Raw genomic sequence first — 288,358 nt, 5'->3', positions numbered from 1 at the left:
AAATAAAATCGATGTGACAAATCAGAACTATATAGAAGAAAAGATAAGTGGTTTGACCAGCACCGCCGTGGAAAATAGAAATGTAGGCTACCACGTTACTAACATTAGGTACAGCTAGTGGCAGTGCATTGTGCAGTGGCAAGAAAGCTAACTATGGCCACATGACTTGAAGCATTTATCCTGTCGTGTTCGCCACTGAATTAAATGAATTAAATACCTGGTATTGTCATCAGACCCCTCAATAGTTTGAACACAAGACCCGGTATTTACAACAAGTAGCTAGCTAGCTAGGCTAATGTTAAAAAAAGTTGTCGCTCAACAGCAAGCAAGAAACCCTGTAGCTAACATTACTGTTTGAACAGTTACAGTTATATTCAATTTCTACTAAAGTGCGTAGCTAGGTAAAGGCACAGCAAGCAGCAAGCTACTGATCAGTAAAAAAAAATAATAATCACATTAGGATAAAATAATCATGATCATTTTAAGGCCAACAGGAATTAAATACACCACTGTAGAAGCTTCACTAATCGCCAAAATGCAGCGTGGTTATAATTCATGGTTCTTAAATAATGAAACTATACATGAATAAACTACAAAACAAGAAATGTTGCAAAACCGAAACAGTCCTATCTGGTGCAACAAACACAAAGTACTAAGGCCAGGGCATGACAGTACCCCCCACCCAAAGGTGCGGACTCCCGGCCGCACACCTAAACCCATAGGGGAGAGTCTGGGTGGGCCTGGGTGGGCGTCTGTCCATGGTGGCGACTCTGGCGCGGGACGTGGACCCAACTCCAACATAGTCTTAGTCCGCTTACTTAGCGTCATTTTAGTGGCGACCCTCACCGCCGACCTTGGCCTAGTAACCCTAACAAAGGGCCCACCTGGACTGAGGGGTGCCTCATTACTGAGGTGCCTCATTACTGAGGTGCCTCATTACTGAGGTAGCTCAGGACAGAGAGGCAGATCCTGGCTGACTGGCGGCTCCTGACAGACGGGAGACTCTGGCGGCTCCTGACAGACGGGAGACTCTGGCGGCTCCTGACAGACGGGAGACTCTGGCGGCTCCTGACAGACGGGAGACTCTGGCGGCTCCTGACAGACGGGAGACTCTGGCGGCTCCTGACAGACGGGAGACTCTGGCGGCTCCTGACAGACGGGAGACTCTGGCGGCTCCTGACAGACGGGAGACTCTGGCGGCTCCTGACAGACGGGAGACTCTGGCGGCTCCTGACAGACGGGAGACTCTGGCGGCTCCTGACAGACGGGAGACTCTGGCGGCTCCTGACAGACGGGAGACTCTGGCGGCTCCTGACAGACGGGAGACTCTGGCGGCTCCTGACAGACGGGAGACTCTGGCGGCTCCTGACAGACGGGAGACTCTGGCGGCTCCTGACAGACGGGAGACTCTGGCGGCTCCTGACAGACGGGAGACTCTGGCGGCTCCTGACAGACGGCTCCTGGAGACTCTGGCGGCTCCTGACAGACGGGAGACTCTGGCGGCTCCTGACAGACGGGAGACTCTGGCGGCTCCTGACAGACAGGGAGACTCTGGCGGCTCCTGACAGACGGGAGACTCTGGCGGCTCCTGACAGACGGGAGACTCTGGCGGCTCCTGACAGACGGGAGACTCTGGCGGCTCCTGACAGACGGGAGACTCTGGCGGCTCCTGACAGACGGGAGACTCTGGCGGCTCCTGACAGACGGGAGACTCTGGCGGCTCCTGACAGACGGGAGACTCTGGCGGCTCCTGACAGACGGGAGACTCTGGCGGCTCCTGACAGACGGGAGACTCTGGCGGCTCCTGACAGACTGACAGGAGACTCTGGCGGCTCCTGACAGACGGGAGACTCTGGCGGCTCCTGACAGACGGGAGACTCTGGCGGCTCCTGACAGACGGGAGACTCTGGCGGCTCCTGACAGACGGGAGACTCTGGCGGCTCCTGACAGACGGGAGACTCTGGCGGCTCCTGACAGACGGGAGACTCTGGCGGCTCCTGACAGACGGGAGACTCTGGCGGCTCCTGACAGACGGGAGACTCTGGCGGCTCCTGACAGACGGAGAGACTCTGACAGGCGGGAGACTCTGGCGGCTCCTGACAGACGGGAGACTCTGGACAGGCTCCTGACAGACGGGAGACTCTGGCGGCTCCTGACAGACGGGAGACTCTGGCGGCTCCTGACAGACGGGAGACTCTGGCGGCTCCTGACAGACGGGAGACTCTGGCGGCTCCTGACAGACGGGAGACTCTGGCGGCTCCTGACAGACGGGAGACTCTGGCGGCTCCTGACAGACGGGAGACTCTGGCGGCTCCTGACAGACGGGAGACTCTGGCGGCTCCTGACAGACGGGAGACTCTGGCGGCTCCTGACAGACGGGAGACTCTGGCGGCTCCTGACAGAGACTCTGGCGGCTCCTGACAGACGGGAGACTCTGGCGGCTCCTGACAGACGGGAGACTCTGGCGGCTCCTGACAGACGGGAGACTCTGGCGGCTCCTGACAGACGGGAGACTCTGGCGGCTCCTGACAGACGGGAGACTCTGGCGGCTCCTGACAGACGGGAGACTCTGACAGCGGGAGACTCTGGCGGCCTGACAGACGGGAGACTCTGGCGGCTCCTGACAGACGGGAGACTCTGGCGGCTCCTGACAGACGGGAGACTCTGGCGGCTCCTGACAGACGGGAGACTCTGGCGGCTCCTGACAGACGGGAGACTCTGGCGGCTCCTGACAGACGGGAGACTCTGGCGGCTCCTGACAGACGGGAGACTCTGGCGGCTCCTGACAGACGGGAGACTCTGGCGGCTCCTGACAGACGGGAGACTCTGGCGGCTCCTGACAGACGGGAGACTCTGGCGGCTCCTGACAGACGGGAGACTCTGGCGGCTCCTGACAGACGGGAGACTCTGGCGGCTCCTGACAGACGGGAGACTCTGGCGGCTCCTGACAGACGGGAGACTCTGGCGGCTCCTGACAGACGGGAGACTCTGGCGGCTCCTGACAGACGGGAGACTCTGGCGGCTCCTGACAGACGGGAGACTCTGGCGGCTCCTGACAGACGGGAGACTCTGGCGGCTCCTGACAGACGGGAGACTCTGGCGGCTCCTGACAGACGGGAGACTCTGGCGGCTCCTGACAGACGGGAGACTCTGGCGGCTCCTGACAGACGGGAGACTCTGGCGGCTCCTGACAGACGGGAGACTCTGGCGGCTCCTGACAGACGGGAGACTCTGGCGGCTCCTGACAGACGGGAGACTCTGGCGGCTCCTGACAGACGGGAGACTCTGGCGGCTCCTGACAGACGGGAGACTCTGGCGACGCTGGAGAATAGAAAGGCTCTGGAAGCGCGGTCCCTAGGATTTCTAAGCAAACAGCTGGAGGCAGGGCTTTCTCCTATAGAGCTCCATTTTTATGGAACGGTCTGCCTACCCATGTCAGAGACACAATCTCGGTCTCAACCTTTAAGTCTTTACTGAAGACTCATCTCTTCAGTGGGTCATATGATTGAGTGTAGTCTGGCCCAGGAGTGGGAAGGTGAACGGAAAGGCTCTGGAGCAACGAACCGCCCTTGCTGTCTCTGCCTGGCCAGTTCCCCTCTTTCCACTGGGATTCTCTGCCTCTAACCCTATTACAGGGGCTGAGTCACTGGCTTACTGGGGCTCTCTTATGCCGTCCCTGGAAGGGGTGCATCACCTGAGTGGGTTGCTTCACTGATGTGGTCATCCTGTCTGGGTTGGCGCCTCCCCCTTTGGGTTGTGCCATGGCGGAGATCTTTGTGGGCTATACTCGGCCTTGTCTCAGGATGGTAAGTTGGTGGTTGAAGATATCCCTCTAGTGGTGTGGGGGCTCTGCTTTGGCAAAGTGGGTGGGGTTATATCCTTCCTGTTTGGCCCTGTCCAGGGGTGTCCTCGGATATGGCCACAGTGTCTCCTGACCCCTCCTGTCTCAGCCTCCAGTATTTATGCTGCAGTAGTTTATGTGTCGGGGGGCTAGGGTCAGTTTGTTATATCTGGAGTACTTCTCCTGTCCTATTCGGTGTCCTGTGTGAATCTAAGTGTGCGCTCTCTCTCGGAAGGACCTGAGCCCTAGGACCATGCCCCAGGACTACCTGACATGATGACTCCTTGTTGTCCCCAGTCCACCTGACCGTGCTGCTGCTCCAGTTTCAACTGTTCTGCCTTATTATTATTGGACCATGCTGGTCATTTTTGAACATTTGAACATCTTGGCCATGTTCTGTTATAATCTCCACCCGGCACAGCCAGAAGAGGACTGGCCACCCCACATAGCCTGGTTCCTCTCTACGTTTCTTCCTAGGTGTTGGCCTTTCTAGGGAGTTTTTCCTAGCCACCGTGCTTCTACACCTGCATTGCTTGCTGTTTGGGGTTTTAGTCTGGGTTTCTGTACAGCACTTTGAGATATCAGCTGATGTACGAAGGGCTATATAAATAAATTTGATTTGATTTGACAGGTGAAGCGCACTGTAGGCCTGGTGCGTGGTGCTGGCACTGGTGGTACTGGGCCGAGGACACGCACAGGAAGCCTGGTGCGGGGAGCTGCCACCGGAGGGCTGGTGTGTGGAGGTGGCACTGGATGGACCGGACCGTGAAAGCCTACTGGAGATCTTGAGAGCAGGGCTGGCACCAACCGCCCTGGCTGGATCTTCACCCTAGCCCGGCAGATGTGGGGAGCGGAGATGTAGCGTACCGGGCTAAGCACGCGTACTGGGGACACCGTGCATTCCACCGCATAACACGGTGCCTGACCAGTACCACGCCCGCCATGGTTAGCACTGCTAGGAGCACTGTAGCGCTGAGCTGGCACAGGACGTGCAAGGCTAGGGAGGTGCACAGGAAGCCTGGTGCGTGAGGCTGGCACAATCTTCCCCAGACGACTAGCACACACCTCAGGACGAGTATGGAGAGCTGACCCAGGTGCCACCAAATCCCCGACAAATCCCCGTCGGGCGAATGCCGTGCCTCATGCACCAACACAGCAACTTCCTCATAACTCTCTCCTCCAATTTCCCCATTAACTCCTTCACTGGTTCTGGTTTCCTCCTTGGCTCCTTACGATAAACAGGGGGAGTTGGCTCAGGTCTGACTCCTGACTCTGCCACACTCCCAAGACGGGCGGCGATATTTAATAATAATAATAATAATAATATTCTCCTGGCTATGACCAGGGTCCTTTACAGTCCAATTCGTCCTCCCATGTCCATTCCTCTTTGCGCTGCTCCTGCTGCCGCTGCCTGTCACCACGCCGTTTGGTCCTGTTGTGGTGGGTGATTCTGTTACGGGATTCCTCCTGGGAAGGAGAGGCGGACCAAAATGCAGCGTGGCTATAATTCATGGTTCTTTAATAATGAAACTATACATGAATAAACTACAAAACAAGAAATGTGGCAAAACCGAAACAGCCCTATCTGGTGCAACAAACACAAAGTACTAAGGCCAGGGCGTGACAAGATCTAGCAAATCAAAACTTGCAGCCCTCCCTTCCAATGCATTGTGGCTGTGAAATTCTATTTTCTATTCTATTTTTGCATATTGAGAATGCGCTCTTCATTGATTTCGGTAGCGTATCCCCATATCTAATTGATCAGCTTTTGTCATGCTGAAATGAGTATGACATCCAGGCATTTTAAGTATACTAGATTTTTCGAAATGTCACATTCTATAAAACTTAATTTTGTTCACATACTCAAACGGCCTACTATTTAAGATGCAAGTATGGGTATTCGGACATGGCCACACACGTTCCTTCACACACAAACATATTTATTCATACTAACGCAAGCACACAAACATATGCATGCACCACCATCTATACAGCCTTTACGCACACATGCTCTCACACATCCACACACACCCCACATCCATATAGGCTTCACGCACACATTCTCGTGCACCCACACACAGACTGACCATGTCATCATCTTCACACTCGTCTGGTGTGCCGTTCTCCTCCCCATCACTGTTATGGGTTTCGTCTACCAGCTCCGTGTCCGAGCATGACCCATCCTGAGTCACCTCGCTATTGCTCTCCTCTGCCTTCCGTAGCTCTACACACACACACAAACCAAGCAGGTATGGCAGTTATAGCGACAATATTATGTTACTGTGAGGTACAGTAGTTAGGCCTCATGTAGGCTGTGAGGCTACACTTGGCTAACAAAACCCTCCAAAAACATGATAAGGTCTCTCTAAAGGAAATATGGAGCGATATTGACAGTAATAGCAGATATGAAACAGATGTTCAAGGTGCAAAAGTGACTTGTGATAAATCTGTAAAAATAAGTGACTACTGTTACGAAACTACCCAGCCAGCCTATATACATGCTCTTGTTATGTCTATGTAAGGACTCAACTCTCAAAATGTTCTACCATACCTCCCCTCAACAAGAAAACAAATGCAGCTGTAGTCACCGGTATCTTTCCTAACTGTTATACTTTTTTTTAATAAAAAAAAAGTATCTTCTACATTATAGACACTAAAGCTGTAGCTATGAAGCTCAGCTAAAGAAACGTAGGGTTACTTGCATAAACCCGGTTCTATGAGAATATGATTGAGATGTCTCACTACGGGATTTGTTTAGCAGATCACTGACAGCTCGAAGAACCAATCACACAACGTCTGTTGTTGACAGACCGGTTGAGGAGCGAATGAGTTGAGCCCCTCTCCTCCTTATAAGGCGCCACTCAAGCGTGCCTCTTCCTTGCTCTTGCGAGCCGGGAATTGCGGTGAGACATCACTCATATTCTGATAAAACCAGGGTTAAGCAAGTAACCCTACATTTTATTTAAAATACTTGTTTCAATGTCTCACTAGGGTATATGGCCATTACCTAGGAGAATCCCAGGGCAAACTGTAGGCACGAATGACAGGGCGTGCAGTCCACTTACTCGCTTTGCAGGCATAAGGGCAGACGGTACAGCATTGTGTTGTGTTTGAGACAAAGTCAAGACAGAGACCAAAAGAATGCAAGTCCAATTCAAGAACATGAGTGTAATTTGGTTAAATCACCACCACAATAAAGTTCAAAATATCCAGTATTTCTGTGTTCATATTTCAGAACATATGGATTCTTCAGACACTCGAATAGTGAAAAAATGCATGCTAAGGGAAAATAGAGGCACTCAACAAATTATTACTAACCCAAAACACAACGCCTTCAAAGAAGGGCTAAGTAGTTATAAAAATAGTGATTATAATAATGCTAATTATATTATTATTTTCAATGATCTGATTTAATCTCTTCAGTTTGTTGGAAAGGAAGGGGTTAACACTGAAGAGAAAAAAGATCCAATCAGGATTTGGCTAGGAGATAAATCTAGCTAGCCACTGGCTAGGCCATCAGAAGCTAGATAAAGGCATCTGCCATTCAACTGTATTAGGGCAAAATGTTGGAGTGACAGTTGAATCAACCAATTACATTGACTTATTGAGTGTAAACGTTTTTATAAAAATTTATGGAAACTTCTGCCTTCCTGAAGACAAACAGGTCAATGCGCAATAGCGAGCAGTAGTTTTCCCACTGTCCAGCTAGCATGCTTTTGTTGTCGGGTAGTTAGCAGTGGCTGCAGATGGTTTTATCAAAGAGGTTGTTGCTAATTTGCCAAATTCTCCCTTTCAAGAATAACTTTCAACAGGAAGTTATGTTTCAAATTATCATCATCATCTGGTGAGTGGAACTGTGTTTTTGTTACAGTAGCGCGCTTGCTGTTGTTAGCCATCTCTTTTAAAATAACTTGTGTGTGAAACATTGCTGTGAGTTTCACTTGAAATGCAACATGACATCTTATTACAATCTGTTCATAAACAGTGCATTCGGAAAGTATTCAGACCACTTCCCTTTTTCCACAATTTGTTTCGTTACAGCCTTATTCTAAATGGATTAAATTTAATGTTTTCCTCGTCAAATCGACAATTTGCCATAATGACAAAGCAAAAACGTTAAAAAAATTATTCTGACAAACGACCACTTAGATAAGGTCTTTCACATTTTCATAAATTCTTAGAATGTTTGGTAATTACGTATACCAAGGTATTTGCATTTGAACAATTAATAGACACTGCAGTAAATAAAACTGAATAAAAACATCTGTATTGTCCAGGACAGACTGGTGCACTATTGTGAATCAGAGCTAAAGTACACCTTTATACAAATAAGCCATTTGCCACACGGGCCTGCCATCATTCACTATGAACTGGACTGTGTGTTTACAGGCAGTTGCAACATCACAACTTCAGATCATTGGAATGCCAAAAGCCACGTAAAACACCACAGGAGTCCTCTTACATTTGGGAACTTTACAATCCAATTGATCAAACAACCATGAAAAAGGTAGGCTCTCTCTCCCTCAGTTATGCACATCAACAACAACAAGATCAACAACTAATGCTAACCAGAGCAAGATGAGCTAAAATTAAGGAACATTAGATAAATCCTGTCAAACTTTCAGCTAGTAGGCCGTCAAAATTGCACTGATAAACGATGGGGAATTGTAATCTCCTCTTCATTCTGCAGCTCGCCTGCCAATGCATGCTTGTCCCAACCAAGCACTCCAGCTAAATAGCTAAAATTGGCTAGCTTAATAGCTAGCTACTTCCAGACACAAATGACAGAACGAACACCTCACTCTGACCATTTTACTCACCGTAAGTTGCAGAGCTGGTTAGGCTGTTTACAGTACATGTTATGTAGGGCGTTCTTGACTAACTATCACTTTAACATTTACTGACACCAGTCATATTCAGCAGGTGTTGCATGTTCGTTAATTCATCAGTTCTGTACTCTGGCACTCTCTTAGACGAGAGTGCTCTGAAATCGGAGTAGATAGGCAGAGTGAATTTGCACACTCTTGGAGCTCAGATGCAAAAATGTAATACCAACTTTGACAGCCAAGCTGTCTTCATCAGGGTATAATCACAAACACTGCGGGATGACTCGTTTATATAGTGTTAAAAGACACAGGTGTCTGTAATCATGGCCAGGAGTGGCCTAATATCATTGGTTAATAATCAAATATTAAAATGTCATACAAAGAACAGCATACAAACAAATGGATAGCATACGATCATAGATTAATTTGACTATACAAGTTCACACAATTACAATGGCAAAGTCACAATAATCACAAGAAAGGGCTTCAGATCAAAGTCTACGTTGAGACCAAAGATCCAGGCAGACTCTCGTTTTAACAATAAATTGTCAAGGTCACCCCTTCTCCTAGGGAGGGTGACATGTTCGATGCCAATATAACGCAGAGACGAAATCGAGTGGCCTGCCTCCAAGAAGTGGGCCGCAACTGGATAAGTAAAGTTTATACACCTAATGCTGCTTCGATGCTCTGAGATACGTACTTTTAATTCGCGCTTTGTTTTACCTACATCATTTTTACCACAAGGACAAGTTATAAGATAAACAACTGCCTTAGTGGAGCACGTAATAACACCTTTTATTGGGATCGATTTCCCTGTTTGTGGGTGTTTGAAGGATCTACATTTATAAGTGCTCTCCTTCTCCGTGGCCGGGGTGAGTAAAACATTTAAAAGTGTTAACCCTCGCAGGGGTGCCGGCCCAGACGGCCTCCCTAGCCGCGTCCTTAGCCTCTAGCGACGAGCATTCCCTTAGCCAGGAGCGTAATCATAGCCTCAAACGCATTACCATAACGCAATGTTTCCTATTCATGAACATCGCAAATGAAATGAAATAAATATATTCAAACACTAGCTTACCCTTTTGTTAACAACAGCATTTGTGTAAGTTTAGCATGACGAGACTCTCAGATAATGCTATGCTAGGCTGTGCTGGCAGCAGGCAACATTTTCACAAAAATAAGAAAAGCAACCAAATTAAATCATTTACCTTTGAAGAACTTAAGATGCTTTCACTCAGGAGACTCCTAGTTAGATAGCAAATATTCCTTTTTTCCAAAAATAATATTTTTGTAGGCGAAAAACGTCACGTTTGTTCATCCTGCTTTGCTGAGAAATCGACAGAAAAATACTTAAACTATAATGCATTAGCATAACGCAACTTTTTCTATTCATGAAAATCACAAATGAAATGAAATAAATATATTGAAACACAAGCTTAGTGTATTGATAGCCTAGCATAGCATTAAGCCTAGCATTCAGCAGGCAACATTTTCACAAAAACAAGAAAAGCATTCAAATAAAATAATTTACCTTTGAAGAACTTCGGATGATTTCAATGACGAGACTCTCAGATAGCAAATGTTCATTTTTTCCAAAAAGATTATTTGTGTTGGCGAAATAGCTCCGTTTTGTTCATCACGTTTGGCTAAGAAAAAGACCGGAAAAATGCAGTCACTACAACGCCAAACTTTTTTCTAAATTAGCTCCATAATATCGACAGAAACATGGCAAACTTTGTTTAGAATCAATCCTCAAGGTGTTTTTCACATATCTATTTGATAATATATCAGTCGTGACAGTTGGTTTCTCATCAGAAGCAAACGGAAAAAGACTGCAGCTGGAGATTACGCAATAATTGCAACGGAGGACACCAAGCGACCACCTGGTAGATGTAGTCTCTTATGGTCAATCTTCCAATGATATGCCTACAAATACGTCACAATGCTGTCGACACTTTGGGGAAGCATCAGAAAGCCTAAGCTCATTCGTGGCCCATTCACAGCCATATAAGGAGTCATTGGCATGAGGCGGTTTTAAAAAAAATGCGGCACTTCCTGATTGGATTTTTATCTGGGTTTTTTCTGTAACATCAGTTCTGTGGCACTCACAGACAATATCTTTGCAGTTTTGGAAACGTCAGTGTTTTCTTTCCAAAGCTGTCAATTATATGCATAGTCAAGCATCTTTTTGCTTACCGCCCCAATAGGTCCACAGGTGATTTAAATTGTTAATTTTTGTATTTATTTTTTACCTTTATTTAACTAAGTCAGTTAACTTCTTGACGCTACCCATCCCTGTCGCGGGATCATTTTAGTCAGTAACCGCTGAATAGCATGGCGCAACGGTCAAATAATATAACTAAAAAATATACATATTCATGAAATTGCAAGTGCAATATTACAAAACACAGCTTAGCCTTTTGTTAATCCACCTGTCGTCTCAGGTTTTGAAATGATGCTTTACAGCGAAAGCAATCCAAGCGTTTGTGTAAGTTTATCGATAGCTAGCATAGCATTATGTACACTTAGCATCAGGAAGCTTGGTCACGAAAATCAGGAAAGCAATCAAATGAACCGTTTACCTTTGATGATCTTCGGATGTTTTCATTGACAAGACTACCAGTTACACAACAAATGTTCATTTTGTTCCATAAAGATGATTTTTATACCCAAAATAACTCCATTTGTTTGTCGCGTTATGTTCAGAAATCCACAGGAAAGAGCGGTCACGACAATGCAGATGGAAATTCCAAATAGTCTTCATAATGTCCACTTAAACATGTCAAACGTTTTTTATAATCATTCCTCGGGTAGTTTTTAAAATATATATTCGATAATATATCAACCGAGTGTGTAGGTTTTTCAATAACAGCGGGAGGTACAATGGCGGCTTTACTCTGTAGCGCAAAAACTCACTCTGAGAGCCCCCACCTATCCACTTACGCAATGTGATCTTTCACGCTCATTTTTCAAAATAAAAGCCTGAAACTATTTCTAAAGACAGTTGACACCTAAGGGAAGCCAGAGAGAAAGGAATCTGGTTGATATCCCTTTAAATGGAGGATAAGCATGCATAGGAACAGAAGGGTTTCAAAATAAGAGGCACTTCCTGATTGGATTTTCCTCAGGGTTTCGCCTGCAATATCAGTTCTGTTATACTCACAGACAATATGTTGACAGTTTTGGAAACTTTAGAGTGTTTTCTATCCTAATCTGTCAATTATATGCATATTCTAGCGAGGAATACCAACGTAAGAATGCTGTTCATTTGCTACTGCTCAGCATTTAACACCATAGTGCCCTCCAAACTCATAATTTAAAAAATATATATATATTTCACCTTTATTTAAGCTCGTTGAGAACAAGTTATCATTTACAACTGCGACCCGGCCAAGATAAAGCAAAGCGACACAAAACAACAACAGAGTTACACATGGAATAAGCAAGGGTACAGTCAATAACACAACAGAAAAAAAGAAAGTCTATATACAGTGTGTGCAAATGGCGTGAGGAGGTAAGGCAATAAATAGGCCATAGTAGCAAAGTAGTTACAGTTCAGCAAATTAACACTGGAGTGATAGATGAACATATGATGATGTGCAAGTAGAAATACTGGTGTGCAAAAGAGCAGAAAAGTAAATAAAAACAATATGGGGATGAGGTAGGTAGATTGGGTGGGCTATTTACAGATGGGCTATGTACAGCTGCATTGATCGGTTAGCTGCTCAGATAGCTGATGTTTAAAGTTAATGAGGGCAATATAAGTCTCATAATTAAGCTTGAGACCCTGGGTCTCAACCCCGCCCTCTGTATCTGGGTCCTGGACTTCCTGATGAGCCGTCCCCAGGTGGTGAAGGTAGGAAACACCATCTCCACTCTGCTGATCTTTAACACTGGGGCCCCACTATGGTGCATTCTCAGCCCCCTCCTGTACTCCCTGTTCACCCATGATTGCGTGTCCATGCACGCCTCCACCTCAATGATCAAGTTTGCAGACGACAATAGTGGTAGGCTTGATTACCAACAATGACGGCCTCTCGGAGTCTGGTGTCAGGAAAATAACCTCTCACTCAATGTCAGCAAAACAAAAGAGATGATCATGGACTTCAAGAAACAGCAGAGGGAGCACCCCCCATCCACATCGACTGGACAGCAGTGGAGTAGGTGGAAAGTTTCATGTGAAAATTTCACCGACAAACTGAAATGGTCCACGCACACAGACAGTGCAGTGAAGAAAGCGCAACAGCGCTGAAGAAATTGGGCTTGTCACCAAAAAACCCTCACTAACTTTTACAGGTGCACAATTGAGAGCATCCTGTTGGGCTGTATCACTGCCTGGTAAGGAAACGGCACCGCTCACAGCCGTAGGGCTCTCTAAATCGTGGTGCAACGCATCACCGGGGGCAAACTACCTGCCCCCCAGGACACCTACAACACCCGATGTCACAGGAAGGAAAAAAAGATAATCAAGAACAATAACCACCCGAGCCACTGCCTGTTCACCCTGCTTCCATCCAGAAGGCGAGGTCAGTACAGGTGCATCAAAGCTGGGACAGAGAGATAGAAGCTGTTTCAATCTTAAGGCTATCCGATTGTTAAAACTTCCTATGGATTGGTGTCCCGTCTACAGGACAGTTGTTGCTCAAAATGCATAATGTGACTACAACGTAGTTTTAAACATATATATATATATATATATATATGGGCAGAAAGCTTAAATTATTGTTAATCTAACTGCATTGTCCAATTTACAGTAGCTATTACAGCGAAAAAAATACCAAGGTATTGTTTGAGGAGCGTGCTCTAATTGCTCTAATTTGTCATCCTAAGGGTCCCAGAGATAAAATGTAGTTTTGTTTTTCATATTCTAAAAAGGTCCATATAGTATGCACTATCGATTTTGTATTTCCACTCGTTAAACTTGGAAAGAAATACATCTGTGAAAATCGAATGCTAAACATTTTATCAGCCAGCCAAATTATGTTCATATTAATTCCGGACACTCTAAAAAGTAACCAGCCTTTGCTATATCATTCTGCATTCAGTATATCCACTGGTAAGCCAATTTTAGCCAGGAAGGCATGACATCATTGCGTAGTGATGACACGGTCGGTGTTCACTTGATTGACTGTATCTTTGTCCAGTGACCACCTATCATTTTGAAACCTAGCTAGCTAGATAGCCAATGAGCTGTGCTTTACGTGAGTAAGTGAAAAACCTTTGTGTGAAGAAAAATCTCTCAGCTAACCTCGCGCAAATGTGTGGTCTTTGGCCATTTTTGCAAGAGCATGTCGAGGCGCGTTATGCATATCTGTGAGATATGGATACTAATACTGGAAAAGCTAAATCAAAGTCCAGGTATACAGATTTTGGATGATATTCTAGCAGAAAGTGTCATGGACTCAGTTAGTGAATATAGTTTAGACAACAGCTAAAGGAGAGGACGCGACCTTAGACTGGTAAGTGAAATACCAGTATTTATATTTTTTTATATCGTAAATCCGAGCTAAGTTATTTCAATGGTTGCATAGTATTAATTTGAAATATTTTCTTTCATTGCTATAATATATATATATATAGAATCCCTAATGAAATATGTGTATGAATAGCAAACAAGGTACTCGAAAGCCACAACATGTCAAAGCGGCAGTGGTTAGAGTGTTGGACTAGTAACCGGAAGGTTGCAATTACAATCCCCAACTGACAAGGTACAAATATTTCGTTCTGCCCCTGGACAGGCAGTTAACCCACTGTTCCTAGGCCGTCATTGAAAATAAGAATTTGTTCTTAACTGACTTGCCTAGTTAAATATAGGTAAAAAATAAAATAAAAAGTCAACATACAATACACATTGGGCTCCCGACTGGCGCAATGGTTTAACATATTGCAGTACCTTGTTCGAATCTAGGCTGTATCACATCTGGCAGTAATTGGGCGGCACACAGTTGGTCCAGCGTTGGCCGGGGTAGGCGTCATTGTAAATAAGAATTTGTACTGATTTGCCTAGTTAAATAAAGGTTAATTAAAAAACTAAATTGGTACACACTTCACCACGGTGTTCATCCTACTCTAAATAATATGTTTATAGATGTGTTGTTTATTTGATGTTTTGCTAAACTAAAAGGTTCAATATAATAAGTAATAAACTTGAGTTCTTACAGACAGTTTCTTTTATCTTCAATAGTGGTAGACTGACTTCAAAGAGACCACATTCAAGTCCTCCATCCCCCCACTTAGTCTGACTGCTGCTCTCTCTGGCTCCACAACAAACCCCTGCCCGGCCATCTAGAGGTGTGAATACCCAGCCAGCCAACAAGTAGGACGGTAAAGTGCTTTACAGCAGAAAGAGACTTGGGACGAGCAGCACAATCTTGTGCAGAGGGTTTTCTAAATACTGTAATTGTGAAGTGTGTGTACATTTTTCTTTTTTAAACTTTGTGTGTGGTTTGTGGTGTGTTCACTTATTGCAGTGTTGGCTGCTAACATGGTCCTTATCTTAAATATTTCACTTCTGTCCATGGTCCTCTGTAGCTCAGTTGGTAGAGCATGGCGCTTGTAACGCCAGGGTAGTGGGTTCGATTCCCGGGACCACCCATACGTAGAATGTATGCACATGACTGTAAGTCGCTTTGGATAAAAGCGTCTGCTAAATGGCATATATTATTATATATTATTATTGTAAGTCGCTTTGGATAAAAGCGTCTGCTAAATGGCATATATTATTATTATTATATATTTGGAGACATTGGATCAGCATTTCTGTCACGTCTCCTGTTAATACATTTTACGTAGGGAAGCTAATGATCCATCATGTATGACATTCCTGGGAGTGTGTAAACTTGTATTTTTTATTAGCATAGCATTTTGTATGTTTTCTATAGTTATGTTCTTGGAAATGTATACATTTACCAATTCGGCCACTTGGGTACATTTGGGAAAGTCGTGAGGGACACCTGGGTGACTTCATACCAAATGTCATGTAGCTTGCTCCTTCTTGAAGTTATCAGTCTGAAACTTTGCACATACACTGTTGCCCTATTGTGGACACCATCGAAATTACATCCAGCTTCATGTGTCTTTTCTTTTTCATGTCAAAGATGATGCAACAAAAATAGAAAACTTGTAAACAGCCTATTTCTCAGGCCCAGAAGCTAGAATATGCATATAATTGGATAGAAAACTCTAAAGTTTCCAAAACTGTCAAAATATTGTCTGTGAGTATAACAGAACTGATATGGCAGGCGAAAATCTGAGGAAAATCCATCTAGGAAGTGCTGTTTTTCTGAAACTACTCTTTTCCACTGCAAGCCTATCCTCCATTTTAAAGGAATATCAATCAGATTGCTTTCCCTGTGGCTTCCACAAGGTGTGAACAGTCTTTAGACATAGTTTCAGGCTTTTATTCTGAAAAATGAGCGAGAATGATCATAGCGAGTCAGTGGATAGCCAGATGTCCTCAGATTTGTGCATGCGAGCGCACCGGGAGCGAGACCTTTTCTTTCTCTCTTCTATTGAAAAGGCTACCGTCTGGATAAAATATGATCAATTATTTATTGTAAAAACAACCTGAGGATTGATTTTAAATAAAACGTTTGACAGGTTATGAATTTTACGGATACTATTTGGAATTTTTGTCTGCCTGTCATGACCGCACGAGTCTGTGGATTACTGAACAAAACGCGCCAACCAAATGGAGGTTTTTGGATATAAAGAGAATCTTTATTGAACAAAACAAACATTTGTGTAACTGGAAGTCTCGTGAGTGCAAACATACAAAGATCATGAAAGGTAAGTGATTAATTTTATTGCTTTTCTGACTTTCGTGACCAATCTACTTTGCTGCTAGCTGTTCGTAATGTTTTGTCTACTGAGAGCTGTCCTTACATCGCATTGTTTGCTTTCACCGTAAAGCCTTTTTGAAATCTGACACGCCGACTGGATTAACAACAAATTAAGCTGTGTTTTGGTGTATTGCACTTGTGATTTCATGAAAATTAAATAATTTTTTGTAATTTAATTGGAATTTGCAAAAAAAAGAGCTTCTGGATATCAGGACAGCGATCGCTCACCTCGGATTAGACAAATATTCTTTCTACAACAAAGACGACGCACAAGACATTCTCCAAACACCCCACAGGACCGACATCCCCATTATTTGCAAGAGGAAGCTGCGCATGTACAGAGGACAAAGAGCCAGACGCGTGTTCGAGACCCGGAGAAGGCGACTGGGAAAGCTGCCGTTACCTTCAATACTATGATCATTCTGTAGCTCAGTTGGTAGAGCATAGCGCTTGTAACGCCAGGGTAGTGGGTTCGATCCCCGGGACCACCCATACGTAGAATGTATGCACACATGACTGTAAGTGGCTTTGGATAAAAGCGTCTGCCAAATGGCATATATTATTATATTATTATTATTATATTACTCACCAACGTGCAATCATTGGACAATAAATTAGACGAGATACGATCACGAATATCCTACCAATGGGACATCGAAAACTGTAATATCCTATGTTAAGGAATCGTGGCTGAATGATGACATAGATATTCAGCTTGCGGGATATACGCTGCACCAATAAAAAAAACTGTCATTTCCAGCTACAATAGTCATTTACAACATTAACAATGTCTGCACCGAATTTCTGATCAAATTGATGTTATGGGAATGGACAAAACAATTGATTTTCTTTCAAAACTTTTGAAAGGTAGTGTAAAATATATATACAGTGGGGAGAACAAGTATTTGATACAATGCCGATTTTGCAGGTTTTCCTACGTACAAAGCATGTAGAGGTCTGTCATTTTTATCATAGGTACACTTCAACTGCGAGAGACAGAATCTAAAACAAATCCAGAAAATCACATTGTATGATTTTTAAGTAATTAATTTGCAGTTGAAGTGTACCCATGATAAAAAAATGACAGACCTCTAGATGCTTTGTAAGTAGGAAAACCTGCAAAATCGGCAGTGTATCAAATACTTGTTCTCCCCACTGTACATACACAACACCACTTTGAGAATAATAAATGATATTTGTGTGTGTCAATGTATAAAATGTACAATTAAATGCTGCATCATAGAGCAGCTGGTGAGGTGGACAACGTTTATTTTTTTTTGAGTGACAGTGCAGTAAGTGGAGCTGGTGGTGGAACGAACAAGTTATCTGCTTCGATTCAGTCAGGATGCGATGCTGGAAAGGAGTGACGTCAGAGGTGTCTGAAAGGTGTTTCCGGGTATGTGGTCTAGGGTGGTGGGTGACTTGAAAGGTGCTTTGCTTCAGATGTCTGGTAGCTCAGTGGTGCTCAGGGTCAGCATCGGGATGTCCTCCTGTGGACTTAGGCTCTTCCCAGACAGCAATCTCAAGCGTTCCCCTGCCCTCTTCTAGCTCTTCTCCCTGCACCTGGCTATCATGTTCCCACTTGTGGGATGTGATTTTACAAATGGGTCAATGAATGAATGATATGATTGGGAAGAAACGGCAAGAACAGTGGTTGCTAGCTGCAGCCTCAGTCCTCTTTCTTTGCTTCTCTGCCTTTTGTCCTTTAGGTATCTGTATTTGGTTACTAAATGTTTAATCTCCTACAAAGTGACCAAAAAAAATGAATTACCTTAAGCACTTCTCTCTCCATTTTTCACACACACACACCATAGCTTGTGGCTAGCTAGACTTGGCAACATGGCAAGCTAACGTTAGCTAGCTAGACATGTGGCCTATCTTAATTTTATCGACTATTAACCAATTTGGCGTCTTAACGTGTGCTGCAGCAAATTACCATGCTGCATTTGTGAAATTCTGTTCATGGTATACATCAGAAGTTGTATTGAATATCGCAGGGTACACTGACAAAATGATTTGCTATGTTTTTGTTTTATCTTGACCCTGAAGATGCGGAGCATGGATTGAGACAATTGCGTAAAATTTACCATGCGGCAACGTGTTGACGCAAGCTGTGTGCACACAGCGTAAGCCTTAAACTTCTGTCTGCCCCACAGACCCGGGCCCTGTAAAGGGCAGCCCGTTGGTTTCTGCAGCTAATCATTCCAGCTTCACAGTGGGGCGGGGGCAACATGCTGGCTTTAGGGGACCTAAACCCCAGACAACGCAGCAAACTGCCGATACCCAGGTTAGGGCCCTGAACCAGGGCAGACCTGGAGGAAAAACATATTTTTCTGCAGCCGCAGCAATGTTCTGCCCTCTTGGGGTCGGGAAGGCTCAGCAGTGCAGCAGTATCTAACAGGTAATATATAACAATTCCACAACAAAATCTAAGACACACAATCTAGTAAAGGAATGGGAAAGGAATAAAAAAGTATAAAATATATGGATGAGCCGTGACAGAGCGGCTAAGATGCAATAGATAGTAAAGAATAGATAGTAAAGGATACGTTATATACATATGAGATGAGTAATGTGAGATGTGTAAACATTATTAAAGTGGCATTATTAAAGTGACTAGTGTTCCATTTATTAAAGTGACCAGTGATATCAAGTCTGTAGGTAGACAGCCACCTCTCTGTGCTAGTGGTGGCTATTTAAAAATCTCTTAAGGATCAGGCCCTTCTTTTCAATTTCCGCCTAAAATTACATACCCAAATCTAACTGCCTGTAGCTCAGGACCTGAAGCAAGGATATGCATATTATTGGTATCATTTGAACGGAAGCACAAAATGAATGTAGGAGAACATAACATAGATCTGGTAAAATATAGGTAGCATAGTGGTTAGAGGGGCGGCAGGTAGCCTAGTGGTTAGAGCGTTGGACTAGTAACCAAAAAGTTGAAAGATCAAAATCCCGAACTGACAAGGTAAAAATCTGTCGTTCTGCCCCTGAACAAGGCAGTTAACCAACTGTTCCTAGGCCGTCGTTGAAAATAAGAATTTGTTCTTAATATACAATCACTGGTAGGGCACTGGATCCAATATATACTTCAAAGTATTGCAGAGCCAACAACAAAGCAAGAGCTTCTTGTTCTATTGTCGTATAGTTTGTTTGACATTTATTAAATTTACGGGAAAAATAACAAACGGGATGATCCACGCCACTCTTGTCCTGCTGCAGTAGAACAGCACCAGCCCCTCTGGCACTAGCATCTACCTCAAGCTTGAACGGTTGTTCAAAATCCGGATAAGCAAGTACAGGGGTACTACATAAGAGTGCTTTCGCAGATTCAAAAGCTCTCTTACAATCAGGGGACCACACAAATGATCTAGCCGGACTGAGCAAATCGGTCAATGGAGCAACTACCGCAGATACATTTTTACAGAAGCTATGGTAGTAGCCAACCATCCCTAAAAAGCGGCGTAGCTCTCGTCTGGTGGTAGGTACAGGGAATGCAGTTATAGCCAAGACCTTGGCATCAACATGGCACACCTGTCCATGGCCAACCTCTTTATCGAGATAGGTAACAGTAGCCTTCCCAAACTCGCACTTTGCCAAGTTCAGGGTTAGAGAAGCAGCTGCCAACAGTTCACATACTACCCTTAGAGAGTCAACATGATCTGACCACTCAGACGAATAAATCACTAGGTCATCAAGGTATGCACTACAATTAGGAACGCCAGCTAATATAGAGTTAACCAGTTGTTGGAAAGTGGCTGGTGCATTTCGCATCCCAAAAGCCATGACTGAGTACTGTAGGAAGTTGTCTGGGGTCACAAAGGCAGAAATCTCAGAAACACATGAAGTTAATGGAACCTGCCAGTAACCTTTTAACCTCTTGCTCCTACCTGACACGCAGGCATCCCATCTAGACATCTGGAAATGCAAATGTGCTACGCTAAATGCTAATAGTACTAGTTAAAACTCAAACGTTCATTAAAATACACATGCAGGGTAGTGAATTAAAGCTACACTCGTTGTGAATCCAGGCAACAAGTCATATTTTTAAAATGCTTTTCGGCGAAAGCATGAGAAGCTATTATCTGATAGCATGTAACACCCCAAAAGACCCGCAGGGGACGTAAACAAAATAATTAGCATAGTCGGCGCTACACAAAACGCACAATAAAATATAAAACATTCATTACCTTTGACCATCTTCTTTGTTGGCACTCCTAGATGTCCCATAAACATCACTATTGGGTCTTTTTTTCGTTTAAATCGGTCCATATATAGCCTAGATATCAATCTATGAAGACTGTAATCAAGGAAAAAACCATCGTTTTATAACGCAACGTCATTTTTTTAAATTAAAAAAGTTGACGATAAACTTTCACAAAACACTTCGAAATACTTTTGTTATGCAACTTTAGGCATTAGTAAACGTTAATAAGTGATTAAATTGATCGCGAGGCGATGTATATTCTATAGCTGTCCGTCTGGAAATAATGTCCGGGTAAATCTCAACCAAAATATCCGGTCGGAGACCGGAAGAACTGCGCTGCCTTGCGTCTGTTTGACCAAGAAACAAATAGTAGGCAAATGACAAGACTCTAGACATCATGTGGAAGCTGTAGGTATTGCAACCTCAGCCCCATTAAATGTGGTTCACCTTTATCAATGGGTTCAAGTCGCGCATGGATATATTTTTCCATTTTCAGTGATCAGATTTTCCTGCACTTTTCGATGAAACGCACGTTCTGTTATAGTCACAGCCGTGATTTAACCAGTTTTATAAACGTCTGAGTGTTTTCTATCCACACATACTAATCATATGCATATACTATATTCCTGGCATGAGTAGCAGGGCGCTGAAATGTTGCGATTTTTAACAGAATGTTCGAAAAAGTAAGCCCCTAAGCTTAAGTGGTTTTAAGAGGTTCAACTTAGTTACATACTTAGCAGCACCAATAGTGTCGATACAGTCGTCCAGTCTGGGTAACGGGAACGAATCTGGCATTGTGACAGAATTTACCTTTCGATAATCCGTACATAACCTGGACGTACCATCAGGTTTAGGAACCAGAATGCAAGGAGAACTCCAAGGGCTGGAACTTGGCGTAGCCAGGTCATTCTCCGACAAATATTTCACCTCATCCCTCATTATCTTCCTCTTGGAAGCGTTGATACGATATGGGTGTTGCTTGATAGGTGTAGCATTTCCAACATTAATGTCATGTTCCAACACGTTTGTGCGAGTAGGAACATCATTAAAGAGATATGGAAAACTGTGTAGTAGCCTCACAATATCATCGGCCTGTCCGTCCGTTAAATGTGTAGCGGTATTTCTTAAGAGAGGGGTAAAGAAAGATTTTGTTCGGGCGCCAGGCAGGTATTAACCCTGCCGAAAGGAAAAGAGTAGAATAGAGAAAGTACCACTACCAGACCCACACACATCAGCAGAAGAGACTGCCTAGAGTGTAGCCTGTTTACCAGATAGCCAGTGGAGAGAAAAAAGAATACACACCATATAAAACCCACATCACAGCACAGGGGTAACCCAAACACGAATACCTCATACAATAATACTAATACTAATAATGCAGAGCAATTCAACAGCAACTTCATACAAGAACGAACCCAGTCATCAACATAGGATTTGCAATAATCTGTATTATTTTCTAGTGGGTGAGTGCAGAGGGTATGAATGTGGGGGGTGTTCATCGACACAACAAAGGCCTTAAAAATGTCCACAGTCTTCTCGGCCACATGTCATTAGTACATCCCACCTCAATACAGTTCACATAATATACAACTTGCAAGTAACCTACTAAAATGACCATCCAAATACTTCTGGCAGGGAAATAATAGTCCAGCTCTAATGAACTTCAATGGGCAGTGCATTTAACAGAGAGTCTGTTGCAGGGTAAAGCACTGGAATGAGAGCGAAGAGAAAGAGAGAGAAAAATATCAATCTTAGCTGTGGTCTTCAGGCCTGCCGGTGTCTGACTGTCCGATGGTTTGTTGGTTTGTTTGTTAAAACTTCGCAACAATGTTGCTAATAATCCATGCAATCCATAACGGGCGCGGTCCCAAACAAAAACAACCACGATCTAAAGCGATCACACCGATGATTGAGTTAAATACTTTATAAACTACAAACGCTGAAAACAAACAAAACTTCTGCAGCACACACAATCAAACTGTCGCTCCTCCCAAGAGCTCCTTCCCAAACAGCTGAACAAGCTCTTTATTTCCTCCTTCCTTACTGCTCATGCGCTCTTAAAGTGGCAGCGCACGGTGAAGGCTCAGAGCAGATTTTGCCACAAATGAACCAGACCGGATTGGATAGACAGCAGCATTTCTGAGTTGGGCAATCTAACACACTGCTGCTGAGTATTGCGCAACTCCAATCCATCAACATCATCAATATGACAGTCCACTATGATAGCAGTAGTAGCAGAGGAGACAGCAGTACCTTCCTCTGTTTTTAAACTCTCTAACTGTGTGATGTGTCGGGTGTGGTAAGCTTTCAACATGTTAATGTGACACACACGAGATTGGCGTTGTCTATCAGGAGTTTGAAGCATATAGTCAGTTTCACTTATTTTATTTTCAATTAAATAAGGACCAGAGAAACGAGCTGACAGTGAAGATCCTGCAACAGGTAATAACACCAGTACTTGGTCACCTGGCTGTAGTGGGCGAGAAACAGCCTATTTATCATAGTGTCTTTTCATGCTCCTCTGTGAGGAAGACAGAGCTTCCTTTGCGAGAGCACAAGCTTGGTGTAGGCGCTCACGAAAGCGACTTACGTAGTCCAACACATTCTCATCTCCTGTACACAACTCTGGGACAAGAACTGTTCTTTAAGGACTTTCATTGGTCCTCTCACTGTGTGACCAAACACTAGTTCACCCGGGCTGAAACCTAGGGACTCCTGCACAGTTTCACGAGCAGCAAACAAAACTAGAGGAACTCACTCATCCCAATCTTTCTCAGATTCCAAACAATATTTACGTAGCATAGACTTAAGGATTTTAACACCTGCTTGAAGAGCTTGGATAGGAAATTGGTACCTTGATCGCTTTGTACCACCTTAGGCTTTACTCACTACCGGGGCTGTAATCCTTCGCAGAGGCATGGCCTCGGGGTATCTTGTAGCCAATACACATAATCGTTAACAAAAACTGGTTACCCGATTTTGTCTTCGGTAACGGTCCGACACAATCAACCACCACATGCTCGAATGGTTCACCTATGACAGGTATGGGACAAAGAGGAGCGGGAGGAATAACCTGATTTGGTTTTCCTGTTATCTGACATGTGTGGCATGTCCGACAGAACTGAGCCACATCTTGTTTTAAACCCGGACAAAAGAAATGTGGAAGGATCCGATCATAAGTCTTTGTAATTCCTAAATGACCAAACCACTGGTGATCATGAGCAAGGGATAATACAGTTTGTCGAAAGGCTGTAGGAATTACTATTTGGTAAACAGCATTCCAATCTCCATCCGCGTCAACATGGGATTTCCATTTACGCATGAGGAGATTACCATCAATGAAGTAAGCCACGTTCTTCCTCTTCACATCTTCCAATGAGACAACACTAGAAAAACATTTAGCAATCTTGTTGTCAACCTTTTGGTTAGCAATCAGCTGCTCACGAGTGACTGGTAACTGTATTGCATCAGCAATAAGTTCAACGTTCTTTGATTCTTTCCTGGGCTGTTTGTCAGAGGTGATCAGCTTCTCAGAGGTATCACACAATCTATCCTCTTGATCAACCTCTTTGAACAGAACAGTGTTCGACAAATCTATCACGTCACCCTCTTGTCGTGCCTGAGCACGAGTGACAGCACAAGCGGGGAACACATGTGGATAACTCTGTGTCAGCTCATTCGAGAGAGAGTGGTCACTATTATCCAATACTTCCAATACGGGTACTACCTTTCCTCCGGCAATATTGTTACCCATTATAAAGGTCACACCTTTCACTGGCAACATAGGACGTACCCCCACTCGGAATATTCCACTGATTAACTCGGAGTGTACAAAACCCATTTCAATACCCTCCACTAACACACTGGAACCACAGTATGTATTGTCAGATAAGGGCAACACATCAGACAATGTAAACAAGTGCGCCGCACCAGTATCTCTAAGGATTTTAACCGGACGCTGAGACGCTTCGTCATTCGTTAGGGACACAAATCCCTCGAAAATGAATGGTTCATAACTGCGGTCGGGGACTGAGACTTTCAAACTACAGTTACCCCGAGGCACCTGTTTTGTTGCAGACCTCCCAACCGTACGAATTAGACCAACACCTGTTGGCGGCTTAGCACAAAGAGGCATCCCTTGTTTGCTTTTAAGCATGAAGCAATCATTAATCATATGTCCCACTTTATGACGATAGAAACAGGGACGCTCATTCTTCTGGCGTGCTTGATATACTACTGCTGGCCGACTAGGGCTAAAGGTAGGAAACTCAGTGGCTCTACTCTCAGTTTGAGCCGGAAACACACTCTTGTGCGTCAACACAAACTCGTCTGCCAACACAGACGCTTCTGCCAGGGAGGATACTTTCTGTTCATTTAGGTAAACAACAATGCGTTCGGGTAAGCAATTTTTTAACTCTTCCAACAAGATTAACTCCCGGAGAGAGTTGAAATCAGTTACCCTACTAGCAGCATGCCATTTATCAAACAGATTTCCCTTATCTCTAGCAAATTCCACATAAGTCTTACTAGAAGACTTTCTATGAGACCTAAATCTCTGTCGGTATGCCTCAGGCACAAGCTCATAGGCACGAAGAACAGTAGCTTTGACCACTTCATAATTCAAACTGTCCTCCAGAGGTAGCGCTGACAAAACCTCTTGGGCTTTTCCTGGTAATTTACACTGAAGTAATTAATAGGCACCATACCTCTTCAGGCCATTTCAATGCTAAGGCTATATGCTCAAATACACAAAAATAGGAGTCAACCTCCGACTCTCTGAACAAAGGTACTAAGGCAATCTGCCTACTAACGTGTTTGAGGACACAGCAGGTGAGGATGACTCACTAACAGTGACAGCAGGACCGGAGGCTAGCCTCACCGACTCTGCCTCCAGTTCCATCTGGCGCATTTTAAACGTCATCTGCCGCTGTTCATCTACCTCAATCTCCAAATGCCGTTGTTCTCGTTCTTTTTCTACCTCAATTTTACACATCTCCAAATCTAACTGCCGCTGTTCTCGTTCTTTTTCTGACTCAATTTTACACATCTCCAACTGGAGAGTCTCTCGCCTAATTTGGGCTCTCTCTGTGGAACTGTGCTAAACGGACATCCCTCCTGGCATCACCATTTGACAGTGGGGAGAGTGGATCAAAACGGGACAATGTGGCTGGTGTTTTAGCCTCGCCCTCATTATCAGACCACAATGGGCTTACAGGAGCAGCAACATCCGCTACAGGGGTAGTAGGCTCGGGCAGCGGTAAAACAAGCACCTGCTGTTCCAACAATACATTTAACACCAGCTTTTTAACCTCCGACTTAACTACATTCTGTGGAATCGATACTGAATAATGGTCAGCCAAGGTCATTAAATCAACTCTACGACATTTATCAAAAACCTCCCACGAAGGGTTATCCAAAAAGGATTTAATATCAAAAGTAGTCATTTTACACTACTTCACAAGTGCCAAAGAAAATAGCAAACACTAATGCTACCTCAGCTATAACAGTCAACACTGAACTATACCACTACAACAATCTACATGAGCGGCATGGGTGTCAGTTATGACAAATCCCGGACGAGCCCCCACTTATGTTACGAATTCCTTTTGGCCCGACAGTCTAGGGGGGATGGTAATGAGACCCGTAACATAACTCATGCAAATTATAATAGTGACAAAGTAAAAGTGAGAACGAAATAACTACGACAACTGAAATCTACCGTCAAACTCGAGGTGTATTTGTAAACACACGGTAATGGGGGGAGCAGGAAAGGGGCTGAGCTGTACCCAGGGAAAGAAACAATAAGTATTAAAAAAAACCTAAGCTAGACTAGCCTACTTTAACAACAGCTAACTAACTAACCAAAAATACAGTGGGCGGTCCGCCCAGTTCTAACTAGCGTATTTAACAAAGTCTACCTACGGGTAGTGTATGCCCATGGGCGACTTGTCTTGGTTTCCCCTTTTCCCACCAGCAATCAAACACAAACACCATAATCAAAACAATACTCACAGGTGATGACAAAGTGCTATGGAGGTGCTCAAACAAAAGAGAGGTTAATACACAACGAGAGAGTGAACCGCAGAGACCTACAGACATGGCATTTACAGAGAGATTGAGCTCTAGAGCAAACTACTGACATGGTTTTTAAACCAAGGGAAAGGAACTGTGATTGGGTAGGAAACAGGAGGAGGTGTGTCTTCTGATTGATGATTGGTGACTGATTGGGGAGTGATGATTTTCACGTCTGAGGGGAGAAGGAGAGAAAAGAAACACACACACAGGATACACACACAGGATACTTGTATCCGTAACACTCCCAGCCTTAAAAGAGTGAGTGCTCTGGAGCAGGTTTTCATCAAGGATCTCTCTGTACTTTGCTCCGTTCATCTTTCCCTCAAACCTAACTAGTCTCCCAGTCCCTGCCGCTGAAAAACATCCCCACAGCATGATGCTGCCACCACAATACTTCATCGTAGGGATGGTGCCAGGTTTCCTCCAGATGTGATGCTTGGCATTCAGGCCAAAGAGTTTTATATTGGTTTCATCAGACCAGATAATCTTGTTTCTCATGGTCTGAGAGTCTTTAGGTGCCTTTTGGTAAACTCCTAGCGGGCTGTCATGTGCCTTTTTACTGAGAAGTGGCTTTCGTCTGGCCACTCTATTATAAAGGCCTGATTGGTTGAGAGCTGCAGAGATGGTTGTCCTTCAGGAAGGTTCTTCCATCTCCACAGAGGAACTCTGGAGCTCTGTCAGAGTGACCATCGGGTTCTTGGTCACCTCCCTGACCAAGACCCTTCTCCCCCGCGTGACTCAGTTTGGCTGGGTGGCCAGCTCTAGGAAGAGTCTTGGTGGTTCCACACTACTTCCATTGAAGAATGATGGAGGCCACTGTGTTCTTGGGGAACTTGAATGGGGTCCCAAGTGGCGCAGCAGTCTAAGGCACTCCATCTCAGTGCAAGAGGCGTCACTACAGTCCCTGGTTCAGATTCAGGCTGTAACACATCCGGCCTTGATTGGGAGTTCCATAGGGCGGCACTCAATTGGCCCAGCGTTGTCCAGGTTTGGCCAGGGTAGGCCGTCATCGTAAATAATACTTTTTTTCTTAACTGACTTGCCTTGTTAAATAAAGGTTTAAAAAATTATAATATAGCATAATAATAACATAAAAAATGGAGCAGACATATTTTGGTACCCTTCCCCCTCGACACAATCCCATCTTGTAGCTCTACGGACAATTCCTTCAACCTCATGGCTTGGTTTTTGCTCTGACATGCACTGTCAACTGTGGGACCTTATATACAGGTGTGTTCCTTTCCAAATCATGTCCAATCAATTGAATTTACCACAAGTGGACTCAAATCAAGTTGTCGAAATGTCAGGGACGATCAATGGAAACAGGATGCACCTTAGCTCAATTTCGAGTCTCATAGCAAAGGATCTGAATGTACTTATGTAAATATGGTATGTTTATTTTTTGAATACATTTACAAAAATGTAAATGTAAAGTAGCAAAGTGTGGAAAAAATAAAGGGGCCTGAATAATAGTACAGCAGATGAGTCGCAGATTGAATTCCATTGAAATGAATGGACTTCCACCAGAACACATAAAGTTGAATAAAAGCTGTGTGCATGCTGTGTTAGCCTTCTGTTTTACGCAAGTTACACTTCGGCCGCATGGCGGCGACTTTTGGCTAGTGCTCGTTGGCTATTGATAATGCAACCCAGTAGAAAATGGGGGATTTCATAGCGAACCAAAGTTTGTATCCCCTTGTAATAGTAGACAGCACTTAGGCAGTAACTGTGAAAGCGTGTTAATTCTCTGCTATGAGAAATAACTGGTGATTTGCGCTCACATGAGGTAGTGTGGTGGCACCCTCTGGTGGCGTCAGAGAGCCATTTTTATCGAATTAACATGGCCCTTCTCCCCCTAGTTTCAAGGGAACAAAGAGTGATATATATACTGGACAGAAATATAAATGTAACATGTAAATTGTTGGTTTCATGAGCTGAAATAAAAGATGCCAGAATTCTATACACACAAAAAGCTTCTCAAATCTTCTGCACAAATTTGTTTACATCCCTGTTAGTGAGCATTTCTCCTTTGCCGAGATAATCCATAATCCAGGTGTGGTATATTAAGAAGCTGATTAAACAGCACGATCATTACACAGGTGCACCTTGTGCTAGGGACAATAAAAGGCCACTAAAATGTGCAGTTGTCACACAATACAATGCCACAGATGTCTCAAGTTTCGAGGTAGCGTGCAATTGGCATGCTGACTGCAGGAATATCCTTTAGAGCTGTTGCCTGAGAATTTAATGTTATTTTCTCTACCATAGTAGCACGTCCAACCAGCCTCAACCGTGAGCGGTTTGGATAGCTGAAGTGAGCACAGTGTATGAATGCTATAGCTGTGAGGCTAGTGTAGGCATTAGCTAGTTAGCAAGCACCTCGTTAGGCTAGGGTAAGTTTTAGCTAGCACAGTGCTAGGCAAAGGGTGCGTTGTTCGACTTCGGTTTAAAGTCTCCCAAGACCGTAATGCCGTGAGGCTAAACTGGTCAGTCAAATCAAACGTATGAATGCTATAGCTGTGAGGCTAGTGTAGGCATTAGCTAGTTAGCAAGCACCTCGTTAGGCTAGGGTAGGTTTTAGCTAGCACAGTGCTAGGCAAAGGGTGCGTTGTTCGACTTTCGGTTTAAAGTCTCCCACGACCGTAATGCCATGAGGCTAAACTGGTCAGTCAAATCAAACATATGAATGCTATAGCTGTGAGGCTAGTGTAGGCATTAGCTAGTTAGCAAGCACCTCGTTAGGCTAGGGTAGGTTTTAGCTAGCACAGTGCTAGGCAAAGGGTGCGCTGTTCGACTTCGGTTTAAAGTCGCCCACGACCGTAATGCAGTGAGGCTAAACTGGTCAGTCAAATCAAACGCATGAACGTAGGTTGAACTAAACGAGAGAATGGAACTTGCCATACTACTGTCTGGGCAGGTAGGCAACTCGTTTCTTAGTTATCTAGCCTTTCTTATGCAACTGTATGTGCACGTAGGAATGCTCGTGTGATTAGCAACACTATCGACAGGAGCAGAGGTCCTACATTTGGCAATGTTAACCTCATGGTTCCCCTGAGAACAGTTCAGTAGGAAGACAGCCATTTAGTTTTGTTGAGGAGACCTTCAGGAGAGTAGTGATCTCTTCCACAAGGAAGAGGTGAGAATGACCAGAGGAGGGGGTAGTGGTGCCTTATAAGGAGGCGAAGGGCTCACCTCATTCGCTCACTCAACTGGTCTGCCTCCAACCGATGATGCGATTTGGTTCTTCGAGCCGTCAGTGATATGCTGAGCAAATCCCGTAGTGAGACAATGATATGTGTATTTGAATTAGTACCCTGAGAAAGTAAAGCCATTCTAGAAAACCCAGAACCTTCTCACTTCACACATGCACCTTAACCTCTGGGGCTACTTTTGTAGGTTGTACATTAAACATTTCATGTGCTAAAGTCATGAAACCAGTGAGTCAAGTGAACAAAAATCTGTTTCTGGTATAATTTCTCCACTGTTTCGCAATGTGATTTAATGAGTCCCAAAAAAGCTTGACGTATTGCATCTGCTCTCAATGGAACACTTTAACTAGGTACTATTTGTCCAGACATATCATTGACAAGTCTATTTGAAAACCAAAAGTGTGGTACACACAGCAGATTAATAACTGACAAACATACATATGATTAGTTAGGACTTAGAGCTGCTCTGTGAAGTAAACCCCGAAACAACTGATCCAAGGTTAGTTGTGTTTCACATCGATACGGTTTGGCTTAAAAATTTAGGAAGGGAATACTGATCCTAAATCTCTGGTTAGAGGCCACGCCTGGTCAGAGACAGAGGAGCACTGAATTTATGACCTGTGTGTGTGTGTGTGTTTGAGAGAGAAAGAGAGGAGTACAGCTGGCCCAGCCTACAGGGCCATAAACCCAGTGCGAATGACAGTTCATATAACAGGTCTTCGTCCCAAATGGCACCCTATTTCCAATGGGCTCTGGTCAAAGGTAGTGCCTTATATGGTGCCATTTGGGATGCAGACCAGGACTTCGCTGACTCGCACCTTTACAGTGTTTGACCCTCACGGTTAACAGAATAAGATCTGTGGAGGGTTAATTTATTTAGAAAAAGGGCTTATAAAGGTGTCTCACATTATATGAAAAATAATGCGGGGCTGTTGGTGCAATAAAGTTGTCTGTGACCAGGAAACAGGAGAGAGAAAATAGATTTTCTTCTTTGGTCACACCAAGGAGATAATCAATGGCTGATTGTGTCATTCTGCCACCTACTGGACATTGGCCATTAGGGGAGAGTGGGAAACTATACAATCTGCATACCAGAGGCAGCCTTGTAATAATAACTCAAATTAATTAATATTACACTAATTAAGGTTATTGACTCAGTCTGATTTTCTTGGCTGCTTCTGTAAGAGTTTAAATTGGGCCTATCTTGGCCCTTTTTGTTTTTCTGGGGTTGATTAAGCTGTATTAAACTGTACTCAACTCACACTTCAAGTTCTATTTGGCTGCAAGGACCTGCCATTTTTCACAGTGTTGGGGGTTCAATTGAGTTCTCTACCCTACTGTCTCTATCTTCCTGTAAAGGTGTTTTCACGTAATTGTTTTACCTTTTGTTGACTCCACCCTGATAAAGAGTGCTCTCTGTAAAGTTGTAGTCTGTAGAGTTATATTTTTCTTGTGGCCTGATGGAGATGGAACTCACCCGCGGCAAAGTGTTTGTCTTCTGTGATCTGTTCCACTCGGCCGAGCAGCGCATCAATGTTGAACTTGATCTGAGTCAGCTCTGATTTGATTGCCTGTAGCTCGTTGGATTTTTCCGCTGAGCTCACCGTAACAGACAACACCAGAATAGAGATATAAAGAGAGAGAAGGGGGACAGCAAAGAAGAGTAATTTAAGTTTGAGATCCACCCAGACATTCATTGCAGCATGGAACCGAATCAAGAGAAGACTGCTGTATATGGTAACAACACTGCAAGGCGCGATTGCTCAAAACAATAACATGTACTCGTCCCAACAAATTATATCCATTCATCTTAGAATTTACTGGTTAAAAGCAAATATAAAATTGTAGATGAAAAGAGATTGCTATGGATTCGTTCAAGTTCAACCGAGCCATTTTAGTTCAGAGCTTTGCTTAAAGACATCTTATTGGGTTAATTGTTGATATAAAGCGCCTGCAGGAACTTACACTTCTGCTTGATGCTGCTAGGCAGGAGTGATGTGCGTGCCAACAGCTTGGCGGGCAAATAGTTGACCTGACGCACCAGGGGCATGGCCATGTGAGGCCACTTAACTGGCACTATGCGAGGCACTGGCGACACTCTGCCCCTTTACTCAAACAGCCTACAGAGGGAAAGAGAGAGGGTACACAGCCTTTGGTGGATGGATATTGATAATGTACATTTCTGTATTGAGTTATGACAGTACAGAGGTAATAGTCCTTAATTTTTAAAAATTAAGCTGTTTTGGGGGGGTTCTAAATTGACATTGAATTGTTTTTAGATGGTTATACTATAGATTTAAAATTCCTTTTAGGTATCCAAAAAATATTTGATAAAATATTGAATTTGTCCTTTAATACAGACTAGAGAAACACATTGAATAACACATTCATAAATGGCAAAGAGAGTCAAGAAATTAAAAACAAGGTTTTGAAGTGTTTGTCCTATATCTATGAGATATAAGAAAGTTTGGGAAATATAAATCTAGATTTTTTTTGTATTTAATCCCTTGCATGTATTTAATCCCTAGGCACAAAACTACCTTCATACTTCCATTCTTTTTTTAAAACCGGTGCCGGTTACCTTCAGATGGGCTCCGTGACACTTGTGATGGTCATAAAGCCAAACAGAGAACACCTTCGTGTTTTGAGAATCTTCCCTTTCCAGATTGGGGTCACATTAGTTTAGCTCAAATGGCTACAAACAGAAGTTGGCACATTGACGGTACCGACTTCAGACAAGTCCCCTGACACTTGTGAAGTTCGTGATGCAAAATGGAGACCACCTTGGTGTTCATTCTCCCCTTTCCATAATAGTTTTTTAGGTCAAACTGTTCGGACGCTACAGGCATTTTCACGAGAAATACTGATTTTCGGGATGTCTCATGGTATGACAAACACCGCTATAGCTCTGCCATCTTTCACTATAGATGCGGAAATGCAACAGCTCAAGTCATTTGACTTGAACGGGGATAAGGTGGATTGAGACGCATTCAATGCAAAAAAATATCTCTAGCTTGAACTGACGGATTTTGATGGGGATTTTTTTATTATGTTACCTAGATTTATGCACCAGTGCACCAATCGACTCGAGGGTGTTAAAAAGGTATTGACATGCCTGAAACATTGAAAGGGCCAACTGAGGTAAAGCACTACCTTCTTACACGTATCTACAGTACACCATATTGTATCTACAGTATCATGGACTGTGGGTGTTGAATACATCTTATGGAGTTTGAGATATTTATATTGCCTTTAAGGGGTATGTGTGTCCATTGTTCAGTAGAAAAATAAACCTACCTCTGAAAAGGATTTAGAGGAAACTATTCTGCTTTCTCTGGTGTGTTGTGAATGAAATAAAGTAAGAGGCTGAGGCTATTGCCTCGGCTTCAAAGCGATATCTGCCGTCCAGACAGAGAGCAAGTTCGTTGGTTGCGTCAGCGGCTCCATGAAGACTAGGGGTTTTGAAGATCACTTGAAAGCAGAAGGGCGATTAAATTATTGGGTGTATCTCTCTGTAATATATTGATCCCAGTCAAAGGCAGCCTCTGACAGCCGTAACTCAGATTTGGACATCACAGAGAGGGTATAAATAAACTCCTCTGGATGGCTGAAATGTGTTCCTCATCTGGATATTATGTTCAGACATCTGCGAACACAGGCATCCAGCGGAGAGCACCAGCGGGGCTTCTATAGCCACTGAAATGGGGACGGCCAAGAGAGGAGGCGGACACTGCCAAAGTTTGCTCGGCACAGGCCATGTTGTGAAACAAAAGCTTGACTTAACAGCTGGGTGAGCGTTACTTATGGGAACAAGTTTTGACATCTTTCAGTAATGATGAGTTGAGAATAAAAGGCAACAACATCTTCCACTGCTCAGAAAAAAAGTCCCATGAAAGTAAATATATAGTTTATAGTCTTTGATCAATGACATTAATGGTTTGCACCCTCACAAAATACATAAATTGTGTCTGTATGACTGCATTAGAATGCCATCACTGACTGATTTTTTTGGAGATTGCAAAACGATTAATGTCACTGATGAAAGAATATGATCTCTTTATTTACTGTACTGTGAATGTTTGCCATTGCAAAATCATTCTCTCTTGCTCATTGCTGGATGATGTGCAATGTAGAGTTACACCAAAAGTGTATTTACAGGCGTAATCCACTGACCTGTCATAGAATTCATCTCTGTAGTAGTCATTATCAAAGTCATAGCCACTGAAAGAAACCAAAAAATATCTAGACAACATTATAATGTTCTGGATTGACATTGAGCATCAATAGTCTCCTCAGTTCCCAAATTCCTCTCCCTCATGTGCACTGACCTCAGAAGAAAAGACAGGTCAAAGCAGTACAGCAAAATCCCACTATCAAGTTCTATCAGATCGTTGTAGAAGAAGGATAGGAAATGAGTAAAGGAATTATCAGCAACTATTGAGACTTGACATTGACCACTTATTCCTGCCCCCTCCTTTCCATGAAGCATTAATAGTCCAAATGTGTATTCATACGTACAGCAGTGTTCTAGAATATTGAACCGTTGGCTTTCATACTTTTCAAATTCTCAGCGCAGCTCAAGCAATTTCTTCAACTGTCAACACATTCAAATGAATAGAGCTGCATTGGTTGGGAATTGTGGGGAGGTATACAGAGCCACATAGCTATGTCACAACAGAATGCCGGACTATTGCGGCTCTGAGTCTGTGCACATGATTTACGCTTTACACCTTATAGAGTACACTCAGAAAAAAAGGTGCAATCTAGAACCCAAAAGGGTTCTTCAACTGTCCAAATTTGAGATCCCTTTGAAGAACACTTGTTGGTTCTGTTTTGGGTTTGTGTAGAACACTTTCCACAAAATGGTTCTACATGGAACCAAAAAGGGTTCTCCTATGTACCTGTAGAGACCAGCGGCAGACCTCTTCCGTCCTCTGGGTCTGTTGGGCTCCCCTGCCATTTTTATTTTTTATTTGACCTTTATTTAACCAGGCAAGTCAGTTAAGAACACATTCTTATTTTCAATGATGGCCTGGGAACAGTGGGTTAACTGCCTGTTCAGGGGCAGAACGACAGATTTGTACCTTGTCAGCTCGGGGGTTTGAACTTGCAACCTTCCGGTTACTAGTCCAACGCTCTAACCACTAGGCTACGCTGCCGCCCCATGTTGATGTCTGAGGTAGAACAAAGAATGTTACAGAGAAATTGAGAAAAATTGACTAAAAAGGGGAAAGTGTCACAAGTTTTATCTATATCAACCTTGCCCTCTGGGTCTGTTGGGCTTGGGCTCCCCCGCCATGTTGATGTCTGAGGTAGAACAAAGAATGTTACAGAGAAATTGAGAGAAATTGACTAAAAATGGGAAAGTGTCACAAGTTTCATCTATATCAACCTTGCCCTCTGGGTCTGTTGGGCTTGGGCTCCACCGCCATGTTGATGTCTGAGGAGGAGTGGAGAAAGGGGGTGTTACAGAGAAATAGAAAGAGATACTTAAAAAAAAATCAATCTCTCAATAATCTAACGCTCACTTCACTTAAAATATACAGTGCATTTGGAAAGTATTCAGACCTCTTGAATTTTGTGACATTACAGCCTTATTCTAAAACGTTATTAAATACCCCATCATGACAAAGCAGAAACAGGTTGACTAATTTTAGCACATTTATAAAAAAGACTGAAATATTACAATTACGTAAATATTCAGACAGGGCAAGGAAACCCATATTTAGAAACCCATTTTTAGTTAGTAAATATGGGTTTCCTTACCCTGTAAGCAGTTTATGGACAACATAAGACAAAGCAGTGGTTTTGTTTACCTGAACACGATCTCCAAATGCTTATTTTTTTAGCATTTGTGGGACAAATCCAATACAAGCCCTGATATTAGCTTTTGGAGACAGTTGTCAGATAAACAAACTCAAAGCATTGATTGCTGTCATACCTTGTTCATAGACTGCTTACAGAAACCAATATGTAATTTTGTAATTTGGGTGAACTTTAATATTACATCAAACATAGACATTATGAGAAGGATATGAGGTTTCCGTTACAGGTGTTGCTGCTGCAGTATTATGTCTGACATTCGGGGGTCAGGTAAAGGTGAATCAACATAAAGGGCCCAATGGAAACACTCCACATAACAAGAATATCTGGACCACACCCTTTGATCGCTGCATTGAACCTAGCCATAACACAAAAGGGAGCCCATGGGGGAGGGGAAGCTGATTCTAGATCTGTCCAGTACCAAGCCACAACAGGGCAAAATGAAAGCCTGACAACAACCCTAATGTTTGTGCAGACCTACCATCTCCACCAGAGGGAGGTGTGAAACCATGATACGCCTCTCTCTGCCCCTCTGCCTTCTGAAAGTATTCTCTTTTTCCACATTTTGTCATGTTACAGCCTGAATTTAAAATATGTTACATTTAGATGTGTCACTGGCTCACACATAATACCCCATAATGTCAAAGTGGAATTATGTTTGTAGACATACATAGAAACATTTTTACAAATGAATTAAAAATGAAAAGCTGAAATGTCTTTAAGTGAACAAGTATTCAACCCCTTTGTTATGGCAAGCCTAAATAAGTTCAGGAGTAAACATATGCTTAACAAGCCACAGGAGTTGCATGGCCTCTGTGTGCAATAGTGTTTTAACGTGATTTTTTTAATGACTACCTCAGCTGTTCTCAACATATACAATTATCTGTCAGTCAAGCAATGAAGTTCACACACAGATTCAACCACAAAGACCAGGGAGGTTTTCCAATGCCTCGCAAAGGGCACCTACTGGTAGATGGGTAAAATGGAACTATCCCTTTGAGCACAGTGAAGTTATTAATTACACTTTAGATGGTGTATCCGTACCCCCAGTCACTTCAAATATAGTGTGTTCGGAAAGTATTCTGACCTCTTGAATTTTGTGACATTACAGCCTTATTCTAAAAAAGGGATTAAATACCCCATCATGACAAAGCAAAAACAGGTTGAGAAATATTAGCACATTTATAAAAAGACTAAAATATTACATTTACATACATATTCAGACTCTTTACTCAGTACCTTGAAGAAGCACTTTGGCAGCGGTTACAGCCTCGAGTCTTCTTTAATATGACGCTACAAGCTTGGCACACCTGTATTTGGGGAATTTCTCCCATTCTCCTCCGCAGATGCTCTCGAGCTCTATAAGGTTGTGTAACCGATGTGAAATTGCTAGCTAGTTAGCGGGGTGCGCGCTAATAGTGTTTCAATCGGTGACGTCACTCGCTCTGAGACCTTGAACGCTGCTTTTGTGGAGCGATGGGTAACGATGCTTCGTGGGAGGTAGTTGTTGATGTGTGCAGAGGGTCCCTGGTTTGAGCTCAGGTTGTGGCGAGGAGAAGGACGGAAGCTACACTGTTACAGTTGGATGGGGAGCGTTGCTGCACAGCCATTTTTAGGTCTCTGCAGAGATGTTAGATCGGGTTCTAGTCTGGCCTCTGGCTGGGCCACACAAGGACATTCAGAGACCTGTCCCGAAGCCGCTCCTGCTTTGTCTTGGCTGTGTGCTTAGGGTCGTTGTCCTGTCGGAAGGTGAACCTTTATCACAATCTGAGGTCCAGAGCGCTCTGGAACAGGTTTTCATCAAGGATCTCTGTGTACTTCGCTCCGTTCATCTTTTCCTCAAGCCTGATTAGTCTCTCAGTCCCTGCTGCTGAAAAACATCCCCAGAGTATGATGCTGCCACCACCATGTTTCACCGTTGGGATGCTGCCAGGTTTCCTCAAGACATGTCGCTTGGCATTCAGGCCAAAGAGTTCAATCTTGGTTTCATCAGACCAGAGAATCTTGATTCACATGGTCTGACATTCTTTAGGTCCCTTTTGGCAAACTCCAAGCAGGTTGTTTTATGCCTTTTACTGAGGAGCGGCTTTTGTCTGGCCACTCCACCATAAAGGCCTGATTGGTGGAGTGCTGCAGAGATAGTTGTCCTTCTGGAAGGTTCTCCCATCTCTACAGAGGAACAGTGGAGCTCTGTCAGAGTGACCGTCGGGTTCTTGGTCACCTCCCTGAACAAGGCCCTTCTCCCCTGATTGCTCAGTTTGGCCGACCGGTCAGCTCTAGGAAGAGTCTTGGTGGTTCCAACCTTCTTCCATTTAAGAATGATGGAGGCCACTGTGTTCTTGGGGACCTTCAATCTTGCAGAAATGTTTTAGTGCCCTTCCCCAGATCTGTTTTGGTGCCCTTTCCCACAATTCCTCCAACCTCATGGCTTGGTTTTTGGTCTGACATGTGCTGTCAACTGTGGGACCTTATATAGAGAGGTGTGCCTTTCCAAATCATGTCCAATCAATTGAATTTATAACAGGACTCCAATCAACTTGTAGAAACATCTCAAGGATGATCAATGGAAACAGGATGCACCTGAGCTCAATTTTGAGTCTCATGGCAAAGGATCTGAATACTTATGTAAATAAGGTATCTGTTTTTATATATAAATACATTTTCAAACATTTCTAAAAACCTGTTTTTGCAGTATTGGGTATTGTGTGTAGATTGATGAGGAAAAAATATAATTGAATCAATTTTAAAATAAGGCTGTAACGTAACGAAATGTGGAAAAAGTCAAGGGGTCTGAATACTTTCCAAATGCACTGTACAGGCATCTCTCCTAACTCAGTTTGCCGGAGAGGAAGGAAACTGCTCAGGGATTTCACCACGAGACCAATGGGGACTTTAAAACAGTTTAATGGGATGGATCAACAACATTGTAGTACTCACAATTACTAACCAAATGACAGTGAAAAAAGGAAGCCTAGCACCACTCTTCCTATTTCAAATCCAACACATCACCTACTGTAGTACCACTGTTCATATTTTGAAGCATGTTTGTGGCTGCATCATGTTATGGATATGCTTGTCATCGGCAAGGACTACAGAGGTTATTTGGATTTTAAAAAACGGAATAGAGCTAAGCACAGGCAAAATCCTAGGGGAAAACCTGGTTCAGTCTGCTTTCCACCACTGGGAGACAAATTCACCTTTCAGCAGGACAATAACCTAAAACACAAACCCAAAAATACACTGGAGTTGCTTACCAAGATGACATTGAATGTTCCTGAGTGGACTAGTTACAGATTGAATTAAAATTGTCTTAAACATCTATGGCAAGATTTGGCTATCGAACAATGATCAACAACCAATTTGACAGAGCTTGAATCATATTTTTCATAATAATGTGTAAACAATGTTCAATCCCGCTATGCAAAGCTCTTAGAGAGACTTACCCAGAAGGACTCACAGCTGTAATCGTTGTTTAAAGGTCATTAACATGTATACAGTACATATGTTAATACTTATTCATGTAAATGAGCCATTTCTGAATTTCCTTTTCAATAAATATGCAAATATTTTTTTTTACGTGTTCACTTTGTCATTTTGGGGTATTGTGTGTAGATCGTGCGTGAGAAACGAAATATACTTAATACATTTTCAATTCAGGCTGTAACAACAAAATGTGGAATAAGTCAGAGATATGAATACCTTCTGAAGGCACTGTAGCTAATGCTAGCATCAGTGCTCTAAGTCTTAGCTGTCACTGTCTCTGGAGCTTATGGACACTGTCACCTCCAGTTTGAGCAGCAGGCCTCCTGTTTGTGTTCTCTGGGCACGCCCACTGTGGGGGCTTAGGGCTGAGGCAGTGAGGAGTACGCTAGGGCATCGCTCCACACTGAAAGCCTATTAACTTGAGCAAGATGTGAAAGAGCTGTGTGTATTTCCCCCCCTGTTTAAATAAAGGTGTGTGTTTATGTGTGAGCGTGTGTTTATGAGTAGGTGTGTGCCTACTCATATGTATGGAGTACAAATGTATGGAGTAAAAAGTATATATTTTTTTTTTAGGAATGTAGCGAAGTTAAAGTTTTCAAAAATATAAATAGTAAAGTACAGATACCCCCCCAAAAACAACTTAAGTAGTACTTTAAATTATTTTTACACCACTGGAGGCACATTATGCAAGACCAAAATAAAACAGGGCCAACCCGTTTAGTCATGGCTGCTGCATTCTACATTTACATTTACATTTAAGTCATTTAGCAGACGCTCTTATCCAGAGCGACTTACAAATTGGTGCATTCACCTTATGACATCCAGTGGAACAGTCACTTTACAATAGTGCATCTAAATCTTAAAGGGGGGGGGGGTGAGAGGGATTACTTATCCTATCCTAGGTATTCCTTAAAGAGGTGGGGTTTCAGGTGTCTCCGGAAGGTGGTGATTGACTCCGCTGTCCTGGCGTCGTGAGGGAGTTTGTTCCACCATTGGGGGGGCCAGAGCAGCGAACAGTTTTGACTGGGCTGAGCGGGAGCTGTACTTCCTCAGTGGTAGGGAGGCGAGCAGGCCAGAGGTGGATGAACGCAGTGCCCTTGTTTGGGTGTAGGGCCTGATCAGAGCCTGGAGGTACTGAGGTGCCGTTCCCCTCACAGCTCCGTAGGCAAGCACCATGGTCTTGTAGCGGATGCGAGCTTCAACTGGAAGCCAGTGGAGAGAACGGAGGAGCGGGGTGACGTGAGAGAACTTGGGAAGGTTGAACACCAGACGGGCTGTGGCGTTCTGGATGAGTTGAAGGGGTTTAATGGTTGGTAGAGCATGGCGCTTGTAACGCCAGGGTAGTGGGTTCGATCCCCGGGACCACCCATACGTAGAATGTATGCACACATGACTGTAAGTCGCTTTGGATAAAAGCGTCTGCTAAATGGCATATATTAATGGCACAGGCAGGGAGCCCAGCCAACAGCGAGTTGCAGTAATCCAGACGGGAGATGACAAGTGCCTGGATTAGGACCTGCGCCGCTTCCTGTGTGAGGCAGGGTCGTACTCTGCGGATGTTGTAGAGCATGAACCTACAGGAACGGGCCACCGCCTTGATGTTGGTTGAGAACGACAGGGTGTTGTCCAGGATCACGCCAAGGTTCTTAGCGCTTTGGGAGGAGGACACAATGGAGTTGTCAACCGTGATGGCGAGATCATGGAATGGGCAGTCCTTCCCCGGAAGGAAGAGCAGCTCCGTCTTGCCGAGGTTCAGCTTGAGGTGGTGATCCGTCATCCACACTGATATGTCTGCCAGACATGCAGAGTTGTGATTCGCAACCTGGTCATCAGAAGGGGGAAAGGAGAAGATTAATTGTGTGTCGTCTGCATAGCAATGATAGGAGAGACCATGTGAGGTTATGACAGAGCCAAGTGACTTGGTGTATAGCGAGAATAGGAGAGGGCCTAGAACAGAGCCCTGGGGGACACCAGTGGTGAGAGCGCGTGGTGAGGAGACAGATTCTCGCCACGCAACCTGGTAGGAGCGACCTGTCAGGTAGGACGCAATCCAAGCGTGGGCCGCGCCGGAGATGCCCAACTCGGAGAGGGTGGAGAGGAGGATCTGATGGTTCACAGTATCGAAGGCAGCCGATAGATCTAGAAGGATGAGAGCAGAGGAGAGAGAGTTAGCTTTAGCAGTGCGGAGCGCCTCCGTGATACAGAGGAGAGCAGTCTCAGTTGAATGACTAGTCTTGAAACCTGACTGATTTGGATCAAGAAGGTCATTCAGAGAGAGATAGCGGGAGAGCTGGCCAAGGACGGCACGTTCAAGAGTTTTGGAGAGAAAAGAAAGAAGGGATACTGGTCTGTAATTGTTGACATCGGAGGGATCGAGTGTAGGTTACATGGGGTACATACTGTATCTAAGGTCAAGAGTGGTTACTTGATTGATCTCCGCATGTGTGGTCCCCACCGTGAAGCATGGAGGAGCTGGTGTGATGGTGCTTTGCAGGTGACACTGTCGGCACACTTAACCAGCATGGCTACCACAGCATTCGGCAGCGATACACCATCCCATCTGGTTTGCGCTTAGTGGGACTATCATTTGTTTTTCAATAGGACAATGACCCAAAACACACCTCCATGCTGTGTAAGGGCTATTTGACCAAGGAGAGTGATTAAGTGCTGCATCAGATGACCTGCCTTCCACAATCACCCTACCCCAACACAATTGAGATGGTTTGGGATGTGTGGGATATGTGGGAAATCCTTCAAGACTGTTAGAAAAGCATTCCTCATGAAGCTGGTTGAGAGAATACCAAGAGTGTGCAAAGCTGTCAAAGGCAGTGGATACTTTGAAGATTTGTTTGACAAATCTAAATATTTTGGTTACATGATTCCATGTGTTATTTCATAGTTTTGATGTCTTCACTATTATTCTACAAAAAAATACAGGAAAACCCTTGAATGATTAGGTGTGTCCAAACCTTTGACTGGTACTGTATGTCAAAAGCTGAGTTCCACGGCATTTGTTGTGTATGTTAGATGGTGCCAATCTTTCCCATTCATGTGCAATTAAGACCTGCAGATTTCTAAATAACAGATGCCGTGAAATATGTTCTAATCGACTTCAGATCCCTTTTAAGGTCTGAAAACTTCTGACGAACTTTGATTTTAAGGTAAACTATTGTATTAATTATCCCTCGACAGTGTCTGTTGACATATGCTGATCTGTTATTATCATGACATTATCATCATCATTACACTGAAATGTAATGGTAACACTTGCTACAGCTGAGACAAAAACATGGCCCTAGTATTCACTATTGAGATGAACGACAGAAGAACCCAAATAGGACTCACCCAGAGTCTGTCCCGCCAACACTCATCCATTCTCCCCCATAACAGACCCACGGGCATGCCTGTCACTGGCATACTGGACAAAGGCGTAGCCCTTGTGCACAGAGCAGCCTAGCACGCGGCCATATTTCAAGAAAATACTCTCCACATCCGACCTCTTCACCACGGCTGTGTTGAGGTTACCGATGAACACGCATGAGTTGATGGACTTGGGGTCATTCTTGTTGGTGACATTGCTGGTGTGAACCTTCAGAGACATCTTGGTTATGAACCTCAAAATATAACCTCAAATTATCTGCGAGGAGGGGGGAAAAGCATGATAAACATACATTTTGTAATTTCCTTTTCTTGGGATGATTACCCACTAGGCACACCATGTAATTTCAACGCGGACAATTGAGTAATATTTGGGTGAGCAGTTGATCAATGAGATTACAACCTACAGGTAACTGCCAAAATAAAGGAAACACTTTATTAAATGTAAATGAGGGCTACAAAGTATATTGAAAACAGGTGAGATTACAGGTGTGATTCCTTAGTTAATTAAACAATTAACATCCCATCATGCTTAGGGTCATGTAGAAAAATACCCAGCTGCCTATTACTTTGGCTCCCATGGCTATTCCATAATTTGGGAAGAGATACCAGTTACTTTGAAAGTGGGGTCTCAAAGGACCATAGGGGGTTTAATATATAGTGAGTTCCTGAAAGTATTGGGTCGGTGACACGTGCATCTGTAACTTTCTAAGTCATCATTATTCAATTAGGATTATCGATAATCATGGTAGCATCCATATTAATGTAGAAGTGTTTAGAAACATATTCTATCCATATTTACAAATATTTACAATAAAAGTTACTATAAAATAACACAATACATTATTTACCATAAACTTTTATTGAGCACAAAATAATCTGAAACACAACCAACAAATGTATAGAGTGAGAAGCTTGATGTAGTCATTGCGTGATATGAATATCGGACCAAGTACTTAACTTTTTACTACTTTAATACACATATAAGTGAATTTGTCCCAACACCTTTGGTCCCCTAAAATTGGGGGCTATGTACAAAAAGTGTTGTAATTTCCAAACGGTTCTCCTGATATCGATGAAAATACCCTCCAATTAAAGCTGACAGTCTGCACTTTAAACTCATTGTCATTGTATAATTTCAAATCCAAAGTGCTGGAGTACAGAGTAAAAAACAAAACTTCACACGGATCCAATACTTTTGGAGCTCACTGTAAGTGTGTGTGTGTGTGTGTGTGTGTGTGTGTGTGTGTGTGTGTGTGTGTGTGTGTGTGTGTGTGTGTGTGTGTGTGTGTGTGTGTGTGTGTGTGTGTGTGTGTGTGTGTGTGTGTGTGTGTGTGTGTGTGTGTGTCACAGTCACCAGATCTCAACTAAATTGAACACTTATGGAAGATTCTTGAGCAGCGCCTGAGACAGCCTTTTTGACCACCTTAAAACAAAACACCAACCTATGGAATTTCTTGTGAAAGAATCCCTACAATAGAGTTCCAGCCACTTGTAGAATCAATGTTAAGGCATTCTGATGGTTGGTGGTGGCCCAACGCCCTATTAAAAGGTCCAATGTAGCCATTTTTATCTCAGTATCAACAATGAAGTACCTTACCCTGAATGTTTTCAATTGAAATGGAAAAAAAATACATTCTCAAACAATAATGTCGCTAGGACTATCTGGGAGTGGTCTGAGTGGGGAAGGAAAAACCGAAAACTAGCCCTTATTAGCAGAGAGGTTTGGATCTCTTTCTTATTGGTCTATTAATACTTCAAAGCCTAAGCCAATGGGGGGGGGTCATAGAGTCCTGTGAAACGAACAAAACCATCTTGTTCATGAGGATCTCCCCTTTCCACATTGGGGTTTGTAGTTTGTAGCCCAAACGGTTGTGATGCTACAAACAGAAGTTGGCACATCTACGGTACGGACTTCAGACAAGTCCCCTGACACTTGTGGTGGTGGTAGACCTAAACAGAGACCACCACCGTGTTCATGAGAGTCACATTTTTCCATATTCGTTTTTGTGAGAAGCCAGATTTTCAGGATGTCTCATGGTCTGACAAACACCGCTATAGCTATGCCACCTTTCACCGCAGATGCGGATGTGGTGGCTGATGTGGTGGACTGAGACGCATCCAATGCAAAACTGATATCTCTATTTTAAACTGACAGATTTTTATGGGGATTTGTTTTTACTTAGACTGACACACCGGTGGGTCATTCAACTCTAGGGGGTTAACTAATTTACCACCTGGTGACGTCACAAGGCAGGCCTAAAACTCCATCCCACCAAAACAGGCTGACATTTCAGGTGATCTTTTCAACCAGCTCTTCTTACACTAAAGGGAATTATAAAAGTTTTCACAATTTCAAGGTATTATTCCAACTTCATAGTGTGGAAATAACATATAGAAAACACAGGGAAATCATGTTTTTGACTGCACTGGACCTTTTAAGACACTCTGTTGGTGTTTCCTTTATTTGAGCAGTTACCTGTATATTCACTCAAAAAGACAGCCAATAATTTGTTGAAATCCCAATGTGTTATCACTGCACTTTCAACCCTATTAAAGCACAACAAAAGGTATTTTAGCCCAAAACCTGGTTGCCTCTGCCAGGAGGCTGAAACTTGCCGCAAGTGGACCTTCCAGCAAGACAATAACCCCAAGCACACACCAAAATCCACAAAGAAATGGTCAAGTGGCCACAAAATCATAATTTTGCAATGGCCATTTCAGTCTCCAGAATTGAAACCCATTATAAACCTGTGGTTTGAATTGAGTCCGTATGCACAGATGAAGGATATCAAAGATCTGGAAGAGTTATGTATGGAGGGATGGTCTAAGATCCCTCCCAAGTGTTCTCTGTCTGCGCCATTGACTTAGTCTGGCTTTAATTCCACTTTGTCTACAAGTTAGTAATTGATATGTTGGATTCACGTCTACACCTCAACCAAAACGTTAACAAACATAATTAAATCAAATAAATCTTTAAACACACTTTAAATAAAGTTTGATTTGATTTACTCCTACTCTTTATTAACTTAGATTTTATGCTGTGATGAAGACATTATTAACTTGTAGAATTGGAAATACATTTGAAATCAATCAAAGATTGAAATCATAGACCTATATGTATTGTAAATGTTTTGTTTAATCCTCTGTTAAATTGATAAAATAGCTAATGACGACTTTTCACAAATGCTTTATACAGTTAAAGTCGGAAGTTTATATACACTTAGGTTGGATTCATTAAAACCGTTTTTCAACCACTCCACAAATTTCTTGTTAACAAACAATAGTTTTGGCAAGTTGGTTAGGACATCTACTTTGGGCATGACACAAGACATTTTTCCAACAATTGTTTACAGACAGATTATTTAACTTATAATTCACTGTATCACAATTCCAGTGGGTCAGAAGTTTACATACTATGTTGACTGTGCCTTTAAACAGTGTGGAAAATTCCAGAAAATGATGTCATGGCTTTAGAAGCTTCTGATAGGCTAATTGACATAATTTGAGTCAATTGGAGGTGTACCTGTGGATGTATTTCAAGGCCTACCTTCAAACTCAGTGCCTCTTTGCTTGACATCATGGGAAAATCAAAAGAAATCAGCCAAGACCTCAGAAAAAAATGTATACCTCCACAAGTCTGGTTCATCCTTGGGAGCAATTTCCAAATGCCTGAAGGTACCACGTTCATTTGTACAACAATAGTATGCAAGTATAAACACCATGGGACATAATGAAACACCTGTTTGGACATATTGACCATCGTCATGTTTGGAAGAAAAAGGGGGAGGCTTGCAAGTCGAAGAACACCATCCCAACCGTGAAGCAAGGGTGTGGCAGCATCATGTTACGGGAGTGTTTTGCTGCAGGAGGGACTGGTGCACTTCACAAAATAGATGGCTACATGTGGAAGGAAAAGTAAGTGGATATAATAAAGCAACATCTCAAGACATCAGCCAGGAAGTTAAAGCTTGGTCACAAATGGGTCTTCCAAATAGACAATGACCCCAAGCATACTTTCAAAGTTGTGGCAAAGTGGCTTAAGGACAACAAAGTCAAGGTATTGAAGTGGCCATCACAAACCCCGACCTCAATCCTATAGAAAATTTGTGGGCAGAACTGAAGAAGCGTGTGCGTACAAGGAGGCATACACACCTGACTCCGTTACACCAACTTTCTAAGGAGGAATGGGCTAAAATTCACCCAACTTTTTGTGGGAAGCTTGTGGAAGGCTAGCCGAAACGTTTGACTTAAGTTAAACAATTAAAAAGCAATGCCAAATACTAATTGAGTGTATGTAAACTTCTGACCCACTGGGAATGTGATTAGAGAAACAAAAGCTGATATTAATCATTCTCTCTACTATTATTCTGACATTTCCCATTAAAATAAAGTTGTGATCCTAACTGGCCTAAGACCTAAGAATTTTTATTAGGATTAAATGTCAGGAATTGTGAAAAACTGAGTTTAAATGTATTTGGCTAAGGTGTATGTAAACATCCGACTTCAACTGTAGGCCTAAAGAGCATTCATTCTTCATTAGCATCATCATGGTTACATTTAATTTGCTCTGTTAAACCTACCTTTTGGAATTACTTTTTTTTAAAAGCAACAGTGAATCTATTTAATTTTAAGTGGAATTCTCTCAACAATCTTTCTCACGATAGCACATTGGTACTAGTCAGTGACATATATCAAAGCTGGGCTTAGTTAAAACCCTGGATGGAGACCAAAAGAGTACTTTCCAGTAAAAGGTACTGCCCTGCCTATTGTTTTTTCTAATAGTGGATGTAGCGTTGAAGATCTGAAGTTGTTTCAAAGGTACAAATTCAGCATATTTATACAAGGTTTGTCTATGTTGAAAATTAAAGACATAATTCTGTGGTTGAAATTTCAGTGTGTGTTGATGACTTTTTGCAAATCCAAAGTATTTTACATTGTCTACACTGAGCCCAAAACACTTTGTGGTTCCACTTCAGGAGCTGAGCAGTCAGTGAGACATGCGAGAGATACCGTTCAGCAGTTTTGGAGGGAGAAATTTCACAAGTCGACTGGAGCCGAGCCTCCATGGTTAAGCATTGAATGGCAGCTTTTCCACGGTCCGAAGATAGTGAGCTTCAACAATTGTGCAAGCAAAATGTTAACATGCCACTGCAGAGAGCCATTTCTCAAGGTGTTTACATGCTCCATTAAGGGGTAAACACATGGTGTATCTATGTTATAAGGGACATATTGCAGTTGTTTGTGAATACTAGAGTCTACAGTAGAGTACATTTCTCTAGGTTTAAGTTTGAGCCAATAAGGTTTGAAGAGGCCAAAATGTCTCTGACAGCTCATGACACAAGGACAAACTCAATGATGTTTTGTGTCATCCAAATGCAGCATTTGTTTTGTCTTTCTGCTCTGGGTTCATGGATTTCACTGTGTACTTATCCTTTCCATCTGATGTCCCTCTCGTCTTGCCGATTCCTGCACTACTTCGCTTTTTTATGGCTATATTAGTAATAATAATAATTATTATGTTTGCTCAGAATGTTCATTCAATACTTTCATATGATCAACAAACACTTCTGGATCATGAACCAGAAGCTACACACATCTTCAAGCCTCCCAGATCAGGAATACTACATGTTCCCCGCACAGCAAGCTTACCTGTTGCAGCTGACTGAGATGACCGAAGGCAACATAGGTGATGAATAAGAGGAAGGAAAGGGGGACTCCAAGCTGGGCTGAAAAGATGGGCTACACAGCCTTCTCTTTCTAGTATCCTGATGGCTTATATCCAATTGCTGGTAGAAAAAAAACTTGAACACAGAGCAACTCTTCAATCACAGAGGGGCATCAGGGAATGCTGTGTCTTTGTTTTTACAGAAACATGGCGTGCGAATAATACACTCAACTCTGCTATACAACCAGACGGCTTTTTCATTTTCCGCATGGATCGAACGGCGGAGTCTGGTAAGAGTAGGTGTGGGAGGGGTATTTTTTCCTGTCAACAGTTCCTGTCGTACCGAAGTTGAAAACGGCTCAAGCTCCTGTTCACCTGACCTGGAGCTTCTGATGCTAAAATGCCAACCCCACTATGCTGAGGGAATTCACCTGTGTTATTATCACAGCTGTGTACATACCACCACAAGCAAACACCATGGCCCAGCCAGAGTCCTGACTTGAACTCGAACGAACAATTGCGCTGGAGGAGATTGCCGCCGTTTTACGGTCTCCTAGCCAGTGGTGCTATTATGTGGGTTTTTTTTTTCGCGATATTTGTAAATTATTTTGGACATAATGTTTCCGCAACCGTATCTTACGGCAGAAAATAGCTTCTAGATATCAGGACAGCGATCACTCACCTCGGATAAGACAAGATTTTTTCAACAACAAAAACAACAGCAGCATCAAGCAGGACTCACGATTTTCTCCAAACACCCCACAGGGCAGACATCCTAATTATTCGCAAAAGAAAGTGATGCAGAGGAAGAAGAGCCGGATGCCTAGTCTGGACCTGCAGAAGGCAACAATATTACTCGCCAACGTGCAGTCATTGGACAATAAACTACACGAGGTACATTCATGAATATCCTACCAACGGGACATAAAAAACTGTAATATCCTATGTTTCATGGAATCGTGGCTGAATGACGACATGGATATTCAGCTAGCGGGATACACGCTGCACCGGCAGGATAGAACAGCACACTCCAGTAGGACCAGGGGGGGCGTTCTGTGCATATTTGTAAACAACAGCCGGTGCACGAAATCTAAGGAAGTCTCTAGATTTTGCTCGCCTGAGGTAGAGTATATTATGATAAATTGCAGGCCACACTACTTGCCTAGAGAGTTCTCAGCTATACTTTCCGTGGGTGTTTACTTACCACCACAGACAGATGCTGGCACTAAGACCGCACTCAGCCAGCTGTTTAAGGAAATAAGCAAACAGGAAACCACTCACCCAGAGACGGTGCTCCTAGTGGCTGGAGACTTTAATGCAGGGAAACTTAAAACAGTTCTACCAAATCTCTATCAACATGTTAAATGTGCAACCAGAGGGAATTTATTTTCTAGATCACCTGTTCTCCACACACAGAAAGGTATACAGAGCTCTCCCTCACCCTCCATTTGGTAAATCCGACCACAACTCTATAGTCCTGATTCCTGCTTACAAGCAAAAATGAAAGCAGAAAGCACCAGTGACTCAATCTATAAAAAAAATGGTCAGATGAAGCAGATGCTAAACTACAGGACTGTTTTGCTATCACAGACTGGAATATGTTACAGGAATTCTTCCGATGACAATGAGAAATACACTACATCAGTCACTGGCTTTATCAATAAGTGCATCGGGGACGTCGTCCCCACAGTGACTGTACATACCCCAACCAGAAGTCATGGATTACAGGCAACATTCGCACTGAGCTAAAGGGTAGAGCTGCCGCTTTCAAGGTGCGGGACTCTAACCCGGAAGCTTACAAGAAATCCCGCTATGACCTGCGACAAACTATCAAAAAGGCAAAGCGTCAATACAGGGCTAAGATTGAATCATACTACACCGGCTCCGACGCGGCAGGGCTTGCATACTATTACAGACTACAAAGGGAAGCACAGCTGCGAGCTGCCCAGTGACATGAGCCTACCAAGCGAGCTAAATCACTTCTATGCTCGCTTCGAGGCAAGCAACACTGAGGCATGCATGAGAGCATCAGCTGTTCAGGACGACTGTGTGATCACGCTCTCCGTAGCCGACGTAAGACCTTTAAACAGGTCAACATTCACAAGGCTGCGGGGCCATATGGATTACCAGAGCATGTGCTCCGGGCATGTGCTGACCAACTGGCAGGTGTTTTCACTGACATTTTCAACATGTCCCTGATTGAGTCTGTAATACCAACATGCTTCAAGCAGACCACCATAGTCCCTGTGCCCAAGAACACAAAGGGAACCTGCCTAAATGACTACAGACCCGTGGCACTCACGTCCGTAGCCATGAAGTGCTTTGAAAGGCTGGTAATGGCTCTCATCAACACCATTATCCCAGAAACCCTAGACCCACTCCAATTCGCATACCGCCCAAACAGATCCACAGATGATGCAATCTCTAATGCACTCCACACTGCCCTTTCCCACCTGGACAAAAGGAACACCTATGAGAGAATGCTATTCATTGACTACAGCTCAGCATTCAAAACCATAGTACCCTCAAAGCTCATCACTAAGCTAAGGACCCTGGGACTAAACACCTCCCTCTGCAACTGGATCCTCGACTTCCAGACGGGCCGCCCCCAGGTGGTGAGGGTAGGTAGCAACACATCTGCCACGCTGATCCTTAACGCTGGAGCTCCACAGGGGTGCGTGCTCAGTCTCCTCCGGTACTCCCTGTTCACCCAAGACTGCATGGCCAGGCACGAGTCCAACACCATCATTAAGTTTGCAGACGACACAACAGTGGTAGGCCTGATCACCGACAACGACGAGACCGCCTATAGCGAGAAGGTCAGAGACCTGTCCGGGTGGTGCCAGAATAACAACCTATTCCTTAATGTAACCAAGACTAAGGAGATGATTGTGGACTACATGAAAAGGAGAACCGAGCACGCCCCCATTCTCATCGACGGGGCTGTAGTGGAGCAGGTTGAGAGCTTCAAGTTCCTTGTTGTCCACATCACCAACAAACTAGAATGGTCCAAACACACCAAGACAGTTGTGAAGACACGAAAAAGCCTATTCCCCCTCAAGAAACTAAAAGGATTTTTCATGGGTCCTCATATCCTCAAAAGGTTCTACTGCTGCAACATCGAGAGCATCCTGACCGGTTGCATCACTGCCTGGTACGGCAATTGCTCGGCCTCCGACCGCAAAGCACTACAGAGGGTAGTGCGTATGGCCCAGTACATCACTGGGGCTAAGCTGCCTGCCAACCAGGACCTCACCGCCTGGTACGGCAACTGCTCCGCCCTCAACCGTAAGGCTCTCCAGAGGGTAGTGAGGACTGCACAACGCATCACCGGGGGCAAACTACCTGCCCTCCAGGACACCTACACCACCCGTTGTTACAGGAAGGCCATAAAGATCATCAAGGACATCAACCACCCGAACCACTGCCTGTTCACCCCGCTATCATCCAGAAGGCGAGGTCAGTACAGGTGCATCAAAGCTGGGACCGAGAGACTGAAAAACAGCTTCTATCTCAAGGCCATCAGACTGTTAAACAGCCACCACTAACACTGAGTGGCTGCTGCCAACACACTGTCATTGACACTGACCCAACTCCAGCCATTTTAATAATGGGAATTGATGGGAAATGATGTAAATATATCACTAGCCACTTTAAACAATGCTACCTTATATAATGTTACTTACCCTACATTATTCATCTCATATGCATATGTATATACTGTACTCTACATCATCGACTGCATCCTTATGTAACACATGTATCACTAGCCACTTTAACTATGCCACTTTGTTTACTTTGTCTACACACTCATCTCATATGTATATACTGTACTCGATACCATCTACTGTATGCTGCTCTGTACCATCACTCATTCATATATCCTTATGTACATGTTCCTTATCCCCTTACACTGTGTATAAGACAGTAGTTTTGGAATTGTTAGTTAGATTACTTGTTGGTTATCACTGCATTGTCGGAACTAGAAGCACAAGCATTTCGCTACACTCGCATTAACATCTGCTAACCATGTGTATGTGACAAATAAAATTTGATTTGATTTGATTTGACCTCTACACCAGGCGGTGTCAGAGGAAGGCCCTTAAAATTGTCAAAGACCTCAGCCACCCCAGTCATAGACTGTTCTCTCTACTACCGCATGGCAAGCGGTACCGGAGTGCCAAGTCTAGGACAAAAAGGCTTCTCAACAGTTTTTACCCTCAAGCCATAAGACTCCTGAACAGGTTATCAAATGGCTACCCGGACTATTTGCATTGTGTGTACCTCAATCAGCCGGATTAACTGGTGCCTGTATGTAGCCTCTCTACTGTTATAGCCTTGCTACGGTATATAGCGTCACTCCTGTCTTTTTACTGTTGTTTTATTACTTTACTTACCTATTGTTCACCTAATACATTTTTTTTGCACTGTTGGTTAGAGCCTGTAAGTAAGCATTTCACTGTAAGGTCTACACCTGTTGTATTCGGCGCACATGACAAATAAACTTCGATTTGATTTGATTTGAAAGAGAGAGGATATTCCCAAATGTGTTATGTTTAATTTTATCATTCATCAGGAAGCACTTGTGGCTAAACTCAAAGATTATGTCTTACAAAATGTGATGCAGCAAGTCGTGCACGTGGTGAAAATTATTATTGCGAGGGCACTGAATCACCAGCAATTCCGCAAGTTGCTGGAGGATACCAGACAGAATACAGCGACATATTTCACAATGAGGTGAGATGGAAGTCTCGTGGCAGAGTCTTGGAAAGCGCCAGAGCTGAATGATCCACAGTGGATATTAAAGCTGGCTTTTTAACTGACATCACCTGCCACCTGAACATTGGGAATCTTGCTGGAATAGAGAGTGAGATAGTGTAGCTAGAGGCAAATGACACACAGCAAGGTGAACTAAGATCAGGTGTTACCCACTTCTGGAGCCTTGTGTCAGACACAGAGTATCCACTTCTGAAGCAGTGTGTGCAAAAGGTGACATTGTTTGTCAGCACTTATTCATGTGAAGCAACATTTTCAACAATGAACATTGTGAATCAAAAACAGAGAAACAGACTGACCAATGCACACCTGTCACAATGATAGCAACAGCAGACTATACATTTTGAATGAATTCAGTCAAGGAGCAGAAGAGAAATTTCTGCTCATCCAACCACTGAGGTAACCCTTTCCATGGGTCTTATACATGTGATGTAGCCTATTTGATGTGTATATGTATATATGTGTGATGTGTTGTACATTGAATAAAATGCATGTGCTCTATTGCTCTCAATTGGCTCTCAATTGATAATTGATCATATTGGAATAAAAATAACCACAAATTAAAGATCTGTGTGGTCCTCCAAATGATTGTCTCAACCCAAAGTGGCCCTCAACCAACTCTAGAGAGTAACACTGCTAATAATTCTACACTGCTAATAATTCTAGAATACTGCTGTAAATTACTGAACATTTTCAAGATAAAGGTCATTTTCTCACACATTTCAAACAGACATAGCTCAAAAACAAGTTAACTTAATTTTAAAGAGCACAACCTCTTCTTTAATATGACAAGACATCCATGTCAATAGGAATAACGCTCATTTTGAAATCCATTGTGTAAAGGCACTCAATATCAAAAAATTACTCACTCTAAATGTACCAAGTATAATATACAGTGGGGCAAAAAAGTATTTAGTCAGCCACCAATTGTGCAAGTTCTCCCACTTAAAAAGATGAGAGAGGCCTGTAATTCTCATCATAGGTACACTTGAACTATGACAGACAGAATGAGAGAAAAAATCCAGAAAATCACATTGTAGGATTTTTAATGAATTTATTTGCAAATTATGGTGGAAAAACAGTCATGACCATAAGGTTTGAGAATGACACAAATATTAATTTTCACAAGTTTGTTGCTTCAGTGTCTTTAGATATTTTTGTCAGATGTTACTATGGAATACTGAAGTATATATATAATAACAAACAATTCATAAGTGTCAAAGGCATTTATTGACAATTACATGAAGTTGATGCAAAGAGTCATTATTTGCAGTGTTGACCCTTCTTTTTCAAGACCTCTGCAATCCACCCTGGCATGCTGTTAATTAACTTCTGGGCCACATCCTGACTGATGGCAGCCCATTCTTGCATCATCAATGCTTGGAGTTTATCAGAATTTGCGGGTTTTTGTTTGTCCACCCGCCTCTTGAGGATTGACCACAAGTTCTCAATGGGATTAAGGTTTGGGGAGTTTCCTGGCCATGGACCCAAAATATTGATGTTTTGTTCCCCCGAGCCACTTAGTTATCACTTTTGCCTTATAGCAAGGTGCTCCATCATGCTGGAAAAGGCATTGTTCGTCACCAAAGTGTTCCTGGATGGTTGGGAGAAGTTTCTCTCGGAGGATGTGTTGGTACCATTCTTTAGTTATGGCTGTGTTCTTAGGCAAAATTGTGAGTGAGCCCACTCCCTTGGCTGAGAAGCAACCCCACACATGAATGATCTCAGGATGCTTTACTGTTGGCACGACACAGGACTTATGATAGCGCTCATAACCTTGACTTCACCGGACAAGCTTTTTTTCCGGATGCCCCAAACAATCAGAAAGGGTATTCATCAGAGAAAATGACTTTACCCCAGTCCTCAGCAGTCCAATCCCTGTACCTATTGCAGAATATCAGTCTGTCCCTGATGTTTTTCCTGGAGAGAAGTGGCTTCTTTGCTGCCCTTCTCGACACCAGGCCATCCTCCAAAAATATTTGCCTCACTGTGCATGCAGATGCACTCACACCTGCTTGCAGCCATTCCTAAGCAAGCTCTGTATTGTTGGTGCCCTGATCCCGCAGCTGAATCAAATTTAGAAGACAGTCCTGGCGCTTGCTGGACTTTCTTGGGCGCCCTGAAGCCTTCTTCACAACAATTGAACCGCTCTCCTTGAAGTTCTTGATGATCTGATAAATGGTTGATTTAGGTGTAATCTTACTGGCAGCAATATCCTTGCGGGTGAAGCCCTTTTTGTACAAAGCAATGATGACGGCATGTGTTTCCTTTTAGGTAACCATGATTGACCGAGGAAGAACAATGATTCCATGCACCTTTTGAAACTTCCAGTCTGTTATTCAAACTCAATCAGCATGACAGAGTGATCTCCAGCCTTGTCCTCGTCAACACTCACACCTGTGTTAACGAGAATCACTGACATGATGTCAGCTGGTCCTTTTGTGGCAGGGCTGAAATGCAGTGGAAATGTTTTTGGGGAGATTCAGTTAATTTGAATGGCAAAGAGGGACTTTGCAATTAATTGCAATTCATCTGATCTCTCTTCATAACATTCTGGAGTATATGCAAATTGCCATTATACAAACTGAGGCAGCAGACTTTGTGAAAATTAGTATTTGTGTAATTCTCACAACTTTGGGCCACGACTGTACTGTGATCCCAGAAATGTTCCATACGCACAAAATGCTTATTCATCTCAAATTTGGTGCACACATTTGTTTACATCTCTGTTTGTGAGAAGTTATCCTGACAGGTGTGACATATCAAAAAGCAAGATCATTACACAGTAGCACCTTGTGCTGAGGACAATAAAAGGCCAATAAAATGTGCAGTTTTGTCACTGTAACGTATACGCTGGGAGTCGGAAAGCAAGTGCAGGCAGTGAATTTAATAATAAACGGAACATATAACAATTATAAGAAACCCGAGTAGCATATAAACATGAAACACATAGTCAATACTGCCTGGGGAATGGAACTAAGGAGGTGACATACAGTGGGGCAAAAAAGTATTTAGTCAGCCACCAATTGTGCAAGTTCTCCCACTTAAAAAGATGAGAGAGGCCTGTAATTTTCATCATAGGTACACTTAGGTACACTTCAACTATACCAGACATGTCACCCATTGAGCATGTTAGGGATGCTCTAGATCAGGCATTTTAAAACTGGGGTACAATGCCGTCGGGGGTACGCCAAATCAAAATTTGATTCACATTTACAAACAGTCCAGTTATATTTTCCAACAGGGCAATACATTTGGGTGAGGTTTTTTCTCCCATCGGAATAGCCTCATTTCACTCCCAAAACTAAAATTAAACCATCAAACTGTCCGTATGTAGCCAAACGTAGCTGCTGCTCATGTTGGTATCTCGACTGATGGCGCAAAAGCCATGACAGGGAGACATAGTGGTAATGTGCGTGCAAGCAGTTGCTCCTGACGCCACTTGGGTACACTGCAGCACCACTGAGAGGTTCTTGCTGCCAAGGGATTGCCTGACAGCTTGAAAGACGTTTTGGACACTACAGTGAAAATGGTTAACTTTGTTAAAGCAAGACACCTAAACTCTTGTGTATTTTCTGCACTATGCAATGGTATGGGCAGTGGCCATGTAACGCTTTTACAACATACAGAAGTGCGCTGGTGAACAAGGGGCAAAGTATTGCCATGTTTTTTTAAATTGAGAGACAAGCTTAAACTTTCTTATAACTGACCACAATTTTCACTTGTCTGACCGCTTGCATGATGACGAGTTTCTCACAAGACTGGTGATGTTTTTTCTCGCCTGAATGATCTGAAACTAGGATTACAGGGACTCTCTGCAACTATATTCAATGTGCGGGACAAAATTGAGGCTATGATTAAGAGGTTGGAGCTCTTCTCTGTCTGCATTAACAAGGACAACACACAGGGCTTGCCATCTTTGTACGATTTTTTGTGTGCAAATGAACTCAAGCTTACGGACAATGTGAAATGTGATATAGCGAAGCACCTGAGTGAGTTGGGTGCGCAGGTACTTTCCCTAAATGGGTAACACAAACAACTGGATTCGTTATCCCTTTCATGCCCTGCCTCCAGTCCACTTACCCATATCTGACCTAACACTGCAGAGTTATCTGCATCCTTTCAAGCATACCCTTCTCATTAACCTGTGGTGAGTTATTCACTATTTTTGATGAGCAAATAAGGTTATATATGTAAGATGGTTAAATAAAGAGCAAAATCATTGATTATTATTATTATTATATTATTTGTGCCCTGGTCCTATAAGTGCTCTTTGTCACTTCCCACGAGCCAGGTTGTGCCCAAAACGCACTAATTTCTATGTTTAATAAATGTATCGTATAGTGTGTGTGGCAGGCTTACAATGATGGCAAAAAACAATATTTGAGAGTTTGCTGACCCTAGTGGTAGAGGGGGTATGCAGATGAAAGTCTAATGTTTGAAGGGGTACGGGACTATAAAACATTTGGGAACCACTGTTCTAGATCGATGTGCATGATAGCGTGTTCCAGTTTCCCCCAATATCCAGCAACTTCGCACAGCCATTGAAGAGGAGTGGGACAACAATCCACAGGCCACAGGTCACAATCAACAGCCTGATCAACTCTATGTGAAGGAGATGTGTCGCACTGCATGAGGCAAATGGTGGTCACACCAGATACTGACTGGTTTTCTTATCCAAGCCCCTACTCTTTTTTTTAAAGGTATCTGTGACCAATATATCTGTATATCGTATATCTGTATTCCCAGTCATGTGAAATCCATAGATTAGGGCTTAATGAATTTATGTAAAAATCTTTGGAATTGTTGTATGTTGCGTTTATATTTTTGTTCAGTGTATATAATTACATTTACATTATAGTCTTTAACCTAATTATTTACCTAGCTACTAAAATCAAAGCTAGCAAAACCCAACTTACTTTTATAACCGACATTCTTGAGCCTATCACTTTGGCTAGCTACAAAGTATTCACCTGGTTGCTCCATAACTCTAGCTTTCAGGTGCAATGCTCGCTCACTCTTTCTTGTTTAGTTTCCTGCAATATTCCAGAGACATATACAGAATACCATACTTCTGAACTTTTTGGCATCCATGGTAGGAGTATAAATTAATTTAACCAATTATACACTTCAACAGTGTTTACCACTCCTTCTCCTGAGACATCAATGATTACACACTGTAACTATGCAATAGACAATAAACATGATTTAGGTAAAGGCTCATTTGTAATTTATATTAAAAAAACAGTACACTACACTTCCTATGAATATCTAACTCCCTTCATCCGCATTAATCTGAGGACACAGGATAGGTGTCATATTCCAATGAAACACTTCATTTCAACCAGTGGTGAATGTGAAACGCTTTATTGAAAGTTCATTATCCAGGTGTTATAAATACATAATACATGCATTATAAATATTATAATTGTGATATTATATTATAAATACAAGTTCAATCCGTACTTCAATGCACATATGGTGTGTATTATAAAAAATAGGAACAAAGAGGTGGGGAGAGAAGTGTAGAAGACAGAAAAGGAAAGAGGTAGAACAGAGGAGCAGGGAAGACAGCATATGATTAATGAATCACAGTGCTACCCTAATATTCTCTCAGTTCATCACAATTACAGTGTCTCTAGCGGTGTCTCCTAACCAGCCTTGGGCTCCCAGTCGGCCCAAAGGTTATCTGAAGAACGGGTGAGGTGGTGATGACGGGACTGGCTTCCTCTCTCACATCAAAACATACCTGCAGACGAGAGACAGATGGATAGAGAGAGATTATGAATAACCTTTGTTTTTTTTATTCTAACATAGTCAGTCATTATAATCATCAGGAGGTGAAATGTAAAACTGACATTGGATCATTAGCTCTGGACTACTACATCTCTATTGTTTTCACTATATATTTTACCTCTTGGGGATGTCATTCGAAAACATAATGTTAACTTTCACTGCTATGCGGATGACACACAGCTGTACATTTCAATGAAACATGGTGAAGCCCCAAAATTGCCCTCGCTAGAAGCCTGTGTTTCAGACATAAGGAAGTGGATGGCTGCAAACGTTTTACTTTTAAACTCGGACAAAACAGAGATGCTTGTTCTAGGTCCCAAGAAACAAACAGATCTTCTGTTGAATCTGACAATTAATCTTAATGGTTGTACAGTCGTCTCAAATAAAACTGTGAAAGACCTCGGCGTTACTCTGGAACATGATCTCTCTTTTGAAGAACATATCAAGACCATTTCAAGGACAGCTTTTTTCCATCTACATAACATTGCAAAAATCAGAAACTTTCTGTCCAAAAATGATGCAGAAAAATTATTCCATGCTTTTGTCACTTCTAGGTTAGACTACTGCAATGCTCTACTTTCCGGCTACCCGGATAAAGCACTAAATAAACTTCAGTTAGTGCTAAATACGGTTGCTAGAATCCTGACTAGAACCAAACATTTGATCACTGGCTTCCTGTCAAAGCAAGGGCTGATTTCAAGGTTTTACTGCTAATCTACAAAGCATTACATGGGCTTGCTCCTACCGATCTCTCTGATTTGGTCCTGCCGTACATACCTACACGTACGCTACGGTCACAAGACGCAGGCCTCCTAATTGTCCCTAGAATTTCTAAACTAACAGCTGGAGGCAGGGCTTTCTCCTATAGAGCTCCATTTTTTATGGTATGGTCTGCCTACCCATGTCAGAGACGCAAACTCGGTCTCAACCTTTAAGTCTTTACTGAAGACTCATCTCTTCAGTGGGTCATATGATTGAGTGTAGTCTGGCCCAGGAGTTGGAAGGTGAACGGAAAGGCTCTGAAGCAGCGAACCGCCCTTGCTGTCTCTGCCTGGCCGGTTCCCCTCTTTCCACTGGGATTCTCTGCCTCTAACCCTATTACAGGGGCTGAGTCACTGGCTTACTGGGGCTCTCTCATGCCGTCCCTGGAAGGGGTGCGTCACCTGAGTGGGTTGATTCACTGATGTGGTCATCCTGTCTGGGTTGGCGCCCCCCCCTTGGGTTGTGCAATGGCGGAGATCTTTGTGGGCTATACTCAGGCTTGTCTCAGGATGGTAAGTTGGTGGTTGAAGATATCCCTCTAGTGGTGTGGGGGCTGTGCTTTGGCAAAGTGGGTGAGGTTATATCCTTCCTGTTTGGCCCTGTCCGGGGGTGTCCTCGGATGGGGCCACAGTGTCTCCTGACCCCTCCTGTCTCAGCCTCCAGTATTTATGCTGCAGTAGTTTATGTGTCGGGGGGCTAGGGTCAGTTTGTTATATCTGGAGTACTTCTCCTGTCCTATTCGCTGTCCTGTGTGAATTTACGTGTGCTCTCTTTAATTCTCTCTCTCGGAGGACCATGCCTGAAGACTACCTGACATGATGACTCCTTGCTGTCCCCAGTCCACCTGGCCGTGCTGCTGCTCCAGTTTCAACTGTTCTGTCTTATTATTATTGGACCATGCTGGTCATTTATGAACATTTTAACATCTTGGCCATGTTCTGTTATAATCTCCACCCGGCACAGCCAGAAGAGGACTGGCCACCCCACATAGCCTTTCTTCCTAGGTTTTGGCCTTTCTAGGGCGTTTTTTCTAGCCACCGTGCTTCTACACCTGCATTGCTTGCTGTTTGGGGTTTTAGGCTGGGTTTCTGAACAGCACTTTGAGATATCAGCTGATGTACGAAGGGCTATATAAATACATTTGATTTGATATCTGTATTTCAATATAAAGCATCTTTAATAATACTTCCTGTATAATATAAACTGACCTTGGATCATTAGCTCTGGGACTACTGCATCTCTATCTGTATTGCAATGTAAAGCTTCTCTTTCATAATACTTCCAGTATGTCATTGATAACACATCATGATAACATTGGATAGATACATGTACAACATTTGGCAATAGCAGGATCATATCAAGGATAGCTTCACAAATTAATAGATAAATACCACTTGAAGCTTGATGATGATGACTTGATCATTTGAATCAGCTGTGTAGTGTTAAGGCAAAAACAAAAAAGTATACCCCTTTGAGTACCCAGGACCAGGGCTGAGAACCCCTGCTCTACAATCGGGAACTCTTAATCTGCAGACAGGCTTTCACAGCTCTCTGTATCTGAGGACAGAAAACCTATATTATATTATATTATTATTAAAACCTCACAAGAAATAGACTACATAAAAGTACCTGCTCAATCCAGACTAACCTACTCTCTCACTTTGAAAGCTGGGCCTGCTGTCCTTTCATCTTAATCCAAAAAATACAAATGTTTGCCATTATCAACAGTGGCACTGGGGCTAAAACAATAACCTACATAGTGTGCGAGGATGGCACCTAAAAAGGCTGAAGATTCATAACTAAATCGAAGAGCATAATTTTAATCATAGGTACACTTACACTTCAACTATGACAGACAAAATGAGAAAAGAAATCCAGAAAATCACATTGTAGGATTTTTTAAATGAATTTATTTGCAAATTATGGTGGAAAATAAGTATTTGGTCAATAACAAAAGTTTACCTCAATACTTTGTTATCTACCCTTTGTTGGCAATGACAGAGGTCAAACGTTTTCTGTAAGTCTTCACAAGGTTTTCACACACTGTTGCTGGTATTTTGGCCCATTCCTCCATGCACATCTCCTCTAGAGCAGTGATGTTTTGCGGATGTTGCTGGGCAACACGGACTTTCAACTCCCTCCAAAGATTTTCTATGGGGTTGAGATCTGGACACTGGCTAGGCCACTCCAGGACCTTGAAATGCTTCTTACGAAGCCACTCCTTCATTGCCCGGGCGGTGTGTTTGGGATCATTGTCATGCTGAAAGACCCAGCCACGTTTCATCTTCAATGCCCTTGCTGATGGAAGGAGGTTTTCACTCAAACTCTCACTATACATGGCCCCATTCATTCTTTCCTTTACACGGATCAGTTGTCCAGGTCCCTTTGCAGAAAAACAGCCCCAAAGCATGATGTTTCCAACCCCATGCTTCACAGTAGGTATGGTGTTATTTGGATGCAACTCAGCATTCTTTGTTACTTTGGTCCCAGCTCTCTGCAGGTCATTCACTAGGTCCCTGCATGTAGTTCTGGGATTTTTGCTCACCGTTCTTGTGATCATTTTGACCCCACGGGGTGAGATCTTGCGTGGGAGGGAGATTATCAGTGGTCTTGTATGTCTTCCATTTCCTAAAAATTGCTCCCACAGTTGATTTCTTCAAACCAAAGTTTCTAACAACCTGCTTATACATTGGTGCGGCTGGCTTCCGGGTTGGATGCGCGCTGTGTTAAGAAGCAGTGCGGCTTGGTTGGGTTGTGTATCGGAGGACGCATGACTTTCAACCTTCGTCTCTCCTGAGCCCGTACAGGAGTTGTAGCTATGAGACAAGATAGTAGCTACTAAATAATTGGATTCCACGAAATTGGGGAGAAAAAGAGGTAAAATTCACAAAAAAATAAAAATAATAATGAATCCTACAATGTGATTTTCTGGATTTTTTTTCTCATTTTGTCTGTCATAGTTGAAATGTACCTATGATAAAAATTACAGGCCTCTCTCATCTTTTTAAGTGGGAGAACTTGCACAATTGGTGGCTGACTAAATACTTTTTTGCCCCAGTTGACTATTTCTCTCCATCTCTTTATCTTTCCCCACCCCCTTTCCATTGTGTAACAAGCCGTCATATCGTGTCAGTCCACCAGAGACTTTTATCCCATGTAAGTGTGCATTGGTATTCTGTGTTATTATTTAGTTAGTTAATAAATAAATCAATGTGTAGTACTCAATATTCAAAAGGCTAAGGTTCTTGGGATCCAAGGATTATGCACCGTTCAGAACGAGACTGATGATGTAATAATTGACAGATGTAAGAGATATCTGTATATCTTTAGAGTTTAAGTCGGGAAATAGTAACTCGTTAAACATCTTTTCCCGTGGTGCCCCAAATTCCTAATGAGTTAATTGTTACATGATTCATTTAATCAAGTAACAATTAAACATTAGTTTGATAAATAACAGTCATCAGATTAATGATAGTCACGTCACGACAAGGGCTTAGTTGGAACAAAATACTCCAATTCCTGAAGGCACTCCAGTGTATCGAACTTGTTCTTCATCTGATGAGGAGTAGGAAGGATCAGACCAAAATGTAGCGTTGTAACTGTCCATGATAATTTATTATATCAGAACACTAAAAATACAAAATAACAAAGTGAGGGAAAGAAATAAAAATTGAAACAGTTCTGTATGGTGAAAACACAGACACAGAAAACAACTACCCACAAACACCAGGTGGGAACAGGCTACCTAAGTATGGTTCTCAATCAGAGACAACGATTGACAGCTGCCTCTGATTGTGTCATGTATTGTCATATTATGTCTTGTTCCTGTTCTTTCTCTTCACTCAGTCTCCCTCTGCTGGTCGTATTAGGTTACCTTCTCTTCCTTTCCTTCCCCCAGCTGTCCCTCATCTTCTCTAACTACCTCGTTCACCCTTTTCCCACCTGTTCCCTTTTTCCCTCTGATTAGGTCTCTATTTCTCTCTCTGTTCCTGCTTCTGTCTTTGTCAGATTCTCGTTTGAGTTTCTCATGCCAGAACCAAACTATCGTCTTGTTTGCTTCACCATTGTCCCGTCCTGTCGGAATCTACCTGTTCTTCTGATGCTACATGTGATCAGGTACCTCTGTCCACTACGACCCGCGCCTACCCAGAGAGACCAGCAGTCTGTCGCCTCTCACCCAACTATTATCCTCGGCTGCTAAGAAGGGGACTCTAAACCCAGCTATTCTCCTCTGCTGCAAGAAGGGGACTCTTCTGTAATATTCAGAGGGACTTTATTATTCTTTTGTCGCCCTCTCTGCGGGTTGTCTATTTTGCCATTTTTATACATCTGAAGAGGATCTATGTCTTCCCTGTGATTTGACATTAAAAGACTCTGTATCTGTTAAACCGCTTTTGGGTCCTCACTCACGTGCATAACAGAAGAATCTGACCAAGAATGGACCCAGCGACTTCGGATCCTCTCCACTCGGCCGTCGAGATCCAGGGAGCGATGCTAGGCAGACACGAGCAGGAATTGTCTGTTGCTCGACATGCCGTTGAGACCCTGGCCGCCCAAGTCTCCAACCTCACTAAACAGATTCACCATCTCCGCCTCGATCCACCGGCCACTTCCAGGGCTTCCGAATCTCCGGAGCCCAGAATCAATAACCCGCCGTGTTACTCTGGGGAGCCCACTGAATGCCGCTCGTTCCTCACCCAGTGTGATATTGTGTTTTCTCTCCAGCCCAACACGTAATCCAGGAGCACAGCTCGTATCGCCTACGTCATATCTCTCCTTACTGGACGGGCTCGTGAGTGGGGCACGGCAATCTGGGAGGCGAGGGCTGAGTGTACTAACCAGTATCAGGACTTTAAGGAGGAGATGATACAGGTTTTTGATCGTTCTGTTTTTGGGGAGGAAGCTTCCAGGGTCCTGTCTTCCCTATGTCAAGGTAATCGGTCCATAACAGATTACTCTATTGAGTTTCGCACTCTTGCCGCCTCCAGTGATTGGAACGAGCCGGCTTTGCTCGCTCGTTTTCTGGAGGGTCTCCGCGCAGAGGTAAAGGATGAGATTCTCTCCCGGGAGGTTCCTTCCAGCGTGGATTCCTTGATTGAACTCGCTATTCGCATAGAGCGATGGGTAGATCTTCGTCGCCGAGCTCGTGGAAAGGAGCTTGCGTTCTCCATTGCCCCCCTCTCCGCATCACTACCATCTTCCTCCGCCGGCTCGGGTGCTGAGCCTATGCAGCTGGGGGAGCTGCAGCTGGGGGGTATCCGCATCTCGGCTAAGGAGAGGGAACGGAGAATCACCAACCGCCTCTGTCTCTATTGCGGTTCCGCTGGTCATTTTGTCACTTCATGTCCAGTAAAAGCCAGAGCCCATCAGTAAGCGGAGGGCTACTGGTGAGCGCTACTACTCTGGTCACTCCTTCAAGATCCTGCACTACCTTGTCGGTCCATCTACGCTGGACCGGTTCGTCTGCTTCCTGCAGTGCCTTGATAGACTCTGGGGCGGAGGGCTGTTTTATGGACGAGACCTGGGCTCGGGAACATGACATTCCTCTCAGACAGTTAAGGGAGCCCACGGCCTTGTTCGCTTTGGATGGTAGTTCTCTCCCCAGGATTCAGCGTGAAACGCTACCTTTAATCCTCACTGTCTCTGGTAATCATAGCGAGACCATTTCTTTTCTAATTTTTCGTTCACCTTTTACACCTGTTGTTTTGGGCCATCCCTGGCTAGTTTGTCATAATCTTTCTATTAATTGGTCTAGTAATTCTATCCTCTCCTGGAACGTCTCTTGTCATGTGAAATGTTTAATGTCTGCTATCCCTCCTGTTTCCTCTGTCTCTTCTTCACAGGAGGAGCCTGGTGATTTGACGGGGGTGCCGGAGGAATATCACGATCTGCGCACGGTGTTCAGTCGGTCCAGGGCCACCTCTCTTCCTCCGCACCGGTCGTATGATTGTAGTATTGACCTCCTTCCGGGAACCACTCCCCCCCGGGGTAGACTATACTCTCTGTCGGCTCCCAAACTTAAGGCTCTCGAAGATTATTTGTCTGTAGCTCTCGACGCCGGTACCGTAGTCCCCTCCTCCTCTCCCGCCGGAGCGGGGGGTTTTTTTGTTAAGAAAAAGGACGGGACCCTGCGCCCCTGCGTAGATTATCGAGGGCTGAATGACATAACAGTTAAGAATCGTTATCCGCTCCCTCTTATGTCTTCAGCCTTCGAGATCCTGCAGGGAGCCAGGTTTTTCACTAAGTTGGACCTTCGTAACGCTTAACATCTCGTGCGCATCAGGGAGGGGGACGAGTGGAAAACGGCATTTAACACTCCGTTAGGGCACTTTGAATACCGGGTTCTTCCTTTCGGCCTCGCTAACGCTCCAGCTGTCTTTCAGGCATTAGTCAATGACGTCCTGAGAGACATGCTGAACATCTTTGTTTTCGTTTACCTTGACGATATCCTTATTTTTTCACCGTCACTCCAGATTCATGTTCAGCACGTTCGACGTGTCCTCCAGCGCCTTTTAGAGAATTGTCTTTATGTGAAGGCTGAGAAGTGCACTTTTCATGCCTCCTCCGTCACATTTCTTGGTTCCGTTATTTCCGCGGAAGGCATTAAGATGGATCCCGCTAAGGTTCAAGCTGTCATTGATTGGCCCGTTCCTAAGTCACGTGTCGAGCTGCAGCGCTTTCTCGGCTTCGCGAATTTCTATCATCGATTCATCCGTAATTTCGGTCAGGTGGCAGCTCCTCTCACAGCCCTTACTTCTGTCAAGACGTGCTTTAAGTGGTCCGTTTCCGCCCAGGGAGCTTTTGATCTTCTCAAGAATCGTTTTACATCCGCACCTATCCTTGTTACACCTGACGTCTCTAGACCGTTTGTTGAGGCTGACGCGTCAGAGGTGGGCGTGGGAGCCATTCTCTCTCAGCGCTCCCTCTCTGACGACAAGGTCCATCCTTGCGCGTATTTTTCTCAGCGCCTTTCGCCGTCTGAACGTAACTATGATGTGGGAAACCGCGAACTGCTCGCCATCCGATTAGCCCTAGGCGAATGGCGACAGTGGTTGGAGGGGGCGACCGTTCCTTTTGTCGTTTGGACTGACCATAGGAACCTTGAGTACATCCGTTCTGCCAAACGACTTAATGCGCGTCAGGCTCGTTGGGCGCTGTTTTTTCGCTCATTTCGAGTTCATTATTTCTTATCGTCCGGGCTCTAAGAACACCAAGCCTGATGCTTTATCTCGTCTCTTCAGTTCGTCAGTAGTCTCCACCGACCCCGAGGGGATTCTCCCTGAGGGGCGTGTTGTCGGGTTGACCGTCTGGGGAATTGCGACGCAGGTAAAGCAAGCACTCACTCACACTCCGTCACCGCGCGCTTGTCCTAGGAACCTTCTTTTCGTTCCCGTTCCTACTCGTCTGGCCGTTCTTCAGTGGGCTCACTCTGCCAAGTTAGCCGGCCACCCCGGCGTTCGGGGTATGCTTGCTTCCATTCGCCAGCGTTTTTGGTGACCCACTCGGGATCGTGACACGCGTCGTTTCGTGGCTGCTTGTTCGGTCTGCGCGCAGACTAAGTCCGGTAACTCCCCTCCTGCCGGCCGTCTCAGACCGCTTCCCATTCCCTCTCGACCGTGGTCTCACATCGCCTTAGATTTTATCACCGGACTGCCTTCATCAGCGGGGAAGACTGTTATTCTTACGGTTGTCAATAGGTTCTCTAAGGCGACTCATTTTATTCCCCTCGCTAAGCTTCCTTCTGCTAAAGAAACGGCACAAATCATCATCGAGAATGTTTTCAGCAATTCACGTCTCAATTTTGGAGGGAGTTTTGCCGTTTGATTGGGGCTTCCGTCAGTCTCTCTTCCGGTTTTCACCCCCAGTCTAACGGTCAAGCAGAACGGGCCAATCAGACTATTGGTCGCATCTTACGCAGTCTTTCTTTTCGTAACCCTGCGTCTTGGGCAGAATACGCCCACAACTCGCTTCCTTCATCTGCGACCGGGCTATCTCCTTTTCAGAGTAGCCTCGGGTACCAGCCTCCGCTGTTCTCGTCTCAGCTCGCCGAGTCCAGCGTCCCCTCCGCTCAGGCTTTTGTCCAACGTTGTGAGCGCACCTGGAAGAGGGTCAGGTCTGCACTTTGCCGTTATAGGGCGCAGACTGTGAGAGCCGCTAATAAGCGTAGAACTAAGAGTCCTAGATATTGTCGCGGTCATAGAGTATGGCTCTCCACTCAAAACCTTCCCCTTAAGACAGCTTCTCGCAAGTTGACCCCGCATTTCATTGGTCCGTTCCGTATTTCTCAGATCATTAATCCTGTCGCTGTGCGACTTCTTCTCCCGCGATATCTTCATCGTGTCCACCCGGTCTTCCATGTCTCCTGTGTTAAGCCCGTTCTTCGCGCCCCCGCTCGTCTTCCCCCCCCCCATCCTTGTCGAGGACGCACCTATCTACAGGGTCCGTAAGATTTTGGACATGCGTTCTCGGGGCCGTGGTCATCAGTACTTAGTGGATTGGGAGGGGTACGGTCCTGAGGAAAGGAGTTGGGTTCCCTCTCGGGACGTGCTGGACCGTTCGCTGATCAATGATTTCCTCCGTTGCCGCCAGGTTTCCTCCTCGAGTGCGCCAGGAGGCGCTCGGTGAGTGGGGGGGTACTGTCATGTATTGTCATATTATGTCTTGTTCCTGTTCTTTCTCTTCACTCAGTCTCCCTCTGCTGGTCGTATTAGGTTACCTTCTCTTCCTTTCCTTCCCCCAGCTGTCCCTCATCTTCTCTAACTACCTCGTTCACCCTTTTCCCACCTGTTCCCTTTTTCCCTCTGATTAGGTCTCTATTTCTCTCTCTGTTCCTGCTTCTGTCTTTGTCAGATTCTCGTTTGAGTTTCTCATGCCAGAACCAAACTATCGTCTTGTTTGCTTCACCCTTGTCCCGTCCTGTCGGAATCTACCTGTTCTTCTGATGCTACATGTGATCAGGTACCTCTGTCCTCTACGACCCACGCCTACCCAGAGAGACCAGCAGTCTGTCGCCGCTCACCCAGCTATTATCCTCGGCTGCTAAGAAGGGGACTCTAACTCAGCTATTCTCCTCTGCTGCAAGAAGGGGACTCTTCTGTAATATTCAGAGGGACTTTATTATTCTTTTGTCGCCCTCTCTGCGGGTTGTCTATTTTGCCATTTTTATACATCTGAAGAGGATCTATGTCTTCCCTGTAATTTGACATTAAAAGACTCTGTATCTGTTAAACCGCTTTTGGGTCCTCACTCACGTGCATAACAGATTGGGAACCATACCAGGCCAAACACATATAACTATAAAACACAGAACAAACATAGAATGCCCACCCCAACTCACGCCCTGACCAAACTAAAATAGAGAAATAAAAAAGGAACTAAGGTCAGGACGTGACATCCAGTGACTGGTTTGCCTAGCCCTGTTCTAGGGTCCTAGGGTGAAGCGACTGCGGTAAAAGTTTAGAGTACCACAGTATGAGTCATATCCATAAAACCTAGCCGTCAAACGGAAATGATTCCAATCATTTTTCCCTTAGGGGTTTTAAGAAAAACTTAATCAGGGCTGTGATGTTTTGATAACCGTGTAACTCTCTCTGGGACTGGGTGATTTGTATCAATGTGTTACCCGATTCAGGAAACTAGGCGTATGTCGCAAGTCACAACTTCACAGGAGAGCCATTCGACATGTGAACTGTCATGTGCCTTAATAACAAACTTGTACAGGGGCTTGCAAAAGTATCCACCCCCCTTGGCATTTTTTTATTTTGTTGCCTTACAACCTGAAATTAAACATTGTATCATTTGATTTACACATGACAACCACATTGAAGATGCAAAATTAAAAAAAATTGTGGAACAAACAAGAAATAAGACAATGAAGTCTGCCGTGAAGCTTTCATGTATACGGGTAAGAATCTAACATTGAACCTGTTTGTCATAGCTAGCAAACCAATCAGTTTGTATTGCTAGTTAAAGCTTGCTGTTAGCTAGCCAGCTGGAGTTTGATGGCTGGCTTGCTAACGTTACTCTATGGATTGGGATTTATTATTCTTTTTTAGCTAGCTAATGTTAATGTTACATATCTAAACAAAAGACCCCAATTTAATGTTGTTAGCTAGCTAACGTTAGCGGAGGTTAGATGGCTGGCTAGTTAGCTAACACTAACTTACATGTATGAAGTGTGTGTAACGTTAATATCTGGGATTTGTCTTTCAGCATCAGTAGAACACACCTGACTCTCCGCCACCAGTCATACAGGGAGAATGGTCTAATTCCTCCCATCAAAAAGAGAGCTGGCCCAAGCAAGCACAGGTTACACCTGAATGAGGTCTTGCAGCGAGTGGTGAACTTCATCAACAACTATGCAGAGGATAATGCAATAGTATTACGAGGACGACACCCAGGACACAAACACTTTGGTGGAAAGCTGCTGCCATCCCATGTGACAAAAGTAGTAGTGTGGCATCTCTACAAGGAATCGATGTCAACACTTGGTATGCAAAGCATAAACTTATTTAGATTATTTAATTGACCTCCAACATGATTGGCACTACTTTTATTGTTCTGGGGAGAGAATTGCTGCCCCACATCTCAAGCACTAAGCCCAAGACAGCACCGATGAGACAAGACTGTAACTACCAATTGGATACCACAATTTTGGAGAATAAGGGATGAAACCATTCCCCTATTATGACACCTCCGCTGTGGTGCCTAAACGGCAACAGCTTTCTTCCAGGGCCCATATTCACAAAGCATCTCAGAGTAGGGATAATGATCTAAGATAGCATCCCCCTTGTCAATGTAATTGTACTCGGTGTGAAGGCAAAACTGATCCTAAAATTAGTACTGAAATTATTTGTGAATATTGGCCCTGGCCTATCACAGCAATGCCACTCTACCTGAAATGCATCAAAAACATGACTACGAATTAGCTTAGTCAGTAATTTAGCTAATGAAACACTCATATAAATGAGCACAAGCCTAATCAGCCAAATGATATGAAAACAATTTGCAGTGAAATTAGGGTATTTTTTTCTTGCCAACTTTCAGGCACCAATACATCAATAAACAGGCAGGGGAACAAAAACTGGTGAATAACTAGCTAGTCTTTCAAATATTACTACCAGTTTATATAGGTAGTTGTTATTTTCTAGAAACCTAGCTACAGTCCACTTAGCTTGCAAGACACCCTACATGACTACACTAGTTTGTTTCGGCGGGGCTCAGGTCAGTCTGTTATATCTGGAGTATCTCTCCTGTCTTATCTGGTGTCTTGTGTGAATTTAAGTATGCTCTCTCTAATTCTCTCTAATTCGCCGCCCGAACAATGAGAAGAAACGACTTGGGTGGAAGTCATGACAACTCTGCATTGTTGTGAAAGGCCTCGTTGGGAAAGGCCTCGTAAGTAAGCATTTTGTGGTAAAGTCTACACCAGTTCTATTCAGTGCAAGTGAGGAATAGAAATGGATTAGATCCCGGTAAGACTAGCTGTCGCCATTAACGTCAGCTAATAGGGATCCTAATAAATTAAATTAAATCTTTACGCACAATAGGCTGAATAGTGAGATTATTTCCCACTGTTAAAGTCCTAATATTTGTGTAAGCTCTTCAATTTCATGGACCCAACTTTCAACATTTCATGGACCCAAGATCAGATTTTTAATATTCGTCCATATATTGCGTTATTCCAGTATGTGTATCTGTTTGCATCAGTTTCAATGCAGGTCTTGTTTTGAACCACAAATGTTACTATTTTGGCTAATCGTTATTGTGGCTAGCTTCACATAGGTGGTGGAAAGGCACGCAAAAGCAATTGAACAAAGCGCCATGACATTGATCAACCAATGGTGTGTTAGATACCACCAACAGACGTTTGATTGACACCTCCTTATTATCATATTGGAGGAAGGAATGAATAAATATATAAATGAATACAATTAATGAAAGTTTGAAAAATGTGATAATGCATGAATAAATAACTAAAAATGGGTCAGGGGGCATTTCAATGTACTTTTAGTTCAGTTCAATTTCACCAAAGACAGTACAGTATAAAGATTGCTTCTTCAATAGAAATTGCCGATCTCACTTGTAGGTGATGTCATGGCGACATTGGCTAGCTAAGCTCATACTCAAGGTGTCCGCATGCTTTTCAGCTGAAGCACTTCAGTAGAGTTTGTGAATGGAGGTGGAATAATGACTTAATTACAAGCATGTAAAGTAGGATTTGCACATGTAAAATATTAATTCAAGTCCGGGCTCTGGCCGGGCCAAACAGTCTTGGCTGTTTGCTTGGTGTCGTTGTCCTGTTGGAAGGTGAACCTTTTCCCCAGTCTGAGGTCCTGAGCCCTCTGGAGCAGGTTTTCATCAAGGCTCTCTCTGTACTTTGCTCGTTTCATCTTTCCCTCGATCCCGACTAGTCTTCCAGTCCCTGCCGCTGAAAAACATCCCCAAAGCATGATGCTGCCACCACCATGCTTTACTGTAGGGATGGTGCCAGGATTCCTCCAAACGTGAAGCTTGGCATTCATGCCAAAGAGTTTCATCTTGGTTTCATCAGACCAGACCATCTTGTTTCTCATAATCTGAGAGTCCTTTAGGTGCCTTTTGGCAAACCAGTGGGCTTCATGCCTTTTTACTGAAGAGGCCTGATTGGTTCATAATATAATAATAATAATATATGCCATTTGGCTTTTATTTCAGTCATGTGTGCATACATTCTACATATGGGTGGTCCCGGGGATTGAACCCACTACAAGCGCCATGCTCTACCAACTGAGCTACAGAAGGACCACATATTTTTGTCCTTCTGAAAGAATCTCCCATCTCTACAAAGGACCTCTGGAGCTCTGTCAGAGTGACCAAGGTATTTGTCCCCCAATTGCTTAGTTTGGACTGGCGACCAGCTCTAGGAAGAGTCTCAGTGGCTCCAAACTTCTTCCATTTAAAAATGATTGAGGCCACTGTGTTCTTGGAGTTTCAATGCTGCATAATTTTTTAATCTGTACCCTTCCTCAGATCTGTGCCTCGACACAATCCTGTCTCGGAGCTCTACGGACAATTCCTTTGATCCAATGGCTTGGTTTTTGCTCTGGTCCCACATCACCAACAAACTATCATGGTCCAAACACACCAAGACAGTTGTGAAAAGGGCACCACAAAACCTTTTCCCCTTCAGGAGACTGAAAAGATTTGGCATGGGTCCCCAGTTCCTCAACAAGTTCTACAGCTGCACCATCAAGAGCATCCTGACTGGTTGCATCCCCGCCTGGTATTGCAACTTCTCGTCATCAAGGCGCTACAGAGGGTAGTGCGTATGTCCCAGTACATCACTGGGGCCAAGCTTCCTGCCATCCAGGACCTCTATACCAGGCGGTATCAGAGGAAAGCCTTAAAAATGGTCAAAGACTCCAGCCACCCTAGTCATAGACTGTTCTCTCTGCTACCACACGGCAAGCAGTGCAGTAGCAAAAAGCTCCTTAACACCTTCTATCCCCAAGTCATAAGACTGCTGAACAATTAATCAAATTACCCCCACTCTTTGTTTTCAAATGGCTGCTACTCGCTGTTTATTATCTATGCTTAGTCACTTTACAAATTACCTCGACTAACCTGTATCCACACACATTGACTCAGTACCCGTACCCACTGTATATAGTCTCGTTGTTGTTGTTATGTAATTTTTTTGTTCCTTTTTGATTCGATTTTATTTAGTAAATATTTTCTTAACTCTATTTCTTGAACTAGAGTTGGTTAAGGGCTTGTAAGTAAGCATGTCATGTTGTATTCGGCGCATGTGACACATTTTATTTTATTTTGACATGCACTGTCAACTGTGGGACCTTATATAGATAGGTTTGTGCCTTTCCAAATCATGTCCAGTCAATTGAATTTACCACAGTTGAACTCCAATCAAGTTGTAGAAGCATCATAAGGATGATCAATGGAAACTGTAAAGGTTCTCCTCCTCCTCCTCTTCTCAGGAGGAGTAGCGAGAAGGATCAGAGGACCAATGCGCAGCGTGGTAAGTGTCCATATCGTTTAATAAAACATAAACTGAACACTCAATGAATACAAAACAATAAACATGAACAAAACCAAAACAGTACCGTGTGGCAAACAAACACAGAAACAATTACCCACTAAACAACAGTGAAACCCAGGCTACCTAAGTATGATCCTCAATCAAAGACAACTAACGACACCTGCCTCTGATTGAGAACCATACTTGGCCGAACACAGAAAACCATCCTAGAAACACAAAACATAGAATGCCCACCCAACTCATGTCCTGACCAACTAAAACAAACAAATAACACAAGAACTAGGGTCAGAACGTGACACAAACAGGATACACCTGAGCTCAATTTCAAGTTTAATAGCAGAATACTTCAGTTTTTTGCAATCATTTTGAAGAAAAAAACAACTATTTTTGCTTTGTCAATTTAATCCAATAAGGCTGTAACGTAGCAAAATGTGGAAAGTCAAGGGGTCTGAATACTTTCCGAATGCACTGTTGGGCGATTAGGCCTGATTTGCAGTCGGCGTTCCATTTCATCGTGTTCTATTGGGTTGAGGTTGCATTTATTCTCAAAATAAGTTACGTTTGCACATTTTTTTGCAACCACAAAACTTAGCATACAGGTGACCTCATATTTTACATTCTTGTATAATGAAGTCATTATTCTACCTCCATATTCGTACATATATTATGACAACAATTTGACGTTTTTGTTTGTTTTTTGGTGAGGGTTCTGTCGGAATTTCAGGCACACAACATTTCTGGAGGAAAGACAAAGTTCGGTTGGTTTGGAGCGTGATGCGTCATTTAATGTAGGTTGTGCCTTTAGATTTCTAGAAAATCAATAACTAAGGAAGGATTTGAATTGCGCTGGAGGAGATGGTGTCACAGGGTGTGATTGGCATTCTATGTTTTGTTTTCTATGTTTTGGCCGGGTATGGTTCTCAATTAGGGACAGCTGTCTATCATTGCCTCTGATTGGGAATCATACTTAGGTAGCCCTTTTTCCCTCCTTTCAGTGTGGGTAGTTGACTTTTGTTAGTGGCACTATAGCCCTGTAAGCTTCACGGCTGTGGCTTCGTTTGTTGGCGACATTTTAAATAAGAAGGAAAATGTACGCTCACCACGCTGCACTTTGGTCCACTTCTTTCGACGGCCGTGACAGATGGCTGCCATTTTACGGGCTCTGCAATTGTGCTATTGTGTTTTTCTCCATTATTTATAACTTGTTTAATTTTTCTGCCACCGTCTCTTATGACCGAAAACAGCTTCTGGATATCAGGACAGCGATTACTCACCTCGTACTGAATGAATATTGTTTTTCTTTAACGAGTCGGACGCAAAGGATTTACTTCAGACACCCGACAAGGCCAACGTCCCCGTCATTCGCAGGAGAAAGTGACGGAGATATCGGGGACGTAGGTCGGGGTGCCTTATAAGGATCCAACAGCGAATGTGTAATCTGCCTCTACAATCAGTCCTCTGTACGTTGGCTAAATCATTGGATAACAAAATAGACAAACTACGATCATGAATGTCCAACCAACAGGACATTAAACTGTAATATCTTATGTTTGGTCGAGTCGTGGCTGAATGACGGCTTGGATAAAATACAGCTGGTGGGTTTTACGCTGCATTAGCAAGATTGAACAGCTGCCTCCGGTAAGACAAGGGGTGGCGGTCTGTGTATATTTGTAAACAACCGCTGGTGCACGAAATCTAATATTAAAAGGAATCTATTTACCACCACAGACCATTGCTGGCACTAAATTTGCACTCAATGAGCTGTATAAGGCCATAAGCAAACAGGAAAACACTCATCCAGAGGTGGCGCTCCTAGTGGCCGGGAACTTTAATGCAGGGAAACTTAAATCCGTCTTACCTCATTTCTACCAGCATGTTAAATGTGCAACCAGAGGAGAAAAAAAATAGACCATCTTTACTCCACACACAGAGACACGCGCAAATCTGACAAATTTGACCCTAATTCTGTCATGACTCTCCTGTGACAATCTGAAGGATCAGGTTACAGTGGGTCCGCTCTACATCGTGCTCTCTCTCGTAGAGGGGGAGAGCAGGAAGTCGGCTGTTTTATAACGGTCGTAAATACCAAAACTCCCTTCCCTACTCTGCCAAGATGAACGTTAACAATCCCTTTGTTACCACAGAGAAAGACTTTGCATTACGGTACCTCAAAAGGTTTTCTAATGTAACAAATTTCTGTATTCCAACCAGTTGGAATGGTTTGTGGGAATTTAAACAATAATCATGGCCAACTTTTACTGTGTGGTGATATCATTAAATATGTTATAACGGAAACATTGTAATTTAAAGAGCTTTCACAATGTAATTATCAGATTTACATCTAAATGTTGTGGAACTACTTACAAATATGGCCTTCTAAACTAAATACGTGTTTAGATAAAAAGTTAACTGGTCAGTGGACACACCCTGTGAGTACAGACATTTACATTGGCGTCATGGAAACACCCTCTTTTCTACTCTAGTATAAAAGTTACTTCCACCAAAATGTACATTAGACCAGACAATATGGAGATTTCGCTACATGTTGAAATGGTTGGCAATACAAACTAGAGTCTAGATAACACCAGGACTAGGTCCCCACGTTGAAATGGCTAAGATATCTACAAACTAAATAACAATTATTCAGGCTGCAGCTGTTTAAATACTTTAGTTTGGTAAACGCATCCGAACATTTCCGAATGCTACTCTGAAGTGTCCATTATAACAACTACGATGGACTTTGATTTCTGGTGGACAGACCAGAGGCTTTCTCTTGTCTGACTACCCAGCAGACGGACTGGCGATTGCAGAGAGGGACAACCAAGACGTACACTCGTAAATATCTAAAATCCAAATGAGCGGTTGTTAGGGTGCTAAATGTCCATATTTATGATGAAGTATTCAACTGTATGTGGTGAATCAACTCTGAGTTTCCCGCTCTTGAGCTGTCCCATCCCTTTCCTTTGTCATATTGACATAGCCCACTAGGGACTTTCTATCATGTCAGTAACCAATGTATGACCATGTGTGTTTATGTAAACTACCATTCAAAAGTTTAGGGTCACTTAGAAATGTCCTTGTTTTTTAAAGAAAAGCAAAAAAGTGTCCATTAAAATAACATTAAATCAGAATTACAGGGTAGACATTGTTAATGTTGTAAATTACTATTGTAGCTGGAAACAAAAAAATACAAATGTATGGAACATACAGAGGCCCATTATCAGCAACCATCACTCCTGTGTTCAAATGGCATGTTAGCATATCCAAGTTGATAATTTTAAAAGTCTAATTGATCATTAGAAAACTATTTAGCAATTATGCCCCCCCCCCCGCTGCTCTCTAGTTATTATCTATGCATAGTCACTTTAACTCTACCAACATATACATATTACCTCGACTAACTGGTACCCCTGATTATAGCCTCACTACTGTTATTTTACTGCTGCTCTTACTTACTATTTTTATTTCATGTTTTTTTACTTAACAATTATTTTTCTAAACTGCATTGTTGGTTAAGGGCTTGTAAAGTAAGCATGTGAGTGTAATGTCTGTATTCGGCACATTTGTCAAATACATTTGATTTGTTTTTCTCTCATTGACTTCTACCCCAACCCCCCGCCTGTTCTGCCTCCCAAGCGTTCCCGGAAGTCTTGCGATGTTGCGCCTCTTGGTTTTGAAACTCTGTATTAAAGCTGCTTCTCCAATAGAAATCCCCGATAACACTTGTAGGCGATGTCATGGCGACGTTGGCTTGCTAAGCCCATGCGTAGAAACGTCAACGGATCCAATGGTCGTCTCGCGCCGAGCTGCGCATGTGCATGCCGTCAAATTAAAGGCACTTCGATATAAAGTAGTTTTTAACGAAAATGAAATCGTGTCAGTTTGTCACTTTCACGAGGTTGAAGTGATAACATTTAACTACTTAAGACATTTGCTCGAATCTAGGTTCTGCGTATAGCTTTTGAGAAAATGAACAACTAAGGGAGAATGTTTCTCTTCTCTCATTGCCTTCTCAAATCCCAAACCCCGTCCTGTTTGGTCTGTTTCGCTAGCGTTCCCGGAGTCTCGCGAGGTTCGCCACTGGCTTTACAGACTGTGACGTCATCTTGTTCACCTCCATATAAGGACATTTAATTAATAGGTTATTTAAATGCATTTGTTTATTAAAATGTCATTGACCCCAACATTTTCCTACCTTTGCAGTTCATACGATGTCTGATAAACTCTGCATTGCGGTTAATTTCTTATTTTATTTATTTGTAGAGATTAATGGCCTCATTGTGATGTTTTAATCACATTAGCATTTACATTGAATTAAAATAGCCATGTTCTTGTGATGCTTGTAAATCCGAATCATACTTGCTCCACCCAAGTACCAGGCGGATCTTGGGAAATATGTCATTTGGAGCGCGCACGGTGGTGGTAGCAACCTTCTTATTATAGCTCAATGGCAGAAACACACATCAGCAAACTCAAAGGATACGTGGATTCTCATTGAATGATTGTATGGCTCGTGGCTGGGTGAAAGCCCATGGTGACACACATTTACCAACAAACTGAAATCGCATAAGAGGACAGATGATTCGACACGAACATAATTATTTTCATGGGACACAGAGATGCTTCTTTTTGTTTGTATTTGCTGACTACTGAATGAATCATTGATCACGGACTGCTAGTTAGCAGGCAGATATTCCGGAATTTCTGGCCAGCTGCATTGCCAAGGTCCTATAGGTATTTGGATTGGCTGTGGTTGTAACTATAACATACTAGGCTCGGATACAACAATCAGGTCAATTGGACGGATTACCATTCTAGCTACATTCATCCATTCCATGTTTACTCGGAGGTGTATCAAATTGGCTGGCTAGTTAACGAGCTAGCTAGCCAAACACACCGAGTCGGGACGGGATTATAATATTCCACGTTGCTAGCTACTGTATTGTTTCCCTCCAGGAATTTGGATTTATTTTACTAGAACATTAACAGTACTTCGCTATATATATCTTTGGGCCAATCCCTTTGAAACTTTACACCGAGATTTCCATCAACAGCTATATTTATAAACGAATGAATTTAAAAGCTGCAACAGCTAGCTAGTGTTGTTCGATTTGGAAAATGGATGCGGGTATTGAAAAGGAATGCAGCGCTCTGGGAGGGCTCTTCCAGATCACCATGAACGACATGAAGGTAAGATGCATTTACAATAAATACCTTTATAGTAGGTAGAACTCAACCTTTTCACATTTATCTTGTGAGAACCATCATTTATCAAGCATGCTATTAACGACGGTAACTAGAATTTGCCAAGTTGTCACGGCTCGTCTTCATCACTATTTGGGTTGAAAAAATGAATGGTGTACTTTAACAGGCTAGCTAACTATCTTTAGCACCTATGTGAAGCTAGCCACTAACGATTAGCCACAATAGTGGAATTTGCGGTTTGCATTTAAAATAAAAGTTCCTAATTTAAAAGGGAAGTAAACGGATACAAATAGTGTAATAGTGCCATATTTGGAGTAGATCATGTTAAACAAGTTTGTAACGTGATCTTTTAAAATGAAGACAATTGGTTGATTTGACACTTTAACTCGCACTGTGGATGTATCGCACATATATATGGATTGTGGTTGAATGAAATGGGGTGGCTGAATGAAATGGGTGTCAGTCTAATTGACACCCTGTTAGTGCTGAACAATTGGTGCTTTTTCAGATAGGTTCGTTTATTTAAAAAATAACGGATTTCGGTTTTGATATTGGAAGCTGTAACACAGAATAAAACAATTAGTAAAAGTACCGTGATAAGTCACTGCCCATTAAAAAAAACGTGTCATGCACTTATTCAGAGCAATTTACAGGAACAATTAGGGTTAATTGAGCAAGGGCTCAAGGGCACCAACTGACTTCACCTAGTCTGTTCGCGTATTAAAACCAGCGACCTTCGGTTACTGGCACAATTCTCGTAACCACTAGGCTACCTGCCTCAGGAAATATACTTGAAACGTTTCAATTGTGTATATTGTATTTGTTTTATTTTATGACATTATTATTTAATAACAAGTCATCTTTAATAGAGCTGCTGTCTGACAAAAATCACAATTTTAGTAGTTCTATAAAGTAAATAAGGCATACTTTTTAATGACATCTGAATACCAACTATCAATCACTTAGATCATGTATTTTCAGCTAGAGATACAGTGGCAAGAAAGTATGTGAACCCTTTGGAATTAGCTGGATTTCTGCTAAAATTGGTCATCAAATTTGATCTGATCTTCATCTAGGTCACAACAATAGACATAGCGTGCTTAAACTAATAACGCACAAATTATTGTATTTTTCTTGTCTATATTGAATACATACTTTTTACAACCTACACTGATTGTTTAAATCATGTGAACCCCTAGGCTAGTGACTTTGCTAAAAGCTAGGAGTCAGATAACCTGGAGTCCAATCAATAAGACGAGATTGGCCGTGTCTGAATCCTGGTTTCGGAAGACCACCAAAAACCCTGAAATTTCCATGCCTAACTATAACATTTCCGACAAGATACAACTGAATTGCAATCTACTGCAGATATGGCCTGCAGAGTTCTGTCTTACTATCCAGGTCTGTGCCCAAACAATTTGAGCTCCTACTTTTAAAATTCCACCTTTCCAGAAACAAGTCTCTCACCGTTGCTGCTTGCTATAGACCACCTTCTGCCCCCAGCTTTGACCTGGATACCATATGTGAATTGATTGCCCCCCATCTATCTTCAGAGTTCATGCTGTTAGGTGACCTAAACGTGGACATGCTTAACACCCCGACCATCCGACAATCTAAGCTTGATGCCCTCAATCTCACACAAATTATCAATGAACCTACCAGGGACTACCCCAAATCCGTAAACACGGGCACCCTCATAGATATCATCCTAACCAACCTGCCCTCCAATTATACCTCTGTCTTCAACCAGGATCTCAGCGATCACTGATCATTGCCTGCGTCTGTAATGGCCTGTGTTCAAATAACCACCCCTCATCACTGTCAACCGCTCCCTAAAATACTTCAGTGAGCAGGCCTTTCAATTCGACCTGGCCCGGGTATCCTGGAAGGATATTGGCTATTCTTTGAAAGTGCTTTCCTCACCATCTTAAATAAGCATACCCCATTCAAAAATTTTGAACCAGGAACAGATATAGCCCTTGGTTCACTCCAGACCTGATTACCCTTGACCAGCATAAAAACAACCTGTGGTGTACTGCATTAGCATCGAATACCCCCCGCGATAACGCTACCCCGGTCAACAACCCTGTACCCCCCACAGCAACTTGCCCAAGCCTCCCTCATTTCTCCTTAACCCAAATCCAGATAGCTGATGTTTTGAAAGAGCTGCAAAATCTGAACCACTACAAATCATCTGGGCTAGACAATCTGGACCCTCTCTAAAATTATCAGCTGAAATTGTTGCATCCCCTATCACTAGCCTGTTCAACCTCTTTCGTATCGTCAGAGATCCCTAACGATTGGAAAGCTGCCGCGGTCAACCCCCTCTTCAAAGGGGGAGACACTCTAGACCCAAACTGCTACATACCTATCTACCCTGCCTTTTCTAAGGTTTTCGAAAGCCAAGTTAACAAACAGATTTACCGACCATCTCAAATCCCACCGTACCCTCTCTGCTATGCAATCTGGTTTCCGAGCTGGTCATGGGTGCATCTCGGCCACACTCAGGGTCCTAAATTATATCATAACCGCCATCGATAAGAAACATTACTTTGCAGCCGTGTTCATCGACCTGGCCAAGACTTTCAACCATGTCAATCACCTGGTTCACCAACTACTTCTTAGACACAATTCAGTGTGTAACATTGGAGGGTCTGTTGTCTGGACCTCTGACAGTCTCTATGGGGGTGCCACAGGGTTCAATCCTCAGGCCGACTCTTCTCTGTATACATCAATGATGTTGCACGTGCTGCTGGTGATTCTCTGATCCACCTCTATGCAGACGACACCATTCGGTATACTTCTGGCCCTTCTTTGGACAATGTGTCAACAACCCTCCAGACAAGCTTCAATGCCATACAACTCCTTCAGTGGCCTCCAACTGCTCTTAAATGCAAGCAATAAATAATAAATCCATGCTCTTCAACCGATCGCTGCCAGCACCTGCCCGCTCGTCCAACATCACTAGTCTGGATGGTTCTGACTTAAAATATGTGGACAACTACAAATACCTAGGTGTCTGGTTAGACTGTAAACTCTCCTTCCAGACTCACATTTAGCATCTCCAAACCAAATTGAAATCTAGAATCGGCTTCCTATTTCGCAACAAATCATCCTTCACTCATGCTTCCAAACATACCCTCGTAAAACTGACTATCCTGCCGGTCCTTGACTTCGGCGATGTCATTTACAAAATAGCCTCCAACACTCTAATCAGCAAATTGGATGCAGTCTATTACAGCGCCATTCATTTTGTCACCAAAGCCCCATATACCACACCACTGAGACCTGTATGTCCTCGTTGGCTGGCGCTCGCTTTATATTCATCGCCATGGCAACTGTGTCCTGTTTGTGTTTGGTGGGACGTTGATGGAATATTCTCCTAACCGTTAGAAAACTGGGCTCTAGGTCTAAGTTTTTGCTAGGTAAAGCCCCGCCTTATCTCAGCTCACTGGTCTCCATAGCAGCACCCACCCGTAGCACGTGCTCCAGCAGGTATATTTCACTGGTCACCCCAAAGCCAATTCCTCCTTCGGCCACCTTTCCTTCCAGTTCTCTGTTGCGAATGACTGGAACGAACTTCAAAAATCACTGAAGCTGGAGACTCATATCTCCCTCACTAGCTTTAAGCACCAGCTGTCAGAGCAGCTCACAGATCACGGCACCTGTACATAGCCCGTCTGTAAATAGCCCAACTACCTCATCCCCATGCTGTTATTTTATTAATTTTGCTCCTTTGCACCCAAGTACAGTGGGGCAAAACAGTATTTAGTCAGCCACCAATTGTGCAAGTTCTCCCACTTAAAAAGATGAGAGGCCTGTAATTTTCATCATAGGTACACTTCAACTATGACGGACAAAATGAGGGAACAAATCCAGAACATCACATTGTAGGATTTTTTATGAAGTTATTTGCAAATGATACTTTCTTGTCCCACTGTATATCTGCTTGCACACTCATCTTCTGCACATCTATCACTCCAGTGTTCAATTGCTATATTTGAATTATTTCACCACTATGGCCTATTTATTGCCTTACCTCCCATATCCTACCTCATTTGCACACTGTGTATATATACTTTTTCTATTGTATTTTTGACTGTTTGTTTATTCCATGTGTAACTGTGTATTACTGCTTTGCTTTATCTATGCCAGGTCGCAGTTGTAAATGAGAACTTGTTCTCAACTAGACGACCTGGTTAAATAAAGGTTTAATACAATTTGAAGATGTTGGCTAGAGCTACCTTGCCCTATAAATAACACTCACAAAATTTGAGTTTGCTATTTACAAGAAGCATTGCCTGATGTGAACCAAAGTGCACATTTGTTGTTGATAACTGGGCAAATAACTCACTAGCAATAATTGGACATTTTTGGTCAGCAATGAAATGTAATGGTGTGTGCATCACCTGCGTGTGGGCCCTTGCTAGAGGAGAGACATTTGCGCACCAGGTAAAATAAACAGCCAATACAAAACATATTGGCTGGTTATCTAGCTAGTTAACAATTTAGCTATTAGCGTGCTTTAATGTCACGTCCGATGTCCTGAACTGCATTTTGGCAAATTACCCATACGCAGTTAATACAGATGCACAGTTTGTAAAACCAATGCTGCATACTCGGGGGCGGCAAGGTAGCCTAGTGGTTAGAGTGTTGGACTAGTAACCGGAATGTTGCAAGTTCAAATCCCCGAGCTGACAAGGTACAAATATGTCGTTCTGCCCCTGAACAGTGACTTGCCTAGTTAAATAAAGGTAAAATAAAACTCCAGTTGTAAAACCGTCTCTCAAGCGCTCAAAATTCTCTGCTATTCAATACTGGCCTAATTGAGTTACATTTTTTTTTTTTTTTAATCTTAGACTTGTCTAATTGAAAAGCAACTCCTATACTGTCTAGATTTCCCCTGAACACAGAATATTTTTACAAATAGATATACATTATATAAACACCGTAGCCATTTGATCCCTAGTTCATTGAATGAGGGAATTATTTAATACACTTTTCCATGGCAAAAATTAAAACACGGGAGTGCTAGTGAGCAAGCCATGGGGTAGTTCACATTTTTCTGAGCTCCTGCTGAAATTGCATTTATTTAATACTTTCTTTGCGCTTTCACCCAAAAACTAGGAATCACAGCCTTTGAATGACATGCTTTGCTTTGTTAAACTTTTGCAGGTATTGCACCATTTACGCATTAAAATAAAAAGTTTAAGTTCAGCAGAGAACTGACAAAAGACCACACTCTGCTCAAGTTCTTTAACAAGTGGAAGCAGCGGCTCCTCCCCTCCGCTCAGCGGATTTGCAGGCCGAGATTTTTGCTGCCCTCAGAGCGGGCATTTCTTCTATGTTCAAGGAGGCGCTCAGTGACAATTTACATTTTATTAAGTCTGAGTTACAAGCAGTCAAGAATGAACTCGCAAGCATCCAGCAATGTTTTGTACTGAACTGGATATATATATATATATATACTTCACACTTTCAGCAGGGCTCTCTATTCGATACGTTTAGTGTTCCCTACTTCAAGCACATTGTTTGGATATCTTTGCGTGGGGATTATCGGTTACTTTGTTCTATTAGGTGACACGGGTGGGTTTTCTTTTTCATACCAGACTTGAGTATTGTTTCTTTATTCTGCAACTTTTTTGTGTGCTGTTTTTGGCATTTCTTTTAATTGATTAGTTATTGTAATCTGACATCTCCCTTTCCCACCTGACTTTATATGGCTAGGCCTAATATCATGAGAGGAACAGCTGGTTGCGCAGTCACTTTGCTAGCTGGAATGTTAAATCTTTAAGTCACACAGTAAAACGTAAAAGGCTTCTTTCTCATTTAAATCACCTTAAAGTAGATATTGCCTTTAGGAGACACAGCTCCGGATTTTCGACCACTCTCGTTTAAAAGGATTTATCGGTCAATCATCATTTTAAAACTAGAGAAGCAGCCTTTTTAATTAGTAAAAACATACCATTCGCAATGTCAAGTGTAGAGGCAGACTCAGCAGGCAGTTTCATTATTGTGGTAGGAAGACTGTTGGCTAACATTTATGCACCAAATTGGTTTTTTTCCTTTTTTTTTCTTAACAGTTAAGACCTTCTCACGTATAGACTACTTTTTCCTAGACAATGGATTTCTGCCACTTCTCATGGAGTGTGATTTACCAAGCTATAGTCATTTAAGATCATTCTCCGCTTAAAATGAAACTGCTTATACCAAATACACAGCCTATAATTATCGCCCTTGGTGGCATTACTCCTTTTAGAAGAAACCTTTGCTTTTATCTCAAATTGAGCTATTTCTCGAGCTTAATCAAACCCCTGGAATGTCTCCTACAACAGTATGTGAACCAATGAAGGCTTATCTAAGGGGCCAAATTATTTTGTACAGCGCAAGATTAAGGAAGTGCAATATTCAGCGCCTAGGGGAACTTGAAAATAAAAATGTGGATATGGCATATTCATCCGCAGATTTACTAAAACGACGTTAGACACTAAAGACAGTTTGATCTTTCAAATCGACAAGCCAAAAATGTAATTAGTAAATCTCATTACAAAAATGATGAACATGGAGAGAAATCAGGGAAAATGCTAGCACACCAACTGCTTTAGACAACCGCAAATCAAATCATACCTGAGAACTGATGAGCTGGTTAACAAATGTATTGATTATTTAGAAGTCAATTCATGATTTTATAACTTTTACTCAAAATTATACACTTTGAAATCCGCTGGTAATGCTACCTTACTTGACACCTTTGAGAACTTCGATATGACTACAGTTGAACCTGGTTGCTGCTTAATTAGAAGAATAGTTCTTTGTTGAAGATATTGTGTTGGCAATTAAATGTATGCAGTGTGGTAAATCCCCTGGACTTGACGGATTTTTTCAACTCTCTCTCCTTGCTTTCTGTATTTGAGAAATCATTCTCCTCAAACTTTCTACCCTCAACAATGAGACAAGCATGTATTTCACTTATTCTGAGAAAGGGGAAAAATCCCTGTGGTTCATATAGGCCAATTTCTTAACTGAGTTGCGACGTAAAGATACTTTCTAAGATGATTGCCTGCCATTTTGGGTCAGCCCTTCCCTCCATTATCTCAACAGATTTGAACAGGTTCCATTAAAAATTGTCATTCTGTTTTCAACATCTGTCTTTTTGTAATGTACTTCATAATCCCTCTTCATCTGACACTCCAGAGATATTATCACTTGATGCTGAGAAGGTGTTTGTTTGATCAGGTGGAGTGGGCTTATCTAATTTATACTCTAAAACATTTGGGATTCGGTCCCAATTTTATGTCCTGGATCAAAGTCCTTTATTCCTCCTCTATGGCTGCAGTGTGCACGCACACATAACCTTTCATCCTATTTCCAACTTCAACGTGGGACAAGGCCGGGTATTCCTCTATCCCCTCAGCTGTTTTCCATTGTAATTTTGCCTTTAGCCATAGCAATATGTAATACCACTATCAAAGATATTCGAAGAGGGGGCTTAGAGCATAAAGTTTCACTCTATGCGGATGACATGCTATTATGTCCGACCCTTTAACTGGTCTTCAAAAGATCCAGGTTCTATTAAAGACATTTGGTAAAATATCTGGGTGTAAGATTTATTTACAAAAAAAGAGAATTGATGCTTATTAATCCTTGTGCAACCTTATTTTAGTCATGTGCCCTTCAGTGACTACACAAATATTTGGGTCCCTTTTATACTCCGTCTGAAACAGGATCTTGAACGCTGGGATTTACTTTGCCTTTCTTTGAGCGGAAGAATCAACACTTAATGAATGTATTACTTAAGTTTTTATACATTACAATGTATTCCTATCTTTCTGACTATCTTTTATCTCATAGGTAAAAACCGATCTCCGTTTATCTGGGACAAGAAAAAGCCTCGGATAAATAAGAGCTTATTGCAGATATCTCGTCCCCAGGGTGGTCTAGCACTGCCGAACTTTCACTATTATTACTGGGCAGCTATTATACTCATTCTATATTAGATGGCAGAAATCCCTGTGTTACAGGCCTGAAATGGTTGACCTTGGAGCTCTCATCCTGTGGCCCCTCCTACTTAGCTGCCTTGTTCAAGTCAACTTGCATTACCTGAGCCTTATTCCAAATACACTAAAAACCCTATTGTAAAACACTCGTAAAAATCTGGAAACAGTTTGGTCGATCGCTTTGTCTCGGTGAATTTAACTTCTGCCCCATTATTAGAGAACCATACCTTCTCTCCATTATTAGAACGGGCGTTTCATATCTGGTCTGGAAAAGGGATCTCATCAATGAACGACTTGTACATTTTGATATGGATTTTGCATACTTTGAACTTTTCTTTAGTTACCTGCAATTGCGTAGTTTTGTATCTTCATACTCTAGTCACTTCCCATCACGCCTACGTACCTCCCTTCTAGATTCATTTTTTTTTTACAGTGAACCCTTATATCAAATGTGACATAAGCTTGATCTATACAAAAAAATATATGCAACAATAGATGCAACAATTTCAATGATTTTACTGACAAAGCTCATTATAAGGAAATTGGTCAATTTAAATTAAGTCATTAGGCCCAAATCTAGGGATTTTACATGACTAGGAATACTTCCCTTTCCCACCTGGACATTTTTATTTATTTCACCTTTATCAGGTAGGCAAATTGAGAACAAGTTCTCATTTACAATTGCGACCTGGCCAAGATAAAGCAAAGCAGTTCGACACATACAACAACACAGAGTTACACATGGAGTAAAACAAACATACAGTCAATAATACAGTAGAACCAAGTCTATGACGTGAACTAATGAGGTGAGATAAGGGGGAAAAAGGCCATGGAGGCAAAGTAAATAGAATCATAAAACACGGGACGAGATGTTAAAAACTGTCCATTGTGCCAATAGATGGAATGCACTCGCATGAGATTTGCCGTGATGTTGACAGAGTGGCATGGGAGGTTTATTTCTTAGACTGGGGTAAGATGTCAATTTTTGGGACACATCCTCAGTAGTGTGCCTTCGAATCAGTGGGTGTTTCGGCCTTTAATCACTAAACACCCTCATCAAAGGTGGCCAGCTAAAGGGTGATCAAGCCTTAGCTTGTGTCCCATGCCCAATTAAGATGTCCCACAGGACTGTGCAAGGCAGGGGCGTCCTCTTCTCTGAGCCAGCCATACAGCTGACCGCATACCTCATATGCCCTCCTCAAGTTGGAGGGATCTGAATTGAGTTCTCAGGTGGGGGTGAGGGGTCATGAAGTTATAGCCCAGCAAGGGTCCTTCCGTTTGATCCAGATCCACTGGCTACCTCTTTCAGCTGCTTGAGAAACTGCTCTGACGGTCTGCCGCAGAGCCTGTCCATGGATTCCAAGTTCTTTCAGCAACCTGATGATGGAAGAAGCCACGAATCCTCTGCATCCCACTTCAACTGGCCAGACTTTTGCATTCCAGCCACGCTGAGTTGCGTCTGCTGCCAACTCTGTGTAACGCAGTTTCTTACGTTCGTAGGCCTCTTCAACAGAGTTTTCCCACGGGACTGTGAGCTCTATGATGTACACAGCCTTTCGTGAAGGGGACCAGAGTACCATGTCTGGCCTAAGGTTGGTAGAAGCAATCTCAGGTGGAAAAATGAGTTGCTGGCCAATATCGACAAGCATCTTCCAGTCCCGGGCCATAGCTAGGTGTCCAGTTTCTGGCTTTGTAGGAAGATACTTGGGCCTTTTCTGTCCCTCCCGGATGAATGTTGTTGTTTTGACGGGATTGCTTGTTTTTGGAGGTAATGAATTGGTTGCACTCCTCTTGGTCTCAAGTGCTGCAGCCAGGCTCTTGAGGACCTGATTGTGCCTCCAGGTGTAGCGGCCTTGTGAGAGGCTGGTCTTGCAACCTGTCATTATATGCCTGAGAGTCGCTGGAGCTGGGCAGAGGGGCAGGTCGAGTCCTCGCCATACCATTGATGTAGATTTTTTGGTGATGGAAGCACATCATAAACAGCTCTTATGATGAAGCTGATGTTGCTTGCCTCCATTTGCCAAAGCTCACTCCAGTTGATCTTTCTCCTCTCCAGGCCTTCCCACCGCGTCCATTGCCCTTGTTTAGCAAGAGAGACAGCCTTTGCACTTCTTGCAGTCTCCTCCTGTCTTCGCACCTCCTCGACCACCAGCTTCCTGCGTTCAGATGTTGTTGCCTTATGGAACGTTGGTTTGCTTGCTGCCAGGCCAAAGCCTCCTCTTCCATGCTGGATATTCCCCACAATGTCTTGGTGTCTCAGGGCTGATGTTGCTTGCTGCACAGCATTGGATGATGTCCATTTCCGTCCAGTTTGTAGGGGAGGTGCAGCCTTGCTAATGGTCTGGTCTTTGGAGTCCTTCAATGTCATCTGAAGTCTTACTTTAGAGCACTTGTACTCCTCCGTTAGACTTGTAAGAGGTAGTTCAAGGACCCCTTTGCCATAGAGGCCGATGTTACTCAGGCATCGTGGGACACCCAGCCATTTCTTCACGTATGAGGTAATGGTTCGCTCCATCTTCTCCACTGTTGTTATTGGGACCTCATAGACGGTGAGTGGCCACATTACCCGGGGAGAAGTCCAAACTGTAGGCACCAGAGCTTGAGCCTCCCAGGCAGTAGGGTCTTGTTGATGTTCTCAAGACCGTCGGCGATGTCCTGCCTTACTTGCTGCACTTGATCTTTATCCCGGAGGCTTTCGTTGTACCATCTACCCAGGCTCTTGATGGGTTGCTCAGACACCGTTGGTATCGGGTCATCTCCAATGCAGAACCTCACATCTTTAAGCTGTCCCTTGACTATGGAGATGCTTCGAGATTTGCTTGGCTTGATTTTCATCCGTGCCCACTTGATGTTATCCTGCAGTTTTGCAAGTAGCCGCCTGGTGCATGCTGCAGTGGTGGTCAGTGTAGTCATGTCATCCATGTATGCTCGGATAGGTGGGAGACGGAGCCCTTCCTTAGTTCTCTCACCACCGACCACCCATCTCGATGCCCTGATGATGACTTCCATGGCCATAGTGAAGGCCAGAGGAGAAATTGTACAGCCTGCCATTATGCCTACTTCCAAGCGCTGCCATGTTGTTGTGAAGTCAGGTGTTGTGAAACACAATTGCAGGTCTTGGAAATAGGCCTTTACCAGTGTAGTGATGGGTTCTGGTACGTGGAAAATGTTGAAGGATTCCCAGAGGAGTTCATGGGGAACTGAGCCAAAGGCATTGGCCAAGTCGAGGAAGATGACATAGAGGTCTCTCTTGTCCTTCTTAGCTGTTTGGATCTGGTGCCAAATCATACTAGTATGTTCCAGGCAACCAGAGAAACCAGGAATGCCTGCTTTCTGTACAGATGTATCAATGTACTTGTTCCTTTCCAGATAAGTGGACAGCCTCTGTGCTATTATACTGAAAAAGATCTTCCCTTCGACGTTGAGAAGGGAGATTGGTCGGAATTGAAGTAAAACACTGGCATGGTAGATTTGCAGTGGAAGAATGTGCAACGTAGAAATAAAAATAATGGGGTGCAAAATAAAATAAATACAGTAGGGAAATAGGTAGTTTGGGCTAAATTATAGGTGGGCTGTGTACAGGTGCAGTGAGCTGATCTGACAGCTGGTGCTTAAAGCTAGTGAGGGAGGTAAGTGTTTCCAGTTTCAGAGATTTTTGTAGTTCGTTCCAGTCATTGGCAGCAGAGAACTGGAAGGTGAGGTGGCCAAAGGAAGAATTGGTTTTGGGGGAGACCAGAGATATACCTGCTGGAGCGCGTGCTACAGGTGGGTGATGCTATGGTGACCAGCGAGCTGAGATAAGGGGGGACTTCACCTAGTAGAGTCTTGTAGATGACATGGAGCCAGTGGGTTTGGCGACGAGTATGAAGCGAGGGCCAGCCAACGAGAGCGTACAGGTCGCAATGGTGGGTAGTATATGGGGCTTTGGTGACAAAATGGATGGCACTGTGATAGACTGCATCCAATTTGTTGAGTAGGGTATTGGAGGCTATTTTGTAAATGACATCGCTGAAGTCGAGGATTGGTAGGATGGTCAGTTTTACGAGGGTATGTTTGGCAGCATGAGTGAAGGATGCTTTGTTGCGAAAGCCAATTCTAGATTTAACTTTGGATTGGAGATGTTTGATGTGGGTCTGGAAGGAGAGTTTACAGTCTAACCAGACACCTAGGTATTTGTAGTTGTCCACGTATTCGAAGTCAGAGCCGTCCAGAGTAGTGATGTTGGACAGGCGGGCAGGTGCAGGCAGCGATCGGTTGAAGAGCATGCATTTAGTTTTATTTGTATTTAAGAGCATTTGGAGACCACAGAAGGAGAGTTGAATGGCATTGAAGCTTGCCTGGAGGGTTGTCAACACTGTGTCCAAAGAAGGGCCAGACATAAGGAACACCTATGTGAGTGCTGTTTGACTACAGCTGGTACCTACAGTACCAGACAAAAGTTTGGACACAGGTTTTTCTTTTGACTATTTTCTGCATTGTAGAATAATAATATAGACAAACTATGAAATAACACATGGAGTAATGCATGTAGTAACCTGGTATATTTGTTTACCAATAGATGGCGGTACTGACTCAAGACGGGGGTTTGCGTTCCGCTAGCCGTTTCCTATGTCTGCCTATATAACTGTGATTTAAGAAAGCTTCAGGTAGCTTAAGCCAGGTACATTAGAGCATGTTATTCTAAGTTCCAATTAAATAAATAAAAAAACGTACTTGCCTGTCATGAGTCATCAATCTAAGAAGTCTCTTAGGATACTACAATGTCGTGATCAAAAGTGTTAAACAAATCAATGTATTTGAGATTCTTCAAAGTAGCCTCCCTTTGCCTTGATGATAGCTTTGCACACTCTTGGGATTCTCTCAACCAGATTTATGCGCTAGTTACCTGGAATGCATTTAAATTAATAGGTGTACCTTAAGTTAATTTGTGGAATTTCTTTCCTCAATGTGTTTGAGTCAGTCAGTTTTGTGACAAGGTAGGAGTGGTATACAGAAGACAGCCCTATTTGTTAAAAGACCAAGTCCATATTATGGCAAGAACAGCTCAAATAATAAGAAAAATGACAGCCCATTACTTTAAGACATGAAGGTCAGTCGATACGGACCCCCCCCCCCCCCTCTCTGCTACTCACTGTTCATTATCTATGCATAGTCCCTTTACCCCTACCTATATATACAAATTACCTCAACTAACCTGTACATTGACTCTACCTGTTCCCCCTGTACATATCCCCTGTACTTTTTAAAAACTTTAGTTTATTTAGTAAATGTGTTTTCTTACCGTCCCACATATCCCAGAGAGGTTAACGTCCCACTTGGCCTAAAGCCAGAGAAAATGCAGAGCGTCAAATTCAAATAAATTCCTATAAAAATCAAATGTTCATGAAATCACACATGTAAGATACCAAATTAAAGCTACATGTGTTGTGTATCCAGCCAACATGTCAGATTTCAAAAAGGCTTTTTGGCGAAAGCAAACAGTGCTATTAGGCCAAGTGGATAGCACCTCCGTAAACAAAAGAGCGAGAACATATTTCAACCCTGCAGGTGCGACACAAAACGCAGAAATAAAATTATAAATCATGCCTTACCTTTGACGGGCTTCTTCTGTTGGCACTCCAATATGTCCCATAAACATAACAAATAGTCCTGTTTGATGAATGCTGTCCATATATATCCAAAATGTCAATTTATTTGGCACGTTTAATCCAGAAAAACACAGGTTCCAACTTGCGCAACGTGACTACAAAATATATCAAAAGTTAAATGTAAACTTTGCCAAAACATTTCAAACAACTTTTGTAATACAACTTTAGGTATTTGTTAACATAAATAATCAATAAAATTCAAGACTAAGGTAGGTGTTCAATACAGAAAGAAAACAAACTGATGCTAGCTTTCTGGTCATGCACCTCTATCAAACAGTACACATGAAGTGACCCTCGTTTTGAACAGGGCTACTTCTTCATTACACAGGAAAAACCTCAACCAATTTCTAAAGACTGGTGACATCCAGTGGAAGTGGTAGGAACTGCAAGCAAGTCCCTTAGAAATCTGGATTCCCAATGAAAACCCATTGAAAAGAGTGACCTCCAAAAAAGGAAATCTGACTGGTTTGTCCTCTGGGTTTTGCCTGCAACATAAGTTCTGTTATACTCACAGACATGATTCAAACAGTTTTAGAAACTTCAGTGTTTTCTATCCAAATCTACTAATAATATGCATATCTTATCTTCTGGGGATGAGTAGCAGGCAGTTGAATTTGGGCATGCTTTTCATCCAAAATTCCAAATGCTGCCCCCTATCCTAGAGAAGTTAATCAACAATGCAGTTGAAGGAAGAGTTGGAGGCTTGGAAGTAAGCATTTCAAGTGTTAGGTTCTGATTCTTAGTGTCAGTTTTTTTACGAAAAAGCTTTTTATGAAAGCTTAACCAAGTTTATTCATCCCAGAGGATCAATACAGCTACATTAGACAAACCCATTTAAACACAAGCACTGATATTTAACCCTTCCTCCTAGACTGAGTCTCCTACACATCTGAACAAACATTGTATCTTTACTGCTAGGCAGGATAAACTTTTATGGTCTGTATCCCCTGAGCTGATCTCAGCCCCCCCCCATCACTAATCCAATGTTCTCTCCACTTATCAATGCCTGCCACATGATCGCTTCCCTGCACTCAATATTTCAATAGGACACCTGATATAATGTAAGCGTTATACATTAACCTCTCTCCCTCAGTGACATGAATAAGTATATTTCATATTCTCAGAAACCAACACAGGGTAAGTTGTATTTGGCGCATGTGACAAATGAAATTAGACTTTGAATACAGATATGCATCGGTTGGTCACAGATGCTTTGAAACAATTATTATTATTATTTTTTAAAGTAGGGTCGTGGATCAGAGAACCAGTCAGTATCTGGCATGACCACCATTTGCCTCATGCAGCCTGCCACAATCGATAACATGCAATGGCATTTCTTTGTCTGCCCATACCATAACCCCACCATGGGGCATTCTGTTCACAACGTTGACATCAGCAAACCACTCACCCACACAACGCCATACATGTGGTCTGCTGTTGTGAGGCTTATTGGATGTACTGACAATTTCTCTAAAATGATGCTGGAGGTGGGATATGGTATTGAAATTAACAATAAATTCTCTGGCAACGGACGGCTCTGGTGGACATTCCTGCAGTCAGCATGCCAATTTCATGCTCCCTCAACTTGAGATGTGTTGTGTGACAAAACTGCACATTTTAGTGGCATTTTATTGTTCCCAGCAAGAGGTTTACCTGAGTAATGATCATGCTGTTTAATCAGCTTCTTGATATGCCACACCTGTCAGGTGGATGGATTATCTTGGCAAAAAGTAAATGCTCACTAACAGGAATGTAAATAAATTTGTGCACAATTTGAAATATGCCTTTTCTATGTATGGAACATTTCTGGGATCTTTTCGTTCAGCTCATGAAACACTTTACATGTTGAGATTTTTGTATTGTATAAATAAATACCTATAAATTTACATGTATTGTCATTGTTTTCCAGCTGGCTAGCATGAGGCAGTTCAGTCTTCAGAGGCAATTATTTTGCTGGAATCTGTGCAGTTTCTTACTTTCAATAGAGTAACACAGTTTTTCCATTTTAAAAAAAGCTTGTCTTTCTGGTGCTCCTAAATTGTGTGCTGCTTACATTTCTTAGTTTTTTCCCCTCAAATTTAAGAAACAAGCTTCTGGTGTATCTTTTTTGTAGATCTGTTTTTAAGCGCAATAGATACAGATGTTATTTTTATTCCAGCTATTATAATAACAAATATCAACAGATATACACTGCTCAACAAAAATAAAGGGAACACTTAAACAACACAATGTAACTCTAAGTCAATCACACTTCTGTGAAATCAAACTGTCCACTTAGGAAGCAACACTGATTGACAATAAATTTCACATGCTGTTGTGCAAATAGAATAGACAACAGGTGGAAATTATAGGCAATTAGCAAGACACCCCCAATAAAGGAGTGGTTCTGCAGGTGGTGACCACAGACCACTTCTCAGTTCCTATGCTTCCTGGCTGATGTTTTGGTCACTTTTGAATGCTGGCGGTGCTTTCACTCTAGTGGTAGCATGAGACTGAGTCTACAACCCACACAAGTGGCTCAGGTAGTGCAGCTCATCCAGGATCGGACATCAATGCGAGCTGTTGCAAGAAGGTTTGCTGTGTCTGTCAGCGTAGTGTCCAGAGCATGGAGCCACTACCAGGAGACAGGCCAGTACATCAGGAGATGTGGAGGAGGCCGTAGGAGGGCAACAACCCAGCAGCAGGACCGCTACCTCCGCCTTTGTGCAAGGATGAGCAGGAGGAGCACTGCCAGAGCCCTGCAAAATGACCTCCAACAGGCCACAAATGTGCATGTGTCTGCTCAAACGGTCAGACTCCATGAGGGTGGAATGAGGGCATGACATCCACAGGTGGGGGTTGTGCTTACAGCCCAACACCGTGCAGGACGTTTGGCATTTGCCAGAGAACACAAAGCTTGGCAAATTCGCCACTGGCTCTTCACAGATGAAAGCAGGTTCATACTGAGCACATGTGACAGTCTGGAGACGCCGTGGAGAACGTTCTGCTGCCTGCAACATCCTCCAGCATGACCGGTTTGGCGGTGGGTAAGTCATGGTGTGGGGTGGCATTTCTTTGGGGGGGCCGCAAAGCCCTCCATGTGCTCGCCAGAGGTAGCCTGACTGCCATTAGGTACCGAGATGAGATCCTCAGACCCCTTGAGACCATATGCTGGTGCGGTTGGCCCTGGGTTCCTCCTAATGCAAGACAATGCTTGACCTCATGTTGCTGGAGTGTCAGCAGTTCCTGCAAGAGGAAGGCATATAGTATTCTTATCGGAAGACTCAGTAGCCTTGGTTTTTCTGATGACTGCCTTGCCTGGTTCACCAACTACTTTGCAGACAGAGCAGCTAACCAGTCGCTGTACATAGTCTATCGGTAAATAGCCCACCCATTTCTACCTAACTCATCCCCATACTGTATTTATTTACTTTTCTGCTCTTTTGCACACTAATATCTCTCCCAGTACATGACCATCTGATCATTTATCACTCCAGTGTTAATCTGCAAAATTGTAATTATTCGCCTACCTCCTCATGCCTTTTGCACACAATGTATATAGACTCCTTTTTTTTCTACTGTGTTATTGACTTGTTAATTGTTTACTCCATGTGTAACTCTGTTGTCTGTTCACACTGCTATGCTTTATCTTGGCCCGGTCGTAGTTGCAAATGAGAACTTGTTCTCAACTAGCCTACCTGGTTAAATAAAGGTGAAATAAAAAAATGATGCTATGGACTGGCCCGCCCGTTCCCCAGACCTGAATCCAATTGAGCACATATGGGACATCATGTCTCGCTCCATCCACCATTTGTGACTCCAAATCCAGATTTCCATTGATAATTTTTGTGTGATTTTGTTATCAGCACATTCAACTATGTAAAGAAAAAAGTATTTAAGAATATTTCATTCATTCAGATATAGGATGTGTTAATTTAGTGTTCCCTTTATTTTTTCGAGCACTGTATATCTGCCGGTGAATATTTCCACTCTAAAATCGGTATCGGATCCAAAAATGCCTTATCGTTCGGGCTCTACTAACGTTTGCTGCATAAACACATTCATTTTCCATTCTAAATAAAAAATCTGCAGCTGATGAAGCTCATGAGTTGGAGCTGATGTACACACTCAACACATGATGTATAGGCATCAGATTATGGGGGGCCAATGTTTCCTATGTTTTTGTTGTCACCTCCGCTTTGGTTATGAAATGACCATCACCCACTAATTGTAATCTTTGCAGATTTAAGTTTTTGAGCTAGTAATGTCTCTATTTTTATAATTTACAAATTGGCTATGATATTACCAGTCGTGGACTTACCATTAGGTAAGGAGAGGCAATTGCCCCAGGCCTCACACCAACAAGGGGCCTTGTGAGCAGGGCATAATTTACAAAAATAATTCTAGTTATCATAAATATACCCCCTCCATCCACTCTGCGCCCGCGTTGCGTACACATTGTTGACAAAGGCATCCAAAAAAGTTAATTAATCCATACAGCCGACTACTATTCTAGAAAATATTATTCATTTATTTTCATATTAATGTAATCAACGTTTTTCCTCAATATTAACTGTCATTACTCACCCACAGACTGGTTCATAATAATGGTCCATTCCACCCTGACAGAGTTGGCATTCATTGTTTTTCATTCAACATGATTGGAAACGTGACTTTCATTTAAAATAAGCTGCAATAATGAGGTTCTTTCAGAGTGGGGCAGAGAAAATAAAGATTTAGTTGAACAAAGATGACCTATTTACTTTCCACACATACAGTTGAAGCCGGAGGCTTACATACACTTAGGTTGGAGTCATTAAAACTTGTTTTTCAACCACTCTACACATTTGTTAAACTATAGTTTTGGCAAGTCAGTTAGGACATCTACTTTGTGCATGACATGTTTTCCAACAATTGTTTACAGACAGATTATTTAACTTATTCACTATCACAATTCCAGTGGGTCAGAAGTGTACATACACTAAGTTGACTGTGCCTTTAAACAACTTGGAAAATTCCAGAAAATGATGTCATGGATTTAGAAGCTTCTGATAGGCTAATTGACATAATTTGAGTCAATTGGAGGTGTACCTGTGGATTCAAGGCCTACATTCAAACTCTGTGCCGCTTTGCTTGACATTATGGAAAAATCAAAAGAAATTCGCCAAGACCTCAAAGAAAATTGTAGACCTCCAAGTCTGGTTCAGCCTTGGGAGCAATTTCCAAACGCCTGAAGTTACCACGTTCATTTGTACAAACAATAGTACGCAAGTATAAACACCATGGGATACCGCTTGGGAAGAGGACGCATTCTGTCTCCTAGAGATGAATTTACTTTGGTGCAAAAAGTGCAAATCAATCCCCAGAACAACAGCAAAGGACTTTGTGAAGATGCTGGAGGAAACGGGTACAAAGTATCTATATCCACAGTAAAACGAGTCCTATATCGACATAATCTGAAAGGCCGCTCAGCAAGGAAGAAGCCACTGCTTCAAAACCGCCTGACTACGGTTTGCAACTGCACACGGGACCAAGATCATACTTTTTAGAGAAATGTCCTCTGGTCTGATGAAACAAAAAAATTACTTTTTGGCCATAATGACCATTGTTATGTTTGAAGGAAAAAGGGGGAGGCTTGCAAGCCAAAGAACACCATCACAACCGTGAAGCACAGGTGCTTTGCTGCAGGAGGTACTGGTGCACTTCACAAAATATATGGCATCATGCGGTAGGCAGATTATGTTTAAGCAACATCTCAAGACATCAGTCAGGAAGTTAAAGCTTGGTCAAAAATGGGTCTTCCATGGACCCCAAGCATACTTCCAAAGTTGTTGCAAAATGGCAACAACGTCAAGGTATTGGAGTGGCCATCACAAAGCCCTGACCTGAACATTTTCTATATTTGGGCAGAACTGAAAAGTGTGTGTGAGCAAGGAGGCCTACTACAAACCTAACTCTCAAACCTAGCTCTGTCGGAAGGAATGGGCCAAAATTCACCCAACTTGTGGAAGGCTACCCGAAACGTTTGACCCAAGTTAAAGAACTTAAAGGCAATGCTACCAACTACTAATTGAGTGTATGTAAACGTCTGACCCACGGGGAATATGATGAAATAAATAAAAGCTCAAATAAATCACTCTATTATTCTGACATTTCACATTCTTAAAATAAAGTGGTGATCCTAACTGACCTAAAACAGGGAATTTTTACTAGGATTAAATGTCAGGAATTGTGAAATTGAGTTTAATGTATTTGGCTAAGGTATATGTAAACTTCCGACTTCAACTATAGGTGTCAAGCGTTCCACAGGGATGGAACAGGATGGAATACAGTAGTTGACTGCTCACTCCTTTTCCCAGTAACTGTCAATCTTCCCTACATCCAATTAAAAATGACAGTAAATATGATTGATTTCAATAATCTAAGCAATTCCAATCTCATAGAATGTTATGGTTGCTACTTACATTACATGTTTTTTCTATTGATTCAATAGTTTACTTAAGTAACCACCCGTTGTGTCTGTTTGCTTTGCAGGCTAGTTATCCAGCCTGGGAGGACTTTGTAACCAAAGGTGTTAAGCTGCAATCCCAGCTAAGGTAAGAGCTAACCCTGGCCTCTGCAACCCCTCTCAGTGAATATCCATTTATTAGCTAATAGGGTCTGTGTGCATGTGTCAAATAAAAAGATAAGAATAAGATTTTGAATTCCCCGACTTCTTCTTAGGCCTATATTGTTTTAGTAAGGACTGTTGAACACACACACCCAATTAATTTGAGTATTCGCCATAAACAAGTGTGTCAATGGCAGAGATGGGACCAAGTCACAAATTAGCAAGTCTTAAGTAATAATGGGCAAGTTCGAGAGGTCAAGTCAAAAGTGTTTTATACCTATTTCAATGCAATTTTTTAGTTCTGGTTATAATTTGGGTTTTCCTTGCAATTTGCCTACTAGTACAGTACATTGGCCTACATAATTAACTTTTTGAATCGTCATTACTAATAGAAAGGCCATGCAAATGATTTACAGCCAGTGTTTATAGTGCAGCTACAATTTGACTGACGTTGTGAAATCTCCAATTAGAATCAAGTGTGTTTTTTCTTCCCACCCTGCCTTACTACATGCAGGTTGAGAGGTCTGTGGTTGGCTGAGAATAAACATTAATGGAAACACTTTCTCAGAGCACATATCTTAAAGCGACAAGCATTGAAAATATAGGACAATGCTCTATTCTTCCCCTTACCTTTCCGCACTTGCCGGTTCAGCGCCACTAGGCAGAACAGAATTTAACGGTAATTTCCCATATTACCCAATGTGATTTGCTGCTTTGAACAACAGCATTGTCATGAATCAAATCAAAGTTTATTGGTTGCATACACACATTTAACAGATGTTATTGCTGACGTAGCGAAATCCTTGTTCCCAGCTTGTGCAGTAATATCTAACAATAGACATCTAAAAGTAAAATAATGGAATTGGGATGTGTGTGTGATATAAACATGGTCAGTATGTGGATAGAATATTTAGTATATCTTTAGAATACTTAGGATAGTGTGTATATACAACACTTAAATAGGATGGCATTGACTAGAATACAGTATATACATATGGAATGAGTAAAACAGTATTTACATTTAAGTCATTTAGCAGACGCTCTTATCCAGAGCGACTTACAAATTGGAGCATTCACCTTATGACATCCAGTGGAACAGCCACTTTACAATAGTGCATCTAAATCTTTTAAGGGGGGGGTGGGTGAGAAGGATTACTTTATCCTATCCCAGGTATTCCTTAAAGAGGTGGGGTTTCAGGTGTCTCCGGAAGGTGGTGATTGACTCCGCTGTCCTGGCGTCGTGAGGGAGTTTGTTCCACCATTGGGGGGCCAGAGCAGCGAACAGTTTTGACTGGGCTGAGCGGGAGCTGTACTTCCTCAGTGGTAGGGAGGCGAGCAGGCCAGAGGTGGATGAACGCAGTGCCCTTGTTTGGGTGTAGGGCCTGATCAGAGCCTGATCAGAGCCTGGAGGTACTGAGGTGCCGTTCCCCTCACAGCTCCGTAGGCAAGCACCATGGTCTTGTAGCGGATGCGAGCTTCAACTGGAAGCCAGTGGAGAGAACGGAGGAGCGGGAAGGTTGAACACCAGACGGGCTGCGGCGTTCTGGATGAGTTGTAGGGGTTTAATGGCACAGGCAGGGAGCCCAGCCAACAGCGAGTTGCAGTAATCCAGACGGGAGATGACAAGTGCCTGGATTAGGACCTGCGCCGCTTCCTGTGTGAGGCAGGGTCGTACTCTGCGGATGTTGTAGAGCATGAACCTACAGGAACGGGCCACCGCCTTGATGTTAGTTGAGAACGACAGGGTGTTGTCCAGGATCACGCCAAGGTTCTTAGCGCTCAGGGAGGAGGACACAATGGAGTTGTCAACCGTGATGGCGAGATCATGGAACGGGTAGTCCTTCCGCGGGAGGAAGAGCAGCTCCGTCTTGTCGAGGTTCAGCTTGAGGTGGTGATCCGTCATCCACACTGATATGTCTGCCAGACATGCAGAGATGCGATTCGCCACCTGGTCATCAGAAGGGGGAAAGGAGAAGATTAATTGTGTGTCGTCTGCATAGCAATGATAGGAGAGACCATGTGAGGGTATGACAGAGCCAAGTGACTTGGTGTATAGCGAGAATAGGAGAGAGCAGAGGGAAGAGATGATAGGATGGAAGAGGAGAGAGTAGCGGGGGAGAGAGAGCGGAGGTTGGGACGGCGCGATACCATCCGAGTAGGGGCAGTGTGGGAAGTGTTGGATGAGAGCGAGAGGGAAAAGGATACAAGGTAGTGGTCGGAGACTTGGAGGGGAGTTGCAATGAGGTTAGTGGAAGAACAGCATCTAGTAAAGATGAGGTCGAGCGTATTGCCTGCCTTGTGAGTAGGGGGGGAAGGTGAGAGGGTGAGGTCAAAAGAGGAGAGGTGTGGAAAGAAGGAGGCAGAGAGGAATGAGTCAAAGGTAGACGTGGGGAGGTTAAAGTCGCCCAGAACTGTGAGAGGTGAGCCGTCCTCAGGAAAGGAGCTTATCAAGGCATCAAGCTCATTGATGAACTCTCCGAGGGAACCTGGAGGGCGATAAATGATAAGGATGTTAAGCTTGAAAGGGCTGGTAACTGTGACCGCATGGAATTCAAAGGAGGCGATAGACAGATGGGTAAGGGGAGAAAGAGAGAATGACCACTTGGGAGAGATGAGGATCCCGGTGCCACCACCCCGCTGACCAGAAGCTCTCGGGGTGTGCGAGAACACGTGGGCGGACAAAGAGAGAGCAGTCGGAGTAGCAGTGTTATCTGTGGTGATCCATGTTTCCGTCAGTGCCAAGAAGTCGAGGGACTGGAGGGAGGCATAGGCTGAGATGAACTCTGCCTTGTTGGCCGCAGATCGGCAGTTCCAGAGGCTACCGGAGACCTGGAACTCCACGTGGGTCGTGCGCGCTGTGACCACCAGATTAGGGTGGCCGCGGCCACGCGGTGTGGAGCGTTTGTATGGTCTGTGCAGAGAGGAGAGAACAGGGATAGACAGACGCATAGTTGACAGGCTACAGAAGAGGCTACGCTAATGCAAAGGAGATTAGAATGACAAGTGGACTACACGTCTCGAATGTTCAGAAAGTTAAGCTTACGTAGCAAGAATCTTATTGACTAAAATTATTAAAATGATACAGTACTGCTGAAGTAGGCTAGCTGGCTGTGGCTGCGTTGTTGACTTTGTAGGCTAGCTGGCGTGGCTGCGTTGTTGACACTACACTAATCAAGTCGTTCCGTTGAGTGTAATAGTTTCTACAGTGCTGCTATTCGGGGCTAGCTGGCTAGCTAGCAGTGTTGATTACGTTACGTTGCGTTAAAAGAACGACAATAGCTGGCTAGCTAACCTAGAAAATCGCTCTTGACTACACAATTATCTTTGATACAAATACTGCTATGTAGCTAGCTATGTAGCTAGCTACGATCAAACAAATCAAACCGTTGTACTGTAATGAAATGAAATGAAAATGTGATACTACCTGTGGAGCGAAGCGGAATGCGACCGGGTTGTTGAGTTCTACCCGGTAGACGTTGGCTAGCTGTTGGCTAGCTAGCAGTGTCTCCTACGTTAAGGATGACAAATAGCTGGCTAGCTAACCTTGGTAAATTAAGATAATCACTCTAAGACTACACACTCTAAACTACACAATTATCTTGGATACGAAGACAGCAAAGACAACTATGTAGCTAGCTAAGACTACACAAATCAAGTCGTTCAGTTGAGTGTAATAGTTTCTACAGTGCTGCTATTCGGTAGACGGTGGACGTATGCTAGCTGGCTAGCTGCTGGGCAGATAGTAGTGTGGACTACGTTAGGACGACGAAATACGATAATTACGCAATTATCTTTGATACAAGGACGGCTATGTAGCTAGCTAAGAAGAAATTGCTAAGATTAGACAAATCAAACCGTTGTACTATAATGAAATGTAATGAAATGTAATGAAAAGTTATACTACCTGCGGACCGAAGTGGGGATGCGACTGCTCGCTCCAACCATTAAAGTGAATGGTGCTCTTTTATTAGTGACCAGTGACTATGTACATAGGGTGCAGGGTTGAGTAACTGGGTGGTAGCCGGCGGGGGCTAAGAACCCTTGTTGTGGATCAGCATAGTAGAAGGGTTTCCTACATTCGCCACCTATGTGTGGCCCGTCAGGAAGTCCAGGACCCAGTTGCACAGGGCGGGGTTCAGACCCAGAGCCCTGAACTTAATGATGAGCTTGGAGGGTAATGTGGTGTTGAAGGCTGAGCTGTAGTCAAGGAACAGCATTCTTACATAGCTATTCCTCGTGTCTAGATGGGATAGAGCAGTGCGATTGCATCCTATGTGGATCTATTGGAATGGTATGCAAATCGAAATGGGTTGTCAGGTAAGGTGGAGGTGTTATGATCCTTAAATAGCCTCTCAAAGCACTTCATGATGACAGAAGTGAGTGCTACGGGGTGATAGTTATTTAGTTCAGTTACCTTTCGCTTTCTTGGGTAAAGGAGCAATGGTGGACATCTTGAAGCCAGGCTGTATCACATCCGGCCATGGTTGGGAGTCCCATAGGGTGGCGCACAATTGGCCCAGCATCGCCTGGGTTTGGCATATGTGGGAACTCCTTCAAGGCTTTTGGAAAAGCATTCCAGGTGAAGGCTAGTAATAGGGGTTTCAACCAAATGCATAGCTGGAGCCCTGAGCTGAGAATTGTATTTGGCACATCTTAGGTAACTTGTACTTTAGAAGATATTTAGCTGGCAAACATTTAGTTGTGCTTTTCAAATGTAACTTGATCAACTACCTTGTGTTGCTCAACTGTGGATAATCACATCCCGTTTGCTCCATGTGCTCATTCTAAACAAACATATCACATGATTGGCTGGATATACAGTTGAAGTCGGAGGTTTACATACATCTTAGTCAAATACATTTAAACTCAGTTTTTCACAATTCCGGATATTTAATCCTAGTACAAATTCCCTGTCTTCGGTCAGTTAGGATCACCACTTTATTTTAAGAATGTGAAATGTCAGAATAAAAGTGATTAATTTCAGCATTTATTTCTTTCCCAGTGGGTCAGAAGTTTACATACACTCAATTAGTATTTGGTAGTATTGAGTAGCTTGGATAAATAAGGTGCCCAGAGTAAACTTCCTGCTACTCTGTCCGAGATGCTAATATATGCATATTATTAGTAGTATTGGATAGAAAACACTCTGAAGTTTCTAAAACTGTTTGAATGATGTCTGAGTATAACAGAACTCATGTGGCAGGTGAAAACCTGAGACAAATCCAACCAGGACGTGGGACATCTGAGGTTTTTAGTTTCATTTAAGTGATTGCCTATCCAATATGCTGTGTCTATGGGGCCAGATTTCACTTCCCAAGGCTTCCAGCAGATGTCAACAGTCTTTAGAAAGTTGTTTGAGGCTTCTATTGTGGAAGGGTGTTGAATTTGAGCTGTTTCAACAAGTGGACTAGGCTGTGGCCAATCAGTTGTTTACTACGCGGGCGCGCTGTTCATTTTTCCTCTGAGTACGCTATTGTCCGGTTGGAATATTATTGAAGATTTATTATAAAAAGAGCCTGAGGATTGATTGTAAACATCGTTTGACATGTTTCTACAAACTGTAATGGAACTCTTTTGACTTATAGTCTGGATTTTGCGCTCGCACATTGTGCCTTTGGAATAGTGAACAAAACGCATGAACAAAACGGAGGTATTTGGACATAAATATGGACGTAATCGAACAAAACAAACATTTCTTGTGGAAGCCCTGGGAGTGCATTCCGACGAAGATCAGCAAAGCTAAGTGAAGATTTATAATGCTATTTATGACTTTTGTTGACTCCACAATTTAGCGGGTAAATGGATGGCATGCTTTTGTGGCTGAACGCTGTTCTCAGATTATTGAATATTGTGCTTTTGCCGTGAAGCTTTTTTGAAATCTGACACAGCGGTTGCATTAAGAACAAGTTTCTTTAATTATATACATATGTAAAACATGTATTTCTGTTATTTGATGTGGCTCTGCAATTTCTCTGGATCTTTTGGAGGCATTTCTGAGTATGGCGCCAATGTAAACTGAGGTTTTTGGATATAAATATGAACTTGATCGAACAAAACATACATGTATTGTGTAACATTGAGTCCTGGGAGTGTCATCTGATGATCGTCAAAGGTCAGTGATTCATTTAATCTATATTTCTGCTTTTTGTGACACCACTCTTTGGTTGGAAAATGGCAGACCTAACATAATATGTTCTGCTTTCGCCAAAAAGCCTTTTTGAAATCGGACACTGGTTGGATTAACGAGAAGTGTATTTTTAAAATGGTGTAAAATACTTGTATGGTTGAGGAATAGGAATTATGAGATTTGTTGTTTTGAATTTGGAGCCCTGCAATTTCACTGGCTGTTGGCGAGGTGGGACGCTAGCTTCCCGAACGATCCCAGAGAGGTTAACTTGGGTCAAATGTTTCGGGTAGCCTTCCACAAGCTTCCCACAATATGTTAGGTGAATTTTGGCCCATTCCTCCTGACAGAGCTGGTGTAACTGAGTCAGGTTTGTTGGCCTCCTTGTTCGCACATGCTTTTTCAGTTCTGCCCAAACATTTTCTATAAGATTGAGGTCAGGGCTTTGTGATGGCCACTCCAATACCTTGACTCTGTTGTCCTTAAGCCATTTTGCCACAACTTTGGAAGTATGCTTGGGGTCATTGTCCATTTGGAAGATGAATTTTTGACCAAGCTTTAACTTCCTGACTGATGTCTTGATGTTGCTTCAATATATCCACATACTTTTCCTTTTTCATGTTGCCATCTATTTTGTGAAGTGCACCAGTCCCTCCTGCAGCAAAGCACCCCCACAACATGATGCGTATTTCTTGTTGATTTCTTGTCTATTGGACATATTTTACTGTGGATAAAGATACTTTGGTACCTGTTTCCTCCAGCATCTTCACAAGGTCCTTTGCTGTTGTCCTGGGATTGATTTGACCTTTTTGCACCAAAGTACGTTCATCTCTAGGAGACATCGCGTCTCCTTCCTGAGTGGTATGACGGCTGCGTGGTCCCATGGTGTTTATACCTGCGTACTATTGTACAGATGAACATGGTACCTTCAGGCATTTGGAAATTGCTCCCAAGTATGAACCAGACTTGTGGAGGTTTACATTTTTCTGATTTTCTTTAGATTTTCCCATGATGTCAAGTAAAGTGGCACTGAGTTTGAAGGCAGGCCTTGAAATACATCCACAGGTACACCTCCAATTGACTCAAATGATGTCAATTAGCCTATTAGAAGCTTCTAAAGCCATGACATAATTTTCTGGAACTTTCCAAGGTGTTTAAAAGGCACAGTCAACTTAGTGTATGTACAATTCTGACCCACTGGAATTGTGGTATGGTGACTTATAAGTGAAATAATCTGTCTGTAAACAGTTGTTGGAAAAATTACTTGTGTCATGCACAAAGTAATGTCCTAACCGACTTGCCAGAACTGTAGTTTGTGAACAATAAATTTGTGGAGTGGTTGAAAGATTTGTTTTAATGACTCCAACCCAAGTATGTAAACTTCTGACTTCAACTGTACTTTTTGCGAATATAAAATAATTGTACAGTATATTTAAAATGATACTGTTGGTATTTCAAAATACCCCAGTATACTGCCCAAGCCAACCCACGGGGAACACATCTCAGTTCAATGTCAATGTTATGAATGTCTAAATCCAGAAACTGAAATCTGAAGGGCAATAAGAAAATTCAGTAGGTCTAGGACATAGTCGTGTAGGTGTTTCCCTAAATGAGATTTGAGTCTTGTGATCGAAACAGTCACTGTCTCCCCAGTAGTGACGGACTTTCTTTGACTGTGATTTAGAAACAATATGCTTAAAAATGTTAGCTGGAATGATTGTAATCAGTATGCTCACGCAAACAGAGTGAACTGATTTCAAGCCTGATGATGCAATAACATATTTTTTTTATCTGAAACCTGTCTAGGGTTTCTTCTAAGGCTGGTTTTATTGTGTACACGAGTGGTTTAAATGGAATGTTTCTCCATTACTTTTTTTGTTTTATCTTTCAGGGCAACCGTCATTGTCACAAGCTCTTTCCTGGATGCCTTTCAGAAGGTTGCAGATATGGCGACTGGAACAAGAGGTAAAGGCAAAGATGTGTATCTATTGTTCATCGCTTCTTTAAGCCACAGTAGGTGACATAGACAATTCAAGTTCGTGAAAGGGGAGTCAACTGTTGTCATGTGGCATGAATTGCTCTTTCAATATGGTGCAGAGTAGGTCAGTCGAATTGTATGTATATATATATTTTGCTCTTTAAGTATTTGTCTGCGGTTCTGTGTACATCTAAGAAGTACAACGGGGCTGTCGGATGAGCAACAGAGGATGTGCCCACTCACTGGCCTACACTTAAAACTGAGAACGCCCATAGGGCAGGAGATCTGAGGATTTGCAGGACTGTTTGGAATTTGTGTGCGCGCGCTTGTTTTCGGCTCATGTGCTTTCAGTTAAGAACATGGCTCTGAAGCACAATACAGTGTCGGTGTAGGTTATCTGTTGTGATACTGTGACCAAACTCCCCCCTCTCTCCCTAGCGATCAAGTGACACAATCTATTATTAATGAAATTATCATTGCTGTTATACAACATGTGCAGAGGCCCCCCCCCCTCTCACATTTCACCATTGTTCTCTATGGATGGGGCCCAGGGATGCAAACTCGTAACCTTTCGGCGATATTCACCATTTTGATCTCAAAATAGGTCATCCACGTGAATCGTGGAAGGTATTCATCCCCCTTGACTTTTCCCACATTTTATGTTCCAGCCTTGTTCTAAAAAGGATTACAAGAAAAAAAATGATACATACTACATTAGGTTTTATACATTTTTGCAAACCTTATTTACTTAAGTATTGACAGGGGATGTGTGGGAAAGGGGATGTGTGGGAAAGGGGGTGTGTGGGAAAGGGAGGGTGAGGTGGTGTGGGGGGGAGAGGGTGGGTTGGTGTGGGAGAGGGAGGAACAGAGGGAGTGTTTCATGTAGGCCTGGTGTGTTTTTACCTTACTGACACAATGGAAACACAGATCATTATGCATTTCATATTCCTTACTACATTCCTCCTTCCCAATCACAGGTTGGATAAGAGGAAATAAAAAATAATAATTCAGTAGCCTTTTCTATTATACAGTAATAAGCGTGAAGCGTGAATAACAGGGACAGGTTTTTTTGCAGCACACGTGCAGAACATATAGGGAACAGAAGCAGGTGTCCTGGGGTGGGGAAAACCCCGTGGTATCACATCGTTAGTGACATTTGAGCCAACAAAACTGAGCCAACGCATTAAGAAAAGAAATTCCACAAATGAACTTTTTACAAGGCATTCCAGGTGAGAGAATTCCAGGAGTGTGCAAAGTTGTCATCAAGGTAAAGGGTGACTACTTTGAAGAATCTAAAATATACTGTATTTTGATAGAACACTTTTTTGGGGTACTACAGGACTCTGTGTCGTTTCATAGTTCTGATGTATGTAAAAAATATAACAAAAAAAATAACATATATTTTCCTTCCAACTGTTAGGTTATTATTTTTCAAAGTAAATGACCTACCATTTCAACTTCTGACATAACCCAGTCTCTTTCAGTTCCTGTCTCAAGGATCAAAGTTTAGCCGATTCCAACACAACTCTAAAAATCCAACACAACTCTAAAAATCCTATCAGTGACTTTTGGCTCCCTAAAATCTGTATTCGACCCATCCTATATCGGTTGGGTCTACTACTGACTCCACTCAATCAACCGATATTGATCCTGCCTGACGAACGTAATAAAAGTGCAGTCGACTTTGGTATTTTGGACACACTAATTGCAGAATCCCCTCAGATAAAAATATCTCACACATGATATGTGTTTGGAATTTGATACATTTAATTTCTTGAGGATAACTGAATCAGTGCAGTCTCACGCGTAAGCATTTTTGAAGACAACCTCAGATTGAATAAGCACACAAACACCTGTTGTAATTTGTTGCCTCAAATAAATTAAACCTCTCACTCAGCCAATCTCTGATTTACATAATTTTCATTGTAAATTTCCATGTGACCCAGTTCCCTTCATTTGTAAAGGTCTTCCCTCTGGGCAGAATGCTAGTCAGCCCGAAGGCCATTATTCATGTCTGTTACACAGCATGACAAACAGTGTGACGCCGAGACATACTTTATAACGCAACACTTTGATTTACCATGGAAATGCCTTTATCAGTCGGGCGGTGCACAATTGACCCAGCATTGGCTGGGATAGGCTGTCATTGTCAATAAGAATTTGTTCTTAACTGACTTGCCTAGTTAAATAAATAAAAATCACTGGGCTGTTCTATAAAGGGAAAGCACTGCTCCGGTCACTTCGTTTCATGTACAATGGAAATCAAATGATTCAGGGATAGCACTGTTATATTGAGTTCGGTATTTATGTAGATGCCTGAATGAAAGGTAAAACAAAGTCACGTGTAAAACTGTAACACAGGTAATGCAATGTGACAGTGTCTGGTATCACAGGTGTTGGTGGAGTCTGTTTTTAGTATGCATTTGTATTCTAAAGAGAGGGGTAGCTTATTTATTGTTATGCACTCGGTGGAAGCGGCACATTCCAAAGTGGGCGTGGGTGGAAGGGGAGAGTGGGCTTTCTTGTTGATGCACCTGTTTGGGAAGAGACTGGCCTGGCAGCTGACACCCCAGATCCCCGTCCTTGCATCCCACTTCACTCACTCAGCTGTATAATGATGGATGGAGGGGGGGGCACAGATTATCCTCTCTGAGAGCCAGCTGTCCCCTCTGCCACAGCAGACACCACTGGACACTTTCCTGACTCTGTTTGAGTCGCTGTGTGTACACGCAGGTGTGTTTGTGTGCTGGTCGTGCTTGTGCGTGGTGACCCACAAAGCCTCACCTTCAGCTCTGACCCACTCCCCTGACCAATTTATTTGTCTGAAATGTTCTATTCAGTACCAGTTTGGACACCTACTCATTCAAGGGTTTTTCTTTATTTTTTTACTATTCTCTACATTTTAGAATAGTGAAGACATCAAAAATATGAAATAACACACATGAAGTAATGTAGTAACAAAAAAGTGTTAAACAAATCTAATGTATTTTAGATTTTAGTAGCCACACTTTTCCTTGATGACTGCTTTGCACAAATAAATTAAACATTGGCATTCTCTCAACCAGCTTCACCTGGAATAATTTTCCAACAGTCTTGAATAAGTTCCCACGTATGCTGAGCGCTTGTTGGCTGCTTTGCCTTCACTCTGCGGTCCAACTCATCCCAAACCATCTCAATTGGGTTGGGGGATTGAGGCCAGGTCATCTGATGCAGCACTCCAATCACCTTCTTGGTCAAATAACCCTTACACAACCTGGAGGTGTGTTGGGTCATTGCCTTGTTGAAAAACAAATGATAGTCCCACTAAGCAGAAACCAGATGGGATGATGTATTGCTGCAGAATGCTGTGGTAGCCATGCTGGTTAAGTGTGCCTTGAATTCTAAATAAATCACAGACGGTGTCACCAGCAAAGCACCCCCACACATTAACACCACCTTCATGCTTCACGTTGGGAACCACACATGCGGAGATCATCCTTTCACCTACTCGGGGTCTCACAAAGACAATTTGGAGTCTTCTTATTGGTGTCCTTTTTAGTAGTGGTTTCATTGTAGCAATTTGACCATGGAGGCCTGAGTTTTCACGCAGTCTCTTCTGAACAGTTGATTTTGAGATGTCTGTTATTTGGGCTGCAATTACTAAGGCTGGTAACTCTAGTGAAATAATTCTCTGTAGCAGACTCTGGGTCTTCCTTCCCTGTGGCATTCCTCCTGAGAGCCAGTTTCATCATAGCGCTTGAGGGTTTTTGCAACTGCACTTGAATAAACTTTTCTTGAAACAGTTCTTGAAATTTTCCATATTGATTGACCTTCATGTCTTAAAGTAGTGAGGGACTATTGTTTCTCTTTGCTTATTTGAACTGTTCTTAGCATAATATGCACTTGGTATTTTACCAAATAGGGATATCTTCTGTATACCACCCCTACCTTGTCACAGCACAACTGATTGGCTCAAACACATTAAGAAATTCTAGAAATGAACTTTGAACAAGGCATATCTGTTAATTGAAATGCATTCCATGTGACTACTTTATGAAGCTGGTTGAGGGAATGCCAACAGTGTGCGAAGCTGTCAAGGCAAAGGGTGGCTACTTTGAAGATATAGTTTGATTTGTTAAACACTTGTTTTTGGTTACGACATGACTCCATGTGTGTTATTTCATAGTTTTGATGTCTTCATGTATTCCACAATGTCTCAAATAGTATAAATGTAATCTTAACTGACTTGCCTTAGTTAAATAAAGAACAAGTTCTTATTTACAATGACGGCCTACCCTGACCAAACCTGGACGACACTGGGCTAATTGTGCGCCGCCCTATGGGACTCCCAATGACGGCCAGATGTGTGCTGCCTGGATTCGAACCAGCGACTGCAGTGACACCTCTTGCACTGAGATGCAGTGCCATAGACCGCTGCGCCACTCTGAATGAGTAGGTGTGTCCAAACATTTGACTGGTACTGTACATGTTTGAAATCGTTTTGATAGTGCAATCACTTTGTTTTTGTCTCTCGTTTAACCACATTGGTTAGTCAAGCCTATGTACTTATGCATCATGACATTCTTAATAGATGGTGATGTTTTTCAATCTCACTTTGTGAAAGTACTGCATCACATTGTTACAATGTAGGCTTTTTTTATCTGACTATTTTTTTATTTTTTTATTTAACCCATATTTTACCAGGTAAATTGACTGAAAGCATTCTCATTTACAGCAACGACCCGGGGAATAGTTACAGGGGGGAAGGGGGATGAATGAGCCATTTGTAAGCTGGGGATGATTAGGTGGCATGAAGGTCAAATTGGGACTTTAGTCTAGGGCACCAGGGTTAACACCCCTACTCTTACGATAAGTGCCATACTATCTTTAGTGACCACAGTCAGGACACCTGTTTAACGTCCCATCCGAAATACAGCACCCTACACAGGGCAATGTCCCCAATCACTGCCCTGGGGCATTGGGATATTTTTTTAGACCAGAGGAAAGAGTGCCTGCTACTGGCCCTCCAACACCACTTCCAGCAGCATCTGGTCTCCCATCCAGGGACTGACCAGGACCAACTTTGCTCAGCTTCAGAAGCAAGCCAGCAGTGGTATGCAGGGTGGTATAACGTATACTCCCCAGTGCCTCATACGTTTAAAAAAAATAACAATTTGTCTGGAAAACGACAGTCCAACCTGTTATTCGCAACATGACTTGAGGACTAGGCTATATTTATCACTGGGAACATTTTGACTAAGTGTTTAGAGTTCCTGCGTCTGTTAAATATTCCTGTGACACGTGCTTTCTATAAGCAAACTTGCACTGCCACATGCCCCTTCCCCGCTCCCAGCATTGAGCTCATGGAAATCTGTTTAGAAAATGGGAAATGTATACATTCTAAACAAAGGAAAGGAGAGGGGGGGAGATGTCTGTGTATCTGAATGGGAGGAGTGCGGTGGGAGCACAGACCTCGGTCTCCTTAGTGGTGATTACAGCACATGTCCAAACAGTCTTTGATTTCGCTGCACATTTCCCTCTTGAGAGCTACAGGGAAATTTGTTTTGGGTTATTAGGAATTCCCAATTTGCCAGTCCATTCCTCAGTACTACTCCATCAAAAACTAGTATTTTGGCTTCCCCAAGTTTCTATGCTAGGTTTCTATGCTAGGTTTCGACAGTGCGGGCTTCTCGTCTTACCCTTGCGTGATCAGTTGACTAGTGACACACTAACAATGTAACAGTATTGCACTCAGGGGAAACGCGTCTTATAAAAATTGAGCTGGCTGTATAAAATGTGCATGGCTCCTTTTTGACCTTGTATTCTGTGGTTGCAGAGTGTTTGTCTCAGAACAGATAAATGTTTGCTCTATTTTTACCTGGTGGTTTAGAATCATTTGTGAAATCTAATGTAAGAGGCTCAATATTATTCTGTTGTCAACAGCATGATCTGACTAATCTGTGGATCCTCATGACTGGTTACCATGAGGGTGTATTTTATTTTTTAAATGTGTTGTATGAGGCAGACTCTTTCTCCAGTGCATCAAAGAAACATCACAAGACTCGTAACAGCGATCCACAAGACAAGGGAGGTTCTGTCCGAGCTACTAATTCAAACCGAATCAGCTGAAAAATGTAGTGATCTACAGTTTTAGACTTGAAGGAGCATAGTATGATTTGAAGTTAATGAAAGAAGGAAAAGCTAAAACATGAAGAGTATTGTTGGATTGTTCTGACCCAAAATAAGTGTGTGAATAGAGTTAATAATTTTATGGAGGGCTGTCCCCCAGGATATATTCTACTTTTACCTTCGATGGAATCTTAACTAGTCAAAGCACTGAGACCTGTCTGGAACACAGCATAACACAGTCCAGTGGTCCACCGCCACAGCAGACCGCTGCGAGGAGGGGGCGTCTGAGTAAACTGAGTAGGTGTGAACAGAGCCCCACTCTTGTGCTGAGAGACACTGAGTGTTTTTGTGCAGTGGTGAGATGTGGGCACCAGTTATTCTGGGATGTGTTTCAGAGCGAGACAGAACACTGCTTGGTTTGCGCACCAACCCACACAGAACACCAGACATGTTGCTAATGTGTGAAAGTGCTGGTGAGAATTTGGTATTGGTTGGACAAGGAGGCTACTGGTGAACTACATGGCTTTTACCTTTATTTAACTAGGCAAGTCAGTTAAGAACAAAGTTATTTTCAATGATGGCCTAGGAACAAGGTGTTAACTGCCTTGTTCAGGGGCAGAACGAAAGATTTTTACCTTGTCAGCTCGGGGATTCAATCCAGCAACCTTTCGGGTTTTAGTCCAACGCTCTAACCACTAGGCTACCTGCCGCCCCAGTGTGCCACAAAGGTTATCAACAAATTGGGATTAATTTCGTAATACATTTTGTGACATTGTCCTCCCATGTTGGCTGTGCCAGTTTTATCTCCAGAGTCAAAGGTGTCTAGCTAGGCAGCTACTTATGAACAGAGCAGAAGTTAATTACATGTGTTTTTACAAGGTTTCCATTGAATAATGCTCTCCAGCTATACTGGCAGTTGCACCACCAGAGACTTATCAAACTGAAGATGGCTCACAGGGGTGGGGTGGAATAAATGAGGTCGGACCTGTTTTTTTTGTGAGTCTGGTCAATTTGAATTTGATCCATTTGAAACCACTTTGCATTGGAGTGGTCCAGGAAAAGTTGGGTCATGTTTCTGCAGGCATTGGCCACATCTGGAGCATGAGCTCACAGCTTGTATCTACTATTGTGGCCTGTGCCTAAACAGCACTGCGTGACGCACACAAGGAGTCCCTTTGGTACAAAAACAACCACAACCATCAAACGTTCGTCCACCATCAGAGGAGGATTTTACAACTGCTCAAGCCTGGCCTCTCAGCGGTGTGCTGTTTTGGCGGGTTGCTGTATACCACATTTGCATGGAAGGCTCGATTTCACTGTTGGTGTCAAATAAAACCAATGACATTTAAAAATCAAAGTATTCTTTTAAAAAGGAACATTTTAAAATGTATTCTGTTTATTATAACTTCATAAAACACTACAAACACAGGTGAATTGCAGGACTTAGTCTGTTAAATATGGAAGGAGTAAGTTGTTCCTATTATAGGGGAAGTCGGGGTGACTAATGAGGAAGTTGCATCGGACCTTTTCCAGAGGCCTATATTCAGCCTGATCTAGTTTTGCACACAGCATGAGCTTCCACAGCCCCTCTAATCTGATGCCGACAGCTTGTTTTTTAGCTTGCTAATGTGGTTGCAAAGGGTCATTTCCACCGTTCGACGCTTTTGCCCATTTACTGCTGATCACTTATTAACCATTTATTCACATAACTTTATAGGGCTGGTAATTGCCAGGGACCTCACTATACGATCTTACAATGCTTTGGTGCCTATATGTTTTGTGATTCTCACAATTATCATGATTCTATATGTATTGCGATTATATACTGCTTCGTGTTTTAATATATTTATGTAATATAAACATTTTTAAATTCCATAGTGAGTTCAGCTATATTGGGATATTTTAACTGGCGGGAAACATTTGCATGCAATCCCTAATCACTGTGTGCATTTGTCAGAAATACAGTGAATTGTGACCCGACGGTAATACATGTATATTAATGGTCTATGGAGAGGCTTATTTAAATGTCAGGGCTATTAATTTTGACTCACAGAATATGCATCTGGGAGTGAATGAAGAATGACACAGAACCTGGCCCACGACTTCTTATTTGATCACAGTTCACACTGACTGGAACAAGAGGTGCCTCGCTCTTAAAGATTGACTGGCAGATCTGAATAGAAAATGATTCATTTAATTGTCTAATTGCAGGACTGATAAAGGGTCTTGTATAACTATTTGCGTCTCAGTAATAAACCATTTTAAGAGTCCAATGTAGCTTTAAATACTGCTAAAAGTTACTTGAACCCTTAACATTTCAAATGCAACACATCTCTCATTGCAGTATCTTTATTCTCCACCACCACTCTGAATTTAGACACAGGACCTGACATGTCTGGGCTGTGCTGCAGGTACCATTCCTATGCTATTGTGCAGCGTGACTCAGGTGTGAGTTGTGTAGCCTATCCCCTCCCCAACTGCTCCAAGTGCAGGGCTACACCCATTGTGCCCCAGGGCTTGTCTGACTGAGTAATGTTGATGTATGCCAGTTGGATGAAGTGCTTAGCTTCCCCCCAATAACAAGGCTTGGCCATCCACCTCACCCCCCCCCTTTAAGATTTAGATGCACTATTGTAGAGTGACTGTTCCACTGGATGTCATAAGGTGAATGCACCAATTTGTAAGTCGCTCTGGATAAGAGCGTCTGCTAAATGACTTAAATGTAATGTAAATGTAATGTAATGCCTAGGTCCTAGGTGTTAGGACATGTGGAACCTTTATGAAGGGATTGGCGTCTCCTCTTTCTCCATCTTTCCTCTTAACTATGCACTCATCACCTGTTGCCAGGTTGCAGTCAAAGCATTACTTTACCAACCTGTTCCGTCCTGCGCTGTTTTCCTGCCCCCACAGTTGCAGACACACCCAAACCAGGCCTCCCCTAATCCAGCACCAAACCCTTGTGGTTTACACTCGACTCCTCCCCCTTTTGGAAGAGGGGGCTGGCTCCTATTTCACCCACCCTGTTGTGTTGTGGGGCTATTGTAAGAGAAACCTCCCGTTGTCAAGCTCTGTATCCCATACTGTGTGTTTTTCCATCTGTTTTGCAGACAGTCGCAACATTGGGAATTAGTTAAGTTGTCACTTCAAATGCTTTCATACACCATCTGGAGGGCATTTCTTGGACATGTGCTCATTCCTTTCTCACTACAGCCCCAATGTTAAAGAAGGGTGTTGTCGACTTTGTGTCTGTCTGCCAACTTGCACTACACTAGAGCAAGTATGCCACAATGTACATTATGACAGCATTTTCCCCATCGAACTCATCAGAGGCCCACTACCAAGGACTGAAAGCATTTGGCCGATGTGAGTAAGATATTTAACCCTCGCAAGGCTGCTGGCTCAGACGGCATCCCAAGCCGTGTATTCAGAGCATGCGCAGGCTGTTGTTTATGGGCATATTCAATCTCTTTCTATCTGTCTGCTGTCCCTACATGCTTCAAGATGTCCACATATGTTCCTGTATCCAAGAAAGCAAAGGTAACTGAACTAAATTGCTCTCGCCCCGTAGCACTCACTTCTGTCATCATGAAGTGCTTTGAGAGACTCGTCAAGGATCATATCACCTCTACCTTACACCCAAGACCCACTCCAATTTGTTTATTTTATTTGACCTTTATTTAACTAGGCAAGTCAGTTAAGACCAAATTCTTATTTTCAATGTTCAGGGGCAGAATGACAGATTTGTACCTTGTCAGCTCTGGGATTTGAACTTGCAACCTTCTGGTAACTAGTCCAAAGCTCTAACCACTAGGCTACCCTGCCGCCCCAATAGAACCACCCCAATAGAACGCCATCTCAATGCACACTGTGCTATCCCATCTGGACAAGGGGAATACATTTGTAAGAATGCTGTTCATTCCATAGCTCTGCATTCACCACCATATTATCCTCCAAGCTCACCATCAGCTTGAGGCCCTGGGTCTGTACCCCAACCTGTGCAACTGGGTCCTGGACTTACTGACGGGCCACCCCAGGTGGTGAAGGTAGGAAACAACACCTCCACTTCGCTAATCCTCGATCCTGGGGCCCCACAAGCGTGCGTGCCCAGCCCCCTCCTGTACTCCCTGTTCACCGATGACTGCATGGCCACGCACGCCTCCAACTCAATCATTAGATTACAGACACAAGTGGTAGGCTTGACTACCAACAATGATGTGAGGGCTCTGGGAGTGTGGTGCCAGGGAAATATCCTCAACGTCAACAAAACAGGAGATGATCGTGGACTTCAGGAAACAGCAGAGGGAGCAGCACCCCACTATCCACATCAACAGGACAGTAGTGTAGAATATGGAAAGCTTGAAGTTTCTCGGCGTACACATCATTGACAAACTGAAATGGTCCACCTACACAGTGTAGTGAAGGCGCAACAGCGCCTCTTCAACCTCAGGAGGCTGAAGATATTTAGCTTGTCACATAAAACCCTCACACACTTTTACAGATGAGAGCATGCTGTCGGGCTGTATCACTGCCTGGTATTGCACCGCCTGCAACCGCAAGGCTCTCCAGAGGATGGTGCGGTCTGCCCAACGCATCACCGGGGGCAAACTACCTGACCTCCAGGACATCTACAGCACCTGGTGTCACAGGAAGGCCAAAAATATCAACGACAACAACCACTGAGCCACTGCCTGTTCAGGTGCATCAAAGCTGGGACCAAGAGACTGGAAAAACAGCTTCTATCTCAAAGCCATCAGACTGTTAATTAGCCATCACTAGCACAGAGAGGTTGCTGCCTATATACAGTTGAAGTTGGAAGTTTACATACACCTTAGCCAAATACATTGAAACTCAGTTTTTCACAATTCCTGACATTTAATCCTGGTAAAAAAATACCCTGTTTTAGGTCTGTTGGGATCACCACTTTATTTTAAGAATGTAAAATGTCAGAATAATAGTAGAGTGATTTTATTTGAGCTTTTATTTCTTTCATCACATTCCCAGTGGGTCAGAGGTTTACATACACTCAATTAGTGTTTGGTAGCATTGCCAATTTAAACTTGGGTCAAATGTTTCAGGTAGCATTCCACAAGCTTCCCACAATAAATTGGGTGAATTTTAGCCAATTCCACCTGACAGAGCTGGTGTTACCGAGTCATGTTTGTAGGCCTCCTTGGTCGCACATGCCTTCCAATACCTTGACTTTGTTGTCCTTAAGCCATTTTTCCACAACTTTGGAAGTATGCTTGGGGTCATTGTCCATTTGGAAGACCCATTTGCGGCCAAGCTTTAACTTCCTAACTGTTGCTTCAATATATCCACATAATTGTCCCTCCTCATGAAGCCATCTATTTTGTGAAGTGCACCAGTCCCTCCTGCAGCAAAGCACCCCCACAACATGATGCTGCCACCACCGTTCTTCACGCTTGGGATGGTCTTTGGCTTGCAAGCCTCCCCCTTCGTCCTCCAAACATAACAATGGTCATTATGGCCAAACAGTTGTATTTTTGTTTCATCATACCAGAAGACATTTCTCCAAAAAGTATGATCTTTGTCCCCATGTGCAGTTGCAAACCGTAGTCTTTTATTTTTTTGGGGTTTTAGAGCAGTGGCTTATTCCTTGCTGAGTGGCCTTTCAGGTTATATCGATATTGGACTCGTTTTACTGTGGATATAGATACTTTTGTACCTGTTTCCTCCATCTTCACAAGGTCCTTTGCTGTTGTTCAGGGATTTATTTAACCTTTTCGTACCAAAATACAGAACACGTCTCTACTGAGCGGTATGGCGGCTGTCCCATGGTGTTTTTACTTGCGTACTATTGTTTGTACAGATGAACGTTGTACCTTCAGGCGTTTGGAAATTGCTCCCAAGGATGAACCAGACTTGTGGAGGTCTACAAAAAAAAAATTCTGAGGTCTTGGCAGATTTCTTTTCATTTTCCCATGATTCAAGAGGCACTGAGTTTGAAGGTAGGCCTCGAAATACATCCACAGATACACCTCCAATTGACTCAAATGTTGTCAACTAACCTATGAGAAGCTTCTAAAGTCATGACATAATTTTCTGGAATTTTCCAAGCGGTTTAACCTCTCTGGTACAAGTGGGACGCTAGCATCCCACCTCGACAACAGCCAGTGAAATTGCAAGGCACCAATTTCAAAACATCAGAAATCCCATAATTAAAATTCCTCAAACACAGGTATTATCCACCATAGAGAAATAGAGAAAATGAATCACTAACCTTTGATCTTCATCAAATGGCACTCACATGTATTGTGTAACATGAATTCCTATATGTTTTTTTCGATAAAGTTTATATTTCTATCCAAAAATCTCAGTTTACGCTCGAGCGTTATGGTCAGAAATGCATCTTCTCAAACAAAGTGCAGAGAGTCACATCAAATAACAGTAATACTCATCATAAACTTTGATAAACGATACAAGTGTTAAGCATGGAATTATAGATAAACTTCTCCTTAATGCAACCGCTGAGTCAGATTTCAAAAATGCTTTCCGGCGAAAGCACACTTTGCGATTGTTAGGTCAGCTCCTAGCCACAGCAACCCATACAGCCATTTTCCAAGCAAGGAGAGGATTCAAAGTCAGAAATAGCATTAAAATGAATCACTTACCTTTTGATCTTCATCTGGTGGCACTCCCAGGTCTCCATAATAGACAAGTGTTTGATAATGTCCCTCTCTATGACCAAAAAACTAATTTTTCGTTCGTGCATTTTGTCCAGTAATCCGAATGTAGAAGGCGCGTGCACTAATTCCAGACAAAGTTTTAAAAAATAACTAAGTTAGTAGAAACATGCCAAACGATGTTTAAAATCAATCCTCCGGTTGTTTTTGTCATAAATAATCAATATTTCAACTGGACAAAAGCTTCGTCAATAGGAAAGGAGAAACAAAAAAGGTGTGTTCACGATCAGATTCATGGCTGATGAATGGAAATTTCCACAGGCCACTGATTGAGAGTGCTGTATCTCCCTCATTCTTCAGAGTAATAGCCTGAAACGATGCCTAAAGACTGGTCACATGTTAAGGAAGCCATAGAGCTCGTGAACTGAGTCTTTGTATGGTGGATAGGCTTTCAATGGAAAAACGGCCTTTCAAAATAATAGTACTTCCTGGTTGGATTTTCCTCAGGTTTTCGCCTGCCATATCAGTTCTGTTATACTCAGACATTATTTTAACTCCAGATCTATTAATTATATGCATATCCTATCTTCTGGGCCTGAGTAGCAGGCCGTTTTAATTTGGGCACGCTTGTCATCCAAAATTCTGAATGCTGTCCCCTACCCTAGTGAAGCTAAAGGCAGTCAACTCAGTGTATTTACACTTCTGACCAACTGGAATTATGATACAGTGAAATAATCTGTCTGTAAACAATTGTTTGAAAAATTCCTTGTCATGCACAAAGTAGATGTCCTAACCGACTTGCCAAAACTATAGTTTGTTAACAAGAAATTTGTGGAGTGGTTGAAAAACGAGTTAATGATACCTAAGTGTATGTAAACTTTCAACTTCAACTGTATGTAGACTTGAAATCACTGGCCACTTTAATAAATGGAACACTAGTCACTGTAATAATGTTTACATATTTTCCATTACTCGTGTAATTGTTCGTCCATTATTTATGTTCTTAATTCCATTCCTTTACTTAGATTTGTGTGTATTGGGTATTTGTTGTTGAAATTGTTAGATATTATTGCACTGGCGGAGCTAGAAACACACATTTCACTACACCTGCAAAAACTGCTAAACACTTGTATGTGACCAATAAAATTTGATTTGAGAGGCTTTTCAAACGAAGCTCAAACAAAGGGATCAAACAGACAAAGTAACACAAATTAGTGTAAGGATGTGAATCATCTGTGTATAATAAACCTGATGAAATCCAATGTCACCGTTTTAGATAAGTCATGCATTGAGAATTTCCACATGATTCAAAAGCACATTTCGATGTTGAGCTAAAGGATGCTGATGGTATAAGAACATATGGTGTTGTAACGGTCCCAACAGCAGGCTGTCTGTTTATCCATCGCTTTCTACAGCTAGGCCGATGCACCACAACATTAGAACTAAACTAGAGGAAGAAGGAAGAACATGAACTATTGGAATTGTCTGTTAGCATAAGATGTGTGCGACGATACACTGACTGATATTACTGACACTGTAGTACCGGAGTCTGCTACCTAGCTTAGTCAGTGTTTTAGTGTGCGCGTCACTCCCTACCCACCAGGCTAGCCTCTGCTCATCCTCAAACTTCAAACCCACACCAGGTGTATTCAACAATTAAGGCATTTTTAAGTGTCAAATTCAAATGTTTGTTTCTCAGTAGGTAATTTGCATCCTCTTCTCTAGTACTGCGGTCTGAGGACTGAGTGCTCCCACACAATTGGTGAGGTGTACATCTGTGCGATAGACAAATCCTTATCACGATAAATTGACTGAATTATCACTAAAAATAAATATATATGTTAATGTACACCTCCATTTACTTTAATATTATCCTTAAAAGTACTAACTATTAATTGGAATGTCGTAGCTATCAATTGTCCTGTTAGAAATCACCTATATTTGCAGATTTACATTTAAATTTCACATTTCTCTAGTGTAGGCTACTTATTGTATCAAGATCAGTCAAATGTCCTCTATAAGTGGCTTGTTCTGTCTTCACAATCATTTCCGTTTTATCGGCTCAGCTCTAGTAACATGTTTCCGAGTGCAAAGCATTTTGGCCAAGTGCGAAATGAACCTGTGAACTGCACTGTCACATTCGCACATACTTCGTTAATGAATGGGACACTGTTCACCCCACCGGAAAAACACACACATGGGCATTTAGAGACCGTAGACTTGATGTGCAGAGAATGGGATGAGGCATTTGTTGGCCTATCTGTGTTTTGTTCTTGTTTTGCACCCCTCACTGTTTTGGGTAAAATGTCAGCATCGAGTGGAAGCAGTTTGTCCAGTGGCATCTCTGTTTAGGTTATGCAGAAGTCTGTCTGTTTGTGGTCTTCATTCAGTTGGTTCCTTAACCCTGAGTGAACTTTTTACCTCAGCACTGTCCTACCAGCCAAAACAAACAGACGTTTTGACTGCAGCACTGGTTTGTCAAAACGTCTGCTTCTCTCCTCAAACAAGTGTCTTTTGTCATGCACGCCCTCAGTTTGATGGCGCCGGATTACCTTGATGTGATTTCACAGAGCAAACTGTTTTCCCCAGCAATTAACTCGTTTGCTTATGTTGTGCCGGTGCCCAGGTTCACTCACAGACCTCTGTAAGAAATCCAATGATCTCCCAGACTTGAATAAAACATACTGAAGACCAGGGGAATACTTAAGTGACTGTAGCAATACTGTCTCCCTCTGCTGGTGTTTTCTCTCAGAGCACTGCTCCTTTTTTCCCCAGGAGAGTTTCACATTAAACAAACTATCAATGTCCTATAAAGTGCCACCTGTGGCAACCTGCTTTGCTATGATGCTATGTGTATTACCATTTGTCGACCAAAGCTGCAACGCATGGTCTTAGGAGGATTTGAATGATAAGTAGGCCTGGTCAAAAAAAAGCGTTCACATTTGCGCTTGTTACAGGTTTTGGTTTTTAGACCTGTGCTGGTTGCCATCTCATTAGTGGGAAGGTGTTTCACCTGTGCTGGCCCATGTGCTATTTAAGTGGCTGGCCCAATGCTCCAGTTGTCTTGATAGATGAGGGTTAACACCTTTTTAGTTGGTGCTCCCTATTTTTAGTTCTAGACAAACAATCCTTTATGTGATTTTTGTTTTGCTCCAACTTTTTGGTTTGCCTCCTGTCTTTAAGTTTGTTTTTGTTTGGTTTACCTCTTAGGGGCTCCCGAAAGACACTCATGGGGGTGTCAACTGAATGTCGACGAGCAACAACTTCTAGAACCTAAAAAGACACCCCCATGATTGTATTTTTAGGTTCTAGTAGTTGTTGCTAGTCGACATTCATTTGACACCCCCATGAGTGTCTTTCGGGAGCCCCTCCTAAAATCCCACCTGGTTTGTTTGTTGGTCAGTGACTCTTTGTTAGTTCCCGCTTCTGTTTGAGCAACATTTTTGGTTTTCCTGCTGGGGAACGTGACACGCGACTTTATCATACTGTTTGTTTGACGTAACAAATATCTCACAAGATCATAGAGTTCATGTGCACCCATTTTAACCTTTGCAACTGTTACCAGCCTGCCTTGTTGTGAAAGTTGGCGTGGGTAAACTAAACAGGGTCTGTGTGGTTGTCATAATCCATACCTCTCTGATGGGGGTGGCCAGTGGAGGCTGTGTGGAGGGCTACTAATTGCCTTAGTGAGCCAGCAAGAGGCGCAGGTGTTCCAGCATTAGCAGGGATTAGAGTTGGGATGACTGGGACACATTCATACAGAGGACTATACACACCCCCAGGAAAAATTGCCCTTTTTTATATTGTTAAAAAAAAAATCTGACAAGACTACTTGTACTAAGATATTCTATGGCCATGTTTTGGAACGACGTAGAGTAAGACATTTGTGAATATTCTATAGCAATATAGAGTGGAAAAACTGCAGTGGACACCGCTTAATAAAACCTAATAAAAACACCGGTCTTGTCCTGGAGTCTACGCAGACAAGTACGCCATAGCTAATCAGAGCTACAGTAGGCCTATATGCAAATAAGACATTCGCCACACGGGCCTGCCATCATTCACTTTTTACTGGACTGTGTGTTTATTATAATAATAATAATAATAATAATATAATAATATAATAATAATAATAATAATAATAATAATAATAATAATAATAATAATAATATAATAATAATATAATATAATAATAATGTTTCCAGGCAGTAGCAACAGTGTGACTTTAGATCAGTAGAATGCATCTGCCAAAAGCCACAAAATGCACCTGAATGGATTTATGTAAATATCACTGGAGTCCTCTTACATTTGGGAACTTCATAGTAGTGATGGGCATTCCGGCTCTTTTCAGTTAGCCGGCTCGTACGGCTCAGCTCACCAAAAAGAGACTGCTCTTTTGGCTCCCAAACGGCACTTGAAAAAAATACAATACATATATATTTTTTAAAAGTCAAACAGTTTGCAATAGTTTGACTATGGTTTGTTTTAACACCATTCTAATTAAATTATTAAATGAAATCATACTCTACCTTAACCACAATGTATTTAAAAATGCTTTGGTTTGTTATGAAAAATATTTGCATTTAAACAACTTAAATGTATATAAACAAAGTGCATATAAATGTAACAATTCAAAACTAATACAATCTGAACAACATAATAGAATATTGCACCATATCAAAGAAAAATAAATAACAATGTGCAAAACTGCAGCATTCCACTTAAAACGTTAGACTGGTCCCTCTCTTCTCTCCTTCATTACCATGTTATAACCAGCAGCACACAGCAATGCTGACCATATTTTGCTTTTATGAGAGATTTGCATTCCGAAATGCAAGCTGCCTCACTTTCGAGTGGCTGATGCGGTTTCTTCTCTCAGTAATTATTTGTCCCGTTTTCGAGAAGACCCTCAGAGGGAACGGATGTGGCAGAGACGGAGGCCTTGTTCTTCCACCAGCTCAGAGGAGCTGCAGATCTTTGGAGGGACTCCTCCAAATAGGATCGGACCTCCATTTATAGCATCTACTGAGGGATTCCTTCATGCTGCATCCCCAGTTGCTCTCTCTTCAAACAGCAGATGTTTGTGGCACCACTGCTGGTGCTTCTACTCCATCTGATCCCTCTTCTTCCTGGTGCCTGAGCCAGCTGACTGCTGGGGCTGTCCCTCCCTGCCTCAGAGTTTATTCTTCAAGAGCCTCATCAATCGCTCTGGCATCACTGAAGGCTAACTTCTTAAACCTGGGGTCAAGTGCAGCGGTTTCTGATAGCACGTGATTATATTCCATTCTGTGTAACTTTCTGTCCATTGATGAACATAGGGTGTCCAACTCTGTCACGTGTCCTGTGGTTACATTTGCTTCTCTCTGTCGGCTGGCTATGATTCGCTGCAGACCCTTGCATATGAGTATAATTTTTGAAGCTGTCGCATAGCTGAAAAGAGAGAACCGTAACTTATTAGTTCATGTTTTGTCTACTGATACTTCATTCTCATCACTGCTCATATACATACATAATACTGGATTAAATAATGATGTAGTAATAACTGCTTACTGTACCTCTCTCCACTGATCTCCACAGTGACCTGCTCAAAGGGTTTCAGAACTGCACACCTCCACCACCACCTCCCATTCCTCTTGGGTCAGAGCATCAACAGGTGCATTTGACTCAAACAGCTTCAACATATACAATTTTGAATTCCACCTTGTAGTGCAGTCTTGTTTAGGCCTCAGCTCAGGCATCCCCATCCGGCGTTGTGTAGACTTTAGAGTTTTTCAGCACCTACTTTGCTCCTTTGGAAGTATTCCACAGCTGCTTTAACATGATCAAGTTGATTGTGTGGGCAAGACATGGATTATGGGTCCATTTTAACATTTTTGTGGCTTTGATTGTTAGCTGCATTGTCGCTAACACAACAGACCACTTTTCCATCTACTTGCCACTCAACAGTTCCTCTGCCAAGTTCTCTGAGGTGTCTGTCGCTGAGCTCAAAGCAGTCCAGAAGACACCTAGACATAGAAAAATCTTCAATGAAGTGACATGTATGAGATTCTATACTGTGCTCTAACATTGTCTACATTATTAACCTCTTGGAACTACCCATCCTGGATCTGTAGTCATCAACTACACTAATTAGCATAGCGCAACGGTCAAAAATGTCTCTAGAAAATATTCATATTCATGAAATCACAAGTGAAATATATTTTAGCCTTTTGTTAATCACCCTGTCATCTCAGATTTTGAAATTATGCTTTACAGCCAAAGCAAGACAAGTGTTTGTGTAAGTTTATCGATAGCCTAGCATAGCATTATGTCCAGCTAGCAGCAGGAAGCTTGGTCACAAATCAGAAAAGCAATCAAATTAACCGTTTACCTTTGAGCTTCGGATGTTTTCACTCACGAGACTCTCAGTTAGACAGCAAATGTTCCTTTTGTTCCATAAAGATTATTTTTATACCCAAAATACCTCCGTTTGTTGGTCACGTTATGTTCAGAAATCCACCGGAAATAGCGGTCACATATCCATAATATCGACAAACATGGCAAACGTTTTTTATAATCAATCCTCAAGGTGTTTTTTCAAATATCTATTCGATAATATAACAACGGGGACAATTGGCTTTTCAGTAGGAGCGAGAGGAAAAATTACTACCTCTGTATTTTACGCAAGAATCACTCACAGCCCTCAGCTGGCCACTTACGCAATGTAGTCGTTTACGCTCATTCTTCAACATAAAGGTTTGAAACTACGTCAAAATGCTGTAGACACCATAGGGAATACGTAGAAAAGGGAATCTGGTTGATATCCCTTTCAATGGCCAATAGGGGTGAATAGGAACACAATAGTTTTAAAATAAGAGGCACTTCCTGATTGGATTTTCCTCAGGGTTTCGCCTGCAATATCAGTTCTGTCATACTCAGACAATATTTTGACAGTTTTGGAAACTTTAGTGTTTTCTATCCTAAGCTGTCAATTATATGCATATTCTAGCATCTGGTCCTGAGGAATAGGCGGTTTACTTTGGGAACATTATTTTTCTAAAAATAAAAATAGTGCCCCCTAGTTTAAAGATGTTAAAATGCATCCAAATGCTACTGTTTTCACAGCTGTCCTTCCTCTCCTCGGCTGCTAAGTGTGTGACACTGAGTGTGTTGGCTCGGCCCTCCCTCACGCATCTTTGGGTCGTTGTTTTGTTAATTCTACTCGTTTAAATCTTTTGATTATTCATATCTTTATATATATATATATATATATATATATTTTTTTTTTTAAATAGATATGCGAGCCGGCTCCCAAAGTTCACCTACTCCACAGTCCTATTGATCAAACAAACTCGCTCTCTGTTGCCTATGCATATCAACAGCTAATGCTAGCCAGACGAATGCTAGCCAGACGAGGTAAAATCTAACTAGGGGACATTAGATAAACTCTCTAACTTGTTCAGTCCCAACCCACGTTTCGACAACTGAATGGGATCGTGCCTGCCCACCCATTTGATCGATGCCAAAACCATTTGATTGACATCTGAGATATGCTGACTGTTCAACACAGCTAGTTAATGAAGCATTTCAAATGTCTTGCTAGCTAACCAAATGAAACGTGCATCTGTAGCCAAAAACAAATGACATCCCGCGGCAGCTAGCTAACGTTCTGCCCTGTGTTTTTAGCTTGTTAAATAAAGAGCTAGCAACATAGATACTCTAGCCCAGGAGTGTCATGTTGAAAAAACACAAGGAATTCGCAGGCCAGACAGCCTTTGTTTTTACAAAAATATTTGCGACTGTGATCCAATCTGGCCATTGTTTTAGAAAAATGACTCTAATGTTCACTTCTGTACATAGGATGCTGTGTATGTAGCATTAAAATATTAAAACAAAATAGTTCATATTTGTCCATCCTTTGCTGCTATGCTTGCAGGTGTGCATAATATGCTGCATCCCTAATCAAAAAGTATCCAAATAATTAAAAAACATGTTATTTGTTGCACTAAATGGGTCACCGGTGCGGTTGAATGCAGCATTGCTACGTGTTGTAGTTGAGTAGCCAGCCTAGGCTACTGTGCAAATATTGCTGCAATAGGCCTACATGTTTCTCCTTTGCATAATGTTTTTTGGGGGGGTTATTCCTTGTACAGCTATAAAAACCAAAGCCAGACTGCAACGTTTTAGTAGCCTAACGAGCAGTGGCATGTCTGTTCACTTTCCTTCCGTTGCGCGCTGTAAACGGGACACACGAAAGCAGTGCAAGTTGACCTCTAGCTTCGAGCAATCCCGTATCCGGGAGCGTAATCATAGCCTCAAGCTCATTAGCATAACGCAACGTTAACTATTCATGAAAATCGCAAATGAAATGAAATAAATATATTGGCTCACAAGCTTAGCCCTTTGTTAACAACACTGTCATCTCAGATTTTCAAAATATGCTTTTCAACCATAGCTACACAAGCATTTGTGTAAGAGTATTGATAGCTAGCATAGCATTAAGCCTAGCATTCAGCAGGCAACATTTTCACAAAAACAAGAAAAGCATTCAAATAAAATAATTTACCTTTGAAGAACTTTGGATGTTTTCAATGAAGAGACTCAGTTAGATAGCAAATTTTCAGTTTTTCCAAAAATATTATTTGTGTAGGAGAAATCGCTCTGTTTTGTTCGTCACGTTTGGCTAAGAAACCCCCACGAAAATTCAGTCATTACAACGCCAAACTTTTTTCCAAATTAACTCCATAATATGACAGAAACATGGCAAACGTTGTTTAGAATCAATCCTCAAGGTGTTTTTCACATATCTATTCCATGATAAATCATTCCTGGCAGTTTGGTTTCTCCTCTGAACCAAATGGAAAAATGCACGCAGCTGGAGATTACGCAATAATTTTGACGGAGGACACCATGCGGGCACCTGGTAAATGTAGTCTCTTATGGTCAATCTTACAATGATATTACATTTACATTTAAGTCATTTAGCAGACTCTCTTATCCAGAGCGACTTACAAATTGGTGCATTCACCTTATGACATCCAGTGGAACAGCCACTTTACAATAGTGCATCTAAATCTTAAAGGGGGGGTGAGAGGGATTACTTATCCTAGGTATTCCTTAAAGAGGTGGGGTTTCAGGTGTCTCCGGAAGGTGGTGATTGACTCCGCTGTCCTGGCGTCGTGAGGGAGTTTGTTCCACCATTGGGGGGCCAGAGCAGCGAACAGTTTTGACTGGGCTGAGCGGGAGCTGTACTTCCTCAGTGGTAGGGAGGCGAGCAGGCCAGAGGTGGATGAACGCAGTGCCCTTGTTTGGGTGTAGGGCCTGATCAGAGCCTGATCAGAGCCTGGAGGTACTGAGGTGCCGTTCCCCTCACAGCTCCGTAGGCAAGCACCATGGTCTTGTAGCGGATGCGAGCTTCAACTGGAAGCCAGTGGAGAGAACGGAGGAGCGGGAAGGTTGAACACCAGACGGGCTGTGGCGTTCTGGATGAGTTGAAGGGGTTTAATGGCACAGGCAGGGAGCCCAGCCAACAGCGAGTTGCAGTAATCCAGACGGGAGATGACAAGTGCCTGGATTAGGACCTGCGCCGCTTCCTGTGTGAGGCAGGGTCGTACTCTGCGGATGTTGTAGAGCATGAACCTACAGGAACGGGCCACCGCCTTGATGTTGGTTGAGAACGACAGGGTGTTGTCCAGGATCACGCCAAGGTTCTTAGCGCTCTGGGAGGAGGACACAATGGAGTTGTCAACCGGGATGGCGAGATCATGGAACGGGCAGTCCTTCCCCGGGAGGAAGAGCAGCTCCGTCTTGCCGAGGTTCAGCTTGAGGTGGTGAACCGTCATCCACACTGATATGTCTGCCAGACATGCAGAGATGCGATTCGCCACCTGGTCATCAGAAGGGGGAAAGGAGAAGATTAATTGTGTGTCGTCTGCATAGCAATGATAGGAGAGACCATGTGAGGTTATGACAGAGCCAAGTGACTTGGTGTATAGCGAGAATAGGAGAGGGCCTAGAACAGAGCCCTGGGGGACACCAGTGGTGAGAGCGCGTGGTGAGGAGACAGATTCTCGCCACGCCACCTGGTAGGAGCGACCTGTCAGGTAGGATGCAATCCAAGCGTGGGCCGCGCCGGAGATGCCCAACTCGGAGAGGGTGCAGAGGAGGATCTGATGGTTCACAGTATCGAAGGCAGCCGATAGATCTAGAAGGATGAGAGCAGAGGAGAGAGAGTTAGCTTTAGCAGTGCGGAGCGCCTCCGTGATACAGAGGAGAGCAGTCTCAGTTGAATGACTAGTCTTGAAACCTGACTGATTTGGATCAAGAAGGTCATTCAGAGAGAGATAGCGGGAGAGCTGGCCAAGGACGGCACGTTCAAGAGTTTTGGAGAGAAAAGAAAGAAGGGATACTGGTCTGTAATTGTTGACATCAGAGGGATCGAGTGTAGGTTTTTTCAGAAGGGGTGCAACTCTCGCTCTCTTGAAGACGGAAGGGACGTAGCCAGCGGTCAGGGATGAGTTGATGAGCGAGGTGAGGTAAGGGAGAAGGTCTCCGGAAATGGTCTGGAGAAGAGAGGAGGGGATAGGGTCAAGCGGGCAGGTTGTTGGACGGCCGGCCGTCACAAGACGCAAGATTTCATCTGGAGAGAGAGGGGAGAAAGAGGTCAGAGCACAGGGTAGGGCAGTGTGAGCAGAACCAGCGGTGTCGTTTGACTTAGCAAACGAGGATCGGATGTCGTCGACCTTCTTTTCAAAATGGTTGACGAAGTCATCTGCAGAGAGGGAGGAGGGGGGGGAGGGGGAGGAGGATTCAGGAGGGAGGAGAAGGTGACAAAGAGCTTCCTAGGGTTAGAGGCAGATGCTTGGAATTTAGCGTGGTAGAAAGTGGCTTTAGCAGCAGAGACAGATGAGGAAAATGTAGAGAGGAGGGAGTGAAAGGATGCCAGGTCCGCAGGGAGGCGAGTTTTCCTCCATTTCCGCTCGGCTGCCCGGAGCCCTGTTCTGTGGGCTCGCAATGAGTCATCGAGCCACGGAGCGGGAGGGGAGGACCGAGCCGGCCTGGAGGATAGGGGACATAGAGTCAAAGGATGCAGAGAGGGAGGAGAGGAGGGTTGAGGAGGCAGAATCAGGAGATAGGTTGGAGAAGGTTTGAGCAGAGGGAAGAGATGATAGAATGGAAGAGGAGAGAGTAGCGGGGGAGAGAGAGCGAAGGTTGGGACGGCGCGATACCAACCGAGTAGGGGCAGTGTGGGAGGTGTTGGATGAGAGCGAGAGGGAAAAGGATACAAGGTAGTGGTCGGAGACTTGGAGGGGAGTTGCAATGAGGTTAGTGGAAGAACAGCATCTAGTAAAGATGAGGTCGAGCGTATTGCCTGCCTTGTGAGTAGGGGGGGAAGGTGAGAGGGTGAGGTCAAAAGAGGAGAGAAGTGGAAAGGAGGCAGAGAGGAATGAGTCAAAGGTAGACGTGGGGAGGTTAAAGTCGCCCAGAACTGTGAGAGGTGAGCCGTCCTCAGGAAAGGAGCTTATCAAGGCATCAAGCTCATTGATGAACTCTCCGAGGGAACCTGGAGGGCGATAAATGATAAGGATGTTAAGCTTGAAAGGGCTGGTAACTGTGACAGCATGGAATTCAAAGGAGGTGATAGACACATGGGTAAGGGGAGAAAGAGAGAATGACCACTTGGGAGAGATGAGGATCCCGGTGCCACCACCCCGCTGACCAGAAGCTCTCGGGGTGTGCGAGAACACGTGGGCGGACGAAGAGAGAGCAGTAGGAGTAGCAGTGTTGTCTGTGGTGATCCATGTTTCCGTTAGTGCCAAGAAGTCGAGGGACTGGAGGGAGGCATGGGCTGAGATGAACTCTGCCTTGTTGACCGCAGATCGGCAGTTCCAGAGGCTACCGGAGACCTGGAACTCCACGTGGGTCGTGCGCGCTGGGACCACCAGATTAGGGTGGCCGCGGCCACGCGGTGTGGAGCGTTTGTATGGTCTGTGCAGAGAGGAGAGAGCAGGGATAGACAGACACATAGTTGACAGGCTACAGAAGAGGCTACGCTAATGCAAAGGAGATTGGAATGACAAGTGGACTACACGTCTCGAAAGTTCAGAAAGTTAAGCTTACGTAGCAAGAATCTTATTGACTAAAATGATTAAAATGATACAGTACTGCTGAAGTAGGCTAGCTGGCAGTGGGTGCGTTGTTGACACTACACTAATCAAGTCGTTCCGTTGAGTGTAATAGTTTCTGCAGTGCTGCTATTCGGGGGCTAGCTGGCTAGCTAGTAGTGTTGTTTACGTTACGTTGCGTTAAAAGAACGACAATAGCTGGCTAGCTAACCTAGAAAATCGCTCTAGACTACACAATTATCTTTGATACAAAGACTGCTATGTAGCTAGCTATGTAGCTAGCTACGATCAAACAAATCAAACCGTTGTACTGTAATGAAATGAAATGAAAATGTGATACTACCTGTGAATGCGACCGGGTTGTTAGTCTATTCGGTAGACGTCGGCTAGCTGTCGGCTAGCTGTCGGCTAGCTGTCGGCTAGCTGTCGGCTAGCTGTTGGCTAGCTAGCAGAGTCTCCTACGTTAAGGACGACAAAGGACGACAAATAGCTGGCTAGCTAACCTCGGTAAATTAAGATAATCACTCTAAGACTACACACTCTAAACCTAAACTACACAATTATCTTGGATACGAAGATACGAAGACAGCAAAGACAGCTATGTAGCTAGCTAACACTACACTAATCAAGTCATTCAGTTGAGTGTAATAGTTTCTCCAGTGCAGCTAACCAGTGGACGTTAGCTAGCTGGCTAGTGAAGACTACGTTAGGACGGCGAAATACGATAATTACACAATTATCTTTGATACAAAGACGGCTATGTAGCTAGCTGAGAAGAAATTGCTAAGATTAGACAAATCAAACCGTTGTGCTATAATGAAATATAATGAAATATAATGAAAAAGATATACTACCTGCGGGAGCGAAGTGCCGATGCGACCACTCGCTCCAACCCGGAAGTACCCATGCCTACAAATACGTCACAATGCTGCAGACACCTTGGGGAAACGACAAAGTGTAGGCTCATTCCTGGCGCATTCACAGCCATATAAGGAGACATTGGAACACAGCGCATTCAAAATCTGGGGTACTTCCTGTATGAAATTTTATCTTGGTTTCGCCTGTAGCATTAGTTCTGTGGCACTCACAGACAATTTCTTTGCAGTTTTGGAAACGTCAGTGTTTTCTTTCCAAAGCTGTCAATTATATGCATAATCGAGCATCTTTTCATGACAAAATATCTTGTTTAAAACGGGAAAAAAAATGTATCCAAAAAATAAGAGCGCCCCCTAATGCATAACTGGTTAAGTTGAATTCAATGATGTGTGTGCATCAGGCTGCAATTTCATAAAGTAGATGACTCAACTGTTGACTCATTATGCGTGTCCTATTCCTTGTTTGACACGTGTGCTTGCCTATTAGCCATGCTATGACAGACTTGTGATTATTGCCCCTGTTAGTTTCATTGTATTGCCATTCCCAGACTTTAAATAGTTGTTTGTTTTTGTTAAAAACATTGAGTCATTGAAACTGAAACCGTGCCATCACTATTGGGTGGAGGCAGCAATGAACCAGGCCAGCCGTAAATGACCTGATGGCAATATATTTTGGACTACCAAGAAATGTATTGGTGAACTATATTAATCATGCATTGAACAGCATCCATCTATTCTGCCAACAATGCCTTACTATACATCATGGAATGTTTAGTCAAATAGAACCTATTTTTCAAACTTTCTTATGAAGTTGGTTTTGAAGCACAAACAGGGATTTCAATATTTTTGACTGATATTATGTTTCTGTTTCTTTCATATCTGCAAAGTAGTTAAAATGCTGTCCGTTCCCCTTTTAAAAGCTAATTCCAAATGTTTTGCATGTCAGCAATCAAGTTTTCAAAATGTATAGCTTTCAAAATTCTATTTCTATGGACACAGTCCTGCCCAGGGGGTAGGGTGGAGGGAGGAATATCACCACTCGGGGTTGTGGAGAATCGCTGTCCTCTTGCCTTGTCCCTCATCTCACTCACTCACCCCTTTCTGTGATAGAGGAAAACAGTGTGTGTATTATCTTCTCTTTCAGCTTGGTGAGCTGGGCCGTCTCATAGGAAGTGCTCTGTATTCAGTGACATGATGCTACAATGGCCTATTTGTTAGAGGCACAGGGCAAGGGCTCTGGGGTTTAGGGCTGGGCTGGATAAGCCACACTGGGTCCTGTGTGATTTCTCTCGCTCTATACATCACAACAGCCCCCTGCAGAAATGGATCTGGTGTTGTGAAATGTTTGATGTGCCATTTTACCCAATGTATTTTAAGTGCTGCAGTGGTCCGCTTCCAGACTTATCTAGTCTGCAACAGTTGGGTTAGCAGGACCACATTTTATTTGCAGGATCCATTTGTCTGAGTTCTTCAATGGATATCTTAGATGATGATGTCCAGAAAGTCTAAGCTTGATATGACAAGCAATTGAAGTGAAAGTCTGTCACTCACTCAAGCCTTTTCTTTTTCTTTTATCTTTTCTTTTATGCTGTCAAAAAAACAAATGGTTGATGGAGCTAAAAGCTGGAGTCTTTAACCTCCTAATGAGTAGTCTAGAGGGGGACCTGATGCTGCTGCAATGACAACTGACAACAGGGTTGCTTGCTTTCATCATTAAACTGGACTCATCCTAATGATACAAGGAAGACATACTAGGTCATAATTTGATGTTCATTTTGCAGTGTGACCATCTATATCTCAGCAGTGGTTTAAGGAAATATATTTTTGTTTGTCCCATAGGGCAGAATATACACTGAACAAAAATATGAAAAGTAACATGTAAAGTGTCGGTCCCATGTTTAATGAGCTGAAATAGAAGATCCTAGAAATGTTCCATAAGCACTAAAGCTTATTTTTCTCAAATGTTGTGCACAGTTTAGTTTTTTCCCTGTTTAGTGAGCATTTCTCCTTTGCCAGGACTATCCATCCACCGGATGGGTGTGGAATATCACGAAGCTGATTTAATTGGCATGATTATTACAAAGGTGCACCTTGTGCTGGGGACAATGTAAGGCCACTCTAAAATGTGTAGTTTTGTCACACAACACAATGCCACAGATGTCTCAAATTTTGAGGTAGTGTGCAATTGGCAGAGCTGTTGCCAGAGAATTGAATGTTCATGTCTCTGCCAAGGTCATTTTAGAGAATTTGGCAGTACGTCCAATCGGCCTAATAATTGTAGACTATATTGAACCGCACCAGCCCAGGATCTCCATATCCAGCTTCTTCACCTGCAGGATTGTGTCATGCGCAAAGTAGATGTCCTTACCGACTTGCCAAAACTACAGTTTGTTAACAAGAAATGTGTGTGGTGGTTGAAAAACAAGTTTATTGACTCCAACCTACGTGTATGTAAACTTCCGACTTCAACTGTGTGTGTATATTTAGAAACATTTTCAAGTAAAATTGTAGCTCTTTAGAGCCCTGACATTAACAAAGTATTTTTATACTCCTACTACCATTCACTTTTCAGCTCTGTTTACAGTTAGATCCTACAACCAGTCACTTATAAACCCACCTAAATGTATAAACCCCCCTCAACCATTCTGGTACCCCTTCACATTGAATAAGGTACAGGCATTGACCTGTATATACTTTCATTCTCGTGTTTCTAAATCGCGTCGTAGTTCCTGTGTGGTTTTTATGTTTTCTTATCACAGTATCTTTTATTTTGATTATCGTCATCGCTGCCTTGTTGGGAAAGATCTCTCACTGTACAGTTTTACAACTGTTGTATCTTGTGCACGTTGCAAATAAACGTGTGAAGCTTTTGTAAGACCATGATGGCATAGAAAAAGCTGTGGATTCTTCTTAAATGGGTTTATGTCATTTGAGTCCATGCTTAGCTTTCCTTGTTTCAACACACTTGTGATATGACATTGTTGTTGTCAAGGTTTGTTAATAATTGATAGGTTTGTTGTCTTTTGTTCCATTGTTTTCCAGGGGCGACAAAAGAGATTGGCTCAGCCTTGACGAGAATGTGCATGAGGCACAGAAGCATAGAGTCCAAACTGAAGCTCTTCACCACGTAAGTGATGGAACTGTGATACATGGTTTCTGGAAGACATTGATTGGGTATTACAACAGTCTTGGGGCAAAGCAAAACACCTCCAATGTCATTGCTTCCTATTTGTTTGAGATCTTTCATATGCGGTTAGTGCGTAATACTGCCATCTTTAACATTTCAGACCAAATCAAATTTTATTTGTCACCTACTTCGTAGACAAACAGCTGCAGACTAACAGTGAAACACTTAGTTATTTTTCCAAAAATGCAGAGTTAAGGATAAAATAAATCAATTGACATAGTGACATTGAATAATAAATATCAATAAAGAGTAAAACTAACATTGCTATATATAGGGAGTATACAGTGCCGTGCAAAAGTATTCATTCCCCTTTTGTCCTATTTTTCTGCATTACTGCCTGTAATTTAATTGAAATTGATTTTCATTTGGATTTCATGTAATGGACATGTACAAAATAGTCCAAATTGGTGAAGTGCCAAAAATTCAATAGAAAAGTGCTGCGTGCATATGTATTCATTCACCCGCTTTGCTATGAAGCCCCTAAATAAGATTTGGTGCAACCAATTACTACCTTCAGAAGTTACAGAATGAGTTAGATTGCACACAGGTGGACTTTATTTAAGTGTCACAGGATTTGTCACATGATCTCAGTATAAACAGTTGAAGTCGGGGAGTTTGCATACACTTAGGTTGGAGTCATTAACTCGTTTTTCAACCACTTCACAAATTTCTTGTTAACAAACTATAGTTTTGGCAAGTCGATTTAGGACATCTACTTTGTGCATGACACAAGTCATTTTTACAACAATTGTTTACGGACAGATTATTTCACTTATTCACTGCATCACAATTCCAGTGGGTCAGAAGTGTACATTCACTAAGTTGACTGACTTTAAACAGCTTGGAAAATTCCAGAAAATGATGTCATGGCTTTAGAAGCTTCTGATAGGCTAATTTTAATTCTACATCATTTGAGTGAATTGGAGGTGTACCTGTGGATATATTTTGAGGCCTACTTTCAAATTCAGTGCCTCTTTGCTTGACATTATGGGAAAATCAAAAGAAATCAGCCAAGACCTCAGACGAAAAATTGTAGACCACAAGTCTGGTTCATCCTTGGGAGCAATTTCCAAGTGCCTGAAGGTAACACGTTCATCTGTACAAACAGTAGTACGCAAGTATAAACACCATGGGACCACGCAGCCGTCATACCGCTCAGGAAGAAGACGCTTTCTGTCTCCTAGAGATGAACGTACTTTGGTGCGAAAAGGTCAAATCAATCCCAGAACAGCAAAGGACCATGTGAAGATGCTGGAGGAAACGGGTACAAAAGTATCTATATCCACAGTAAAACAAGTCCTATATCGACATAACCTGAAATGCCGCTTAGCAAGGAAGAAGCCACTGCTCCATAACCGCCATAAAAAAGCCAGAACACGGTTTGCAACTGCACATGGGGACAAAGATCTTACTTTTTGGAGAAATGTCCTCTGGTCTGATTAAATAAAAATATAACTATTTGGCCATAATGACCTTTGTTATGTTTGGTAGTCTTGCAAGCTGAAGAACATCATCCCATCTGTGACGCACGGTGGTGGCATCATGTTGTGGGGTGCTTTGCTGTAGGAGGGACTGGTGCACTTCACAAAATAGATGGCGTCATGAGGAAGGAAGATTATGTTGAAGCAACATCTCAAGATGTCAGTCAGGAAGTTAAAGCTTGGTTGCAAATGGGTCTTCCAAATGGACAATGCAAGCATACTTCCAAAGTTGTGGCAAATGGCTTAAGGACAACAAAGTCGAGGTATTGCCCTGACCTCAATCCCATAAATGTTTGTGCAGAACTGAAAAATTGTGTGCGAGCAAAGAAGCCTACACTGCTGACTCATTACACCAGCTCTGTCAGGAGGAATGGGCCAAAGTTCACCCAACTTATTGTGGGATGCTTGAGGAAGGCTACCCAAAAAGTTTGATCTAAGTTAAACAATTTAAAGGCAATGCTACCAAATACTAATTGAGTGTATGTAAACTTTTGACCCACTAGGAATGTGATGAAAGAAATAAAAGCTGAAATAAATCATTCTCTCTACTATTATTTTGACGTATCACATTCTTAAAATTAAGTGGTCATCCTAACTGACCTAAAACAGGGAATTTCTACTTGGATTAAATGTCAGGAATTGTGAAAGTGAGTTTAAATGTATTTGGCTAAGGTGTGTGTATAATTCCAACTTCAACTGTATACACCTGTTCTGAAATACCCCAGAATCTGCAACACCACTAAGCAAGGGGCACCACCAAGCAAGCGGCACCATGAAGACCAAGGAGCTCTCCAGACTGGTCTGGGACAAGGTTGTGAAGAAGTACAGGTCGGGGTTGGGTTATAAAAAAAATACCAGAATCTTTGAACATCCCACTGAGCAGCATTATATCCATTAATTAAAAATGAAATAATATGGCAACACAACAAATGTGCCAAGAGGGCCGCCCACCAAAACTCACAGGCCAGGCAAGGAGGGCATTAATCAGAGATGCAACAAAGAGACCAAAGATAACCCTGAAGGAGCTGTAATGCTCCACATGTGGGAGACTACCCAACCATATGGAAAAAGGTATTCTGGTCAGATGAGACCAATGTATATTTTTGGCCATCAAGGAAAACGTTATGTCTGGAGCAAACCCAACACCTCATCACCCTGAGAACACCTTTCATCGGCAGGGACTGGGAAACTGGTCGGAATGGTGGATGGCTAAATACAGGAAAATTCTTGAGGGAAGCCTGTTTCATTCTTCGAGATTTGAGACTGGGGCGGAGGTTTACTTCCCAGGAGGACAGTGACCCTAAGCATACTGCTAAAGCAACACTCGAGTGGTTTAGGGGAAACATTTAAATGTCTTGGAATGGCCTCGTCCAATCCCAGACATCAATCCAATTGAGAATCTGTGGTATGACTTAAAAATTGCTGTACACCAGTGGAACCCATCCGACTCGCTGGAGCAATTTTGCCTTGAAGAATGGGCAAAAATCCCAGTTGCAAGATGTGCCAAGCTTATAGAGACACCCCAAGAGACATGCAGCTGTACTTGCTGCGAAAGGTGACTCTACAAAGTATTGACTTTGGGGGGGGGAATAGTTATGCACGCTCAAGTTTTCAGTTTTGTCTTGTTTCTTGTTTGATTAACAATAAAACACATTTTTGCATCTTCAAAGTGGTAGGCATGTTGTGTAAAGCAAATTATACAACCCCCCCCCCCAAAAAAAAATGTATTTTAATTTAAGGTTGTAAGGCAACAAAATAGGAAAAATTTAGAATATTTTTGCAAACCACTGTAGAAATAACATTACTTTATACAGTGCGTTCAGGAAGTATACAGAACCCTTACATTTTCCCACATTGTTACATTACAGCCTTATTTTCAACTGGATTCAATATTTTGTTTTCCTCATCAGTCTACACACAATACCCCATAATGACAAAGCAAAAACTGTTTTTTACACTTTTGGCAAATGTATTAAAAATAGAAAACGGAAATATCACACTTATATGCAGTAATGAAGCCTGTGACTGAATTTCAGTAGTCAAATGTTTAGACACACCTACCCATCCAGGTTTTTTTTTTTTTTTTTTTTACTGTTTTCTACATTGTCGAATAATAGTGAAGACATCAACTATGGAATAATTTAGTATCCAAAAAAAGTGTTAAACAAATCTAAATATATTTGAGATTCTTCAAAGTTGCCAACCTTTGCCTTGATGACAGCTTTGCACACTGTTGGCATTCTGGTATTCTGTCAACCAGCTAGCTAGTCTGATATTCTTTGCACACTGTCGGTATTCTCTCAACCAGCTAGCTAGTCACCTGCAATGCTTTTCTATGAACAGGTGCGCCTTGTTAAAAGTTCATCTGTGGAATTTCTTTCCTTCTTAATGCATTTGAGCCAATCAGTTGTGTTGTGACAATGTAGGGGTGGTACACAATATAGCCATATTTGGTTAAAGTCCATATTATGGCAAGAACAGCTCAAATAAGCAAAGAGAAACTACAGGCCATCATTTCTTTAAGACATGAAGGTCAGTCAGTCCGGAAAATGTCAAGAACTTTAAATGTTTCTCAAAGTGCAGTCACATAAGCCATCCAGCGCTATGATGAAACTGGTTCTCTTGAGGACCGCCACATGCAAGGACCGCCACATGCACACCCAGAGTTACCTCTGCTGCAGAGGATACGTTCATTAGTTAACTGCACCTCAGATTGAAGCCCAAATAAATGCTTCACAAAGTTCAAGTAACAGACACCTCAACATCAACTGTTCAGAGGAGAATGCGTGATTCAGGCCTTCATGGTCGATTTGCTGCAAAGAAAGCACTACACAACGTATTATTATATACCAATAATAAGAAGAGACTTGCTTGGGCCAAGAAACACAAACAATGGACATTAGACAGGTGGAAATCTGCCCTTTTGGTCTGATTAGTCCAAATTTGAGGCTCCAACTGTAGTGTCTTTGTGAGACGCAGTGTATGAGAACGGATGATCTCCGCATGTGTGGTTTCCACCATGAAGCATGCAGGAGGTGGTGTGATGGTCTGGGGCTGCTTTACTGGTGACACTAAATATTTTTTTTTTAGAATTCAAGGCACAATTAACCAGCATGGCTACCACAGCATTCTGCAGCGATATGCCATCCGATCTGGTTTGGGCTTAGTCCCACTATCATTTGTTTTTCAACAGGACAATGACCCAAAACACACTTCCAGGCTGCGTAAGGGCTATTTGACCAAGGAGAGTGATGGAGTGCTACATCAGATGACCTGGCCTTCACAATCACCCAACCTCAAGCCAATTGAGGTGGTTTGGGATGAGTTGAACTGCAGAGAGAAGGAAAAGCAGCCAACAAGTGCTCAGCATGTGCGCAAACTCCTTCAAGACAGTTAGAAAAGCATTCCAGGTGAAGCTGGTTGAGAGAATGCCAAGAGTTTCAAAGCCGTCAAGGCAAAGGATAGCTACTTTGTAGAAAAACAAAACAAAAACTGTATATTTTAACACTTTTTTTCCTTACTACATGATTCCATATGTGTTATTTCATAGTTTTGATGTATTCACTATTTTATTAAATGTAGAAAATAGTAAAAAAAATAAAGAAAAACCCTTGAATGAGTAGGTGTGTCCAGACTTTTGACTGGTACTGTAAGTATTCAGACCTTTTATTCATGACTTATTCATGAAAATCTTTTGGCAGTGATTATAGCCTCGCGTCTTCTTGGGTATGACGCTGCAATTTTGGCACATGAGTTTCTCCCATTGTTCTCTGCAGATCCTCTCAAGCTCTTTCAGATTGGAGGTGGAGTGCTGCTGCGCAGCTATTTTCAGGTCCCTCCAGAGATGTTAGATCGGCTTCAAGTCCGTGCTCTGGCTGGGCCACTCATGGACATTCAGAGACTTGTCCCGAAGCCACTCCTGCGTTGTCTTGGCTGTGTGCTTATGGTCATTGTCATGTTGGAAGGTGAAATTTTGAGGATCTCTTTGTGCCATTCATCTTTGCCTTCATCCTGACTTGTCTCCCAGTCCCTATCCCTGAAAAAATTCCCCACTGCATGATGCTGCCGCCATCATGCTTCACAGTAGGTATGGTGCCAAGTTTCCTCCAGACGTGACACTATGCATTCAGGCCAAAGAGCTCCATCTTGGTTTCATCAGACCAGAGAATCTTGTTTTTCATGGTCTGAGGTCTTTGGGTGCCTTTTGGAGAACTCCAAGTGGGCTGCCATGTGCCTTTTTTTTACTGAGGAGTGGCTTATGTCTGGCCACCATAAAGGCCTGATTTGGTGTAGTTCTGCAGAGATGGTTGCCCTTCTGGAAGGTTCTCCCTTCTCCACAGAGGAACTATAGAGCTCTGTCTGAGTGACCATCACGTTCTTTGTCACCTCCCTGACCAAGGCCCTTCTCCCCCGATTGCTCAGTTTGGCTGGGTGGCCAAACAGAGTGTTGGTGGTTCCAAACTTCTTCCATTTAAGAATGATGGAGGCCACTGTTCTTTGAGACCTTCAATGCTGCTGAAATGTTTTGGTACCCTTTCCCAAATTTGTGCCTCAACACAATCCTGTCTTGGAGCGCTATGGACTATTTATTTGACCTCATGGCTTGGTGTTTGCTCTGACATGCACTGTCAACTGTGGGGCCTTATATAGAAAGGTGTCTGCTTTTCCAAATCATGTCCAATCAAATGAATTTAGCACAGGTGGATTCCAATCAAATTGTAGAAACATAAGGATGATCAGTGTGAACATGATACACCTGAGCTCAATTTTGAGTCTCATAGCAAATTGTCTTAATACTATGTAAGGTATTTCAATACATTTGAAAAAATGTCAACTTTTTTAACTTTGTCATTATGGGGTAATGTGTGTACATTGAGGGCTTTTTATTTAGTCCATTTTAGAATAATGCTGTAACGTAACAAATTGTTGACAATGTCAAGAGGTCTAAATTCTTTCCGAATACACTGTACAGGGAGTACCAGTACCGAGTCGATGTGCAGGGGTATGAGGTAATTGAGGTAGCTACATCATATAGCCCTACACAGCCTATGAACGCCATGCGCAAAGCTTGCCGCCATTGGACTCTGGAACAGTTGAAACACGTTCTCTAGAGTGATGAATCACGCTTCACCATCTGGCTGTCCGACGGACAATCTGGTTTGGCAGATGCCAGGATGATGCTACGTGTCTGAATGCTTAGTGCCAAATTTAAAGTTTAGTGGAGGAGGAATAATGATCTGGGTTAGGCCCACTAGTACAGCATACAATGCCATTCTAGACGTTTCTGTGCTTCCAACTTTGTGGCAACAGTTCGGGGAAGGCCCTTCCTGTTTCAGCTTGACAATGCCCCTGTGCACAAAGTTCAGTCCATACAGAAATTATTTGTCTAGATTAGTGTGGAAGAACTTGACTGGCCTGCACAGAGCCCTGACCTCAACCCCATCGAACACCTTTGGGATGAATTGGAATTGCGACTGAGAGCCGGGTCTAATCGCCCAACTAATGCTCTTGTGGCTTAATGGAAGAAAATACCTTCCATCATCTAGTGGAACGCGTTCCCAGAAGAGTGCAGGCTGTTATATCAGCAAAGGGGGGACCAACTCCATATTAATGCCTATGGTTTTGGAATGAGCTGTTCATCGAGCTGGTGTCCACTGACTTTTGATTATGTAGTGTATGTAGGTAAGGGTAAAGTGACTAGCAGCAGTGTATGTGGCAAGTGAGAAAGTGTGGCGTCAGTATGTGTGAGTGTGTGCGTGTGGTGGGGTTATTGTAAGTGTGTGGGTAGAGTCCAGTGTGCGTGCAAAGTTATTGCAAGAGTTTGTGCAAAAAAAGTGTCAATGGTAGTGCGTGTAGCCATTTGATTATCTATTAAACAGTTTTATTTAGTAGTCTTATGGCTTGGGGGTAGAGGATGATCAGGGTCCTGTTGGTGCTTTGGTATCGCTTGCTGTGCTGTAGCAGAGAGAACAGTCTGCGACTTGGTTGGCTGGAGTCTTTGACAATTTTTTGGGGTTGCGTTTCTCTGACACCACCTGGTATAAGAGGTCCCGGATGGCAGGGAGCTTAGCCCCAGTGATGTACTAGACCGTACTCACCACACTCTGTATCGTCTTGCATTCGGATGCCAAGCAGTTGCCATATCAAGCAGTGATTCAGCCGGTCAAGATGCTCTCGGTGGGGCAGCCTTAGATCTTTTTGAGGGCCCATGCTAAATCTTTTCAGCCTCCTGAGGGGGAATAGGCGTTGTTGTTCCCTCTTCATGACTGTGTTGGTGTGTTTAGACTATGATAGATTTTTTGTGATGTGGACACCGAGGAACTTGAGGCTCTCGACCAGCTCCACTGTTTCCTGTAGTCCAAAATCACCTCCACACTGCCAGGTCTCTCATTGTAATATATGCCAATAATAATAATATATGCCATTTAGCAGACGCTTTTATCCAAAGCGACTTACAGTCATGTGTGCATACATTCTACGTATGGGTGGTCCCGGGGATCGAACCCACTACCCTGGCGTTACAAGCGCCATGCTCTACCAACTGAGCTACACAGGATCAGGCCATGACCATTGTGTCGTCGGCAAACTTAATGACCACCTGGGCGGGCCCGTCAAGAAGTCCAGGATCCAGTTGCAGAGTGAGGTGTTCAATCCCAGGAACCTTAGCTTAGTGATGAGCTTCTGAGCACTGTTGAATTCTGAGCTGTAGGCAATGAACAGCATTCTCACATTCCCTTTTGTCCAAGTGGGAAAGGGAAGTCTGGAGTGCAATAGAGATTGCATGATCTGTTGGGGTTGTATGTGATTTGGAGTGGGTCCAGGATGATGGTGTTGATGTGAGCCATGACCAGCCTTTCAAAGCTTTTCATGGCTACAGATGTGAGTGCTACAGGGTGTTAGTCATTTAGACAGGTAACCTTGGGGTTCTTGGGCACAGAGACTATGGTGGTCTAATTGAAACATATATATTGGTATTACAGACTGGGTCAGGGAGAAGTTGAAAATGTCAGTGAAGACACTCACCAGCACATGCTCTGAGTTCACATCGTGATAATCCATCTGGCCTTATGAATGTTTACCTGTTAAGAGCTTTCTCACCTCATCTACGGACAGCGTGATCACACCGTCATCCGGAACAGCTGGTTCTCTCACTCATGGTTCAGTGTTGCCTGGCTTGATGCAAGCATAGAAGGCATTTAGCTGGTCTGGTAGGCTCGTATCATTGGGCAGTTCGTGGCTGGTTTTCCCTTTGTAATCCATGATAGTTTGCAAGCTTTGCCATAACCAACAAGCGTCAGTGCCATTGTTGTAGAATTCGACCTTAGTCCTGTATTACATGAAAGTGACAAACCATTCTCTGATAATGTTATCACAGAATAATACTGTATATTTTTAGAATAACTTTTGGCAGCGATTACAGCTGTGAGTCTTTCTGGGTATGTCTCTAAGAGCCCTCCACACCTGGATTGTGCAACATTTACCCATTTTTATTATTTAAACATTTCTTCAAGCTCTGTCAAATTGGTTGTTGATCATTGCTCGATAACCATGTTCAGATCTTGCCATAGACAAGTAGATGCCAAGTAGATTTGTCAAAACTGTCCACTCATGAACATTCACTGTCTTATTTGTAAGCAATTATAGTGTAGATTTGTCCTTGTGTTTTACGTTATTGTCCTGCTGAAAGGTAATTTCATCTCCCAGTGTCTAGTGGAAAGCAGGCTGAACCAGGTATTTCTTGTAGGATATTACCTGTGCTTAGCTCTATTGCATTTCTTTTTTATCCTGAAAAACTTCCCAGTCCTTAATGATTACAAGCATACCCATAACATGATTCAGCTACAACTATGCTTGAAAATATGGAGAGTGGTTATGTATTGGATTTGCCCCAAACATAATACTCTATCTCAGTGCTTTGTTGAAAATAGGATGCATGTTTTGGAAGAGGGCTTCCTTTTCACTCTGTAAATTAGGTTAGTGTTGTGGAATTACAACAATGTTGTTAATCCATACTCAGTTTTGTGCTGTCACAAGCATTACACTGTTAACTGTTTTAAAGTCACCATTGGCCTTCATGGTGAAATCCCTGAGTGTTTTTTGTATTTATTTACTATTTCCATTAGCTGCTGCCAAGGCAGTGACTACTCTTCCTGGGGTCCAGCACATTAAGGCAGTTATATACAATAACAAATCTTGCATTACTTTTCATAACACTGTTCACAATACACCCTTCAGACCACTACACTACTATCACATATCTACATTACAAAATCCATGTCCCGCTGTTCCATAAGGTGTCTTTTTTTATTTGTTGTACTGATTCTACTGCTTGCATCAGATACCTGGTGTGGAATAGAGTTCCATGTAGTCATGGCTCTATGTAGTAATATGCACCTCCCATAGTTTGTTCTGGACTTGGGGAAGAGACCTGGTGGCATGTCTTGTGGGGTATTCATGGGTGTTTGAGCTGTGCTAGTAGTTTAAACAGCCAGTTCGGTGCGTTCAGCATGTCAATACGTCTTACAAAAACAAGTAATGATGAAGTCAATCTCTTCTCCACTTTGAGCCATGAGAAATTAACATGAATATCATTGTTAGCTCTCAGTGTACATTTAAGGGCCAGCTGTGCTGCCCTGACCTAAGTCCCTCTTTGTGGCACATGATCACACGACTGGACAGAAGTCCTTTTGCAGGTCTTTTGCAGACTCCATCAGGTTTTCTTCCAGAATGGTCCTGTATTTGGCTCCATCCATCTTCCCATCAATTTTAACCATCTTCCCTGTCCCTGCTGAAGAAAAGCAGGCCCAAACCATGATGCTGCCACCACCATGTTTGACAGTGGGGATGGTGTGTTCAGGTTGATGAGCTCTGTTGCTTTTACGCCAAATATAACGTTTTGCATTGTTGCCAAAAAGTTCAATTTTGGTTTCATCTGACCAGAGCACCTTCTTCCACATGTTTGGTGTGTTTCCCAGGTAGCTTGTGGCAAACTTTAAACAACACTTTTTATGGATATCTTTAAGAAATGGCTTTCTTCTTGCCACTCTTCCATAAAGGCCAGATTTGTGCAATATACGACTGATTGTTGTCCTATGGACAGAGTGTCCCACCTCAGCTGTAGATCTCTGCAGTTCATCCAGAGTGATCATGGGCCTCTTGGCTGCATCTCTGATCAGTCTTCTCCTTGTATGAGCTGAAAGTTTAGAGGGACTGCCAGGTCTTGGTAGATTTGCAGTGGTCGGATACTCCTTCCATTTCAATATTATCGCTTGCACAGTGCTCCTTGGGATGTTTAAAGCTTGGGAAATATTTTTGTATCCAAATCCGGCTTTAAACTTCTTCACAACAGTATCTCGGACCTGCCTGGTGTGTTCCTTGTTCTTCATGATGCTCTCTGCGCTTTTAACGGACCTCTGAGACTATCACAGTGCAGCTGCATTTATACGGAGACTTGATTACACACAGGTGGATTGTATTTATCATCATTAGTCATTTAGGTCAACATTGGATCATTCAGAGATCCTCACTGAACTTCTGGAGAGAGTTTGCTGCACTGAAAGTAAAGGGGCTGAATAATTTTGCACGCCCAATTTTTCAGTTTTTGATTTGTTAAAAAAAATTGAAATATCCAATAAATGTTTTTCCACTTCATGATTGTGTCCCACTTGTTGTTGATTCTTCACAAAAAATAGTTTTATATCTTTGTTTGAAGCCTGAAATGTGGCAAAAGGTCGCAAAGTTCAAGGGGGCCGAATACTTTCTGTATTACACATTTCTATTTTGACAGTGGTTTCATTTCAAGCTAACATGTACTGTTAGCGAGCTAGCTGATGTTATTCTTTTCCCAGAGCCATTCGTTAGATAACGTTAGGTGTGTGTGTGTGTGATCTTAAATGTTGTTTACCTAGCTAGGTTCATTGTTTACCTAGCTAGCAAGCTATATGCCTTAAGTTGGCGTGTACTGTTAGCTAGCTAGCTAATGTTATCTGGCTGGCTCCCTGGCTGACGTTATTATTCGTATCCCAGAGCTGTGCTCTTTTCTAGTTAGAGCCTAATGTTAGCTAGCTAACATTGAATCTTGTTGGTTAGTTCCCAGCACTGTCATTGTTGGCTCTGTTCATTGTTGTTTAACTAGCTAATGTTAGCTGGCCTGCTTGTTAGCTAACATTATGTGACCTGTGTACAATACCTGTTGAGTATGGCTGGTGTCCGTAAAAGTCTACAAAAAAGCGTAATGAAATTGTTGCCAACCGAGCTTGGTTAGGCTGTTTTCATGCTATCCAGAGGTAAAAAAATCATCGGCCAGAGCGTTAAGTGCGCTTCGATACCTAAACAAGATGGTTGGGGCTAAAGCTTAGGGTGAGGGTGTGAACGATGCTGAATGGGTGTAGACAAAGAAGAGCTCTCCAGTAGGTACCAAAACATTCAAAAGACCATTTTCTCAAAAGTGAGGTTACAAGTTTATCGACTTTCAAATAATTACTTTCCCATTTTTCCTCAAATGCAGTGTCTGATATACCATTTTGTGTCTCTGAGTCTCTACTTCTATCCAATGTAAAAATAAAAAAAACACAATTTCACATTTTGCTACATAAGACCAAATCCAGGTGGTGGGTGTCAATTATTTCACCTCTTTCACAATCACTTTTCAGAATTCAAAATTACAATGCTTGTCTTTCATAATTTGGTCAGTTGTACTTGGATGTGTAGTGTCAGCGTTTGTTGCTAGCATGTCATGCCTAAGTTTGCTGACCTTGCCAATTTAAATTTGTTAAAAGTCTGTGGGTTTTATGATGATGAATGAGCAATGATTCAATGAATGATTGAGTTGAGTTTGCCTTTTTGCCCAAAATTTCATTTAAGGTGCTCTAATGCTTTTTACTATCAGTCTTGTGTCATTTATCTTTGTTTAATGGTTTAGTTTCTTCTTGTTTTTATTCAGTTTAGTCACGTATGCAAATCGGTTATGTAGCCAGACTTATTTACTGTTCCTCTCAAAACCATACCACTTTTTAAATTCTACATCAATCCATGGAAATAAGCAGTTTCATTCATGTTAAGTGCAGTGTCTAGTTGCTCCTCATTACATACAACAGACAAGCAAATAATTTTTACATCCTCAACATAAGAATCGCTACAAAACCTTTTGCATGACCTCTTATACCTTATTTTAGGCCCAGCCTTTGGAACTTCGGTTTTCCTAGATATGGCTATTATATTGTGATCACTGCATACTATGGATTTGGATACTGCTTTACAACAGATTTCTGCAGCATTAGTAAAGATGTGATCAATACTTTTCAGTCATGTACTGTTTGTAAATACCCTGGTAGGTTGACTGATAACCTGAACCAGGTTGCAGGCACTGGTTACATTTTGAAGCTTTTTCTTGAATGGGCAGCTTGAGGAAAGCAAGTCAATATTAAGGTCACCCCGAAAATATTCCCCTCTGTTGATATCGCATACATTATAATGCATTTCTCACACATTGTACAGATTCTGACTGTTAGCACTTGGTGGTCTATAGCAGCTTCCCAGACAGAATGGGCTTTAGGTGAGGCAGGTGAACCTGTAGCCAAATTACTTCAACACTATTTAACATATCCTCTCTAAGCTTAACAGGAATGTGGCTCTGAATATAGATCGCAACACCGCTTTCTGTAGATGTTATACCACTGTATTATCTAAGTGAGTTTTGGAGAGAGCCAGAATATGAATGTCATCTGTTACTAGCAAGTTATTGATTTCATGCACCTTGTTCAATGTGGGCTATTTTTGGCACTTTTCTACAATGCTTGATTGTTTTTATTGCCTTACTTGGGAAGCTTATCAGAAGAAGACATGACAGTGTTATGTTTATATATTTGTTATTTATTTTAGACTTTATAGTGCAGCTAATAGCTGCACACAGTGGACTTTCTACTAGGGCACACCATCTCAGTGCTAACAGTATAAATCTGGTTCATAGGCACATGCTTGTTGTATACATTAGCTGTAGGAATGACAAAGGCATTCAGGGGAGTTAGAGGGACATAAATTAGGTTACTTACATTGTGACTGCCAACGCCCATGGGATAATATACATTTGCTACAGCAGTATGACAATGCAGTGACACAATGGTAGGGATTATCTAAACTGGGCCATCTAATTCAGGAGCCAAGATTATTTTGAAATACTCCGTTATTCCTGTAGAGCATTTTCTGTTTCCAGAAGGTGTCAAAGTTTCCCATAGAAGTTATTCAAAAAGCGCTACAGTAATATTTTAGTCAGGTGTAAAATGCCAGTAGCCTGCTGAATCATTCACACCTGCGGCCCAACGATGGTACCAGACCTGAAATAATGTGCCACTTTCTGGAATTTTTTCAGACCTGTTCTGAGCTAGCCCTCTTAATGTCGTTTGACCTCACATGGATTACGTTAGCGTCAGCTCCCGGAAGCTGTCACAGAACAGTCGGAAGCATCCCTGTAATGTCTTGCTCCAGGATAGCACAGGGTTTTTTCCCCGGGAATCAAGATTTTTCTTACCCTAGAGCTGCTGGTGCAATTGCTGAGGAAGTCCGGCCGTTCTTTCGCCTCCAGGGGTTTCATAAACCCCTTGATGACTGAAGGGCGGTGGGGCCCAATGGACCTAAGACAGCTCTAGTATCCATTGTGGGATGAGGAATGTGCCGGAGTCTTAAGACAGCCTCACTGTCCTAATGAGGGGGTGAGCTCTGCAGATCTGAACCCGAGGTAGAAGCCACCAGAGATGGAGACAGAATAGAGGACAAAGGTGCAGGTACCCCTGGATCCGATCTCAAATCGAAAGCCCCCAGGGAAGAAGGCTCCAGAACCTCTGGATCCAGTGCGGTGAAGCTGTTTCTCATCTGTGTCCGGGCTTACCTTCACCGAGGAGGCCCCAGCTGTGTTCGACGTCCATGGCGAGAGACATATCTCTGGCTAGTTTGTAGGACCGAGAGCAGGAACTTCGACCAAGTCATCCAGGACAGGAGCATCCTATTAACTCCATTCTTCAAGGAAGGAAGGGATCCCTGCAGAGGCACGGTGGCGACACTTACATCAGGCCAGAGCGGCGTCCGGCTACTGGGGTAGAAGAGAAAGGAAAAAGTAGGCGGGCATAAATTCCCAGTAGCTTGTGTAAGTTCGCTACTTTTTTGCTAAGATTAGCTACTTCGCCCCTATAGTCCTCTGAAAGCAAACAGTTGCTACATTGAAAGTTCAGGCTTTCCACATTGTCCCTGAATAAAGCAAAATTAACAACTCCTGCAGCGTTGAAAATGTTTGTTAGCATCCTCCGTTTGAGGCTATAGGCTAGCTAGCCTAGCTAAGCTAGCTGGGCTTCCTTGTCTCTCAACTTAGCCATGTAATTCTCTCTTGGACATCTAAAACGTCAGGAGAATAAAGCACTTCCTCTGGCAACTGAGTTAGGAAGGACGCCTGTATCTTTGTAGTAACTGGGTGTATTGATGCATACCATCCAGTGTAATTAACTTCACTGTACTAAGATATATTTAATGCCTGCTTCTTATTTATTTGTACTTTAAAAAAAAATGTTATCTACCAATGGATGCCCTTTGCGAGGCATTGGGAAAAACTCCCTGGTCTTTGTGGTTGAATCTGTGTTAGAAATTCACTGCTCAACTGAAGGGCTTTACATGTGTGGGGTACAGAGATGAGGTAGTCATTCAAAAGTTATGTTAAACACTATTGCAAATTTTAACTCCTGAACTTATTTAGGCTTGCCATAAGAAAGGTGTTCAATACTTATTGACTCAAAACATTTAATTTAAAAACTACATAATTCCACTTTGAACATATGAAGATAGTGTGTGAGGGCCAGTGACGACATCTCATTTAAATACATTTTAAACTCTGGCTGTAACACATTAAATTGACAAAATCAGGGAGTGTGAATACTTTCTGAAGGCACTATATCAGGCATTCCTCCAGAAACCACAGCGGGCTGTCCCTTTCTAGGATTATGACCCTGGCTAACTCTGCAATTAAAGCCCAAGTGGATAACAGCAGGCTCGTCTCACGCTCCCCTTCTATCCCAATTTCCCCTACATACTTCAGCCCCAGCAAATCCATTCAGGCTCTGCTTAGGGTCCCTTCTGTTGCTCTCAGTGCACTGATGTGACAGACAAATTAACATTTTTTCCAGCTCTAAATCACCCTGAGAATTGATTGTACTCCAGCCAGTGCTCTCTCAAAGCCTGAGACATGGCTATAATGGTACTTCGGCTGTGGATGGATGAGAGATTGGATTGTTGCTCTGGTACCGTTTGCACGGTACTAAGCCGGGCCAAGCTCTGCTGAGCTGGCCTGGTTACACATTAACCATAGTTGCTGGAACCATGCCTGGAATTGACAATGTGAAAATAAAATATTAGAGCCAGCAGAGTATGGTTCGGGTCAAGATGGTACTGTGAAAAGGGTGTGCCAATATGCTAGCCCAGGCTGCAGCCTACTTTCCCCCTCTTCTGAGCTGCTACTTTAGGATAATTTGCCAGCTTTTCTTTTTCACTCTTCATTTTTATTTTTTATTTTAACGAGGCTCACTACACCTGAAGTGAAAGTTTTGAACACTGTTGCAGATTTAGATTTTGGTGTAAGTCCTGGCAGTGTCTCGTTCCATATTTTCTTATTTCTCCCTCTAATTTCCATCAGACATGGTTCATTGTCTTTATTTGAATGGATTACACAATGTCAACTCATTGACCGCCCAGCCTCAGTTGAAATTAACAAGGACTGACACCAAAATCCCAATGATCCCATTGACCTTACTGTACATAGGCTCAACCCAGATAGGGGCTCAGCTCTGAATAGGCCGTTAGACAGTAGAGGGATGGAAAACGAACAGACTTCTGATTTAACCTATAAGAATTATTACTAAGATTTCTTATCGTCATCAGCTTGGCCTAGTTTTCACCAGTCACCCTGTGTGTTGGACGCAGTGATGTGAAAGTGTTAACAGTGCCATCTCACAAGTTTAAACACATTGTGTGCTAACCTGTCATGGCTGATCAGCTCAGGCTTCATGACATGGAGCTAGGTCGGGAATGTGAAGATAGGAGTTCACCGCCTACCTGAGACTATGCTCAGTCTAATTGCTTTGCTTCCCAAGCTATGGTGTTTAATTTTGATGACCTGGTTTATCTAGTTTATGACCACCCGCCTATCAATAACAATTACGTAGATAGATCGGTCAACGACCTGAAAAAAGCTCCGCTTTGTTTCCATTGATAATTCAGAATTTGATGAAGTTGAATCGTATCAACCAGTCTGTAGAAGATTCCAGGTGAACCACTGTATTTTTCACTAATGTAACGGCTGGTCTATTGGCTTCCACTGTAGGGCACTAACAGATACCCTGATCAACCCCCTGGAGCTGAAGATTGAGGAGTGGAAGAAGGTGGCCAGTCAGTTGGACAAGGACCATGCCAAAGGTCGGACACCGTACATACACAAATAGGCATGCATACATACATACAATTATGACAAGTCTGAGTTATCCGACTCAGTTCACTGAGACATATCCTCATTGCTTCCCAATGCAGAATACAAGAAGGCCAGAGCAGACATAAAGAAGAAATCCTCAGATACAATCAAGCTGCAGAAGAAGGTTAAGAAAGGTAAGGGTGTCTGTTTCTAACTCTCTAAGTAATGTGTGATGTGACACTCTCTCCCAGATAAGAGAGAACACCCGGGGCAATGTGGCCTAAGTGTTTGGGGGGGGGGGTATTACACCTAAATAGAAAGTGTGATTCTCAGCAGTGAGCAGTGGAATAGTCATTACCGAGGTTCAGGTTACCTTAACACAGCTGGCTTTGTGAAAGGAGACTATGTGGTTTGTCCACACCCGCAGCTGTTACCGTGCCCCTCTTCGCCAATCCATCTCACCACTCCTTCAATGTTCCTCTTCCGTACATGGTATCGTTTCAGCCAGGTTATGGTTGTGTTGCTCTAGCTGAGGTCTCCGTAGTGAGAGGCTGTAAAGTTAAATACATTTTTCCCAGATGTAAAATTCTACGACAATAACAACAATCTTACCTGGTTAGTTAGCAAAAAGCTTAAACGCGATAATCCACCTCCCCATTATGACTTTTAAATGCATAGCCAGTAATGATGTCATGACTATCGCAGATCTGCAGCTCTAAACTATGAATTGAGCTTCAGTCTTCTTTGAGAATTTAAGTCTTTGTTCATTCCTCAAGTGTTGCTCTACAAGACCACACCATGACAACTGAGAAAGTTATTGGTATCGCAAAGCAGTACTAGCATATGAATATATGGATACCCAGGGCTCCAGACTGCGACCATTTATTCACATTTTATTAACCGTGTGACTTGTCTGTGCGAGTAAAGTTTGTATTGGTTGCATAGATACGAGCTGCACATTCCTCAAGCTAATCTCACTCCAAACTTCAAAATATTTTTGGCTACTAAAACCATGATTTGGTCAAACTGTATTCTGGGGCCTTAGTGTCAAAAAGTGATGAAACTGTTACGTAGTGTATTAAAGCATCACATTTTGTAGTGCTTCTCTTTGTAATGTATTAATTGATATTAGAAGAGGTGCCCAAAACTGGCACGCACTCATTTAGCTTTTTACATTCTCCAATATGGCCGCCGATACTGAATCCGATTTTGGAAAGGTGATATTACTGTTGAATTTGTTGCCATATACAATACAAATCTTGTGTATTTGTGACTAATGGACCAGTATTTATCAATGTACCATTATATTCCATAAGTAAACCTGCATAAAGTAGCAAAAATGGCCTTACAACACCAAGCATCTACATGTAAACCATTCAAAAACATGTTTTTAACTACTACATGAATCACCTTAACAAATGGATTTTGAAAGGTTAAAAATGTTATCAAGCTTAAAAAATGAGAAAATGCCAAAAGACCCTAGATGTTAGTGCCTTCAAAAAGTATTCATACCACTCGACTTATTCCACATTTTGTTGTGTTACGGCCTGAATTCAAAATTGATTAAATTGATCCATCCTCAGTTTTCTCCTATCATAGCCATTAAACTCTGACTGTTTTAAAGTCACCATTGGCCTCATGGTGAAATCCCAGAGCGGTTTCCTTCCTCTCCGGCAACTTCCAAGTTTGGAAGGATGCCTGTATCTTTGTAGTGTCTTGATACACCATCCAAAGTGTAGTTAATTACTTCACCAAACTCAAAGGGATACTCAATTTCTGCTTTTTTTTTGCCAATCTACCAGTAGAAACCATTTTTTACGAGGCGATGGAAAACCTCCCTGGTCTTTGTGATTGAATCTGTGTTTGAAATTCACTGCTCAACTGAAGGACCTTACAGATAATTATATGTGTGGTGTACAGAGATGAGGTAGTCATTCAAAAATAATGTTTAACACTATTGCATACAGAGTGAGTCCATACCACTTGTGGGACTTGCTAAGCACATTTTTACTCCTGAACTTATTTAGGCTGATGTGAAGACTTATTGACTCTTTCAACATTTCAAAAAAGATTACACTTTGATTTAATTTTTAATGCAGGCTGTAACACAACAAAATGTGAGGGTGTGAATAGTTTCTGATGGCGCGCACGGTACATTATCTTAGCTAATTTATTGAGAACATTGGTAATTTACAGAATTACTTTTAACTGGAGATGGTCATTCTAATATAGGTTTTTACAATCTGCTACAACAAATTCTAGAACATTGTTCTTGAATTTGACAGACTAACGATTTTTGTCTATTGAACAAAGAACTAGATATTTTGGGCTGTATTGAAACATTAGTCTTTGGCACCCTGGCACTGTAAATGCTTAACCTGAGCACCAGTTGAAAAAGCTTTGCTTCAAGTCCTTAGGAAACTGTGCAATGTTTTTTTATGTATTGTTTCATACATTGTTAGCCCAGAAAACCTTAAGTGTTATTACATACAGCCGGGAAGAACTATTGGATGTCAGCACTTACCAGCACTACGACTTTTCCAAAGCGATGCATACAAGGACCTCCCCCGCCCTCCTTTTGGCAAATCTGACTGTGGATTGATGGCAGCATTTGCGCAAAACTGAAAGCACGTACCACCGCATTCATGGCAAGGCGACCGGAAACATGGCTGAATACTAACTGTGTAGTTATTCCCTCCGCAAGGCAATCAAACAAGCAATGCGTCAGTATAGAGACAAAGTGGAGATGCAATTCAACGGCTCAAACACAAGACGTTTGTTGCAGGGTCTACAGACAATCACGGATTACGAAAAAAAAACAGCCCTGTCGTGGACATCGACATCTTGCTCCCAGACAAATTACACAACTACTTTGCGCTCTTTGAGGACAATGCAGTGTCAACAACACAGCCCGCTACCAAAGACTGTGGCCTCTCCTTCTCCTTGGCCGACATGAGTATAACATTTAAATGTGTTAACCCTCGCAAGGCTGCCGATCCTAGCCGCGTCTCCAGTGCATGCTCAGACCAGCTGGCTGGTGTTATTCTGGACATATTCAATCAATCCCTATCCCAGTCTGCTGTCCCCACATGTTTCAAGATAGCTTTCTTGGGACAGGAACAATGGTGGCCAAGGTAACTGAACTAAATGACTTTCGCCCTATAGCACTCACTTCTGTCATCATGAAGTGCTTTGAGAGACTAGTCAAGGATCATATCACCTCCACCTTACCTGACACCCTAGACCCACTCCATTTTGCTTACCACCCCAATAGGTCCACAGACGACGCAATCGCCATCACACTGCACACTGCCCTATCCCATCTGGATAAGAATAATACCTATCTAGGAATGCTGTTCATTGACTACAGCTCAGCATTCAACACTATAGTACACTATTCAACAATATAGTACCCTCAACTCATCATTAAGCTTGAGACCCTTGGTTTCAACCCCACCTTGTGCAACTGGGTCCTGGACTTCCTGACGGGCCACTTCAGGTGGTGAAGGTAGGAAACAATCTCCACTCCGCTGATCCTCAACACTGGGGAGCCACAAGGGTGCGTTCTCAGCCCTCTCCTGTACTCCCTGTTCACCCACGACTGCGTGGTTATACACGCCACAAACTCAATCATCAAGTTTGCAGACGACACTACAGTGGTAGGCTTGATTACCAACAACGACGAAACAGCCTACAGGGAGGAGGTGAGGGCCCTTGGCGTGTGGTGTCAGGAAAGTAACCTCTCAATTTCAACAAAAGAGATGATCGTTTACTTTAGGAAACAGCAAAGGGAGCACCCCCCCTATCCACATCAACGGGACAGTAGTGACGAAGGTGGAAAGTTTTAAGTTCCTCGTGTACATATCACCGGCAAACTGAAATGGTCCATGCACACAGACAGTGTGCTGAAGACGCAACAGCGCCTCTTCAGCACACAGACAGTGTGCTGAAGACGCAACAGCGCCTCTTCAACCTCAGGAGGCTGAAGAAATGTGGCTTGTTACCGAAAACCCTCACGCTTTTACAGGTGCACCATTAAAAGAGTCTTGTTGGGCTGTATCACTGCCTGGTACAGAAACTGCATTTCCCACAGCCACAGGGCTCTCCAGAGGGTGGTGCGGTCTGCACAACGCATCACCGGGGGCAAACCACCTGGCCCCCCAGGACACCTACAACACCCGATCACACAGGAAGGGCAAGAAGATCATCAAGGACAACAACCACCCGAGCCACTACCTGTATACCCTGCTTCCATCCATAAGGTGAGGTCAGTACAGGTGCATGAAAGCTGGGACAGAGAGATTGAAAAGCAGCTTTTAAGGGAGGAAGGCAGCTGCCTACCTATAGACTTGATATCATTGGCCACTTTAATAAATGGAACACTAGTCACTAATAATGTCACTTTAATAATGTTTACATATCTTTCATTACTCATCTCATGTGGGGCAAAAAAGTATTTAGTCAACCACCAATTGTGCAAGTTCTCCCACTTAAAAAGATGAGGCCTGTAATTTTCATCATAGGTAGTACACTTCAACTATGATAGACAAAATGAGAGAAAAAAATCCAGAAAATCACATTGTAGGATTTTTAATGAATTTATTTGCAAAATATGGTAGGAAAATAAGTATTTGGTCAATAACAAATGCCAAAAAATATTCCAAATTAGATCCATAATATCGACAAACAAAGCAAAGTTTTTTTTAATCAATCCTCAAGGTGTTTTTCAAATATCTATTCGATAATATATCAACCGGGACAAATGTCATCTTAGTAGGACCGAGAGGAGCAATGGCCGCCTTTGTCTATTACGCACAAATCACGGAGAGCCACCAGCTGACCACTGACGCAATGTTGTCGTTCATGCTAATTTTTCCAAATAAAAGCCTGAAACTATGTCTTGTGACTGTAGACACATTAGGGAAGCCGTAGAAAAAGGAATCTAGTTGATATCCTTTTCAATGCTCAATAGGGAGGTATAGGAACGCAGAGGTTTCAAAATAAGAGTCACTTCCTGATTGGATTTTTCTCAGGCTCTCACCTGCAATATCAGTTCTGTTATACTGACAGACAATATTTTTACAGTTTTGGAAACTTTAGAGTTTTCTATCCTACGCTGTCAATTATATGCATATTCTAGCATCTTGTCCCGAGAAATAGCCCGTTTACATTGGGAACGTTATTTTTCCAAAAATTAAAATACTGCCCCCTAGTCTCGAGGTTATAGGCATGGAAGTTATTTCAAGATGTTACTGCCTTTGTGCAGCTGAACCATTGCAACCCCTTGGTCTGGATTTGTCCACTTTCACGTTGTCAATAATTTGAGAAAGTATCTCTTCTCCAAGAGGCCATTCTCAATGGAGAACACCCCCCATCCCTCCCCACAACACAGGCTGTACTGCTGCAACATTCAAACCGGGCAGTGTACCAAACAAGCATTTGGTCAACATGTCTGAAAACCATAAAATCCACCTTCACCAGAAATATTTGGAGGGGCTAAAACAGTTTATTCCTGGACATCTTTAAGGACACTCTAAAGGCTGCCAAAGGTTGACCCTCTGATTTCGGAAGGGTCGATGCCACGATGCTGGATTATCATGCACTGCATTATGCCATTGTGATAGAACTTGTGAACCAGGGCGCAAAGTCTTTTTCTCCACTAATCAATCAGCTACATCAATTTTTTATTTTTGGAGAATAAAACTGATGAATGCCTCAAGTTCAACTGTCATACCCCATCAGAAGCCAAAATATACGCTTTTTTACTCCAATGTTTGCAAACAAAGTAAAAGTACAGCCTCAAAACATTGTTAAAACTTCAATTTTTGTATCATGTATGGTCAGTCCTTGCATCCAGCCCCATCCCGCTTTTTACTGAAACGGGCGTGGAAGACACTTTATTCTTTCAATTTCTGATTGCCGCTTCAAGGTTTACACCTTATGTATTATTACTTAATGTTATGTTATTCTATGAAAATGTCACTTAAATGAGATATTTTAAACATGACTAGGGCCATTTAGAATTCTGCTTCCTGGTTAAGTTTGCAATGACCACTGCTTCTAGGATTTGTTCATATCCTCCGAGGGGTGTTTGTACCAAATGTCAGTTATCTGTTGCATAACAGTTTTATTGTCAAATACCAGCTATTATGGCAGGTATTTTGAATTTTTTGCAAAAACTTACATCCTGGTTACGTTTGAAATGGGCCCACCTTCTGGAATACCACCACGTAACATTTATTTTCTCTAAGACCTCGGACTACCAGATGGTGAAGCCTGATTCATCACTCCAGAGAGCTTGTGTGGCCTACCACTTCGCGACCGATCTGTTGTTGCTCCTAGACGTTTCCACTTTACAATAGCCGTACTTCCAGTTGACCGGGACAGCTCCAGCAGGGCAGAAATTTGATGAACTGACTTGTTGGAAAGGTGGCATCCTATGACGGTGCCACATTGAAAGGAAAAGGGGTGTCCACATAGTTTTGTATATATAGTGTATTTGATACGGCTTTGAGATACGGAAAGTAAATATAGCTCCGTTAAAATAAGTCTTTACAGACTAGTGGTTTTCTGCATTGGAAAGGTACAACCACAGACCCAAAGCCATGCTCTGTTTGTTTCTATGGCAGAGGCTGTGGTGTAGCTAAGCCTAGATCCATAAGAAGTAAATGACTCTGGCTAAGCCTAATCAGACTTGCCTGTGCTAATGATTTCCACAGACCAAGTCAAATTATACAAATGACTTTGCTTGTGATGCACGCCTCTCAAATGATAAATGTAACAGCCTGAGCATACTAGACTTGAAACAACGATACATTGAATGGAACATGGTTACATCTGTATTATCTGACCAGCACTAGTGCTCCCAAGATAAAATTCCATGGGCATTCCACAGGTCACATTTAGAAGTGAGTGTTCAAAGAATTATCAAAATGAGGAAAAGTTTTACGGCACACCTGAGATTCTCAAGGCCCATCAGTTGTGATCCACTGGCCTAGGTAGCCAAAACTGTTTTGTTTTTTTAGCACATTGAACTTAATTTTAGATCAATACATAGCTACCAGCAGTGGGTATTATGTGTAAAGTTAGCAATCTAGCTAATATGTTTTGAGTTTTCTCTTACTCAGGTAGGGAATTAGCCCCAAATAAATTACCGTATGATATTAGTGCACAATATGTAGGCAAATTCATCTGTATTGAACAAACAACAATATTCTGAAAATTCAGTAAAATATAACAACCAAATATGAATGACAATCACTGGATTAGGTGGCAACAAAATCTTGAATCAAGCATTCCTGTATAGACATGTTATTTTTTGAATGCAGTCTCAGTAGTCTATTACCTCTAATTTAAGCACTGTGAATTACTTGATAAGATGAAAACAAATGTTTTCTATTGCGTGGGGGTGTGACCAAATCATGGGCTGGTGCCACCCACTGAAAAAGTTATGGCACCAGTGCCACAAGGGGAAAATATTAGTCTGGAGTGAGGGATGGCAAACATACAGTGCCTTCAGAAAGTATTCACGCCACTTTAATTTCTCCACATTTTGCTGCTACAGCCTCGCTCACAGTACGGCCCCTCTCCTTCCTCGTGCATTATCCACTTAAATTCCTTTTCTGCTGGTTCCCTCACTCTGATCGGACCGGGTCGAGAACCTACCAGGTCTTAATGGAATGGGTCTAGTTGTCCTCCGGTCCTTTCGGAATGGGTCTATCTATCTCTAAATAAATTATGCATATCGGATCTGGGTGGGAAAGCCCCAGGTCCATTTTGAAGACCTCTACCCTGAATCCACAAACCCTCACAATGCTGGATTCTAACTCCTCTGAAGTCCGAAGGTGTTTGACAACTCAAGGCCGGCTAATGTGATCACCATCACGCCTGAACTGAATGAATACTTATTGCCTTCCCTGTGCTTTTTTACTGTTTCTTGCATTTTGTGTCTTCTCTCTCGGTAGCGTGGTCAGTCTGTTGGTCCCATGATTCTTCTTGGCAGTGTACATCTCTCGCTCCCTGCCTAGCCCTACAAAGGATTAATTGAGGGGCGTTGAAACGGAGCGCTTCTCTGGAAAAAGAGGCTAATGGTTGCGCGAGCTTCAGCAAATGACCCCACCAGCATAGTGTAGTAGCAGCAACAGCCAAGACTCACTGTCAGAGCGATATAAATAAAGTTAAGTGTCCATTTAAGGAAGGCCACATTATAGTTCAAGGCTTTGTCTTTCTAGGATGAGTCTCTTTCACATGCAATGTTTAAAGACACACTGACTAGTTAACTACTGTCCTTTTGAAGTTAAAAAAGAGAAGCGCAATAAAATCCAACAATGTTTAGCCCTGACTCTTGAACTCCAGCGTCATTCCTCTTGTAGAAATAGGCCATGTGTCTGAATGAGCCATGAGGGTGAGATGTACATCAGCTGGGTCAGGGTGCCCTTTAACTGCTTTCTAATCTCTTTGCTCCTCTAACCAAACTAGCTTCCTTAGCCACGACCTTGGTTTACAGCCAGGGCCAACCACGGACCGCTTTAAATTGGCTTGCGGTCTGCTTTTGACCTGCAGGCCGTGAGTTTGAGACCCCTGGTTTAGAAGGTCCTCTCTTTATAGCCCAAACACCAGTGCCATGATGTTCATCTGGGAGAGGAGATTTAAACCAGGTTATGTTTCAAAAGGGAACTGTCTGGATGATATAACATCTAGCCTATTGTAACGAGTGCGCTGAGAGTCCGTAGATTAGGTCCTAGTGAATTAATTTCAATTGAATGAATTTCAACTTCGTAGCCTTCGCTCCCCACCCGACATAACATTTTTTTTTTTAAAGACCCGACGGAGATCATTGCCGCCTTGAATTATGCAGAGATGGGCATAATGAAGGTCTCATCATTAATTTAGTTTGAAAGGGGAGAAATTGTACTTTACAATGGTATTGATATTGCAGTTGATCTGGAAGTACTACGTTTTTTGGGCGCAAAAAGAAGATAAATTGTACGGACCAAGGTGATGTACAAAAGTGAGTTTACGTTATTAGTTATGAGTCGTCAAAATATTGGAGGCTAACTAGGCTAGCTACCGGGCTAGCTAAGCTTGCTCGCTAGCTTTAAAGTTAGGCTATAGTACATTTTGGGTATAGCAAACAAAGCTAGCTAGCTTGGCTTGTGGTACTAGCAAGCCCCATTTTGGCCGACTCTATCAAAGTTGTACTGAACAACACTGACTCGTAAAAAGAGAGCTTATATTGCTAGCCAACTACTGACAGCAAAGCCACTTACTCATTTGTCATTTGCCCTCCTGGTTCAGATTGTGTTGGCTGCCGCCACCACTTGATCTTGGAGGTTCTGAAGAATGTCTCCAGCACCCCTCTACCTGTGCGTATAAACTTCGATGGTCTGTCAAACACACATGATCCATGGGGTCTGAAGTGACCTTCTCCAGTAAGAACAGTCCGCGGTCAAATTTCTTGCAGCACAGACTTTCCTCTTCTGTTGGCGTGGCTGTACAGAACCCGCATGCATAGGTGCTCACTACCAGTCGGCGTCTGACTGTGGCTCCCCAGGTTCAGGAGCGGCGGTTGTGGCGGCCGCTGCTTGCTGGTCTCACAATTCTTATTCTCACCGTCTCAACTCTTCTTCAGTGTATACTCTTCTTGGAAAAAGCAGCCACTGTAATGATTTAGTAATCTCAGACAGACATTGCACAGTAACATAGCTCCCGTGACCCTGTAAAAACTAGTACCGCTAGCGTTTTGTAAAGCCTAACTTTGAGGGTGGGAACACAATTGGACAAGGAAATAGGGCTCCCGTCAGGCTGTAGTCTTTACAAAGCCGTGGAAAATGAGTCAACCTAGATAGAGCCATTAGACTTGTCTTAACGATGTTCCTAATGAACAAGGGCTATCATATCTACTCGCTGCTAGCGTGATGGTGCAATCGGCAAAACACACATGCCACAATAATTGCTACAAAACATGACTCTGTTCATTTTTAGATTGGACAGCAGGTTCAATCAACCGATGGCGTCATCGGTTTAATTCTGCACGAATATTTAAAATACCGCTATGGTGCATAATTATGTCTGAAATACCTCACTCACAATTTGGGAGACTTGATTTGATAATTAGGATCCCCATTAGCCGATGGCAATGGCGACAGCTTGTCTTACTGGGGTCCGACACATAATGAAAAAGACAGACAAAAGACTTTACAATTTACATTTCAAAAACATTAACGTGTGAGCGTGCATCAGTTACACATAAATGTCAGTACATACACTGTAAATAGACTTTTTGTTTTATTTTTTCTATTGTTATTGACTGTTTTGTTTTACTCCATGTGTAACTCTGTGTTGTTGTATGTGTTGAACTGCTGTGCTTTATCTTGGTCAGGTTGCAGTTGCAAATGAGAACTTGTTCTCAACTTGCCTACCTGGTTAAATAAAGGGGAAATAAAATAAGTAAATACACACAACCAGTAGGTCACATGGTGTTGCTTTATTAGGTTTATTTGGTTTGCTGTTCACTTGCTCTATATGAGATCGAAGGGAGTTCTATACACTCATGGCTCTGTATAATACTGTATATTTCTTTGAATTTGTTCTGGACCTGGTGACTGTGAAAAGACCCCTGGTGGCATGTCTGGTGGGTAAATGTGTGTGTGTCAGTACTGTGTCAGTTGACTACGCAAACAATTTGGAATTTCCAAGAAATGAATGTTTCTTATAAAAACAAGAAGTAATGTGGTCTTTACTCAACTTAGCTAAGAGATAATGGCATGCAGAGTATTAATATTAGCCATCTGATGACAATAAAGAGAAAGTCGTGCGCTCTGTTCTGGACCAGCTGCAGCCTAACTAGGTCTGTCTTTGCAACACTTGACCATATGACTGGACAATAATCAAGATAAGATAAAAGGAGAGCCTGCAGGACTTGCTTTGTGTAGTGTCAAAAAAAAACGTTTGTAGTGGAATGACTTTGGCTTCCCTCCAGGCCTGAGGACAAAGCCTTTCCTCTTGGCTCAGATTAAAGATATGACAGGAGTGGCTATAAAGTCAGCTACCATCCTCAGTAGCTTTCCATCTAAGTTGTCAATGCCAGGTGTCATTATTGATCAATAACAATTATTTTTCCACCTCTCCCACACTAACAAAATTACAACTTAATGTTTTTCTTTCATTATTTAAATGTTTTTATGCATGAGTACAATGGCTCACTGTTCGTTGTTGGCATTTCTTGCCTAAATTTTCCAATTAAGTAATCGTTAAAATAATTGGCAACATCAAATGGTTTTGTGATGAATCAGCCATCTGATTTGATGAAAAGATGGAGGTGAATTTGTCTTTCTGCCCATAATTTAATTTAAAGTGCTCTGTTTTTCCATCATTCTTTACATCATTGATCTTGGCTTCATATACAGTTTCTTCTTTTTGTTGAGTTTAGTCCCATAAATTCTCAATTTGCAGTAAGACAGCCAGTCAGATGTGCAGCCAGACTTATTAGCCACACTTCCAACCATAACATTTTTCAATTCCTCAGTAATCCATGGAGCCTTAATAATTTTAAGTTGGTTTCTTAACAGGTGAATGCTTATCAATTGGAAGAAGCAATTTCATAAATTCATTTAGGCTTGGGGATAGAAGCTGTTCAGGAGCCTGTTGGTGTCAAACTTGATGTACCACTTGCTGTGTTGAATCTGAGACAAGTCTATGGCTTGGGTAGCAGGGAGCTCAGCCACAGTTAATCACAGGGCTGTCTGCACCACCCTCTGTAGCGCCATGCGATCCAGGGCTGAGCTGTTGCATTTACATTACATTTACATTACATTTAAGTCATTTAGCAGACGCTCTTATCCAGAGCGACTTACAAATTGGTGCATTCACCTTATGACATCCAGTGGGACAGTCACTTAACAATAGTGCATCTAAAACTTAGGGGGGGTGAGAGGGATTACTTATCCTATCCTAGGTATTCCTTAAAGAGGTGGGGTTTCAGGTGTCTCCGGAAGGTGGTGATTGACTCCGCTGTCCTGGCGTCGTGAGGGAGTTTGTTCCACCATTGGGGGCCAGGGCAGCGAACAGTTTTGACTGGGCTGAGCGGGAGCTGTACTTCCTCAGTGGTAGGGAGGCGAGCAGGCCAGAGGTGGATGAACGCAGTGCCCTTGTTTGGGTGTAGGGCCTGATCAGAGCCTGGAGGTACTGAGGTGCCGTTCCCCTCACAGCTCCGTAGGCAAGCACCATGGTCTTGTAGCGGATGCGAGCTTCAACTGGAAGCCAGTGGAGAGAACGGAGGAGCGGGGTGACGTGAGAGAACTTGGGAAGGTTGAACACCAGACGGGCTGCGGCGTTCTGGATGAGTTGAAGGGGTTTAATGGCACAGGCAGGGAGCCCAGCCAACAGCGAGTTGCAGTAATCCAGACGGGAGATGACAAGTGCCTGGATTAGGACCTGCGCCGCTTCCTGTGTGAGGCAGGGTCGTACTCTGCGGATGTTGTAGAGCATGAACCTACAGGAACGGGCCACCGCCTTGATGTTGGTTGAGAACGACAGGGTGTTGTCCAGGATCACGCCAAGGTTCTTGGCGCTCTGGGAGGAGGACACAATGGAGTTGTCAACCGTGATGGCGAGATCATGGAACGGGCAGTCCTTCCCCGGGAGGAAGAGCAGCTCCGTCTTGCCGAGGTTCAGCTTGAGGTGGTGATCCGTCATCCACACTGATATGTCTGCCAGACATGCAGAGATGCGATTCGCCACCTGGTCATCAGAAGGGGGAAAGGAGAAGATTAATTGTGTGTCGTCTGCATAGCAATGATAAGAGAGACCATGTGAGGTTATGACAGAGCCAAGTGACTTGGTGTATAGCGAGAATAGGAGAGGGCCAAGAACAGAGCCCTGGGGGACACCAGTGGTGAGAGCGCGTGGTGAGGAGACAGATTCTCGCCACGCCACCTGGTAGGAGCGACCTGTCAGGTAGGACGCAATCCAAGCGTGGGCCGCGCCGGAGATGCCCAACTCGGAGAGGGTGGAGAGGAGGATCTGATGGTTCACAGTATCGAAGGCAGCTGATAGATCTAGAAGGATGAGAGCAGAGGAGAGAGAGTTAGCTTTAGCAGTGCGGAGCGCCTCCGTGATACAGAGGAGAGCAGTCTCAGTTGAATGACTAGTCTTGAAACCTGACTGATTTGGATCAAGAAGGTAATTCAGAGAGAGATAGCGGGAGAGCTGGCCAAGGACGGCACGTTCAAGAGTTTTGGAGAGAAAAGAAAGAAGGGATACTGGTCTGTAATTGTTGACATCGGAGGGATCGAGTGTAGGTTTTTTCAGAAGGGGTGCAACTCTCGCTCTCTTGAAGACTGAAGGGACGTAGCCAGCGGTCAGGGAAGAGTTGATGAGCGAGGTGAGGTAAGGGAGAAGGTCTCCGGAAATGGTCTGGAGAAGAGAGGAGGGGATAGGGTCAAGCGGGCAGGTTGTTGGGCGGCCGGCCGTCACAAGACGCAAGATTTCATCTGGAGAGAGAGGGGAGAAAGAGGTCAGAGCACAGGGTAGGGCAGTGTGAGCAGAACCAGCGGTGTCGTTTGACTTAGCAAACGAGGATCGGATGTCGTCGACCTTCTTTTCAAAATGGTTGACGAAGTCATCTGCAGAGAGGGAGGAGGGGGAGGGGGCGGAGGATTCAGGAGGGAGGAGAAGGTGGCAAAGAGCTTCCTAGGGTTAGAGGCAGATGCTTGGAATTTAGCGTGGTAGAAAGTGGCTTTAGCAGCAGAGACAGAGGAGGAAAATGTAGAGAGGAGGGAGTGAAAGGATGCCAGGTCCGCAGGGAGGCGAGTTTTCCTCCATTTCCGCTCGGCTGCCCGGAGCCCTGTTCTGTGAGCTCGCAATGAGTCATCGAGCCACGGAGCGGGAGGGGAGGACCGAGCCGGCCTGGAGGATAGGGGACATAGAGAGTCAAGGGATGCAGAGAGGGAGGAGAGGAGGGTTGAGGAGGCAGAATCAGGAGATAGGTGGGAGAAGGTTTGAGCGGAGGGAAGAGATGATAGGATGGAAGAGGAGAGAGTAGCGGGGGAGAGAGAGCGAAGGTTGGGACGGCGCGATACCATCCGAGTAGGGGCAGTGTGGGAGGTGTTGGATGAGAGCGAGAGGGAAAAGGATACAAGGCAGTGGTCGGAGACTTGGAGGGGAGTTGCAATGAGGTTAGTGGAAGAACAGCATCTAGTAAAGATGAGGTCGAGCGTATTGCCTGCCTTGTGAGTAGGGGGGGAAGAAAGAGAGGGTGAGGTCAAAAGAGGAGAGGAGTGGAAAGGAGGCAGAGAGGAAAGAGTCAAAGGTAGACGTGGGGAGGTTAAAGTCGCCCAGAACTGTGAGAGGTGAGCCGTCCTCAGGAAAGGAGCTTATCAAGGCATCAAGCTCATTGATGAACTCTCCGAGGGAACCTGGAGGGCGATAAATGATAAGGATGTTAAGCTTGAAAGGGCTAGTAACTGTGACAGCATGGAATTCAAAGGAGGCGATAGACAGATGGGTAAGGGGAGAAAGAGAGAATGACCACTTGGGAGAGATGAGGATCCCGGTGCCACCACCCCGCTGACCAGACGCTCTCGGGGTGTGCGAGAACACGTGGGCGGACGAAGAGAGAGCAGTAGGAGTAGCAGTGTTGTCTGTGGTGATCCATGTTTCCGTCAGTGCCAAGAAGTCGAGGGACTGGAGGGAGGCATAGGCTGAGATGAACTCTGCCTTGTTGACCGCAGATTGGCAGTTCCAGAGGCTACCGGAGACCTGGAACTCCACGTGGGTCGTGCGCGCTGGGACCACCAGAGTAGGGTGGCCGCGGCCACGCGGTGAGGAGCGTTTGTATGGTCTGTGCAGAGAGGAGAGAACAGGGATAAACAGACACATAGTTGACAGGCTACAGAAGAGGCTACGCTAATGCAAAGGAGATTGGAATGACAAGTGGACTACACGTCTCGAATGTTCAGAAAGTTAAGCTACGTAGCAAGAATCTTATTGACTAAAATGATTAAAATGATACAGTACTGCTGAAGTAGGCCAGCTGGCAGTGGGTGCGTTGTTGACACATACCAGGCAGTGATGCAGCCAGTCCTAGTGTTACAGCTGTATTATTTTTTTAGGATGTAGGGGCCCATGCCAAACCTTTTCAACCTCCTGAGGGGGAGGAGGCGCTATCACACCTTCACGACTGTGTGTGGGGACCATTTTAAATGATTTGGAAAACAAGGAACTTGAAGCTCTCGTCCTGCTCCACTGCAGCTCCACTTGTAACCGAAAGGTTGCAAAATCGAATGCCGAGCTGACAAGGTAAAAATCTGTCTTTCTGCCCCTGAACAAGGCAGTTAACCCACTGTTCCTAGGCCGTCATTGAAAATTATATTTTGTTCTTATCAGGAACAGAATGACAGATTTGAACTTGTCAGCTCATGGATTTGATCTTGCAACCTTTCCAGTCCAACGCTCTAACCACTAGGCTACCTGCTGTCTAAATGGATGGAGGTTCTGTGCCTTACTCTTAGATCATCATCTCCCAAGGGAGTTTGACTGTGTTACCTATTTCCCTTGTTACAAAACAGCAAAAGCACCTAGCATCACACTCTGACTGTCTTTCTCACTTGTCTGCTTCTCTAGCTTTGTCCTGTAGACAGGGGTGATCTGGATAGCATTGTGGTCAGAGTTGGAGATCGGTGGTTTAATACGGGTGGTGTAGGAGTCTGATGTTGACATAGCACTTGCCCAAAATATTCCCCATCCTGTTTGTTGCCTTTGACGATTTGGCTGAAGCCTGGCAAGCACTCAAGGCTACACTGGTTGAGGTCTCCTAGTATTATGACTGGTGTGTCTGGGTGTTTTTGCTGGCAAGCATGGTTGAGGTCTCCCAGTATCATGCTTGCCAGCAAAAACACCCAGATGCACCAGTCATAATACTGGGAGACCTCAACCAGTGTAGCCTTGAGTGCTTGCCAGCTCCCTGTTCATACTGACGTTGAGGGAGTGGTTGTTGTCCCAACACCACACTGACCACCTCCCTGTGACTGAAGTATCATCGCCGGTGATCAGTCGTTGTCGCGTCGTCAGCAAACTTGATGTTGGAGTCGTATTTTGCCAATCAGTCGTGGGTGAACAGGGAGTACAGGAGGGGGACTAAGCACACACCCCTGTAGGGTCCCTGTGTTAAGGGTCAGTGTGGTATAGGGGATGTTGCCTATCCTCACCACCTCGGGTCGGCCCGTCAGGAAGTCCAGGATCCAGTTACATAGGGAGGGGTTCAGTCCCAGGGTCCTAAGCTTTGTGACGAGCTTGGAGAGGAACATATTGTTTAATGTTAATATGTAGTCAATGAACAGCATTATCACAGGTATTCTTCTTATCTAGTTGGTTGAGGGCAGTGTGGACTGCAATTGAGATTGTGTCGTCTCATGAATCTGTTGGGGAGGTATGCAAATTGAATTGGGTCTGGGATATTCAAGTTGATGTGGCATAACCAGCCTTTCAAAGAACTTCATGATTACAGATGTGAGTGCTACAGGGCGGTAGTCATTGTGGCAGGAAGCCTTAGTGTTCATGGGAACAGGAATGATGGTGGTCAGTTTAAGACATGGAGATTACAGACTGTGACAAGGAGCGGTTGAAAATAACTAAATATGCCTGCCATCTGTTCTGCGCATGTTCTGAGAACACTATACCGTCTGGCCCCGTTGCCTCTTGCACCCAGCTTCCGTGTTTTCCTCTACACAGTGGAATGTTGAAAACCCATTCCCAGTGTCATTTTATTTTCAAAAGCTTGCACTCCGAAAAGCCCAGTTCTGCCTCCCAAATGGCACCCCATTTCCTATGTAGTGCACTACGGCTCTGGTCAAAAGTAGTGCACTTCTGTATATGTGACCGACCACCGTGATTCAGTCTTATGTAGCAAAATTTGAAATGGTGTTTTTTACATTGGATAAAAGCAGAGACACACCTACAAAATGGTATATCATACACTGAATTTTTGAGTAACAATGGGAAAGTAATTCTGCTTTCCCATTGTTGTAATATCAATTTTGAGAAAATGGCCTTTGAATGTTTTGGTACCTACTGGAGAGCTCTTCTTTGTCTACACCCATTCAGCATTGTTCACCCTCTTAAGCAAGCCTCACCCATCTCTTTAAGGATTCACATGTGACGTCATGTGCTCAACAGTGAGTATTGTAGTAAGACTAAAAGTAGTAGCCTACAATAAGGAAAAATTCCAGGTAAACAAAGTGCCTAGATAAAAAAAAGTGTTGCAAATATTAGATGACGCTTATCCAGACGCACTTGTCTAAATTGATGGGTCATGTGAAAGAAATGCTATAAGCCCCAGCCACATATTGTTAACTTCTCTAGGGTAGGGGGCAGCATTTGGAATTTTGGGTGAAAGGCATGCCCAAATTAAACTGCCTTCTCAGGCCCAGAAGATAGGATATGCATATAATTAGTAGATTTGGATAGAAAACACTAAAGTTTCCAAAACTGTTAAAATAATGTCTGAGTTTAACAGAACTGATTTGGCAGGTAAAAACCTGAGAAATCCATTCAAGAAGTAGGAATGTTTTTTTGTTTGTAGTTTTCTATTCAATGCCATTACAGTATCCATTGACTTAGAACTCAAATTGCAGTTCATATGCCTTCCACTAGATGTCAACAGTCTTTACAAATTGTTTCAGGCTTGTATTCTGAAAACTGAGGGAGTAAGAGCAGTTGGAATGAGTGGACCTTGCCGGGTCAGAGCTTTTTCATGCGCGCGACCAAGAGAGTGCGCATGTCTGCTGGGCTATGTTCTCAAATAATTGTAAGGTATGCTTTCGCCGTAAAGCATTTTTTTAAATCTGACACCGTGGTTGGATTCACAAGAAGTTCATCTTTAAACCTATGTAAAAATAGTTGTATCCTTTCTGAATTTTTATAATTAGTATTTCTGTATTTGAATTTGGGGCTCTGCAATCTCACTGGATGTTGGTCAGGTGGGACGCTAGCGTCCCACATACCCTAGAGGGGTTAAGTGGATGGGTCTCTACAGAAGGTGTAAACACTACAGCGAAATGGTTATTTGCATAGTAGAAATATCAGAAAGATAGTGTCAATATAAATAAAATATACAGTATTTACAAGAACAATATCAGTGCTAGATGGGGAAGTTATATGCATATAATCAGAGGCAATGTGAGTGAGCAGCGGCATAAAAAGAATTGTGTGTTAGGAGAGAGTCGTTTGAATAAAGGCACTGCAGACAATGCAGATGACTGGTCCATCCGAACCACGCATGAACATGGGTAATCTGTATTCGGAAAGCCTGTTTCTGTCCTGCCCTTGACTTTGGTGCGATGTCCATAGCCTCTTTTTCGCAAAACTTCCTGATGATCTCAAGAAGATTGCGTTTTTCTAGCTGTGTCCATTCCAGGTGGTGCTTTTACAGGCAGACCATCTATGGGAGAAATGATGTCAGCGTTGTGCAGCAGCTGAAACCTGGTCCGGAGTCTGAACGCTCCTTGGCGACAACAGCTCCAGAGCATCAGTTGTTAAACAGGAAATAACAAACAAAAAATTAAGACATTACAACGTTGCACAACATCAATTCACCTCCCAAATTTAGATAAGAAGAATAATCTTGTACAATGAAAATGATATTCAGCTGAAGTGCTGGTACTGCTTGAACTGTGGCAGCAGTCTGCAGTACCGTGTCAGGTGTTGTTGCCAGCCATAGCTTTCCACCAGCACCGAACTATCCTCCACAAGCAATCTCAGTGCCAATCATGTTGGAGGTCAATTAAATAATCAAAACGTGTTGTTCTGCTTTTCTTACCAAGTGTTGTCATCGATTCCTTGTAGAGACACCACACTGATACTGCTTTTGTCACATGGGATGGCGGCAACTTTCCACCAAGTGTTTGTGTCCTGGGTGGCGTCCTGGTAATACTATTGCACTATCCTCTGCGTAGTTGTTGAAGTTCACCACTTGCTGCAAGTCCTCATACTTCAGTTGTAACCTGTGCTTGCTTGGGCCAGCTCTTTTTTTATTTAACTAGGCAAGTAAGTTAAAAACAAATTCTTATTTGCAATGACGGCCTACCCCGGCCAAACCTGGATGAGGCTGGGCCAATTGTGCGCCTCCCTATGGAACTCCCAATCACAGTCGGATGTGATGCAGCCTGGATTTGAACCAGGGACTGCAGTGACCCCTCTAGACCGCTGCGCCACTCAGGAGCCCCCCCCCCCTTTTGATGGGAGGCATTATACCATTTTTCTTGTTTGACTGGTGGAGGAGAGTCGGGCGTGTTCTACTGATGCTGAAATTCCAGATACAAATATTTTAGCATTTATTATACAATGCATAGCCATAATCACTGTCAGATCGTCAGCTAGCTAACAGAAAGCTTTCACTTGGTATTTTGTTTAGACATATAGCTAACTAGCAAAACAATGAACCATAATCTCAATCCATAGAGTACGAGCAATACAAACAAATTGTCATAGCTAGCTATAGTTAACCAAACAGGTTCAATGTTAGTTAGCTAGCTAACATTAGGCTATAACTAGCAATGCGAAATGGCATTCTGAGAACATTACTACACACAGATCATAAACGTAATGTTAGCTAGCGAGCCAGCTAACTAACAGTTAGCTTTAACTTGCAATGAAAACAACTTTCTGACAAAATTAGAAACGTATAATATCTGTAGCTGGACTCTTACCAGTATACATGGATGAATGCTTCACGGCAGACTGCAAACACTTTAAATTAAATAAGACTTCCTCTGTCTCCATTTTGTTTGTACAGGTTGCTTTGCCTGTTGTCAAGTCATTCTATGTTCATATTGTGCGCAATGCCATAAGAATCTTAAGCTTTAGCCCCCACCCAAACTCTGACAATTTTCTCACTCTAGAAGAGCTGGTTAGGCTGTTTTCATGTTATCCAGTAACTGTGCTCCTGGCAACAATTTAATTATGCTTTTTTGCCGATGTTTACTGACACCGGCCATATTCAACTGGTGTTGAGCGTTTGTAAATTCATAAGTTATTCTGCGCTCTGGTACACTCAGACGAGAGTGCTCTGAAACAGTTGTTGCAGTGCCATTCTATTGAAATGGACTTTGGTAAGTTTTACTATGCGATACATTTAAAAAAACAATGTTCGACAGGATTACCTACACATACTGACCAGCTCAAATAGACAGAGGCGTGCTATATGGCAGACCAATCCAAACTCATCCGTGCTTCTACACCTGCATTGCTTGCTGTACGAAGGGCTATATAAATCAATTTGATTTGATTTCTCGGGATGACCAGCCCACTCATTATCTCAGCCAATGATGACTAGCGGGAAGGTTGCTCGCTTTCTGTGGCTTAATAGGCTCGTAATTTAACACTGTTATTCATATTCACAGATGGCATACAAGTTTAAGTCACATGAAAGTTCACATATTCAAGAAGGCATTTCTGCAAAAAAATGCATTTTGATTTTAAAAAATAGTTTAAAAGTTTACATTGAAACGGCTCACCTCTGAAGTAGTGACCCGTGACATATGCCTAGTTTCCTGAAACGGGTCACATATAGGGGGCAGTTTGGGACGCAGACCAGGTATCTGCGGCCGAAAGCTGTTTCTTATTTGAACAAAAGAGAAACGGGAGGAGAGATTCAGAATACTTTTTGTTTTGGATGACGTGGCTGGAAAGTGGAGAGAGGAAGAGGTATTTTTTTCCTTCCCTCTCTCAGAAAGCGCCGTCATATGATTGCCAAATCTCTCCTCACCTGACAACTGGTTGGCCCGAAGGTCCTTTTTTAAAGTCTTAAATCAGATCAGAACCTGGATTTCTTCTGTGTTTGGCTAATAAGTGCTATCCTGCCTCCCATTAACAGGGTCGTGTTCATTATGCACCAAATGGAATAAAACAGATTTAAACGTGGAAGTGACTTACCTGGACTTGCCCAAAAAGAAAGGCACATTTTCACTTTCTGTTGTGAAACAGAAACGTCTCTGTTTTCTGCTCTATGCCCCAATGAACATGACCTAGCAGTTTGCGCTGCTCTGTCGGAGCTACGAAGTACAGAGAGGGTGTCGGGGACGTTAGGCGTGTTTTTCATTTTATAGCTGGAGGACTACTGATATCTCCAGGAGTGATAAGTATCATTTGTTGTCTATATGTTGTCTAGTACTGTCTTTATACTAGCTAGGGCCATCTACTTTAAGTGTGGCTTGTCTTCCCAGTAGCCTACTACTTGGTGTGTGAACTGCTGACTGCTCATCATTTGCAGGTAGTTGTTGACACATCAACCAGGATCAAGGAGCAGGGCAATTTGTGACTCGTTTTGGTAATCAGTCGCTGTATTGGAGGTCGAGTGATTTCTCTTCTCCAGGCAATTAGTACAGGGAGGTGTGCTCTCAACCTCTGCTAGGCAATTAGCAATTAGTGTTAATATTTCAGTCTGGCCTGGTTTCTCAGCTGCAGCTGTAAGTGGCGGACGTGTCAGTGGAGGGCTCATCGGCAAAACTAAGACCGTCACCGAAACAAAGACGATTCTGCAGAGTTATTTGAGGTAGGAAAGAGAGGAAGGCTCCCCACCACTCTCTCAATTGAGTATCTTACCTAGTTATTTGGCAAATGTGTTTTCTATACCTGTTTCGCCCTTCTCTCTGTAGGTTTTACAAACACTCCCCACCCGTTAGCGGCAACCCTTCAAATGTAGTGTACCCTGCACGCACAACACCTGTGGGTTTATGGGTCTCTGGCAGCGTTTGGAACTGCTGATCGGCGGTAAATAAGGCTGAGTTTATCTCAGCCTGTGTTTCCCTTCAGTCCCTTGACATTTTGACCCTGACGGAGACATGGATCTCCCCAGAGAACACTGCTGCTCTCTCGTCATCTGGCTACATTTTCTCTCATAGTCCAAGAGCATCTGGTGGTTGTGATGGTGGCACAGGGTTCCTCATTTCTCCAAACTGGAGATTTTCTCACCTGTCCATCTGCTCATTTGAATTCCATGCCCAGTGGGTCATGCGCAGTCACAATTCTCATCCCTATCTCTATCCTTCTCCTGATTCTGCCTATTTAACCCTACTCTCCTGTCTTTCCGCATCATATGACTCGCATTGTCACCTTTCCTCCAGCGGGCTCAGCCCTCCCCTCCTGCTCGGTGACTCTTTGCGAGCTTAAAGAACAGGGCTGCGGGGTAGCTAAGCGAAAATGGAGGAAAATTAAACTTTCGGAGGACCTATCATCCTTTCACTCCCACCGCTCTACCTTCTCTTCCACTGTATCTGCTACTAAAGCCACTTTCTATCACTCTAAATTTCAAGCTTCTGCCTCTAGCGCTAGGAAACTCTTCTCCCTCCTTAATCCTCCACCCCCTCTCCTCTCTGTCTGCGGATTACTTTGTCAACCACTTTGAAAAGAAGGTTGACATCCGCTCCTCATTCTCTCAGCCTATTGAGTCCACTGGTCTCACTCACACAGAACTACCCTACTCCTTGACCTTTTTTTTTTCTCCAGAAGAAATTCTGCGACTCAACCCCATCCCATCCTCCACCCTTCTCCAGACCATCTCTGGAGACCTCCCATTCCTCACTTCCCTTATCAACTCATCTCAGACCTCTGGCTGTGTCCCCTCGGACTTCAAAATGGCCCGAGTCGCTCCGCTCCTCAAGAAACCAACACTCTGCGTATCTGACGTCAAAAACTATAAACCCGTATCCCTTTCTTTTCTTTCCAAAACACTTGAGAGTGCTGTCTCTTGTTTTCGCCCTCAGAACAATCTTCTTGACCCTAACCAGTTAGTCTTCAAGAGAGTTCACTCAACCATGACTGCTCTATTCTGTATTACAGAGGCTCTCTGCGCTGCCAAAGTGGAGTCTTTCTCCTCTCTTCTCATCCTCCTAGACCCATCCACTGCCTTTGATACCGTGAACCTTCAGGCCCTCCTCTCCACCCTCTCGGGGCTGTGCACACTCTTGGATTGCATCCTACCCGGTAGGCCGCTCCATACAAGGTGCCGTGGAGAGGATCTGTCTACACCACATATTCTCGCAAGAGGTGTCACCCAGGGCTCGGTTCTAGGCACCAAGTCACTCATCTCCATCATATCCTATCATTGCATGTGGATGACACTCAACTACTTTTCTCCTTCCCCCTTCTGACATCCAGGTGGTGACATGCATCTCTCCATGTCTGGCAGATGTCTCAGCTTGGATGTTGGTCAATCATCTCAAGCTCAACCTTGACAAGACAGAGCTGCTCTTCCTCCTAGGGAAGGCCTGCCCGCTCAAAGACCTCTCCATCACAGTTTTGAGAGTGCAAAGAACCTTGGATTCACGCTGGACAACACCCTGTCATTCAGGGCAACTTCAAAGCAGTGACTCGCTCCTGCAGGTTCATGCTCTACAACATCTGTATAGTACGACTCTACCTCACACAGGAAGCGGTGCAGGTCCTAATCCAGGCACTTGTCATCTCCGGTCTGGACTACTGCAACTTGCTGTTGGCTGGGCTCCCTGCTTGTGCCATCAAATCTCTGCAACTAATCCAGTATACTGCAGCCCGCCCGGTTGCCAGTTTTCAACCGTAGTAAATTCTCCCATGTTACCCCGCTCCTCTGGATACTCCACTCGCTTCCAGTCAAAGTTCGCATCCACTACAAGACCATGGGGCTTGCCTACAGAGCAGCAAGAGGAACTGCCCCGACCCTACCTTCAGGCTATGCTCAAACCCTACACTCCAACTCAAGCACTCCGTTCTGCCATCTCTGGTCCCTTGGCCCTCCAACCCCAGCTCCCACTCAGCCCAGTCCAAGCTCTCCTCTGTTCTGACACCCTGGTGGAACCAGCTTCCCCCTGAATTTAGGACCGCAGATTCGCAACCCATCTTCCCGAAAGCACCTGAAACCCTACCTCCTTTTTAGAGTATCCTAAATATCCCTTCTCACCTCAATCCCTCTCCCCACTTTCTAGCTCTGACTTTGCTGAAAGCTATTTTATTGAGGAAAAGTGTACTTACTATGTCTGTGATATGTGGTTGTCCACCGAGCCATCTTAAGATGAATGCACTAACTGTAATTTGTTCTGAATAAGAGCATCTGCAAAATGACTCAAATGTAAAATGGAGGTGTCTTTTACTCCGTTAACTCTCAAAAACATATCTGATCTGACCTTGCACCTTCACCCTTGCCTATTTTACCAGTCTATCCGTGGAAATATCAGTGACGACAACCAAGATTTAGAAAGAAGTGTGTGTTTTGGAAACGTTAGATCCAGCGCATTTGCGTTTTTATATTTGGAACCCGTTTTCTTGGTCTTTGAGAGGATTATTGGAGGGTGTAGGGCTTGTGAGCTGTCTGCTTTGGGTACTATAGCACATAATAGGAAATCAGGGATCATGATGGTGGTCAAAGTTGTGCACTATATAGGGACTTAGGATCCCTCTTTCCAACAGCTTTTGTTTTCTTTCTGAGCCCAGTTAAACATGTGATAATGAATTCAGTTAGCCTATTGTGTGTGTTTGTGTGTTATGTAATTGGTAAGTGCGTGCATGCATGCATAAGGAAGGTATGTTTTGAGGTGCATGTGTCAGAGAGCGAGAGCCCCCTTCCCTTTCTTCCTGACAGCCAATTGTATGTGGAATCTGTTGTCATAGCAGCTGGACACAAATGAGTAGGCAGTCATGCGCCCTCTAGAGTCTCTTTATAGATAACTGCATACCACACACACATCCGTTTTGCTGCTCGCCATTGGCCTTCACTCCGGTTCATCTCCTGCTCTCGACAGGCCTGCAGCATGCATCTTCCCAGAGAGCACACTGACACAACAGTTGAAGAGGAGAGGAGTGGTATCTTATGTAGTATCCTCTTACATAGGTGTTCCACCCCTATTGGTGTTGGGGCATGGTCTCTACAAGGTGTTGAACGTGTTCCACGGTCATGTTGGTCAATGTTGACTCCAATGCTTCCCACAGTTGTGTCAAGTTGGCTGGATGTCTTTTGGGTGGTGGACCAGTCTTGAATCACACTGTAAACTGTTGAGTGTGAAAAACCCAGCAGCGTTGCAGTTTTTGACTAGAACTGGTGCACCTGGCAACTACTACCATACTCCATTCAAATGGCACTTAAATATTTTGTCTTAGCCCATTCACCCTCTGAATGGCCCACATGCACAATCCATGTCTCCATTGTCTCCAGGCTTACAAATCCTTATTTAACCCGTCTCCTCCCCTTCATCTACACTGATTTGAAGTGGATTTAACAAGTGACATCAATAAGGGATCCTTGCTTTCACTTGGTAGGTCTGTCATGGAAAGAGCAGGTGTTCTCAATGTGTTGTATGCTCAGTGTATAGAAAACACAGGATATTCAAAACAGTGATTTTAAAGGTTATACTGCTTTCTTGTGGCAAAAGTATGCAATAGCAGGTACTATGCTTTGGCTATCTCAAGCTATGTATTTTTAGTTTCTCAATCACTGTCTGAATTTCTCTTCAAAGGTTTTGGGATAAATAACAGACACCTCTGACCAGCAATTAGAATGGGATACTAAGAGGAAAGTTGATCTCAAAATATTTGTACATTATTCATTAAATTGATAGATTATACAATGGGTGGGCCTAATTCTGGATGCTGATTGGTTAAAACCGCATTCCAGCTGGTGTCTATTCCGCAATTTACCACTGGCTAAAGCGATGATGTTGAAATGCCTGTTTACTCTGTCCCATCTCACTGCACAGTCCACTGTCTCATCAGCCCAGCCAGACAATTCATTAACTTGATATCCACTGATCAAGACAAAGGAGATGATTATGGACTACAGGAAAAGGAGGACCGAGCACGACCCCATTCTCATCGACGGGGCTGTAGTGGAGCATGTTGAGAGCTTCAAGTTTCTTGGTGTCCATATCAACAAACTATCATGGTCCAAGCACACCAAGCCAGTTGTGAAGAGCGCACAATTAGAACCTATTCCCCCTCAGGAGACTGAAAAGATTTGGCAAAGTTCTCAAAGTTCTACAGCGGCACCATCGAGAGCATGGTTGCAGCACTGCCTGGTATGGCAACTGCTCGGCCTCCGACCGCAAGGCACTACAGTATGCACTACAGAGAGTAGTGCTTGCGGCCCAGTACATCACTGGGGCTAAGCTTCCTACCATCCAGGACCTCTACCAGGCGGTGTCAGAGGATGCCCCTACAAATTGTCACTCCAGGCACTCTAGTCATAGACTGTTCTCTCTGCTACCACACAGCAAGCGGTACAGGAGTGCCAAGTCTAGGTCCAAGAGGCTCCTGAACAGCTAATCAATTGGCAACCCAGACTATTTGCATTGCCACCCTCTTTTAAACTGCTGCTATTCTGTTTATAATCTATGCATAGTCACTTTAACTCAACCTACTGTACATGTACATATCATCTCCACTACCGGTGTCCCCTGTCCATTGACTCTACCAGTACCCCCTCTATATATCCTCGCTATTATTATTTTACTGCTCCTCTTTAATTATTTGTTACGTCTATGTTTTACTTAACATGTATTTCTCATAACTGCATTGTTTGTTATTTAAGGACTTGTAAGTAAGCATTTCACTGTAAGGTCTACTACACCTGTTGTATTTGGCACATTTGACAAATAAAATGTGATTTTAATTTGAAAAAGCATCTAGACATGATCTCCCTTTTTTTAGACTAGCAATTGGTTTTCAATAGCAGAGACTTGTATAAACCTTGCTGTCTGTCTCCGTTTCAATACAGAATTATATCTCCAGCTGGTTCCATAGTAATGAAAGTGTAGGAGTCTGAACGAGACAGGCAGGCAGCTTTTCTCTGCCAGTCGAAATCCTGAATAGGCCACATTTTTATGGATATCATGTCAAACAGGGAAAACGAAATGCTGCTAGTTTGGAGTCTTTCCAGCTTCAGTTTGAAGTGATTGTGTTAACTGTGTTGTTGGCTAGTTCCTCTGAACAACAGTGTCCTGACAAGAGAGCACATTTTCTATGCCAGGTGAAATCGCGCATCATTAGCTCATTGTTAAATGTCACTAGAAAACAGTTTAAACTAATGCAAATGCAGCTACTATGCCGTTATTCTGGCTGCACTGTTTGACATGACCGTAAATTAGCCGTAGTTGGCTAGCTAGCAAGCGATGAGAACGTTGCCTAACAGTATGGCAGTAGAACATTTAGAACGAACGACTGAGTCTCGTCCATAGATACAGAACAAAAAGACTGGGTCGCGTCTCTGGAAACGGACCCAATTGAACGAACGACCAGCAACCCTAGATTTGTGTCGGGACTATATCTCTTGGAAGGATGAAATCGGATTAATAAATTCATCGAAATAACTTTTTGAATTAAAATGTGAATCATATCATTATTTGGATATATTGGTAACCAGTTGTATAAAAGTGATAATGCCCTTGAAGCTGTTGTTTGGAGGATATATTAGCACGGTTTCCCTGCCCTCGACATGGTTTCGGGCCTAGCAACACCCGTGCCAGGATATCCTCCAAACACTGTCTTCTCGTGCATTATCACTTAAATGCACACCCTCAACAAACGTGTTTCGGGCATCGTTTTTGTACCCTGAGTTTTGTTAACTTGCTATAGCAGCCCGCTGGCTTTGTTTTGCCTGTTATTTTGCCAGTCTGCTCTGCCTGTCAACTTTGGTTCCCCCCTGTGTTTCCCTAGGAAAGGACGAGGTGCGCGGGCAGCTGGACAGCGCCCTGCAGGAGGTGAACTTACGCTATGCTGTGCTGGAGGAGACTGAGAAGAGGGCCGTGTGCAGGGTGCTCATCGAAGAGAGGGGCCGTTACTGTGCCTTTGTCAGCATGCTCAAACCTGTGCTGGTGAGTAGGTTAATAATATTATCATTACCATCTGATCTACAATCTGTCTATGTTCATGACAAATATGTGTTCATGAGTTAGTTATAGTCTCATCTGATCTGGAATCAGTCAGTATTCACATCAAACCTGTGCTGGGGTTATCCTCTCATCTAGAATCAGTGTCCATGCCAAATATGTATTTTTGGTGTGGATATTATTATAATTATAATCCAGAATCAATCTTTATGATTCATGCGAAAACTGTGTGTATGCGGGCTTTATACTCTCATCTGACCCAGACATCTAGTTGGAACGCTCAGCTGCTGAAGTTGATCCATTTTCATATAAAAAGTCTCTGGCTTCTGTTTAAGTGATTGGAACAGGTTGGAGGCCCCAGAACCCCATGATGTAACACCATGCAAGTTCAACGCTGTTTACGCTGTTGACATGAGAGTCTATTTTGAGTGAATCTGGCAATGTTTGATGGTGATTGGACGGTCAGTGCCTCAAGGCCTCAGTTCCACATAGGGCTCTCGTCAAGTAGTGCGCTATGTAGGGAATAGGGTTCCATTTGTGACGTAGACAGTATTTTAAGTTTTGTCATATGCACAAGTACATTGAACTGCTTAACTTGCAAGTCCTTCCCAACATCAAAATAGAAAAATAAGAGAGAGAAAAAAAAGTGTAAGCTGTCTTAGTGGGTAGACTGGGGATAGACTGTGGGAGAGCAGTAGTTGTTAGCCATTTAACAGTCTTATGGCCAGGGGATAGAAACTGTTTAGGAGTCTGTTGTTCTGAGCCTTGATACACTGGTACCGCCTGCCGGACGAGAGCATGGAGTCTGGCAATTTCTCAGGTGGCTGGAGCCTGGCAATATTTGGTGGACTTTCTCTGACACCGCCTGCCATGTACATCCTGGGAACTTACCCCCAGTGATGTGCTGGGCTGCCCGCGACACACACTGTAGGGCCTTCCGGTCAAGGGCAGTGTAGTTACCAGACAGTGATATACAACCAACATGCTCTCGATGGTGCAGCTGTAAAAGTTCTGAGGTGCCATGCCAAATCTTTTCAACCTCCTGAGGGAGAATGGGTGCTACAATTGAAAGAAATTACACCAATATCTCTAAATTATATGGATCACGTCATTATTCGCTGACTATATCTTACTTTATCTAGACAATGTATCTCAATCTCTCCCGAATGCTTTGAACATTATAGACAAATTCAGCTCCATTTCACGTTTTAAAATAAATCTGACCTACTCCCCCTTAAGAACCCAGCACAGGACCCCATCTCTTCTTATGTAATCCCAATCATTTCCCATTTTAAAAATGTAGGAATCAATATATTTATTTTAGATAAAACCATTGCCCAAAACTTAAACAGATCGCTCAAATTAATTCAATCAGACCACAGTAGATGGCTTAACATTCCAGTCGCTCTAACCGGCAGAATTTCTATTGTAAAAGTTAATATATTGCCTTGGTTAAATTTTGTGAGCTCAATGCTTCCTATGTCTCCCCCTTCCGGCTATCAGGATAAACTCCACAGTGAATGTTCATAATGTAAATAGAAAGGTAAGAGATCCCAGAATAAATGAACACATTTACACAGAGGGAAAGACTCCGAACTCTTAATTATATTTCCAAGCTTTATCATTTTGCCGAATGTATAAATTGGTTTAGACACAACTCTTCCGCTCCCTGGCTGAGAATCGAGAAATATGGTGGCTCCCATTGCCCTGGAAGAAGTGATGTTCATTGATCTATGTAAACTACGCTTTGGCCCTATTATTGCTCTCACAATATCTGTTTGGCATAAAATGTAAAATGCTTTTTCATTGTAAGCTCATTTACTTGTGTGGCTGCCAGTGAAATAGCTTTGCACTTCTGTTGTCATCTGATGAAAATTAAGATATTTTCAGCAGAATGTGTTGCAGTGATGTATGTTCTGTGAAGGAAAAGTATAGTTGCACCTCCCTGATCACTCTATTGAAGCGAAAAAAGTGATTTTCAATATAAAACGTCACCCGTGTCAATACGCAGCTGGACTCACCTGCTCCCGCTTTGTCTCCTTGTCTTATTTACAAATATGTGACTGGCTCAACTGTTCTGGGGAACTAAGTAAGCTTCAAAATGACAAAATAATGTGATCTGCTTTATCTCCTAACGTATTGCACAATTTGACTGCTGGTATTTACTAAATAAATAGCTACAAATATACACATGTATTGGAAAAACTTGAAAGTAATAGTTTTGACGGTATTGAAAAACCAATTACCCTGATATACCGCCCAAGCCTTGTTACTAGGGGCTATTTGTAACTGATAGTTGTGTCTAGGATCTGTGGTTATGGGCAGCGCTGTGGTTTTTGGTGATTGGTTGTGTGTGTCTGATCTGTGGTTATGTGTGTACAGGATCATGAGATTAGCATGCTGGGAGAAGTGACCCACCTGCAGACCATCCTAGAAGACCTGAGCAGCCTGACGGCCGAGCCCAGCAAACTGCCCCTCGCCAGCGAACAGGTAAGCTGGATGATACACACACACACACACACACACACACACACACACACACACACACACACACACACACACACACACACACACACACACACACACACACACACACACACACACACACACACACACTTGTTCGCACCACACACAGAGACATCGATATACCTTCCCAAATACACTTAACCACATACTCGCACACACACACACACACACAGTGTTAGATATTCCCACTGTTCCATGTACTCATTCTCACACATTATTTTTTTTCTCCCCACTCAACAGGTGATCTTGGATCTGAAGGGATCTGAATACAGCTACAGTTACCAGACGCCTCCTGCCTCCCCCAGTAACACGCTGTCCCGCAAGAGCAGCATCAGCAGGTAGCTAAACACACACACACGCAAAAACACAAATCGCACACACGTACACACACATTCTTACTCATACACAAACTTACCAACACTTGTGTACACACACACTACACTAAGTACTCAGGTACTAAGAATGGGCACATATACGCACACTGCTTCACACCAAAGTCCCTGCCTTTGACACTGCATGGGGGCCGTCTTGATATTTAGAGAGCTTACCAAATTGGGGCGGTGCAGGAAGAGGAACTGGATCAAATGGATAGTAGGAGCAGCTAAGTGACGTTCAGTGTGTCTGTGCTATCACAGTTTCACTGACTGGAGCTAGCTCAGGAAGTGTGCTCCCGTAATAGGGTTTAGTTAAACATTTGATCCCTGAATGGCACCCTATTCCCTAAATACTGCACTACTTTTGGCCAGAGCCAAGTCAAAAGTAGTGCAGTGTGTAGGTAATAGTGTGCCATTTGGAACGCAGTCTTGGCGAGGGATGTAGGGGAGGGATGATAAAGAGAGCAGGTGACTGAGTAAAGTTCCGAGGGGACATGTGAAGTGGAGCCAAGGGAAGGGAAGAATAGTGGGGCGTGGCGGCTGCAGACAGTCTGTCACCCATGTGTCCTGTCTGCTTACCATGGAATGGCCTGGGATGACACACACACACACACACACTTGGCTTCATCTCACTCAGGATGTCTGCAGCAAGCCTCTACTGTGTGCAGACTCAAACACATGTTCCGGATTTCATCTCACTGTGTATGAGGGGAATGTGTGTGTATCCCATGGTGGGGGGAGGGGTATACTGGTCGTCCATGCCACAGCCAAAACGCACGTCCCCCAGGAGCTAATTGGGGTAGGGAGGGTGGGTTTATGACTTCCTCCATCATAGAGAGGGTCGAAGGGTGAGCAGGCAAGTGGGAGAATGACTAGGCTTAGATCTCCAGTCTTCATGGGGTACTCTCCAAATAAAACTCCAAAGTGTACCTCATCCGAACCCTTGTCCAAAGCACCTAAACACAGCTAAGTACGAGTAGAAGTTTATTTGAATGTGATTATATGTATTGCTATTGTAATTGATGATGTATGACATTCATTACGCTCTTTGGTTAGCTAAAGGTGTCAACAAGACATCTAATATACAGTAAATATCAAACTACAGTATAAAAAATTGCAACAGTTTGAGGTTGAGTTGGCTTAGTGGGTTTCCTGTTAACTTGGCTTTGCAGTCCTCTCTTTGGAACTCATACAAGCACGCACACACACACCACAGCCCTCATTGGTCCAGCCTGTTTGGGATAGTCATTTAGAGCGGTAGTTTCCACTACAGTCTGTTCTGACAACTCTCCACTGGCAGAGCTCAGTTTCCACTTAAGCAGTCAAACGTTTCTCAAAACTACTACTATGCTCAAGACCTGCAGTGTGTTGATGTAGCAGACCATTTACACATTCAAACCAGGCCTTTTACTTTTAGCTATTTGCATGGCCAGTACACCAAAGTTCATGATTGGATTCACACAGTTTGATTTAGTATGTGTCCCAAATGGCACCCTTCTACCTACATAGTGCAGTATTTTTGACCAGAGCCCCCATGGGCTGAAAGTAGTGTACTATATAGGGAATAGGGTGCCATTTGGAACATTACCTAACTGCAAAACTACACCTAACTGCAAAACATGACGAGAGCGTGATTGCATACCTCTGTCAACATGGTATTCAGGGTGCTGCCTTGGGAGCTACAAAAGAAGAGGCTTTATTAATGAGGCTTGCTAGAGTCCACACTTTTATATCTTCAGCATACTTCTGACTTATGCACTGAGCAAAATATTAACTCAGCATGTAAAGTGTTGGTCCCATGTTTCATGAGCTCAAATAAAAGATCCCAGAAATGTACATCCCTGTTAGTGCGCATTTCTCCTTGCCAAGATAATCCTTCCACCTGATAGGTGTGGCATATCAAGAAGCTGATTAAACAGCATGATAATTATACAGATGCACCTTGTGCTGGGGGACTATAAAAGGCCTGTCTCTAAAATGTGCAGGTTTGTCACACAACACAATGACACAGATGTCTCAAGTTTTGAGGGAGCTTACAATTGGCATGCTGACTGAAGGTATGTCCACCAGAGCTGTTACCAGATAATTGAATGTTAATTTCTCTACCATAAGCCGCCTTCAATGTCATTTTTGAGAATCTGGCAGTACGTCCAACCGGAAGCTTATCTGTGTGCTCGTTGTCCTCAACTGGGTCTTGACCTGACTGCAGTTAGGTGTTGTTACCGACTTCAGTGGGCAAATGCTCACCTTTGATTGCCACTGGCACACTAGAGAAGTGTGCTCTCCACGGATGAATCCCGGTTTCTACTGTACAGGGCAGATGGCAGACAGTGTTGTATAGCATTGTGTGGGAGAGTGGTTTCCTGATGTCAATGTGTGCCCCATTGTGGGGTTATGGTATGGGCAGGCATAGCTACAGAGAACGAACACAATTGCATTTTATCTATGGCCATTTGAATGGACAGATACTGTGATTCATCTGCTGCAATCACCTCGTGTTTTAGCATGCTAATGCACGGACCATGTTGCAAGGATCTGAACACAATTCTTGGAAGCTGAAAATGTCCCAGTTCTTCCATGGCCTGCATACTCACTAGACATGTCACCCGTTGAGCATGTTTGAGATGCTCTAGATCGATGAAGATGTGTCGTGCTGCGTCGCCCTGCATGAGGCAAATGCAGGCCATTAAAACCTTACCTAACCAGAAACCGTGGATTGATGGCAACATTGGCGCAAAACTGAAAGCGCGAACCACCGCTTTTAATCATGGCAAGGCGACCGGAAACATGACCAAATACAAACAGTGCAGCTATTCCCTCCGCGGCAATCACACAAGCAAAGCATCAGTATAGAGACAAAGTAGAGTCGCAATTCAAAAGCTCAAACATGAGACATATGTGTCAGGGTCTACAGTCAATCACAGATTACAAAAAGAAAACCAGCCCCGTCGAGGACATAGTCTTGCTTCCAGACAAACTAAATAACTTCTTTGCGCACTTTGAGGACAATGCAGTGCCACTGACACGGCCCGCTACCAAAGCTTGTGGGCTCTCCTCCTCCATGGCCAACGTGAATAAAACATTTAAAACTTGTTAACCCTCGCAAGGCTACCGGCCCAGACGGCATTCCTAGCCACGTCCTCAGAGCATGCACAGACCAGCTGGCTGGTGTGTTTACGGACATATTTAACCATCCCTAGCCCAGTCGGTTGTCCCTGCATGCTTCAAGATGTTCCTGTTCCCCAAGAAAGCTAAGGTAACTGAACTAAATAACTATCGCCCTGTAGCACTCACTTCTGTCATCATGAAATGCTTTGAGAGACGAGTCAAGGATCATATCACCTCCACCCTACCTGATACCCTAGACCCCCTCCAATTTGCTTGCCGCGCCCACAACCGCAGGGCTCTCCAGAGGGTAGTGCAGTCTGCACAACACATCCCCTGCCCTCCAGGACACCTACAGCACCCGATGTCACAGGAAGGTAAAAAGATCACCAAGGACAACAACCACCCGAGCCACAGCCTGTTCACCGCGCTATCATCCAGAAGGCGATGTCAGTACAGTTGCGTCAAAGCTGGGACCAAGAGACGGAAAAACAGCTTCTATCTCAAGGCCATCAGACTGTTAAACAGCCATCACTAACATAGTGATGGCTGTTCAACATCACTAACCAGTTTCCCACTAACATAGCTGCTGCCAACAGACTCAAATCTCTGGCCACTTAAATAAATAGACTTGATAAAGGTATCACTAGTCACTTTAAATAACGTCACTTTATATAATGTTTACATATCCTACACTACTCATGTGTATATACTGTATTCTACACCATCTACTGCATCTGAATGTTATGACTAGACAACCTAACGTACAATTTCAAAAATACATTAACCAGAAAACTTACAATGTAGTAAGACACATCAAAATGTGCAGCTCTTTATATCAGATAAAAGGACCACGGTGTCCGTGTGCAGTTTCCAATACATCAGTTATCCACCGACTCAATAGGTTAATTTCAGAAGGAATTGTTCATTACATGTCAGAGGATGGTATTTTATTAGGATCCCCATTAGCTGTTGCAAAAGCAGCAGCTACTCTTCCTTAACATGAAACATAATACAGAACAGCTCAAGGACAGAACTACAGTGCCTTGCAAAAGTATTCACTACCCTTGGCATTATTCCTATTTTGTTGCCTTACAACCTGGAATTGTTGGGGGTTTGTATCATTTGATTTACACAACATGCCTACCACTTTGAAGATGCAAAATATGTTTTCTTGTGAAACAAGAAATAAGACCAAAAAAAAATAACTTGAGCGTGCATAACTATTCACCCCCCCCAAACTCAATAATTTATAGAACCACCTTTTGCAGCTATTACAGCTGGAAGTCTCTTGGGGTATGTCTCTATAAGCTTGGCACATTTAGACACTGGGATTTTTGCCCATTCTTCAAGGCAAAACTGCTCCAGCTCCTTCGAGTCGGATGGGTTCCACTGGTGTACAGCAATCACAGATTCTCAATTGAATTGAGGTCTGGGCTTTAACTAGGCCATTCCAAGACATTTAAATGTTCCCCCTAAACCACTTGTGTTGCTTTAGCAGAATGCTTCTGGTCATTGTCCTGCTGGAAGGTGAACCTCCATCCCGGTCTCAAATCTCAAATCTCTGGAAGAGTGGAACAGGTTTCCCTCAAGAATTTCATAGTATTTAGCGCTGTCCATCATTCCTTCAATTCTGACCAGTTTCCCAGTCCCTGCCGATGGGGAAAAACATCCCCACAGCATGATGCTGCCACCACCGTGCTTCACTGTGGGGATGGTGTTCTCGGGTGAAGAGAGGTGTTGGATTTGTGCCAGACATAGCGTTTTCCTTGATTTCCAAAAAGCTCAATTTTAGTCACATATGTTTGGGGAGCATCCCGCATGCCTTTTGGCAAATGTGTTCGCTTATTGTGTTCTTTAAGCAATGGCTTTTTTCTGGTCACTCTTCCATAAAGCCAGCCTTGTGGAGTGTATGGCTTAAAGTGGTCCTATGGACAGATACTCCAATCTCTGCTGTGGAGCTTTGCTTTGCAGCTCCTTCAGGGTTAACTTTTTCACTCGGGGCCCCACTTTCTCTTGTCATGTTAGTCATTGCATACCGTAGCTATTTATAACTCCAGATCAACTAGCCCATGTCAGTTAATGATTCAAAAAATAAATAATCTGTCCATGTTATTGTTGTAAATTGTATCACTCAAATATCACATGAATACACATTAGACATGGCAAAATGTATAGCTTTGCAAGAAAATGTGCTTTAAAACTGCAACATTTTCTTTGCACCCCATGACAAAATGTGTAGAATGGCAGGAAATAAGTTTTAACCCTGCAAAATTCTCTCCACCAACGAGAGGTGAACAATTTGTCACCTGAACAGTGCTTGTGCACATAGAAATAGAAGTCGCGTGTTCGGGGGGCGGGGTGGTCCCCAATGCTGGGGTGGGGGGGCACCGAGTGAAAAAGTTTGGGAACCCCTGCTCTAAGGTATGCAATGACTGACATGACGAGGAAAACTGATGATGCACTACATTTCGAGATTGAACCTTGTGCAATCTACTATTACAACTTTCAAGAGTAAGTTGAAAGCCGGACTGAGTTCCTTAAAAAAAAATAGTTGACATTTTTTTCTGAAGTTTGTTCACACACTGTCTGTCGCTTGGCTCCATTTCAGATGTAATGGTGCCAGGTTTGTATGCCTTGTTGTCTTTCTCTCCTTTTTTATTTCTCTTATTTCCTTTTTCAATAATATGATTTATTTCTCTTCCACAACCTTTCTCGCTCTCTCACTCTCTCAGTAACTACAACTCTATTAGGTACGTCCCCTCTCTGGACTCCATCGCTACCTCGGTGGACAGCATTCACCTTTGCCTGCCCTCCATGGACCCAGCACAGGTAAGACTGACTGACTATCTCCATTTTGAAATGCTCCTTTGTGCCCTTTATTCTTTTGGCTGCTGAATTTTTCAAATGCATCAATCATAATCACACCCCATTGCTGCACTTTCGCACAGGGGGCTCGATTTCAACAAATTTGAAAGAAAACTTCAGTCCACTGCAGCATAGTATATTAAATCATTGATTCTTACATTCAAAGTTCAAACTATTGCCCTTAACTTGAGTACTGTTTTATCTAAACCCCAGTAAACAGTATAAAAGAAAGATGTTGCTCTGTCTGGCCCCCTCCCTCAACCTGAGTTACGCACTACCCTTTACAACTTCCGCTGCTTGAAACACAAACCATTTTCTCTCTATCCCTCCTCCCGTCGTCCCTTCCATGGGTAGCGCCGCTCGCCCAGTCCGTTGGCACGCTTTGAGGGCTGGGACGGTACCGCACACTCCCTCAGCGAGGGCAACTCGCCAACCATCTCCGCCTGCTCTGGTGCCCACCGCACCCATGTCCGCTCTGCCAGCCAAACCAGCCACAGAGACACCACTGTGAGAACACACACCCCCTTACTGCCCCCCTGTATACCCACTGTGGCGTAAACCCCCACTCATGGCCCCCATGTAAACGTGTGTGTGCATAATGTGTGTTGTCTGTATTTGTCCAGTTGTGTCAAATGAATGTATCCAGTGTCTGTCTGTTACTGTGTGGGTATGTGAGAGTACTGTATCTGTGTGAGAGGGAGATAAACAGCTTTGGATAATTTACTATTAGCCCTTACTTTGACCTGCTGCCCACTGGAAAACTAAAATGATCAACTTGAAGTTCTCTATAACCCTACTTGCTGCCTCCTGAAGGTCTAAAAGCCATTGCTCCTAGAACAGTAACAGCTGACTGTATAATAGCTACTGTGCTAATATAGTAATTCTATGTGTGTGTGTGTTTATATACAGTTGAAGTCAGAAGTTTACATACACTCCAATACCTTGACTTTGTTGTCCTTAAGCCATTTTGCCACAACTTTGGAAGTATGCTTGGGGTCATTGTCCGTTTGGAAGACCCATTTGCGACCAATCTTTAACTTCCTGACTGATGTCTTGAGATGTTGCTTCAATATATCCACGTAAGTTTCCTCCTCATGGTGCCATCTATTTTGTGAAATGCACCATTCCCTCCTGCAGCAAAGCACCCCCACAACATGATGCTGCCACCCACGTGCTTCACGGTTGGGATGGTGTTTAGTTTATTTTATTTTTACAGGGACAGTGCACATTAATCAACGTTTCAGTAAAAGTGTCGGTTTTAGCCAGCCGGGTAATTTTCAACCGCAGTCCCTGGGCAGGTTATTAAAAACAATTACAATATAGACAATAGCACCATAGAACAAGCAAGACATAGCAACATAGGACAAGCAAGACATAGCATACAGACAGAGCAACATAGAACAAAAAGCAGCAAAACAAAATTCATAAAAGCAACAAAGTGTTTCCACACCTCACAAGCTACAGACAACAGACAACATGGAAAGCGGCAACACACGGCTAGGGACCATGTTCACAAATCTGATTGACCTTTAGCCAGGTCTTCAAGCATTTTGTGAAAGTGTGATATGTGGTGCAGTTATGTGTGTCTGATGGCAGTGTATTCCAGACATGGGAAGCTCTCACAGAGAATGCAGATTTACTAAAGGTGCTTTTCCTTAGGGGAACTATACAGTCACCTCTCATGGCAGACCTTGTGGATCTGCTGCCATATGTCTGGGTTTTCTGTTTAACAAAAATATTGAGTGGAGGGGGAGCCAGGCCATTTAGGATCTTGAATACAAGACATGCGTCGGTGTATTGCACAAGATTTTCCCAACTCGAGCTCATGCTTTCTAAGGATGTGACAATGATGATGGCTATTGGGCTTCCTATCAAGCACTTTGAGAGCCTGTTTGTAGACAGACTGAATAGGTTTTAATGTTGTACAGCAAGCTTGGGCCCAACTAGTCAAGCAGTATGTTAAGTAGGGGAGTATCATAGAATTGAAGTACAGTTTTGCTACCTCTGTAGTCAAACAATTTCGTATAAATCGGAAATTAGCTAGGTTGAATTTGGTTATTTGAATTACCTTTTTCACATGCTTTTTAAAAGAGAGGTTGGAATCAAGTATGATGCCAAGGTACTTAAAATCGGATACCACCTGGAGCTTCTCCCCTGACACATAGACATCTGGCTCAGTAGCATCTGTTGCCATCTTTGTGAAGAACATGCAAACAGTTTTTTTCACATTGAGATGCAAACACGAGTCACTGAGCCACTTTGTAACCTGGAGCATTACAGTAGTGAGTTCTTGTGCAGCTTGTTGTTTGCTCTTTGCATGCACATATATCACTGTATCATCTGCATACATTTGAACTTCAGACCCAGTACAGACAGAAGGCAGATCATTAATGTACAGGCTGAACAGGAGGGGCCCCAGTATTGACCCTTGGGGCACGCCCACATCATAGCTACGAGTGGGCGACAGCTCATTGCTCACTCTGACACACTGAGTTCTGCCTTCAAGGTATGATTTCATCCATCTCAAGGCATCAGGGGAAAAGTTGAACTTGGACAATTTTGTGATGAGAATCTCATGGTTAACAGTATCAAAAGCCTTCCTTAGGTCCAGAAACACAGCCCCAACAGCACCCCCTTTGTCCATCTTCGACTTCACATTTTCCAGAAGAAAGCAGTTGGCCGTTTCTGTGGAGTGTTTCGCTCTGAAGCCAAACTGCATGGAGTGTAATGTGAAGGGGCTGTTGTTGAGGTGGGCAATCAGTTGTTCTGCTACACACTTTTCAACAACTGACACCACAGGTAGTATACTAATGGGCCTGTAGTTACTCATGTCAGCAGGGTCGCCTGATTTAAAGATGGCCGTTATTATGGCCGACTTCCATACCCTTGGAAACACACCGAGACCAATAGATGTGTTGGTGACCTTAGTAATGGGGCCAATGAGTGACTCTTTGTAGTTTTTAAGAAAGGTAGAGTCCATCCAAACACATCTTTGGCTTTAGAGTTCTTTAGTGAGCTAATCACCTTGTTCACCTTTGACTCAGAAACCTCCCTTATGATGAAGACAGGTTGAGTGTCATTCACTAGCACTGAGCCCAAGAAATCAGTGGAGGGGTTCTGTGTCAGTAACCTGACAGAGTCAATAAAGTAGGAATTGAAGGCTGTTGCTATTTCAACTGCATCCTGTGTTAGATTGTTATTCACCATGATTTCTAGTCTTTTTGCAGTGTTACTATGGTCTTTCCCTGTTAACTTTTTTAGATTCTCCCATATCAATTTAGAATTTCCCTTTGCTTCACCAATTATGTTAATAAAAAAGTTTGCCTTGGCCTGTCTGATTTCTTTTATCACCTTATTTCTCAACATGGTAAACCTACGTCTGTCATGCTCTAATTTAGATTTTAGGGCTATTTTTAGAGCATAATCTCGTTCTTTCATCAATTTCCAGATTTCTCCATTTAGCCAAGGAAGAGTGCTCTTTTGGCCAGGTTTGGATTGGATTTTCTTTAGGAAGCCATTTATTGTAGTCTGGATTGTGGATAGAAAAACCTGACTATCAGCTTCCACGTCTGTATAGGACAAGAGATCATTCCAGTTTATTCCCTTAATTGCTTTTTCAAAATAGTTTAATTCACTCTTAGGTATTCTAAGTTGATCCGGCTTTCTAACAGTAGAGAGGTTAAACCTGCTCTTAGACAGCTTTCTGGCTATAAGTGTCAGATTATGATCAGACAGCCCAGTAACCATATTGAATGATTTAGTCACTCTCTCTGGTTTATTACTGAACACCAAATCAATCTGTGTTTTAGAGCAACAAGTCACCCTGGTTGGCCCTTTAACTAGCTGTGAAAGGTCAAAGGTATTAGTGATCCGTTTGAGCGTTTTCCTACAACACTTGTCTTCATAATTAATGTTAAAATCTCCCATTAAGATGACCTCTTTCCCAAAATCACATTCCCTAAGCATGGTATTAAACTGATCAAAAAACACACTTTTGGTGGAAGGTGGCCTATACATTCCAATGAGGGTAAAAGACATTTGGGGAGACAGTGTAACGTTCAGGCCGATACATTCTAGTTCATTATCACATGACCACTCAATTTGTTTACATCGGATATGTTCTTTAATGTAAATCATCACACCCCCTCCTCTTCCTTCAATCCTGTCTCTCCTGAAAACATTGTAGCCAGGCACAATCAAAGCAGCATATGGAGAGTGTTTATGGAGCCATGTCTCTGAGAGGCAGAGAAAGTCAAGGTTGGAGTCTGTGAGTAGATGTTGAATTTGATCACTTTTTGGAATGACACTACGAATGTTCAAGTGCCCCCCTAGTAGTCCCTTGGGCTTAGCTCGTGGGTCCCAGATGACTCTAGAGTGATTGACACATTGAAAAAAGTTACATTTTCTGTGTTTTCTGACGGCTGGGTTTAGGCCGTTTTGTTTCGTTTTGATTAGGGGCAGTTCGGTAGCGCAATTAACAATCCCTCCCGCCTGCACTGGATGCGGGGAACTAATTAAAATAGCTTGCGTACCAGAAGCAGAGTCAGGGATCGCATATAGCGACAGACTGTAGACTGACACAATCTGTGTGTTCTTTGGCTTGCAAGCCTCCCACTTTTTCCTCCAAATTTAATGATGGTCATTGTGGCCAAACAGTTATATTTCTGTTTCATCAAACCAGAGGACATTTCTCCAAAACTACGATCTTTGTCCACGTGTGCAGTTGCAAACCGTAGTCTGGCTTTTTTTATGGCGGTTTTGGAGCAGTGGCTTCTTCCTTGCTGAGCAGGCTTTCAGGTTATGTCGATATAGTATTTTTGTTACTGTGGATATAGATACTTTGGTACTTGTTTCCTCCAGCATATTCACAAGGTCCTTTGCTGTTGTTCTGGGATTGATTTGCACTTATTGCACCAAAGTACGTTCATCTATCTCTAGGAGACAGAATGCGTCTCCTTCCTGAGCGGTATGACGGCTGCGTGGTCCCATGGTGTTTATACTTGCGTACTATTGTTTGTACATATGAACGTGGTACCTTCAGGCGTTTGGAAATTGCTCCCAAAGATGAACCAGACTTGTTGCGGTCTCCAATTTTTTTTATTGGCTGATTTCTTTTGATTTTCTCATGATGTCAAGCAAAGAGACACTGAGGTAGGTAGGCCTTCAAACTTCTGACCCACTGGAAATGTGATACAGTGAAATAATCTGTCTGTAAACAATTGTTGGAAAAATGACTTGTCATGCACACGGTAGTTGTCCTAACCGACTTGCCAAAACTATAGTTTGTTAACAAGACATTTGTGGAGTGTTTGAAAAACGAGTTATAATGACTCCAATCTAAGTGTATGTAAACTTCAGACTTCAACTGTATATGTGTATATTTGTGTGTGTATGTGTACAGTACCAGTCAAAAGACACACCTACTCCAGGGTTTTTCTTAATTTTTTCTATTTCTACATTGTAGAATAATAGTGAAGACATCAACTCTGTAATTACACATATGGAATCATGTAGTTACCCAAGAAGTGTTAAACATATCAAAATATATTTGAGATTCTTCAAATAGACATGAAGGTCAGTCATTTCTAGAACTTTGAAAGTTTCTTCAAGTGCAGTCGCAAAAACCATCAAGCTCTATGATGAAACTGGCTCATGAGAAACGCCACAGGAAAATCTGCTTGACAGAGTTCAAATAACAGACACACCTCAACATCAACTGTTCAGAGGAGAATGCGTGAATCAGGCCTTCATTGTCGAATTGCTGCAATGAAACCACTACTAAAGGGCACAAATAATAAGAAGAGACTTGCTTGGGCCAAGATACACGAGCAATGGACATTAAACCAGTGGAAATCTGTGCAGGACAGTCAAGTTCTTCATTACCAATCTCGACAAACCATTTCTTTATGGACCTCGCTGTGCGTACATGGGCGTTGTCATGCTATAATAGGAAAGGGCTTTACCAAACTGTTGCCATAAAGTTGGAAGCACATAATCGTCTAGAATGCCATTGTATGTTGTAGCTTTAAGATGTCCCTTCACTGGAACTAAGGGCCCCAGCCGTAACCACGAAATCCAGCCCCAGACCATTATTCCTCTTCCACCAAACTTTACAGTTGGCACTATACATTGAGGCTGATAGCGTTCTCCTGGCATCCGCCAAACCCAGATTTGTCCGTTGGACTGCCAGATGGTGAAGCATGATTTGTCACTCCAGAGAACGTGTTTCCACTGCTCCAGAGTCCAATGGCTTCGAGCTTTACACCACTCCACCCGACGTGTGGCATTGCCCATGGTGATCTTAGGCTTGTGTGCAGCTGCTCGGCCATGGAAACCTATTTCATGAAGCTCACGACTAATAATTATTGTGCTGACATTGCTTCCAGAGGCAGTTTGGAACTTGGTAGTGAGTGTTTCAACTGAGGACAGACCATTTTTACCCGCTTCAGCACTCAGCGGTCCCGTTCTGTGAGCTTGTGTAGCCTACCATTTCGCGGCTGAGCTGTTGTTGCTCCTAGATATTTCCACTTCACAATAACAGCACTCAATTGTATACGCCTGTTAGCAACGGGGGTGGCTGAAATAGCCAATTTGACTCATTTGAAAGGGTGTCCACATAACTTTGTGTATATAGTGCTATGTATATATAGTATTTAGTGCCTCTAACTTCCTCCAGTCCCTGTGATAGTCTCGCTGCCCTTCCCAGTGCTCTTCCTTGTATACATCCTGTTCATTCAGTGTTAAGTGGCCCTGCCGGCCTGCCCCGGATATGTTCACCTCTGTTCCATATTATTTATTGTCAAAATGACTTTCACTTCTGTCACATCAAACAGGCCACTGCTTGTTTTGTTTTTGCATGAGCTGTCTTAAATGTGTATGTATTTATAATAGAATGTGGCTTTTGGGAAGATCTTGACATTGGCAAGTTGTTAATCGGACTACTGTCATCACCACTAAAGATGGCAAACAAATCGAGCAATATTTGGATATAGCCATATAGTTTATCCCCTGAAAGTTAACTTGTTTTCTAGCAGTATTGAAGGGATCTGTTATTTGCTAGCTAGCCAATTTGATTTGGTCCATCAGTTAATGTAGCCTATCATGTCTGTCAGCAGCAATCATGGTTAAACCAACATAGGCTAGGTAAAAGAAAACAGTATAATGGTTGAAGAAAACAGTATAATTCGGTTAACTTTCCAATATGTTTAGCCAACTGTACAAATAATATAATAATAATATATGCCATTTAGCAGACGCTTTTATCCAAAGCGACTTACAGTCATGTGTGCATACATTCTACGTATGGGTGGTCCCGGGGATCGAACCCCGGTAGCTTGCAAAATAAACATCAGCTATTAGTAGATCAGCAAATGCACAGAGCCTACAAAGGATGGGAAATTAACCTAAACCACTCATACTTGTCAGGTATAGTTCACTTTTATTTCATAACACTCAAATGTGACCAACCGGCTCAAATCGGTTGAATGTAGCAAAATTTGAAATGGTGTTTTTCACATTAGATAAAAGTAGAGCAACAAAAGGGTATAGCACACACTGCATTTTTGAGGAGCAATGGGAAAGTAATTCTGCTTTGAAAGTTGAAAAATGCGTAAACTCACTTTTGAGAAAATGGCCTTTTTTGAATGTTTTGGTACCTAGTGAAGAGCTAATCTTTGTCTACGTCAGGCATCGCTCACACGCTCTTAAAGCTTTAGCCACACCCATCTCGTTTCGCTCTCGGGGCGTTCAGAGCGCACACTTTACGCTCTGGCCGATGATTTGTTTACCTGGCAACAATTTCATTGTTTTTTTCCAACTTTTACTGACACCGGCCATATTCAACGGGTGTTGTGCGTTTGTAAATTCTTCAGTTATTCTGCACTCTGGCATACTCAGACTGAATTTACGAATGCACCCAAAATTGCATAGTGGAGTCTTTTGTTAAGATATGTAGCTAGCTTGCAAGCTAATAACTAGGTAAACAACGTGTAAGATCATACAGCAAGCCAGCAAATGTTAGCAAGCTACAACAATGAATATAGTGCCAAATCATGTTGTTTACTACCCTGCATGAATCTGCTGGGCGCTAACCAATCAGGTTCAATGTTAGCTAGCTGACATTAGTCTCTAATTTGCCAAGCAAGCGGATCTGGGATATGAATAATATCATGCACGTCAAATTAGCTAACAAGCCAGCCAGCTAACGTTAGCTAGTTAAACAATGAACAAAGTGCCAACAAGGCCACAGTGCTGGGAGCTAACCATCCAGGTTCAATGTTTGCTAGCTAACATTAGGCTCTAACTAGAAAAGCAAACAGCTCTTGGAAATGAATAATAACGTCCACTAGGGAGCTATCCAGCTAATGTTCGCTAGCTAGCTAACAGTACACTTTAGCTTAAGACTTATAGCTAGCTGGCTAGCTAGGAAAGAATGAACCTAGCTAGGTAAACAATGTGTAAGATCATACATGTAACGTTAGCTAGCGAGCCAGCCAGCTAACATTAGCTAGTAACCTCTTGATTCTAGCCATCCCGGATCCGGGATCGTGAATACAGCCTCAAGCTCATTACCATAACGCAACGTTAACTATTCATGAAAATCGCAAATTAAATGAAATAAATATGCTAGCTCTCAAGCTTAGCCTTTTGTTAACAATACTGTCATCTCAGATTTTCAAAATATGCTTTTCAACCATAGCAAAACAAGCATTTGTGTAACAGTATTGATAGCTAGCGTAGCATTTATCGTTAGCATTCAGCGGGCAACATTTTCACAAAAACAAGAAAAGCATTCAAAATAAAATAATTTACCTTTGAAGAACTTCAGATGTTTTCAATGAGGAGACTCTCAGTTAGATAGCAAATGTTCAGTTTTTCCAAAAAGATTATTTGTTTAGGACAAATCGCTCCGTTTTGTTCATCACGTTTAGCTACGAAAAAAACCTGTATCCAGGAGTGTTATTATCCCGCAAGCTCATTAGCATAACACATTGTTAACTATTCATGAAAATCGCAAATGAAATGAAATAAATATATTAGCTCTCAAGCTTAGCCTTTTGTTAACAACACTGTCATCTCAGATTTTCAAAATGTGCTTTTCAACCATAGCAAAACAAGCATTTGTGTAACAGTATTGATAGCAACATTTTCACAAAAGCATTCAAATAAAATCATCAACTTTGAAGATCTTCGGATGTTTTCAATGAGGAGACTCTCAGTTAGATAGCAAATGTTCCGTTTTTCCTGAAAGATTCTTTGTGTAGGAGAAATCGCTCCGTTTTGTTCGTCACGTTTGGCTACCAAAAAAAACAGAAATTCAGTCATCAAAACGCCAAACTTTTTCCCAAATTAACTCCATAATATCGACTGAAACATGGTAAACGTCGTTTAGAATCAATCCTCAAGGTGTTTTTCACATATCTCTTAGTTGATATTTAGTTCGTGGAAGTCTCCTCCCTCTGAATCACATGGATGAATGCGTGCAGCTGAAGATTACGCACCAATTTCGACAAAGGACACCGGGCAGACACCTGGTAAATGTAGTCTCTTATGGCCAATCTTCCAATGATATGCCTACAAACACGTCACAATGCTGCAGACACCTTGGGGAAACGGCAGAACTTGTAGGCTCGTTCAGGGCGCATTCACAGCCATATAAGGAGACAATGGAAAACAGCGCCTCAAACATTTTGCTCATTTCATGTTTGAAGTTTCATCTTGGTTTCGCCTGTAGCATCAGTTCTGTGGCCCTCACAGATAATATCTTTGCAGTTTTGGAAACGTCAGTGTTTTCTTTCCAAAGCTGTCAATTATATGCATAGTCGAGCATCTTTTCGTGACAAAATATCTTGTTTAAAACGGGAACGTTTTTTCATCCAAAAATGAAATACTGCCCCTAGTGTTCCAAGAGGTTAACCTCTTGCTCCTACCTGACACGCAGGCGTCCCATCTAGACATCTGGAAATGCAAATGCGCTACACTAAATGCTAATAGTACTAGTTAAAACTCAAACGTTCATTAAAATACACATGCAGGGTATTGAATTAAAGCTACACTCGTTGTGAATCCAGGCAACAAGTCAGATTTTTAAAATGCTTTTCGGCGAAAGCATGAGAAGCTATTATCTGATAGCATGTAACACCCCAAAAGACCTGCAGGGGACGTAAACAAAATAATTAGCATAGTCGGCGCTACACAAACCGCACAAATAACATATAAAACATTCATTACCTTTGACCATCTTCTTTGTTGGCACTCCTAGATTTCCCATAATCACTATTGGGTCTTTTTTTCGATTAAATCGGTCCATATATAGCCTAGATATCGATCTATGAAGACTGTGTGATAAACGGAAAAAAATAGCGTCTTATAACGTACCGTCATTTTTTTTAATTAAAAAAGTTGACGATAAACTTTCACAAAACACTTCGAAATACTTTTGTAATGCAACTTTAGGTATTAGTAAACGTTAATAAGCGATCAAATTGATCACGAGGCGATGTATAGTCTATAGAAATAATGTCCGGGTAAATCTCAACCAAAATATCCGGTCCGAGACCTGAAGAAATGGGCTGTCTCTTCTTCGTTTGACCAAGAAACAAAGCCTAGGCAAATGACAAGACTGTTGACATTGTGTGGAAGCTGTAGGAATTGCAATCTCAGCTCCAGGTAATTTGCTTTCCCATAGACAATACATGCAAGTGGCGCATTGATATATTTTCCAATTTTCAGTGATCAGATTTTCCTGCACTTTTCAATGAAACGCACGTTCTGTTATAGTCACAGCCGTGATTTAACCAGTTTTATAAACATCTGAGTGTTTTCTATCCACACATACTAATCATATGCATATACTATATTCCTGGCACGAGTAGCAGGGCGCTGAAATGTTGCGCGATTTTTAACAGAATGTTCAAAAAAGTAGAGGGTCGACTTAAGAGGTTAAACAACAATGAACATGGTGCCAACTCATAACGTTACCATGCCCTGCATGAATCTGCTGGGAGCTAACCAACCAGGTTCAATGTTAGCTAGCTAACATTAGCCTCTAACTAGCCAAGCAAACATCTCTGGGATTAGCTAGGGAGCCAGCCAGCTAACGTTAGCTGGCTGTACACTTTAGCTTGAAGTGAAATCACTTATGTGTATAATCTGGAAATGTAGCTAGCTAGACTATTTTACCCGTATGTATACATCATCATGCATGGTGGACAATTCTCCCTGTCATGAATTCCATGCCATGGTTGCCATAATCTTATGTTCATACAAATATCTACACGTGTTAATTTTGCTGAATATTAACACAGTTGACAGTGAGAGAATGTTACTTTTTTTGCTGAGTTTATATAACATTGTTGCAAGAAGTTTGTATAATTTAAAAATTCAAAGTTTTGAATCCGGTGACGTTTTGCATAACAGTTCATAAACCATGTGCCATGGAATCGGTAGGTCGAAAATCTCTTCCTAACTATTTTGCAATCTATATGGCACAGCTGTAAATTTTGGGGTCCTTAAATGAAACTGGTATACTTTTTTGTTTATCACAATTTTCTTTAACCAATTATGGTCTTTAATACAGGGCTGACAGACAAGTTCCCTACTTTTTCCCCCTTCCACTTTCCTCTTCCATTTTTGCGGTAATGCTGCAATTAGTTGGTTGTAATTTTGGGTAGAGCAGACATTTCCATATAGGTTTTAGCTGCATGTGTGACAACTACACCAGTCCTATTTAAGGTATACATTTTTTTCTTCTATTAGTATATTTGAGTTCAACCACAATATTTGTTGTATTCTTTGTTCTGTTTTTTTTTCTGGTGGATTAAATTGAAATTGAAATCAACTTTCCATGGCTTGTTTTAAAAATAAATGTATTTTGGAGATTTTCTTTCCTTTGAATAAGGCCATTCTTGAACATGGGGTGAGACATTCTTATTCATTTGCTAGAGAACCCGTTAGGATTTAAGTATAGCTTTTGTATGACTGAAGCCTATAGTGACCAGTGTAATGCTTTAATATTTAATCATTTCTGCCCTCGGAATTCATAGTCATTATAAATAGGCCCATTTAATTTTGTCTGTGATGCCGATCCAAATAAATTTAATTTAAATAACTGTTTTCTAGGTGTAGACAAGACCATAAGCAAATAGGTAAACTGGGATATGACTAAATAGTTCATCCGAGTGATTTTCCACAAATAAACAGGTATTTACATGGCAGCAAGATCATATCTATTTTTGCTAACTTTCTATAAAAATGTATTGGAGTGAGATCATTTATTTATTTTGGGATGTGTATACCGAGTATGTCCACATCACCATCAGACTATTTTATTGATAAACTAGACGGTAATGTAAAAGTTTTTTATTTTTTTTATATATATATATATATATATATATATATACATGCATATAGTGGGGCAAGAAAGTATTTAGTCAGACACCAATTGTGCAAGTTCTCCCACTTAAAAAGAGGCCTGTAATTTTCATCATAGGTACACTTCAACTATGACAGACAAAATTAGAAAAAAAATCCAGAAAATCACATTGTAGGATTTTTTATGAATTTATTTGCAAATTATGGAGCAGGCATGGTGCACTGCACTCGCGCTATAGGGGACATCGGCTGCTCTGATAGACTTGGATCTGTCAGACACATTTCACAGAAGTACCGAAAGTAACTCAAATGTTCTAGTTTTGAAAAAGTACCGAACTTTCGGTATACCGTGTAAGTGTCTATATCTAATTGTCCAACAGTGATTATAGAATGTGTCTTGTACTTAATGGTGTATCTATATATATAATATATCATCTGTGGGCAGTGGCACAATGTGATATTGTTAGTATTTGTTTCAGGAGTTGAGCGGGCCGTGGTCGGGGCAGATCGGGCCGGGCACAGAGAATGGCATGGCCATGCCCCCTCCACACAACGCCTACACACAGCACGGAGAGAGAGCGCGCACCATGTCCACATCCGGAAAGGTAGCACATACACACAAACGGACACACACACACACACACACACACACACACACACACACACACACACACACACACACACACACACACACACACACACACACACACACACACACACAGAATGCTTATCAGTTTGTACTTTGATATGTGGTCAATGATTAATTCAAATAAGCACCGGTGCAGTATGTTCCACCGTTTCTGAATCATTGACAAACAAACCAACCTTTTTGTAATCCATTAATAATTAGTTGATTGTACGATAACTTAAGAAATATTTCCACAAGGAAATGATGGCAACACTTTGCATTACATAGGCATTACTCCAGGCTAAATATATAGCAAAAAGTTACGTAACATTAAATATAGGCAGTAACATTTAGTAGGCCATCATTGGAAATAAGAATTTGTTCTTAATGACTTGCCTGGTTAAATAAATAAAATAAAATAAATGACCTAATTTTTGTTTTCCAAGAAAATACAAAATTGTTAGAGCTTAAATAAGTGGTAACAGCATAATTGCATGTACCGGTTTTTACTATGATGTTACATTTCTTTTTTCCAAGATAATCCATCCACCTGACAGATGTGGCATGTCAGGTAGCTGATTAAACATCATCATTACACAGGTGCACCTTGTGCTGGGGACATTAAAATGCCACTCTAAAATGTGCAGTTTTAACACACAACACAATGCCACAGAGGTCTCAAGTTTTGAGGGAGAGTGCAATTAGCATGCTGACTGCAGGAATGTCCACCAGAGCTGTTGCCAGATAAAATTGTTAATTTCTCTCCCATAAGCCGCCTCCAACGTCATTTTATAGAATTTGGCAGTACTCATAACCGGCCTCACAACCGCAGACCATGTGTAACCACGCCAGCCCAGTACCTCCACATCCGGCTGGTTGGCTGGGCCTGGCTCCCCAGTGGGTGGGCCTATGCCCTTCCAGGCCCACCTATGGCTGCGCCCCTGCCCAGTCATGTGAAATCCATAAATTAGGGCCTAATTCATTTATTTCCTTCTATGAAATGTAACTCGGTATAATCATTTAAATTCCTTCATTTTGCATTTATATTTTTGATCAGGATAGTTCGAGAGCTATTTCAGGGTGTATTCTTAGTGTTCAGCTGACAGGGGGCAGCAGAGGCCAAGAGGTTGAGGAAGGATTCTCTTCCGCTATAAACATCCCCCCCCCCCCATCAACAAATATCTCTCCCTCCCACCTTCCCCTCACGCTGTTTCATTCTCTCCCTTCTGCACTCCACCCTCTCCGTTACACTCCCTTTCATAGCTGACCCTGACCCTGGGCGGTGGGCTCAACTCGGAGGCCCCCCACACCAGTCGCGACTCCCTCCACTGCTCTAGTGGCTACAGCACGCAGACCACCACGCCCTCCTGTTCCGAGGACACCATTCCCTCCCACGGTTAGTAGTGACTTCCACACACCAAACCTCCCACCACACCCCTCCTAGGTTGCGACCAAATTGCCACCCTATTAGCTACCTAGTGCACTACCTTTGAACAGGCACTGTAGGGAAGGATGCCATTTGGGACGCAAACCTACTATCCCCCCATGGTCACAGCACTGTCTGCTTTTCTAGCTACGTGTCTGTTTCTTTGGCTCAGCCAGCTCTGTTTTTTAGTGCGTCTCTGTGTCAGGGATCTTATACAGCATGCTTGTCTTATTGGTTGTGTGTCATGATTTGTGCTTTTGGGTCTGTTTGCTTGGATCTGTCTGTGTGTCTGTACATCTGTGATTGTCTTGCAGTATGCGGCATGCATCCATCAGTTATTTCACTATCACAACAGAATGACGTCTACACTTCTGCCCAATCCATATGCCTGTTTCAACAGCATTATCACAACACCAGTTTGTGCAAGTAGCCTATGGTAGGATAATGTGCTTTTTTCTGCAGTGCTACCTGAAAACCAAGTCTGAATTTGACCTCTCTCCACACATCACCTCACCCCACCTATTTGTGGGATCAAAAGCCTGTATGCCGAGATGTAAAGCCATACATAGCATATCAGCCTGCAACCCGAGAAGGTTCTACTCCAGTTTGGTCCCTCTCAAAGCATTGTGGTGCTGGACTGTCACTTTGTGAAGCACCTCCCCACTCTACATCATGTTTAGATCAAAGAAAATGTGCTCTCTTTATTTGTATACAAGTTAAACGCAATCCTATATTCTTTTTCAGCTGTAAAGAAAGAACCAACTCTTTATGGTAGGTTTATTATCCGTTACTGTTTTAGATTTTCCCCCCTCTGTTCAAATTAGAGACCTTCACAGTGATTTAGTGTGACATCTGTGCTGTGTGAATTCCCATCACATCAATGGCCTTTTTGCTAGTAAAAGGAGAGCATAAGCGCTGAGTGTTTTGTTGTGTGTGCGTGGGTGTGAGAACCTTGATGTAATCGGAGGGGCGGATTCTTGCGTTATTATGAGATCAATTGAGTGTTTGTGTGAGTGATTGGGTATACAAGCACACGCTCCTTTGTCTTTGTTTGTGTATGTGCAACCGGCAGGTAATTGCGTGTTTACCATCATCAGCTGATAACAGGCCACCACTCCGTGCTGACTCACTCCATTACCACCCACACCCTAATCATTTCTTCCTCCTCAGATAAGTCTGTTTTTTTCTCAACTGGGCAGTGATTCAGCATTGAGACACAGCCTGTGTACCAAATGTCACCCTATTCCCTACATAGTGCCCTACTTTTGACCAGAGCCTGGGAAATAGAGTGCCATTTGGGACACATACATAGTTAGGTTATTATGTTTTTTTCTTTTTGTTTTTTTTCTTTATTTTACTAGGCAAATCAGTTAAGAACAAATTCTTATTTTCAATGACGGCCTAGGAACAGTGGGTTAACTGCCTGTTCAGGGGCAGAACGACAGATTTGTACCTTGTAAGCTCGGGGGTTTGAACTTGCAACCTTCCAGTTACTAGTCCAACGCTCTAACCACTAGGCTACCCTGTCGCCCTACTATGTTTGGGGCAAATCTGGAGTCTTAGTTTATGGGGTTCTCTGATAAATTTTCCATGTCTGATTCTCACCGACTACACCAAGTATTCAATGCTGTCTGACGTGTTAACAAGATAAACTTTAGCATAGAGAAACTTTGTGCCACGGAACATTTTTGCTTTTGGTTTTAATGGAATGCATCAGGTCAGATTTTCCACCCCAGGCAAAGCTTCTGCTTTCCTACCATGTTTTATTTCAGTTAGGAAAGAAATGTGTTGTGTGTTCCTCAGCTCTAAGTAACCACAGTCTTACTCTTGTCCCTCACCCCTCCTTTATCCATCCCTCTCTCCCTCCTTCTCCACCCACCAGACTACGACTACATCTCCCTGCACGGGGGCGAGGAGTTGCACCACAGCCCGCCCGACTTCGACAAGTCCTCCACCATCCCGCGTAACAGCGACCTCAGCCTGCAGTACCGCAAGATGTTTCAGAGCAAGCGGCCCGCCTCAACCGTCAGCCTGCTCGCTGAGCCCGAGCCGCTGGGCCTGCGCCAGATGCACACTGCCACCATCCGCCGCAAGCCCTCATCCAAGCCCACCTACCGCCGTGGCACCATCAGTGGTGGCGTACCTATCCCTATCTGCACCCCCCAGGTTCCCTTCAAAGCCTTGGGGGGAGGTGTAGGTGGAGGCAACGGTGGTGGAGGGGGGAAGAGCGGGAGCGACGAGAATGTGGGGCCTCCAGAGAGCAGTGTGGGGAAGGGCGTGATTGGCATGAGCAGGACGGTGGACCACGAGTTGGTCCTCGCCAAGCACAGTCTGTGCACTTCCACCCAGAGCCTGAGCACCATGCCCTCGCATCACTCATTATCCACGTCGCCCTACTACTCTCTGATCCCGGGCCAGGCGCCAGTGCCCGTGGGCAGCTCAGAGCAGCTGTACCAGCTGAGCAAGCAGCAGCAGTACGCCCTGCACCAGCAGCAGCAGAAGCAGTACCAGCACCTGCAGTACAACCAGCAGCAGCAGTTCCAGCCACCCCAGACACAACAGTTGCAACCAGCAGCCCAGACACAACAGCAGTTTCAACTACAGCAACAACAACAACTACAGCAGCAGCAGCAACAGTTACAACAACAGCAGTACCAGCAGACACCACAACCGCAACAGCAGAAGCTCCAATATCAAAAGCAGCAGCAGCAGCAACAGTTTCAGCGGCAGTCTCATCTCCCACAACAGTACAACGCATCTGGGACTGGCAACCAGCTGGTGGAAAGCGGCCACTGCCCTCCCCCCCAGCAGCCCCCTGCCGCCCCAGACACCCAGGACACAGATGAGCCCTCGTGTGGTGGAGGTCACATGGTCACCATGATCCGGGGAGTAAAACTGCGTCGGACTCTGACCAACGACCGCTCTGCCCCCTTCATCCTCCTGCCCAACCAATTCAAATGAGCCCTTCCCTACCAGTGTAGGTTGTCGGACTCTGACCAACGACCGCTCTGCCCCCTTCATCCTCCTGCCCAACCAATTCAAATGAGCCCTTCCCTACCAGTGTAGGTTGTCGGACTTGGACCAACGACCGCTCTGCCCCCTTCATCCTCCTGCCCAACCAATTCAAATGAGCCCTTCCCTACCAGTGTCGGTTGTCATCGTTTTGTTTTACGGTTTTCGCTTTTCTTTTAGCCCCGTTTTGATGACATTTCTCCTGAGAAAAGAAAGGATGTTTCCTTTTTGGACGTTTTGTCTCGTGTAAAAGGGTTCCCTCTCTCCAACCAAATGTCCAGTAGCACTGTGTTTTAAACAGATTGTTATAATATCCCTCAGAGGGACTCGTAGGTGAATGTGGCCTCTTTATCGCTCTGTAATTTAAGATTTTTATACATACTGTACAAGGATGTGTGTTGGCTATATACAAGAATTTGAGCGCATAAATTATAAGTTTTATGTTTCTATATTGTTGAGGGGAAAATGCCTTGCTTACTTATTAGTCTTATCACCTGTATGGTTGGAACCAATAAAAACCCACACATATGTATATATTAGTGTGTTATACGGAAATCTTTATTGTATTTTTATTATTATCAGTGTCAATGACAGACTGAAACAGTGGATGTGTAATGAATGATCCCCTAGAGGAAATTAAAGACTCATAACTAGACCTATATACTGTTCTAGTCTGCATCTCATTCAACATGTGATCAAGTAAGCTCAATCACTCTCCATATAGTGTATGTCCACCGTGGCTTTAAATGCTTTGAGCTGACTTTCCTATTTACAAACACACATGCTTCACCTTTGTGGTGAAGGTGACAGGCTTCTCATGGAGGCTGACTGTACCAGTGTTTGAGCCAATCAGAAGCTTGCACCGAAGGGCAGAGAGGGGTCACAGGGTCAACGAAAGGCTTTGTGGGGCTTTTGATAGCAGGGGTCAGGACCACTGTACCGTAACCTTGAGCTAGGAAGTAAAGCCACTGTTGTGTGGGGGGGCAAGGAGGACTGCAATGCTCTTAATCCCTGCTATAATGTGTCTTAACACTTTCTTCACATTGCCAAGCACATTGATTTAGTGATGTATGTGGAGTAGTTTTTCAACTGATCACCCTGTTCCCCATAAGTGATAGATATCCTCCCTACCTTCTTGGGGTTGGAGTTCTGGTTAATATTCAAGTTTTTATGCATTATTTCAGTGAAATCGGCTCTTTTATTATGAACATATGGTGTTATTGTGACATACCAATCCCAGCCTGCACTGTCTCCTCGCCCCCTGACTTACTGCACATACACATGATGCACTCACTGGCCATATTAGGGATTTTATAATAACTGTTACTGACCTTGCAAGACCATAGAAGTCGTGAGGAGACTCGCCATTTCTGCAGTGGCAATAGGTTTGCGGCTGCAGGCCTGGTGCTGTGGGTTAGTGGTTTTGGGATCCTTCTGGAATGTGAGCCCCATATCAATTATTATTGAACCTTTATTTAACCAGGCAAGTCAGTTAAGAACAAATTGTTATTTACAATGACAGCCTACCCCAGCCAAACCCTAACCCGGACCACACTGGGCCAGTTGTGCACCGCGCTATGGGACTCCCAATCACGGCCGGTTGGGATACATCCTGGAATCGAACCAGGGTCTGTAGTGACATCTCTTGCATTGAGATGTAGTGCCTTAGACCGCTGTGCCACTCGTGCGCCCTGTTAATCACAGCATTTTGAGGGGTGGGGTTGTGAAATAATTTGATAAAAGGCAAATGAGTGAAATGGCACTGTATCTAGAACTTGTTTACCATTGTCTTTTTCTTAACTGAACCACTTTAAATGTGTGGGGTTTTGGGCCTTCTAGCCATTACACATAGCTACTCGTTCTTAAAAATATCCCCTTAGTCGTACTGTATAGACAAGGCGATGAAACCAGAGAAGCTACTTTGAGTAGCGACGACGCCGCTAAGTGCATATGCCTCTTCCCCGATATTAAACGGGACTCCGCACCCAGCTGGACTGTGTTATTCTCTCCTCTGTCTCACATTCCCTCCCGGTTTGTGTAGGAGGCCCATTTACCTGACACCACTCATCACGCATCGAATGACCCCATTGGCCGGTTTTAGCCATTGTGCGCACTCCCACCTCTTCTCTGGCCTCTTCATGTTGCCGGGGGTAACCCCCGTCCCCCAGAGAAACTACAATGGCCTCTGTAATCGAGGACTTTGTTACAGGATAGGCTTGTACAACAACACAACTTCTGACTCAAACAAATTTGAAGCAATATCAGGCTACATTTGAGCCACAGCTTTTAAGTTCAAGGTTCCAAATGATAATTACAGTACAGCATGCATATCTCCCTAACCCCAAAGTAGGTCTGGGATAGTCAAATTATGGGGCAGCTGAACTGACTGTTCCCTTTCTCTGTTGGGTTAATTGTATGTAATCCGATAAGATTTGTGTTCCACTGGAAGAACTCAGAGATTCATTTTGTTTGTTTGAGTGAAATAAATATAAATATCCAAGTTATGTTTATATAGACTACGGAGATTAAATGAAGTTATACGTTTCCTCAAACACTACTGCAATCCCACTCCAAACCCTGCCAATCAGCAAGAGTGAAGGGCAGTATCCTGTTCTAAAAAGCTGTTTCCAATTCCTTTTTTTGACCTTTGCTTCAGCCACACTATGTCTGAGTCCCAAATGACACACTATTCCCTATTTTGTGCACTACCATGGGCCCTGGTCAAAACTAGTGCACTATATCGGGAATAGGGTTCCATTTGGGACATAGACTGTTGGCCACTCACCGGAAGTGTGTGAGAGACTGAGACTTGGTGAGTGTTGACTAGAAGTTTTGACCTCCCACCTTGACCCCAAACTGGATCTGCTTATACTGCATATACAGAACACTAGGTGTGAGAGTGTGGATTTATTTAGATATCGTTTTTTATATTTATATATTGGTCCGGACAATCTATACACCAAAAATTAAGATGTGAATATGTTTAAGATCTGAGAAAGTGGGAAAATGCTCTAAAATTACTCTGTCCAGTCCATTGGATTTGCTTATACTCCATGTGATCTAGGGGTGTGTGTGGATTTATTTAGATATTGTTTAAATATATACACTTAGGATACAAAACATTAACAACACCTGCTCTTTCAATGACAGACTGACCAGGTGCAAGCTTTGATCCCTTATTGATGTCACTTGTTAAATCCACTTCAATCAGTGTAGATGAAGGGGAGGAGACTGGTTAAAGAAGGGTTTTTAAGCCTTGAGACATGGATTGTGCATGTGGGCCATTCAGAGCGTGAGTGGGCTAGACAAAATATTTAAGTGCCTTTTGAACGGGGTATGGTAGTAGGTGCCAGGCTCTCCAGTTTGTGTCAAGAACTGCAATGCGGCTGGGTTTTTCAAACTCAACAGTTTCCCGTGTGTATCAAGAATGGTCCACCACCCAAAGGACATCCAGCCAACATGACACAACTGTGGGAAGCATTGGAGTCAACATGCCTGTGGAACGCTTTCAACATCCTTGGGGTGGAGGTGTTTCTAATGTTGGGTGTACTCAGGGTATATATTGTCTGGACAATTTACAGTATATACCAACATTTTATTCAGATCTGGTCATGTATTTACAGGACTTGACTCATGAAATGTGTAAAATACATTGTAGACAAACAATTTAAAACATTTATTCAAATTTGTCCATTAAGCGCAGAGAACAAGTGTACTAACGTAAATTATACATTGAATGGGTTAAGGTAATGAATCATCCCCGTCACACACTCATTGATACATACACACCGACTCACTCTTATCCACTCTCACACACACATTCTCACACACTAGATAATAATAGTGACTAAGCAGAAGGCACTGCACAGTGACTGCAGGTAATAAGAGTGGGATTGCATAGCTATTGCAGGATTGCACGGCTATTGCACTGCTGCATGACTCATGAGTATTCTTACTCTGGCCACTGGGGGGCACCACACCACCATTGGCAAACATGTAAACTAGCACAGTATATGGAATTACTTTCGTGCTATTAATATTAAGCAAAAATTCTGAAGTCGAGAAAAACAGTACTACGAACAAAAATAATGATTTTAAAGCAAAACATAAATACAAATGTAATACATGTAAAAGTAAATAATTCTGAAATGTGATACATGAATGTTAATTAAAGCAAAAAATAGCTAGTTAGCTAGACTAAGAGCTGTCGGTGCCCTATTCGTTGGTACTGTGTAGCTCAGTTGGTGGAGCATGACGCCAAGGGAGTGGGTTCACTCACAATTTTGCCTAAGAACATAGCCATGAATAAAAAATGGTACCAACACATCCTCCGAGAGCAACTTCTCCCAACCATCCAGGAACAATTTGGTGACGAACAATGCCTTTTCCAGCATGATGGAGCACCTTGCCATAAGGAAAAAGTGATAACTAAGTGGCTCGGGAACAAAACATAAATATTTTGGGTCTATGGCGAGGAAACCCCCCAGGACCTTAATCCCATTTAGAACTTGTGGTTAATCCTCAAGAGGAGGGTGGACAAAAAAAACACAAACTCTGAAACTCCAAGCATTGATTCTGCAAGAATGGGCTGCCATCAGTCAGGATGTGGCCCAGAAGTTTATTGACAGCATGCCAGGGCGGATTGCAGAGGTCTTGAAAAAGAAGGGTCAACACTGCAAATATTGACTCTGCATCAACTTCATGTAATTGTCAATAAAAGCCTTTGACACTTGAAATGCTTGTAATTATACTTCAGTATTCCATAGTAACATCTGACAAAAATATCTAAAGACACTGAAGCGGCAAACTTTGTGGATATTATTATTTGTGTCATTCTCAACTTTCGGCCAAGATTGTCTTCTGTCGTCTGATAAGAGCGTCTGCTATATTATCAAAATGTAAATGTCAAATGTTTTATCAATTCCCACACCCAATTCGTGAATATATATACTGAAGAAAAATCTAAAAGCGGCATGCACAGTGTTGGTCCCATGTTTCATAAGCTGAAAAATATATAATTTCCTTAAACACAAAAAGCGTATTTCTCTCAAGTTTTGTGTACAAATGTTACATCCCTGTTAGTGAGCATTTCTCCTTTGCAAAAATAATCAATCCACGTTTCAGGTGTGACATATCAAGAAGCTGATTAAACAGCATGATCATTACACAGGTGCACCTTGTGCTGGGGACAATACAAGGCCACTCTAAAATGTGCAGTTTTCACACAACACAATGCCACAGGTGTGCAATTGGCATGCTGACTGCAGGAATGTCCACCAGAGCTGTTGCTAGAGAATTAAATGTTCATTTCTCTACCATAAGCCGCCTCCAACGTCATTTTATAGAATTTGGCAGTACATCCCAACTGGCCTTACAACCACAGGTCACGTGTAATCATGCCAGCCCAGGAACTCCACATCCAGCTTCTTCACCTCCGGGATCGTCTGAGACAAGTCACTCAGACAGTTGATGAAACTGTGGGTTTGCACAACCGAAGAATTTTTACACAAACTGTCTCGGGGAAGCTCATCTGCATGCTTGTCGGCCTCACCAAGGTCTTGACCTGACTGCTGTTCGGTGTCTTAACCAACTTCAGTGTGCAAATGCTCAACTTCGATGAGCAGGTTGGAGAAGTGTGCTCTTCGGATGAATCCCGATTTAATCCATACCGGGCAGATGGCAGACAGCATTGGGGAACATCTCGCGCTCCCCATCTATTTCTATGGGCACAAGCACTGTTCATAACACAAACTGTTCACACCCCTCTTGTTGGCGGAGAGAACATTTTGCAGGTTTGATCCCAACAGTTTTGGAACCACTGTTTTAAAGGGTATCGATTTGTCAAATCACTGCAGATCGTTCCCTTCCTCTCCCTCCACCCACTCTGAAGTCAGTTTCTGTTTGATAACTGATCGCTTGCCAGGTACATTCCTCCCTTTCCCTGCAGTGTAAAAGTGGGGATGAAGTGCTCTCACTGCCTGCTACTCTTGGAGCTGCTTAAGAACTTGTTATGGCTGCAATCCCGATATCGGGATAAGTGTCATCAACAACCGCTGAATAGCGTAGCGCTACATACAATAAATATTACTATAAATATTTATATTCATGAAATCACAAGTGCAATATAGGAAACCACAGTTTAGCCTTTTGTTAATCCACCTGTCGTGTCAGATTTTGAAATCGTGCTTTACAGCGAAAGCAATCCAAGCGTTTGTGTAAGTTTTTATTGATCGCACTATAAAACATTAAGTACACATAGTATCAGGTAGCTCGGTCACGAAAATCAGAAAAGCAATCAAATTAATTGTTTACCTTTGATGATCTTCGGATGTTTTCACTCACGAGACTCCCAGTTACACAACAAATGTTCCTTTTGTTCCATAAATATTATTTTTAGATCCAAAATACCTCCGTTTGTTTGTCGCGTTATGTTCAGAAATCCACAGGAAAGAGCGTTCACGACAACGCAGACAAATTCCAAATAGTTTCCATATTGTCCACAGAAACATGTCTAACATTTTTTATAATCAACCCTCAGGTTGTTTTTAAAATATATAAACGATAATATATCAACCGCAAATGTCTCAAAACTCATGTGACCACTTGACGCAATGTTATCATTCTGGCTCCTTTTTAAAAATAAAAGCCTGAAACTATGTCTGAAGACTGTTGACATCTTGAGGAAGTGATAGGAAAAGGAATCTGGTTTATATCCCTTTAAATGGAGCAAAGGGAGGCTATGGAACATGGAGTTTTCAAAATAGAAGCCACTTCCTGCTTTGATTTTCCTCAGGGTTTCGCCTGCAATATCAGTTCTGTTATACTCACAGACAATATTTTGACAGTTTTGGAAACTTTAGAGTGTTTTCTATCCAATACTAATATTAATATGCATATATAAGCAACTGAGACTGAGGATCTGGCCATTTACAATGGGCACCTTTTCATCCAAGCTACTCAATACTGCCCCTGCAGCCATAAAAAGTTAATAACAGAGGTGACTCAGTGTGTGGTCACTCCCTTGTTGTGAGCCTGTGTATGTCAACTCCGGCCTAGAGTGAGTCAACTCTGACACCCTTGGTTTCTGATCTATACTCTCTCCCCAGTCCCTCTGCTGTCGTAACCACAGGCACGCAGAGAAAGCTACAGGCTCTGAACTTTCCTCCAGATCCCCACCAGAACCGGGAAGGCAACGCATTTTCCTTCCTTCTCTCTCTCAAACTTACTCGTGTAATGCTACTGACGCAAACTCCGATTTGTGTTACTCCAACAACATTAGTCCTTATTTGTTTGACTCGTGATTCAGCTCTCTCTGAGCACCAGTCAATGGCACTGTATTATGCTATGACTAAATGTGGTGTGTGTGTGTCATTGTATTGTCAGTGGGTAGTGTTGTATTGGCAGCATATTGAGTTTATTGTGGCCAGTGCATCTGTTAATTTATTGTGGCTGATGTCTCAGAAATCCTCACAGTAGCTGATTTACCCAACATTATTGTACAGTATGTTTCCCATCTCCCAATCAAGTATGTGATGCTCCATACCATAACAAATTAGCCAATGGAAAGCCTCGCAATTATTTTTTTCAGCTAACCTGTTCTTGGCTATACTTTCTTCGTTCTCGATTAGGTAAAGTTTGAGTTTATTTTATTTTTACAGGGACGGTGCACATTAATCAATGTTTCAGTAAAAGTGCCGGCTAATTTTCAACCGCAGTCACTGGGCAGGTTATTAAAAACAATTACAATATAGACAATCATTGAGCAGTGAGCACATGCAGAGCAACATAGGACAAGCAAGATGTAGCATACAGACAGAGCAACACAGGACAAGCAAGACGTAGCATACAGACAGAGCAACACAGGACAAGCAAGACATAGCATACAGACAGAGCAACATAGAACAAAAAGCAGCAAGACAAAATTCATAAAAGCAACAAAGTGTTTCCACACCTCACAAGCTACAGACAACATGGAAAGTGGCAATACACAGCTATGGATTATGTTCACAAATCTGATTGACCTTTTAGCCATGTCTTCGTGCATTTTGTGAAAGTGTGATATGTGGTGCAGTTATGTGTCTGATGGCAGTGTATTCCAGATATGAGAAGCTCTCACAGAGAAAACGGATTGACTAAAGGTGTTTTTCCCTTAAGGGAACTATACAGTCACCTCTCATGGCAGACCTTGTGGATCTGCTGCCATATGTTTGGGTTTTCTGTTTAACAAAAATCCTGAGTGGAGGGGGAGCCAGGCCATTTAGGATCTTGAATAGTGTATCTTAGAAATGTCTTGTGTCCAGTTGCAGGTGGGTCTCCAAAAACCATAGAATAATCAGAAATATATTAAATCCACATTTTGTATCGAGTGAGAAAGGGCTCTTATATGTGTGTAGATCGTTGTTTTGGCTGCACTGTGTGATGCGCTGTCATCTACTTCTACGCTCTTCGAAACTACTAGTTCCTGCTAAGATGTTGGGAAATGCAAAATGTCTGGCAGCTAAAATGTGGAAGGAACTCCTCAGTGCAAAATGTGGATTTAATGTATTTCTGAATATTCTATGGTTTTTGGAAAGATTATCTGGATTGCAGAATGACCATACGACCGTGTAATCTGAGGTCAGAATAAATATCATCATTTCTGTCACAGCTGAACATAACTTCATTATGACTGGAGGTGTCAAAGTTCCCACATAAAAGCCTTTATGATTTTTAAAGGATACAATATAGTCTCATGTCAGGAAATGTGATTCTCTGAAAGAGCTTTGCATAATGTCAGGCAAAACCCTCTGCACTCTGTTTTCAAAATGGCAATTGGATCTTGACAGTGAGACCATATACAGTGGGGCAAAAAAGTATTTAGTCAGCCACCAATTGTACAAGTTCTCCTACTTAAAAAGATGAGAGGCCTGTAATTTTCTTCATAGGTACACTTCAACTATGACAGACAAAATGAGAAAGACAATCACATTGTAGGATTTTTAATCCATTTATTTGCAAATTATGGTGGAAAATAAGTATTTGGTCACCTAAAAACAAGCAAGATTTCTCGCTCTCACAGACCTGTAACTTCTTCTTTAAGAGGCTCCTCTGTCCTGTATTAATGGCACCTGTTTGAACTTGTTATCAGTATAAAAGACACCTGTCCACAACCTCAAACAGTCACACTCAAAACTCCACTATGGCCAGGACCAAAGAGCTGGCAAAGGACACCAGAAACAAAATTGTAGGCCTGCACCAGGCTGGGAAGACTGAATCTGCAATAGGTAAGCAGCTTGGTTTGGAGAAATCAACTGTGGGAGCAATTATTAGGAAATGGAAGACATACAAGACCACTGATAATCTCCCTCGATCTGGGGCTCCACGCAAGATCTCACTCCGTGGGGTCAAAATGGTCACAAGAACGGTGAGCAAAAATCCCAGAACCACACGCGGGGACCTAGTGAATGGCCTGGAAAGAGCTGCAAAATCTGGATCCCTACAAATAAACTGGACTAGACAATCTGGACCCTCTCAACTTTTCAGCCGATATTGTTGCAACCCCTATTACTAGCCTGTTCAGCCTCTCTTTCGAATCATCTGAGATCCCCAAAGGTTGTAAAGCTGCCGCGGTCACCCCCCTCTTCTAAGAAGGAGACACTCTAGACCCAAACTGCTATAGACCTATATCCATCCTGCACTGCCTTTCTAAAATCTTTGAAAGCCAAGTTAACAAACAGATCGCCGACAATTTTGAATCCCACCGTACCTTCTCCACCATGCAATCTGGTTTCCGAGCTGGTCATGGGTGCACCTCAGCTATGCTCAAAGACCTAAACGATATCATAACCGCCATTGATAAAAGACAGTACTGTGCAGTCGTCTTCATCGACCTGGCCAAGACTTTCAGCTCTGTCAATCACCAAATTCTTATTGGCAGACTCAATAGCCTTGGTTTCTCAAATGACTGCCTCGCCTGGTTCACCAACTACCTCTTAGATAGTATTCCGTGTGTCAAATCGGAGGGCCTGTTGCACGGACCTCTGGCAGTCTCTATGGGGGTGCCACAGGGTGCAATTCTTGGGCTGACTCTTCTCTGTATACATCAATGATATCGCTCTTGCTGATGGTGATTCTGCTGTTGACGCAGACAACACCATTCTGTATACTTCTGACCCTTCTTTGGACACTGTGTTAACAAACCTCCAGTGTTGTATGGCTTCAATGCCATACAACACTCCTTCTGTGGCCTCCAACTGCTCTTAAATGCACATAAAACTAAATGCATGCTCTTCAATTGATTGCTGCCCGCTCCCGCCCTCCTGACTAGCATCACTACGCTGGACGGTTCGACGTAGAATATGTGGACAACTACAAATCCCTAGGTGTCTGGTTAGACTGTAAACTCTCCTTCCAGACTCACATTAATCTCCAATCCAAAATTAAATCTAGAATCGGCTTCCTATTTTGCCAACAAAGCCTCCTTCACTCTTGCTGCCAAACATACCCTCGTAAAACTGACGATCCTACCTATCCTTGACTTCGGCGTTGTCATTTACAAAATGGCCTCCAACACTACTCAGCAAACTGGATGTAGTTTAACACAGTGCCATCTGTTTTGTCACCAAAGCCCCATATACTACCCACCACTGTGACCTGTATGCTCTCGTTGGCTGGCCCTCGCTACAGATTCGTCGCCATGGACACTGTGTCCTGTTTGTGTTTGGTGGGATGTTGATGGAATATTCTCCTAACCGTCAGAAAACTGGACACAAGGGTTCTTGCAACGTCCAATAAAATGTCTTAAATTCTGAGAACATGGCAACCACATTCTGGGTAAGTTCTATTTGACATTAAGGGAAGGGTCTCTTGGAAACATCCTTGCGCATCACAGGAACATTCCTATAAAAATGTTAATTACCTAATGAGACTCTTAATGGAACATTCTCTAAAGTTGTCTGAACATTTGTTGTTAGCTGGGTCGGGAGGTGAAACGCTCTCACAAGGGCACAAGCCCCCCCCCCCCCCCCCCCCCTCTCTGTGTGATGAGTCAGATAGGCAGGGTCAGAAAACCACAGTCATCAAATTCTTCTGTTGTGACTCTTTATTGTCCACATGACCCCCCCACCCCCACCTCCCCTTATTACTCTGTGTAGACCTGTCTGTGATATCAACTCATGTTTTATTGTGAGTATATTCCAGTAGATTTTAAAGTCCATGTTTATTTTACGTCTGAATAAACTTAACTGGGACAGGGAAGCAACAGACGAGGCTATTTTGGCTTCTGTTGTCATCCTTGTCTTTGTCATGGCACAGTCACTAGCAACCTCAGATCGGATGGAACAGATGAGCAAGCTAACCCTCTTACTGGAAGAAGCCTTGGCAGCGATACACACTGTGAGCCATAATTGATGATAGTGACTGTGGCCCAGATTGGATCAGTTAAGATGTTGGGAAAGGAAGGGCAAGGATATCAGAGCCCAAGAATCTGAACTTATGTTAGCTAGAAATGTTGCCTCCAATTTACTATGCAGTAGAATTCAGCAGCCCGTTTGTCTCCAACAGTGGTTTGTCATGCTTTTTGTCAGTCATTTTACCTGAGGGGTAGTTGGTATTTTAAGTCAATGAAAAGATCTCTGACAATTCTGACTGTTCAACATTTATGTTCTCAAAGTGTTTACAACACTTATCAGGATCTGATTGCATTGGAGTCGGCCCAAAGCACATATAATTTGCCTTATTTCTTTAGAGTACCCTGCTATTTGTTTTCGCTGTAAGCACATTTCCCATTTGTCAAATGTTTTGTTCTGATATATGTGAGTCAGTCTTGATATGTTTGACTGATAGGGAGTTAAGTCTGTCTTGGACTTTATCCAGTGTGACAAAGGAGGAGTTCATGAAGTTTGCTTGTCAATGTATTTCTCTCTAAGTTTGCGTAGGCCCGCAAGATAAAACAAGATGAACCATTTCAAGAGTCATTCACTTCGTGACTCACAATGGCGCAATAAAACATTTTTCACGAGCGCTATAATGACACTCAAGGCATAATAAAAGGGATTTATGCAAAAAAATTATTGAGGCGGGCCACGTGTCCTCAACCAGATAAAACGGTGTTATGTTCAGTGGACTGAACAAACCAGGACGGAAACCGTTCTGGGCTCCTCCAGTCCAAAAACAAAGGCAACACTTTGTGCTGGCACTTTCCCGCCAAATCTCTGCCAGCCTGTTCACCCTCTCACCATGGTAACTGGCCACCTTGTGTTTCTCCAAGCCATCTGAGGGGTTTTCCTCTTGAAACAGAGCTGAAAATATGCTCTGCCATGTCCCCTGCATAAAATAGCTCCAATGTGTGCCCATTGAAATATCTGTTTTCTTAGATTTTAGGGAGACTCTAAAAAGAGTGGACAACACAGTAAAAGTCTGTTTATGAAGGAATGTGTGGTTTTGGTGTCATGTCTTGTCTTAACCACTAGATGCCGTCAATGTTAGTCTGGGGGTGTTTTGTAATTCTGTCTGCCGTTACTTTGTGGAACAAGTCACTGATATACAGCCGGAGAATTTGCATAGCCTAAAGAGCTGTCAGCTTGCTACTGGGGCTGTCTGGCTGAAAAGTGACCATTTCAGGCTGCTAATCGGATCACAGATCATGCTGTACCTGCTTTTCTCTGACTGTCAAACACGTCCATGTCTCAACCGTGGCAGTTATAGCCCTTATGACTCTTATTAATGTGGACCAAAACGCAAAAAGAGACAGAATTATTATTTTTTTTTAATTGGCCATTGAAAGGACTCTATTTGCTGCCAGCCTTTGAATAAACTCCAGACTGGGTATATCTTTGTTTTTCTTTGTTTCTGTCCCAGTGCTTGCATAATCTTGCAAGGGTTTTCAACTGTAACAGAGCGTTTACACTATACAAACGGCACTCGCCTAGCTACGTTAGCCTATCCCTCATGTGGGTGCTAAAGAGTTGACACTACATATCAACAGCGATTGTCAGCAAATCCAGTAGGGGCTGGAAGCTATGGTAAGCTTTGATTGGTCAATCGCCGTTGCGATATCGTGGAGGATTTGCATAAACCTCAGCCTTCCCCAACTTTCGTCCCAGCCCGTTGCTCTCCCTCGTCCATGCTCGCCTTGATCGACGGTCCCCTGCCCACTCTACTTGTTTCACTTTTCTTCCATTGAAAGTGAATGGTTTACAATGTTTCACTGCGCGATGCTGCTTCCTATTGTATATGCACTGCAAGATTGAGAAGGGTTGCAGTGGCCTTAGTGACCTTTTTGTACTTTACTGTGCCAGTCTTGTCCAGGAGAAAGCCCGCGAAGACATAGCCAATAGGAGGCCAGGGCTGGGGGGGAACTAGCAGCTGGGCAAGAATTCCTGCATGCCGTACAGTTCTGACAAAGGGAGGGACTGTTTCCCGCCAGCTTTATGCAAATCCCTGGAGCGCTGCCAGAGACATTCTTCCAAGCAGCTCCCTCTTCCTCCGAACCGGGAGGGGGGAAGAAAAAAAGGAGCCGGAAGCCCAAAGCCATTTTAGTAATTTAGCAGACGCTCTTATCCAAAGTGATTTACAATCTGATTATAAGAGACTATCGTTCATTGTATTCATGACACTTTATTAACGGTTTTCCACATTGTTCTGTATCATTGATGATTCAACACCGCCATTAGTTTTACAGTGCATTCGGAAAGTTTTCAGACCCCTCGACTTTTTCCACATTTTTTTTGATTCAAACTTTATTCTGAAATTGATTAAACAGTTTTTTTTCCCCCTCATCAATATACACACGATACCCCATAATGAGAAAGCAAAAACATGTTTGCATTAAAAATAAAAAACTGATATCACATTTACATAAGTAATCAGACCCTTTTCAGTACTTTGTTGAAGCGCCATTGGCAGCGATTACAGCTTCGAGTCTTCTTGGGTATGATGCTCCAAGCTTGGCACACCTGTATTTGGGGAGTTTCTCTCATTCTTTTCTACATATCCTCTCAAGCTCTGTCAGGTTGGATGGGGAGATTCGCTGCACAGCTATTTTCAGTTCTCTCCAGACATGTTCGATGGGTTTAAGTCTGGGCAATTACTGACAACTGATAAATTATAATTGGCAATTGTCAAGGCCTGAATTGAATTCCGATCAATTTACTGGAGTTTAAATAGAATTGACCACATCCCTGGCTCTCTATGTTTACATAAGACTAAAATCTTTCTGGTTGTGATTTCACCACTGTACTGGCTCTGGATAGAGTTAAAGTGAAGTTACACTCCAAGATTTGTCAGATGTTTTTATACCTTTAAAGGTAGTATTCTGTTGGGTTGGTGCATGGATTTATCATCTCATCTGTTTTGTAGACCTAGCTACTATATATGCCACAATCCACAATAAATGGTAAAGATAAGCACCATGTCATTTCCAGATTTGCTGTGCTTATCTTCTCAATTAATTTGGGGTTGAGATCTAAAAAAAACTGATGACTCATCTTGACTTGACTACTTTGGAGATCTGAAAACGATCGTTCCACAGACGCATATAGCCGCTCTCCTCTTTTCGACTCTTTTTATCTTACGCTCCTCTCCTTCCGCTCTGCCTCCCTATCGCTACATGGATATGGTTATAATCTTGTTTCTGTTAAGGGTTAAAAAGACACAAACTAAATGGCTCTGGGCAGGGCAGCCCTTTACCAGGAACTGGAAACCTCAGTCACCCGCCAGGACTCCGCTGGCGCTATACCGAGTGGAGGAGGAGGAAGAGGGGGGAGCCAGGCAGAACGGCCCCGTCATTACACACTACTTCCTGTGCTCTGCTTTCCCTGCTCCAGAGGAGTGGCGGAGGTTGAACACATGGAGACACTCACACATACTGTACAAGCAGAATGTACACGCAAGCAGACACACACACACACACACACACACACACACACACACACACACACACACACACACACACACACACACACACACACACACACACACACACACACACACACACACACACACACACACACACACACACACACACACACACACACACACACACACACAGGAGTTTAAAGAGAACCAGTACAGGGAAGGCGGAAGCTTTTTGTCTTCCTTTTGAGTGCCTTCAACTCATGCTGACGCTGTGTTTGAACTCTCTGTCATAATGCCAACATAAGGCTGTCATGAGATTAAGTTTACACATGTCCTTAGGGGTCGTAACAGACTTGCCTTTCATTAGAGAAATAATTATATCCAGCAATGTTGGTTTGTGCAGCTCATCCTGAGGTCATTTTGACGTATAATCTAATTCGGGATGTTTGCTATCAACAACAAGGCAACTCCTATGACTAATTGGGAATGGGACGCAAGCGTAGGATTGATCACCCTGTCGCTGGCCGCCTTTGAGGAGGGTGTATAGTGTGAAAGGCCGAAACACCCTAGGAACCAAAGGTACACTACTGACGATGCGCTCCCCAAATTTCACCACGCTCACTGTTCATTAACTCTTGGAAGTGCTTGCACAAAGGATAGTAACATCTCATCCTGTGTTCTTGGAATCTGAATATCTGGACTTGTCCAGTGACTGCTGAGAAAGATCAGCTGACAACAGGGGAAAGTCCTTGTGGCGGCACGGAGAGACGGCTGACAGGAGGGAATAGACCCCACTGGGACAGTCATGGGGTAGCTTCCCATTTCTGTAGTTTCCCATGCTTCGCAGTATGTTGGAAACACCCGCTTTAGCTACAGAAAGTCAAAATACGAGAATACCCCTAGAGTCTGCGAGAGCGGGGGCGGAAGATGACTCATCGGCTGACAACATGGTAACGACTGGACTGGAAACGACTACGAGTAATGAGAGCACAGCACAAGAGAACACCACAGCAACTGTCACAAGTTCTGCTGCAACAGTGGGCCATAAACAGATGCAGGTATGTGTCTGTGGTTGGAGGAAAGTTACATCACACCATGGGTTGAGGATCCACCAGGGGAAGAAGGGGTGTTTGGGTAAAGAGAGACAGAGAACTCGCATTGATTACTTTCTGCGAAAGCGATCAAATCAGTCGAATGAAGCACAGCAACTGGACGCAAACCATAGTTTGCAGTGCATCAGTACCACTGTCATGGAGGACGTAAACTCAAGCACCGAAGTAGCAACTGAGGTGGAACCAACAACAGGAGTGGAACTCACCCAGCCTCCCAGACCTGCAGTCGAGAGGAGACTACCAGGGCACAGACCGTATGTGAAGTGGCCTGGCGCCAGTGACAAGAAGTTGTGGGAAACAGTGAATACTGACCTTACCTTGACCCTCGAGAAACTTCGAGGCACAGTGGAGAAGAAGTTGGAGAGGATGGGGGACATCATCTATGAGTACGGGACAGAAAGATTTGGAGTGGAAGAGGCAAAAGGCGGGAGAAAGGTTCCAACCCCACCAGTTTCCAGAAGGCAACAAGAAATCAAGCGCCTCGTTCAAGAAAGGCGGCAGCTTAAGAAACAGTGGAAGAAGGCCTCGGAAGTGGAAAAGGAGGGCATAGAGGCACTTCAATCTGACATCAAAACCCGGTTGGCATCCCTCCGTAGAGCAGAGAACCTATGGAAACGCAGAAGGAAAAAAGAACAAACTAGAACTCGATTCTATAAAGATCCCTTCAAGTTCCTTAAAAGTCTCTTCACAAAAGAAAAAAGTGGAGCTCTAAAAACAACAAAGAAAGACCTAGAGGAGCACCTGAGAATAACAAACGTTGACTCAAAGCGACATGAACATCTGGCCATCCCATCAGATATCCCACCCATTGAACCCCCGGAACATCATATTGAGACCAGCCCTCCGACATGGAAAGAGGTGGAAGACACAGTTCGACGGGCAAGAACAGCATCAGGCCCGGGGCCAAATGGAGTCCCGTACAAAGTGTATAAGAACACACCAGACGTCCTGAGGTTCCTCTGGAGGCTTATGAGAACAGCTTGGCAGAAGAAGATAATACCCAAAGTGTGGCGTAGGGCAGGCGGGGTCCTGATCCCTAAGGAGAAGGATGCAGTGAACATCAGCCAATTCCGCCCAATCTCCTTACTGAATATCGAGGGAAAAATCTTCTTTAGGGTCATTGCCCAGAGGATGGCTGAGTACCTACAAAGGAATACGTACGTCGATGCATCTGTACAGAAGGCAGGAATATCAGGGTTCTCTGGCTGCTTGGAACATTCCAGCATGATCTGGCATCAGATCCAAATGGCCAAGGTGGAGAAAAGGGACCTCCATGTAGTCTTCCTCGACCTCGCCAATGCATTTGGCTCTGTGCCCCATGAACTCCTGTGGTCTGCCTTCAGATTTTTCCACATACCGGACACCATCACAAACCTGGTGAAGTCGTACTTCCAGGATCTGCAGTTCTGCTTCACCACCTCAGAGTTCACCACCTCATGGCAGTGCCTGAATGTAGGTATAATGGCGGGATGTACCATTTCTCCGTTGGCATTCACAATGGCAATGGAGGTTATCATCAGATCCTCAAAATGGGTTGCTGGTGGACAGCGAGTCGACTCTGGTTTCCGCCTCCCTCCACTCAGAGCCTACATGGACGACATTACAACATTGACCACCACTGTCCCATGCACCAGGAGACTGCTCAGAAAACTTGAGGAGAACATCAGCTGGGCCCGTATGAAGATTAAACCATCCAAGTCACGCAGCATCTCGATTGTGAAGGGAGTACTCTCTGACCTGAAATTCTTCATCGGAGATGACCAAATCCCAACAGTGTCTGAGCAGCCGGTAAAAAGCCTTGGAAGGTGGTATGATGCAAGCCTGAAGGACAAAGACCAGGTGCAACAGCTGCGCAAAGACATCAGTAGTAGCCTACAGTCCATCGACAACACCCAGCTACCTGGAAAGTTAAAGGCCTGGTGTCTGCAGTTTGGTCTCCTACCCCGGGTGTTGTGGCCCTTAGCACTGTATGAGGTTCCAATCTCAACAGTGGAGAAGATGGAAAGAGGAGTCACAGGCTACTTAAAGAAGTGGCTTGGAGTTCCACGATGCCTTACCACCATAGGCCTCTATGGAGATGGTGTCCTCAAGCTGCCCCTCACCAGTCTAACAGAGGAATTCAAGTGTGCAAAAACCAGGCTCCAAATGACACTGAATGAATCTCGAGACCCAGTGGTGAGCAACAACGCGCCGACCTTGGCAACTGGGCGCAAATGGAGGCCAGGAAAAGCAGTCCAGGAGGCAACAGCAGCCCTCAGACATGCTGACATTGTGGGTCATGTTCAGCAAGGGAGAGGAGGCCTTGGGCTAACTAGCCGTGCTGCTTGGAGTAAGGCCACTGCACCAGAGCGGCGGAAGATGGTAGTGCAGGAAGTACGCCATCAGGAGGAGGCTGCAAGGTGGGCCAAGGCAGTCTCTCTTGCCAAACAGGGACAGTGGACTTGATGGGACAGTGTGGAGAAGAGGAAGATCAGCTGGAAGGATCTGTGGGCCATGGAAGCGAGGCGGTTGAGCTTTTCCATCAGAGCAACATATGACGTCCTTCCAACACCAGTTAATCTTCACCAATGGTATGGTGAAGATCCGGACTGTGCCCTCTGTTCCATGCCAGCCAACCTCAGGCACATTCTCACAGGCTGTAAAACAAGCCTCGCCCAAGGACGCTACACTTGGCGTCACAACCAAGTCCTTAAAAACCTTGCGTCCGCCCTGGAGGACAAGCGAGCTGCCACCAACTCCCTACCACCCACAGCAGCATCACACTCCTTACGGACAAACTTTGTCCGCGAAGGGGCTAAACCACCGAAGAGCGGCTCTACACCATTAGAGCGAGACCAGCTGCGCTTGGCCCGCGACTGGAAAATGCTAGCTGACATTGGCCGGCAACTTGTGTTTCCTCCGGAGATCGCAACCACCACCCTAAGACCTGACATGGTGCTCTGGTCCCGTTCACTCAATAAGGTCTTCATCATTGAGCTCACAGTACCTTGGGAAAACTCAGTAGATGAGGCTTATGAGCGAAAACATCTGCGCTATGCTGATCTAGCTGCCGAAGCACGGCATCATGGCTGGAACACAGAAGTCCGACCAGTGGAGGTGGGCTGCAGAGGTTTTGTGGCAACATCTACAACCAGACTGCTTAGAGACCTGGGAATTAAGGGCCAGAGCCAGCGTTCGGCAATCAAAGCTGTATCAGAGGCGGCAGAAGGCAGCAGTCAGTGGCTCTGGATGAAGAGGAAAGACCCCAGCTGGGCCCCGAAGTGAGAGGGCCAGGAGGTATGCGGTCAACAATGATTGACTCAGGGAGGAGGACGCCCCTGCCATGCATAGTCCCATGGGATGTTTGCTATCAACAACAAGGCAACTCCTATGACTAATTGGGAATGGGACGCAAGCGTAGGATTGATCACCCTGTCGCTGGCCGCCTTTGAGGAGGGTGTATAGTGTGAAAGGCCGAAACACCCTAGGAACCAAAGGTACACTACTGACGATGCGCTCCCCAAATTTCACCACGCTCACTGTTCATTAACTCTTGGAAGTGCTTGCACAAAGGATAGTAACATCTCATCCTGTGTTCTTGGAATCATCGGCAGAACCCATTTGATCCTTTCCACTGTGCTCAAACCCCAACGCAGTGCTGAGTCACATTATGACAAGGTCAAACATGACGTCGCAATGGATCAGAGAAAGCAAACAGAATGATTGACTAACTATCTCTCTGATGTCATGTCAGAGTGGCCAGTGAATCACCCATGTGTCTCTGACCACTTGGCGCTTGCTCTGCCACTCCAGTTAGACGCTGTACCCAGGAACCCCAGGGAAGGTGAACAGACGATGTTTGTTCACCCCCATGATGCCAGCTAACAGGGCTCTCTAATCTCTATTCACAACCGCTGGCAATCCCCCTTTTCCGTGGAACCAGAGGAGCTGATAGTGTTTGAAGTGTGATAAGGTGGATTTAAACAAGGGGTTAATCATTAACGCTTCTTCAGAGGACCGCAGGTTCCAACGTGTTCAAACCAGTGTGGTTGGTCGACCCACTCAACCCCCACCCCCTCATTCCACTTAGCCTTGGAGTAGCTTCTTGATCCAACTGCACATTTTGGCTGTTGGTGACAAAGTTATCTTTTACTCATCTGGTCAACCAGATAGACCGCTGTGATCACCATTGTTTCACTTCAAGTCTTGAATTGTTAGTCTGGTTCAAAAGTTTTTATGGGTTTTCTTTAGCTATTTAAAATTACATTTGAAAAAGTATCTGCTCCTCTTATTGACACTGCTTCTAGGTTAGGTATGCAGGGCCCAGCCGATGAGCAAGGTGTGGGATAAACGTGACAATCACGTTGCAGGATTTTACATAGCAAACCATCCATCCTCTAGCACTTTTTTTGGTTATCAAATTCAAACAGTTCAGTTTAAACAGCATGTTAATGGCACAACCCATTGGATGGCAGAACTAATTACAATTATGTAGTAACGAGAATTGTAATTTATGGCCCTGAATATTGTCATTTTGTCCAGAATATCAAGCGGAATGTGATGAATGTCTGCCAACCTAAATGAGTCAGAGACTGTAATAATCACTCAGCCCCATGGCAAACTACCAGATAAACATCGCTACATTTCCGAACTTGTGTCTATGAGCGTTCTGGAAATGTTCTGCATACCAGATGTCATTAAAGGCGACCTCTGTGGGCACAAATGATCATGTACACTACCGTTCAAAAGTTTGGGGTCACTTAGAAATGTCCTTGTTCTTGAAAGAAAGGCAAATATTTTTGTCCATTAAAATTACATAAAATTGATCGAAAATACAGTGTAGACGTTATTAATGTTGTAAATGACTATTGTGGCTGGAAACTGCAGATTCTTTATGGAATATCTACATAGGCGTGCAGAGGCCCATTATCAGCAACTAGCACTCCTGTGTTCCAATGGCACATTGTGTTAGCTAATGCAAGTTTAACATTTTAAAAGACTAGTTGATCATTAGAAAACCCTTCTTCAATTGTGTTAGTACAGCTGAAAACTGTTGTGCTGATTTAAAGAAGCAATAAAACTGGCCTTCTTTAGACTAGTTGAGTATCTGGAGCATCAGCATTTGTGGGTTCGATTACAGTTTCAAAATGGCTAGAAAGATCTTTCTTCTGAAACTCGTCAGTCTATTCTTTTTCTGAGAAATGAAGGCTATTCCATGTGAGAAATTGCCAAGAAACTGAAGATCTCATACAACGCTGCGTACTACTCCCTCCACAGAACAGCACAAACTGGCTCTAACCATAATAGAAAGCGGAGTGGGAGGCCCCGGTGCACAACTGAGCAAGAGGACAAGTCATTAGTGTCTAGTTCCAGAAATGGACACCTCACATGTCCTCATCTTCAAATTTGTTACCATTTTCATGTAGACTTGATTGTGTGTTTTGTATCATTGTCTTGCTGCATGACTCAGCTGCACTTCAGCTCACAGATGGATGGCCTGACATTCTCCTGTAAAATTATCTGATACAGAGCAGAATTCATTCCTTCTATTAAGGCAAGTCATCCAGGTCCTGAGGCAGCAAAACATCCCCAATCCATCACCATGCTTGACTGTTGGTATGAGTTTCTTACTGTGGAATGCAGTGTTTGGTTTTCGCCAGACATAATGGGACCCATCTTGTCCAAAAAGTCAACTCAAGTTTGACAAAAAGCACCTGGAAGCACCTGGATGATCATAAAGACTCTTGGAATAATGTTCTATGGACAGATGACTAAACTTTTAGGACATTGGTCCCATATGTATGTATATTTATACAACAGGTTGGTCCAATCGTGAATGCTAATTGGTTAAAACCACATTCCAGCTGGTGTCTATTCCACAAGTTACCACCGGCTAAATCTGAAATTAAATAGCCTATTTACTCTGTTCTATCTGACTAAGCAATCCACTGTCTAATCAGCCCAGCCAGGAAATTTAGAAACTTGATTTTCACTATAAAAAGTATCAATATATTATCTCACATTATTTTTATAAACCTCTCTGTTTGTCACTCTGACATTGGCAACATTGTTTGCCCTGAATCTGGAGGAAACCTGGCACCATCCTTATGGTGAAGCATGGTGGTGGCAGCATCATGCTGTGGGGATGTTTTTCAGCGCCAGGGACTGGGAGACTAGTCAGGATTGAGGAAAAGATGAACGGAGCAAAGTACAGAGAGATCCTTGATGAAAACCTGTTCTCGAGCACTCAGGACCTTCCAACAGGACAATGACCCTAAGCACATAGCCAAGACAAGGCAGGAGTGGCATGAGGACAAGTCTCTGAATGTCCTTGAGTGGCCCAACCAGAGCCCGGACTTTAACCCGATCGAATATCTATCGCTGTAGAGACCTGAAAATAGCTGTGCAGTGACATTACCCATCAACCTGACAGAGCTCGAGAGGATCTGCAGGCAACAATGGGAGAAACTCCCCAAATACAGGTGTGCCAAGCTTGTAGCATCATACCCAAGAAGACTCGAGATTGTAATTGCTTGCAAAAGTGCTTCATCAATGTAAAGGAAATGAATACTTACAGGACCAGTCAAATGTTAGAACACACCTTCTCGTTAAAGGGTTTTTCGTTATTTTTACGAATTTCTACATTGTAGAATAATAGTGAAGACCTCAACTATGAAATAACACATATGGAAACATGTAGTAACCAAATAAGTTTTAAACAAATCAAAATATATTTGAGATTCTTCAAAGAAGCCACCCTTTCTTTGAAATTCTCTCAACCAGCTTCTCCTGGAATGCTTTTCCAACAGACTTGAAGGAGTTCCCACATATGCTGAGCACTTGATTGCTGCTTTTCCTTCATTCTGTTGTCAAACTCATCCCAAACCATCTCAGTTGGGTTGAGGTTGGGTGATTCTGGAGGCCAGGTCATCTAATGCAGCAATCCATCACTCTCCTTGGTCAAATAGCCCTTACACAGCTGGAGGTGTGTTTTGGGTCATTGTCCTGTTGAAAAACAAATGATAGTCCCACAAAGCGCAAACCTGATGGGATGGCATATCGCTGCATAATGCTGTGGTAGCCTTGCTGGTTAAGTGTGCCTTAAATTCTAAATAAATCATTTACAGTGTCACCAGTAAAGCAACCCCACACCCTAACACCTCCTCCTCCATGCTTCACGGTGGGAGCCACACATGCGGAAATCATCCATTCACCTATTCTGTGTCCTCACAAAGACACGGGGGTTGGAACCAAAATTTGGACTCATCAGACTAAAGGACAGATTTCCACCGGTCTAATGTCCATTGTCCGTGTTTCTTGGCCAAAGCAAGTCTCTTATTCTTATTGGTGTCCTTTAGTAGTGTTTTTTTTGCAGCAATTTGCTTGTAGTCTCCTCTGAACAGTTGATGTTGTCATGTGTCTGTTACTTGAACTCTGACACATTTATTTGGGCTGCAATCGGTTGTAGTTGTAGTTAACTTATCTTCTGCGGCAGAGGTAACTCTGGGTCTTCCTTTCCTGTGGCAGTCCTCATGAGAGACAGTGTCATCATAGTGCTGAATGGTTTTTGCGACTGCACTTGAAGAAACAAGTTCTTGAATTTTCCATATTGACTGATCTAAATCCTTCCTGTTTGTCCTCGGAGGGGGCCACAGTGTCTCCTGACCCCTCCTGTCTCAGCCTTCAGTATTTATGCTGCAGTAGTTTATGTGTCGGGGGGCTAGGGTCAGTTTGTTATATCTGGAGTACTTCTCCTGTCCTATTCGGTGTCCTGTGTGAATTTAAGTGTGCTCTCTCTAATTCTCTCTTTCTCTCTCTCTCTGAGGACCTGAGCCCTAGGACCATGCCTCAGGACTACCTGACATGATGACTCCTTGCTGTCCCCAGTCCACCTGGCCGTGCTGCTGCTCCAGTTTCAACTGTTCTGCCTTATTATTATTGGACCATGCTGGTTATTTATGAACATTTGAACATCTTGGCCATGTTCTGTTATAATCTCCACCCGGCACAGCCAGAAGAGGACTGGCCACTCCACATAGCCTGGTTCCTCTTAGGTTTCTTCCTAGGTTTTGGCCTTTCTGGGGAGTTTTTCCTAGCCACCGTGCTTCTACACCTGCATTGCTTGCTGTTTGGGGTTTTAGGCTGGGTTTCTGTACAGCACTTTGAGATATCAGCTGATGTACGAAGGGCTATATAAATCAATTTGATTTGAACAGGCTATTCTGTTACGATATCGCCGAAGAACCATCTACTAGCCCCGGCCCGCTAGCTTTTCTGAACGCTGTGTCCCCTGCTCGCCTAACGTAGTAGCGACTACCAAACGGCACCCTGATTCACCTATTGCTGCTCTTTTGACCCTATGATCACTCAGCTACGCAGCTGATGCCCCCTGGACTGATTCAATAACACGGTACTTCATTTGGTTTACCTGTCGGCCCCAGCCTCGAACTCAGGTCCTACATGTACCTAACTGACCCCCTCTGCCCATTCATCGCCATTTATCCATTTTTGTCTTAACTCTCCTGATCAACACCTGTGAATGCTTTATGCCTCTCTCTAATGTCAATATGCCTTGTCCAATTTGTAAGTCGCTCTGGATAAGAGCGTCTGCTAAATGACTTAAATGTAAATGTACTGCTGTCCTGGCTGGTTCTTATTGTTTTATTTCACTGCAGAGCCCTCAGTCAATGCTCAACATGAATTAGTTAGCTCTTTTGTCCCACCCCACACACATGTGGAGATCTCACCTGGCTTAACTGGTGCCTCCAGAGATGAAACCTCTCATCACTCAACGCCTAGATTTAGCTCCACTGTACTCAGATCCAACCATACCTTTGTCTGTACATTATGCCCTGAATCTATTCTACCACACCCAGAAATCTGCTCATTTTTGTCTCTGTTCCCAATGAACTAGACGACCAATTCTTATAGCCTTTAGCCATACCCTTATCATACTCCTCTGTTCCTCTGGTGATGTAGAGGTTAACCCAGGCCCTGTAGCCCCCAGTTCAACTCCTATTCCCCATGTGCTATCATTTGGTGACTTCTGTAACTGTAAAAGCCTTGGTTTCATGCATGTTGGCCTCCTTCCTTTTTTCACTGCTTTAGCACACTCTGCCACGCTGATGTCCTAGCCATGTCTGAATCCTGGCTTAGGAAGGCCACCACAAATTCTGAAATTTCCATCCCCAACTACAGCATTTTCAGCTAAGACAGAATTGCCAAAGGTGGTGGAGATAGCCTGCAGAGTTCTGTCATACTATCCAGGTCTGTACCCAAACAGTTCGAGCTTCTACTTTTGAAAATCCACCTTTTAAGAATAAGTCTCTCACTATTGCCGCTTGTTATAGACCCCCCTCAGCACCCAGCTGTGCTCTGGACACCATTTGTGAATTGATTGTCCCCCATCTATCTTCAGAGTTCGTACTGTTAGGTGACCTAAACTGGGATATGCTTAACACCCCAGCCATCCTGCAATCTAAGCTAGATGCACTCAATCTCACACAAATTATTAACGAACCTACCAGGTACAACCCTAAATCTGTAACCATGGGCACCCTCATAGATATCATCCTGACCAACCTGTCCTCTAAATACACCTCTGCTGTCTTCATCCAGGATCTCAGCCATCATTGCCTGCATCCGTAATGGCTCCACTGTCAAACGCTCCTTCAACGTGCAGGCCTTTCTAATCAACCTGGCCTGGGTATCCTGGAAGGATACTGACCTCATTCCACCAGTAGAGGATGCCTTTATTATTCTTTAAAAGTGCTTTCCTCACCATCTTAAATAAGCATGCCCCATTAATCACCCCAGACTTGACTGCACTTGACTAGCACAAAAACATCCTGTGGCATACTGCATTAGCATCGAATAGCCCCTGCGATATGCTACTTTTCATGGACGTTAGGAACCAATATATGTAGTCAGTTAGGAATGCAAAGGCTAGCTTTTTCAAACAGAAATTTGCATCATGTAGCACAAACTCCAAAAAGTTATGGGACACTAAAGTCCATGGAGAATAAGAGCACCTCCTCCCAGCTGCCCACTGGACTGAGGCAAGGAAACACTGTCACCACCGTATCTCTACTTGCACATTCATCTTCTGCACATCTACCATTCCAGTGTTTAATTACTATATTGTAATTACTTCGCCACCATGGCCTATTTATTGCAGTGATTAACTCCCTTCTTACCTCATCTGCACTCACTGTATATAGACTTTTTGTTTTCTTTTGTTCTACTGTATTATTGACTGTATGTTTTGTTTATTACACGTGTAACCCTGTGTTGTTGTATGTGTCGAATTGCTATGCTTTATCTTGGCAAGATCGCAGTTGCAAATGAGGACATGTTCTCAACTAGCAGACCTGGTTAAATATAGTGATTTTTTTATTTATTTTAATTTTAATAAATCTATGATCATCGAGAATTTCAATAAGCGTTTTTCTACGGCTGGCCATGCTTTCCTCCTGGCTACCCCTTCCCCGGTCAAGAGCTCTGCACCCCCCACAGCAACTTGCCCGAGCCTCCCCATTTCTCCTTCACCCAAATCCAGACAGCAGATGTTCTGAAAGAGCTGCAAAACCTGGCCCCCTACAAATCAGCTGGGCTAGACAATCTGAACCATCTCTTTCTAAAATTATCTGCCGATACTGTTGCTACCGCTATTACTAGCCTTTTCAACCTCTCTTTCGTATCGTCTGAGATCCCCAAAGATTGGAAAGCTGCTGCGGCCTAAACGATATCATAACTGCCATTGATAAAAGACAATACTGTGCAGCCGCCTTCATTGACCTGGCCAAGGCTTTCGACTCTGTCAATCACCAAATTCTTATCGGCAGACTCAATAGCCTTGGTTTCTTAAATGACTGCCTCGCCTGGTTCACCAACTACTTCTCAGACAGATTTCAGTGTGTCAAATCAGAGGGCCTGTTGCACGGACCTCTGGCAGTCTATGTGGGTGCCACAGGGTGTAATTCTTGGGCTGGCTCTCTTCTCTGTATACATCAATGATGTCACTCTTGCTGATGGTGATTCTGCTGTTGACGCAGACGACACCATTCTGTATACTTCTGACCCTTCTTTGGACACTGTGTTAACAAACCTCCAGACGAGCTTCAATGCCATACAACACTCCTTCCGTGGCCTCCAACTGCTCTTAAATGCAAATAAAACTAAATGCATGCTCTTCAACCGATCGCTCCCCGCCATCCAACCGCCCGTCCAGCATCACTAGTCTGGACGGTTTTGACTTAGAATACGTGGACAACTACAAATCCCTAGGTGTCTGGTTAGACTGTAAACTCTCCTTACAGACTCACATTAAGCATCTCCAATCCAACATTTAATTTAGAATCAGCTTCCTATTTGGCAAACAAAGCATCCTTCACTCATGCTGCCAAACATACCCTCGTAAAACTTACTATCCTACCGATCCTTGACTTTGGCGATATCATTTACAAAATAGCCTCCAACACTCTACTTAGCAAACTGGATGTAGTTTATCACAGTGCCATCCGTTTTGTCACCATAGCCCCATATACTACCCACCACTGTGACCTGTAAGCTCTCGTTGGCTGGCCCTCGCTTCATATTTGTCGCCAAACCCACTGGCTCCAGGTCATCTAAAAGTCTTTGCTCGGTAAAACCCCGCCTTATCTCAGCTCACTGGTCACCATAACAGCACCCACCCATAGCACACGCTCCAGCAGGTATATTTATCTGGTCATCTCAAAAGCAAACTCTTCCTTTGGCCGCCTTTCCCTCCAGGTCTCTGCTGCCAATGACTGGAACGAATTGCAAATATCACTGAATCTGGAGTCTTTTCTCCCTCACTAACTTTAAGCATCAGCTGTCAGAGCAGCTTGCCGATCATTGCACCTATACATAATCCATCTTTAAATAGCCCATTCAACTACCTCATCCCCATATTTTTTTTGATGTTTTGCTCCTTTGCACCCCAGTATCTCTGCTTGTACATTCATCTTCTGCACATCTATCACTCCAGGGTTAATGCTAAATTGTAATTATTTCAACTACTATGTCCTATTTATTGCCTTTATTGCCTAATCTTACTACATTTGCACACACTGTGTATAGATTTTTCTATTGTGTTATTGACTGTACATTTGTTTATCCCATGTGTAACTGTGTTGATTGTGTCACACTGCTTTGCTTTATCTTGGCCAGGGTGCAGTTGTAAATGAGAACTTGTTCTCAACTGCCCTACCTGGTTAAATTAAGGTGAAATTAAAACATTTAAAAAATAACTCCAAAGCAATTGCTTGTGGCATGGGAGCAACTGACTAGCAGCCTTGTTCTATTATCAGGACAACTGCTGGTAACTCAACTGGTTAGGACAGCTCATGAGTTGTCCTAAATATCTGTTGACTAGGTGGAACTCTATTAGAGTCCTAAAGAGGCTTCATGCACAGCTTTTATTTTTACCCAAAAGAGTAGGAGTAAAATGTCTCTATTCTCAGCAGTTATGACCAATTTTCTACTCTGAGACGCTTTGTGGATATGACCCCTGATCTCAGATTAGTTTATGCTGTACAGCCAACTCCCATGGATACAGCGCAAACAGATCTGGGACCAGGCCATAGAGGTCGTGCTGAGACGTTTTATTGTAGAAGTGTCTGTTTATCATACCCACGTAATGATGTACAGTTAACGTCTTGTATTGACTGTAGGTTGTATTCTGTATAATGTGTAACTACATGCACGATAGATGTTGCTGGGTAAACATTGAGAACACATCTAACTTGCTCTTGCAACGTGTGTGAAGGTGCAGATTTTCTGGGATTAGACTGGAATTAAGATGTATAGGCCTACTCATCATATATAGCCTACAGCCAGGTAATATAAATAATGAATGAATTCTGTATTGCTGAAGTGTAACTAACTGCGCCTGGTCCAGTCCGCCGGTCCACAATGGGCTAACACATCCATTCAGTTGTACAACTGTCTTGGTTTCATTTCCTCAATGCAGACAGGTCAGATTAGTAATTACTTGAAGGAAGGAGAGAAGGAAGGAAAGAGGAGAGAAGGAGTGAAAGAAGGAAGGAAGGAAGGAAGGAAGGAAGGAAGGAAGGAAGGAAGGAAGTAAAGATTTTCGAAGTATTCCAACAGGGCCCAGGTCAAGTGCTGAAGTGTATTTCTCCTCAGGTCTGTACCCATAAATGATTTATATTGACCTGGGGGCCTTTTCTGTCTTCCTGTCCTGGGCAGGTATAAAGTACTTCTTATCTCCCTATGCAAATATTGGCAGCTGGGAGTTTAACTGACTACTGGCAAATGGAAAACCCTTAAGCCAGTTAAACAGAACGTTACCGCACCTCCACCTAGAAAATAGAATACTCACCCCTGCTCCTAGGTCACATAATATAGTAACAGTAAAACTTGATCAGCTTCTTATGGGAATAGCATGGCATATGTTAGTGTTTCTAATACGTCTTTAGACTACATGCTATGTGGTTAGTCCTACAGTAAGTTACAATATGTCGCAGTCATGATAAGTATGAATTGCATATTGGTTCATGATAATTAGCTCATTAATATTGACTTATGTTTCTGCTCATGATCTAGGGTCATATGTATCAAGCGTCTCAGAGTAGTTCATGTTGATCTAGGGTGAGGTACCTCCGGTCTATGTAATCTTATCAGCAACGCTCTCTAAATTGTTACAAAGTTTTTAAAACAATTCTAATAAATGCAACAGTTGGACAATGGATAAAGATATTCCAAACTTTTTGCATTTTTATAATCCATCAGATTTTGTCTGAAATACAAATGATGAATGGGAATTCAGGTATTGATTCTTTTGTAAAAAATATAGATATAATAATCTTAATGCACTCATATACATTTTCTTATTGTATCAGGCATTCCTTTATATATTTTCTGTTAAAATAAAGACATTTATACGTGCCTCATTTGCATGATACACTGGGTGTATTTGCATGCAGGAAGCCTGGCGAATAGGAGCATTTTTTAAAATATTTTATTTATTTATTTCACCTTTATTTAACCAGGTAGGCTAGTTGAGAACAGGTTCTCATTTGCAACTGCGACCTGGCCAAGATAAAGCATAGCAGTGTGAACAGACAACACAGAGTTACACATGGAGTAAACAATTAACAAGTCAATAACACAGAGAAAAAAGGGGAGTCTATATACAATGTGTGCAAAAGGCATGAGGAGGTAGGCGAATAATTACAATATTGCAGATTAACACTGGAGTGATAAATGATCAGAGATATTGGTGTGCAAAAGAGCAGAAAAGTAAATAAATAAAAACTGTGGGGATGAGGTAGGTGAAAATGGGTGTGCTATTTACCAATAGATTATGTACAGCTGCAGCGATCGGTTAGCTGCTCAGCTAGCTGATGTTTGAAGTTGGTGAGGGAGATAAAAGTCTCCAACTTCAGCGATTTTTGCAATTCGTTCCAGTCACAGGCAGCAGAGTACTGGAACGAAAGGCGGCTGAATGAGGTGTTGGCTTTAGGGATGAGAATAGGAGCATTGGGCCAGTAACCCGAAAGGTTGTTGGATCAAATCCTCAAGGTAAACATCTGTTGTTCTGCATCTGAGCAAGGCAGTTAATCCCCAACAACAACTGCTCCCCGGACGTGGATGACGATTAAGGCCTCTTTGATTTAGAGGGGTTGAGTTAAATGCAGAAGACACATTTCAGTTGAATGCATTTAGTTGAACAACTGATTAAATATCCCCCTTTTCCATATACAAATAAATTAACATAAAGGGGTTGAGCAAGGCTGCAACCACCAAACACTTGCTCTGTCTCATAGATTGTTGGTGTCACATTCTGTTGCATAATTCAATAAGTGCCACTAGCAGGATACCCTCGGATAAAAAAAATCAACATGCTTGGCTCTAGATTACACTTATCTAAACATACTTCTGTGTATATATAGTGTATATGGAAACCCGTTCAAATGAGTGTGATTCTGTTATTTCAGCCACAAGTGTCGAGTCAGTGCATTAAAACCCCAACAAATCTTTAGCGTTCTTATAGATTCAACGAAAAGACGATGTATTCCATGGAGGCCATATCTGGCATTACCAGGGTGTGTTTGACAGGTCATTACAAACATTTCCGTGGTCGTAACGTTAACAGGAAAAAAATGACAGGCACAAGCAAGAGTATGAAAGAGTCGAAGGAGGAAAATTAAAGCAATCCAGCGAGATTTTAAGTGACAAGTGGATTTTGCACCCCTCAAACACAGGAAATACAGGACGAAGATTGAATCCTACTACACCGGCTCTGACACTCGTCGGATGTGGCAGGGCTTGGAAACTATTACGGACAACAAAAAGAAACCCAGCCGAGAGCTGCCCAGTGACACGAGCCCACCAGACAAGCTAAATGCCTTCTATGCTTGCTTTGAGGCAAGAAACACTGAAGCATGCATGCAAACACCAACTTTTCCGGACTACTGTGTGATCCCTCTCTCTGTAGCCGATGTGAGCAAGACCTTTTAACAGGTCAACATTCCAGGACGTTTACTCAAAGTATAAGCGGACCACCTGGTAAGTATCTTCACAGACATTTTCAACCTCTCCCTGGCAGAGTCTGTAACACCTACATGTTTCAAGCAGACCACCATAGTCCCTGTGCCGAAGATAGTGAAGGTAACCTGCCTAAATGATTACCGCCCGGTAGTACTCACGTCGGTAGCCATGAAATGCTTTGAAAGGCTGGTCATGGCTCCCATCAACACCATAATGCCACTCCAATTCGCATACCACCCCAACAGATCCACAGATGAAGCAATCTCAATTGCACTCAACACTGCCCTTTCTCACCTGGACAAAAGGAACACCTATGTGAGAATGCTGTTCATTGACTTACAGTTCAGTGTTCAACACCATAGTGACTAAACATCTCCCTCTGCAACTGGATTGTGGACTTCCTGACGGGCCACACCCAGGTGTTAAAGGTAGGCAACAACACATCTGCTACCCTGATCCTCAACACTGGGGCCCCTCAGGGATGCGTGCTTAGTCCCCTCCTGTCCACTGATGACTGCGTGGCCAAGCAAAACTCCAACACCATCATTAAGTTTGCTGACGACACAACAATTGTAGGCCTGATCACTAACAACGATGAGACAAGCCTGGCTGTGTGGTGCCAGGACAAAAACATTTATCTTAATGTTAGCAAGACATCATGGACTATAGGTGGACTATAGGACTATAGGTAAATGAGGGCCAAACAGGCCCCCATTTAACATCAACAGGACTGAAGTGTTCCGGGTTGAGAGTTTCTTGGCGTCCACATCACCAACAAACTATCATATTCCAAACACACCAAGACAGTTGTGAAAAAGGGCAAAACAACACCTTTTCCCCCTCAGGAGAATGAAAAGATATATATATATATAAGATATATATATATATACTAGACCTATATACTAGGCGGCGTCACAGGAAGGCCCTAAAAATTGTCAAAGACTCCAGCCACCCAAGTCATAGACTGTTCTCTCTGCTACCGCACGGCAAGCTGTACCGGAGCACCAAGTCTAAGGCTAAGAGGCTCCTTAATTAACAGCTTCTACCCCCAAGCCATAAGACTGCTGAACAATTAATCAAATGGCCACCAGGTCTATTTACATTGAACCCTCTTTTTGTTTTTACACTGCTGCTACTCACTGTTTTTTACTTGAGTATGTTTAGTCAATATTTTATTAACCCTATTTCCTGAACTGCGTTGTTGGTAAGGGCTTGTAAGTAAAGCCTTTCAGGGTAAGGTCTACACCTGTTGTATATGGAGCATGTGACAAATACAATTTGATTTGATAGATGGCTGAAAAAGATTCCTCAGGTGGGCAGGGCATACATATTGCTAATTTTATTCATATGGGAGATGCTTGATATATATATACAGCCCCTGGTTGTTATTTTGCATTGGGACATCTTCCTCAACAAAGGCTTCACCTAAGGCCATTGGAAAGGATGTGTCTCCACTTTCTCCTGTCAATACTACGGTGCCTGTATGATGCTTAGCATAGTCATTCTTGTTGATATGGTACTTCCGGTAAAGGACAGAACACTGAATTGATTGTGTTCACTGTGGTGGTGTTTGAGTTATCTTGCTTGTTTAAACTTTCAAATGGATATTTCCACTGTAACCTACTGCCGTTGTGCCCTTGAGCAAGGCAATTAACACCTAACTCTAGGTGGGCTCAGCAGCTGGCTCGGCTTATATTGCGCAAGTATATTCAGACCTTAAGGAGGGGATGAGTGATGCTGTAAGAGATGTGTCTGCATTGTGCTGGTACTGACTGAAGGGCCGTTCCTCTCTCTGATGCTGAAGGCATGAATCAGCCTGCTAACTGCGTGGGTCTACTGGCACCCAGCCCACTAGCAGCCGACTCCCACGGGATCTTACCCATTACCGCTAACTCCACCTGGCCTGTGGCTTTCAATCGCATTGGCCAGTTAGCTATTATATCATTTAGAAGATCGCGCTGACTGATTGAGCGCCCGCATTAACCCTGGCACTGCCCGGCCCCAAGGGGGCCGCTGGTAACGAGTATCGAGTGAGCCCACGATGAGAGGGAGAAGCCTGGCATGTAACTGTTTCATTTGGAGGGGGGGGTTAAGCACATGGGAGAGAATTCAAGCGTGACAGCTCTGGCAGGATTGAATGGAAGTGTAAGTACTTATAAAAAGCCACACCCTGACATTTCTGAGCCAACGTTTACACAGCAGCAGCCTACCCTGCATGGTTTTCTCACAATGGCGTTGCACAATCCCTCAACCGCTCTCTCTCCCACTCCTGTGGGAAAATATTTAAGGATTTCAAAAGGCTCCAAAGGTTGCTCCCTACTTAAACAATTTACTGCATCCGTTAGATAATGTTAAAATCAAATAAGATTATTTCCTCAATGAGTTTAGTGGCTGACCTTGAGAGTCGGCCACAATTTGTACAGCCCTGCTAAATACACACAGCCAACCCGCTGAGTTGAATGGTTTTCTATGTCTGTGTACAGGGTCAGGTTTGAGTTGCATTGTGTTCACTTCAGTTTGGCAAACTTGGTTCTATTTCCTCTGATGTAAGAGACACATAAATGGTTAAAGTCTCCAGATATGGGAGCGCTTTCTAATGTTTCAATGAACCACATTATAAATATCTCACTCCAAAGTCGTATTTCCGGTTTGGCAGGCCTAAAAGTTAACAAGTACGTCGAGCAAAGGTGCACTTTATGCACTTCAAATAGCAGTTGACATAAACGAAATGTGGTTCTCCTAGAGAGAACAAAGGATGATGAAACAGGTGGCTGCGTTCCTCTTGCAGGATGTGGTCACAACTATTTCAGAAACTTGTGAAGACGTTGTCAGAACAGCCTGCTGTCTGAGAAAGGTCTACTTCAACATACTGTATAACACCAACAAAAAGAAGACAAGTGACAGAATATTTAATCTTGACTCTCTTGTATCACCATTAGGGGAGAGTGGGGTAAGTTGAGCCAAAGGGGTAAGTTGAGACACCCTTGTTTCAAGAAACCATACGCAAAATGAATAATTTGACCAAATATTTAGGAAGAGGTCATAATTTCATGCAAGACTGGACTTTGAAAAATGTGCAGTTTTATCATGCTGTTCTACACATTTTGTCAAGAGACAAAGTAAAAAATGTTGTAGATTTAAGTTAGGGCTCCCGAATGGCGCAGCGATCTAAAAGCACTGCATCTCAGTCCTTGAGGTATCTCTACAGACACCCTGGTTCGATTCCAGGCTTTATCACAGCCGGCCGTGATTGGGAGTCGCGTAGGGCGGCATACAATTGGCTGTACAGCGCCGTCCGGGTATGGCCGGTATAAATAAGATTTTGTTCTTAACTGACTCTCCTATTTAAATAAAGGTCAAATAAATAAAAATAAAATACATAAAATGTCCTGCAATTCTGCAAATTATGCTATCTGAGGGGCCCACAAAGGGGACAAGCAAGTTAGGTCCCAAAATGAATTTATTGTGTTAGAGGATTCATGATGCTTGTATCTAAACCAAAGTAGAAATGTCATGAGATATATTGGTAGATAAGTAGGTGGTGGGGCTGGTGTGGTTAGGGAGGTGACCAAGAACCTGCAGCGAGTTAGCTATCAGACAGGTAGCTGGGGATTGGCTATTTCCTTTAAAAGCCCAGTGTTTTGTGGTATTCGGTGCAGGGAGTTGAGTGGAGAATGTCTCTTTGTGGGGATCGTGCCCCTATGCAAGTGATCATGTCTTGCGTGTTTCCACAAACTGCGGCTGTGGAGCTGAGCGGTGATCCGGGCAAGACATTTGTGCAATGCACCTCTAGGCGCTTTAGCTCTGACAAGAATGTGATTTTTCCTGTGTTACCCTTACCCTTCTCTCTCTGGGTTGTTTTGCCACTGAAAGCCACTATTGTCTGCATGTTTCCTTGCTGTCTCTCTCCCTCTCCTTCAGCACAGGAGGTGAATCGCCAAGCAAAATCTCAGACCAGGCTCCTTCCAGGACAGGGAGCTGTGTGGGTCTGGATAACGTCAGACAAATGTTTACTATTTTATTTTTGGGGATATGGTTCTTGTAGGGCCCTAGAAAAGTGAAAACCCACCCTCTCTATGTTGTCTGTCTTTCCCCCTCACTATTTTGTCTCATAGCAGTAAAGTCCTTGGCAGAGTAGAACAAGGCCAAGGGTGGCCCAATATTGTGTGCAGCACCAGTGTGAGTTTGTAGTGCCTTTCACCATATTGTTTGCAGTGCCTTCCCTTAGAATAACTATATTGTTGCTGTGCCATATCAGAATAATTCAGTGTGGAGTGAGATTTGTAGTGCCGTTCACCATATTGTTGCAGTGCCATATCAGAATAATGCAGTGTATCACTATGGCATGCCCGATATTTACCTGGGGCAGTAAGGAGGAGGGTAACCTTGGGATATGAGGTAACAGGGCCTGGCCTATGTACAAAGTGTTTGGTGTTAAGAAAAAAAGGCCATTCTGTTGACTTGTGTTTGGGAAATAGAGGGTTTTAAAGGTATTAATATTAATACAGTACTAAAATGTGTAAGCAGCTTAACTTGCCCTGTCTCGTTTCTCAACTTGTCTTCTGCCGAGAGACCACTTTTTTTTTGGACAGCTATGTTTTCAAAACTAATGTTACATTAATTCTGATTCTTTCCAAGGATACACAAAATCCTGAAATATATGTAGATATCTCTGTTGGAGTACTATATTGTCTTTGAGGGTGTCAGAGTCTATCTAGAGGATAGCGAAGGAGTCAGGCGCAGGACACAGGTAAGAGTCAAAACACTGTATTTACTCCATCCGAGAACGGAACAAAAATCCCGTTCTAAAACAAATACAAAACAGGATACGAACTCCAACACACACGAACGACAATCACGCACAAAACAGAAAGGGAAACCAGAGGGTTAAATTAGGAACATACTCATGAGATGGGAACCAGGTGGGTAAAACAGACAAAACAAAAGGAAAAATGAAACATGGATCGGTGGCAGCTAGAAAGCCGGTGACGTCGACCGCCGAACACCGCCCAAATAAGGAGAGGGAACAACTTTGGTGGAAGTCGTGACAGACGGAGTGATGCTGAATGTAGAAAATGTCTCAACCTACCCCACTCTCCCCTATGAGCAAAGCCGATACAGTGCATTTAAGACTTTATCCACATTTTGTTACGTTACAGCCTCATTCTAAAATTGATTCAATTGTCCCCCCCTCAATCTACACACAATACCCCATAATGACAAAGCAAAAACAGGTTTTTAGAAATGTTTGTGAAATTGTACATTTTACATAAGTATTCAGACCCTTTACTCAGTACTTTGTTGAAACAGCGATTATAGCCTCGAGTCTTCTTGAGTATGACGCTACAAGCTTGGCACACCTGTATTTGAGGAGTTTCTCCTATTCTTCTCTGCAGATCCTCTTCAGCTCTGTCAGGTTGGATGGGGAGCGTCGCTGCACAGCTATTTTCAGTTTTCTCCAGAGATGTTTGATCGGGTTCAAGTCTGGGCTCTGGCTGGGCCAGTCAAGGACATTCAGAGACTTGTCCCGAAGCCACATTTGCATTGTCTTGGCTGTGTGCTTAGGGTTGTAATCCTGTTGGAAGGTGAACCTTCACCCCAGTCTGAGGTCCTGAACACTGGAGCAGGTTTTCATCAAGGATCTCTCTGTACTTTCCCATCCACTGACTAATCTCCTGGTCCCTGCTGCTGAAAAACATCCCCACAGCATGATGCTGCCACCACCATGCTTCATTGTAGGGATGGTGCCAGTATCTTGTTTCTCATGGTCTGAGAGTCCTTTATGGTGCCTGTAGGCAAACTCCAGGAAGGCTACCATGTGTCTTTTACTGAGGAGTGACTTCTGTCTGGCCATTCTACTATAAAGACCTGATATGGTTGAGTGCTGTGGAGGTTATTGTCCTTCTGTAAGGTTCTCCTATCTCCACAGAGGAACTCTGAAGCTCTGTCAGACCATCGGGTTCTTGGTCACCTCCCTAACCAAGGCCCTTCTCCCCCATTTTCTCAGTTTGGCTGGGCGGCCAGCTTTAGGAAGAGTCTTGGTGGTTCCAAACTACTTCCATTTATGATCGAAGCCACTGTGTTCTTGGGGACCTACAATGCTGGATACATTTTTTGCTACACTTTCCCAGATCTTTGCCTCGACATAATCGTGTCTCGGAGCTCGACGGACAATTCCTTTGACCTCATGGCTTGTTTTTTTTCTCTGACATACACTGTCAACTGTGGGAACTTATATAGACAGGTGTGTTCCTTCTCAAATCATGAGTCCAATGATCAAACTTCTTTACACCACACCACGCCGACGCTTGGCATTGTGCATGGTGATCTTAGGCTTGTGTGTGGCTGCGGCCATGGAAACCCATTTCATGATGCTCCAGACTGTGGTGAAACGTTTATTTACAGTTTCTTACTACACCTACTACCACAAACACGTTATGTCCTGGTCAAGCCACAGCTGCAAATATGAGTCATTTGGAGTATGTTTTTGTATACATTACCAGTCAAAAGTTTGGACACACCTACTCATTCCAGGGTTTTTCTTTATTTTTATTATTTTCTACATTGTAGAATAATAGTGAAGACATCGAAACTATGAAATAACACATGGAATTAAGCAAAAAGGGGTTAAACAAATCACAATATATTTTAATGTGTTTGAGCCAGTCAGTTGTGTTGTGTCAAGTTAGGGGTGGTATACAGAAGATAGCCCTATTTGGTAAAATACCAAGTCCTTATTTTGGCAATAACATCTCAAATAAGCAAAGAGAAATGACAGTCCATCATTACCTTAAGACATGAAGGTCAGTCAATCCGGACAATTTCAAGAACTTGTTTCAAGAAAGGTTTCAAGACACACTTGTCTTTGTACTCCTCACACACGCTTGACACCATCTGAACCAAATAAGTGTATCTTGGTCTCATCAGACCACAGGACATGGTTCAAGTAATACATGTCTTTAGTCTGCTTGTCTTCAGAAAACTGTTTGCGGGCTTTCTTGTGCAGCATCTTTAGAAGAGGCTTCCTTCTGGGATGACAGCCATGCAGACCAATTTGATGTAGTGTATGGCGTATGGTCTGAGCACTGACAGGCTGACCTCTGTAGGGCATCCTCAAACGGAAGGTGGAGGAGTGCAAGGTCTCTAACATCTACCAGCTACGTGATGTCGTCATGGAGGAGTAGAAGAGGATTCCAGTGGCAACCGGTGAAGCTCTGGTGAACTCCATTCCTAAGAGGGTATGGAGAAGGCAGTGCTGGAAAATGATGGTGGCCACACAAAATATTGACACTTTGGGCCCAATTTGGACATTTTCACTTAGGGGTGTACTCACTTTTGTTGCCAGCGGTTTAGACATTAATGGCTGTGTGTTGAGTTATTTTGAGGGGACAGCAAATTTACACTGTTATACAAGCTGTACACTGACTTTACATTGTAGCAAAGTGTAATTTCTTCAGTGTTGTCACATGAAAAGATGTACTCAAATATTTACAAAAATGTGAGGGGTGTACTCACTTTTGTGATCTACTGTATGTGAGCAATACAATTGGATTTGATTTAAGTTCATTAGAGTTACCAGCCTCAAAATTTGCAGCCCATAAAAATGCCTCACAAAGTTCAAGTAACAGACACATCTCAACATCAACTGTTCAGAGGAGACTACGTGAATGATGCCTTCATGGTGATTTGCGGCAACAAAAACAACACTACAAAAGGACACCAAGAAACACGGGCAAAGGACATTAGACCAGTGGAAATCTATCCTTTGGTCTGATGAGTCCAATTTTTAGATTTTTGGTTCCAACCCCAGTGTCTTTGTGAGACTCTGAGTAGGTGAACGCATGATCTCTGCATGTGTGGTCCCCACCGTGAAGCATGCAGGAGGAGGTGTGATGGTGCTTTGCTGGTGACACTGTCAGTGCATTCTGCAGCAATACGCCATCCCACCTGGTTTGCACTTAGTGCGACTATCGGTTTTTTTCAACAGGAAAATGACCCAACACATCTCCAGGCTGTGTAAGGGCTATTTGACCAAGAAGGAGAGTGATGGAATTGGGATGAATTGCAATTGCAACCGAGAGCCAGGCCTAATTGCCTAACATCAGTGTCTGACCTCACGAATGCTCTTGTGGCTGAATGGAAGCAAGTCCCTGCAGCGATGTTCCAACATCTAGTAGAAAGCCTTCCCAGAAGAGTTGAGGCTGTTATAGCAGCAAACGAGGGACCAACTCCATATTAATGCCCATGATTTTGGAATGAGTTTGACGAGCAGGTGCCAACATACTTTTGGTCAGGTAGAGTATTTTGTGTCTCTGTGACAATAACAGAGCATCTGTGTCCTGAGATATTGCCACAAGGTTTGAGGTAGGATCCTTGTATTATTTTACCAAATAGGGCTATCTTCTGTATACCACCCCTACCTTGTCACAATACAACTGATTTGCTCAAACGCATTGAGATGGAAAGAAATTCCACAAGGCACACGTTTTAATTGAAATGCATTCCAGGTGACTACCTCATGAAGCTGGTTGAGAGAATGCCAAGAGTGTGCAAAGCTGTCATCGAGGCAAATGGTTTCTACTTTGAAGAATCTCAAATATAAAATCTATTTTGATTTAACTCTTTTTTTTGCAATATGATACATAGATCCATGTGTTATTTCATAGTTTTGATGTCTTCACTATTATTCTACAATGTAGAAAATACTGTAAATAAAGAAAAACCCTTGAAGGAGTAGGTGTGTCCAAACTTTTGACTGGTACTCTACACAAAACATACTCCAAAATGACTCATATTTGCAGCTGTGGCATGACCAGTCCATAACGTATTTATGGTAGTAGTTTTGGTGAGATACTGTAAATGAAAAAGCGTTTCAGCACAGTTAGCATGAGTCTGAACTAGTTCTTGCAGCATTCAGCTAATTATAGGACCGGTTAGCCCTAACCAGGCTTCACCCAGGGCCCAGTTGCTGGTGGCGTTGAAATGCCAGACACGTTTCTACGTAAAAGATGGCTTTCAGTCATGTCCTGACAGGGCAGATGTTCGGACCATGTGTACAACAACAGTGTGTGTTTGTTTCTGTCATCCCGACAAGACATCCTCAAACTTACACCTTGAGGTGTCGCTTCTGTCCCATACCCCCCTCTTTCTCTCTCAATGCAATTACATTTTTCAATTTAAGGGCTTTATTGGCATGGGAAATGTATTTTTAGTATTTAGTCAGCCACCAATTGTGCAAGTTCTCCCACTTAAAAAGATGAGAGGCCTGTAATTTTCATCATAGGTACACTTCAACTATGACAGACAAAATGAAAAGACAAATCCCGAAAATCACATGGAAGGATTTTTAATGAATTTATTTGCAAATTATGGTGGAAAATAAGTATTTGTTCAATAACAAAAGTTTATCTCAATACTTTGTTTTATAACCTTTGTTGGCAATGACAGAGGTCAAATGTTTTCTGTAAGTCTTCACAAGGTTTTCACACACTGTTGCTGGTATTTTGGCCCATTCCTCCATGCAGATCTTCTCTAGAGCAGTGATGTTTTGGGGCTGTTGCTGGGCAAAGTTGAAAGTCCAACTCCCTCCAAAGATTTTCTATGGGGTTGAGATCTGGAGACTGGCTAGGCCACTCCAGGACCTTGAAATGCTTCTGACGAAGCCAATCCTTCGTTGCCCGGGCGGTGTGTTTGGGATCATTGTCATGATGAAAGACCCAGCCACGTTTCATCTTCAATGCCCTTGCTGATGGAAGGAAGTTTTCACTCAAAATCTCACGATACATGGTCCCATTCATTCTTTCCTTTACACGGATCAGTCGTCCTGGTCCCTTTGCAGAAAAACAGCCCCAAAGCATGATGTTTCCACCCCTATGCTTCACAGTAGGTATGGTGTTCTTTGGCTGCAACTCAGCATTCTTTGTCCTCCAAACACGACGAGTTGAGTTTTTACCAAAAAGTTATATTTTGGTTTCATCTGACCATATGACATTCTCCCAATCTTCTTCTGGATCATCCAAATGCTCTCTAGCAAACTTCAGACGGGCCTGGACATGTACTGGCTTAAGCAGGGGGACACGTCTGGCACTGCAGGATGTGAGTCCCTGGTGGCGTACTGTGTTACTGATGGTAGGCTTTGTTACTTTGGTCCCAGCTCTCTGCAGGTCATTCACTAGGTCCCCCCGTGTGGTTCTGGGATTTTTGCTCACCGTTCTTGTGATCATTTTGACCCCACGGGTGAGATCTTGCAGGGAGCCCCAGATCGAGGGAGATTATCAGTGGTCTTGTATGTCTTCCATTTCCTAATAATTGCTCCCACAGTTGATTCCTTCAAACCATGCTGTTTACCTATTGCAGAATCAGTCTTCCCAGCATAGTGCAGGTCTACAATTTTGCTTCTGGTGTCCTTTGACAGCTCTTTGGTCTTGGCCATAGTGGAGTTTGGAGTGTGACTGTTTGAGGTTGTGGACAGGTGTCTTTTATACTGATAACAAGTTCAAACAGGTGCCATTAATACAGGTAACGAGTGGAGGACAGAGGAGCCTCTTAAAGAAGAAGTTACAGGTCTGTGAGAGCCAGAAATCATGCTTGTTTGTAGGTGACCAAATTACTTATTTTCTACCATAATTTGCAAATAAATTCATAAAAAATCCTACAATGTGATTTTCTGGATTTTCTTTTCTCATTTTGTCTGTCATAGTTGAAGTGTACCTATGATGAAAATTACAGGCCTCTCTCATCTTTTTAAGTGGGAGAACTTGCACAATTGGTGGGTGACTAAATGCTTTTTTGCCACACTGTGTGTGTGTGTGTGTGTGTGTGTGTGTGTGTGTGTGTGTGTGTGTGTGTGTGTGTGTGTGTGTGTGTGTGTGTGTGTGTGTGTGTGTGTGTGTGTGTGTGTGTGTGTGTGTGTGTGTGTGTATATGTATGTATGTGTATATACATATATATATATACATTATATGTATATATATATATATATACATTCAGTGTTGTCATGATGTACAAATAGTTAAAGTATGAAAGGGAAAATAAATCAACATAAATATGTTGTTTTTACAATGGTGTTTATTCTTCACTGGTTGCCCTTTTCTCGTGGCAACTGGTCACAAATCTTGCTGCTGTGATTGCACACTGTGGATGGTCATTCATTTGACAGGCGGTTAGGAAGTGCAGCTCAGTTTCCACCCATTTTGTGGGCAGTGTGCTCATAGCCTGTCTTCTCTTGAGAGCCAGGTCTGCCTTCGGCGGACTTTCTCAATAGCAAGGCTATGCTAATTTGAATCTGTACATAGTCAAAGATTTCCTGACTGATTTTGGATCAGTCACAGTGCTCAGGTATTCTGCCACTGTGTACTCTCTGTTTAGAGCCAAATAGCATTGTAGTTTGCTCTGTTTATCTTTTTGTTTTCTCAGGTATTTGGTTAGGTCAAATTGTGTTGCTGTCCTGGGTCTCTGTGGGGTCTGTTTGTGTTTGTGAAAAGTGCCCCACTACCAGCTTGCTTAGCGGGCTCTTCTCCAGGTTTGTTTTTCTGTCGGTGATTGCTTTCTTATGGAAGGTTTGGGAATTGCTTCCTTTTAGGTGATTGTAGAATTTAACGTCTCTTTTCGGGAATTTTTAATTAGCGCGTATCGGCCTATTTCTGCTCTGCGTGCATTAATTGGTGTTTTATGTTGTTCACGGAGGATATTTTTTCAGAATTCTACATGCAGAGTCTCAATTTGGTGTTTGTTCCACTTGTGAATTCTTGGTTGGTGAGTGGACCCCAGACCTCACAACCATAAAGGGCAATGGGTTCTATAACTGATTCAAGTATTTTTAGCCAGATCCTAACTGATATGGTGAATTTAATGTTATTTTTGATGGCATAGAAGGCCCTTCTTGCCTTGTCTTTCAGATTGTTCACAGCTTTGTGGAGGTTATCTTTGGCGCTGATGTTTAGCCCGAGGTATGTATAATTGTTTGTGTGCTCTAGGGCAACGGTGTCTAGATGGAATTTGTATTCGTGGTCCTGGGAACTAGATATTTTTTGGAACACCATTATTTGTTGTCTTACTGAGATTTACTGTTAGGGCCCAGGTCTGACAATCTGTGCAGAGATCTAGGTGCTGCTGTAGGCCCACCTTGGTTGGGGACAGAAGCACCAGATCATCAGCAAACAGTAGACATTTGACTTCAGATTCTCATAGTGTGAGGCCGGGTGCTGCAGATTGTTCTAGTGCCCTCGCCAATTTGTTGATATAGATGTTGAAGAGGGTGGGGCTTAAGCTGCATCCCTGTCTCACCCCCCAGCTCTGTGGAAAGAAATGTGTGTTTTTTGCCAATTTTAACCACACACTTGTTTGTATACATGGACTTTATGTTGTATGTTTTTCCCCCAACACCTCATTCCATCAATTTGTAATTATTTACCGACGCGTAGGCCTCACGTCGGTAGCTATGAAGTGCTTTGAAAGGCTGGTCATGACTCACATCAACATCATCCTCCCAGATACCTAGACCCACTCCAATTCGCATACCGCCCCAACAGATCCACAGATGACGCAATCTCAATCGCACTCCACTCTGCCCTTCCCACCTGGACAAAAGGAACACCTATGTGAGAATACTGTTCATTGACTACAGCTCAGCGTTCATCACCATAGTGCCCACGAAGCTTATCATTAAGCTAAGGACCCTGGGACTAAACACTTCCCTCTACAAATGGATCCTGGACTTCCTGATGGGCCGTCCCCAGGTGGTAAGGGGAGGCAACAACACATCTGCCACGCTGATCCTCAACACTGGGGCCCTTCCGGGTTGTGTACTTAGTCCCCTCCTGTACTCCCTGTTCACCCACGACTGAGTGGCCAAACACGACTCCAACACTATCGTTAAGTTAGCTGACAACACAACAGTGGTAGGCCTGATCACCTGATCATGAAATTCCGGAGTTCTAAATTGAGCAGCTGCTGAAAAATGAGCTCCTGTATTTATTGAGATTTAAATGTTTTTTTAGAGTGAAGTACATCGAAAAAATCAAGAGAAAACTGCAAGACTCAATAGAAGACAAAACAAGGAACAAACTAAACAAGACAGGCTTTTGAAAAATTAACTATTTTTTTCATAAAATTGTACAGTTATCTTAGCTAGGTGAATTGCTAGCAGAATTGTTTACTTGTTGCTAAGCAGTTGCTAGGGACTCTCCTGGAAGAAGCTAGCTAGCTTACAAAGAATAACAACAAAAAATATCTAGTTAACAGAAGAAAGGAAGACAAAATAAGGACAAAAGAAGGACAGAAGAAAAAGGAAAAGAAAGAGGACAACAAAGTGAAACAGTCAGCACTTCTATTGCAACTTCGTATTTCGTCGTCCTAACGTAGTCTACACTGCTATCTGCCCAGCAGCTAGCCAGCTAGCAAACGTCCACCGTCTACCGAATAGCAGCACTGTAGAAACTATTACACTCAACTGAACGACTTGATTAGTGTAGTGTTAGCTAGCTACATAGTTGTCTTTGCTGTCTTCGTATCCAAGATATTTGTGTAGTTTAGAGCGTGTAGTCTTAGAGTGATTATCTTAATTTACCGAGGTTAGCTAGCCAGCTATTTGTCGTCCTTAACGTAGGAGACACTGCTAGCTAGCCAACAGCTAGCCAACGTCTACTGAATAGAACTTCCGCACTCAACAACCCGGTCGCATTCCGCTTCGCTCCACAGGTAGTATCACATTTTTCATTTCATTTCATTACAGCACAACGGTTTGATTTGTTTGATCGTAGCTAGCTACATAGCTAGCTACATAGCCGTCTGTGTATCAAAGATAATTGTGTAGTCTAGAGCGATTTTCTAGGTTAGCTAGCCAGCTATTGTCGTTCTTTTAACGCAACGTAACGTAATCAACACTGCTAGCTAGCCAGCTAGCCCCGAATAGCAGCACTGTAGAAACTACTACACTCAACGGAACGACTTGATTAGTGTAGTGTCAACAACGCAGCCACTGTCAGCTAGCCTACAAAGTCAACAACGCAGCCACTGCCAGCTAGCCTACTTCAGCAGTACTGTATCATTTTTAATAATTTTAGTCAATAAGATTCTTGCTACGTAAGCTTAACTTTCTGAACATTCGAGACGTGTAGTCCACTTGTCATTCCAATCTCCTTGCATTAGCGTAGCCTCTTCTGTAGCCTGTCAACTATGTGTCTGTCTATCCCTGTTCTCTCCTCTCTGCACAGACCATACAAACGCTCCACACCGCGTGGCCGCTGCCACCCTAATCTGGTGGTCCCAGCGCGCACGACCCACGTGGAGTTCCAGGTCTCCGGTAGCCTCTGGAACTGCCGATCTGCAGCCAACAAGGCAGAGTTCATCTCAGCCTATGCCTCCCTCCAGTCCCTCGACTTCTTGGCACTGACAGAAACATGGATCACCACAGATAACACTGCTACTCCTACTGCTCTCTCTTCGTCCGCCCACGTGTTCTCGCACACCCCGAGAGCTTCTGGTCAGCGGGGTGGTGGCATAGGGATCCTTATCTCTCCCATGTGGTCATTCTCTCTTTCTCCCCTTACCCATCTGTCTATCGCCTCCTTTGAATTTCATGCTGTCACAGTTACCAGCCCTTTCAAGCTTAACATCCTTATCATTTATCGCCCTCCAGGTCCCCTCGGAGAGTTCATCAATGAGCTTGATGCCTTGATAAGCTCCTTTCCTGAGGACGGCTCACCTCTCACAGTTCTGGGCGACTTTAACCTCCCCACGTCTACCTTTGACTCATTCCTCTCTGCCTCCTTCTTTCCACTCCTCTCCTCTTTTGACCTCACCCTCTCACCTTCCCCCCTACTCACAAGGCAGGCAATACGCTCGACCTCATCTTTACTAGATGCTGTTCTTCCACTAACCTCATTGCAACTCCCCTCCAAGTCTCCGACCACTACCTTGTATCCTTTTCCCTCTCGCTCTCATCCAACACTTCCCACACTGCCCCTACTCGGATGGTATCGCGCCGTCCCAACCTTCGCTCTCTCTCCCCCGCTACTCTCTCCTCTTCCATCCTATCATCTCTTCCCTCTGCTCAAACCTTCTCCAACCTATCTCCTGATTCTGCCTCCTCAACCCTCCTCTCCTCCCTTTCTGCATCCTTTGACTCTCTATGTCCCCTATCTTCCAGGCCGGCTCGGTCCTCCCCTCCCGCTCCGTGGCTTGACGACTCAATGCGAGCTCACAGAACAGGGCTCCGGAAGGCCGAGCGGAAATGGAGGAAAACTCGCCTCCCTGCGGACCTGGCATCCTTTCACTCCCTCCTCTCTACATTTTCCTCCTCTGTCTCTGCTGCTAAAGCCACTTTCTACCACTCTAAATTCCAAGCATCTGCCTCTAACCCTAGGAAGCTCTTTGCCACATTCTCCTCCCTCCTGAATCCTCCTCCCCCCCCTCCTCCCTCTCTGCAGATGACTTCGTCAACCATTTTGAAAAGAAGAATCGACGACATCCGATCCTCGTTTGCTAAGTCAAACAACACCGCTGGTTCTGCTCACACTGCCCTACCCTGTGCTCTGACCTCTTTCTCCCCTCTCTCTCCAGATGAAATCTCGCATCTTGTGACGGCCGGCCGCCCAACAACCTGCCCGCTCGACCCTATCCCCTCCTCTCTTCTCCAGACCATTTCCGGAGACCTTCTCCCTTACCTCACCTCGCTCATCAACTTATCCCTGACCGCTGGCTACGTCCCTTCCGTCTTCAAGAGAGCGAGAGTTGCACCCCTTCTGAAAAAACCTACACTCGATCCCTCCGATGTCAACAACTACAGACCAGTATCCCTTCTTTCTTTTCTCTCCAAAACTCTTGAACGTGCCGTCCTTGGTCAGCTCTCCCGCTATCTCTCTCAGAATGACCTTCTTGATCCAAATCAGTCAGGTTTCAAGACTAGTCATTCAACTGAGACTGCTCTTCTCTGTATCACGGAGGCGCTCCGCACCGCTAAAGCTAACTCTCTCTCCTCTGCTCTCATCCTTCTAGACCTATCGGCTGCCTTCGATACTGTGAACCATCAGATCCTCCTCTCCACCCTCTCCGAGTTGGGCATCTCCGGCGCGGCCCACGCTTGGATTGCGTCCTACCTGACAGGTCGCTCCTACCAGGTGGCGTGGCGAGAATCTGTCTCCTCACCACGCGCTCTCACCACTGGTGTCCCCAGGGCTCTGTTCTAGGCCCTCTCCTATTCTCGCTATACACCAAGTCACTTGGCTCTGTCATAACCTCACATGGTCTCTCCTATCATTGCTATGCAGACGACACACAATTAATCTTCTCCTTTCCCCCTTCTGATGACCAGGTGGCGAATCGCATCTCTGCATGTCTGGCAGACATATCAGTGTGGATGACGGATCACCACCTCAAGCTGAACTTCGGCAAGACGGAGCTGCTCTTCCTCCCGGGGAAGGACTGCCCGTTCCATGATCTCGCCATCACGGTTGACAACTCCATTGTGTCCTCCTCCCAGAGCGCTAAGAACCTTGGCGTGATCCTGGACAACAAACTGTCGTTCTCAACTAACATCAAGGCGGTGGCCCGTTCCTGTAGGTTCATGCTCTACAACATCCGCAGAGTACGACCCTGCCTCACACAGGAAGCGGCGCAGGTCCTAATCCAGGCACTTGTCATCTCCCGTCTGGATTACTGCAACTCGCTGTTGGCTGGGCTCCCTGCCTGTGCCATTAAACCCCTACAACTCATCCAGAACGCCGCAGCCCGTCTAGTGTTCAACCTTCCCAAGTTCTCTCACGTCACCCCGCTCCTCCGCTCTCTCCACTGGCTTCCAGTTGAAGCTCGCATCCGCTACAAGACCATGGTGCTTGCCTACGGAGCTGTGAGGGGAACGGCACCTCAGTACCTCCAGGCTCTGATCAGGCCCTACACCCAAATAAGGGCACTGCGTTCATCCACCTCTGGCCTGCTCGCCTCCCTACCACTGAGGAAGTACAGTTCCCGCTCAGCTCAGTCAAAACTGTTCGCTGCTCTGGCTCCCCAATGGTGGAACAAACTCCCTCACGACGCCAGGACAGCGGAGTCAATCACCACCTTCCGGAGACACCTGAAACCCCACCTCTTTAAGGAATACCTAGGATAGGATAAAATAATCCTTCTCACCCCCCCCCCTTAAAATATTTAGATGCACTATTGTAAAGTGGTTGTTCCACTGGATGTCATAAGGTGAATGCACCAATTTGTAAGTCGCTCTGGATAAGAGCGTCTGCTAAATGACTTAAATGTAATGTAAATGTAATCACCGACAATGATAAGACAGCCTACAGGGAGGAGGTCAGAGATCTGGCAGTGTGGTGCCAGGACAACAAACTCTCCCTCAATTTGAGCAAGACAAAGGAGCTGATCGTGGACTATAGGAAAAGGCAGGCCGAACAGGCCCCCATTAACATCAATCGGGCTGTAGTGGAGCGGGTCGAGAGTTTCGAGTTCCTTGGTGTCCACATCACCATGAACTATCATGGTCCAAAGACACTAAAACAGTCGTGAAGAGGGCACAACAACACCTTTTCCCCCTCAAGAGACTGAAAAGATTTGGCATGGGTACCCAGATCCTCAAAAAGTTCTACAGCTGCACCATTGAGAGCATCCTGACCGGTTGCATCACCGAATGGTATGGCAACTGCTCGCCATCTGACCATAAGGCGCTACAGAGGGTAGTGCGTACGGCCCAGTACGTCACTAGGACCAAGCTTCCTGCCATCCAGAAGAGAGCCCATAAAATTGTCAGAGACTCCAGTCACCCAAGTCATAGACTGTTTTCTCTGCTACCGCATGGCAAGCGGTACCGGAGCGTCAGGTCTATGACCAAAAGGCTCCTTAACAGCTTCTACCCCCCAAGCCATAAGACTGCTGATTAATTAATCAAATGGCCACCGGACTATTACATCAATTTGTTTTGTATACTGCTGCTACTCGCTGTTTATTATCTATGCATAGTTACGTCACCCTTACCTAAATGTACAGATTACCTCAACTTACCTGTACTCGTGCACACTGACTCTGTACCGGTACCCCCTGTATAATAGCCTTGTTATTGTTATTTTATTGTGTTACTTTTTGTTATATTTTTATTTTATTTTTTACTTTAGTTTATTTGGGAAATATTTTCTTAACCAAATCAAATCAAATTTATTTATATAGCCCTTCGTACATCAGCTGATATCTCAAAGTGCTGTACAGAAACCCAGCCTAAAACCCCAAACGGCAAACAATGCAGGTGTAAAAGCACGGTGGCTAGGAAAAACTCCCTAGAAAGGCCAAAACCTAGGAAGAAACCTAGAGAGGAACCAGGCTATGTGGGGTGGCCAGTCCTCTTCTGGCTGTGCCGGTTAGAGATTATAACAGAACATGACCAAGATGTTCAAATGTTCATAAATGACCAGCATGGTCAAATAATAATAAGGCAGAACAGTTGAAACTGGAGCAGCAGCACAGTCAGGTGGACTGGGGACAGCAAGGAGCCATCATGTCAGGTAGTCCTGGGGCACGTTCCTAGGGCTCAGGTCCTCCGAGAGAGAGAAAGAAAGAGAGAATTAGAGAGAGCATATGTGGGGTGGCCAGTCCTCTTCTGGCTGTGCCGGGTGGAGATTATAACAGAACGTGGCCAAGATGTTCAAATGTTCATAAATGACCAGCATGGTCGAATAATAATAAGGCAGAACAGTTGAAACTGGAGCAGCAGCACAGTCAGGTGGACTGGGGACAGCAAGGAGTCATCATGTCAGGTAGTCCTGGGGCATGGTCCTAGGGCTCAGGTCCTCCGAGAGAGAGAAAGAAGGAGAGAATTAGAGAACGCACACTTAGATTCACACAGGACACCGAATAGGACAGGAGAAGTACTCCAGATAAACAAACTGACCCTAGCCCCCCGACACATAAACTACTGCAGCATAAATACTGGAGGCTGAGACAGGAGGGGTCAGGAGACACTGTGGCCCCATCCGAGGACACCCCCGGACAGGGCCAAACAGGAAGGATATAACCCCACCCACTTTGCCAAAGCACAGCCCCCACACCACAGTGCAGTTCAAGAAGAGTTAACGGCTTGAAAGTAAGCATTTCCACACATGTGACATTTGATTTGATTTGTTTGATTTAATTTTAAAAAATTGGAGCATTTGTTTATCCATACATCTTCATTTTGGATAATGATTTATTCGTGTTGTTTGTTTAGAGCTTTCCAATTTTCCCAGTAGTGGTTAGATTCTATGGATTCTTCATTTACATTGAGCTGGTTTCTGACATGCTGTTCAATCTTTTTCCGTAGTGTACTTCTGTATTGTTTTAGTGATTCACCATAGTGAATCCGTAGGCTCAGGTTTTCTGGGTCTCTATGTTTTTGGTTGGATGGGTTTATCAATTTCTTTCTTAGGTTGTTGCATTCTTCATCAAACCAGTTGTCATTGTTGTTCATTTTCTTAGGTTGTAAATTACAGTGAAACTTTTTGTCCAGGAAATTGTCTAGAAGGGATTGAATTTGGTTTTGCCTAATTGTTTTTTGGTAGATTTCCACACTACTATTCTTCCATCTATAGCATTTCTTAATATTATTCAGCTCTTTTGGCTTTGATGCCTCATGATTGAGCAAAGCTCTGTTCAAGTAAATTTTGCTGTGATCTGATAGGGGTGTCCTGTGGGCTAAACACTCTGAGAGACTCTGGGTTGAGGGCAGTGATAAAGTAGTCTACAGTACTACTGCCAAGAGATGAGCTATATGTGTACCTACCATAGGAGTCCCCTCGCAGCCTACTATTGACTATGTACATACCCAGCGACCGACAGAGCTGCAGGAGTTGTGACCCGTTTTTGTTGGTTATGTTGTCGTAGTTGTGTCTAGGGGGGCATATGGGGGAGGGAATGCTGTCACCTCCAGGTAGGTGTTTGTCCCCCTGTATGCTGAGGGTGCCGGGTTCTTGTCCAGTTCTGGCATTTAGGTCGCCACAGGCTAGTACATGTCCATGGGCCTGGAAAAGATTGATCTGCCCCTCTAGAATGAAGAAGCTGTCATCGTTAAAGTATGGGGATTCTATCGAGCGGATATAGGTAGCACACATGATGACATTTTTCTCTGTTGAGATAATTTCCTTATTTATCTCAATGAATTTCAAGGGGCTTTATTGGCATTGGAAACATATGTTAACATTGCCAAAGCAAGTGAAGTAGATAATATACAATCTCTCTCTCTATGGTTGGTGATGATCAGCAGCAGTAAGCACCATAACCCCCCCCCCCCTTTTGGTTATGAGCCGTGTTATTCCTCTTACACTGCATTTCACTCTGCTCACAATAGACCCATTCTCTCATTCTGAGAGGCCCCAGGAATTCTTCTAAACCCATTTCCACTGGCTGCTTTCCCTGTGATGTGTTAAAGTAGGACAAATGGGGAAGAGGGCTTGTGTCCTTACCTATGACCCCTCAGATGTAGGGTACAGGCACATGGGGTGGGAGCTGAGAGAAATACTACTAAAATACGCTCACGTGTCGACCTACTCTAACACCGGAATAACCATATAAGGCAACATTGCAAAATAATTATAACACTGAAGCTGAAATATTTTTGCAATGTTGTGTAGATTGGAAAAATTGAAATGTAATACATCCCAAAGCTTTCCTTCTACTAAAGATGCATATTGGATTATGCAGAATATAAGTACATGTTAGTATTTTATTGTCATGAGAAAATGTAGTTCTCTCTGTACTGTGTATGTGAGTGAAAAGTATTTTTGTGTTCATGTGCGGCTCTGTGCTTGTGTGCGCACACGTGTGTTGGTGCTCCTGTGCAAACGTAGGTGTGCATATATGTGAAAACACAGACCACTTTAGCGGGGAAATGTGATCGCAGCGTTACTCACTGGGTAACATGAGGAACATGAATGTGGCAGTGTGGGTCCGGGATGGGCCTGGCATTCCCAAGTGGGTTGTGGGGCATGTCGACACTGGCGGTTCCCCCCCATGCCAAAGCCTTTAAAGTGATACCGCTCTCCCTGTGGACTTAACACTATCCAGCTCCGTGTCATAACCCCCCCCCCAACCCCCTCCCGCTGCCACACACACAGAAACACTTCTAAAACACGGGGAGTTGAAATTGGGATTGACAGCAAAAAAAATCACATGAAGGACAATGAAAGAAAAAAGTGAGGAAAGGTGGATTTGGCAACGTGTTGAGACTTGGCTGGGATCCTCTGGTTTTCAGGAATCTGAGGCTGTTAGAAAGCGCATGGTACGGACCTGCTCTGTAACTGAAATCACCAATGATTTCATGCCTTGGAGATAAAGCTTGGGATTGGGAAATCCCATAATAATGGAGGAGTAATATCTTACAATGTATAAACTGACCTGATCTGCGCTCTCTCCGGAAGTCTATGTTCACACACACACCCAAACACACACACACACACACAAACAAGAAGTCTCTCTAATGTATACTACAAACAAATTCCATCTCACAATTGTATCCTGGCAATGAACTGTCAAATTGGTGACTATCACACCTCGTGCCTGGAGAGGTGGCAAAATGGCCCCCTTTTTCAGTTCGGGTCATATCCTAATTTCCTTTCCTTGTCCTCTGTTCACCTGCGAGGTGCAACGCTCCTTCCTCTGTGTTGTTTACAGTTACAAAGAGTGGTAAGTAAAAGAGAGCGAAACGCACTTACATGTCCTTTGTGTCACCTTACAGTCACTTACATGTCCTTTGTGTCACCTTACAGTCACTTACATGTCCTTTGTGTCACCTTACAGTCACTTACATGTCCTTTGTGTCACCTTACAGTCACTTACATGTCCTTTGTGTCACCTTAGTCACTTACATGTCCTTTGTGTCACCTTACGGTCACTTACATGTCCTTTGTGTCACCTTACGGTCACTTACATGTCCTTTGTGTCACCTTACGGTCACTTACATGTCCTTTGTGTCACCTTACGGTCACTTACATGTCCTTTGTGTCATCTTACAGTTACTTACATGTCCTTTGTGTCACCTTAGTCACTTACATGTCCTTTGTGTCACCTTACGGTCACTTACATGTCCTTTGTGTCACCTTAGTCACTTACATGTCCTTTGTGTCACCTTAGTCACTTACATGTCCTTTGTGTCACCTTACGGTCACTTACATGTCCTTTGTGTCACCTTACGGTCACTTACATGCCCTTTGTGTCACCTTAGTCACTTACATGTCCTTTGTGTCACCTTACAGTCACTTACACACGCACAGCTTCCGTCTCAAGGCCATCAGATTGTTAAACAGCCACCACTAGCACAGAGAGGCAACTGCCTACCTACAGACTTATACATATCTATTCTTATCCCATTCCTTTACTACATTGTATGTATTAGGTTTTATTGTGGAATTTGTTAGATATTACCTGTTAGATACTGCTGCACTGTCGGATCTAGAAGCATAAGCATTTCACTACACTCACAATAACATCTGCTAAACATGTGTATGTGACCATTAAAATTAGATTGGATTTACTGATTTGATTTGATTACAAGCCTGCAAGGTGTTTGGAGCCTGCTGTCCTACAGTATACGATTGAATGGGGAAGAGAGGAAGAGATTCCTATGGGAATTCCCAGCGACAGCTTAGACTCGGCTCCCTACAGTCACAGTGCCATCTGTTTCGGGTGGCACTACGAGAGAGAAGGGATGAAATCGACACCTAGGTCAAAACACAGACACAATCTGGGGATGGCAATCACCCTGCATAGAGGTTGGGTTGGGTATCCTCCTCGAACCGTGTTTCCTCCGACACATTGGTGCGGCTGGCTTCCGGGTTAATCTGGCGGGTGTTAAGGAGTGCAGTGAGGCGGGTCATGTTTCGGAGGACGCTTGACTCCTCCTTCACCTCTCCCAAGCCCGTTGAGGATTTGAAGTGATGAGACAAGGTCGAAATTGGGGAGAAAAAGGGGGGTAAAATGCACAAAATTAAAAAAGGGAATAGGACCAGTTTTTAGTTGAACCACCATCTTCAACAACACTGCTCATCTGCCTTTGCCAATTCTCCTCAGTAAACTGCAAGTCAACTGTCGAGGTTCTAATCTAGATTCAGAACTGGAGATGCTGATATGTTATCGTCTGATAACATCCTGATCTTGTGTACAATGCAGTCAAGCAAATCAAAAGCTACGCCATGTTTCCTATGGGATGTTTCTTCTCTTCTTAATCAGACCATTTGCTGGTGCTCTGTTTGGGAGCAAGAGCATATCCGCAATGACTCAGAGTAAATACCATTGATTCAGTATGTTCTAATGTAGTATGGGCAAATAAGCTTAGCAACCATGCCTCTATTTGTACTATTAGGAGTGCTGTAACATAATATGATTACTGCCACATCAGTTCTTTTTTTGTTAGTTTACTGTGAAGACCCAAAGACCCAAAATTCTTCACACTACAAATTGCCTACAGGTTAAACAGGCCCACTCTGTGAGTTTGAGAGGATTTTCCATAAACCACCATGCTACGTAAGGGGTGCAAAGCAAAGAGAGAGAAAGAGAAAAAATAGATCTCTCTCTAACGTAATGGTAAATCTAAGTGTGCTGGTGGTAGTGATGAAGTTGTAGTTGTGAAAGGCTTGGCCACTCACTGGCCAATCAAGGTGTTCCATGGCTTAATACGGCATGTGTTTGTCTCAAGTTCTGTAGTTTATTGACAGTCTTTGCGTTGTCATCAACTCCAATTCGGCTGGGGACACAGAATATTCTGCCCTAGTCCATTGTGGGTCACCGGATTATCCCATCCATTGTTCTATGATCGGCATATAGCCTATGCTGGGTTTTTAGAGGAACCTGGCTAAAATAATTGAATAGCCTACATGGATTAAAAGGGGATGTCCACTCACCGTTTTTGCTGCTGCCAAAAACATGATATTTTAATACAGCTTTGGTGAGTAAGATTGATGTCAAAGCGGTCTCACAAGCCAAACCCTTTATCGATAGTCTTGACTACCTGGCGAATGCATTGGGCAGGATAAAAACAAACAAAAACACAGCCTTCATTGAGAGGAGGCTATGCTTGTTTTTTAATCAAATTAAACTAAATGGGGAAAAAATAGAAAATACAAGGTTTACCAGCACAAAAAGCACATCTCTCTTGTTCTATGTGCATATGGGCACTGGGCTTCACGGTTGGATAGGCTATCCTTCCGTTGTCAGAATCCATGCCATAATCACATTACCGTTAAGACCAGCTTTTGGTTGGTCTTAAATATCCCCAACAGCTCACACATACTGAAATTGGCACTTTGGTGCATGATTTAAAGACACACCTCAGATATTGCCACCCCTCCCACCTCAGTGCAAGCAAGTTCATGTAAATGACCAATCGTGTGGCTAGGGTTTGACAATAGAAGAGCGCCGGCTTTAAAAGGTTGAAATATCAAATCAAATGTATTTATATAGCCCTTCTTACATCAGCTGATATATCATAAGTGCTGTACAGAAACCCAGCCTAAAACCCCAAACAGCAAGCAATGCAGGTGTAGAAGCACGGTGGCTAGGAAAAACAAGACTTGAAAACAGCAAGCAAGTGTGTGTTTGACAATTGAACTGGCTTAATGCCAGACGGAAATGGAGCCCACAGAGGAAGCAATGTCATGAAGGTGAGACCACCTCAGAATTCATGTGAAGTAAACCTCAAGAGCCTCATGAATAACAGGAAATGGTGCAGGAAGCATAAAATGAAATCCAATCCAATTGTATTTGTCACATACACATGGTTAGCAGATGTTAATGTGAGTGTAGCGAAATGCTTTTGCTTCTAGTTCCGACAATGCAGTAATAACCAATGAGTAATCTAACCTAATAATTCCACAACTACTACCTTATACACACAAGTGTAAAGGGATAAAGAATATGTACATAAATATATATGAATGAGTGATGGTGCAGAACGGCATAGGCAAGATGCAGTAGATGGTATTGAGTACAGTATATACATATGAGATGAGTAATGTAGGGTATGTAAACATTATATTAAGTGGCATTGTTTAAAGTGGCTAGTGATACGTGTATTACATAAAGATGACAAGATGCAGTAGATGGTATAGAGTACAGTATATGCATATACATTGAGAACTTGTTCTCAACTTGCCTACCTGGTTAAATAAAGGTGAAATAAAAATAAAAATAAAATAAATATGAGATGAGTAATGTAGGGTATGTAAACATTATATTAAGTAGCATTGTTTAAAGTGGCTAGTGATACATTTTTACACACACATATATATATATATATATATATATATATATATATATATATATATATATATATATATATATATGCCATTGTTTCCATTATTAAAGTGGCTGGAGTTGAGTCAGTATGTTGGCAGCAGCCACTCAATGTTAGTGGTGGCTGTTTAACAGTCTGATGGCCTTGAGATAGAAGCTGTTTTTCAGTCTCTCGGTCCCTGCTTTGATGCACCTGTACTGACCTCGTCGTCTGGATGATAGTGGGGTGAACAGGCCGTGGCTCATCATCAACACACCTCAGACACAGGGGTGTTGACTATTTAAACATTTAGATAATCTTCCCTAGTTGCTCTTTAAAGCCCTGCTTATTATCCACATTCTGATTGTCCCCACATTTGTGAACAGGTGTAGACAATCACAAGATCCATTGTGAACCAATTGTGATTAGATCTTCCTGACCACCGGTGTAATACAGTAAAATTAAAATACAGTTTGTTGTCTATGTAAATGTTATAAAAGTACACTATAGCTATCTAAAGGTACAGGTGGAAAATTAGAGAGGGTTTACTTATTATTATTATTATTATTATTATTATTACTTAACCCAAAATCTGTCCACTAAAATAAGACCACAAAGTGAAGGTCAATGAAAGCATGGAGGTCAATGAAAGAGTGTTGAATTTGGTCCCCTAAAAATGTAATTGCTGATTTGCTATGTGAGGTTTATTTGATCTTATAGATATTTCGCAATGGTTAGGTTGTATGAATGTACTGAAATACAGTACTTATTTTTTTACTATTTTCTACATTGTAGAATAATAGTGAAGACATCAGAACTATGAAATAACACATGGAATCATGTAGAAACCAAAAGTGTTAAACAAATCAAAATAGATTTTAGATTCTTCGAAGGTGCCACCCTTTGCCTTGATGACTGCTTGTCACTGTATCTTGATTATGTGAGAGAGGCAGACTCCATATCAACCTTTAAGTCTTTGCTGAAGACTCATCTCTTCTGTAGGTCCTGTGATTGAGTGTAGTCTGGCCCAGGGGTGTGAAGGTGAACAGCAAGGCACTGGAGTGACGAACCACACTTGCTGTCTCTGCCTGGCTGGCTCCCCTCTCTGCTGGGATTCCCTGCCTCTGACCCTTATGGGGGCTGAGTCACTGGCTTGCTAGTGCTCCCCCATGCCGTCCCTACGAGGGTTGCATCACGTCTTGCCAGGATTGTTTTGCTATTCTCGACTTGAGTAGGTTGAGTCACTGATATTAACTTCCTGTCCGGTCTTGCGCCCCCTCAGGCTTGTGTCGTGGGGGAGATCTTTGTGGGCAATACTCCACATTGTCTCAGGGTAGTAAGTTGGTGGACTGTTGATATCCCTCTAGGGGTATGGGGTCTGTGGTTGGCCCAGTACTTGAGCACTAGGACCATGCCTCAGGACTAACTAGCCTGTTGATTCCTGGCGGTTCCCGTCCCCTGTCCCCCTGGTCATGCTGCTGATCCAGTTTCTGCTGATCTGCCTGCAGCTATGGAACCCTGACCTGTTAACCAGACGTGCTACCCTAACCTGGACCTGATTTATTTATTTTTTACCCTCTCTCTCTAACGCACCTGCTGTCTCGACCTCTGAATGCTTGGCTATGAAAAGCCAACTGACATTTACTCCTGATGTGCTGACCTGTTGCAGCCTCGACAACCACTGTGATTATTATTATTTGGCCCTGCTGGTCATCTATGAATGTTTGAACATCTTGAAGAACGATCTTGCCTTAATGGCCATGTACTCTTACAATCTCCTCCAGCACAGCCAAAAGAGGACTGGCCACCTCAGAGGACTGGCCACCTGGTTCCTCTCTAGGTTTCTTCCTAGGTTTTGGCCTTTCTAGGGAGTTTTTCCTAGCCACCGTGCTTCAACACCTGTATTGCTTGCTTGTTTCTGTACAGCACTTTGACATCAGCTGATATAAGAAGGGCTTTATAAATACACATTATTGAAATTTGATTGATTGATTGATTATATAAGTATTCACCCCCTGACAGAAGTCTCTAAGTGCCCGATCCCAACTTAGGAATTTATGGCTTTCCTACACAAGCCTTTCTACGCACTTCTCAGTATTTGGTATTCAGACTTACCTGTTTTAGTCGCGTAACACGTTCTGCAGGTGTGGCTACATTGTGCGCTCTGAATAAATGTCATTAAATTGCTGAAAACCCTCCCACTTGCTGGCCAACAGATTTTCTTATGGGGTTTTCAGTACATTTATTTTAATCCCTTTAAAACAGTGCAACTTTTAATTCGAATTTTGCTGACAGACTAGAATATATCGAGTGAACGAACGGGTTCAGAATATTAGGGATCAATAATAGAAAACGTTCTAAATCTATGCATATTCGTCTCTGTTTCAGTACCAATTGGTAGATTTAAAAATACTCTGATCTTGTAGATTATTTAGGAAAGTATTTATGAATCATAAGAGGCTTGGATTGCCTTTACGGGCGTTAGAAAGAAAACGATGGTTTGGTTCATTCTGAAACTTGCCAAAATCAGTTCGTCAACCGATGGTAATGTTGGAAGGTTAGTGTACATATAATTATAATAGGGGGAATAGTGTACAATAGTAGGCTATACCCTCCTCTATTGCCTGCAATGACAATGGAACTGTGTGATGACATGGCCAAGTATTGCGCCATGGTCGGGATCAAATTGTAACGATTTAATAAGCCTAAATGTATTTTTTTATATCGTCAACTGTACTCAGCAATAACCAAACAGCCGCGAGGGTGTTTACAGAGAAAGTAAATGAAACAATGTAATTGGAATAATAATGTAGGTTACACCAACTGAAGGGAACTAACAGTAAATTGGCAGTTGAATGTGTGTGGTTATGATGCCTACTGATGGGCGATACTGATATTTAATAGAAATAGGAGACGGTGAAAGTCGAGGGAGCCTATAATTAAGACAAACGACCGTACAATTTAAATTCTGCATAATGGCACAGCATTTCGTCAACTTTGCTGTAAGAAAGTTGACATGTTGATATGGTTCACTTTGCTGTTGTATGACAAGTTTCACATTTGTCATTTATATTTACAATCCCCTTTTCCAAACTAATTACTCATTTACCTAGCTCTTATCAATAGACCTGATCAAGTTGTAAATTACAATGCATTGAAAATTGTGTTTTGTCTATCAGAAAATTAGATGCTTTTTCCACTTGGAACCGGTAGGTTTGCTAGATCTTAGACATGGTTTCTCATGCATAAAGGTGGTGGGATAATAAAATAATGAAGTCAGAACACTGTGTATTGAGTTCCATCTCAAATGAATAGCCTACTGTTCTCATGCTTAAATTCAAGGTCAGAATATGCATAGAGAGAAAAGTGCATAAAATGTAATTATATTCCATTTACGCGTGCTTAACTCGGGTTGGAATTTTCCCCTAAGAGCTTTGCACACCTGGATTGTACAATATTTGCCCATTATTCTTTTAAAGATTGTTCACGCTCTGTCAGGTTAATTGTTGATCATTGATATAAAGCCAAGACTTTTCATAGATTGTCAAGCCGATTTTAAGTCAAAAATGTAACTAGGCAACTCCATGTCATCTTGGTAAGCAACTCCAGTGTAGATTTGGCTTTGTGTTTTAGGTTATTGTCCTGCTGAAAGTTGAATTAATCTCTATGTGTTTGTTGGAAAGAATACTGAACCAGGTTTTCCTCTAGGATTTTACCTGCTTAGCTGTATTCCATTTCTTTTATCCTAAAATAACGACCTAGTCTTTGCCGATGACAAGCATACCCACAACATGATATACAGCTCCCACATGCTTGAAAATATGAAGAGTGGTGATCAGTGATGTGTTGGATTTACCCCAAACATGACGCTTTGTATTCAGGACAAAAGTGAATTTCTTTGCCACATTATTTGCAGTATTAATTAAGTGCCTTGTTGCAAACAGGGATGCATGTTTTAGAAAAATGTTATACTGTACAGGCTTCCTTCAATTCACTCTGTCATTTAGGTTAGCACTGTGGAGTAACTACAATGTTGTTGATCAAGTCTGATTTATCTCATATCACAAATATTAAACTTTGTAACTGTTTTAAAGTCACAATTGGCCTTCAGGTAAAATCCCTGAGCAGTTTCCTTCCTCTCCAGTAACTGAGTTAGGAAGGACGCCTGTATCTTTATAGTGACTGGGTGTATTGATACACCATCCAAAGCTTAATTCATACATTTACCACTCACTACTGATAATTACAGATAATTGTATGTGAGGGGTACAGAGATGGGGTATTCATTCAAAAATCATGTTTACCACTGTTATTGAACACAGAATGAGTCCATGCAACGTATTGTGATTTGTTCATCACATTTTAACTCTTGAATTGATTTAGGCTTGCTTTAACAAATGGGTTGAATACTTATTGACTCATGAAATTCCAGCTTTTCATGTTTTATTAATTTTAAAATGTTCTACAAACAAATTCCACTTTGACATTATGGGGTATTGTGTGCAGATCATAAACCCCTTAACAACATCCTCTCAAGAATAACAGCATGCTCGGAAAAACAGAAGCCAACATCTGAAGGGAGTGAGTGCTGTCCAAACATTTGTCATAGGAGGTGAATGTATGGTGGGCTTCCCTCCCAGGGCTTGTTATTACAGGTGCCTCTCACTTCATTGACCAGAGTGACACTAGTGCAATTTAGCACATCACTGATGACTGTCCCTCGGGCTAACCTGTCACCTCCTTAACCCTGCCTGTGCCTTTGCATTGATACGGACAGCACTGCTGTCACTGTAGACTCCCATAAGTTTTGTGAGTGGAGACCAGAGTAAGGGGTTAAGTTCCATTTCAATTCAATGTCCTCAACTGGAATTGGAATTTCAGTTGACTTCCTGAATTGAAATGGAATTAACCTCAACTCTGTTCGAGACTTTTGATGCAGTTTCTTATTCCAGATTGTGAACTTCTATGGTTTAGTGTGACATCATTGGAAGACATGGAGATTGTATGGATTGGACATTGTGGGAAATTGTATCTATATGTTATTTCCCTGTGAACTATACCAACAAGCTTAATGCGGGCCTTGAAATGCCATTGAAAAATCTATTCAGTAGTCCCTGGTCTTTGAGTGAAATCCGATCGCTTAGTCAAGAAAAGTGTGTGTGTTTACAAGTGTGTTCTCTGGTGAGTGTGTGTTTATATTTGTGTGTGTTTGAGCGTATGTCTCTGCCTGCATGCGTCTGACTGCTGTTTGTTTATTCAAGTGTGTTGACAGGAACTCGGGATCAACAGTTCAGAGACACGTCACAAAGAGAAAGCCTATAAGTGAAGGAAAAGCAGTCAACAAGTGCTCAGCAAATATGGGAAGGCCATTGGAAAGCATTCCGCATGAAGCTGGTTGAGAGAATGCCAAGAGTTTACAAAGCTGTCATCAAGGCAAAGGTTTTTTTTAGTTTATTTTATTTTTTACAGGGACAGTGCACATTAATCAACGTTTCAGTAAAAGTGCCGGTTTTAGCCAGCCGGCTAATTTTCAACCGCAGTCCCTGTGCCTTTGGCTACTTTGAAGAATCTAAAATCTAAAATATGTTTAGTTTATCACTTTTTTGGTTACTACATAATTCCATATGTGATATTTCATAGTTTTGATGTCTTCGCTATTTTTCTATGAGTAGGTGTGTCCAAACTTTTGACTGGGACTGTATGTTTTGTAAAACAAAGGGTGGATAGGTTAAGAGACAGTAAAGTATATGTTCCCATTGATAGGCTCTATAAGTTGTACCTTAGAACACACCCCACACACATTAATCCTGATAACAATACATACCATATGTGTCCTGGGCTGTGGGCTCAAAAAGGCTTGTGGGGTCAAAAGTAGTGCACTACATAGGGATTTGGGTGCTCTTTGGGACGTTACCCAAGCCTCAGAATGTGGACACTCCATCAAGATATAGCCCTTTGTGCAATGGAAAAAGGAGACACTCCCTAGATATACTCGACTAATAGATGCCCTGCACTCAGTCCATTAAGAGACCGATAACACATCTCCCACAACAATTGACGATTCTCTCTCTCTCTGCCTCGCTCTCTTCATCTCTCTCTTCCTCGCTCTCTCTTCCTCTCTCTCTCTTCCTCTCTCTCTGATGTATTCCGTCAGCAGGTGGAGGTCAATAGGTCATGGAGTATGATGCCGATGACCTCCCACCCACACTTTAATAAATAAGGTATAAAACATGTTTGATGCAATGTTTAAGTAAAAACTGGTGCAGTACTGGTAGTAGAGATGATAGGAACACTGTGACAATTTTCAGCATTTTGCAACTGTGAAATATAGTTATAAACAGTTTTCCATAAACAAGGTCTAAAAACATGTTTGACGCAATTTGTAAGTAAAAACTAGTGCAGTTCTGGTGGTAGAGATGATAGGAATACTATGTGACAATTTTCAGCATTTTACAACTGTTTATACATTTTGCAACTAGTTATAAATAGTTTTTAAATGGGAAAGGGTTTAATCGAATGGGAAGGTAGCCTAGCGCTTAGAACATTGGGCCTGTAACCGAAAGGTCGGCGCTTCAATACATGATCTGACAAGGTAAAAAATATGCCGATGTGCCATTGAACAAGGCACTTACTCCTAAATTGCTCCAGGGGTGCCATACTACAATGGCTGACCCTGCAAATGTCACTGCACCTATCCTGTGTGACAATAATATATAGCATTTATGACGGTTTCTACAGTGGCCACTCCTGGTTCTGTGTAGTCCTGTCCAGGTTTCAAGGTGAATTGGCTTCCCATTCTCCGTTTTGACCTGATTTCATCAATAGGTTTTAAAATGGTGTCTTCACTGGGTGTACAGTAGCTGTGTCATAGTAGGAGAGTAGAGGTTTGGGCATTCTAATCAAATTAAAGTCATCCCACGGAACCCAGAGAGATATTCAAGATAGTCTTCAAAGAGATAGGGTTTCAGATGTTTTCAAAAGATGGACAGGGACTCCTCTATTCTGACTTCCGGGGGAAGTTTGTTCCACCATTGGTTGCGAGACGATGAAGAGCTTTGACTGGGCTGGGTGGGAGGGCCAAGAGAACAGAAGTGGTGGAATGGAGTGCTCGGGTTGAGATGTAGGGTTTGAGAATAGCCTGAAGGTATGGAGATGCAGTTCCCCTTGCTGCTCCATAGGAAATCACCAGGGTCTTGAAGATGATGCGAGCTTCATTTGGAAGCCAGTGAAGTGTGCGGAGGAGTGGGGTGACATGGAAGAACATGGAAGGTTGAACACCAGGCGGGCTGCAGCATTCTGGATAAGTTCCATGGGGTTTGATGGCACAAGCAGGGAGCCCAGCCAACAGAGAGTTGCAGTAGTCTAGACGAGAGATGCCATGATTAGGACCTGTGCTGGCTTCTTTGTGATGAAAAGTCATACTCTATGGATCTTGTATAGCATGATCCTGCAGGAGTGAGTCACCGCTTTGATGTTTGCAGAGTACGACAGGGTCATTCTGGAAGGGGGACACCGTGGAGTTGTCAACCGTGATGGAGAGGTCTTGGAGCGGGCAGGCCTTTCGCAGGAGGAAGAACAGATCCTGTTTGTCAAGATTGGGCTTGAGGTGGTGGGCCGACATCCAAACTGAGATGTTTGCCAGGCATGAAGAGATGTGTGTTGCCACCTGGGTGTCAGGGAGAAGGAGAAGAGTAGTTGAATGTCATCTGCATAGCAATGATAGGAGAGACCATATGAGGATGTGATAGAGCCGAGTGACTTAGTGTAAAGAGAAAAGAGGAGAGGGCCTACAATTGAGACCTGTGGGATACCAGTAGTGAGGGTACATGCTGCAGACACAGATCCACTCCACACAACCTGGTAGGAGAGATCTGATGGTTCACGGTGTTGAAGGCAGCAGATAGATCCAGGAGGATGAGAACAGAGGAAAGAGAGTCAGCTTTGTGGAGAGAGGATAGCCTCCGTGACACAAAGGACAACAGTCTCAGTTGAGTGAGCCGCCTTGAAGCCTGACTGGTCAGGGTGAAGAAGATTGTTCTGAGAGAGATGATGAGAGAGTTGTTCAGAGACGGCACGCTGAAGTGTTTTGGAAAGAAAAGAAAGAAGGGATACCGGTCTGTAATTTTTGACGTCAGAGTGTTTGAGTGTTGGTTTCTTGAGGAGGCCATCTTGAAGTCAGAGGGGATGAAGCCAGTGGTCAGGAAATAGTTGATGAGGAATGGGAGAAGGTCTCCAGAGGTGGTCTGGAGAAGGAAGGAGGTAATGGGGTCAAGTGGGCAGGTTATCAGGCGGCTGGACATCACTATTCGCATGATTTCATCTGGAGAGATAGGGGAGAAAAAACTCCAAGCGTAGGGTAGTTTTGTGTGAGTGCGACCAGTGGACTCAGTCGGCTGAGTGAAAGAGGTGCAGATGCAGTCAGCCTTTTTTCAAAGTGGATTAAGGAGGGAGGAGAAAGTGGAGAAGAGTTTCCCAGGGTTGGAGACAGAAACTTGAAATTTAGAGTGATAGAAAGTGGCTTTAGCAGCAGATACAGAGGAAGAGAAGGTAGAGAGTAGGGAATGGATTGAAGAAAGGTCCTCCGGGAAGTTTTGTTTTCCTCCATTTCTAATCAGCTGCCCGCAGCCATGTTCTGTTAGCACGCAGTGAGTCACTCAGCCATGGAGCGGGAGGGAAAGACCGCACCGCTTGGGAGGAAAGGGGACAGTGAGAGTCAAAGGATGCAGACAGGAGGAGAGTAGGAAGGAAGCAGAAGGAAGAGAGGATAGGAGAGGAGACAGCCGTGCAGAGAGAGTGAAGATTGCGGCAGAGCATGACCATCTGGGTAGGGGCTGAGTGGGTAGGGTTAGAAGAGAGATCTAGAGAAAGGGAAACAAAGTAGTGATCAGAGACATGGAGGGGGGTTGCAGTGAGATTAGTAGGTGAACTGCCTTGTGACTGGGAGGTGACTGGGAAAGGAAGAGGTCAAAAGAGTGGAAAGAAAGTACCAGGTGGAAAATGTTTTATTGAAGTCAGGAGTCGGGAGGTTAAAGTCGCCCAGTACGATGAGTGGTGAGCCATTGGTTTATCAAGGTGTCAAACTTATTGAGGAACTCTCCAAGGGCCCTTGGTGGGCGATAGATGTCAACAATGTTAAGTTTGAGTGGACAAGTGACAGTGACAGCAAGGAATTCAAATGATGCAACAGGTGAGAGAGGGAGAAAAGAGAAAATCTGTACCACCACGATGACCAGATGCTCTGGGACTATGAGAGAAAAACTTAGTCAGGTGACGAGAGAGCAGCTGGAGTAGCAGTGTTCTCTGGGGAAATCCATGTCTCCGTCATGGCCGCAGATCAGCAGTTCCAAACGCTGCCAGAGACAAGGAATACATGGGTTGTGCAAGCTGGGTACACTCAGTGGTGTAAAATACTTTAAAGTGCTACTTGTTTTTCAGGGTATCTGTACTTTACTATTTTATATTTTTACTTCACTCCATTCCTTAAAGAAAATAATGTATATTTTACTCCGTACATTTTCTCTGACACCCAAAAGTACTCGTTTTGACAGGAAAATGGTCCAATTCACGCACTAATCAAGAGAACAACCCTGGTCGTCCCTACTACCTCTGATCTGGCGGACTCAATAAACACGTTCTTCATTTGTAAATTATTTCTGAATGTTGGAGTGTGCTCCCTGGCTATCTGTCAATATAAAATGCATGACAAATAGTGCAGTCTGGTTTGTTTAATAAGGCATTTGAAATTATTTATACTTTTACTCTTGATACTTAAGTATATTTGAGCAATTCCATTTACTTTCTATTCCTGTCATAGCTTAGGCCTGTGTAGGGTACACTGAACATCAATGACCACTTCACACAGACCCACTGGAGTTAGTTATTCATCCTTTCTTACTGTAGGTGTTGCAATCCAGTGGTTTGAAATAAGTCATTTCCTGTTTTTCACTGTTAATGGCACCTTGGGGGCATGATTACAGGATAGCCAGCATATTACAGACTTCGTGTGTGGGATCTCAGTTAAAAACAGTGCCCCTTTTTTCAGGAAAAGGAACTTTTACCATTGCAGTTGTTGGTCGGGTCAGCTCTCTTTACAACCTCACAGTAGAATAGGCAGAGGCAGGCAGACAGATTGTCGGAAAGATTAAGATATTGAACATAGCCAGACAGACAGAGACACAGACATGTTTACTTGCATGAAGAAAAAACATTCACTGTTCTCGTAAATCGTACAGTATTTTCCTAATGCGCAGGCCACTGCTATAAAAAAAAGCTCAATTTATCTCTGGTTCAATATTGGCAGAGTTAAGTCCTATGTAAATACCATCTCTGGAAAGTGTCTGTGAAACGGTTAGTCACGTGCAAACCCCAGAGCTAACCAAACCTATTTCCATATGCGAAATCACTTGACATATATGCTTTATTCAAACACTGAGCACGGTTACATGCACACAATATTGTGATTATTGTGGATAGATTAATATAATAGTTTGATTAAAACATTTACATGCTTTGCAAGAAGAACAATTTCCCTCATAATCCTGCTGTTTATAAGCATTACGCTACACTCGCAATAACATCTGCTTACCATGTGTATATAAAATGTGATTTGATTGGTTTACATGGACACATCTGAAATCAGACTACCTGATGGCACTCTGAAAAAATGCTGAAAAATGAACATTCTACCATGTTATTTTTGGGAAGTGAATTTGATTCAGACAAAATTCCTTTGTGAAAACTACTTCATCCATACAGTTGTTTCGAACTCACTTTACTCACGCTAAAGAGGGCGGCTCGCTCTGCTGGTGGTAGCACATGGGTTGATCAAAGACACTGCTGGAACGGGATGTCCTAATCATTTGAAAGATTGCTCAGAAAACTAGGCGTTTTAATCGGCGTATGCTTACTTTGATTTTGACTTTACGCAGATTAAGATAAACAGAGTAAGGTGTTTACATGGTTGTTGCATAATCTGCCTACTGCCATCATCAGTTTAATATCTAATTACTACTGTGCATGTAAACATACTAATTTACTTGGCCATTTAAATCCAACCGTTTCTGAGTGCCACTGCAAATATGTTACGTGCTCTTATGGATAGCTGTCCATTGTATGTTTTCTTGGTAAGAATGTATCATATAATCTAGATAGTTTAGATACATGTTTGCCAAGAGGGAGACAAAGTTTCAAAGTACTTTTTCAGTTTCAGATTAATCAAAAATGCACCCATGTAAACGGATGGTTACAGTAATATGTCCGCTCACGTGCACACACAGAGGGCCTGAGGAGCTGTGAGCTAGTTCTACTGGCCTTATGTTGAGATTTCATGCTTGCCTCTCTTCAGCTGCCCCATGTCACTCTCCTACATATTTCATGGTGCGTTCCCTATGTCAAGTTTCCCGCACCCCTACCTCACATGTGTTAACCCAGTCACCACATACCAGAAACACAGAAAACTCACATTGTATGGGTCAAATGGCTTGGAGGACTAGGGCCTGCAGGCCTGAGTCAGAAATGGAGAATGACTGTCAAGCAACTCACGTGTAAACTTTTATTACGACAACGAAAGTCATTCTCTGGTCCAATTTCATTCTCCTATGTTTAGACTATAGCGACGTCATCTACATTAACTCTTGAAATTCCTTCTGTCACTACAGATTTAGTTAAAACAGCTTTTACACTGAACAAAAATATAAATGCAACATGCAACAATTTCAAAGATTTGACTGAGTTACAGTTCGTATAAGGAAATCAGTCAATTGAAATAAATGCATTAGTCCCTAATCTATGGATTTCACATGACTGGGAATACAGATATACATCTCTTGGTCACAGTTACCTTTTTTTTAAAGTACGTGGATTAGAAAATCCTTCCGTATCTGGTGTGACCACCATTTGCCTCATGCAGCGCGACACATCTATTTCGCATAGAGTTGATCAGGCTGTTGATTGTGGCTTGATGAAATGTTGTCCCACTCCTCTTTAATGGCTGTGTAAAGTTTCGGGGAATATTGGTGGGAACTGGAATGCACTACCTTACACGTCGATAAAGAGCATCATAACCATGCTCAATGGGGGACATGTCTGGTGAGTATGCAGGCCATGGAAGAACTGGGACATTTTCAGATTCCAGGAATCAGATCCTTTCAACATGAGGCTGTGCATTATCATGCTGAAACATGAGGTGATGCTGGGGGACGAATAGCAAGACAATGAGCCTCAGGATCTCGTCACGGTAGCTCTGTACATTCAAATGGAATACAATTGTGTTTGTTGTCCGTAGCTGATGCCTATCCATACCATAACCCACCCACTCGCCCACACAATGCAATCTGTCTGCCATCTGCCCGGTACAATTGAAACTGGGATTCATCCATGAAGAGCACACTTCTCCAACGGGCAATGCTCAAGATAATCTGGTACAGTGGCCCTTGACTTTGAGCATTTGCCCACTGAAGTCGGTTACAACGCCAAACTACAGTCAGGTCAAGACCCAGGTGAACACAACAAGCACGCAGATGAGCTTCCCTGAGACGTTTCTGACAGTTTGTGCTGAAATTCTTTGGTTGTGCAAACGTACAGTTTCATCAGCTGTTCCAGTGGCTGGTCTCAGACCATCCCACTGGCTAGCGTGGTTACACCTGGTCTGCGGTTGAGAGGCCAGTTGGATGTACTACCAAATTCTCTAAAACGACATTGGAGGCAGCTTATGGTAGAGAATTTAACATATAATTACTGCAGTAAGCATGACAGTTGCACACTCCCTCAACTTGAGAAAATGTGGCATTGTGTTGTGTGACAAAACTACACATTTTAGAGTGGCCTTTTATTGTTTATTGATCACACTTTTTAATCAGCTTCTTGATATGCCATACCTGTCAGATGGATGGATTATCTAAATGCTCACTAACAGCGTATGGAACATTTCTGGGATCTTTTATTTCAGCTTATGAATCATGGGACCAACACTTTACATGTTGCATTTATATTTTTGTTCAGTATAGTTTCTTCACATTTTAGTTTTGGAACAATCTCCAGAATACCCTCAAGTTTGATGCCTTGGTGCATTTTGGGCAATTCGTATTGTTGGTTGAGGACCTCTTTACTGAGGAAGTGGTTATTTTTTATGATTGTGTTTTGTATTTTTTGTATATTTCTTTGTACATTTCCAATGCTGCCTTGGTTATGGAATTGTTTGTCATGCAGGGCTTCCTTGTAAAAGAGACCTTGGTCTCAATGGAACTCTACCCTGCCTAAATAAGATAAATACTTTGACCATTCTTATGCCCGCAGGGAATTTTTCTGAGTACTGTATGGCTTTAAATGCGACATGCAACCAGAATGATTGGGCCCCCTTCAGCTTTCACAACAAGCATGAAAGGTTGATAATGTTATGCCCATGCTATACTAGGTAATATCTTTGTATGGGCCTGTAAATCAGGCACTAAGGTTGCATCCCAAATGGCACCCTATTCCCTTTATAGTACACTACTTTTGTCAAACAAGTAACCTCAGTCAGAGGGTCCACAGTTACATCAGGCGGCAGATCAGTGTACCAGAGAAAAACAAGCCAGGGCCATTCCACGCCAGCGGGAGCGGAAACTCATTTTTGTCCTTTAGTATACGCTCTTATCCAGTGTGACTTACAGTTAGTGCATTCATCTTAAGATACGTGGTTGTCTCAACAAGCTATCACAGGCATAGTAAGTACACTTTTCCTCAATAAAGTAGCTATCAGCAAAGTCAGTGCGAGTAGAAAAAATATGAATCAAATATATTAAAAAGTAAAGTTCAGGTGTTAGTATCTCAGATTGTTCTGGCAATTCTAACCTAGGAAATTCATTGGGAGGAAGGAAGTTTTGTGCTTTTTACATTTGTATCACAAACCATCTTTTTGAAAATCATGTTGAAATTGGCAATTTTAGGGCCATTATTGACACCCTTGATAAAGATTTAACATTTACATTTAAGTCATTTAGCAGACGCTCTTATCCAGAGCGACTTACAAATTGGTGCATTCACCTTATGACATCCAGTGGAACAGCCACTTTACAATAGTGCATCTAAATATTTTAAGGGGGGGAGGGGGGGTGAGAAGGATTACTTTATCCTATCCTAAAGATGAGCAATAATGGCTGTATAAAATAAATAATTCAAATACTTGTTACGACTTCTAGGAGTAGTGGGTGCGGAGTCAGGCGCAGAGAGCAGAGGGTAAAGGACAAATGTATTTATTCTGGAGAAAAGTAGTTCACCCCAAATCACCAGGCGCATACAATGACCGGCCCAAAAACAGGACACAAACAGTCCGGAGAAATACAGAAAATATCACATCCAGAAAACAAACAGAGAAACAAGCCCGCACAAAAGCCGCCGGGCTTACTGGGTTTAAATATCCCACAATCACAACCTAAACACAAAACAGGTGCAACTAATCAGACACAACAAAATGAAACAGAAAAGGGGATGGGTGGCAGCTGGTAGGCCGGCGACGACGACCGCCGAGCGCCGCCCGAACAGGAAGAGGCACCATCTTCGGTGGGATTCGTGACAATACTGAGCTCCTGTATATTGTATGCAAAAAAAAAGGGAAATTATACTAAGATTTTGTTTAATAATCTTTTTTTTTTTTCAAAAAAAGGTAGGGCTCAAAATGATTGACACCACTAAAGATTTGTAGAAATAATGTAGTCAAAAGTGTAGTACTTGGCCACATATTCCTAACAGGTAATGACTACATTGACTCTACAAACTTGTTGGATGGATTTTCAGTTTGTTTTGGTTGTGTTTCAAATTATTTTGTGCCCAATAGAAATGAATGGTAAATAATATATAGTGTAATTCTGAAGTCACTTTTATTGTAAATAAGAATAGAATATGTATCTAAACACTTCTACATTAATGTGGATGCTAGCATGATTACGGATAATCCTGAATGAATTGTGAATAATGATGAGTGAGAACGTTAGGGAGGTTCAAAGATCATACCCCCAAGACATGCTAACTTTCCCTGTTATTGGTAATGGTGAGAGGTTAGCATGTCTTGGAGGAAGGATGTTTAAATTATTTTTACATTTGTATCACAAACCATTTTAGAGAAAATCATGATGAAAGCGGCCATTTCAGGCCCTTTTGTAGACCTACAAAATGTTGCTTAGGGCTCCCCAAAAGGCTAGGGCCAGCCCTGCTTTCACTATTACTAAAGTTCTCTTAATCCTAAACCATTCTCAAGGATTTATCTTTGCATGTTGTCTCTGTCATTTCAGCAACACAGTTAGTCACAATCACACTCAAAGAATAGGAGGAGTCCAAGACAATTGTCTTCTAGGGGAGGAGCAACAGAGGAAAACGGGGCTCTGGTTGTACTGTAACTAGGCCTACTAACTGACATTGTGGTCTGTAGGTATGCCAATTTAGCAGAAATAAGGGAGGAAAAACATTCTACAACCCTTTGTGCCCCCCACACACACACAATCTTCTACAATTGGTGGCAGAAGTGGGATCCTCTATGAGTCATCGTCTCCCAAAAGTGGTGGGTGACGATGACGCACATGAATGCATTTCTCAGTTAAGTTGAGGGCTGCTTTTAACAACCTTCATATAATGGATAAGTCTGGTGCTGGATGCTGATTGACCAAAACTCTGCCAAAGGGTCTTCTGGAAGTATAGATGAACCCAGGTGCGTCAGTGCTTTGCAGACCTGGGTTCAAATACTATTTGAAATTATTTAAAATACTTTTACTGTGCTTGATTGAACTTGCCTGTTGCAATGGAACCAAGCAGAACGTCCCAAAAGTGCAGACCCTGGCCACCTGGCACTCCAAGCAGGTTAGAGCAAACCCTCTTAAGTATTTGAAAGACTTTATGTAGTATTTTAATCCAGGTGTCTTGACTAGTTTCATAGAACGTTATGGGTATAAAGTTAATTATTTTTACAGCACATACGTAAAGAATTTAACAAACAAAACGAAGTCAAGAAACAAGCCAATAAAAAAACCTTTAGTCACTGCATCCCCCACCATAACACAGGTGGCACGAGCCTTACATCTTCGTTTCCTGTTTTGCAGCTCTCCTCCTCTGTGGAGGGGCTACTATATATCTCCATCTTACTCATACCTATCTCCCTGAAACTTTCCCCTTTCCACTACGCCCCTCGGCACCACTCTCCCTGCCGCAAACATCAAAGCACGACACCCCTCTGGGGGTCTGAAGATGAGAGGCCTTTCCAGGTCAAAGGCACCGTTTTGAGGAAACAAAATCGTTGTGAGTCACAGAGGGCACTCTGTGTTAGAAGGTGCGTCAAGGGGAAACCCTTGGCTAACCAGAGTGAAGAGTGGAGCGTGGTGACTGTGTCGCGTAGGGAAACCAGCCACACAGAGCAGTGAGGTACTGTACAGAGCCATGGGTGGGAGGAGAGGCTGCGTCTGTGGGGTTTCCATCATGGAACATCATGGCTGTTTTAGAGCCATCATATGCTGTGAAGGAGAAGAGTGGCTGCATACAGTAACAACACCTACATGCGGACACTTCTAGGTCTCAAGTTTTTTGGAAGGTTTGCAAAATGTTTTCAAAGCATTATTGTGACAAGTTTTTGTTGTTGTAAATCTCAAAAACACTTTAATATTCCTAAAGTGTTATTTGAACCAAGCCAGGCAGACTGTCAACCAATCAATCAAATATAATGTATGACTCTGAATCTGTCAACAGTTGTCTCAAGGTGCTCCACAGTAAAAGGGCCTAGATCCTAAAGAGCATGCAGCAACAGTGGCAAGAAAAAATAGCAGACTAGCAGCGTCACAAGCAAACGGACTGAAAAAGCATTCCCACTTATTTTGTATTAGTCCTTAGCACAGTGTTTCCTGCAATGTTCTCTCACCATTTATGGACCATAAACAAGCCTGTTGTAGTTGACTGTATCTGAATAAGAATATCCATCGTATCATGTCGGTTCTTCAGGATAAATGGGTCGTACCTTTTAAGTAGAAATTGTGCACCGATATTGCATTTTAAAAGCCTGTTATATTAAATGAAGTACCCTTTAATATAGACCACATGGAGAATTCAATAAATCAGATTTTTAATTAAGACTTACAGGATGATTATTAACCACAAAATGTCTGTACATTTTCACCATCACTGTAACGCACTTTATTTTGTGGCTTTGACAAAGTTATTTCTGAATATCATTATTTATTTAACGAGGTCAATCCTGTTATGTAAAGGTCAACCCTGTTATGTGAACTGAACTCTCATTTTAATATGGTGAACTATTGTTTAAAAAAAAAGATATTCTGAACATCTAATAGTCAATTCATAGTGTAAAAGCAGTTGAGCTGGTTCTACTCTTTTGGGCCATTTTCAATGTTCGGGTGTTTTGTGGTGGATAACTGAGTGGGTTGAGCATAACTGCCAGGTCGCAGTTGACAATGAGAACTTGTTCTCAACTAGCCTACATGATTAAATAAAGGTGAAATAAAAAATAACACATCAACCTCATTACTCATAGACAGGCAAGATTAGGATGTAAGAATGTTGTTATTTTATAAGCCGTTTTGAGAGGACATGTCATTTATAGTGTTTTTTTATTTAACCTCTTTGAGATGGGAAAATATATGTTTTATTAAATTGAACATGTGCTCTTTATGACAGAAGAAAAACATTTGGTGAAATCAAAGATTAGACACACACCTCAAAAGGCACTCTTAGACACACATCTCAAAAGACATTCTTCGATTGCAAAAACAAGGGATTTACCAGGGCTCAATCTCTTTTTTTTCTTGCTTTTACAGCAGCAGGCATCATCCTCTCATGACATTAGTCTCCTTTACATTATTTCCACCAGATGTTAATTTTGCCTCAGCATTGTATCAGGGATTACCTCTATGCTGTTTTTGGCTAGCTGTGATGGAAATGTGTGAAGTGGCATATACTGTACTGCCATACCAAGCAAAAAGGCAATAACTGCTCAGAGCGTGGAACTGAGAAAAATTGCTTTTGTTTACATTGGTTTCACAGTAACGTTATGCTGTTACTGCTAACATGACCCCCATTTTCTCCTAAACACAACACAATACAATAGAGGCAGGATACCTTTCCACATGATTAAGCATGTATTTAATGTAGCAAAAATGACATTAACTCATTTTCGACCAAATGACAAATTACTGCCTTTTTGCTTGGTAGGGCAGTGTAGGAATTAAGTAATTCTGGAGTTGGGTAAAGCCCCTAAATTCAAATCTGGACCTTGAAGCCAGTTCCATGGTTTGTTTCTTCCATTCTTCCCCCCTAATCAGGGACTGATTTAGACCTGGACACCAGTATAGAGCGATATCAGTGCCAACAGAAACGGTCTTTGAGTTAAACATTTGTTTGTTGTTTATATATTTGTTTGTTATAAATAAATATTTGTTATTTGTAATGCACAAATTGAATCATTGAATTCATAAATTGAACTTGTATTTCATGATTTGAAACTGAATTGAATGAACATTGCATTCAGTTTTAAAATTCTATTTCAATTGAATTGAATATTCAAATTCAATAGTTACTGTATATATTCACATGAAATATGGTATTGTCTGTGTATGTAGTTTTCAAACTATCATTTCAAGTTTCATATATTCAACTTCTCAGATACATTTCGATTCCATTTTCAAATTCAATTCTCTAAATTCAGATTCAAAACCAGGAACAACATCCTGGTGCTTTGCCAGCCAGGAATGTCTTAGAAAGAAGCTAGCGGTACAAATGGAGTCGTTTCTGGTGGTTTTTTCAGCCAACCTGGCGCCCAATGGTGCCCTGAGGAGAAACAACTCACAATTCAATAAATCAATAAAACAGCAACAAAAATAACCTACAAGATACAGCAGATAGTTAGACACAACCAAACACTTAAAAACCTCAGTGAATTCATCCCTCATCAGCGTACTTATGATTCAGTACTACACAAATTGGTTTATTTATTTATTTATTAGCTAATTAAATGGTAACACAGGATGAACATACACACTTAATACATTAAAAACAGGTCCCTAGCGGAACGACAACAATATGGCTGCTTGTTACAACAGACATGGAGAGGACGAGAGACAGGCTAGCCAGCCGTGTCGATGGTTCCCAGTGGGGTGATTAGAGTAGAGTAATATGATGGTTTGAGCAGAGTAGTATAATGGTCCTGCTTAATTTTGCTTTTGAAGATACTTTACTTAGGACAGCTAATCAGCCATGCCAGTGAGTGTCCGGGAGGTGAGTTTATCGTCTCTACCTCGTGTTGATATTCAAAGTTCAAACCACTTTAAACATGCAGGATCAGCTTGACGCTTTTCTGGTCTAGTACGTTAATTTCTTGACTCATTAATACAGTTTGTTTTGAAAGGGGCGTTTCCGTCAGGCTGACACTCTCTCTGACCTCACTCGGGGGCGTGACCTGTCACTTGTAGAAAGTTATGTAAAACAATTATCTCTTATAGTTTCTCAAATCACATCCCTCTCTTCACATAACCACTTTCATAATTTATCATTTTACAAGCACAGTGCATAGAATGGAAACTTCGTACATGTAGTGGGTATACTTTCCAAGTACAGTATTTTTACAACATTTTTTAATGACACCCTTCGCTCTCGTGGACAGTCATGACAGTGGGTTTAGTGCCTGGTATTTTTAACAGAGAGGTCGGATATGTTGGAAGCTTGTGCAGAGAGCTTTGTGAACAAAAAGAGGTCCAGTTGACCTTCTAATAACGGATGCAGTGATGATTATTAAACTTGTCACCTGTGATAATATCACATTTTAGGGAAGACCCAGATGCAGACAGTGTCGAAATAACAAAAGTTTATTACTAGAACAGGGGGTAGGCAAAACGACAGGTCAAGGACAGGCAGAGGTCGGTAATCCAGATCAGAGTCCAAAAGGTACAGAACGGCAGGCAGTCTCAGGGTCAGGACAGGCAGAGGTCAATAATCCAGTGTGGTTTGACAATGTACAAAACGGCAGACAGGCTCAGGGTCAGGGCAGGCAGAATGGTCAAAACTGGGAAAACTAGAAAACAGGAACTTGAAACAGACAGTAGCAAGGGGAAAAAACTGCTAGGCTTGATAAACAAAACGAACTGGCAACAAACGGAGAACACAGGTATAAATACACTGGGGATAATGTGGAAGATGGGCAACGCCTGGAGGGGGTGGAAAGAAGCACAAAGACAGGTGTAACAGATCAAGGTGTGACAGATAATGCGAAGTGAGCAGTGGTACACTACATCCAACAGTTTTAGAGTAGTGGCTGCTACATTCTGATAAATGGTGTCACCATAATCAGGAACTGGCAGGATGTTTGCCAGGGACTGATTTAGACTGGCAGGATGGTTGTCAACCTGCTTCCTGCTGTTTAGGGAGAGCCATGATCTATTTCTATAAAATAAGCTTACATTAGATCTTAGCTTCTTAACTAGCAAACATTTTTGCCATTTCAAAAGGGTTTTGCAGGTAGACCAAAGTTATTTTTAAGTAGTAAAGAGGACAGGTCCCAAAATCGACCCCTGAGGGACACCTTTAGTGATATCGAGGTAACTTGACTTGACACCATCAAAAACCACACATTGTGTCCTGTCTGACAGATATAGTGCCTTCAGAGAGTATTCATACTACTTGACTTTTTCCACATTTTGTTGTGTTATAGCCTGAATTTAAAACAGATTCAATTGAGATTTTGTGTCACTGGCCTACACACAATACCCCATAATATCAAAGTGGTACAAATTAGTTAAAAATGAAAAGCTGAAATTGTCATGTATTGTATTGTCATGTCTTGTCCCTGTGCTTTCTCTTCTCTTCGTTTCCCCCTGCTGGTCTTATTAGGTTTCTTTCTCTCTCTCTATTCCTCTCTCTCTCTATCGTTCCGTTCCTGCTCCCAGCTGTTCCTCATTCTCCTAACGACCTCGTTTACTCTTTCACACCTGTCCCCTATTTTGCCCTCTGATTAAGTCTCTATTTCTCTCTCTGTTTCTGCTTCTGTCCTTGTCGGATTCTTGTTTGCTGTTTGCTTTGCTTTTGTTCCGTCCAGTTGTATTCTGCCTCGTCATCAGATACTACGTGTGAGCAGGTGTCTCTATCCTCTACGGCCCGCGCCTACCCGAAGGGACCTGCAGTCTGTTGCCGCTAGCCCTGCAACTCTCCTCAACAACTAGAAGGGGGACTCTCCTGTTAAACTAGAGGATTTGTGTTTTCCCTGTTTGGACATTAAAAGACTCTGTTTCCGTTATATCGCTTTTGGGTCCTCACTCACCTGCATAACAGAAGAATCCGACCAAGAATGGACCCAGCGATTTCGGATTCTCTCCACTCAGCCGTCGAGTTCCAGGGAGCGATGCTAGGCAGACACGAACAGGAATTGTCTGCTGCTCGACATGCCGTTGAGACCCTGGCCGCCCAAGTCTCCGGCCTCTCGGAGGATATTCACAATCTCCGCCTCGATCCACTGGTTACCTCCTGGGCTTCCGGGTCTCCGGAGCCCAGAATTAATAACCCACCGTGTTACTCTGGGGAGCCCACTGAATGTCGCTCGTTCCTTACCCAGTGTGATATTGTGTTCTCTCTCCAGCCCAACACGTACTCCAAGGGTACTGCTCGTATCGCCTACGTCATATCTCTCCTTACTGGACGGGCTCGTGAGTGGGGCACGGCTATCTGGGAGGCAAGGGCTGAGTGTACTAACCAGTATCAGAACTTTAAGGAGGAGATAATACGGGTTTTTGATCGTTCTGTTTTTGGGAAAGAAGCTTCCTGGGCCCTGTCTTCCCTATGTCAAGGTAATCGATCCATAACGGATTACTCTATAGAGTTTCGCACTCTTGCTGCCTCCAGTGACTGGAACGAGCCGGCGTTGCTCGCTCGTTTTCTGGAGGGTCTCCACGCTGAGGTTAAGGATGAGATTCTCTCCCGGGAGGTTCCTTCCAGCGTGGATTCTTTGATTGAACTCGCCATTCACATAGAACGACGGGTAGATCTTCGTCACCGAGCTCGTGGAAGAGAGCTTGCGTTAACAGTGTCCCCCCCTCTCCGCATCTCTACCATCTCCCCCCACTGGCTCAGGTGTTGAGCCCATGCAGCTGGGGGGGTATTCGCATCTCGACTAAGGAGAGGGAACGGAGAATCACCAACCGCCTCTGTCTCTATTGCGGTTCCGCTGGTCATTTTGTCATTTCATGTCCAGTAAAAGGCCAGAGCTCATCAGTAAGCGGAGGGCTACTGGCGAGCGCTACTACTCTGGTCTCTCCGTCAAGTTCCTGTACTACCTTGTCGGTCCATCTACGCTGGACCGGTTCGGCAGCTTCCTGCAGTGCATTAATAGACTCTGGGGCGGAGGGCTGTTTTATGGACGAAGCCTGGGCTCGGGAACATGACATTCCTCTCAGGCAGTTAGGGGAGCCCACGGCTATGTTCGCCTTGGATGGTAGTCCTCTCCCCAGGATTCAGCGTGAAACGCTACCTTTAACCCTCACTGTCTCTGGTAATCATAGTGAAACCATTTATTTTTTTATTTTTTGTTCACCTTTTACACCTGTTGTTTTGGGCCATCCCTGGCTAGTGTGTCATAATCCTTCTATTAATTGGTCTAGTAATTCTATCCTCTCCTGGAACGTCTCTTGTCATGTTAAGTGTTTAGTGTCTGCTATTCCTCCTGTTTCTTCTGCCCCCTCTTCACAGGAGGAGCCTGGTGATTTGACAGGGGTGCCGGAGGAATATCATGATCTGCACACGGTCTTCAGTCGGTCCAGGGCCACCTCCCTCCTCACCGGTCGTATGATTGTTGTATTGATCTCCTTCCGGGTACTACTCCCCCACGGGGTAGACTAGACTCTCTGTCGGCTACCGAACGTAAGGCTCTCGAAGATTATTTGTCTGTAGCTCTCGACACCGGTACCGTGGTCCCTTCCTCCTCTCCCGCCGAAGCGGGGTTCTTTTTTGTTAAGGAAGAGGACGGGACCCTGCGCCCCTGCGTAGATTATCGAGGGCTGAATGACATAACGGTTAAGAATCGTTATCCGCTTCCCCTTATGTCTTCAGTTTTCGAGATTCTGCAGGGAGCCAGGTTCTTTACTAAGTTGGACCTTCGTAACGCTTACCATCTCGTGCGCATCAGGGAGGGGGACGAGTGGAAAACGGCGTTTAACACTCCGTTAGGGCATTTTGAATACCGGGTTCTGCCGTTCGGTCTCGCTAATGCTCCAGCTGTCTTTCAGGCATTAGTTAATGATGTACTGAGTGACATGCTGAACATCTTTGTTTTTGTTTACCTTGACGAGATCCTGATTTTTTTCACCGTCACTCCAGATTCATGTTCAGCACGTTCGACGTGTCCTCCAGCGCCTTTTAGAGAATTGTCTTTATGTGAAGGCTGAGAAGTGCGCTTTTCATGTCTCCTCCGTCACTTTTCTCGGTTCTGTTATTTCCGCTGAAAGCATTCAGATGGATCCCGCTAGGGTCCATGCTGTCAGCGATTGGCCCGTCCCTAAGACACGTGTTGAACTGCAGCACTTTCTCGGTTTCGCGAATTTCTATCGGCGTTTCATTCGTAATTTCGGTCGAGTGGCAGCTCCTCTCACAGCCCTTACTTCTGTCAAGACGTGCTTTAAGTGGTCCGTTTCCGCCCAGGGAGCTTTTGATCTCCTCAAGAAGCGTTTTACATCCGCTCCTATCCTTGTTACACCTGACGTCACTAAACAGTTCATTGTCGAGGTAGACGCGTCAGAGGTGGGCGTGGGAGCCATTCTGTCCCAGCGCTCCCATTCTGACGATAAGGTCCACCCTTGCGCGTATTTTTCTCATCGCCTGTCGCCGTCGGAACGTAACTATGATGTGGCTAACCGCGAACTGCTCGCCGTCCGCTTAGCCCTAGGCGAATGGCGACAGTGGTTGGAGGGGGCGACCGTTCCTTTTGTCGTTTGGACTGACCATAAGAACCTTGAGTACATCCGTTCTGCCAAACGACTTAATGCGCGTCAGGCTCGTTGGGCGCTGTATTTCGCTCTTTTCGAGTTCGTTATTTCTTATCGTCCGGGCTCAAGGAACACCAAGCCTGATGCTTTATCCCGTCTCTTCAGTTCTTCAGTAGCCTCCACCGACCCCGAGGGGAGATTCCCTGAGGGGCGTGTTGTCGGGTTGACTGTCTGGGGAATTGAGAGGCAGGTTAAGCAAGCACTCACTCACACTCCTTCTCCGCGCGCTTGTCCTAGGAACCTTCTTTTCGTTCCTGTTCCTACTCGTCTGGCCGTTCTTCAGTGGGCTCACTCTGCCAAGTCAGCCGGCCAACTCGGCGTTCGGGGTACGCTTGCTTCTTTTCGCCAGCGTTTTTGGTGGCCCACTCAGGAGCGTGATACACGTCGTTTCGTGGCTGCTTGTTCGGGCT

The 288,358-nt window shown here is 43.2% G+C and overlaps 1 protein-coding gene, 1 long non-coding RNA gene and 1 pseudogene across 6 annotated transcripts in view; 1 reads left to right on the top strand and 2 right to left on the bottom strand.

Moving 5' to 3' along the window:
• LOC124007685 overlaps positions 1-8,365 on the bottom strand; it is a 10,620-nt gene extending 2,255 nt beyond the window's left edge. The window contains exons 1-2 of one of the 2 annotated variants that reach the window (XR_006833991.1): positions 6,393-8,365; positions 5,929-6,065 (exon numbers count right to left, since the gene is read on the bottom strand). This is a non-coding gene — a long non-coding RNA (uncharacterized LOC124007685). Of the gene's footprint in view, positions 1-5,928 lie in introns of both variants that reach the window. The other variant, XR_006833990.1, reaches the window with a different exon arrangement.
• A 22,162-nt stretch (positions 8,366-30,527) lies between these two features.
• Positions 30,528-42,903, bottom strand: LOC124008018 (annotated as a pseudogene).
• Positions 42,904-77,920: 35,017 nt separating this feature from the next.
• On the top strand, positions 77,921-207,920 carry LOC124008256 (protein MTSS 2-like). Of its 4 annotated transcripts, XM_046319398.1 has the most exons (15): positions 77,921-78,910; positions 99,084-99,145; positions 107,175-107,248; positions 136,035-136,119; positions 153,019-153,110; positions 153,222-153,296; positions 180,778-180,935; positions 183,333-183,440; positions 183,717-183,814; positions 189,691-189,787; positions 190,178-190,330; positions 202,675-202,800; positions 204,087-204,219; positions 204,994-205,020; positions 206,132-207,920. In XM_046319398.1, the coding sequence occupies exons 1-15, from the start codon at positions 78,839-78,841 to the stop codon at positions 207,208-207,210; spliced, it is 2,439 nt and encodes an 812-aa protein (XP_046175354.1). In that variant the 5' UTR covers positions 77,921-78,838; the 3' UTR covers positions 207,211-207,920. The 4 variants fall into 4 exon arrangements, with proteins under 4 accessions (XP_046175354.1, XP_046175356.1, XP_046175355.1 ...); XM_046319400.1 differs by lacking the exon at positions 190,178-190,330 and having other exon boundaries at positions 202,663-202,800; XM_046319399.1 differs by lacking the exon at positions 204,994-205,020.
• Positions 207,921-288,358: the final 80,438 nt, after the last annotated feature.

This window comes from Oncorhynchus gorbuscha, linkage group LG21 (genome assembly GCF_021184085.1).
Source record: "Oncorhynchus gorbuscha isolate QuinsamMale2020 ecotype Even-year linkage group LG21, OgorEven_v1.0, whole genome shotgun sequence".
Classification (NCBI taxonomy): domain Eukaryota; kingdom Metazoa; phylum Chordata; class Actinopteri; order Salmoniformes; family Salmonidae; genus Oncorhynchus; species Oncorhynchus gorbuscha.
The sequence above is the reverse complement of the archived record's forward strand: the minus strand, read 5'-3'. Positions and strand labels throughout refer to the sequence as shown.

Coding starts and splice junctions, on each gene's coding strand:
- LOC124008256 (XM_046319398.1), top strand. CDS start 78,839: ATGGATGCGGGTATTGAAAAGGAATGCAGCGCTCTGGGAGGGCTCTTC. Junction 78,911..99,083: donor TCACCATGAACGACATGAAG/GTAAGATGCATT, acceptor TTTGCTTTGCAG/GCTAGTTATCCAGCCTGGGA. Junction 190,331..202,674: donor CCAGCCACAGAGACACCACT/GTGAGAACACAC, acceptor TATTTGTTTCAG/GAGTTGAGCGGGCCGTGGTC.